This window comes from Gymnogyps californianus, chromosome 22 (genome assembly GCF_018139145.2).
Source record: "Gymnogyps californianus isolate 813 chromosome 22, ASM1813914v2, whole genome shotgun sequence".
Lineage (NCBI taxonomy): Eukaryota > Metazoa > Chordata > Aves > Accipitriformes > Cathartidae > Gymnogyps > Gymnogyps californianus.
The window spans coordinates 348,222-632,453 of record NC_059492.1 but is presented as its reverse complement, the minus strand read 5'-3'; the positions used below and the strand labels follow the sequence as shown (position 1 = coordinate 632,453).

Here is a 284,232-nt window from a genome sequence, read left to right as displayed (position 1 = left end):
GCTTGCAAATGAACTCAGCCAGCAGGGACTCCTGAAACAGCCACTGTGCAGTCAAAGGACCATCCCCTGCTCCACTCCCACCACTTGCAGTCTCTGAAGGGGGCTGTCACAGTCAGGAAGATCCCACCCTGGCCTCTGCTCCCCCAGCCACAACCCCTGTGAAAGGTCTCACAGGTACAGCTCTCCTTCCTTACCAAAGAGGTTTGCTCTTTGCCTCATGCCAGATGCTCACGCAGCTCTTTTCAAGGGCAATCATCTCGATCTTTCTTTTTTCTTTTTTTTTTTAAAAGATTTTCCGTTTCCACTTAGAAGTTCTCCTGCTCCCACAGAGCTCAGAGAAACGGGTCTCGTTCTTATCTGCAGGCATGAGCTGATAGCAGATGAACTCTGGCAGCTCTTCCAGGAGGGTGTGTGCAAGGTGATTTCAGCCATAAAGCCATCGTGGGTGGGGTGTGATTTTTTTTTTACCCTACTCATTCTCCACTTAGATAGTTGCACTGATTTACAGGTTCCCTGTGCCCCTATGGGTTTACATCTCCTGAGGGAGGTACAGCTATAAATGTGACTTCCCAGCTGCGTGTGCAGGAGAGGTGTTCTCTGCAGGGTGGAACCAGTGACTTGCTCTACCCCAGACAGGCAGCCCAGGATGATACTGCATTTTTTCTCACAGTCCCCAGGCTTTGTGCCTGATCCTGTGGCGTGATGGGGGGACAAGGGCTGGGAACCCACCGTCTCAGTGATGTGGGAGATCCCTGCTGGAGGTGCGGGGCAAGCTGTGCATTTCACGGTGCTGTCAGCAAGCAGAGCAGGACAATGCAAGGGGAGGGAAAGAAGGCGCTGAACAGCCCTTTTGGGGAGAGAGGGGTTAAAGGACGGGCTGTGCTGAGCTGCAGGAGGGAGCCGGGGCTGTTTTCAGCAGAGCTGAAGTTAGAGCAGGGCCGTGGCCGCCCGGACACCCCCTCTCCTCTGGCAGGAGGATGCCTTTGTGCGCAGTTTATGCATAATAGATCCTCCGAGGAAAGAGATACTGTCTCTTTGCTCCAAATACAATTTCAATTAGATGAATAGCAGCATAATCCCATAGAGGCGCTCAGCTGGGAACGGACCATGTGAGAGGCAAGCGAGCCCTCCCCCAGCCGAGCGGTGAAAGGGGATCCCCCCCCCAACCTGCCGGCGAGGAGGCCCCCAAACCCTCCAACAGGGACCATCTGCTCTGCAGCAGCCCCTCCTCCCGCAGCCCCCAGCGAAGAAAGAGCAAGGGCTGCCAGGGCCTTCTGCAAACAAAGGCAGCGCTTCAAGGCTGGTGCTTTGAGCCCCCCGGGACAGAGGAAGAGGAGGGAGCGAGAGCCCCAGAGGGTCCGAGGGAGTCCCCCATGCTCTGATCCTTTGGGCGGGTGGCGTTGGCAGGAATGCTTCAGGAGAAGATCGGGCAGCGAAATGGGGAGAGCACATTGTCCCCCTGCACCAGGTGATGCCACCACAGGGTAAGAGGAGAAAGGAAGGAGGAGAGATCACAGGGGACTCGCTCCAAACTCTACTGCCATCTCCTCCTGCTCTGCCCCTGGTACATCCCAGGGCAGGGACTTGCTTCTCCTGCCATCCTGTCCACAGGGCAGAGCCGCTCCACCGTCTGCCAGTGATATACACAGCAGCAGGGCAACTGGCAGAGCTCAGCACTCTCTTCCCTCTGAACATCTATGGGCTCTCAGAGGGAATTTCCTCTCGTGCTGAAATTCTCAGACTTGTCCCTAGTGCTTGAGAGGCAATTTGGGGAAAGACTTGAGAAATCTAGGTTGTGCAACCGGGAGTTTAAAGTGATTTTCAACCCACAAGGCAACTGACAACACTTTTGTCAGCAACTATTACCAAAACGCTCTGGTTCCACTGTTACACCAACCCCTTCCCAAGCAGGAGTTCACCACATTTGTAGGACATCACTCACTGCTCCACAACATATGTGCTCAGCTCACAGGTATCAAACCACCAGATCCTCGGCTTTGCGATGCCCTCCTCCATCCCTCCAAGCATCCCAACATCCTTCAGAACAAATCCTCCTGCCAGGGGCACCCTCTGTCTCCCTGCCTTAGGACAGATGGGAGAGCAGTTATGGTGTTGCAGCAGATGAAGGAACATCATCCAGTCCAAGGGGCAGCTTGGCAAGCTCTGCAGGGCAACAGCAAGTCATTTTCTTGCTAAAGTCAACAGCTCTGAGCCTGAATACACACAGCTGGGCACAAAGTGGCTAGAGATCACATCTGCTGAATAAGAAGGGGTCATTGTTATGCTTTGTCACCCGTTTCAGAGCAGATAGCACTTTAAAGCCATTTGGTTTTGCACTCTGAATAGTTAAAAAGGTCAGGCACTGAGCATGGGCAGTGGGGTGTTTTCCCAGTGCTGGAGCGTGATGTGAATATTCCCAGGTGCGAATATTTGTCTGAACATCCGCTGCCTTCCCAGTCCCACAGCACAGGAGGGGAGAGCTTTGATCTCTTCCACAGCTGAGACCTGGTGCACGCTGTGCTTTCCCTGTCCCCGCTAACCCTCGGACTCTGCAACTTCTTGCTGTGCAGCAGGGCTAAAGTCAGCGACACCGCGAAGCCAAATAGCAGAGCTGCCGATAGATGAGCTCTGGGGGGACCCGAGGGCTCAGAAGCAGGGCTCAGCCACAGCCTGACCCTGCAACCAATGCCCTTAATTTACGGTTAATCTGAAATACAGCCAGAACATGCTAATGAAACTCCGGTTATTGGTTGCCAGTGAAAGGGGCACTGCTTTCTCCTGCTTTTTGTGTCCTGGGATGCGTGCTGGAAGCACTGTGCACAACAGGCACCCACAGCCAGCCAGGCATGCTCCCCACGATGCTGCTCCCACAGTGCAATTACAAACCCAGACATAAATCATGGTTAACCTTTGCTCTCTCTCATATGTTTGTCCAGAGGCTACAGAAATATTGCACAGGACATGTGATAGCCAGAGAAACAAAAATAACTTTTATTAAACTGTCCCAGAGTGGGAGGGGAGGTGGAATTTTTGGAAAGTCAGTACTTTTCACAGTAAGGGAATGCATTTGGGAAAACAATGCAGACCAGGTATTCTTTTATCAGCAGTTAAAGGTATGTGTTAGGATCTCAAAAGGGACAGATACACACCCTCATGACTCACATACAGTAGGGCTTTGCGCTCTGACTCTTTGACGTCTTGTTTGCTCTTTTCAAAACCAAAACAACTTGCTTTCCCATCAGCTCAGCTCTTTCCAACTACCCTGACTTTAAAACTCCTGCTAATTCCCTTTCTCTCCTCTCCCTCTATCACTGCTGCAAAACAAAGATGAACATGTCCTAATGCCTTGTTATTTCTGAATGACACAGGATTAACTAGGAGAGAAACCTGATTTTGCAAAACCCATTGAGGTTTGAATTGCAAGAAAAATAAACACCTTGCTTTGCCCAATGCAGAACTGATTACGAGATGTTTGCATCTACCTGCAGATAGAGATATCATCCAGCTGTATGTGTATTTGTGATGCTAAAACTGGAGTCACAAAGGTTGATAATAATTGGGAAAGAAAATTCCTGTAGGTTGAAACCCATGAAAGCAGGCACCAGAAAAGGTGGCAGAAAAGCCCAGTGAATATCCAGGCTGAGTTTTTGAAGAGGAATCATCTGTACGAGAGCATGCAAATATAGCCGCATGCATCTTTTGTATTCACTTTCCACAAACCTGAGACTGAATGAGTTTTACTAGCACAAATGTTGGAGGAAAGTGAAGTTCAAAGCTGCATGCATGAGTAACCATGGAAACTGAATTTTAAATTTGCACATGCGAGTATTTGTATCCAAAGTACTTTGTACGCTCGGCCAATGCAGGAAGAGGGACACCATCATGTCACAACTGGCCAATCGCAACTTAGAAACACAGCTTGAATTTCAAATATCACCTACTTACAGCAAACCTCCATCCCGGAGCGGAGAAAAAAGAAATGTGAAAAAACCTGCCTCAAATTGCCATCTGCTCGTGAATATTCCACAATTAGCAGAGACGGATTCATTGGATACATTATTCATTGTGGATTATTCGCCCAGATCTAACAGCGATAGTGCAACGGGTATTTAAATATTGTGACGAGGCACCATTTCAGACATAGAAGGTGTATGTGACTGTCCCCATGTATGAATATGGATGTGCTCCTATCCTGCAGGAATCTCTGAGAACAATAGCTGTGTGGTAAATACCTTGTTCTCTGCACCAACAGAAAACATAGAACTCCGTGATAAACTGCATTTTTTTTTAATCCCTTTTCCTGTTCATTTGTCCTCTGCCCCAACCCCTCCTCCCTCAGCTGGGCTACTAATGCACCAAAATCAGCTGCTGTTTTAGCAATAAAGGCACTTGCTGTTTCCCTTGCTGTGGCTTAGGTTATGGAAGAGGTTTGGTGAGACATCGTTTTTCCCACTTCCACTCCAGCCTTCCAGTATGACCCACGTTAGGCGGTGAAAATAATAAAAACAAAACAAAACAAAAACCTCCAAGTGCAATGCTGTGTTTGCAATCATGGCTTTCCCAGGAAATCTTCATAAGTTGCCTTGCAGTTTGCAGCAATCACAGCACAGATGGTTTTTAGGCCCCTTTGCAGGTTCAGCTTTCGTGGCATGGAGCCAACTGCTCCACGGCCATCAGTGGCAGTTTGACCTCTGCAGACCTGTGTGCCAAAGTCATGGCAAAACAGAGACACCCCAAAAAACTCCTCAACTGAAAGCGATGACCAACAGGCACAGAAAGAAACAGCCTTGGGAGGGGGGCAGGTTTGGAGGGGTGCGCACTCGGGTGTGAGGCTGGGGTATGATGGAGCCAATGCAACCAGGCTGTGCCAGGATTGCTTAAGTAGAAACAACACAGAGAAAAGGAAAGGGGAAAACCGGTAAGACAAAGGAAAAAAAAATATACAAATCTAATGAAAGAGTCCAAAGTAGCACAGGATGGGGTTATGCAACTTCAATTTGTCCAGCACTGTTCACAGACAAACACTCCCCCGAAGCAGCATGGACTTGTGCAAGTGAAGATTGTGAAATCCCCACGCTGCTGCTGCCAGCTGTTGCCCAACTCTGCTGCGCAGCAACGCTGTACTGCAGAGGACAAGCCAGGATCCTACAAACACCGCAGCGAGGCTCTGGCGTGATGTGCACACAGACCTTCACCGTGGAGTCTGGGCTGAAGTCCCTTCTCAGTGCTGTGCTGGGCCGTGGTGGCCTGCAGCATGGCAGCCCTCTGCCAGGCAAGTTCTCCTTTAGCTGGGGTCTCATCAAAATGGTGCAACCATCATGCAGTAAGACGTGGTCGAGGATAGACAGGACAGCCTTTCTGCAGTTATTAGTAGCAGCTCCCAGGCTACTACTGATGCGGAAGATAGGTGGTCTGGTCTCTGATGGACCAGGGTGCCCCATGCAGGAGGTCTACAGGTATCATACACAGGCACAGAGGTGACTCCCCGGGTGCTTATTTCCTTCCCCATTAGCAAAAAATTAGCTCCTGCTGAAATGGAAGAATGTGAGAAACTCCCATCCAAAAATGTTTGTAATGTCCAGGACCGTGTGTGCTCAAAGCTCACAAGGAAACTGATCTTCCTTGGGGTGCATAGGCATACTGAGCCTAATTTCATGGTCCCAAAGGTTTTAGGCAGGGGGCAAACCTTGGCTCAATGCACAGACACCCAGCTTTAGGACCTTGGGCAGCCTTGGGCAGGATCTGCTGAACCCACACAGGCCAGACAAGGATCTTGAGATGCTCTCCTGAAGGCAAAGCTCGTAAAACCAATCGATGTGGGGCTCCAGGAGCCAACATGCTATCTGGGAGCTCCCATGAGAGGACTGTTGGGACTGGGGTTTATTTAGACTTTCCTACATGGATTCTCATGATTGTTGACTGGAAGGGTAATTCCCAGCTGGAAGAGCAGCTTTGGTAGTGGGATGATTGTCCTGTGTTTGGAGTCCGTAAACCCACGGGGGTGTCTTCCCTCAGCTCTGCTCTGCAGGGTTCGGCTCAGTGCAAGCTGCACAGATGCGCTCCCTCGCCACGCTCTGCAGGGATGGGATTGGGCAATTAAACGGTGATTTGGCAAATAGTTTATTTGCTAAAAAATGTGATTTTCACCCCCTGAAAGTTCAATATCGAGGTTTAACTTGCAGCATAAAGTTGGTTGAAAAAGATTTTATCTGGACTTGCACTGCCAGAAGGCAAGGGACAGTCCTCTTTCACCCACACATCTGGTAAGCCAGAGAGCCAAGCTCAGGGGATTTTAGCCCCATTTCACTGGCACTTTCCTTCATTCTTCAACTACAAAACCCACACAGCAGGGCTTATTCATTCCACACTAGCAAAGACAATAGTTACTGCACTACTGAGCTTCAATCACAGACCAGGACCTACCCCACCTCTTACCCTAGGAGGTATTTCTGCTCTTGCTCAGAGCTGGATAAAGGGCAGCAGTTCTATCTCATACACTTCCAGATGTTGCTTCAGTTGTCCCAGGCCTGCAATGCTCCAGAGACCCTTTGGAAGGAGCCAGGACCAGAGAAAGATGTGATTTCAGTGCCAGTGCAGCATCAGACCCACCCCAATGAGCCCTGGAGCATCTCCAAGCCATGTCTCATACCACACAAGCTGGTGCTCCTCATTTCCTACTGCACTGTCACTCAGTCCCTCAGCAGCCTGGAAGAAGCAGCAGCCAAAGACAACTTGCCTCTGGGGCCAGATGAGGGGCACAGGCTGAGTCTGGAACCAAGACAAAGAGCCCTGGAGAGGGGAGATGAACATGCAACGCATGGAGAGAAGCATCAAGTCCCCAAAGGGAACAAAGCAGCAGCTCCACATCTTGCCTGGTTCTGTGTCCCTTTCCCCTTCAATGTTCAGTCTTTTTCCCAGGTACAGGTGGGACCATGCACTCTTTTGCCTCTCTTTACTGGCCAGCCAGACAAAACACTGGGGGATCTAAAAACTGCTGTAACATGACCGTAGTCTAGGAGAACATCCCCTCCAACCAGCAAGGGCAAAACTGGCTAATGAGACCCATCATCCTTCACCATCATCCTGCTCTGGATAAGGGGCCAGGGCTACGGCTACAGTTGCAGCTCAATACATTTGAAGCTGGAAGGGGAACCACTCCATCTTTTTGTCCACCTCTTAGACAAAATCTTCAAGCACACCCACGAAGGGAAAGCATTTGGGGAAAACCAGAAAGAATGAGGAGGAAAAAAAAACAAATTCCAGAGGACTTAAAGGAAAACGAGGAAAGGGTGTGAGGGTGGCAGTGATGGGTTTCACTAAGTGCCACCTGAACTGAAGCCACTTTCAAAGCAAGTTTAGGCCATGCCGGAAGGTGGTCAGCAGTGAGTTCCTGTCTGCAGATCAAGACCTGTTCATCTCAATAAGTTTCCACTGGAAATACAGTTGGGCCAAAATAGAAATTCATTGTTGGAATGTGTCGATTTAGATCATATTTTCTGTGGAAAAAAGTCAAAATGAATCATTTCATTTTTCCCTTCTCATTTCAGTGAGGTAGAAAGTTTCATTTGACCATGTTTCATTTCATTTAAACCTTCATAGCTAAATAACTTTTTGCACCAGAATAATATATGTGCATCCACATTAGATATTTACCATGTAAATCTTGCTGAAATGAGCTACCATTACCAAATTACTGCATTCTGCATTCTGCTCCATTTTACAACTACATTTTTCCTAGGTGACACCTTCCAATTTGTGCACTGATGTGAACTTGCATGCATTTTCTTCTGGTTGAAGCAGCCTTGTCTGATAGGATCTATCCTAAAACCCCACCAAAGTGTACTTGGGGTTGGATTACTCGATGAGCATTCAGGATGAGCAGCATTTGCAAGATTTACCTGGAATTCAGTCCTTCCCCAGGGGTAACAAGGCAAAGACCCAGCACATAAAAAGACTTACCCTGATGAAGCCATCCCATTCCAGCCCAGACTGAACCAGACAGGTACACAAATCATGGTTAATATCCTCTGAACTTTTGCGGTATGCAAAAAGAGTCTATTTAAATCTGGAACTGAGATTTGACTTCTTTAATTGACCTGGGAAAAAAGCCTTTTCAAGCCCTGGGAAGAAAAGGGTTATTGCTGTCTTGTAGGAGGGTTCCCTGGATGCTGTTCCAGATCTTTTACAGGTGACCTGGAGTGAATTATGTGTTCTGCGCCTTCGTTTCCCCATTTGTGAAGACTTCATTTTCCCCAGAGGATGTCTGCAAACTCACCGGTGCTCGTACAGCCCAGCAAACACTTGTGGGGGGACATGCAAGGGAGTTCACGGGAGCTCAGCACCACCGTGGGCTGTCACAGTACAGGCTGCGAGCTCTGGGTACCAACCAACTTTGTGCTTTGATCCTGGTTCCTCACCCATCCACACTGCACAGAGCATTTCTGTGCCAGGTCCTCTCAGGGCTGTTCCCTACAGGTAGTACGGATGAGATCGACCCAGGTTTGGGTCCTGTTGCCATGTCCAGACCTCCACTATCTCAGACACAACCCTACTTGTCCCCCCCAGCCCACACATGCAGGGATTGAGATGTGCAGATTCCTGCTGCAGGAATTGCTGTGACTGTCCTGTCCCGAGCACATGCCCTTTGGGACTAATGCTGTCTTTTCACATGTGTCTGTACAGCACCTAGCACAATGACCTAGTAATTATAACAGAAGCTAAATTACTGCTAAAATTAGGTGCTTATTAACATCATAGCCTCTGGGCACCACCACAACACTTAATAATGCTGCAGTCTAAGAGTAACTCAGGACCCATCATACTCTTCATGAAAAACTGTCCTTAGGGAGAGAGTTTCTGTACAAGGTCTCAGTTTTCCATTAGGTCATATTTTACATGTGGAAAAAAAAAATCTGTTCAAATGCCTAAGGATTTCAATTCAGTTCAATGATTTCAACTGCAAAATGAAGGTGTGCATATGTTGTCACCCCCGAACTTTACTTCTGATTGTAAGCTTTGAGTCGTAAGCTTTGAGGACAGTTTTTGGGTGTTAAGGCGCTTGGACTCAGAAGACCTCATGACCATGTAAAGGCCAGGGCAGGTCCCACACTGCCACCCCACACACGCACCAGTGCAATAAAATCAGCAGCACAGAGCCAAAGCCAAGCTGTGTTTTCTCCTGTCTAGTTCCTATAGTGTCCCTCCCGCGACCAGGATTCCAACCTTGGTCAGCTCCAACCCCAGGGTGAATTTAGGACCATGACTGGAATGGAGCATGGCCAAAATTCAATTTGCTGCTTAAATCCAACCCAGCTGACTGAGGTATTGGAGATGAAATATGGTCCATGGCAGGTCCCTCAGGAAAGGCTGAGAAGCAAGAGGGCAAAGCCAGCTGGTTCAGATGCCACATGGTCAGGCAAGGGACAGGGTGAGCTCAGCATGCCATGGGGTGGTGGGACATGGAGGAAGGGCTGTGGGGCACTTCCCAGGTCCCAGAGCTGTCCTCTGCCAGACACAGCACCCTGGAGAAGACACAGACATCCTACCGGGGGCCATCTCCCAATCCAGCAGCCGCTTGGAGATGCAGAGACAGGATCAGAGCAGACCTTGAGGGCTCAGGGCTGGACCCAAGCATCTTCTCTGAAGACAACCCCCCACCACCCAGATAAGGTCACTCTTTGTCCCAGGTGAAGGAATGACTTGTATGGCTCCAGATGAACAGCCACGAGGCTGTAGGCAAGCACCAGCCGAGCTGGGAAGTCAGACGCCGCTATTGCACCACACACCTTCTCTTCTGTTGCTGATTAATGAGGCTGACAAGGAAGGACTCGGAGGCTCCTCCCAGCCCTGCCCCTCATGCACACTCCCCACAAGCACTCATATTATCTGTATCAAGCACATTTTTATGTAAATGCTCTAACCATCCCTTTCAGAGGTACAATGCCTCCCAGACTAAGCCCCTGAATGGCATCGGCACATTTCTCGTGCCTCAGCTGCTCGCCCAGACAAACAGAAGTGTGGCTTTCCACAAAGGGCTATGGTAATGCCGAGCTGGAGGAGAGCTGAGGGGAGGGGGCAAGCAGGGGCCAAAGCTATTTCAATGACAGAAGAAAAGCCGGGCTCCCAGTATCTCGATGAGTCAAGGAAGGGACAGGCCCCACAGATGGATAAATGGAGTTGCACGAGGCAGACGGCTCAGCCTCACAATAATGCATCATCTCTGGTTGGCGCGGTGGGCTCTGAGGTCCGCTGCAGGGCCCCAGAGCGTTGCTGCAAAGGCAGGGGCCGGGCTTGCAACCTGGGATCTTTCCATGGAGAATAACACAGGAAAGCTGAAACAGCCTACGGAGCGGGGAAGGAGCGTGCGGAAAACCAGGAAACATTGAAGACTCTCATGCGACGTCCCCAGCCTCCGCACGTGCCGCAGGGAGCAGTCCAAGGGACAAGAGGAGAGGCAATATCCCACACTCCACCCTCACCCACCACAACTGGGACCTTCTTCCTTCATCTCTCCTATGGTGGGACTCCATGAGGCTTCCCCTCGTGGGCTGGTCCTTGGTGCCTGGTGGCACACCCAGAACAATGTCTTCTGCCAGGAACAGGTCAACAAGTAACATGTTCGTTGACAAGGGTTTCAAAGCATCCAGAGACACCTCTTACCCAGTGTTCAAGGCTGGTGTACGAAAGTGGTGACTCCCTAACACCACCCACCCAGCCAGAGGGACTTTCTAGCTTTTCTCTGCAGCAGCTTTGCATGACAAACCAAGTGTTATAACTTGGTGCATCCCTCATAGGTTGAATCTTCACAGCCATAGATTAGGAACAACCTCATAAGAGCCCTGATGGGTTTACCAGAGATGTGGCTTGCCTTGGCCTTCCCTTGTGCTCTATCCTGTGCTCAGTAAAGCCTCTACAGGGACAAGCCAGGATCAGGAGGGGTTCCTGATGTGCATGGGACCCTGCCTCTCTTGGAGGGGCCCAGAGGAAAGGAAGGTGAAGCTCAGTTTATGTTCTGTCTGTGAGTGAAGTCTACATGGGGAGGGTGTGCAAGGAACTGAAGACAGAGCAATGAAATGACGTATGGATTTGCCACTCGCCACCTAACCCTAACCCTAAGCCTAAGCCTAACACACTGGCTGGGGCAGAGCCCTGAAGATGGGAACATGAGACAAATGTCTATGCACAAACGAGCCGATTTGGGGCTGCCCAGGTGTCCCACACCAATGTCATCTGACTTTCACAGGGTCGACTCTACACCACCAGCTGTGCTCTGCTGATGGAGAGCAGCAACACCAGACCCCACCTGGCAAAATCTTCTCCCTCTCCTGTCTGCTGTCACACGTCCTGGTCGCTCACACCAACTGTCCCATGAGGCTGCTGTGAAAAACTGGGCAGGCAGGGATGGGGGGGCCAGCACAGCATGGCTTTCCCAGCATCACTACGAGCCAGAGCACCGAGCAAGCTTGACAAGAAGGTCAGGATCCATGTGTAAAGCCCAGGGCAGTGTTTCCAGCTGCTTCTCACGTACAGAAATCCAGGCAGCACATGGCCTTACTCTTGCTGCCAGCCAAGCCGTGCACTCAGCGTATTAGTCTCCCTCTGCAAAATCAGGCCAAGGGCACACAGGCATCCTTTCCATTGATTCTTTCACTCTGTTTTGATAATTCACCATTAAACTGTAAGTAAGTTTGCGGTGAGAGGCAATAACTACAGGGACAGTCATGGGACCAGCACTGGATTTGGCCCCCATGTTAGGGGAAGGGCTGGTGCCTGCCCTCCCCCTTGCCCTGAGCACAGAGACATGGCCAAGGGGAGGGCAGTCAGTGTCCGAGCCCGCCGGGTTGCAGTGCCCACAGGGACCACTCGCACCACTCTCCCATCCCACTTCCTCCAGCACTACCAGCTGGGTGAGCTGGACCAGCCTCCTCCCCTCTCCAGGTCCTCCAGCACTATTTATTCCAGCAGACTTTGCACCATCCACCTGCCCTACCAGCGGGACAGAGCAGGAGGGACAGGACAGCCCTGGGTGTGGGAAGGAGACCCCGGGGATGACTCTGGAGTGGGGCTGATGGAGAGGATCATGCACATGGCATGAAGCTGTGGCAGCCTGGGTCTCTGGGTCCTACTGGTGCCAGGCCAGCTCAAGGGCTAAAACAACCTTTCTGACTGCAAATTAACTTCTCCCTCACTCCCTCCAAACATGCAGCTTTCTGACATTCCTCAAGCCCAGGGCCTCATCCCACCCACCAGGCTGGGGACTGCAAACCCAAGCAAAGTGCAGCTGAGGTTTGGGTCAGCTCGGCAGCTCTGCCCTGGAATGTGGGCTTTGCAAGAAACAATTACGATAATTGCCAGTGACAATAACAGGCAGAAAATGTTTGTGTCATGGCAACACAGGAAACAAACTCCAAGCAGAGCCTGTGTCCGTCAGCCATCCCTGCCAGCGCAGCTCATGCTCATGCTGGTTGATGCCCCCGACTTTTCTACCAGCTGGGCCAAACTCCGTACTCTGCTACACACCCACCAGCTCAGAAGCCAAACCAGCTTCTGGGTTACGTGATCCCAGAGCTGTCCTGACCTGGAGACAGCAGTTACAGTTACACGTGGGGCGGTTTTTGCTCAGACAGGGATCCTTGCAGTGCTCAGCCCCACAAAAGTACCCCAATCAGACCTAATCCTCTCTGTCTCTCCAAAACAGGGATGCACTAGGCGACTTCACAGGGAAGTGCTACTTTGCAAAGTCTGCTGGGGGGTTATTCACCCCCCCAGGCACACAGGCATCCCTCCAGCTCTTGGCACATCTCCCAGCCTGAGCGCTGGAGGTGGCTTGTGTCCCATCCAGCTCAGGCCTTGCAAAGGTCATGATGTCCACAAGCAAAGTCCATTCCCTGTTATTTTGCAGCCAGGTCTCTTACAACGGGAGGGTGGAAGACACAGCACTGCTGGACACCAGCAGTGCAGGCATGTCACTCCCTGTGCGCCTGCCGTTTCCAACCCACTCTGCTCCCCTTTCTCCTCACTCATACCCATCCTTTTGCATAGCTCAGTCATGGCTGATGAGATTTCCCATCAATTTCCCATTAAAAAAAAAAAAAAAGATCATATCTGGACTGAGGCCAGGGAAATAAAACTTCAGCTCCACAGGACAGTGATTCAGCAGTGTATAACCAAGGTTATAATTGAAGCTGCACTTACTCATACAGTTTGGGTGCTGGCATCTGCTCGTGAACACCAAACCACACAGTGTCAAATTGCAAGCCAGGGAGAGGGCAAACCTGGCCGTTCCTGCCCCAAAGACCTGCACCCCTCCTGCCTGCTGTGCTCCGTGACACAGCTCGGCAGGACTTACACATCCCGGGGGGAATGGGCTGTCTTCCTCCTCCTTGTCCATCAGCAGCATCTTTGCCACGCTCCAGGTACAATTAGATCTGTGCGGGCAGCTAAAGACGAGCAAGCTGGATTCTTGTCACCAAGGGCATGCTCTGAAGACAAGGACATTTTGTAAGAGCAAAGGGATGGCGTGATGTGACCTGCAGCATCTTTACTGCCACAACGATGCAAGAGAAGCAGACAGCACAGGTTGGCTCTAAGATCCCAGCCTGACAGGTAGAAAAGATGGTGTCCCCTATATTGTTTGAGCTCCCGAGTCACAGACACCAAATATTTTCATTTTACTCCATTTTCTGTTTAATTTGTAAAAAGTTGGACAAGTAGCTCTGCAGCCTGCTGCTGTTAACTGACACTAACTCCTGCAGCCCTGGGGAGTTTCCAAGGAGCAGGTGAAGTTAACGCTGGGCCAAATGTTTAGAAAGGGGAGGAATAATGACTCAGATGCACTTGCAGGCTCATTGCTCTGTCTTTGATGCCAGGTGAAGGAACAATTGATACACCACTCTGTTAGCGAGGAATTAAAATAGAACAATATAATTAAGACCAATTACATGGTTTTATGGAAACGGATTTTGTTAGACTAGCATGGTGCTTCTTGAGGAGATTAAAAGATTGTGTGATAATGGAAAAGTGCTTCTATGTGAATTTCTGACAGAGGTGTCTGAGTTGGTGCCACAGAGTGGCTCTCAGGGATCAAGTGCACAAGCCACTTTGCACACAGCGAATGGGTGATCTCAAAACCGGGAGCAATCACTTTGCTGTTTTCCTGGCCAGGCCTCAGCTTTTCACATTTTTTCCTGTTTCCTGGAAAAAAATCAAATCTGGAGCACTTTCCAGGAGAAGCGTAGAACTCTGCGTACAGTGTTGATGTCCACTCTCCCCAGAGGCCAAGACAAAAAGCCGTGCACTGGGTTCCTCAGTAGCACTCACGTCTGCAGGGATGCAGGGAGAAAAACCACTCTCTGGGCTAGCAGGAGGTACAGAGCAGCGAATCTTTTATCAGGACACAAGACAGATTCTTGTTGTGGCAACTGAGAGAAGATAGCTGAGCCATGAATGGGGAGCATGGCTCGATGTCTGGGAGAAAAACCCTAAATTCTCGATCAGGATGAAATATTGCTTGGTCCCTGGCCTGTGTTAGTCTGGGCTGCGGCCACAGTACTGTCACCTTTTTGGGTGACAGCGGGACCAACCCCACTGAGTGATTTGGGGCCATACATGAAGTGTTCAGAGGCAGCCCAGCGATGCTGGGATGGTCCCTGGGTGCTTCAGGTAGATCTCGACAAGGCTCAGATGCTGCCAGAGGGGATGGAGTGGGAGGCTATAGTATTTCTGTTTTTTCAGATGTTAGATCCTGCATATAATGCTTTTTCTCATTGTCCTTGGGTCTGTCCAATAACGAAGACACTGTGTAATATTTGCAGATAGGGCAATGAGCAACTGACAGACATGAGTCAGGCAGCAGCACATACTGGTTGAATACTTTCAGCAGAAACCAACAGTAAGAGGAACGTGGAGCAGCAGACACGTGGCACACAGCCTGGTGTCCTTCTGCATGCACTCAGTGCATCCAGCAGCCACCATCAGTCCAGATGCAGCAAGGTCCAGTTTTGGTCCATGCAGGGGCTGATGGCAGGGAACCCTGCATGGGTGCTGAGAAGACAGGCTCAGCCCGGGAGGTTGTTTATCCTCCAGGCACAGCCTTCCGTTGCACAGGTCTCCACTTACCTCCCTTGGCCTGTCTGCTCCACAGACAGCAGTAGGGTTAGCTCCGCAGTCCCTGCAGTGTGGCTGACCCCAAAGCTCTATCACTGCCTGGCCCAGTGTCCTCACCACAGCTCTGCCTGAAACCTCCTGGATGAAAGGCCTCTGAGGCTACATGGAAGAGATGGGCTGTGTGGCATGGTGAAGGTACATGGCACAGCGAGCAGGTCACCAAGGCACAGAAATGTAGCTGGGAGGAAGCTCTGGAGGTCCCTAGCCCAGCCCCCCATTTGAACGGAGGCATTGCCAATGACAGAGGATGTCACTCATGGCTTTGTCTTGCAAAATATTTGGAAGCCTTTGAAAATCTGCCGTAGCAAGAGTCCAGAGATAAAGCCGTAAATGGCAACAGAGGAAGCATCGGCCAACTCTCCTGCAGAGATGATGGTTAAGGGAACAGTTTCTGGAGCAGCTCCCCTTTACTCCTGGACTGTAGCACCCTGTCACAGACTGCACTGGAGATAGGCACGGTGCCTCATGATGCTGGAGATGTCTCTGGGCAGTAAGGCAGAGCTTTGCTGTGTTAGGAGCTGTGCAGTCACTGTGGACACTCTGGAGAGCCCATGGTCTGGCTCCTTGATGAAGTACACGTATCTGGACAGATGAGGAGACCACAGAAACCACAGGACAGTGCTGATGTACTGATAGGTGGTGAGCTCAGCCTTAGGCATCCTCAAGGTTTTCACTGGCAGCAAGACAAAGCAGAGCATGAAAGGAAGGTTTGGCAGAGGTAACAGGATTGCTGTTCTGGTGTTTACCTCCCAGCATGGAGAACAGCACAGTAGAAAGCCCAAAGCATGAGAGGCAACTGAAGGAAACCAGTGCATGAATGACTAGCGGTGGGAGTGGACTGTCTGGTAGGCAGGTGCAAGGGACACAGTCTACGGAAGTACTTGAAGGTGAAGGCAAGTATCTTGTACCTGGCAGAGCAGGGATGGAGGTGTGGGGAGGTATGCAAAAGAGGGATTACGCAGGAAAGCAGCAAGACAGCACGGTCCTTCAAGCAGTGATCTGCGCAGGTGGTAGCGTGATGCTGGTCAGATGAAGAGATACGGCAGCTATAGTAACCCGGACACACGACAGGGAGGACACAGGCAAGTGTGCTGTCAGTATGTGGACAGGAGCAGAAAGGCTGCACCACTGAGATATTAGACACAAAGAACCTACAAATAAGGTACTGTCTGGACACAGGGCCTCAGGAGGAGAGCTGGGACAATCCTGGCTTCCAGGGTAAACCCGGCAGGACAGAGCTGGCCCCGGTGACTGAGGGTACCCAAGATGGTGGAGATTAAGAGCTCTGAGCAAGTGATGTTTGACTTGACCTGGCAGCTGATCACCCTAAGTCCCTGGTTGGGGCCATTGGGACAGATCCAGTTCCCTCCCAGTGAGAGAAGGAAAACAGCATATTGCATCCCCATTAATTGCTCACAGCTAATGAGCCTTATGGGGTGAAAGCACAAGGTCCAGCTACTCAGAGGTTCCTCTCCCATCCAGATCTGGAGCATCAAGGGAGCAGGAGGGAAGAGAAGAGGAGCAAGAGGAGGCTGAGGCCAGTTGGTGTCCATTAGCCCCTTGCCCAGCCAGCAGGAACTGGTGCAAGAAAAGCACTGTTCCAGGGGGTGCATCCTGAGTCCACCCAAACCACCTTAGGGCAGTCCCCTGCCACCCATCACTGCAGTGTGCACGTGCCCGCCACACCAAGGCAGCGAGGGCTGTATCCTCCTGCATCCCCGCCACCTTACCCCCTTCCTGGTCCAGACTCTGCTCAGGTGCAGCCACCTGCACAAGCCACTCGTGAAGCAGGCTGCAGGACCGTGCTCCCGTGCTGAGGGAGGTGCCTGCTCCCACTGGTCTGTGCCACCCAGCAGCTCTCAGACACAGCCTGTGGGGCCAGGCTGTGGTAGCAGAGGTGCTGCTGAAGTCTGGGCTGTGCAGGGAGAGGGGCTCTGTGCACAGACACCTGTAGAGCCAGAGAGTGATGCTCCCTTTCTGACAGCAGCAGAAGGGATGTTGTGAGATACAGGCTAATTTCACAGCAGGACCCAGCATGTCCCTGTCCCAAAAAAGAGAGGAGACAACACCAGGAGAGAAGGCAGCTGGGAGGGGCTGAAGAAACCCTTGCTTCACCCCAACATTTTTTCCCCACAACATCAACTGAACTGGAAACATTGCTAAAACTCCAGAGAATCCCGATCACCTTTGGGGTTTTCCCTTGCCAGGAGTTAGAAGCGATTCCCAGGGCAGAAACAGTGTCGCAAAGGCTGGCAGCCCAGATGCTGAACAGTGCTTTCACTTCCAGATCTCGCTATGTGCCACATCCTTTAGTAATCTAGACCCCGCGCAGCAGACACTTCTTCCTGGGATTTCCAGCCAGCAAAGGTAGGAGGGGACAGACCAGGCAAGTAGAATTTCTCCTATTACACCCTGTGCCATGTGGATGGTAATCGGAGTTTCTTCTTGCACTGACAAAGGGAAAGAGATGTTACTCTCAATGGGATTTTCAGCATGGCTCAGCAACCATGTGTTGCTCACAGCATGTGATTTTGCCCCTTGGAGTTATGGCCGTAGCCCTGACTCTGCACTGATGCATGTCCCTGCATTCACCTTATCTTGCTGGGGGAAGGGGCTACTCCACAACCTCACCTCCCACAGCATCCCTTAGAGGCAGCACCCAGCTTTCTGTCTCTGTAGCACCTGGAGTGGCTTTCACCCACTCCCCAGCTCCCAGAGGAAGGAGGACAGGAGGTTTGTTTACTGGAAGGTGTTACACAGGACTCTCTTTTTATAGTCCATTTAAGTCACTTCTCATTACAGTATATGTTTATATATACTTACATGCTCAGCACATAGATGTGTATAGATCTCTGCACTCCAAAGGCACTGCAGAAATGGCACACGGCTAATCCACTAGCCAAGGCAATGTCTGACCCCAAGCCATCCTTGCTATAGTACCTGAGCAAGCATGCTCCAGTGAGGACCTTCATTAGTTCACAGGGGAGCAGGGAGATGCATGGCAGCACCCTCACCTGTGACACCTCCTGGGATTGCATGTGACCGTGCTGTACCCAAAAGTGCTGGGGAGATGCAAACAACACAGCCACAAGGATCCAGGTTTGGTTCTTCTGCTCATTCTGCCTTGAGCGTGAGCCAGCAGTACCATGAGCACCTGACATCAGCAGCACAACTGGAGGCTGCAAGGCACAATCCTTGCTGCGAGCAGCTGTAGGAACTGAGTTGTCAGCCTTTCACTTTGCCCTAAACATGACGGATGAACATGCACCACCTCACAGATCACCTCCATCCTCCACCGAACTCCAGCAACAGAACACTGCTCAAGCCCCATCCACAGCAGCCCAGCAGTGCACACAAATTGGGGTCACCATGAGCAGACTCTTTCCCACCTCGATGTCTCCAGCACCTTCTGGAAATGCCTTTTTTTTTTCTGGGCCTTCCCTGAGAGCTTTGCTCTTGGGGCACAGCTCTAGAGTCAGCTCCAATTTCATGGTCTTTCTTAGCAATCAGCTGATTGTTTGCTCCTGTGAGCAGGTCCCTAACCCAGGGTGTCTGTGCAGACAGTATTACACACACACACACACACGTATGTGCATGTATACACACGTGGCCACACACAGCTGTTTGTACCAAGCCAGCAAAATCTCATGCCATGAATCTGCCAGAAACACCAGAAAAGCAGAGCTGTGAATCACTTCTCAGCTGCAGGGCTGTATTGACTCTCAGAGAGTAACTTTTAGTATCTACAACCACAGAATGAGTAAAAGCCTTGAACTGGAAATGCAAATAGACATATAATTTATATTTAATAAGGCAGTTAACGTACTGTGTGTCCAGTAAAGTACCATCCAGCTCCTATCACCCATTTGTTGAGGTTACTCCACATAATAAATTCCAAATGAGTGATAATGGCTGTATTTGGAATTATATTAATAACTGTGCATGCATATCTGAAGCCAGAGAGATGAGGGTATAGCAAATGTTGCACTTGCTGTGCAGGCATGGCAGCAGGCGGGCCCATGAGTATTTTGGAAATTTTATGTAATTGCCATCAGCTCTAAATGAATGAATTAATCGACTCCCTTTGCACCCTGGCAGAGGGGACCTGCTCTCAGGCACTGAGGCAACCAACATCATGTACAAGTGACTGATGTAAAGGAAAGATTTAAAGGGAAACATTTGCTGCAGTATTTCAAAGTCTCCTACCCAGGTTTGGGTGGGAGACTTGCATCTGAATACATCTGTGCAGGTATCTGACTTCTTAGGTTGTTTGCAGTTTGGAGGAGAAAACCTGTAATTTCAGATACCCTGGAAGCAAAAATGTTTAAAGAAACCTCAGTTAAATTAAGGCCTAAGGGGAACCAGGAAATATCAAATTCAAACTCAAAAGAAAGGTTTATTTTGAGCACTACCAAAAAGCTTAGAAATAAAATGGATATTCATTTCAAAAGAAAGCACAATACAGTAGATGTCATTTATTGAACTATTTGTTTCAATAATACATTTAATTTTCAGTACTTAAGTAAATACATTTTGGGGAGAAGTGCCAGATGAAAAGTCTCGATTCCTTTTAAGATGTTTATGTTTCTCTAGCTCAGTGATTTGCTGTCATAGACACAGACTGAGCCTATATCACTTCTTTTTATAATGAAATAGGATTTCATCCCAACTATTTTTGTTTTTGCTCCTACGCCTTTGTCCACAGCTGGCAGCTCCTGCAGACACTCACCCACTGTGCAATTCACACATGCATGGGAAGGCACTTGCACCACTATGCACACTCGCATGCACTCATGCATCTTCATGGCAAGCCAAAGGGTAGGGGAGATCCTCGGCCTGAGCAGACATGAGGTCAGGAACATTTTAGGAAGGCTGATAGTCATCTTCTAGCTTTACTGATGGCTACTTGGGGTCTGAAAAGCCCAAGAGTCACCCAGTTGATCAGCTTGGGGCTTTTAACCCAGGGCACATAAAGGACTTCAGAGAATCCCAGAGTTGGTAGAAAGGGTGTCTGGAGGTCTTTAGTCCAACCTGCTATCACCAACACCGTGGCTTAGTCTGGTCAAGTCTTTAAAAGTCCAGGAACCCAGCCTGAAGATGTCCTCACCCTGCAGCCCAGCTCACATCTGTTCCCACACAGGACAGACTGCACAGCCGCGACCTGACGTTCACCAGCTGCAGTTGGGCGGTGGGGAAAGGACAGGACAGGGTTCAACTCTGCAGTTTCTAAAGGGTTAATAAAGCAGGGCCAGCCCTGCCTGCAGGAAGCACTGCTGGAGTTTTGCTATCTGCCCCTGCCAGCTCTGCTGGCCACAGGGCGATGGATTTCCCCAAGTCCCTCGCATACCTCTGGCGCTTTGCAGTGAATCCTCACCCCATCCCTCAGAGCTGGCTCCCCCGGAGAATCGGGAGCCAACAGGGCTACAGCCATCAAGTGTGTGTTTGCTTGGGCAAGCCGGAGACCCCCTCCTACCCAGAGCAACCCCCCTGCATCCCCCTTGCATCCCCCTTCCTCAGCCCCTGCTCAAGCCCTGGCTGCCAGCCCGGCGGCATCCAGCACGCAGCCCCACTTGTAGCTGAGCCCTGCGAGGGCTGCTGGGCTGGCGAGGCACACAGATAGAAATGCAAAAGCCCAAGCCACATGGAGATCATCTCTGCTAGCATCAGATTAACAGTTCAAAAGGCAAGCATCCTTTCTCCTTGCTCTCAGTGTCCCTTGCAGTTTCTTTTAAGCACAAAAAAGGCACAACAAAAAAAAAAAAAAAGAGAAGAAGAAGAAAGGGAGGGGGGAGGAAAGAAAAGAAAAGGGCGACTTCCAGCCAGGCAGTAAAATGCCATCTGTCTCCTGACAGCTCATGTGACACTGACAGACGTCCACTGTGAGCCGGAGCCAAAGGCACGGCAGCCCGTGATCCCCATCACAGCAGGCAAGGGAGCACCCCTTCCCCAGCCTCTGCTCTCTCCCGAACCCATCAAAAGTTTTTGAGCCAGGAGAAGAAAATAAATCAGGCTGATCCTTGCTGCCCTTCCCGCAGGGAAACATGCCCAGGGCGGTGGTGGAGGTGGCAGTGTCGGACTTTGGAGCGGAGCTGTCTGTGCTGCGTGACTTTTCACCAGGCTGGGATCCCCTCAGATCCACCTGTTTCCCTCTCAAAAGCAGCTCGCGGAAAACAAAGGAGATGAACAGCAGGCAGCCCGCCACCCCCAGGCAACCCAACTGCTTAATTGCCTCTAGGGAAAGAGCCTCGCTGACCCCGGGACCCTCCTAGGCTGGAAGAGCAGAGACGAAAAGGAAGTTATACAAGACAGACGTGCTGCTGTGGCTGCCAGTGACCGGCCGCGGGCTGGCCCTGCAGACGCTGCCACAAAGAGGGAAGCTGCAACTCACGTTTCCTGGGAGCGCAGATGTCTCTAGATGACATAGCCACTTCCCAGAAAGAGATATGCCCCGATTCGGTCCCAGAGGAGACAGCGGGGAAGTCCCTGTGCAGTGGGTGGAAGAGGAAAAGCCCCAAATGTTCCTGATTTCCCTGGATTCCTAGCAGTGATGGTTTCAGGAGAGCAGGACTTAGCTGGGTGTTGGAAGGTGCAACCTTCCTGCCCTACATCCTGGGCGTCTGCGGCTTAGCAGAGCAGCGCAGACCCTGGGAAGCTCAGCACCCCGTGGCAAGGCTGCCCTGCAAGGGCGAAGGAGCTCTGCTCATGGCACCCACTGAGCAGTCCTGGGCAGGCTGGGCATGAGGCCACGCACCTGCATGGAGGCATGACCACCCTCGTGCCAGCTGGGACTGCGGGGCCGGCACAGCAGTGAGGTGTCCACACAGCCCTTCTCTGGAGCACCAAGCCCACCACTGGGAGCCAGCAGTGCAGGCCAGCACACGCTTCCTTCCCCATGAACCTCTTCTCGTTCCCAGCCTCACCATCCAGGCCACTGCTCACCACCCAATATGTGGCAGGACCTCACCGGCTTAGCCAGCTATCTCCTAAACCTGTCTCCTGGGAACAGAGTTGCAGAAGGAGTCACCAGCCGTACACAGAGCTGGGGGGATGACGTGAGGGGGTGCAGGAGACTGGCTTCCCCTGCCTGCCAAGGGACCGGCAGGATGATGCTATAAGGTTCCACAACACCCTTGGACCCTTCCCCACAACCGTACCACCCGTCAGTACTCAGGCATGGTTGGGCACCCTGTCAGGTCCTTGGCACCTTCCCTGAGGGCAGCTGGAAGTCCAGGGCAGCAGGAGGTGGGCAGCTCTCACCAGCCCAGCTGCAAAGTGTCAAGTCCCTTTTGGTGCTGGCACCTTCTGGAACCACCTGAGAGTCACTCATGGCTCAGCACGGTCCAGGGGGGAGATGCTGCTGCCAACACTGAGCACCACCTAACCCCTGCTCCATCTTTGAGTCTGACAACATACGGTCTCTTTCTAAGCCTCTGAGCCCAAAGGCAGGTGCAGGCCTTGACCTGCAAGTATTCATTTTACATTTTTTATCAGGAGACATGGAGTTACAATGTTTGCAGATGCAATTTCCCAAGGGCACCCCCAGACGAAGGAAGGCAGAGAAAAAGCCCAGCATTCAGCAGGGTTGCTGAGCCAGTGCTGGTCACTGGATAACCAGCATGGCTTGGGATCCTGCCTCACTACAAGTGCAGCACAAAGCCAGCCTGGGCCCCGTCCCACCTCCACCAGCAAGACTGAACAGCCTGTCAGTGGCCACCAACACCCTGGTCCTGCCAGATGAAGCCACCAGAGAAACAACACCACATTGCACACTATGTCCTCCCTGCTGCCTTCAGGGACAGCCCTGGTCCTTGGCATTCCCAGAGGGATGAGAGAAGGGCTGGACATGTGGCTGTCTCTTAAGGGTGGGCAAAGAAACAGCAAGATTGGCCCATGGCAACCCAGGACAACACCAGGCCATGGGGCATAATGCCAGGCCATGGAGCACAGCGCCAGGGCAGCACCTCTCTCCCTCGCCAGCTGCAGCAGGTTGGTGCCGCCATCGGGAGAAGCTGCCATGCAGAGCTGCTGCAATGAAACTCCCCAGAGCACACCATGAACTTAGGCTGTGAAGCCTGGAGGACCGTCACGTATCGCACATGATTTACCAAGCAGACCCCCAGCGTCACCTGCCCCAGCTCCTGGTCACAGGTTTGCTGCCCGCCAGCATCTTTCCTGTTGTTCCTACACCGTTTGACCCCAGAGGTGGTCCGTCTGACCTCTGCAGCTATCCCTGACCCCGCAGTTATCTCAGGTGACACCTTTAGTGACTCCTAGCCATGTCCTGCTCCCCTCAGTGCCTGCCCTGGCTGTGCCTCCAGGGCTTTTTCAGGAGGATGGTGCATGTGTCACGCAGTGGGGACCAGGGCTCAGGGCTGTCTGGGGGACAGGGAGAGCATCAGTACATGAAGGGCTTTGAGCCAAGACAAAAATGGTCACAGGGTGCAAAAGGCACTAGAGAGACCCCAAAGAGTTTATTATCATAGCAGAGGAAAAAGCTCCGATTATGTTTTGAAATGATGGTGTGGGATTGCTTGGCCTCAGCCGATGGGCCACGGGAGGGATGGAGACAGGCGTTACTGCAGGTGGGGCTGGGAGGTGTGGGGCTGCCTCCACCCCAGCCCCACAGGAGCCACTGTCCAGTCCTGGGTACAGAGAAACACTCTGAAATAGCCTGGCCCTGCTGTGTTTAACCTGGCTAATGATTAGCTAGATAGGATGTGGCCATTCAAGGGCACAGGGTGAAAACAGCCCTTCTGCCTTTGCTTAAACAGCACACACAGCTGGGCCATTCCCACAGCCAGCACCCAGAGAGAGCGACAGCAACGGGGGAAATGCCAGCTCAGGAGCAGCTTTCAAGGGCTTGGGCTGGGAGAGCAGCCCAGAGGATGCTGCCCAACCCAGCTCTGCTTGAAACTTCCCCCAAGCAAGAGCTGACCCCAATGCACACAGTTGCGTCTCTCTCATCCAAAGGCAAGTGCAGGGAGCTGGGATCTCGTTCTTTGTCCTTGTGGCATCCATCAGAAGTTGAGTCAGGGGTTCATGTGAAGCTCTGGGGTCATGAAAAAGGCCTCCTTGTGTGTCTCATACTTGGAGACCCCACAAGGTTTGCTACAACACCCTCTTACCTGCCCAGAGAGCAGGTGCTTTCTCCTCCAGGGCCAGCTGCAGCAGTTTTACAGCAAACTCCTTCCTTTCACTACCCAGTTCAGCCTCCCACGTCCCCAGGATGCTGCCTGAAGTCTGCACATGGCTGCCGTGATGAAGAACAACAGGTCTTTGACCAGGGTATGATCCCATCTCTGCAATGAGAGTGTTAAAACTGAGAAAACAGAAAGCACCACGCTCTCTGGCCACCACAGCTGAAGTGATCCCTGCCTACCTGAGAAACACCCCTCCTAAAATCTCATCCAAACCCACCCTCTGACCAAAAGCTGAGGGCGTCAGGTTCTGTGCTTCCCCCAAACCTGACAGCAAAATGTCAGGACCAAGAGGCTGAAGGAATGGAGAGACTGCTTTGCCTGAATGCACACGTGCTGCACATTGTGGGATCAAAGGGCCAGACAAGAGACCACCAGCCCTGAGACCCTGCCTGCCCCACCTGCTCGCTCCCACTGCTCCCTGGGCCCTGGCACCAGGCTCGGCTGCTCCTGAAGCCTGGCTCTTGGCGCAGCTCACCACGGGGTCCAGCACTGTGAACCTGCTGGGTTGGCACAGCGCCTGCCTGGAGCTCCGCTCCACACAGATGTGTCTGTGGGACCCATCGTAGGAGCCAGTTGGAAGGAGCAGTGCATGGCTTGTCTGTGGCGCTGGAGAAGGAGGGGATGTCTCCCGGTTTTGGAGACTAAACATAGGCATGTCTTCTGACAGGTATTCATCTCTCTTAAGGTGAATGTTTTAACGCTGGGACTGGCATCCAGGGATGGGTCTTTGGAGAATTTCAAAACTTGAATGGACTGGCCCTGAGAAACCCGTTGCAGATTTTAAGCCAGCTCTGCACAGAGCAGGAGGTTGGACCAGAGACCTCCAGACGTCCCTCCCAAACTAATTCTTTCAGTGATTCTTTCAGCCCCCTGAACGTTGGCTCTTTGCTGGCCAGTGAAAAGAAATGGGCCCATTGATAGGTTCCCATCTAAGGCAAGTTTGGGGGAACCCAAGGACTGGATTTGACTGGCTGTAAGTACAGTTGGGTGTATAGTGTGGGTTTTGCTTTGCATGGCTCTGGGAAAGCCAAGGCTTTACATGTCTCTTGTATATCCCTCCCACTCAAGTTAATATTATTCTTCTTGTGAAGAGGAAACCACTTAAAATGGCTCTCACAAGTGCTTCTCATCAGCTTGAGTGAACAGAAAAGTGATGAACTTATCTTAGTTAAATGAAGTCCACTTCAGTTGTCAATTGGGGGTTCAAAGCCACTTAATTAATACACTTCAGCTTCACCTCCCTGTTCACAGATCCAAAGAGACACCTTCCATCCACTTTCACTGCTCAGCAATTGAACAACCCTACTCAATCTACATGATGTTTGAAGACCTTGGTGAACCTCACCTAAGCCCAGATCCAAAATCCTCTTCTGATTCAGCAGACCCAGAACAATTTCCAGCATTTCATTAGCCCTTCACTCCACACCCAGCAGCCAGCATCTGCTGAAATGGCTTAGAAGCAGCAGCAAACCCCAGTTCTAGAGATCTCATAAATTTTCATGTTCTTGAGTTTCCAAAGCTCTCTGCTTTCTCTTCTCTCAGACCACAGAGAGCTGAACCTGCTGGAGACACATGCCCCAAATCTCTACACAACACTGACATTTGGGGCTTCTGATTAATTTTCTTGTGTTGTTTTGGCAATAAGTACTCATTCCACACCTGCCCCCTCAAAGGACGATGTTAGTCCCATTTCAAGCAAAAAATCAGACTCAAGACTTCCAAGGTCCCTTCCAGCCAACATTTGTAGGCCAATACTTCCCAGAGGTGGGAAGTGCTTCTCTACCCTCTTTCTCCTGCCAGTTCTTGGTAGTCTCTCCCAGAAATTATCCAGCACCATCTCCTTCCTTTGCAAGTAGCAACAGCAGAGCACTATCAAGATGTGCTTTCTTTGTGTGTGAATGTGCACAGGTCTGACGTGGATGTGCACAAGTCTGGCTGCAGCTCAGATCCATACAGGTTCCTGCTTCCCACTGTGCAATGCTCAGTCTGCGTGCAAACAAACAGCTTTCTGTGTCTGTCCCTCTGTCTCTTTTTCTCTTTCTTTCCTTCCTTCCTTCCTATAAATTCTTTCTTCCTTCTTCCTTCAAGTTCTTTCTGTCATTTATTCTTTCTTTCCTTTCTTTTCCTTCCTTCCTTCCTTTTATTCCTTTTTCTTTTTCTTTCTTTCTTTCTCTTTCCTTCTTCTTTCTTACTTTTTCTTTCTTTCTTCTTTCCTTCTTTCTTTCTTCCTTTTCCTCTGCATTCATTTGAATGACAAAGGTTTCTGATTACAGTCCTCCTGGGGAATCAAACAGCAAGGCTGCTGCTCACTTACTGACTGGCAGATTAAGACAGATAAAGGGAGAGATTTGTATATTGACTCTATGTTTATGTAACTCATGTGCAAGGCCTGGCCAGGAGCAAAGGGGGATCTGACCCACATAAATAATAACGAGCAGCATTTTTAAACTAAATCATCTGGAAAATTCACAGACGATTCCGTTGGTTCTTTCTATTGTGTCACCAGAGGGTCATAAATAATTCAGCCTTGCTCAAATATTTATGGAAATCAATTTAGCCCTCAGTCCAACGTCACCTCCCTGAGAAAACAGTTTCCTTTCGTATCTCAAGTGCAAACCGACTGCCCTCCGTCCCACCAGCCACCCCGGGGCCGAGGGCACCTGTAACCTCCCAGCAACATACCCAGGCACCACCCCAGCCGAGCAGTCCCCAGACAGCTCTGGGGCCATGAGGACCACCAGGAAGATGAAGCTGCACGTGCTCCTCCAGGAGAGGAGCAAGTCCAGCACCTGCCCCCCTTCTGCTGCGACCACCCTAAGCTTCACGATGGGGCATCTGCTCTGGTCCAGGGTGGTTGCTGGCTCAGAGCCGAGGAACAGCATTTGGCAAAGCTGTTGGCACATGGAGAGCCGCTCCTGTGCAGGTGACAACCAATGCTTGGGTCAACGAACCCTGCACAGGAGAGAGGCTCCCCGATGCAATCGAAGGTCACAAAACAAACTCCCACAGGAGCCAGCAGCCCCGGGGAGCTCCCCGCGCCCGCTCCCAGGGCAAGGTCCACGGCTCTGCCATACCCACTGAGGAGCAGCTGCTGTACGACCTGAGCCATGACCTGGCACTTGCAGCTCGCTTCCTTGCCTCCTCTCTGGCTGACACATGGCAAGCATTCCTGAGACCTCTCTTCCCAAAGCAGAGTGGCCACACAAGCTGCCCATCACAACCAGCACCCAGGAAGACTTCCACCCACATGGCGAATCCACCAGGCTCCTGGCCCTGAGCACCTCATTGATCCTTCTGGGAGCTCAGCATGTCTCTTGACATGCTGATCCCTCTATTCCTGTCTCTCGATGAACAAACCAGTTCATGGGAGCTGTGAATCTCTTCCAGCACCTTCATTGCACACAAAGAAAGAGGACAAATTCCCAGGGTAAAAAACTGTCCCCTTCTGCACATCATCCAGGGGTGCAATATGCTCAGAGAGTGACTAGACCACCACACGGATCAAGATCAAACCACCTACTAGCTGAGCCACCAGCACAGAAACTGGGGGGCAGCCATACACAGCCCATGCCTGTATGGAGAAGCCACATCTCCTCCAGCCTCTGTGTTCCCTGCAGCTCCTGTAAGCATTACCTCTTGGTAGGTCACTTACCTGGCCTCTCCCCAAGTTTCTGGGCCCATTTCTCTCCCCTGGTGCACTTTGCCTGGAACAACATGCAGAGCTGTGCCAAGCCACAACACACCTGGGTTCCCAAGGAACCATGGCAGACACCAGGACACCTCCTCATGTAGGGTCTCGTGTCTGTACCAGGCAGCAGTGCAATGAACCAGGCAGACACTGGGCTACGTGCCACTTGGGGACCTGAGGTGGCACAGCCATGCTGCAGTGAACAGGACCCCAAGGAGGGAATATTTGTGGTGGTTTGGGAGAGATTATCCTCCTGTGTTTCCACCACTGGGATATTTCTGCACCAAAAGCACCAGTCTGCAAGCTTTGGCTTGAGTGCCCTTTGGCTGTGAGCACCTGGGGCAGGAGCCAAGCCTGGTAGGGAGAGCTCAGGGCAGACTTTCCAGAGGATGGCCAGGGTCATTGACAGCCACAGAGGTGAAACACAGATGTTCCCTCCAGCCATTCAAAGTGTTTCAGATCCCGGAATTCTTCAGGGTAAGAAACTCACTGCGCTGCAGGATGAGGCAGAGAGAAGGTGTGACTGGCAGCCTGAGGGGCTGTAGGAGCTGGTATCGTTGATGGCCAAGCTCTGCTCTCTCTGGGCTGAAAGAACAGCAAAGGCACACAATCCAGTGTGTGAGGAGGGTTTGTGAGCTTCTCCAGCCCTAAAACTGGATAAGAAAGGTCACGGCCTTTCTCTTTCCCAGGCCTCCACCAAGCATGCTGCACCTTGAGTTTCCTCTGAGTTTCCAAATTAGACAAGGGCTGGTCTGTCCGATCCAGGGCATGCACCATCACATGGACCCACATTTCTGACCTCACCTGCGACTAGAGAAATGTTTTGCGCTGGCAGTTCTTTCTTGGGCCAAGGATGCTTCTCCAGGCAGCACTGAAGTGGAGACACACTGCTCAGAGCTGCCTTAGAAATCTTCCTCCAAAGCCCCTCTGCTTTTCCGTGCCCTCTCATTTATAGCAAGAGAAAAGGCACAGGTCCACAATGAGCAAAAGGCCTGGGATCCCATTGCTGCACACTCTGAACAAGGTGCTCTAGCTGGCTCTGGTAGGACACGTCCCTCCAGAAGCCCCATGGCTGTGGCAAAGGCAGAGGACCCAGCTGGGTGTAAGATCCAGTGATAGTCCAGGCACCAGAAACTCAAGCTCTCTTCTGTAATGAAGATGGATCATATGATCCATCCATCCTGGCTGGCAACCAACCAGCACAGAGGAAACAGGACAAGACATCAGGCCCAAGACTCATGTATCATGTGAAATGACCTGGCTATGTCAGATTCCAGCACCAGCTCTGCTCTGTACAAACTTTGGAGGTCTCTGCAATTATCCAGTTCACTAGCATTTGAACAGCCAAAACCAGCTGCTAGCACTGGCCCACAAACCTAAATCATAGATCAAGCAGCAGAAGCAGCAGTGGCTCTTGGCTTGTGCTGAGCAGAAAACTGCAAGAAAAGGAGACACTCCGGCTGAAGAGTCACAGGTCCTCCGAGCAGGTGTGAGCACTGTCACTGCTTGGCAGAGGACAGCAAAACTCAACTTGCAGTGACGGTCCACAATGGAGACCCCACAGAACTGGCAGCCGTTTGGCATGCTCCATGAAGCAAAATGGGAGCTCCATACAGCACCATCTTGAAGGACAGAGCCAGGTGGGGTGACTAGTCCATGGGAAGACTTGCACCTGCGTGGCCTTCACCCAAGTAAGCCTGGAGGAGACGGAAGCCCTTGCAAAGCTGGTGCCACTTCACTGCATTGTCAGGTATGATGGGGCCAAGATTCATAGCTCAAATTGCCACGCTTAAGAAAACAAAGGCTAGAGAAATGACCACCAGGCTGGGATAAAATGGTACTGGTCCTCTACCATGTCTTCTGTACATAAAAGTAAACCCCAGAACAGAAAAAAATCAAATAAAACAGTGCCACAGACTAGGTATGCAGAGCTTCACATCTGCTTTCCAAGGGCTTCTCCTAGGGTCATGTCTCTCAGCACAGGACTGCTAACTCCCTTCTGCTTTTCAGACTCTCTTTCACCCATACATGACAGCAATGCTGAGGCACCCTCAAGGCCCATGCACTACAGATGTCTGCACATCTGTAGATGCCACTAGATGAGAGCACCACTGTTGTTCCCACATATAAGAGGACCAGCGATCCACACAGGGGACACCTGCAAGTGTTTGCATATGCAAAACCTTTACTTCAGGTGACTCTCCCAAAATCATGACCCACCCTCTTGTCTCTGGGCTAGCTCAATTAAGCTGTGATCCCTGCTACGGTTTCCAAGACGCAGGCAGCTTGGGAAAAGGAGAAAGTGGCAGTGGAGCTAACCAGAGCTATTAGACCTGCTCCAGGAAAGCTGCAGCAATAGTCATGCTCTGCCTGCACACCGAAGAGCAGCGTGATGCAGTTTGCCTGCAGCTCCCACTGTAGGGGCACGTCTCGCCCAGCACGCCTGGGCACGGGAGACAAAGGGATCAGGGTGTGCACAGATGCTACTAACACGGAAGAGCTTCATTGGAAATAATTAGCCCTTGTTAGGAGAAAATCCTAGGGAAATTTTTGACAAAAAGGTGGGTAGAATCCTTTTTCTGTTTTTTGCTCTCCCTGCCTGGAAAAGTCCCTCTCCTGTCCAACATTTATGATTTGGGGCCTTGGAAAGTGTATTTTTCTTTGTCAGACTAGTGATTCATTACAGACTGGAAAGAAATAGATGTTCCTGGGCTGCAGGGTCCTGAACTGCCCAACATTTGGGATGCCACCTAACGATTATCCTTAATTCATAGCCCCACTGTAAAAGTGTCTGCCTCTGCACTCAGTGCACTCAGACATCACCTGGTCTCTCTGCAGAGCTGTTTCATGAAAGCATGTGCATTAGTTGTGTTTTATTCAAAAAGGGGTTAATTTGTGCCCTCTTCTCCCCCAAGCACAGTAACACAATCAATCTCAAAAGAGCTGCTTGGCTTTCTCCTCCCTTCTCCAGCCGTCACTTCTTGGCTCTTAATAAATTATTCAGCTTTCCTAAATATGCATAGGGGTCTCATTAACAACTAATTTTGCTTATTTAAAACAACTGCATAATCAAACCACTATAGTGTTTTGCCTTTCTTATAGACATGAATTATTCATGTGCTAGAAATCTGCATACAAATTTATTGATTCTTAAAAGGGCACATTTTTCACAGCCTGGAAAAAAGGAAACCCTGGTTATTCTGGTTCTGAACATTTTGGCGCAAACTTCCATTTAACAAATCATATGGTGTTTTCCTGGGAACAGACGGCAGGCAAACCCATAGCATCACCAAATGCACCTGGAATTCCTGAGTGCAACAAAAGGGAGTGTTTCCAACACTGCAATTAATCATTTGCACAATCTTGACTTGCAGCCCTTTCCCAGAGTGCTAATGGCTTATTGTTGCAGCATCCATTTCACATGGACTTCTTGGTGCCTTTAGGTGCTCCCATACGAGCCACAAAGAAGAGCCACCAGTATCACTGGATCCAATCTGGGCTTATCCCACAGACAAAGCACTGAAGATAAAAACATGTAAAGGTTCAAGAGGGAACATGCACCAATGCATGCTTTCAGCCTTCAGGCCTGCTTAGCCACCACCACCACCAACAGAAGGAGGGCATTAAGCACCCACACACATGCCCCTGCACATGCACACCCCTTGATTCCTATACCGGCTGTTGCATCTTGTCTCATTCTGAAGCTCTTCTGTAGAGTTGTGTTTAGAGATCCATCCCCAGACCCTACATCCTTCTTGCACAGATCCCTGAGGACCTGGTCCCATTCTGCTCTTAGGCTTACAGAATTACAGAGTAATTCAGGTCAGAAGGGACCTCTGGAGGTTTCTAGTCCAACCTGCTCAAAGCAGGGTCAGCTATGAGATCAGACCAGGTTGTTCACAGCTTTATCCAGTCTTGTCTTGAAAACTTCCAAGGGTGGAGACTGCAAAACCTCTGGGCAACCTATTCCATCACTTGACTGTCCTCATGGTGAAGAAGTTTTTCCTCATATCCATTCTGAAACTCTACTTTTTCAATTTATGTCCACTGTCTCTTGTCCTCCTGTCATGCACTACTGTGAAGATCTTGGGTCTCTCTTCCTGATAAACTCCTCCTTCCCCAAGCACTCCTGGTTATCATTACTCTCCAGCCTTCGAGGTCTGCCTAAATCTCAGGCTAAGATCTGGAAGAGCAGTGCCCTTAATGACAGCCACAGCATCACAAAAGCTACAAACATCTCCTCATTCTCAAAAAGGGTGTTTTTGGAGGAGGCTTTGACAACCCCATCCCATGAAAAGGGACTACAGTGAATGTTAGAAATGGAGCCATGGAGCAGTGACCTTCAACTCACTGTAAACAAAGAAGGATTTAGAAACACCTGTGCATCTTCTTGTAGGTACCTCCAGGTCCTCAGTCCCTGGCAAATCATACCTGCTGGTGGTTGGACGTCTGAAGGGGAGATGAAGAGTGTCTCCATGCTCCCGAGGTGGAGTCCTTGGTATGAACCCCAGCACAGACAGCTCCTTCCTGAGGTATGCTACGGGCCTCCAGCCCAGAGGCAGGTCCATAAATGCCAGGCAGAATCCCAGGGAACGCACATTGCTTGTGCTTGCAGGGTATTGGCAATGCTCCTTCAGTTGGCAAGAGCTGCAGATGTGTCAGTCTTTGCAGAGAAGCTTCAAGCTGCAAGTCCCTCAAGAGCTCTGATCTTCACCTGTCTGGGGACACTCCAAGCTCAGGACAGGGCTCACATCTGCAAAGCCAGTGTCCAGGAGCTCCCTGCTCAGCCCGTAATGGCTGTAGCAGTATTCATAGGCAGCCTGGGTTCACTGCCAGGATGGAGATTTCAGTTCATCTACTCCAACGCTGTGACCAAAGGCAGGGCAGCAGCACACCAAGCCCAAGGGCATTTGTAGTGCTGCCATTCAAGAAGAGCCATCCTGGCAGGGCCGGCTCCGGGCCATGTCCCTGACAGCCTTTGGGTTCAGCATGCGTGGCCTCAGTCAGAGATGTCCTGCACAGGGCACAACTGTGCCTCCGTAGCCATGTCTCTCTCTGAGTCTCTGCTGACAAAGCCATGGCTTATCTGCCCCACATGCCATGTGGGTTTCCTCACTGAACAAACATCAGATGCTTCATTCTATTTGTCCCTTGAGAACTGGTCAGGCTTTTTTTTCTGTTTGCTTAGTAAGGGACCAAGTTGATGTGTTTTAATTTGTCTTCTTACTCTTTCATGATAAAAAACCCCATTAGCCACAGGAGGAACATGAATCTGTAAAAGTTTTTTATAACACAGCAGAGTCCTGAGACAAGATCTCCCTTTGTTCCGTTCCCTGTCTGTCTGCATTGCTGGCTGGCTGGCTCTCTATCTATTCATCTGCTTGGCTGCAGCTTCCCGGGGTGTCACTCAGAAGCAACCACCATGTTGGTGGTGAGGACTTGATCCAAATCCTGTCCTGTGATGGTCTGGAGTTTTCAGCCAGGACTTGTTCAGGGAGGACCCAGTGGTGACAGCCACAGATAAGGCAGGAGGAGCTGGGATGGGACTTTGCACAAAGCGTACGGTGGGATGCGGGATGGCTGTTGACTACCCCCGTCCCACACGTTTAGCTCGAGGCAGTGGTGTGCTGACCCATCCTTGAATGAGGGGATGGATCTGCAGAGGTGCCAGCACATCATGTCACAGCAAGGTCACCTCGGCGCTGGCAGGACTACACTGGTTATAACAAACGCACTGCTGTGAGTCACTCGTGGCTCTGCCAGAGCTCCTCACATAGCACTTGGAGAAGGTAATCGCACTCAGGGTGACCTCCAGAGACCAAGGCACCGAGGAAACAGCAGGTACTTTCAGGCTGTTCTGGATGTTTTCTCAATGGCCCATGTCCCTGTGCACCCAAAAGCCATCGCTTCTCCTCCCAGCTTGTGACACCTCTGTGATCACAGCCGCCGCTGCTCCTCCCCGCATGGCTCAGCTCTGCAGTCCCTCCACCAGCTGGGCTTTGCTGAAGAACTGAATGCTTCTGCCCTGTCTGCAGACTGAACAGTGGGGCAGGGGGTCTGGATGAATGATGCAGGAAGGGTAGGAAAAATGGAAAGCAGAGACGGAAAGGCACTGGGAGGAAAGGGTAGGATAACACTGATAAGCTGCTCCTCATAACCAAGGAGTTGAAGCAGCTGAACTGGTTGTTCGTAAACCAGGGTCCTGTGAATCTTTGGAAAAGCATTCAGTTGCTTAAGTGAGAGAAAATCTTCTTAAGATAGAGTAGCTAACATCCCTGCTCTGATCAAACAGATGAATGATCCCAGGAGAAACTTCATTTAATCAGAACAGCAGGAACTTGACAAAAATCCCAGTTGTACACCAAGGGACATATTAACCAAAATCCTGCTGTAGCAGACTTGCACATAGGCACAACTTTGCAACCCAGGAGCAGCTGTACTGACACCAGCAGGTCTGCTTAAAGTGCATCGGAACACATGTTCTCAAGAGCTAATTTTGTACAGACAGCAGCCCTGAAACAGCAGCTTCTGGGAAACATAGCCAAGAAGACAGACAACAGGCAAGGAAAAGAGACCGTTTCAAGCCTGGATGCTGAAGAAGTTCTTGGCAGTGTGGCAAGGAGGTTTTGGTTACTGTTGAAGAAGCAAGTTTGTGTTCTTGTTTTGGAAATGGGTAGGAGGAGATCTATGAGTTCAAATGAAAACCATCTGAAAGGCGTCTGCATGACTTGAATTGGGAGAGTGCTCAGGTAGGGACCGCAGTCCAACAGGATGAGTCACTTAGCAGAGGGCAATCCATGTGTTGCTTGAGACAGATCCTGTCTTGCTCCAGGAGTCACAGTCTTGTGTGCAAAGAGCCTCTATGTCAAAAAAGTCCCATTCGCTACCTTGAGATTGAAATCTGCACTCCATGGCCCCTTTTCACTTTAACAGGAGAGGAAAAAGGTACAGGCATGCTGGGCTCACACAGAGCACACTGCTGGTGGGCACCAACAGTGAGGAGAAGGAACACGGAGTTTCATGCAGAGGTTAACATGCCTCCGAAAATCAACCTGCATAAATTGTACGAGGTACCTCTGTTGGACTCGGTGTAACTTCAGGTACCTCCTAGAAAAACTTAGAGCTTTTTTTCCTCTTTAAGGTCAGGCTTCTGTCTCAGATTCTGTGTCTTCAGTCTGTCTCTGTTCCTCTGTTACAGCCCCCTGCACTTTATGAGACCTAAGTGCATCCCATGACTGCAGTGCAGAACTGGTAACCAGGATGCCTGGGTCCTGCAGAGGGTGGAGGAGGTGCTGTCCTCGACTCATTGGGTGAGAATGAGTCAGTCACCTTCCTCTTGCAGACCTCGTTTTCCCAGATGGAGATGGTTCTATTTACCCACATTCGTAAATACAGTTTTACAGCCTGGGTCAATGTCGATTTCCAAGTGACTGTGCTAAAGTCTCATCCAGTCCTTAGCACCCGTTCAGAGCTGTCCTCCTTCCCTGCACTTCACAGGTCAACTACAAAGCAACACAGATGCATCAAGAAGCTGATATGGGTGGTATCAAAGCACGGCTCCTTCCTGCAGCGGCTCTTCAGAGTGTGTCCCCCTGGGACAGACCCCTCACACAGCACCCAAGAGGAGGAGGTCACTTGACTCCTCTAGATGCCTTTTACCCATCACAGCTGTACCTCCTGGCACATACTCCAGATCTGCTCTTCAGAGCTAGGTGGCTGACACCAGCTCTTGACACCTGCGTCCAGGCAGAGCCCAGCACACGCACACCTATTCCCCACCTACCCGTGGCTTAATAGGAGCAGATGAAATCCAGAAATGTCATGAGAACAAATATACAAACAGGTTGTTTATTGTTTACATCTTTGCCGCACGTGTCCAAGTAGCTGTCTGCTGGACCCCGGCGGGTGTGCGCACTGGCACTGTCCATTCACAGCCTGCCTGCCTGCCTGCCTGCCCGCAGCCGCCGCTGCCCTCTCTGCCCACCCCATGGAAACAGGGAGCGGCAGGGAATGTCTGGATTCCATAAGAAGCTGAGATACTCATATAGGCAGCATTAATTACAACTCTTAACATTTAATTATAGGTTCCCTTGGATTCCACCGTATATTTACAGCTGAAAAACTTTGCTAATTGCCTCTGTGTTTCCATAGTTCAGACGTGAACTCACACTCTGGCAATGGCAGAACCACTGTGCACGTTCCAGACCAGCTTGTGACCTTAACGATCTACCACCCATTTACGGGCACCTAGAGAGAGCCGAGAGGAGGAGCCGGGTGTTCCCCACCGACCTCACCCCCTGCTTACAACAGCACGTCCCAAAAATGGCCCCAAGCAGTTTAAGAGAACAAGCAGCTCCTTGAGATCAGCAGAGGAACAGAGTTGCAGAGTTGAGCCTTTGGGGCCAGTAATCCACAGGGAAGCTGGGACCTGCAGGGACACAAGGCAGCGGAGCTCCTTATAAATGGACTGCAAAAGAGATCTGATCTTATGCAAAAATATGCAGATGGGAGCTGATTGCTCTCAGAGTCACACCCTGTGTGCTTCACCGAATGCCCACAGTTTCACAGGGATGCGTACGGGCGCAGTGCAGCAGGGACAGCACGCGGACTTACGCTGTAAAACTGAGTCACATCATGAAATGTGCCAAGCACGTCCCTTCACTGCAGTTCCCTGCACCCTTCCCGTTCTCTGTGGTGTGATGCTGCCCATGCTTGGGCGGAGGGTATAAGTTGCCATGATGGGTTTGTGCTCCCCTTGGAGCAGCATGGCTGCAGGCCTGGAGGGGAGCAATGGCAGGGCACAGCGAGAAGGGAGCATCCTTGTTTCTGCACTAATCCCAGCTCTCTTCCAGGAAGTCAGACCTGCAGAGCTGGGCCTGAATTAGGACTTCAAACACGCTTCTGAGCACTGGATGTCTATTATCTCTGCTGTGCAGGAGGCAGCTGCTTCCTCCAGCTGAATTAGGGGTTATGTGACCCAGGAACAAGAGCCCACGGCACGTTTTGTAAGATCTCCCATTTTCCCCTGAAGATCCTCCCCCAGTGCTTGCCAAAGGGACAGGTCCAACTGGACAGGAGGCACCTGGTCGTTCCCAGAACCAGGCGTGATCTGTGCAAATGCGCCCTGTCCTGCCTCCCCTGCCTTGCACGGAGCCGCTCCCTGCCTTCCCTGGAAGCCAAGCTGCCATGGCAGGGACGTGCCCATGGGATGAGTGTGCAGGAGCTCCGCTCTACGATGGTGAGGAGCAATGAGCTGAACCCAACCTTGGAAGGCAGGGAGCAGCAGCTGCCTTACCCGGCTTCCCAGGACAGCCTTGCCAGGCTCTAGCCTCTGTATGCTCTCTCCATCCTGGCGCTGGGCATCACTAAAATCACCTGGAGATGCTTCCTGCAGTCCTTTCCCATGGATTATGCCAGCCCTGACTGTAGAGGGCTTGGAAATCTCCTTCTGTCTTATCACATCCAATGCACAAGCACTAACTGGCTCGAGGGGAACAGCAGTAGAATAACCCAACTTGCAAACACAAAACAACGTGCTTGGGACTGCCCGTGCTGCTTGGAGCATACGTGCTCCCAGCTTGGCAACATGCTCCCATCAGCAAGACCATGTCACAGCGGCCCCTCCACAGGCTGTCCCGCGAGGACCCTGCAGCAGCCCTGCAACTCCTCATTCTGCAGGCAGCACCAGAGCTGCCGCATCTCTTAAGACAGCATTGAAAGAGAGAAAGGACTAGTGGTATTCATCTTACAGAGCTTAGTCCTCTGTGGTTCTGGGCCCTGCAGCACCTCTGAAGCCCGCACATCACAGCACCAGGGCTGTAGTGACAAATATGTCTTCATTTCTGTAAGGGAAGAAGGAGAATACACCCAGCATGGTAGAAATGCGACCGCTCCCTACTGCACTCTGCCCTGCTTGGAGACAGACAAGATAAATCCTACTGACTCCCGGCTCGTTCTCCTCCTGCTCTGCTTTTGCTCAGGCTAGCACACCGATACCAACATGCAGAGGCATCTGCATCGCCTGCTCGGCATCAGCTGCAGCTGCACAGGGTCGGCCCCAGAAGAGCAAAGAGATCCCTCTGCAGCCAGAGGTCTTTTGTCTAAAACCACCTTCCAAACCACACAAGGGATTCAGCCCCTCTGAGATGGCAGGGGGATGAATCCCCACCACTGGGCTATGCAGTGTGTGTGGGTAGGTGGGAATGCAACAGCCTCCGTCCCATCACGCTGTGTGGCAAAGGTGGTGGATGTGGGCCCAGAAGCTCTGCAAAGCAGCATGGTCCAGGCTGGGCACTGGGCTCAGCAGCATTGAGATCATGTAACAGGACAAACCCCAGGCCCTCTGCATGCCTCAGTTTCTCTATCTCTAAAAAATGGGAACAATGATAATTTATTGGTTTGGGGAAGTGCTAACCTGGGTGTGAGGTTCTGTGCATGTCTTGTGGGTCTTCTTGAAAGATTTCCTGGGGACTGTCTCCTAAGACACTTGAAGGTGAGGGTGGCTGCCATCTGGAGCATGGCACACTGGCGTAGGAGAGCTTGCATGGAAACCCTGGCCTTTCCTGTCTGTGTTGGTCATCTGGTGGCACCAAGGAGGGGAGGTTGTCTGATGCCACCACTGGTTTTATGAGCTCTTCAAAAGAAGCATCCTCACTGTCTCACTGAAGAAACAAGCTGATGCACCACCACACCACTTGGGAATCCACCTCTCCTCTGACGCTTTCTTGCCCAAGCCAGTCCATGGCAGGCCCCAAGTCAGATGGTCACAGCAGGCCATTGCTTAACCCATCCGCTGTTCCCCAAGGACAGATCCTTTGCATTTTGGCTTAATGTCACAGCGGAGTCATCCAGGGAGTCATTCAGCCCTGGGCCACATCTGTCCAAGCACACAGGTGGTGTCCAGTCCTTAGGGCAATACACAGCCATGCACTGCAAGACAGAGAGTAGACGTGCCTGGAGCACAGCACATAGACCGTGCTTAAACATCAAACAACCAATCGGCCCGGGGACGGATGGATCTGCCCCTAGCAGGTGGTGTCCACGGGTTCCTCTGCAGCTTGGAGAGAAATGCCCCGTGTGACAACAACTGTAAAAAGGCATCTCAGCCCTGACAACTGGGTGGAGAAAAACTAAGGAAGAAAGTATCAGTTCCATCCTGCAAACCGGGGTCTTCTCTCCTGCTTGGCCTCCATGCATACCCCTTCTTATTGTTTGTTTGGGTTATATAGCTGCAGAGGCATCAGGGTCTGCTTCTCTGCTTTCGCTGCCTTGGGTAGACGGCCCTGCATGTGCAAGGGCAGGGGGAGGGGGCCCAGGATGTGCCCCCCACTGGAAACCCTCCCAGCCTCCTGTCTCTGGCTGTGCCCTGATAACAGCACAGGCTCCAAGTTCCCCAGTGCGGTTTTGCATCCCGTCTCCACTGACCCACCAGCCAAACGCCTCCCAGCTGGGATGCAGCCCACAGCCGCCTCGCAGAGCCGCATTCCCGGGGCAGGCTCCGCAGCTGCAAAGGGCCAGCGGCACGGATGGGAGCCCCACACCTTGTGGGACCTGAGCAGTGACTCTGCTGGGTACAGCAGGGCTCCCTGCCTCACTGGAGACCTGCACCTGGGATCAGACTGCAGGGGCATCACCGCAGAAAGGCCAGCCTGAAAATTTCTCACCAGAGCTGATAACAAGGTGCACTGGCACACATGCCTCCCTCCACGGAGAACCACCCTAGGGCAGCTCCACATGCTGCATGTTCCAGCAAAACACATCTCACAGGACAGCAACTGTGATGGGATTTGCACAGGGCTGGGGAGGAACCAGAGGAACCACACCAGCTGTGCCATGCCAGCTCCTACCTGACTGCCCCATCTTAGCCACTGATCCCAACTGCTGCTAGGACATCTTGGACCACTGCAGGGATGCCAGCCAGGGGCCACTTTGCAGTGTAACCATCCATGGGATGGAGGTTTCTGCCACACCTGCCCAGACTCCCATCCAGCTCCCAAGGGCTTCCTCTTTCTTCCGCCCTGCCGTGCCCCCAGTAACCCCGATGCTGTGCCCTGCAGCTTGTGGTCACCGGGACCAGCCAGGTCTCTCCCATCACAGCACCTCCTCCCAGCCGTGATCCCTCATGCACAAGCTTTAAACTACTTCATTGTGGCTCGGCCTATTCACATGCACCATGGCCACAGACTTCACGCAGCTCGTTAACTAGCACCACACAGGGTGTTGCTTTGTGTTCAAAATTGCAGGATGCTTGCTAAGCAAGGTGCTGTCCAGCTCTCATTAGAGCCTAGACAAGGACCCCTCCGGCCTTAGGAGGATCTGGATGAGTCCTCACCTGGCTTGCTGTCTATATACAAGCTCATTCTTTAGCTCAGCCAGTCCCAAGGGTTTTCATTCCCATTTAGGGGAATTACCACATTTGCCTGTGTTTGTTACAAGCATCAGAATGAAACTCTTCAAATTCCATCTTAATGGGATCCTGCCCCTAAGGGACTAAAACTTTTTCTTCACAGCAGTCTCTGTCTGAGCCATGCATGAGTACTTGGAGATCTTCCCAGTGTTTACCTGGAGCTGCGAATAGCTGCCATTCAGTTGAACTGCATGAAGTTAAAGCCCTTATTAGAGATTTCACCAGAGCGGATGGTGGAGGCTGATCCCCTCTGGGTGGGCTGTGCCCCCCACATGCCCTCACACCCACCCAACCTGCCCAGCCTGCAGCACAGGAAGGAGCTAGACCTTTGCTCTGTGTCCTGCTCCCCACCGAGCAAGCAAGGTACCAGGCAGTCTGCAGAGGAGAAAAGGGGTTGGACCTCTGGCCCTATAGATCTTAGACCACTGCATTGCTTTGGCTTGAACCAAACTCCGAACCATCGCATTACATGACTCAAACTACTGCAAGTGACTTTCCAGGGCAATAAAAGGGAAAACCATGGGCATTGGTATAATCCCAGTTGATCTGAATGTTGGGAAATGAAATAGCACATGAATTTCATCACTGACAGCCACAGGACAGCGTAATTGTTGACTGAATTTAGAGGATCACTGAGGCATGGGCCCAGAGCATCCTGTGTCTGGAATGGTGGAGACCTCTGATTCATGTGCAGCAATGGCCAAATATGCCATCCCACAGCTTTAGCAGAGAAGCCCTCACAGGGGTTCAGGGACTCCTGCCTGTTCAGGGTTTCCCCTGGAAACCAGGGTGCAATCATCTGCCAAAGAGCAGAAGCAGAGGGTTGGAGGGTGTCAGACACCTCCCATCCGGGACAGGTCAGACTGCTCATGAAAGAGGGATTCAGAATTATGGCTGGTCGAGGAGGGGCCTGTCCCTGCCCTGATCAGTGCTGTGCATTTTTGAAAATTCAAGGACTCACTGGCTGGTCTGAAAAAAAACCCTGTTTCCCTGCACCCCACCGGTGCCCGAGATGCTCCTGCCTTTTTTTGACTTAACCTGATGAACAGCTGCCCCTTTCTGGTCTGCTTCTCAGCACTGTTAAATGAAAGGACTTCAGATGATTTCCAATGAAGGAATTAAGGCCAGGATTTTTAAGTGAGCCAGAGGAATTAGGAGTCCACAATCCACTGAAGTTCAAACCTGTTGTTTTCTGGAAGAAAACTTTCAGCAGTACCAGCACAGCGTATGACTTCGCTCCCCAGAGATGTGAACAAGCCCTGTGCTTTCCAAACGGTGATCAGTCCTACTGCCAGCTACACCCTGGCTGTGCAAATGAGGTTCAACATGTGCCCGGATTTCTGTTAAGTGCATTAAAACCCCGCATGATAAAAAGTTTAGATGTCATGCTATGCTGCATTATGTCACATTAAGTCATGTGATGTCACCCTACATTATGTCAGATCACAAAGCAGCTGTGTCCTGGTGATTCAGTCATTGAGGCTGAAATATAGTCCCCCCCTCCCAAGGCATTCAAGTCTGGGTGACATATGAAGAACACAGAATATTCTGTCATTCTCTGAGTAACTGTTTTCTAGGTGCAAAAATGAAATTTCTGAGAATTTACAAGAAAATTGTTTATTAGTACATGAGTTAACATTAACACAGAGAAGACCCGTTATAAAAGTGGCCGCCCAGTATCAGGTAGCGTTTCCCACGTTGATCACATCAATGAAATAGCACATGCTCCCAGCCTCTGATACAGATTAAATTCTCTGAAATATCATGGAGACACTACATTTCAAGAATATTTTCTCAGGAGTAATGGACCTTGCTGCCTATTGCTCTCTCTGAGAAACTTCCTTCCGCAACAGCTATCACTCCTCCTGTCATTCAGAGCTGTGTCACCCCTTCTTATTCCCAATTAACACAAAGCCACAGCACTGTCATTAGGAAAGCTCATCTCTCGCAAAAGGCGACTGCAATTTAAACCTAACTTTAGCCCCGACTTTCCCATTTGCTACGGTTGTTTGTGCATAATTAGCCTCTGAAAATGTCTTATCATCAATTTTCTAATCTGGACACCCCATCTAAACAGACGTTTCTGGCTGCTCTCCAGCCAGAGGTCTTTACACGCTCCACATTTGCATTTGGTCTGCGCTGTGCTGCTCCTTGCAGGTGGGATCGATCTGCGAGCAGGTGAGATTTTCTGTCATTTTTCACCAGGCTGCACCAGAGCTGTGCTGAGCGCAGCCGAGGAGCTCTGGCATTGTTGATGAGCCGGAAAAAAGTCACGATGCTGATTATAGGCTGTCAGCTTCCCTAACCACTTCCAGCAATTAGATTTAAGGACTTTCTTACTAAATTTACAGAAATTGCTTCCTTCCCTCCTGTTCCTCAGAGCAGAATCAGCAGAGCCTGGTCCCAGATCTGCCCACTTGCATTGTTAGGACAAACAGTTCCTGATGCATCCCGGTCAAGCTGCGCCTCTGGACCTGGTGCAGCCTACCTGGGCAGACACTAGCACCGAGCTTTCCGGGGACCCTGACCTTTACCAATAACCCAAGCAGGAGATAGATAGCAAAGAGATTTACCTTCAAGCCAGGTACATGTCATTTGGCAGGTGAAGCAACGTCGGCTCATAGGCAGTGGAAGCTGGGCTCGGGTCAGGAACCAGGTGGATCGCTGCTAACAGATCCTGGGGGATTTGTGGACTAACTGCTTCCCCTTTCCCTCAACCCCATGCACTCAGTCCTCTGGCAATTTAAACTCCTCAAATTTCGACAAGGTAGGACCCACCCTCCCCCAGTCCCCGCGACACAGCCCCTTCCCTTGCACCGGGGCACTGACTCTGACCGTGCAAATAGCCATTGCATGGGACTGATTTGGCCGAACACAAAGCACTTTTTGCAAGGTTATTTTTCCCCAAATTAGCTCAGCCAGCACTGGCACAGAGGCAAGCAGGAACATGCCACCAAGGGCAGGAGCCCCGGCAGGGCCACAGAAGCCTCCACTTACATCAGCTCCTGCCACGTGAAATGGATACATGAAAGAGAAGATCTCTGTGAGGGACAGTTCACCCCCTCCCTGCCTGCACGCTGTGTTCCTTCTCTTCACTGTGTCCTTGGCATAACACAAGCTGTACCTTTCTGTGGCAGAACACATATTGTTTTCCTCTTGCAAAGTGCCAGGCAGCCCCGTGACACTAGGCAGGAGGCAGAATCTGTACCAGAATCTGTATCTCCCAGAGTGTCCACCCCCAGGAGACAGATCAGCAGACATCCCGCAGAGCAGTACGATCCACAGTGTGTCCTTTGCATATCAGACTCAGAGGGTGAAGAAACAGAGCTTCTGGAAACATTTCCAAATCCCAGGGATGGCATTAATCCACCCAGAGCCTGAGTGGATGAACACGGACCTGCCCAGGCAAGGGCTTCCTGGACCACTTGGGCTGGAGAGCATGGCAGGAGGAACCTCAAGGTCTGCCCTCCTGCTCAGGTGCTGGGTTGTTAAGGCAAGCCCTTCTCACTCACCCTGGTGCAAGCACCAAATAATGGAGGTTTCTGTGCTGTGCGGTGCTGAAGTTTGAAGCAAAGCCCGCAAGGTGAAAAGCTGAGGCTGGACATAGCAAAGTCTGGGTGTTGGGGTCCTGCAGGAGTAATCTGGGTGTCCATGCTGTTCCCACCCCAGGAGCAGTGTGATGGGAGGACAAGCAGTGAGCAAGAGGCAAGCAGTGAGTCCAGAAGGCTGGCAGGACTGAGGTGTAGGAACACCTTTCCTGGGCAAGTGCACATCTCAGCAGAGGGAGACCGTGAATTTTCAGGTATGGATACAAAAGGTAGACTACCCCAAATGCTGGTCAGAGCAGAGCTGGTACTGAGCCTGCTCTTTCCCCCCCACACCATTTGCAAGACAAAGAGGGGGCTGTGTGTCCAGCAAGAGGCTGGGATGTGTTTCTGCTCTCCATCACCTCCATCTCTGTGCTTTAAACACTCTCCAAGGTCCCCTTCCTCCACAGTCTCCCCTGACCCATCGGAAATGCAAGACCTGCGTTCCCAGATTCCACCAAAATCTTGAGCTCAGTTTTTCCTGGGCCTTCTTGCCACATTTCTGTGTTTATTTCCCCCTCTCTTGTAGCTCCCCTTTCTGGGGCAGGGTTCTAAAGACCCTTTATAGGTGTAGGAGGAGCAGCCAGCAAAGGCATGGGGAAGAGCCCTTAAACCACTGGTGCCAAGACAAGGGGCACCAGTCCCCTGCCCCTGGTGACCACAAAGCTGATTCAGTGGCTGTGGAAAGTGTTGCTCAGAGGTGGGCTACATTAAGATCTCATTAGGTTCAATGTGGGACCCATGCTCAGAGCAGACATTTTTGGGGGAGCAATAATGTGACATGAAACAGCAGCTGAACAAGAGCTTGCAGCTACAACTGGAGAGCTATGATACGCTGAGCAACCACAGCCAATGCTTTGAAACAGATCCGGGGACTATTGTGGATCCTAAGCTTGTGAGGACTGCCATCAGCTGAGCACCATCTGAGCTGTTACTTCTGGAAGTAGATGGTTTTTCATTTTTCTTTCCAACGATGTGAAAATACTTGCATTTGTCCATGGGACAGAATGAACTGTCTGTCTCCAGGGGGTTTCTCACCCCCAGGCGTATGAGCCAGTTACATGCCCTGGCTGATTCCCACTCAGTGAGCTCCATCAGGGTGAAGAACAGACCAGGCATAGGCACTGAGCTTTCCTGCAAGAGCCACTGCAGTTGGCTGGGTCTCTGAAAGCACACCCTTTGCCGGTTATGAGACACACCTTGTACAATGCAGTGGAGGCCCTCTGGGGCCTATGCTAAGCACCCATATGAGCAGGTCAGCCCTTGGGTCACACTGTGGCTCTTGTTCATGACATTTGTCTCGGTGACCATACAGGGAGACACTAACAGGGCTGGAACCACAAATGACATGGAGGAGGTGCATGAGGAACAATTAGTCTCCGTTTCCCAGTCCTTGTCCACAGCCCATCTTTCCTCCTTCCTCTCCATCATGCCCTGGTCTCCACCAGAGCATCAGCCAGACCTGTGCTCCCCACCGATGCCCACCCATCCAGCCCCTGCCACAGCCCTGCCTCCTTGCCCCCACACACAGGATGGTGTCTGCTCATCCAGGATTCACCCAGCCCTTTTGCTGTCCCCAGGCAGCTCACATGGGCTCTTGCCCAGGCAGCCCCAAACTGCTGGATTTTCCTGGGCTCATGAGCAGGACTCTCATGTGATTAATGTTTTTTTGTTATTTCTTGACTACTGGAAGAATCATGTTCTTCTTCCAAGCAGCACGAGCCAGAAACTGCAGCTTCTGCAAACACCTCGTCACTGTAGCATTCCCCACACGGCATGCATCCACATTCCTTCTTTGGATTTGTCTTGCACTGGGAAAGCCCCTCTCATCAGACCTGACCTGCAGCACACACCTTGTAACACAGTCCCAGGGCACCGCACTCCTGAGGTCTCTCTGAGCTCTCCTGCCCTTCCCTGACATGAAGCATCCTATAGCAGACACAGCTGGGGAGTCTTCCTATGCCTCAGCAAGAAAATAAGGCCATAAGAGGCTGAGCTCAGCCGGTCTGACCTTCTCCTGTAGGACATCATGAGCCCAGGGACGTAGGTCTGGCCAAAGCATTGGTCCTTGGAGGTATCAGTTAGCATAGATGTGGAAGAGCCACCTCTCTCTTGGCCGGCCCCAGCAGTGGCTCTCAGGGTTCGGTGACACACACTGCTTAAAATCAGAGCCTGCCTTCCCATGTGAAGGTTTCAGCTGCCAACTGTTGGACCGTGTCCTGCCTCTTCCTGCAAAACTGAGGAACCACTTAGTGCCGGGGACATTCTCCCCAAGAAAACTTCAAGGCTGAACAACAAACCTATCTCTCAGGTCATCCTGTTTCTTGCAAGGCAAGTGAGAATCCACGAGTGATCTCCCATGCACTATTTTTCCATTAGCTGCTCTGCAAAGAAGAGACTATGGTTGACTGAGAAACTTTGCTTCATTGTGATGTGCAGAGCAGAGCAAGCACCACTACCACATCCCAGGAGGGAAGTCTAGTTGCGGTAGTTCTCATTCTTTGCTTTTTACTTGTTTTACTTAGCACACGTGTTCAGCTGGCAGGAAAGCTCTTCATCACAAAGTGACTTCCCTCAATGATGGGCTCAGAAAACCTTCCATCTTCTAATCTTGACAAAAACAAGCAGAAACTCAGATTGCCCTCCTGTCTCATCAGCTTTCCCTGAAGGGGAACCTGGTCAGTGGAAGACTTCTGGAGGGTTTCCTTACACCTCCCCTGCTCCTGTCCCCATCCTACATGTTGGTCCCAGGTGGACACTTCATGGGGAAATGCGATCAGGTCGGGGCATAGCCATGCCTGAAGCCCCAGCACAGGGACCTTCTTCCCATGAGGACCACGCCGTGGAACAGCTTTTTCTCTGTCTGTGCTAGCTCCCCAAGTTCACTTGTCTTAGGAAATGCAGTATTTATAATTTAGAAACATTCTGTCAACACACATCAATTTTGGCAGATTTTCCATTTTAAAAACTTGTCAATTTCCTCCCCCCTGACCCTCCTGATCCCGAGTCCCACGTCAGTCTGTTTTTAAACTGTAAACACAGTGCCTGCCACTTCCAGGCAAACAAAATTCTGAAGTCCTCCATATCATCAAATTGGCTTCAAGATCATTTAAAGCATAATTATTAAAAATCATGGGAAAACTAGGTTGGTGTGCTTTGCCATCTATGCTTGAGTCTGAAAAGGTCACGCTTCTGTCCAAGAGTCTCCACTCAAGACCCTTTTTCCTAAGTGACAGCTGAGATTCAGCTTGGCATCTCCTGTGGATGGAGCCTCCTCAGGGACCAGAACTTGCATGAGTACTAATTTTGTTTTTAATTTGAGCTCTGGGGCTTCCCAAATGCAAAACCTCAGGCAAGTTCCTCACAAAATGGCATGCAGCATCAGCTTGGTGCTTCCTTCTGATTCAGGCTCTGCCTGATACAGCAGAAACCAGCAGCGTGCTCTTGCCAATATGGCAAACCATAAACTGGAGTGCAGTAGATGAACCATGCCTGGCAGGCTGAGGGAAGTTATTATCTGCCTTACTTGAGGCTACACCTGGAGTACAGGGACTAGTGTTGGACCCCAGTTCAGGAGGGAGGTGGGGAAACTGGAGAGGGCCACATCCAGGGAGCTGGAGCATAGGGCTAGAGGGAGAGGCTGAGCGAGCGAGACTGAGATAGCAGAGCGAAGAGGAGGCTAAGTGCAACCTAACAGCAGCCCACATGGAAATGGAGATCTTCATCTCATCTTGGAATTCTTCAACACTAAGCTAGACAAAGACACAGCCAGCTTGATCTAGTGCTGGGGATAGTCCTGCTCCAAGTGTGAGGCTGGACTGGAGACCTCCAGACATCTGTCCACCAGTACTTCAGTGATTCTGCAAGCCTCCTTGCCCTGCTATGAATCACCCATTACTCAGTGCCACTCAAAGCTTCCAGAGCTGCCAGGAATGCGAGAGAGGAACCCAAATAGCCATGTACCTCATAGGTGCTGTCAGGATTAGGTATTTTATCAGTCTCCCAAGCTGCAACACTGCCCAATAGGAGCAAAATATTGTGGAGAAGGATTGGAGAGGCATGAAGAGTGCAAAAATTTTTTCTTGTGGTGCCCACAAATGGACCAGGCAGGTCTTAACAGCCTGTGGGAGATGAAGGGGAGGGGAAGAGCAGGCAGAAAGGTGAGGGAAGGAGAAGGGGAACAGCCACAGAGGTGTGGGTGCAGCAGCAGCTGCTTTATAGGGCTGCTTGCAAAGTCTGAGGAGGCTTGAGGAATGGTTTCCACTCCTGCCAACAGCTGTGACTGACGGTTTGTCTCCATGGCAAGGGCAGCCAAATCCCTTAGCAAGGTGGACACAAAACAGAAGTGGAATCAAAGGTGCAAGTCCCTTGCCTCTCTGTGCCCCTGTCCTGTGTTTCTCCTAAGGACCACCACAGCATACACCCCCCACCCCTCTAGACACCTAGAGACAGCCGTTCCCTCTCTCCTCTATTGAATATTATGCATGTTACACAAAGTGAAATAGATAACCAGCAGGCCTTGAGAGAGCTCGGCCTTCCTGTGTGCTGCTTTCTGCTGCTCGAGCCATGGAGATGAGGACTCAGTCCCCAGAAAGGTCCTTGGCAAGGGAACCAGGGCAGAGCATGCCTCTCCTCACCGGCTCCCATGAACACTGTCCAGCTCCCCCATGCTTCATATTCAACTGAAACTCCTGGCAGTTGCAGCCTAACACTACAAATCCTTTTGATATGACCCAAGTGCATTTCCTAGTGAATAAACCATCCCCCTCCCCTCTCCCAGCTGGATCACCAGGAAGATCAGCTGGATGGGCACCAGTTCATCAGCTGGATGGGCATCGTCCAGTCCCCCCCTGGCTCCCCAAAGGACGTTATGTCCCTACATCTCTCACCAGAGAACTGAGGAGACTAAGTGCTGCCCACAATCCCAATGCATGCTCACCTGAGCAGTCCCTGTGTTGCCCTGGGAGAGCAGCCCGAACTGCCCACAGCAGCACCACCATGGGGATGGGGCTCTGGGCCAGTCCTTATACCGACCCCAGTCCCCAAGGGAGAGCTCCCATTTGGACATGTCCCCAAGCATGGGTTGCACAGTGGGGCCCAGTGCTCATGAACCAGCCCTGGAGCGTGCCCACCTTTCCCAGTCTGCCCAGCAGCAGCAGGGGTCCTCTACACAGCCTGATGGTAACAGCACCAGCTCCCCCAAAGGCCCCACCATCTGCTGCCCTGCCAGCCTGGACATCACTGCAGAAACAGCTGTGGAAAGCCAAAGAGATGGCAGCACTGGAAGCAGCCAAAGCAAACCTCAGGGTCCAGAGCTTGGCTGGAGCCTTCATACCATTAGTGTAGCCCCAGAGAACCTCCAGCATCCTTGGAGCCTGGTGAGGCGAGCACTGGGTGGCCTGCGGGTGTCTCACCAGGTACTTCCCATCACCTGCTGGTGCGTCGGGTACCATCACCCGTGACACATCTTCCCTTCCTCTCTGGGAGCTCTGCTGCCTCAAGGGCTGTCAGCAGGAGCTGGGCAGTGGAGCCAGGGGAGTGATGGTGGAGTGAGAGGTGGCCCTTTCTCCTCACCTCTGTAGAGATCTCAGCGGGTGCAAACCCATCAGAGCCACTCCAAACCCCCCGCTCCAGGAGTGCCACCTCCTGCATCATTCAAAGCAGCATCTTCTCACCTAACGGACCTCGGTCAGAAACGGGCTGGGACTGTCCCCAGCAGAACCTCGCTGTCGCTGGCTCCTAGCACAAGTCTCTGAATGCACCTCACCCTCCTCCTCCTGCCTTGGCCCCCAGAAAGCCCGCCATGGCTTCCCCACGTGCTGCTTTCTAGAAACACCCAAATATGGCCAGTCTGACATGGAGCAACAGGGCTTGGCTCTGCCGCCCGGGCTGGATGAAAGCAGCCAGCCCCTGCCTCGGGAAGAGGGGGGCTCTTGCACAACGCGGCCCCTGCTCTCCCTGCCCCCCAACACGCACAGCTGCCTGCACCCCCGAGGACGCTCGCTGCCTCTTCCCCTGCTGGGGAAGCAGCTTCCTCCTTGCAGAGCCGCACAGGAAGCACTGCGGTATTTATAGCTCTCTCTGAGAGCGTCTTGCACAAACTCGGGGGAAAACCTACACTCAGTCAAAAACAACCTCCATGCACCCCGGGCTGTACTGGGAGCTGGCACTGTGGGAGATGTTCTCAGCACACTCCTGGACCCACAGGTCCTGGGGAGGAGGCTGTAGGACCATCTCCACCATACAGACGGGATGAGGAGCATTTCCCAGGACTATTTCTGCTCTTACCTGCTGCTGCCTCCTCACTTGCCTCCTTCCACCTCCGTCTCCTACCATCTGACCCCTCTTCCTTCCTCCTCCATCTTCCTCCTCCCTTCTCCTCATGCTCTGTGTGATCAAAGCAAGCTGCTCCCCACCTAGCCAGAATCACTGAGCAAGGAAAGCAATCACCGAGATGCAGAGGACACTGCTGCACAGGAGGGAAGGACAAAACCTGCTGCCCTGCATAGTGTAAAGAAGAACAGAAGAGTCAGAGCAAGTCATTGACAAGTGGCGACGTGCATTCATCTCTCTGGGCCACAGGGAAGCTGCGCAGAGTGCAAAGATCCCTTCCACCAGGGATTTCAAGATGTCAGAATTTGACTTTGATCTCAACTGGGATAAAAGACATGGAAACAAAATTTTGCATTCATTAGTTTAGGTAATTCCAAGTTTCCATTTCTATTCTGAACTTTAAGTGACTTTCTGCTATCACATAAAGCAGGAAAATATTGGGATTTCAAAACATCCACTTCAAAAGGAAACATGGAAATGTTTCACTCCAAAAGAGCTCTGAAACAGGTTCAATTACAATTCTGAACCTTTCTTTCCTGAATGAATTCTGTTTCATTTGGCCCAGTTCCATGATTTCTTGGTAGATTTGTATAGGCTGAGCCAATACCAGTTCCAGGAAATTTTTCCCAGCCAGTTCTGGCCCTAACATGAGTGCACTTCCAAGCCCAGCAATGTTCATTTCCAGTTCCTTTCCATCTGACCTGGAGGTATCCTCACCCTTACCTGTGTCCTGCAATCAGCCCTCTGAGCAGCCTACAAGACACAACGGGTGATGATCTTCCTGGCACTCACCACAACTGACCCCACCAGTACTTTTTTCCCCGTTTCTCTCAGTCCTGCAGCTGGCCAAGCATGCCCAGCAAAGCTCTCCTGGGGATGGGAGAGGCACACAGCCAAGCTTTTCCACCTTTTATCCCAGAGGGATGCAGGGGCCACACGGAGCCCAGCCTGGACGTGCTCAGAGCAGCTAGACCCTTGGAGGAGCTAAACTGCTGCATCCTTCCCAAGGCTGCCCCTCATCAAGAAGGCTGAGGTGCGTGAGGGGAGCATCCAGGGTTACATGCATGCCTCTGAAACCACGACTGCAGGAAGCCCTGAGGGTTCAGCATCTTGTCCTGCTTCAAAGAAAGGAGGTAGCAGATGACTAAGTCCACCTGCACTCTCTCCACTCATCCCGTCCCATCCCATCCCATCCCATCCGATCCCATCCCATCCCATCCCATCTGTAGTGTCAGGGGCATCAACAAGATAACCAAGAAGGACTACACCACACAAGCCAGCCCTGAGGTGACCCAGTTGTGGCTTGCTGTGGTGAATCTGTGTCAAGAAGTGCTGCTGCTACCTAAAAAGCATGTCAGGTAGCCAGTGCTGCCTCAGGCACAGGAAAATAGTGCATTTGCTACGTCGCCCAGCAGAGGAGACAAACCACTTACTTCTTGTTCCTCCACCATGAACATGGAATTGGCTCTTCCAGCCAAGCTGGAAATGGCCAGCATGGGCTGAGTCCAGTGTAGCCATGGGCCTTCCTGTCTGACTGAGCGGTTCTGCCTAAATCAGACCCATTTCTGGGAGGCAGGTGGGCTCTCATATTTAGCAAACATGCCGTGTCTGAAAACTTAGTCCACCAGAAAAATGTTCTTTCCTCATTCCTCCTGTGTCCTGGCTCTGCAGCGGCACAGCTTAAGGAGAACATGCAGAGGGAGCTCCACCAGCATCGTCCTGAGGAGGAGAGACAGCAACAGCATCACTGTGCAGCTGTGCAGAGACCAAGGCTTGAGTTTACTTTCCAGAAATGATGTCTAAAGCCTGTGATGAAGGTGCAATGTGGGAAAATGTTTACTTTAAGGTCACTATCTGTTCTGTAGGGCTTTCAAACAGTGCTTGCTGTGGAGCAGAAGGGATAACGGAAGAAAACTCTATCTTCCTCTCCCAGGGCAGGAATAATTCCCAAGAAATCAGCAGGATTGACTGAGACTTGGCATTTAGTAATAGTCTCTGCATGCAGCTGTCATGATTGTGCTGTTTTAAGACCATTTGCTCACTTGTCCCAACTCTCATGGCTCCACTGACACCACTTGCTCCCTCCCTCCCAAATACCAAGGTGGCACATATGCACCCTGCAGAGGCCAACCAAGCTTTGCTTTGAGGGATTAACATTCATCCCATGTTTCTCCATCAGCATTTCCAGGCACTGGAAGTTGGGCAGTGCAGCTGGCTCCTGGCGCTGCGGGCAGACAGCAAGCACAGCCTGCCTGCATATGAGAGGCATGGCCACAGCAGGACTAGGTGCAGCATTCGCTACCGTCCCACAGACATTTTGGAGGGGCCACGGAGCTGATTTTGGGTGTCAGTTCATTACAGCACTGCTTCTGAGGGTGTCAGACCTATAGCGGTGCTACTGGTTCAGGAGTGAACCCCAACAGCCTCCCATGCTCATGTGAAATCAGACCACGCTCAAAGCCCATCAGGACAGGTCCAAGGAGTTTCATTTCTGGAGGGCTACAGTCTTCAACCTTGTTAACATGCAGTTTTTGATTGCATTGGAGCCCAGAGCTGGTTACAGGCCACGTGGCTGGAAAAGAAACGCATTCACAGGATCACCAGATATGAGAGAGAGGAAAAAAAAAAACCCTCAGTTGTTTTCTTAAGCAGGAAAGGAATCAGGAACAAAAAGCCAATGCAACCTGAGTGCCAGCCAAGTGAAGGCGACTATAACGGCTCGACCTTTCATAACACGCTTCCCGCGGAGGGCAGCGGGGAAGTGTGACACAATAACAGCGCTCAGCCCTGCACCGCAAGGGCAATGCAGGCAGCACCGTGCACGGAGACCTGCACCCTCCTCTGCGCCAGCAGCTGCTGGATCTTCACACAACCACCAATACTTCTATTGCTGCTGTATCCGTGCAAGGCAAGACAGGGTTTCTATTCCCATATTGCAAAATGCTGGGTCCTTCAGAGGATCTAGGTAAATGCTCAGCACTGGGGTATCTTGTCTTAAAATATGCAGCTGTGCAACTCCTGACATTGGTGCCTTGGTCCACAGGGCCACTTAACCGTGATAAGGAGTCGCATGCTCAATCATTACACACCTTCAGCAGCTGGAGATATGGAAGAACTGGACAACCTTCTGCAAGGACCAAGCACGCTTGAATCTGAGCCACCCTCAGTTATCTGCTCTGGCTAAGGACTTCCTCCTCACTCATCATGAATGGTCATTCACAAAGAGTGGCCACACATCTCCAGGGGAGCATCCAGGGTTGCACGCATGCCTCTGAAACCACGACTGCAGGAAGCCCTGAGGGTTCAGCATCTTGTCCTGCTTCAAAGAAAGGAGGTAGCAGATGACTAAGTCCACCTGCACTCTCTCCACTCATCCCGTCCCATCCCATCCCATCCCATCCGATCCCATCCCATCCCATCCCATCTGTAGTGTCAGGGGCATCAACAAGATAACCAAGAAGGACTACACCACACAAGCCAGCCCTGAGGTGACCCAGTTGTGGCTTGCTGTGGTGAATCTGTGTCAAGAAGTGCTGCTGCTACCTAAAAAGCATGTCAGGTAGCCAGTGCTGCCTCAGGCACAGGAAAATAGTGCATTTGCTATGTCGCCCAGCAGAGGAGACAAACCACTTACTTCTTGTTCCTCCACCATGAACATGGAATTGGCCCTTCCAGCCAAGCTGGAAATGGCCAGCATGGGCTGAGTCCAGTGTAGCCATGGGCCTTCCTGTCTGACTGAGCGGTTCTACCTAAATCAGACCCATTTCTGGGAGGCAGGTGGGCTCTCATATTTAGCAAACATGCCGTGTCTGAAAACTTAGTCCACCAGAAAAATGTTCTTTCCTCATTCCTCCTGTGTCCTGGCTCTGCAGCGGTAGCATTTTACTATATAGGCACAATATATGAAATATATATGAAATCTGTGCTACAGCTCCATATTTAGGACCTTGTTTGGATTAGCAGAACCCATCGTCTTAGTTGCAATGAGCTGATGGTTCCAATATCCCAGCAGGGAACACGGGAAAGGTTTTTGATGTGACAGAATTCAAAACTGGCGTGGATTTTGCCATTTTGCTAGTGTCATTCCTCAAAGCTGAGCCCACAGGGGCTGCCAACAAATACACCATACACCCTCCTTTAGCCTGCTGCCCCTCTCTCCATGCATATGTGCATATGTGCGTGCGTATGTGTTGTCTGAGAATTCCTGCTTGGGTTTGGGAGCTGCAGAAGATGAAGCCCTGGCGCCCAGGGAGCAGGTTTCCATGGGCTCAGCTTCTGCTGGCAGTGTGCTGAGATGATCCGCCTTTGCCTGTAAACCATTATCTCTCCATCCTCTCTGGGAAAGACCCCAGCTGAGGCTGCATCTTGAAGATAACTGCTAACATGGGAATATTTACGCAGGTCTCTCTCCTGGAGTCAGGCCAAGCTGCCTGTGGTTTGTGGCCTACAGTAACAAACGTTACAGCAGAAGATAGTATTTGTTTAACTGCTTGTTCTGTCAATACTGTAGCTTGCAAAAGCCCAAAGATTGCACAGCCAGAGCTGGCAACATTTCAGAAACGATCTATTCTTGCACCAGGAGTAGGGGCTGTTTTGCTGCGAGGTGGGACTCTGCCAGGCTTCACTCCTCTCTGGAGACTGGGGGGTAGGAGGGTGGGATGGGGGTGCACCTGCTTTCCAGAAGAGATGGCTCTGCTTCCCTGTTACACTCTGAGATTGGAAGTCTCCAGCATAAAACTGTGTCCTGGCCTGCGTGGGTCTGACCATGCTTTCAGCAAAAGCCTCTGCACCCGAGATCTTGCCCTGTGGAAACCCAAAGCTCTGGCTGTGGGAAGGTCCATAAGCCAGACAACTCCTATCAAGGTGCAGCAGTGTGAAGCCCTGACAGCAAGAACCACCAAGATATATGGCTTTCTCAAAATGAAAATAATGACAAGTCTCAGGCCACACAGCTATCTGCACAGTCATTTTTTCTGCCCTGGAGGAAGCTCCTCCAGATGCCTAGTGCTCCATATGGCAGCAGGCAGCTTGGTCTTTGGTCCTCTCTTGGCCTGAACTGTAAAACTTCCACACAACAAGTAGCAAAGGACAGATGCTCCACTCTGGAAACTCAGCAGACCCTCACCCAAGAGACCCTACAGTCTTCTTGGACCACAGAAGCTCATAGACTGGACTTGGCATCACCTTGGGACTAGAAGGGACCTTGGGTCAAGACAGGTCTGCCCTCCAACCCCAGGTAGCTCAGCTATCCTTGCGTTGTCCTATTTTAAAGTTCTTACAAGATGACGAGCTGTCTCCAAGCAGGATGATCTTCCTTGGGTCTCATGTGAATCCTCCTTCCCACAGCTGAAGCCCCTTGGTCAGCTGCTGGGCACCACGAACGTGGCAGAAAGATCTGTCCTTCACCTTCACAGCAGTCCTCTGTGTATTTCAAGACTGTTCTCCTGCCTGCCTCTGTTGTCCTTTCTCCAGGATAAACTGTCCAGCACCTCCAGCTACCAGGGTTCTGATGGCGATTGCTCATCTCAAAACACTCTCCAGTTGCTCCACATCTTTCCTGAAGTGCTGGGGCTTCAGGAAAACCCTCCCCTAGGGCTTCCCCATTCACAGCCAGCCTGTCAGATCTGCTCCACTGTGCCAGGACCACATTTAGCCAAACTTCACCATGCATGTTTGTGGGGTTTCAGCACTGCAGCGCTGGCTCAACTACCCCTGTTAGACACAGGTTCAAACCCCATCTCAGGGAAGGTGCAGCAGTACCCAGAAGTCCCAGTACAGGGTTGACCCTGTGGCTAGAGACATGGTGAACTCTAAGAAAGCATTTAGCAGACATCCCTGCATTCATTTCAGCTCCTGCAGTCTTGCTGATGGTTTCCCCAGCATCTGGCCACAACACGGTGCCAGGCGGAGTGTTACGCATTGATACTGGATATACCAGCCTAGAGCCCTGAAATGTCACAGGTTGCAAAAGCAGAGCAAATAAGCAGCAATGTGTTTTCTGGAGCAGCAGGTCTAGCAGGTAGCTGTGTCTGTGGGCTTCTGCCAGGACGCAGGTAGGTTCTCTGGTGAAGCTTGGGAGGAAGAGGTAAGCACAGCATGGAGCCAGCAGAAGCAGGGAAGGCAGGCAGCCCCTGGCACCCAGGACCCTGTCTCTCTGCAGAGCACTTCCACTGCCTCCTTTGCAGCCCAGTCCCACTTTCCTTTCCTCTTTGTGAAAGGTTTCAGGTTTCTTTCTGGGGTGGCTTGAGTGTGTTGTGAACCAGAATTGAAGTGTTGAGCTGGGAAAGCTGCCAGTTTCATTGCTTCTCAGAATAGCAGCTCTTTTTTCTGAGCCTTATTTATAAACTGCTGCTGTTTGGGTTTTTTATGACAAAGATAGTGAGTTCAGGAAATCAGCAGTGGTTTCTGTTATCTGGAGCACAACCATGTGAGAGAGGGAAGAGGGTGTCACACTCCAGGAGCCTGTTCATGGAAACCAGTATCTCATTGCTTTGCCCCTTGAGAGTCAGATATTTATAAGCCCTCACATCTCCTCTTCCTGCTCCTTGCTGTCATCATCTTCAAAACTTGCTCATACTTTTAACCCCACAAAAGTAGCCAGTGGGGGAGGGCCACCTCTCTTCCCTTCCCCCATTTCCATGTGTAATTCATTGCTCACACATTGCACAGACCAAACACCACGGTTGCAGCAGTTCAGGTCGTCTCCAGTGGACCTTCCCACCTACTGGCATGCTTTGTCCTGGCCTTGGGAGTACCCCATCGTCCCAGGCACACCTCACGTTCCCCTTCCCAGGCACAGCCCAGGTCCACACCAAACACTGATGTGCCCCACACCTCTTGGGCAGTGCAGACCCCCACCAGAGCAGATGGATGCAGCAAGGGGGGCGGGTGGATGGACAGCACATGGGGCACCTGTCTGCCCCGGTGCGGGCAGACCCTGGGTATGACGGTGGTCGGAGCATAAGGGCATGGGCACCCGTGGTGGGTCCAGCTGCGTAATGCAGCTTGCAAATATAACAGCGAGACATCAGCAGCAGGACACACCAAGGCATCCCCCTCAAGAAGAGAAAGCGCTCGGAAGCTCAAGGATATCTCAAGATCTCAGAGAAGCAGGGCCCAGAAACTGCTGCGCAAACTGCAATACAAGAGAGATATGGACTTACTGGAGTGAGTCCAGTGCAGGGCTACAAAAATGAAGGGACTGGCACATCCTGTATATGAGGAGAGGCTGAGAGAGCTGGGACCCTTCAGGTCCCAGTGATGTTCATGCCCTGCAGGCACAGAGCCGATGAGGACAGAAGACCTTGTGGCCCAGGGAGAGGAGCCCACAGAGGAGAGGGACAAGGCAGTGATGCCACAGCAAGGTTTGTCAAGCTGAGTAAGGGCTTGCAACAGGCTGCCACTGCAGGGGCCAGCCTGTGAGACCTATGCTTCCAGTCGTGCTGTGACAGCGAGCGTGGGCAGCCCCTGTGAGCAGTGTAGACCGTTGCAGTGGATCAGGCCTTGATCTGAAGGCTCTGGAGCAACTTTGTTCTAACACACTGCTCTGGCCAGAGCCCTCCAGGGTGCAGCCACAGACTTAACTACATCCCAGGTACAGTGTCTTGAGGTAAGTGCCCTGGGGAGAGCAGCTGAGTGGGTGCTTCTTGCCAGCCCAGCCCTGAGAGAGCAGCAAGTGCATTCAGCTACCAGAAGGCTGTCTGTACATGGACCCCCTCACCTGCATTGCCTTCCCCTTCCCCCAGCATCACTTGGCCCAGCTGTCCTGCCATGGCCCCCTACACACCCAAATCTCAGGGACCCAAATGCTGCACGGACCACTCCAAAACACAGGCAACACCTGCCACATTCCTGAGCAGTGACACTGGGTCACCCTGTCAAAAGCTTAAAAGCATTCCCCAGTGGCCATAAAATGGAGACTATGAAATGCACACCGAGATGAAACCATGAAACACGTGCATCTCTCATGCTGTCTACAGTGAATGGTGATCATTCCAGGAGTGCCTGCAAAGTTTGTGTGCTAAGAGTGTCACCTGCTCCCTACACCTTGAGAAGGAAACTGCATTGCTCATACAACTTTGGGAAAGGAGATCTTAAGTGGGAATGCTGGGGAAATCTGTGCAACTTGGATCAGGTCTTCATGTGGGGAGATCAACAGCAGCTGTCTGCCCCCATGGGCTACCATGGAGGCCCCACATCCACGCTGGACCTTGCCAGACCTCTCAAGTCCAAACCCAGCATCCTTTTACCTGACAACCTCCAGCTGAAAATGCCCAAAGGAGGTCCCAGAGACTGCCAGGGCTGCACTGCCCTGGATGCAATGTGCCTCCTGTTTGTTTCTTCTTGTCCTGGTCCCACCAGCCTGGTGCTCCTCTTTGCTCAGTGCTGGGGAGCTCAGCTCCTGAGGTCCCAGGGCAGGGCCCTTTGGACCTTTGCATTGGGACTTCTGTGGCCAAAGCACAGCTGGCAGTCGACTGCAGTGCAACCAGGGTGGGGGCTTGAGAGATGGTCCAAATTGCTCTCCAAGGTTGAGGGTGCATTTCATGAGATACAGCGGGCCAAATTAATGCCACATATCCATAGCAAGAAGGAGATCTTGCTTCCCATCCCAACGCCCTTCCTCCCTGCTTATCTAGTGCCAGCTCCAGCACTGGATGGACCCCTGTGTGTGCTGCTGGAAGTCCCTAAAGCAGCAGATAACTATCCCAGTGAGAAGGCAGTTCAGCTGCCTGCAAAAATGCAGTCATGGAGCACAACACCATGAGTTGTTTTCTCAGGACAACACTAACACAGCTACCACACCCCAAGCGATGGGAATGCCTTCACAGTGCTGCTGGAAAGCACAGCACAGTCAAGCCACGGTCACCTATACAGGGACACAGGTAGAGTTGTGGTGGCCAAAGTCTCACCCAAGACTTCCACCTCTGTCCAAGGTGAGAGGTCTGTAACTCCACACAGAGCTGTCACCCAGCCTTGCACTGGTGTCTCCCAGGGGCTGTTGTTTTCTAAGATGGATTTTCTCATTTCAGACCCTCAACTTTTCCCTAAACCCATTTCAGGCTCTCAACTGCAGAGCCTAACTCAGACCTTGCCAAGGCCAGAACTGGCAGCATTTGGGCGTTGGTGTCAGGAAATGAGATCTTTGAAGGGTGCCAGCATGTGACTGACGCCGTCTCATGTCTCCACCGGGTAGCATCAGAGAGATCCTGGTGACAGGAGAACCTCCGAGTCTGGCCTCAGCCACTTCTCCATTGAGATACACAGGAGCATCCCTTGAGACAACCCCGCACAGGCCATGCACAACCCTGTCCATAGATTCAGCAGCAGAGAGAGACGTGGTGGGGCAAGTGGAGAAGGGAGGGGAAGGAGGGATGCCTTCGGTCCACCAGGCCCACTGCAGGCTCACCCCCCACCAAACACCTCCTTGAGCATTGCTTCAGCTCCTGGGTGAAGAGGCACCCATGGCTCCCCAGCGGGATGCTGGCCTGTGGCCAAATTGGTCTCCCAGGCAGGAGATTTGCCACAAAGTCTGGCTCTCATTTTCCTCTTCTTAACTCCATCCCATGATTCCAAGTTCTGCATCCCACTTAAAGCCAGGGACCTCCTTGCCCGGCTTTGGGCTGACCATCAGCTGCTCCCACCTCGCCTGTACCCCACCTCGTACCCACTAGCACCGGCTCTCCCAACACCACCTTCCCTGGAGCCTGAACAGGAGGAACACAATGCAGAGCAAGGAACTAAAAACGCCTTTCAAAAGCACACAGCGTGGCCCATGGCAAACAGGAGGATGGTTTCTCTCCCCGCCTGGCACACCACTGCTTTCACCAGCTTGTCCTTTACACAACAGATGCCTTCAGCAATCAGTGTTCCCAAAAAGGGCAATTGCATTTTAATCCTGACAATGGCAGCAGCAACACGAGCTGTTTTCCTAACATCACATATGCCAATAGCTCCCATGGATTTCAGTGGATACTGACCAGAAACACGCATTTTCAGGTAGCACATGTTTTCAGGTTACTCCCAATAAATTGATAACTCACTTAAGCATCCAGACCATTTTCTTCATGTAAAAAGAAAACATGTCCACATGAGAACGGGGCTTCCTCTGGCCACAAGCCCCACTGCTTTGGCTGACCTCCAGGCATCTGGCACGTGTCCACCGCACCAGGCCAGCAGTGCTGCTTGAGTCTACTGACATTGCCACCCTGGTGACATGACAAGATGACTAAAATCCAGGCAGGTAGCAGCAGGACAGCTGCTCGGTGAGATATGCACAGCTATGTTTCTTTCACCACAAATACCGACAGATGTTTTCTTCTTTATTTCTGAGATTAGAAGGAGGTACTGCTCCCTGTAAGCTTTTACCATGATAAAAAGGAGAATGGATGATGCAAGAAATAATTGTTTCTTTATTTCCTCAAAATAAAACAAACATTTTCATTTAGAAGTTTTTCCATTAAGCAAAAAGTACATATCAGTGAAATCCCTGGTTTAGCTAGTGGGTTTTTCTGCTGAAGCTTGGCCTGAGTTGAAATGTCCTGTCCAGCTCCAGAAAGAAGTTGTTGCAGACCAAGGACACAGCAATGTCCACCCCAAGTGTCTTCTCCCCAGAAGTGTCTACAGCCTCCCGAGGTGGTTCAGGCAGTGTCAAGGGCCCTCGTAGCAGCCCGTTGTCACCTCTTTCCCTTCTGTATAGAACCAGCAGTTTCTCACCCCTCACACAGCACTGACTCACCCACACAGCTCTGTCCCATCCTACCCCAACCCAGTGAGGACTCAGAGACCGTCATCAGCCCACAGCCCGAGCCAGGGTCCAGAGACCTCACCCCTGATGCAGGAGGGGGCCAGCTGGAGGACGAAGCCCAGGGCCCTTTCTCCAAAGCCCAACGAAGCCCCGCGCCTGCTGCAAGCTCAGCCCGCAGGCGCCATGCACAACCTTCCGTGCACACAGCTGCAGCCACACGTTATGGAGCCTGAAAGTCTCCTCTGACAGCAAAGGCTGTGATGCTCTGCCCTGGCTTTGGAGGAGGCTGGTAGGAAGGCAGGTCCCCAGGCGGTACTGGGGGCTGTTCCCAGCGGCACGGCCTGAGAGGAGCAGTTCCTGCTGGAGGCAGCTGCGGGACTGGTGCAACTGCCCATGGTCACGGCAGAGCCAAAATCCGGTCACGGCAGAGCTGAAATCCAGCCACGCAAACAGGCATTCCACACAGGACACCTTCCACGCTCCGATGCCATGTGATGCCAATCAGGTGACAACAACGTGATTTGTTTTCAGGAATACTGAGCCGATGAATAACAAAAATAGGAACCTGACAAACAGGTCCTGGTGACCTGGATCCCAGGCAGCTCTCCCAGGACAAAACTTTCAGTTGCCCTGAGTCACCCGCCCCATTCCTCCCCTGGCCACGCGAACTGGAGCCGCTGGGCACCCAGCCCACACGCAAGCTCATATCTTCCCAGGGCTTCGCCGTATTCCCTGCTCAACACTCGGACTGGTTAGAAAGTGGAAAAGCACTTGGGCATCCTAACGCAGTCAGGGGAGTGAAAGGGGCAGGAGTGAGGCTGGAGAAGCACCGTCACCAGAAGCACCTGGAAATACCAGGAAGAGCATCATTGCTACATCAACCCAGGGAAAACAACCACTGCCATTTGAAAAGGAGGTTGCATAACATGAAGGAAAGAGAAGGCAGATAAACAGCAACAGCTATTTCTGATGATAATGCAAGGAACACCACACTACAGCCCCCCCAAAGACTCACCACCACGGCCCTGACTACCCCACACCTCCAAATGCAAGACAGTTGCATGAGGCAACTTCAGCAGACCAGAGAAACTGCCACCAGCTAATCTGCCTCAAGACAGCAGCAACGCAGGCGCCAAGAGATAAGAAGAAATAATCTAAAACCTCTCTGACTCCATGCCCCAGAGGACGCTGTGCCTTGTGGGAGCACTCATTCAAGTGGGAAAGCCCCACTGCTGTCCATCTCCACTGATCCCACCACCATGCACCAGATCCTGGGAGGAACTGGCAGAGGGACAGGGCATCTCAGGGACCCAAGAAGAGGTGGCCTTGACCCATGATGCCTGACTCAGATGCATGGCTCCTTGCCAGAGAAACCACAGCACTGCTCTGTCCATCTGTGCTTCAAATCCAGCCCGAGGGAAATCGCAGTGACCAAGACATCCAGAGAGGCCACATGGGGAGAAATATATGCCCAGGCAGCAATGCGACCCAGGCCTCGGGCAAAGCAGCTTCTTAACCTGAAGCAGACCTATGGGTTGCTCGCATGAGAGGGTATTACTCCTTGCCTTGTCTTTAGCAGGGAAAAGGACACACTGGGATACCTGGGCAGAACAGTCATGGGACTGAAGGGACCATGCAAGAACAGAGCCCCGTGATATTGCACATGGACTGTCCCTTTGACACTAGAGCCAGCTCGGTGTGCTGGTTCACAGTCCATGGACGACAGACACCATATGGAAACCTGGAAGAATCCAAGGTGGAAAGGAAGGATAGAAAAGGGAAACAGCAATGGAGCACTAGCGAGGCCTGTGCAGGCTGGTGGTCCAGCCTGTGGCCAGCAGAAGGACAGGGTCAGTGCCTCGGTTTCCTTGGCCGTGGCGAGCCACGGGGCTATGCTGGGGAGGGGTGGCAGCACAGGGGGGAGGTGAGCAGCGACACGTGCAGCTGAGGCAGGAGCTGGTGACGTGCGCGGCCCCGTACCACGTCAGAGCCTGTGCCGGCAAACTGGTCTGGCAGGCTGCCTGCTCCTGCCATGCTTGGGGCACTGGGTTGGCCAGGTTACGCACATCCATGACTGGTATTGCAGTGGGCTCTGCCTCAGGAGTAGAAGCTTTGTCGACCCACAAGGTCCTGAGGCTCAGGTAAAGCGCAGGCCAACAGCCTGCCATAGTACACAGCTGTATTGGTCTCTGCCTCAAGAATGGCTGCATTGGCACAAGTGCCAGGCAGTTAAGCAAAGGCTGCAACAAAGTTGCAGGGCAAAGAGCCAGGATGCTGAGCAGGACCTTGCCAAGTCCCACACTGGCTCTGCAGGCATCAGCAAGGAGAGGCCAGACCCCACTGCCCCCTCCTGCTCCCTGCCAGCAGCCTGGCCCCAACCCCACAAGGACATCCAGGGAGGCATGTGGCTGTGCCGGGCTCGTCTCCTGGCCACCTTCCCTGAGACCGAGAACAAGGCACTGGCACGGAGCAGGGAGCGGAGCAGGAAGCAGCCAGCACAAGGGGTGCACGGCAGGCCCAGAGGAAAGCAAACAAGAGAAAGCAATTGAAGAAGCTCATTCGTGTGTGTCTCAGCCAAAGTCCAAAGCAGGAGGCGCTTGCAAAGGACACTGGAAAAATTCCAGTGATGTTATCTGCCCCCACAGAGCAAGATTAGCCCAGAGGAAAAAAAATAAGTTGTTTACAAGCTGGGCAAGCCAGCTTAGTGGTTGGAGCACGCTGGTGCTGGGGTCAGCTGCTGGCCTGGCTACGTCTGCCACTTCGGAAGAAGCACCAAACCCCTCCATGCCCTGCTCTGGTCTCAATCACCTTTGCACTGTTTAGTGGCCCTGGCAGGCGAGACGCTGCCAAAGGGCACACAGTCCCACATCGCTATCAGTGCATGCAGGAAGCCGTGCATCCCAGAATATGTGTGCAAGGAGCTTGCACGCAAGCCACCTGCATGCTTGGCAGGTTCCCGCAGAGCTGAGCGGAGGCACAGCCTTCCCTTCCTTGGCATGTTTGCTCCCGAATCCCAGCAGGGTTAATGGGGAGCCCAGTTTCCCTGGAGCTGGCCACCAGCTGCAGACCAGTCATGCTTGCTCTCAGTATTAACAGTCCCTGCATCCAGCCAGGCTATCAGGGAGCAACCTGCTCTTCGCCCCCCTCCCCTGGGCCATTTGCCCTGCTAGTCTCTGCCTAACACCTCCTGCCTTTTATGAAGTGTTTCCATCTAAATGCAGATGAGGAATCACAGGATAATGTAGCACCTGGATTCAGCTCTCCTCAAGGACCCTTTTACCATGCAGAAATTGGGGCGAGGGAATTTTGAGTTGCTGTTCAGTGCATCCTTATGTTGCTGCTGCGTGGCTGCCCAGCCACCAGACAGGGAGGCACCGGCAGTGCCCCATGCCCTGGAGAGGAGCCGCACGGTGCCCCTCTTGAGCTCTTCGCTTTTCCTCCGTATTCTTTGTCTGTTTTTTTTTTCAACCTTAATGAAAAATCTTTTCTGCTGGACACCCGTGGCTGCTCTCGGTGAAACCCACACTCGCCTCATCTCTCTTCTGTGCATCTATCTAGGAGGCATTTGCTCAAGGGAGCTCTGCGCTCGCACAAGCCTGTTCCCATCCCACATGTACTAATGCGTCTACACTACAGAGGGAAGGCACAACGCCGTGACTGCACCAGGCAAAGTCCTCCCCTGTAGACCACGTGTGGGGTGACAACTCTACAGACCCATGACCAAGCAGGTAGTGCCTGGGGCACCTTCCCAGGAGCAGCTGATGTGTCCTGCTGCAAAGCCCCGTGGGAACTCAGATCCACCACTCCTCCTTGCTGGGCTATGCTGGGACCCATGGCCCTGGTGGCACCACAGATTCCCCATGTCCTGCCCAGGGAATGGTGCTTGTCCCCTCGCTTGTCCATATCAGACCCATCTGGAGACAAGAAATAGGTTTGGTAACAGGTGTCTGAAATAATTTGCTGTTGGCCGGTATCCCTCCCGTCTGTCAGACACTCCTGTAAGACACAGAGTTACAGTCTGTGTCAAGAAGCTTAATATTTAATTTAACTTCTAAATCTTGGGTTGCTGACGTACTTATTTAAAGGCAAACTGGAGAAACTCCATTGGAATTTGCTCCTGATTCAGCGTTTATAGCACCATGGCCTCTGCTGGACTTATCAGCTTCAAATTCGAGGTTCGCAAACCACTGTGATCGTCCTTAAACAAACAAAAAATGACAGTGCATTGCATGCCTTTCTCATCTGATTGCCAATAAACAAATCTGCTAGGAAAGCATTACAGGTGCAGCAGAGATTCACTAGGATCCTTTCAAGATATGGTATAGAGAACTCCAGCAGCTGATAGTGAATATTTTATTAAATTGGATGTCCCAACATAGTCAAACATTAGGTAGAAAAGCTTTCAACTCCTTGGCGGTGCAGGGAGAGGCAGTGGATGGACATGCAGCTCAGGCCTTGAAGGAGTCAGGCCGTGGTAACCCTTCCACCAGAAAGGGAAAAGCAGCTGGCAAAACGTGACGCTGTGGGGTGGGCAATGTGGGCTCTGGGCCACTTCGAGTCCAGCAGATTTGTTTAGCGATCCTGTGCCTGGTTCATGGCTGCTCTTTCTCTCCAGAAGCCTGTACCGCCAGTGAGGAGCTGGCTATGGGCTGGTGAGCTGATGTAGCAGCTGCAACCCGTCCCCACTGCCGTCTTCCTCAGGGACCCCTCCTGCCCTTCCTTTTTCAAGTACCCAAACTAGGTGCCATCTTTGCATGATGAGAGGCGGATTAAGTGAGGACAGAAGGTTTATGGAGAAAAAGGCAAGTTGGAGCTGGTTGCTGCCACATGTTACGACTGCCTTGATGTTTAATAGCTGATCATCCTGTACGCCGTGTGCCCTTGACATTTTCCACCCTTCATGGAATGAAATGCATGCTTTAGTGATTCAGATCTGGACTTGTCCAACCCAAGATCTTCCCAAATGCCACAGTCAACCAGCTGCTGTGCCCAAGGGAGCTACTGCAAGCCAACAGCATGCAAGAGGAGCAGCTCACCTGATGCTTGGCATCTTCTGGAAAAACAATACTTCAGGAATCCTTTGTGATACAGCCGAGAGCTCCAAGGAGTTTAAGCTGATGTGGAGGTGACTTATGCACACTGCTGCCCTGCATCTGCCCACAGCCAGACCCAGATACAGCAACGTCAGACAGTCGTACCTGATGGATCTCAGTTTAGGTCACACCTCTGCAGATTTCCAGCCTTCCACTGCACATTTGTACTCTCTGTCCTTCAGAGACAGTGGGGGGACTGCAAAGGGGCTTCTTCTGGACATTTGTCCCTCAAAGGCAAGCTTCTCCCTTAACAGGTGATATTTCAAATTGCTTTGGTTTCTATCTGCACACTTCAATTGCTTTGAAACTTGCAGGAGCTCTGTAGGACCAAGCATTCACTTAGCTGAGCATCCAGGAGACTTTGAATCATGGGGTTCCTCAGATCCTTCCATCTACACCCAAATACATAGCTCACATTGCTACTCAAATTGCTCTGCAATCTCCATGCAAAGATAAATCACACCCCACAGCAGTGGGTGGGTTGTAAACTGAAATGCATAGTGAGAATCGCTTGGTCAGAGGAAATTCCCCAAAAAATCCTCTACCTACTCTCCATTCATCAGTACATCTTACATCCTACAAAGCTCTCTATAAAAATATTATCTTTTTTTTTCCCTTCCCCCCTAAAACTGAGGCTCTCACACTCTTGCAAAAGAGATCTTGGACTGTAGATCAGCAATTGGAATTAGCAAGAACCAGTTCTGACACATGCAAAACATTGCAAGATAAAAGTGTTCACATCTCTGCTTACAAAAAGCGCTCGCCGTGCCGCCTCTCATCCCTGGGGGGCTTGGGGACATGATTTTACCACAGTAATACCACTGGAGCTGTGCAGTCAATGCATGATGATCAGGGATCAAATATGAGGAGGGAACATCTTACATCATAAACAAAATCATAGGTAACACAGACTAGCTGTACATCAGGCTGCAAGCACCCTCCTAAGAGGGAACAGAAAAGGTCTGCAATGTGCTGGTGATCAGATCCCTAAACTGATGCCCACCCACATGGATGCCTTGATCTGGGACGCAGACACAGAGGCAGTGCTTCCAGATGCCCCATCATGCAGAACCAAACTGGTGCCACTGGAGCAACAATCTGATTAATTCCCAGTCTGGATAATCCACCCTCGATAACACAGGGCTGATGACACCAGTACAGCCAGACTGGGGAAGTCCCATGTCCGGAAGCTGTGAATGACACACTCCTGGAGGTGGCTTATGTGGTGACTTAAGTCAGGGCTGACCAACTGACAGCCCCAGGGCTGGATCTGATACACAGGCAGTTTATCTGCTTTCCCAGAAAGGCCAGTCTGTCCACGGGCTGATGACAGATGGCAGTGCATGGGGAGATGGAGGAGAGACTGCAAACCTGGGGTTAGATTGAGTCATACACAGTGCCTTGTAAATACAGCTGCGGTGGTTTGGGTCCTTAATACTTGAGACCTCAGCACGACAAGGAACCACTGCTTGTGCTGGGCCAAAAAGACCAGTGAGAGAGATGCTACCAGGACTAGTCAGCCCTTTCCCAGCTCTGCTCCCCAGCCATTGGCTGGGCAGCGTGAAATGCAGCAGGCAAGTCTACGCTGGTCCCTGTCAAATAAAATATTACTCGTTCAAGAACAGGAAGTCCTCAAGACACAGAGCACAGGAAGATGGCACACAGCATGGCAAACATGGAGGCTGTGGATCTGTGGACACGTCTCGCCACCGCAATGCCTCCCATCCCCCACACCCTTCCTTTTCTGCAGGAACTGGTTCCTCTCAAAACACCCCAGGTTATGCTGGTGAAACATCTAGGGGACAATGTAACGAGCTAGATCAGAGAGCTGATCCCAGCCGACATAACTCCATTTCTGGTCAAATTATTTTCAAACTGGATGAGTTGCTGATTTGGCTTACCCTTCCCAAAGCAGAAGGGACAGAAGTCAGTGTAGAGATGGAGCGGACTTTGACACTTGTGTTCAGCAAGTGTGCTCTGTCATCTGCCAATTTGTTTCCAAAATGATGGGCCATTTACCACCCTTGGGGTCTTCTGTAATGCAAACGGCTGTGGAGAGCCCCTTCCCACCTGTTACTCCTGTCCAAGAATTCCTGCCGCTGACCAGGACTTGCGTTACACACCACACCTCTCCTCCAAGTGAGAGAGGTTTTTATGGCTGGATGCATCTGCAAAGACAGGGCAGACACTCCCCTTGTATTTGTTCCTCACCTGGGTGTGCATCTGCGTGTGAACTCTCAGGCAGGCAGGTATATGTATGTGAGCATGTGTTTATTAGCACTAAAAAATGCATTTGTCAAAATCTCTAGAGTTAAAAAACAATCATTACGTAATTACATTAAACAATTAACCAACTGATTCATCAGTTAGAGGCTCACCAACAACACCTGAAACCCATCCCAGCCACTTAACAAGGCAGAAGGTGGCACAAACAAAAGCGACTCCCAGAATGTCCTGGAGGTTAATGGCCCTGTGCTCTGTCCAGGTAAGAGAAGACACTTTCCTATTCCTGGCTGCTCGCATCTGGAAGCTGATGGCTTCTGGGCATTATCTGCTCTGAGCTGCTGGTTTAAGGTGTTTTGATATAGAGATATTCCATATAAGTAACCCTTCAGGTCAGTACTGTGTGATTAGGCACTCACCCAAGATGCCCATGCTGCATAACTTCAGTCCCTTCATGATAGTATATACTTAGACCTCATTTCTCAAGTAATACAGTTAGCAACAAACAACTTCTTCAGCAATATTTGAAACACTTTGTTGGCACTTCCTTCTGCTCAACAGGGTCCTTGAGCACAATGAATATGTAAAACACATAAAACAACCTTCTCCAAGTCTCCAGAAAAGATGTGTCTGTTATTACTGGAGCCGTGATCTGTAATGCTGTAGTTGAAGGCTGCACAGGAGAGCACACAAAGACAGAATAAAGTTGGGGAAGCGAGTTTAACTTTGCCATCACCTGCCTTCCAAGTATGTAACCATGCCACACTAATATCTTTAAAAAAGAAGTCTCTGGGTTCCTTCAAAACAAAAAATAAAGGGGAAAAATCACCACTGTGCTTTCCTACGCTACTGGAAAGCACCACATCCTATAGAGAGCACCAGTGCCGCTGTAGTCTAGGCCCGTGGTAAAATAATTTGGCTAGCACGGCTCAGTGGGTGAGCATGTGGGTTGCACTGGGACCCCGTGAGCCAAAACTCAACTCAGAGGTGAAAGACACTGCTGCAGATGGAGTTATACCAGCAAATCTCTGCTTGTAACATTCACCTTGCTACCAGCTGTGTTTAGAATGTCGACCCATCCTTGCTGGGAGGGCGCTGCTGGCAGAGTAACCAACCATCTAGTTGATGCCGCTAAGTAACTAACCTCAGTCACCTTGGCTTGTAAGGTCTCGCTAGGTGGTAGCATCCCATTGCTGACCCTGCAACCAGAACTGCCATCAAGCAAGGACCCTTCTCATGACGGCCAGCACCCTGCTGCACCAGGGCACATGCTGGCAAGGGCCAGTGTGCAGCAGCCCTGGAAGCACTTGACAAAGGTCTGTGTGCACGTCCTTCAGTATGGACAGGAAGTTCAGCATGACCTCCACAGTGGGTACCTGCACCCCAGCCAGCCGTGTGATCAGGTAGAAAGGCTAGGTCAGAGTGACACTGGGGCAGAGGAAGGCACTGGAGGGGTGACTCTCTCCAGAGAGCTGATCTTATGCTGTTTGAAGTATCAGAGGCAGACAGGGTCCCTGCTCAGGAAGCAGAGTGAACACAATGCAAGCAAATACAGTTCAAAATTAGTGCTTCACATGAACACACCACCATTCCCAGCATGCATGGGCTGGGAGCAGAAATGACCTGCCTGAGGCTCCCCAGTCGCCCCAGGCCCAATCCTTACCCCAAGGCACATAGGTGGGGTTTTGAACAGGGATGACCCAAGTTTTCTGCAGCCGAGTATCCCTGGAGGAATTGTGGTGCCCATACCACACTGAGGGATCCCCAGCCCAGCACGCTGGGGACACTATCCCTTGTTCCCAACCACCTCCATGCTTCTTGCCCTTGTTGATGCTGACATGGAAAAACGGGACAGCGCATGCACCATCTGTGTGGATGGTAACACCAGGCAGCATGGCTGGACCTTGGCATCCTGTTCAGGAACAGAGTGTGCACTGGGGGGCTCCTCGCCCCCAGCAGGGTATCGGTGGGAAACTGGGGGTGCTGGGCTGGGGACCCTGGATGCCATCCATTCCTTTCCTCCCCAGCCTGCCCAAGGTGTCTGCACCTCGGATCCAAGGGGAGAGCACCTGATCCCAAAGCCCGGACAGTGGGGATTTGCCAACATCAGTGCCCTACATGCTGCAGGCAGCCAGTCCCCCCTCAAGCTGGGCTGTGTCTTGACAACGAGGAGTGTCGCGACCAGAGGGCGTGTTGCGAGCACGGCTCGGAGAGCCCCACCAGCAGCCGTGCCGTGCAGTGTCGTGCCGTGCCGTGCCGGGAGCGAGCCGGCCAGCCCGGGAAGCGGCCGGGCCATTGTGCCGCCCGCCCGCCCCGTCGGGGGCCGGGCAGCACCGGGCCGCGCTCCAATGGGCGGCGGGGGGCCGGGCCGGGCGGCCCGCCCCTGCCCGCGTCCCTATAACAGCCGGGAGCGCGACGCCCCGCACACGGCGAGCTGAGCCGAGCCAGCGCGGCGCTGTTGGTGCGCGGACCTGCTGCCCGCCGGAGCCCCGGATCGGTGCGTACCCGCGCGGGCAGAGCCCGGCTCCCCGTGGCGGCCGCGGGGCGGTGCGCAGAGGCGCCGCGGTGCGCGCCGCGCTGAGCTTTGTCCGCCAGCGGTGGGCGGGCGGGCAGCAGCTCGACTCCCAGGGAGGGCGCAGCGCGGTGCCTTCCTGCCCGGGCGAAGGTGGGGGGTTCTTCGGGATCCTTGGTCGGAGCCGGCTCGGACGGGAGCGGGAAGCGGTGCTGTCCCCGGGAGCCTTGCCCTGAGCCGTGTGTCGCCTTGCAGGGGCCTGGAGCCATGGCTGAGCACATGATGATGTCCATGAGCCACGGTGGCACCGGGCTGCAGAGCTACCGCATGGGGGTGAGTGGGCTGCAGGGACCCCCGCAGCACGGGCAGCACGTGCTGAGGACGCTGCCTGCCACCAGTCAGATGATGCCCTACGGAGGGGCTGGCATGGATGGTGCGATGAGGCCGAGACCCAACCTCAGCGGACAGATGGGCCACCACCAGATGCAGAATGCGATGATGTTCAATGGCCCAAGTCAGCAGCAGCAGTACATGGGGCCGGTGGGCACCCAGCAGCTAATGGCTAGCATGCACCTACAAAAACTCAACACCCAGTACCAGGGTCACCCACTGGGTATGAGCAACGGGCCGATGGGAGCTGGTGCCCAGCAGTACAGAGTGGGGCCAAGCCAGCACCCAGGCATGCAGCACATGCCCTCACCAGCGCTGACCTTGAACGTTATGGACACTGATCTCATAGATGAGGAGGTCTTGACATCCCTTGTCCTGGAATTGGGGTTGGACCGGATTCAGGAGCTGCCAGAGCTATTCTTGGGACAGAACGAGTTTGACTTCATTTCAGACTTTGTTAGCAAACAGCAACCCAGTGCCATCAGCTGTTGAGGGGCTCCTTGTGTCTTGGTGGTTTTGAGTTTGTTTCTAACTTCCTTCTCCACCTGCCATCCTCCTCCCTTCCCCTGCCTTGCCCTGTCCTGGATTCCTGACCTCCCCAAAGAGACAATCATCGGACACTGGCTTGCAATGGATTGCTTTTCTCTTCTGTGTGTTTTTTCTGTGTGGGAGTTCCTGGGGAGGGGGTGTGTACCCCAAACAGAGAGCAGATCAAGAGCTCTTGCTGTAGAGCTGCCTCTAAATGGCATTAACAGGATTTCTGGCTTAAGTAGAAATAATGGACTTACGACTTTCCACAACTAGGCTTTGAGCGCAGGAAGCGATGGGCAGCTGGCAGCCCTGCCGGTAGCTGGATTTGCTCAAGGATTCTGTGGTGCCAGCGAAGTTAAAGGATCCCCTGAGAGAGGATTGTCTCCCTGGTGCATGGTTTGAACCAGTTTCCCCTTGCAAACATGGGTGGGGTTAGATATTTGTTGGGACTTTTTACTGTGACAGTAAGTAGGTCTTCAGTCGTGTCTGTTCAGCTTGGAAAGGGGGCACTTCCCCTCCAGCAGGCTTTTTTCTAACTGGCTGAGCAAAATAAAGTATGCCTTGGGGAAGGGTGTGCGTATGTGCCTAAATGTTCATCTCTGTGGAACTTCAGATCTCCGACCTGTACAGCTAATCAACTATAAAATTTACAAAGTGTTTGAGGTTGATTCAGGCATAAGGCTTAAAGCTGCAGTCTAGCTCCACTTTTTTCCACCTCTGAAACCAAATAAAGATCATGTAACTGTATATTCCAGATCTAATCTTATTTATTTTCCTATGATTATTTATTTGCAAGGGCTTCTTGTGTTATTTGGCTTTGGGACTGCTGGGAAGGATGCATGGAGAGTACTGCAGCTTTAAGATGCTGGCTTCAAAAAAAGAAAGCCTGGGATAGTTTTCAAGCTGCTCTGCAGATAGTCACCTCAATCCGAGAACTTTATGCTGAACGCATAGGCCTGTAAATCCAACACCTTTCTGAATGTGATAAAGATGGCTCGATTTCTAATTCCCTTACTCAGAAAAGGTTAAATGTAGAAGCCTGTGGGGTTTTGTTTCCTCTGCTGTCTCTTGTTTCCAGGCACTGTGGAAAGCTCCTGTTAACTCCTAGTTGCTGCTGCCCCCTGCTGCTGACAGCTCCTGGCAGCTGTCACTGGACAACCAAGTGAGAATGTACAGATGAATTTGCAAATAAAAGCTGAAATACTCCAGTGTGCATTTGTTTGGTGCTCGTCTCTGGCCCAGGTGCAGTGTGGTGTGGAGCACTGGGGAGAAGTGTTTTCTTCGCTCCCGTCGGTGGGCTGTGGATCCAGTCACCAGGGTCCCCCACCTGACACCTAAGTTGTAAGGATTGTGTTTCTAGTTTAATGCTTGGACTAAGTCAATCCTCAAAGTGTGGCTGGGAGGATGAGATGCTCCTTCTCTGTACTGAGGGCAAATTCCTAACGTGGATGGTGCTGCCGTGTTGCAGAGTGGCTGCTGTTGCTTGCAGCCCTGCTGCTGGCTGACCCAAGGCGCTCAGACAAGTGGGTGGTGACTCCTTACACTTCTTTCAGACCAAGTGCAGCTCTGACAGCTGGGTTGCAGCTCTGCTAGGAGCTCTCTGCTGCAGTTTTCTATACCACAAAGGCTCTAAAAAATCAAGACAGCCTTTGATCTCCTCTTCCAGAGCTTAGGTTTTTCTTTTTAAAGGGTTCCCAGCCAGTCCTTTTGCAGAGTTCAGGAATATCGCATGTGTCCCTTTCCTGCCCTGGAGCAATAGGGCTGTGGATGCTGGTATTGGAGTGGCTGGATCACTTTGACCACACTTTGGATCGCCTGTCAGTGTCCCCTGGCCTTGTTCCTTGCACAACGCAAGAGCAATTGTTAAAGTCCTGTCCTGTCCTTTCGGTGGTTATGCCTGTGCAATCTGGAGAGCTGGTCAAAAAGTAAATGGCAGGGCTTGTGTTGCAGGTGGGAGAGCCCTGCTTGGGCTGTCAGCTCTGTGATGATGGGCTGTTTCAGACCTGGAAGAGCTTTGCTTTCTCTGTGCATCTGCAGAATAGCAGATGGCTTGATCAGCAGGTTGTAGGTAAGCAGCGAGGAGCTGGCAACTGGATTTATTCCTCAGAGCAAAAGTAGCTGAACCTCAAAATAAACAGGCATGTTCTAGGCTGTCAGTGGTGGTTGTGGGGGGTGCAGGCTGTGTGACACACCATTGTGGCCTACAGTGTCCCAGCTACAAGTGGGGAGCTATGTCCAGCCCACAGATGCAGGATTGTCAACTTTAGCAATTTCTGCAGAGGTTTAACAGGAACATGTTTCTCTGTAAGAAGCACTTGGCATTTGATGCAAACTGGACAGAGGAACATGTCTGTACATCCTCTTGGAGGGCTGTGCAATGCACTGGGAAGGGGGCTGTTGATTTAAGAGCAGGGGAGCTGATATTACCAGAGGTGTGGAGTGACTGGGGGGTCCCAGTCAGGATTTTCTTGGGAGTCTGTCCTAGCAGGCTCAGTTGAGATTATTTCAATGTCAGCTTTCATACAAATGCAAACTTCAGAGCAGGAATGAACTCCTCAGGTGTGTTACCTCTTCATTTCCCCAAAAGATTCTGTTAATTGTGGTCAGCCTCTATGATTTCCTAGGTAACTCAGGCCAAAAACACTTATGATTTCTGCTACAGGCCTATTGCCTCTGGCTGGGTTAGACTGGATGAGTCCAGCGATCATCTCCTTTCTAATGCCTTCTTGGTTTAGATGCAGTTTGGACCACCCCTCTTCGTGCTGCCTGCTTTGTATGCCTTGCATTAGGCACACAGGACCTCCTACAGCAGTACGAGCTGCAGCTTGGACGGCTCTAGTTCTCCCTCTCCACTCGGCTTTACAGTGCAGCCTGCCTGCCCAGGTCCCCTGGCAGGGTGGCTGGAGCTGCGCAGTGAGCAGAGGTGCTGGGTGCCACAATGGGGCGACCCAGCTACCCGGGTCTGCAGACGAGTTTCTCAAAGTCATCCAAGATCACCAAAAATATAACAGGGTTGAGCTCTGCTTTTTCAATCTAGCTGACACTGACCTCTTCATCCAGCAACAGGCAGGAGGGCAGCAGGGTGATGCTCCAAAGCACTGGTATCTGTAGGGGCTGACAGGCACTGCAGAGCACTGCAAACGGTTGCCGAATGACAGTGCCCATCGGTTTGGGAGCTTTGAGGACATAAGTGAACTCCTCACGTGGAGAGTTTGTGTTTACAGATGACTGCTAGGAAGCACCTCTCCTCTGAGATACCAAGAGTCTGTTTTCTGTGTTGGGGAAGGAGGAAGGTTCTCCAACCCCACTGCCTAGTCCAGATGGGATGGCTGGGACGCAACCACCCTGTCCCTTCACCTAGGCTGGATCCTCTGTTATACTCCAAATAGATTTTGTAGCTATTCTTGTGAAGATCATGTCTTGAGGCAGCGTCTGGGAGCATGTGAGTGTGAAAGTACAGAAAGACAAGGCATTTCTCTACATCCCTGTCTTTGACCACATGTGCTCTCAAGGTGATGAAGTTTGCTATAGTGCTCGGTGATTCAGAGTAGCAAAGATGAAAGTCCAGTGCAGAGAGCTGGTGAAGGATCTGCTAATAGCGAGTGACTGGGCAATAAGATGAGCAATGACTTGTAAATATGAAATGGTATGTGTAGGGTTGATCTTTCTTGACTTCACACACAGTGCTGGGCTCTAAACTAGCTACAGCCATGCAGAAAAGATCTTAGCATTACCATGAATGTTCCTATGAAAAATCTCATCTTGCTGTTCAGGAGGAGCCAGACAAGCAAAGGGAAGGTTAGAAATCATTAGGAGAGGAATAGGAAGCAGAACCAGTGAATGCCCTACGGTATCAATACACAGTTCAGCTGCATCCTGTGCACTGCCCACGCTAGCGAATTGTCCAAAATTCTGGTCTGTTCATCAGAAAAATTATAACATAAAACTAGAGAAACTGTAGAGAAAGAGGAAACAACTGGGGCAGAGTAATGTTTCTCAAGAGAAGCCACAAAATAGACTGGGACTCCTCAGTCAGGAAGGAGGCTGAGTAACAGAGGTTTATAAAATAAGTGAAAGGGGAAGGTGACTAGGGAATTATTCTCCCCAGGTGTAATGGGAGATATCTGTTGATCTCTGCAAATTGAGGTGGCAGCGGACAGGTTCAATCCTAAGTGAACAGAGGCATCTCTGCATGCAACGTGTAGCTCAAACAGTGAAGCCCGTTCTGACAGCATGGGAGGTACATGAACACTTGTAGGGGTACATGAACTCTTCTGTATGACCAAAAAGCCAGTTGACTCTTACGAACTGCTAAGAGCAGACCGGAGAACACAGCAGAGGCTGTTGCTGTATGCCACTGTATGTCTGCATGGTTCACTTCCAACTTGCACACTGTGTGCTGTCCTTGTCCTACCATCTTCCTGGCTCAGAGAGGATGGGATGGAAATTGAAAAGGTTCAGAGAAGGGCAACCAGGATGATCAAAGTTGTGGGGCAGCCTCCGTCTGAGGCTCCACTAACCACAGTTCTTCAGAAAGTATCTCAGAAGGGATGCAGTTGTTCAGTCTTCTTCCCATGCAAGCAATAAAGCATCAAAGGAGACCAGCAAGTTGCAGGTTCAAAGCAAATTAAAGGAGGTGGGGTTTTCTACAATGAATGGTTGAGCTGTGGGACTCCCCTCCACAAGATGTTGTGGATACCTGAGGTAGCTGAGGGTTTGAGGGCTGGCCAGACAAGTTCCTGGAAGAGAAATCCATGAAGGGTCTGTAAGCACACAAAAATTACATCTGGCTTAGGAGGTTGCAAGAGCAACAGAGAGTTAAGGGCTGGAAAACTGGCCAAGCACGCAGTATCATGCGTGCTTGCCTTGCGCCTGTGTTCTGCTGAAGGCATCTACTGAGGACAATGTTGGAGGCAGGATATTGAACTATCTGCCAGGTCTTTTGGCCTGACCCAGGACACCTCTCATGCCACAGGATGTGATAGGTGCTGAGACACATGGCTTCGAAGAGCAGATAGACAAAAGACCTGGGGAAAAAAATCCACCTAATAAAAAGGTCCTGTTTCTGAGTCAGGAAGTCTTTGATTCAGGAATTCTTTGACCCACAGGTCAGTGCTGGAGAGTGAACCTGGGAAGGACCACGGCAAGTGTGCCAGCATCCCCTCTGCCCTAGGCACTGCTGTCAGCCACAGGTTGAGGCAGTGCTGTGCACCCCAGGAACCTGTGGTCTGACCAAGCCTGGGGGTTACCCATCTGCATGTGTACCCGCTCTCACTGGCCATAACTGGAAATTTGGGCATGAGCCAGAATAACACTGCCAAAAAGAGACAAAGTCCCATTTGCAGCCAAAGGGTTTGAGAACATCAAGTGAGAACTGCCAGGGTCACTCAAGCCGAAAGCCTATCTAGCCCTACCTGCTCTCTGGGATTGGGTAGTCAGGGAGGAAATTTGAGAAATCAAGTGATTGTACATGGCCCTTCTCATGATGCTCCTTCACAACTTTCAGAAAGTAGTGGTCCGAGGACTTCTGAGCCACAGGTTATGGTTTTACCATGTTAAATACCCTGCTATGGACCTACCCACCCTATACCTGCAATCACTTTTTAATTCGTAGGTACATTTTACTTCAGGAATATCTTGTGCCAGTGAAATCCACAAAGGAGTTATGAAGATGTAATCAAGCTCTTCGTAAGAAGCTTAAGCTCTGTAAGCTCCTCTTCATTTTAAACCTGCCACCCACTCACTTTATTGGGTGTCCCCTAATTCCCAATCATTTCTTGGTCACCTTCTCCACACCAGTAATGATTTTATAGCTCCTGTGATGTTCCCTCCTGAGTCTCTCCCCATTCAAGAATCACTTTGTGTTGTAGATTGTTGTGATCATCTTTTCCTGTCCTGTCTCTAGTTCTATGGGATGGGGGAGGGAACAGCACTGGTTTAAGCCGTAGATGTGTCATGGATTTCTCCAATGCTATAATTAGGTCTGGTTGTTCTATATTTCAAACATTCATCACAGAACCACAGAAAGATTCAGACTGGAAGGGACCTTTGGAGGTCACTCAGTCCATTCTGCTCCAAGCAGGACTGCATTCAAAGGTAGGGCAGGCTGCTCAGGGCCTTGTCCAGTCAAATTTTGAAAACTTCAGAGGATGGGATTTCTCCGGACCCTTGTTTCAGTGCTGCACTGCTCTCATTTCTTTCCTAATTTCTCCCTTTCCAGTTGGTTGCTGGCTGGCACAGGCACTGACCTAATATTTTCAGAGATCTGTATGCAGGGACTCCAGATATCTCTCCCAAGGGATAATACTGTACTTGTAGCCACCTTTGCATGTACTGGCAGGGTTCTTTCTCCTACGAGCACTCTTAGCCTAGGAGATGGTGGATGGCCACCTCCGCATGTAAAATACAAGTGCAATTGTTGCCCAAATACCCATGTTCCTAAAAACTGCACCCCAGCACCATCCCTTGGTTCTCCCACCAGCTAAGACACCTCCCAGGGGCATCCTTGATAGAATCATTCTACCATCCACACTACAGCTGCCAACTTGCACGGACTGATGCCATCCTGCTATGAGACATTCCTCCCTCTTCGCCGCTCATGAGGTGGTACAATACTGTTTCCTCCCTGAGCCTCCCATCAATGAACCTTCCTCCCTGTGCCCCTCCATCCTGGCCACATCCACTTCAGGAGACAGTGCTCTCCCTGTGAGATCCGGGATGGCTTCCATCATATACATGTATTCAAGGGACAAGCAATCATACCTGTGACAGTCAGGGTGACACTCTCCTGAGCTCAAGGCTGGATTTCATTTTAGTTTTAGGGCTCTGTTTCTTCATCATTCTTCTAAACCCTGTGTCACTGGGTTTGCATTTGACTCAGAAGTCTGAAGTGAGGAGTCCCATCTGCTCCTCTTCTCCGTGCTGCCAGGCTTCTTCATCTTGGGAGCTCACAGTTTCTGCACCCCTCTCCCCTCAAGCCTTTAGAAAAACCTGTTTGAGTTTTCTTGATCATAAAATAGCAGGAGTAAGCTTTTCTCTGCTTCTCTGCAGCACATTTCTGGGGGCAGTTCGTTCCTACTGAAGACAGCCAGGATGAGAATACAATTTGCTCTTGAGACATCTTGACTTTGCTTGTGAGTCCTCTGGACTACTGGAGGGGTGAGGAAGAAAGAGGATTTTACAATTTACCTCATCCTCAAACTCCAAAACACTGTTACTAAGAAATATTCAGTCAAATAGCTTTCATACTCTTGACTACAAGAGAACTGTCTCAGATGTGGTTTTCTCCTCTAGCCACACTGTAAATGCTCCCAGTCAAATACTGACATCTTGTAAAAATAAAACTATGGCTGTGCCTGATGTCATCCTGTGCAGTTCCCAAACCAAATCACAGCACTTGCCTCAAAAGACAAGCTGGCTGCTGAGGACACCCCTCACACAAACAGTGGCACCACACCTACAGCAGGGTTTAATGGAATGCTCTGCACATTAGCTCCAGTCCTGTCTTACAGGTAAGTGCCTCCTCATGTCCCAGCTCTCCTCCTAGGATATACGGCAACAGACAGAGGCAGAGGCAGTGTGCTGGTTTTGGCTGGGGTAGAGTTAATTTTCATCATAGTAGCTAGTATGAGGCTATGTTTTGGATTTGTGCTGAAAAGAGTGTTGATAACACAGGGATGTTTTTCGTTATTGCTGAGCAGTGCTTACACAGAGTCAAGGCCTTTTCTGCTGCTCACCCCACCCCACCCCACCCCACCAGCGAGGAGGCTGGGGGTGCATGAGAAGTTGGGAGGGGACACAGGCGGGACAGCTGACCCCAACTGACCAAAGGGATATTCCATACCATATGACATCATGCTCAGCACATAAAGCTGGGGGAAGAAGAAGGAAGGGAGGGACATTTGGAGTGATGGCGTTTGTCTTCCCAAGTCACCGTTACATGTGATGGAGCCCTGCTTTCCTGGAGATGGCTGAACACCTGCCTGCCAATGAGAAGTGGTGAATTAATTCCTTGTTTTGCTTTGCTTGTGTGTGCAGCTTTTGCTTTACCTATTAAGCTGTCTTTATCTCAACCCACGAGTTTCTCACTTTTACTTTTCCAATTCTCTCGCCCATCCCACTGGGTGGGGGGAGCGAGCGAGCGGCTGCGTGGGGCTTAGTTGCTGGCTGGGGTTAAACCACGACAGGCAGGCATCAGCTGTGGGGCTGGTGCCTCCCAAGGAAAGCATTACCCCACCACCTCCAACTCCATCACACACTGTGTTTGGACAGCACTGAGACCCTTGATTATTGCCTGTTAGCACAGGCTTTCTGACAATAGCATTGCCTCACTGCACTGTCAAGGAAAAAGACCAATTTGGATAAAAGAAGCCAAGGGCAAACAGATGACAAAGACCCTCACAGCTGCCACAATGGGGCAGAATCACTTTGGCCTGGTGGGGGATTGCAGCCTCTCCCTGAGGGGAGCAAGCAGGGCATCCCATGTACCAGGTGCTTTTATTGCTTACAGCAGAAAGTAGAGTTAAGCCTGTGTTGTGGTTGGGTATTGGGTTTGCGTGGCAAGGTTTTGGTAGCGGGGGGGTGTCGTGGTTTAACCCCAGCCGGCAGCTAAGCACCACGCAGCCGCTCGCCCACTGCCCCCCCACCCCTGGGATGGGGGAGAGAATCAGGAAAAAAACCTCGTGAGTTGAGATAAAGACAGTTTAATAGGACAGAAAGGAATGAAAAACAATGATAATGATAATAATAATAATATGACAATAGCAATACTAAAAGAATTAAACTATACAAAGCAAGTGGTGCACAATGCAATTGCTCACCACTCGTTGACCGATGCCCAGTTAGTTCCCGAGCCGCGATCCCCCCTCCCAGTTAACTCCCCCCAGTTTATATACTGGGCATGATGTCATATGGTATGGAATAGCTCTTTGGCCAATCTGGGTCAGCTGTCCTGATGGTGTCCCCTCCCAGCTTCTTGTGCCCCTCCAGCCTTCTTGCTGGCTGGGCACGAGAAGCTGAAAAATCCTTGACTTAGTATAAACACCACTTAGCAACAACTAAAAACATCAGTGTGTTATCAACATTCTTTTCCTACTAAATCCAAAACACAGCACTATACCAGCTACTAGGAAGAAAATTAACTCTGTCCTAGCCGAAACCAGGACAGGGGGCTACAGGGGTGGCTTCTGTGAGAAGCTGCCAGAAGCTTCCCCTATGTCAGATAGAGCCAGTGCCAGCCGGCTCCAAGTCGGACCCGCTGCTGGCCAAGGCCGAGCCCATCAGCAACGGTGGTAGCGCCTCTGGGATAACAGAATTAAGAAGGGAAAAAGTTACTGTACAGCAGCAATTGCAGCTGGAGAGCGGAGTGAGAATATGTGAGAGAAACAACTCTGCAGACACCAAGGTCAGTGAAGAAGGAGGGGGAGGAGGTGCTCCAGGCGCCGGAGCGGAGATTCCCCTGCAGCCCGTGGGGAAGACCATGGTGAGGCAGGCTGTGCCCCTGCAGCCCATGCAGGTCCACGGTGGAGCAGATACCCACCTGCAGCCTGTGGAGGACCCCACACCGGAGCAGGGGGATGTGTCCAAAGGAGGCTGTGACCCCGTGGGAAGCCCACGCTGGAGCAGGCTCCTGGCAGGACCTGTGGCCCCGTGGAGAGAGGAGCCCATGCTGGAGCAGGTTTGCTGGCAGGGCTTGTGACCCCGCGGGGGACCCACGCTGGAGCAGTCTGTTCCTGAAGGACTGCACCCCGTGGAAGGGACCGACGCTGGAGCAGTTTGTGAAGAACTGCAGCCCGTGGAAAGGACTCACATTCGAGAAGTTCGTGGAGGACTGTCTCCCGTGGGAGGGACCCCACGCTGGAGCAGGGGCAGAGTGTGAGGAGTCCTCCCCCTGAGGAGGAAGGAGCGGCAGAGACAATGTGTGATGAACTGACCGCAACCCCCATTCCCGTCCCCCTGTGCCACTGGGGGGAGGAGGTAGAGAAAATTGGGAGTAAAGTTAAGCCTGGAAAGAAGGGAGGGGTGGGGGGAAGGCATTTGTAAGATTTGGTTTTATTTCACATTATTCTACTCTGATTTGACTGGTAATAAATGAATCACACTGCTGAGTGATCTCCCTGTCCTTATCTCGACCCATGGGCCTGTCGTTATATTTTCTCTCCCCTGTCCAGCTGAGGAGAGGACTGATAGAGCAGCTTTGGTGGGCACCTGGCCTCCAGCCAGGGTCAACCCACCAGACTTGGCTTCCTCCATAAGAGCCAAATCTTTAGAAGGGAGGGCTTGGGGCTTTCCAGGAAATGGCGGAATCAGGCCAGGGTGTTTCTGGATCCCCTTCTTGCTTATTTAGAATAAAAAACCACATCTGCCTGGTGCACTGGACTGTGAGGGCTGGTATGACCTACACAGCACTGCCATGGCACTGGGTAGGGGTGAGAAAGCCAGAGGTGGACAAAGGTCTCAGATCTTAGATCAGGCATACCCAGGAGCATCCTCCTTCAGCCGCAGTTACACACACCCAGCGGCAGCCTGGGGCTGACAATGTCCTTTTCTCCTCCTTTTCCTGACCTCTGCCATCAATGGAGGTGCCATGTGTGAGGAATTCTCTGTACTCAGACACACCTCTGTTTAGATACACCGCATTGAAAAAGCAACCTGTTCCTTTCCTTTCCTCCTCTTGGCTGCCTCTGCAAGCCACCATGGCTGGGTTTAACCTGCAACACCAGCAGCAGGGCAAGAACCAGGCAACAGGTCTGTCCTGGGAAAACAGTGTGAGAAATAGGTAAAAATTCACCTCCTTGTTATTAATGACGCACCAAATGAAATCTGGAGTCACAAAAGGGCAAATTTGGCCCTTTGCAAAACATGGGCTCCCCAGGTAGGAACCAATACTCAGTAAACAGCAGTGTCCATGCGTGGCATGGGGAAGAGCGGACACACATCTCTGATGCATCACAGAAAGTACCCCCATGCCACTCAGCACTGGGGGCAAAGTGGGGTGCCCTCCTCCTGCACCATATCCACCAGTTTTTGCACAGAGAAGCAATGCTGTAGGGGCAGGGGGAAGCTCAGCTATAGCCTGCCACAGCTCATCTGCATGTCCCTGTGGATCCAGAGGAGCCAGCCCAGGGCTCAGCGTATGGATACACAGATGAGGCTCTGAAAGCACCGGCTGCTGGCTTGCTGACTCGATGTTTCATCTCTCTTTTGGGTCAGCAGCTCTGTGTATTCTCAGGTCTTTGGATCATGGGGAAGGACACCACAGCCAAGAAGAGCAATGCAGAGGGGCTGTGCCTCGCTCCTCAGAGCCACGCAGGCAGGCTGGGGTCTCTTGAGGATGCTACTGTGGAGTACTCACGGGGAGTAGTCCCACTTTGCTGAACCCGAGCCCCTAGTGCAGCAGGGATTCCCAGGAGCTTCTACGTGTGCCTGCATGAATGGGGATTAGGGAAAGCAGCTCTTTGCCAAATCTGAGTGATATTCCAGAAACAAAGGACTAAGCCCATAGTAAAAGCTTTGCAAGTGACTGCTTTTGCAAGCATCTGATCCCAGCCTGATTCCCAGTTCAGCCTTTGCCCTGAAGGAGGGGGGAAGAGCGGGGGATCTGCACCTCAAGTCTTTGATAAAACGCTGTTGATTAGAAAGGACAGTAGGTTACTCTATGGCCCATCTCTCAGCAGCATTTGAATGCTGAGGGTCTCTTCTGGGGCATGTCGTTGTTTATGGCGCATTACAACACTCATGATTTTCAGATGCTGGTTACAGTCTGCCGTTAGGTTGCTTCATAATTGCTACACCAAGGTATGGACCAAGTCCTGCTTTTCCTGTTTCAACTGTAAATACAAAAGACAGTTGATTGCAGGGCATTGTAGTGAGTTGAGAAAAGTTTTGACAAGCCAGCCAAGTCCTGTTGTCAGTTGTACATGCGCAGCTCAGAAGCACTGGGACCTTTCAGCGCGCAGGGGGCTGTGCTGCATCCTGCAGCCTCCGGATGGAAGATTATTTCCTTTCCAGATTTGCCAGAAATATCCCTGAGTTCACATTTCCAGGGAATTCTGCAAGTTCAGCCTGCTACAAAAGTCCATGACCTGCTCATGACCACTGAAATACCAAGGGGGTGAAGAGACATCAATTCAACAGTTTTCTGATCTTCTCCCACTCTGTTGGCTCTGAGCCACGCATCCATCCTCACTACTTCAGCTGTGTTTGGTGTGCAGAGCCACACTGAAATCTGGCTCTTCCTGCATGGCTGGGGAGCTGCCTAGTCTGCCCCATCCTCTCCCGATCCCTCTACACACCCCTTCCTTTCTCTGACAGCACCAAGACGAACATCAGAAGGGGACAGAGGGTTTTATTTCATTCTTTCATTCTCAGCCGAACCCCTGTGTATTGTTTTGCTAGGCATACTGGTCTTCTGTGCCAGGCTACTAAGAGCCACAACCAAAAGCCACCACATCACTACAGGTGGGAAAATCTGGGTAATACTGCAGTGCTGTACTGTGAGCAGTGCCAAGAGCAAACCTTGTTTGCAAAGGGCGCACAGCTAGGTCAGGGAAGGATCAGTAGTTTTAATAATTAAACCTAGTCCTGGCTTCCTTGGAGTTTCTGGTGGGGTTCAAAAGAGGATCCTAGTGTCCCTGGAGGAAAAGGAGCTCAGTGCTGCCCACAGAGCCGCTGGCCTGCTGGAGCAAGACAGGGGGAGGTAGGCAGAGTGTTGCCCAGCATCCCTACATGATTAAACTTGGTAAAATCCTAAGAAAGGCCTCTCATGGAGATGAGATTTGAAGGTGCCTATTTCTCTCCTTTGACAGGGAAGGAAAGCTAGCTAAGGCTTGGAGGCTATGTTTTAGACATCTCAGAGCAGACAAATCCGACCTCAAGTGTGTGCATACAGTGAACACTGCACTGTTCAGCAGCTTGGAAAGATACGGCTAAAACTGCTGCCGATTTCTGCCCGTACACCACAAGGATCATCCCCTTTGGATAAGCACAGCTGTTTCATGCATTAAAGGCATGACTGCCACAATGACTAATTTCTCCTGCAAAGCCTTCGCAAGAATCCAGGGCTGTGAACAGCACCGACTGCACAGCCAAAGTGTTTAGGGCTGAATTAGGCACTCACTGGAGTTTGGGAACTCCAAAGAGTTATTAAAAGCTGTCAGTGCTGTAGCATGCCCCCAGCAGATGGTCAGCAAGATCTGCTCTATTCACTCCTGTCTGAAGGATCTCTGGGTGAATTCAAGGCAGCAAAAGAAAAGCTGCAAGAGTCCCTGCCCCCTTGCAAGAGAAGGCTCGGCACAGCAGGCTGTTTATAAATAGCCAGTTTCAGGAAAAGGCACTTTCCGTTCTGGTGTCAGTACGCTGTAAAGAATAAACAGCTTTCAGAGCTGAAAAAAGCCCTCCTTATCTCCTCAGTATGCAAAACCCTGCATCTGCCTCCGTGTGCTCAGCAAGCTCAGGCATTCAGGGCACGGCAGCCGGCAGGAGTCCCCTCGGCCCGGCGGGGAGGCAGGAGGGGACCCTGATTCACATCCTGCACAGAAACGTTTGCTGCAGTTTTTACACGGCCACCAGGCAGAAGGCAGACTCGTTAACACAGGATGTTCAATCAGCTCCCTCATTTCTGCGCTGCTGACCTGGGTTACATGGGATCTCAGAATAACAACGAGGGGCTTGAGCATGCTGGAATAGTGCCCATGATGTGAGGGCATGGCCTCTCATTAAAGGACTTCACCGCACTTTCACAAATCACCCGAGCTGGACCACGGGCTAAAATACATAGCATATCAGGTGAAAAACAGATAGGTGAATTCTCTGTCAGTGTGAGACTGGCAACAACAGAGCTAGGAGCAAAGGGAGGGAGCCTGCAGCTTCTGCTCTGAGCACAGGGCAGCTCAGCCCAGCAGCACCGCATGGGAACTTCTTTAAGGACTCAGTTTAAGTCACAGTACCTCTCAGACCTCTCTAGTAAAGACACAGCTTCTGGAATCCCGGCACTTTCGGAAAAGCACACCCTGACTTTCCCTTTTGTCTTCATCCCTGGGAGCCCAGGGCTATTTTGATGCCCCATGGAAAGGGGTTGGAAGTGGGACAGGAGGGGTTTTCCATCTGTAGGGTGGAGGCGAGGCAAAGCCCTACAGATAGCTGGGTCCGCTTCCACGCCAGGACCTTGAACTCAGCTCTTTGTAGTAGGCAGTGTAAAGCAGAGCAGAGTAGGGACACGGTGCAAGAAGCCTTTCCTCCCCATCCCAGCATGGCTGTCCCCAAATGAGGAGGGACACTTGGGTTCTGGGGGCTGATTGCTCAGGGGCCATCAATGGTGACAGCATCGCCCTGGCACAGGCACCGCTAAGCAGCCGTGGTACTCTGACAGACCCAGAGAAGGCAGGAAGGGTCCCCAGCCCCCTGGCACCCAGGGCCACCCAGGAACTCCCACGGGGCGCTGCTGCCCCCCGGTGGCACTGGGCGAGAACCACAGCCCACTCCCGCCACAGCGCTGGGGAACTGGGTGCTGGGAAGGGGTCCTGGGTTTCACGCCACTAGGGTCATTTTTCAGAAGCTGGTGCTGGCCCCTTCCTTCCTGCAGCCATGCTGTTCGCTCCAAAGACGGAGGGATGCATGGGCTGTGTGTAACAGCGGTGACATCTTCATATTTTGCACCCTCAGAAATGGGAGCGAGGAGCCAGGGCCCTGGAAATCCTCCTCCTCGCTGAAGCAGAACATACTGTAAGCACACCAGCATTATTAGGAACTCCCCCAAAGCTATTTCTCCTTCTGCAAAACTCCTTTTCTGCCCCATGAGCTCCCTGTGTCCCATCTCCCCGCTTCCATCAGAGCAGAGCCAGTCCTGGTCCACCAGGCTCTGCTTCAGGCTCTGCTCCTCCACCAGCACTTCATGTGTTGGGGACCTCCCACCCCCCACCCCAAACTGCTCAACAGGCACTGCAAGTGCCTTCAGATGCTTTCTGTGTCCTGGATCTGGGGAAGCTGGACATGCCAGGGACTGGCAGCATGGTCCAGCCGCTACAGCGGCACAGTACCAAATTCGTGCACCTATTGTCAGAGAATGACTGTTATTTAGTCTAAATCAGAACTTAGGTGACACAGATCTCCTTTCTAGCTCTGCCACAGACTTCCTGTGCAATCTCGGACAAATCTTTTCATCTCCCCTCTGTTCCAGTTTCCTGTCTGCTCAACGATGCTGAGTCCATGTTTCATAAAAACCTTGCGATCATTGTCCCTGTGCTCGGTAACACAGGTATGAAGTGCACGATAACCCACGCTGCTGTACCCAGGAGCATCCTTCTCCAAAAATCTCTTCTGTGGCTACACACTAGAAGTGGGCTGTAGCACTGAGCTCTACAGACTCCCAAAATCCTGCATCACCTGGCAATACCGATACCTACTGACCACATCCTCAGGGCAGATACACAGAAACTGTCCGACTGCAGAAAGTCTGAGGTCTGCCAAATCCACCGTGCTGCCTGCACGAGCAGCCACAACCAGCTGCTCCAGCCAGAAGCAGAAGCAATTTGCCATGAGACACATCTTTAGAAAGCCTGCGCTTTGATGTGTGCAGCATAGTGGCCCTTTGAAAACTGCTGAAAGCCTCTCTGGATTTGCTCTCATTGTCATCCCATCCTTCTGCTAAGCATCCCCCAGTGACTTCCTACAGCAGTGAGTTCCATAGGCCAGTTACGTGAATTGTTTTGAATGTCCATCAAATATCACCTTGTTCTTGGTATGAAACAAAATATAGATGCTGTTGAAAAACTTGTGGTTAACCAAGTTTTTCCAGCCCACTGTCCCACCTGCTTCCCAGCCCCAGGACTGGTGGTACGCAGATACAGCTGTACTGCTCCAGGACCACACGTTCCCCTGGGCCTTCAAGCATCCCCCACCTCCCTGTCTGAAGTGAGTGCTGTTGTCCAGTTTGTGCAAGGTTTTCCAGTATGAGGAACTTCACTGACTTTAACAGTGAATTGTGATTTGTAAGAAAAGGTTTTGCCTTGTGCTGGCTCAGCTGTATCACATCATTGTCGTACAGATGCTCTTGGTTTGCTGGCTATGGATATTCAGGTCTTGTCCCTGGTTTACCATTGCCAGATACCATCTATAGCCTTATCTTAAAACCATTTAGGACATTTAGTACCCTCCAGCCCACCAGCACACAGGCTGTTTCTGATTATATTGCCTGGCCGCTGGAAAATAAAATAGCAAATGAATAACCAGCGAGCAAGGAGTTTCTCCTGAGGAGTGGGAGCACGCCGAAAGGTTCTCATCCTCTTGGATGCTCAGGTCCTCGGAGCCTTTGCCTTCCTGATCAACACTGCCGTAGCCTCTCCTGAAATAAATCAGAGCCAACAATCTTCATTTCTGCCTGGTGTGGAGACTGATTATTGCTATAAGCACAGCGGGAACACAGAGGTCTCACCAAGCCACACAATGTGTTTGGTGGAGGGGAAGTGAGGCCTGGCCGAGTGCACAGGATGCTGTCTGGTACACAGGCAGCAAGACAGCTCTGCTGACAACTCCAATTCCCTGTTTTGTCCGCACAGCCTACAGGTCCGTTCCTTCCCAGGCTCTTTTTCTAGAGACTTTCCAAGGATTTTGAGGCACTATAGAAAATGAAAGCAGTCTGTCAGGTCTCTGCCATGGCTTGACATAGACACTCCTCTATGCCAACATGCACCAGATGGCCAGACATGTTATCACCAGTGTCCTGTCCTCTGCATCCCATCAGTGACAGTCAGCATGGGAACCTGGAGAGGGACTCTCCTCTTTTACTCCAGCACAGTCAGGAGGATCCTCCAACTCAGAGCGGTACAGGTATCGCATGTCATTTGAAAACACAGCATAAACACAGGTCATGCTTAGGTAACATCCCCAAGCAGGAATGAGTGCATGATGCCTAAAGAGGTTTCCAGGGCTTCCCAACCCCACTTTTCCTTACTGCTCAGATTCCAGGCTCTCCAAACATCGGGCCTCCATGACCTGCTCATTGCCACCCAGAGAGCACTTCCACCTAGCAATGAGCTGCTTCCCACTGCTGACCGGGAGCAGTAAGTAGCAATTATGTGAAAAGTACCTCCAGAGCAGAACTGATCCTGACAGGCAACTCTGTCATCACCTCCTTGCCTGCCAAACATTGCTGTGTTCACTAGGAATGCCACTTTGTACCTAGGCACATCTGTGGTCTCAGAACCAAAAACAGCAGGCAGAACCGCAGCTTGCTGGACTTCCAGGCATCACCTCGATTGTGATGACCCATGGTGCTGCTCTCTTTGTAGTTTTCCTTCTCTGTATCCTCTCTGTGCTTCCAAATCTTCGTTTCAACCGACAGGTCTGTAGTGCATCCAACCAAGCAGACCATGTGTTTTCCACATCCTGTTTCCCTCTCCAGGGATCACTCCGAATTAGATTTATCTTTGTGAAGTTCTTTGCAAGATCTTTGAAGACCCTGTCATGAACAGGCATTACAGGCACTCTGGACGTGCTAGTTGTTTTCTTCCATGATTGGATTTAGCCTATGAAGAAGAAAGATCCTAAGTTCATGCTAGTCAGCACGCAAGCTGGTGACTTCTGTTACGGTAATGAAGTGTAGATAGCTGTGTGTGAATCCAGCCTATCCTTCCTTGCATATGTATGCTCTCTCTGCCACCCACTATTGCTCCCCACAGCAGTTTCTTGGCGGAGGTTTGTTCCTTCAGTCCCAGGACAAATGTACCACTGAGAAAGGACTAATCTTCCTTGGAGGGCTGGAGATTTTTTTAGATACATCTAGAAACTAGGATGAATTCACACTGCTGAGTCTGTAGGCAGAAATGCAGTGCAGGTGCAATCCCCGAAGGGCAACAGCGAGCACTGGTGGGAGGACACATGCATCGCCTTGCGTTGTGTATGCCACAAGCTTCCTTAGACCCGAGAGATTACCTCTGTGGTCTGTGAGTCATTCCTCTTCTTTCTACTGCTCATTTGGTCTGCAGGCTTCTTTTCTCTATAGATGGTCCTATTTCACTGAAGAAGTGTGCAAAAGAAGATATTGGCAATTCTTCTGCGTTTGAAGAATTGGTTCTTCAAACACTGAATAAATTCCCCAACTTAAAACCGCTGTAAACTTTTTTCTTATAACCAAGCTTTACTTTTTCCACAGGGATGGACAGAATTGGAGCTGGGATATCCAGGTACACAACACGGATTGATTTTGCAATCAAACAGTTATGCCTGATGATGATGAATGCATATAGAGTGGGAAATAGCTGGCATCATGAAGCTTGAGCTGCACTCCCTTCCTCCCCCATGGGTCAGTCAATGTGTGCAGTGAAACCTCATGACCCAGAGATTCCCTTCTTTTGGAATTAACGTTTTTATTGGTTTCCCCCCCACAAAAAAAAACAACTCCCAGGGCACAAAAGCACCTAGAAAAGACGCTGGTGCTTTTCAGCCACACAATATCGTGTGTAAATTATCAGGCCAGAAATTTACACAATAAAGCACGTCCATCTTCAAGAGACTGGCTGTTTGTCTGTCACCTCTTCAGAGCTGACACTGACAAAACAGAACAAAAGAGAAAGAAAAGATCTCTTATTCTCTCAGATGAGAGTGTCATTATTCTTCAAAGGAAGGGAGGGAGTGTGGGATTTTATCACAGCAAATGCACCACACTAAAATGGACACTCTTTCAGAAGAACAGCTCATCCAGGAGAACATACTGTACATCTCAGCTGCAGCCAAACAATTCCAGCGTCATTACAGATCTTCAGGAACCATGAACCCGATGCAGCCAAGACAGGGATCTGGATTTTCACAGTAACCTTCTGTCAAGAAACAAAGAAAACCCTTTTACAGTGCTGCTTCTTTTCTTTAAAGTGTATTTTCATCTCCTGACAACGGTTTGCTTATTTAGCATATGTAAAAGAGACCACTTGCAGTACAAATTACTTGCTACTGCAGTCCAACACCACCATATGTTTGCTTTACTTCCATTTATTTTACAAAGCTTTTCTTAGGAATATAATTTTGGAGGGATGAGGGTTATTTCTCCTAGAATACTTCTGAAGCTCAAAAGCAAGTTCCAGTTTGTTAATACTCTTAAACAGAGTAAAAAGCTGTGCTTCACTAAAATTTGTAGTACTGTTTATTGGAATTTACTACATTCTATTTCAAATTAGTTTCTGTCACAAATGGGTCAATCTGGGAATTGTCTGTGCTACCCTCGGTGCCCTCTCCAACACCTGCCTTTTGTCATAAGACCTATTTGTGCTCACCAAAGATTTGCTGAACGTGAACAAGTGTTTTAACAGTTCAGGACCTGCAAGTATTTGCCTACACGCTATCTCAAGCAAACCAGCAGTCAAACCGACTTCAACAAACTGCTCATGTGCTTAAAGTTGAATTATCTATTGCACATACAGGTTTCATCCATAGCCCTGCTCTATATTTACCATAATTTTGACCTGTTGTGGACACTTCTGTAATTAGAAATTTGTTACTGTATCAGGCATTTCTCAAAGAAATATTTACACTCTTACTTTTAATCAAACATACACTGACTTCTTTACTTCTTACAGGGCATGACCTCAGATTTTTTATGCAAAGATTGGATGTACATCCTTAGAATACTATAGCTTCTTCAGTAGGTAGCAGAAATGGATGTTAACTTAAATTTCTTTACTCATGATTTGAAAGCTAGCATTGCATTACTAGCTGAACAAAAAGAGGTAAGTTGAGAAACTGTGTAAAAATATTATGATTTTTTCATCATTTTAAAATGTAAATTGTTTTCAACATTTAAAAGGCTTATTTTTTATATTTCTAATTGTTTTCCTCCTAGTTTATGTTCTGATATTGCTAAGGTGATTATTTTGTAATCTCTGTGAATACACATTGAACTATTTGTGCGTTTTATATCAAATATCTGTGCTTATCGTACAGAAATGGACACGCCAACAGCTTCACTAACAAATAAACACTGAAATGCAAAATCAAATACTGAACTGGACCAAATCAAAACTTAATTGCTTCAGCGAGGTGACGCGTCCACCTCCCCCATCAGCACCTGCTACCTGAAACCAGTGAGAACACCTACTCTTCGGTCACTGATCGGCTTTTGCCTTTGACTGAAGCCTTAAATATGGACTTGCCTGTGTAATAAACGTTCATAGTAACTTTGTTAATTTATTGGAAGGTATTGTTAGCAGTGAAGCAATTTTCTTCTTTAGAGGCTGCATTTTCAGGTAACGGGGCTATTTATACCAGTGAGAGTGAATACCACTTCAGTATCTTCAGGCCTGGCGCAAATGTTTTTGTTTGTGGACTAAAGTCATTTTTTTAAGTTCAGATATGATTCCCTCCAGTGGTGGCATTAAAAAAGCACCTATAATTTAGCTCATTATTATTTTAAGCTGAAATTAGAACAGGAAAAAAGAAACTAATTTTACAGCCTTTGTTTGATTAAAATTAGTTATCTGACCAAAAAAATTATACAACCGATTATTCAAATTAAATTGCTCTGCTGTCTTGAAAAAGGCATTTCCCCAGGAGCCAGTGTGTCATGTTTTGAGATGCAATTTAAAGTTGTATTACGTGGAGAATCTCATATTGTCTTTGATAGCTCTATAGAAAGATAAGGGATAAAGTTTAATCACAAATTGTTACGTATGCTCTACTTCTAAACACTTATTCATTATTCTCCCACTGTTTTATTGACTAATTATAAATTCTAGGCCTTTTAGAAAGCCTAGAGCAGGCATTGCCTTTCAGAGGCGCTACAGCAGAATTCATCTAACGAGGCCTACAACGTCAGCTACCTTGTTTGGCATTGCACTCGCACAAGCACAGGTTACGACCCAAACAGCCTCGGCCTTCCCGGGGCCTGCAGTGACACGTTCCCCTGCTTCCCTCGGGTGGGTCCCGGCATTTGGCCACAGGCTGAGGCGGGTCAGGAAACGGCCCGTTCCAACAGAAACCATCAGCTCCTTGATTCAGCTCATCCGAAGCAGTAGCAGCGGTACGGGCCCTGGCAGGGACGCAGGCGAGGGCACACCTTTCCGTCACAACTGGCAGACGCCGGTACTGCCCGGTAGCGACACCACGCACTCGGCGCCAGGGCTGCCGCCCGGCGTCCCGCCAGGCCCGGCACCGGGCTCTCCCTCACGGCCGGGAGCGGGCGGGGCGGGGCGGGGCGGGCGCCCCGTTACCATGGCACCCCGCGGGCTCACCACCCCTCGAGCGCGCAGGCGCCGGCGGCCGCGCCTCGCGCATATGCGGGCGCTCCGTCAGCAGCGCCCGGCAGCAGGTGCGCATGCGCAGAGTGCGGCGGGGCTCTGTCAGCTGGGCCCGGCGGAGCCGCTGCTCCCTCCCGCCCCGGCCATGTCGTACGGCCCGCTGGACCCCTACCGCCCCGGGGCGCCGCCCCCGCCGCGGGACTTCGGCGGCATCATCCAGACATGCAGCGCCAACGTGCAGCGCATCGCGCAGTACAGTGAGTGCGCCCGGACCCGGGGTGAAGGGGCGGCCCGGCCCGGCTCGGCCCGGCCCGGCCCGGCAGCGCCCCGTGAGGAGCGCGGAGCGCGGCGGCCGCCTGGCCGGTGGTGCGGGGAGAGCTCTCCTCGGGGTCCCGCGGGAGCCGCCGCCGCCGCCACCCCCGCGGGGCTGGCAGAGCCTCCGCCGGGGCGGTGCCGGGCGGGAGTGCCCGGCGCGGGCGCACCGCGGGCTGGCCCGGCCGGGGGCCTCCCGGGGGTGGGGGCCTCACTTCCCCGTGGCCGGGGACACACGCCAGCCGGTAGCTGAGCCTCCTCCGTACATTGTAATTAACAGCTTGCGTGCTGCCGCTGGCCTGGGCGAAGTACGTGCTCCTGTCGCTTTTGGTGCGGTGTTTATGTCACTTTTACCAAGCTGCGCTCTTCCCCAGCAGAACTGAAACCCTCTGTCACCCCTGGCAAGAGCCCGGCTTCTCATTCGCCTTTAGGTGCCTTCAGTGAGGTGCTTAAGTGGAAGCAGGGAGCCAAAGGTTGTCACCCCGCCTTGCGCAGGGCATCTGGGAGAGCTGCTGTTGCAGAGATTTCTGAGGGCTGATGTTAACTTGCTCATTCCTCTTAACTTTGCTGGCAGAGTTCTGCAGGGAAGTGTTCTGCCGCTGAGCAGATTGCCATTAAGTAAATGGTGTTGCAGTTTCTTGGTCATATGGTTGTAGTTAGAGAAAGTTATCGGTATCGTAAGCTAATCATTGAAATCCTAGTATTGATCGCTGCAATACTGCTTACTGAGTCACTTCCAAAAGAGTCTTGATATAACCCCTTCCTAAGGATACTGCCTTTGCTAAAAAAAGGCATTAATTGTCCAAGTCCCCATTTTTTACAGGCAAGGTCAGTTGAAGGTGTTGGTTCCTCTGAAAGTTGGTGACTTTTCCAATTCAATTATACAAAAGCTATTAATATTGCTGAAACTGCTTTGCTTTTGCTCAGTCATGTTCATCTCCTCTTGGTATAGGCATGGCTGCTAGTTGAATTGCTTCTAAGGTCACCAAATAACAGGAGTTGTCTGGGGTTTTTTGTTTTGTTTTTTCCTTTACCCCCCCCCCCCCTTCCATGGGACTTCTGTGAGCCTCCCCTTCTAAGTAGTTCAGCTTCTCTTTCTCATAGGACAAGCTTCCACTGTCTCATGACCAGCAGCCATCCTATCTCAGTGCGCTGCATATCTCAAATGAAACAAATAGCCTTACAGTTTTTATCAAGGTGGGTGGGAACACACAGAACATCTGACTTAACGTTACGGTAATTAACTTTATTACACATTTTATAAAAGCTTTCCATTCAAGTCTGGGAGGAGAAGAGATATTGAAGCCTTAAGCCTGTCGTCATTTCTCCTTTCATTCCCTATAAGGAAAACAGCAAGCAAAGAATGGACACAGCTGACTTACTCACTCTTTTGGGAAACACTGTAGAGTTAGCATTTCGCACAAAATGTACAGAAAACTGGTGACCTGAGCTGGCAAAGCTGTTGCTTGCAAGACTGTTACATTACCTAAGCATCTAGAGCAGAGACTGAAATGTTTTAAGTAATCTTAAGTGTAAAACAATCAGTATGTGGAAGGCTTTACAGCCTAAAATTGAAAGGGTTTGGAGACTGAAAGCTGTTGACTGTGGGGGCTCTCTATGTTGATATGTATACCCGCTATCCAAAGAATAAAGATAAACAGCTCCAGCCCCTTCCTTTGGCCTCCCAGACACTTTGTTCTCATGTCGTGTAGACTGTGCATTGCTGTTGGCTGAGATAAACTAAGCATAGCGAACTGCTGAACCTGGCTCAGACCAGGACAAAAAGCACATTGCCTGGCGTGGAAATGGGACTCGCGCAAGAATCTCCCCAATGGAGAAAAAAAATACATCACAGAGTATCTAGATGTTATAGTGCAAATGCCGTTTGCAAAGTCCTTGATATCCACACAGAGGGTATAGTCCGTGTGCCATTTGTCAGTTTAACGTGACTATGAACTTTTCTGACCTTCCTGTGGCTGACAGAGCTGTGAAATACATGCAGTCTGGCTTGCTAGAAGCCATGTTCAGCTCAGTGTATAAGGAGTTGCTAAACAACTCCTCACTGTGTGAGCTAATAGAAGTCTAGAATTCTCAGCAAGAATACTCTCGCTGGATGCAAAAGCTAGAATAGTTGCCTAATTACTGATTAAATCATATTGCAGCCTTAGCTGAGCTGCCATTGTTATAAGCCGTTGGACATCACTTTTAAAAGAAGTGGCCGTTGTAGGAATCTGATGTTTCTTCAGCAACACATTTAATCAACTGAAGTGGCTTGCTCCAGGCTGAAAGCAGAAATTGCACCAGTAGGATGTCACTGAATTGGAAGTAGCTCTTGTTAAACTCGTGGGGTATTTCAGCTCGATTCAGCTGCCTATAGAACTATATTAAGTTGATCCTCCTTGGTCTTGCCTCTCTCGATGCTTGATGGGATAGCATACAATTTCATGATTGATTTGAGCCAATCAAACTTTTTACTGCTGTCATAAGTGGTGCACCCGGCATCTTTAGTAATGCTAAAAATTGTGCAGCTGCAGAATAAAGTGGATCAGCTTGTTGATCTGTCAAAATAATCTTCTAAGGTAGAGGGAGTGGGGAGAGAAGATGGTACTTGCTTTTCAGGTACGTTAATGGTTTGATGTGATTCATTGTGTGGTTGCATGATCACTAGTGCCTACACAAGGGAAATAGTGGAAGAACGTAGGAGATGGGGAGAAAGAGGGCTAGAATATCTGTTCTCGCTACAACATGATTTCAGACTGATTCAAGCTGACCATGAAGTGCGCCATTGCTATCTGCTGTTCTTGAAAGATTGTTTGTGCCAGTATTGCAAAAGATTTGGGCAATCATGAGTAGAAAAACTCAGATTTTTTTTTTTTTTTTTTTTAACTGATAGCAATGCTTGGCTTTTCTTGCTCTTTTTTTTTTTTTTTTTTTTAACAGAGCACTAATAATTTAAGTAACTTTAGAATATGTAAAGGTGGCAACCCAGCGTAGTAAAGTTGTTCTGCAGCAGTGATAGCCTAAAATACAGAAATAGCAAGGCTGGTAGAAACAAACAGCTATGTTAGTTGGTCTAAAGGTTGAGGAAGAGGAGTGCACAAGCTTTTAGCTCCACAGACTTGTCTTCAGGGTGTGTATGTCTCACTATCACTTTCTTATCTGAAAGTTAGTCTGTTAGGCTGGATCATGTCTAAATGGGGATGTTTAAAATACACTTCGCTTTTAAAGCAAAGAATGTAAGTGTTGTCTTACCAGCTTAAGTCAAATGTTGAGAGAAATCCTTTGGGGAAAGCTAGAAGAATACATTCAAGAAGGAATAAAATACACTAGAACTTGTCTTACTAACTCATCTTGTGATCTCTTTATCTTCAGCTGCTCAAATAAAGAATTTGATGAGCCAGCTGGGAACGAAGCAGGATTCCAGCAAGCTTCAGGAGAACTTGTAAGTATTAAATGAGCTAATATTTGTGTAGGTTCTCTTTCATTTCTGTCTGTATTCTTAGAGGAACTGGGTTACTTGCTTTGGGGAGATGCTTTATTAGATAAATTTAATACAGTCCTACAAACCAAAAATGACTGGGTGCATTAAGTAGTTTACTGGACAAATTGAGGTGTTTCAGCAGGACTCTGGAGAAGCCATTCAAAACTGCTGGATAGGAATGGTTAGAAACGGTATAGTTTATTTAAAAAGGGTAGTATTACATCAGCTATGTATTAGCTGTACTCTGAGGACTAGCCATAGTAGCTTCACTTGTGGTTTAGAAGAAGTGAATGCCATACTAGGTACTTGGTCCTCACATAAAAGCAATAAGGAAAAACAGCAAGGAAGACCCATAATTGATGAAAAAGTAGCTTGTAGTAGTACAGATGGATTTAGGCACTAGAAAGATTAGCAATCTTATGTGGCAGCCAAAATGCCACATGTAATTTCAGAAGAATAATATGCCAGTGGGGGACAATACAGAAGACTTGTAAGCAGGCATAGTCCAAACTGACTCCTAGAGAGACTGAACAGGGAGTCTGTATGTGTGTGCATCTTTTACAAACTTGTAAAGCATAAATAGCAAGTTATGAGAAGAATAATTTCTGGAGTCATAAAAGAAAACTTGAAAGTAAGTTCTTCCATTATCTCTTCATGTGACTGTACCTTGAATCTCTGAATACGCAACTTCCCCATTTTTTATAATAGCTGATTTTTTGATAAGCTCATAACTTGCGGTGATAGCTACATACACTACATTTGAAGGACGAGATCAGAGCCCAGTTGGGAGAGAAAGGAATTTGTTTGCCTGAGCTGCTCAGTTGACTTGATCTGTATTTAATTGGTAGATTAAAGAACTAATCACTGGTGACCAAACAAACGTCTTTCCGTTTAATTTCATTGTAGAAATGGCCCTCCTCTTTAAGGTGAGAGTGGTTGCACTCCACAATTTGTCAGCTGCCATACAAATTTAATACAAAAATGCATGGGTGGTTTATTCAGCTCATATATTGCAGGTCAACTTATACAATAATGCAGCCTGAATACTTTGATTTGTGTATCTATTGGGCTGAATAGGTGACTTTCACTTAAGCATCTTGTATGCATTGAATGCCAAAAAAATTGGTTCTTGTTTTAGTATTTTGTGTCTTCCTGGCTTACGGTATTAGTTTTTGTGCATATGGCTGCAAAATAAAACTTGCGGTTCTGTTCTCTGTGAAGCACTAGCATTCTTTCTGATAAACTGCATGTACAAGATGATGTCTTTACGTTGAGTTCAATGTAACTAATGTCTTTCTATATTGTGGTACTAATGAAGGTGCTGCTGCACTAGATCCTTTGCAACAATAGCTTTAAATTGCAACGTTGTTGGAAAACATAAAGGCTCAAGGGAAAGCCTTACATTTCCCAAAGTAGAAGCTGGATCGTTCCTCTGTAGTGTCTGTACTTTTATCAAATGCACATTTAACCAATGGAGTTGGCGGTTGTCAAGTGAACAGTTAGTTACCAATTGGTACCAGAAGGAATTCACCTTAAAAGAGTGATTATGTTCACTGAATAAAGTTTTCTCTCCCTTGAATTTCTCTCTCTTATGCCATTGGAGAAAAATATCTTTTTAAAACTACTGAATTATACTAGTTAGCAGGGAGCACAGAACTTCTTTGAATCTTTTTTAAAACATAGTCCAGAGTCAAGTTGATGGTAAAAGCTAAAAATACATCTCTGTTCCATTAGGGTGGGAAAAAAAACCACCATAAAGATGTGTGATCTCAGAACCCCTGCTTGGTCATTATTTTGGAAGCTGAAATGCTTGGAGACTGCTTTTTAGGTAGAAACTTGTGTAACTGCTTTTGAACTTCTATTTCAGACAACAGCTACAGCATTCTGCAAACCGCCTTGCCAAAGAGACCAATGAATATCTAAAGGAGCTGGGGTCTCTACCACTTCCTCTGTCTGCTTCCGAACAGGTAGGCACACAGAATTTGTCTGGATGTATTTTTAAATCACTCATTTCATGAAACTAGCTTAGACCACAACCTCACAAAGCTTGAATTGGCACAGCAGAAGAGACAGCAGCCTTTTGCAATGAAGAATGTTGTTGAAGTAGGGAAACTCATTAAACTGGCTACATCCTGGCAGCTTGTATGACACTGGGAAAACAATGTTTCCCAGTGGCAAATAGGTATAAAACTTACTCGCATGAGAATAAGAAGCCCTAAATGTATGGGGAGAGCTGCATATGCAATTCTGTTTTTCTGAGTAAATTTCTGAAAAATAATCTTGTTTACAAAGTGCCTGGTGATGCAAGGCAGTGTTTTAGGATAAGAACTCATAGCAAACTGCATGTCAGTATGAAATGGGATCACGCCAAAAAGCTTTCCCTTGCATGTGATTTATTAGCGGGGGAGGGGAAAGCTGACTCACCTTGCTCATATTTGAATAAAGCAAAATATAGTGAGGCAATGATTATGACTTTATCTCTTGCCGAATAGTCCTTCGAGTTCCCCCTCCCTACGGGAAAGGGAAGGGACAGTCCTCTGCTGTTGGCATTTTCTTGCTCTACTTTAAACCACTACCACAATGTTGATATATCTGCTTCTGTGATACTGTTGTGGGATGATCTGTGGATACGGGTCAGCAGATGTTGTCTTAGTCTAATTCTGTATTTAAAGGTTTATATGCCAGTTGTAAGCATGGCCACGTTTTGCCTGTTTGTTCAGCAAATATTCTTCAGTTAATCTCCCTCTGGTGAACAAAATCCTGTCATGCAGCATCCTGAATGCAGCAGTGACTTTTGAAGCCTAGTGAAGCCTCTTGGAGCAGTCCAGTTAAAATCTGCAGGAGGTGGCATCAATATGCTGAGGATCTCCTCTGGCAGAAGGGTTGTTGCTTCCAGACGGCTCAGATGGAAGCTGCAGTGTATTATGAGGCTGCTGTAGTGGCTTATTATAGAAAAAATTAATTGAAAACACTTATTTCCTTGAAACGGCTGTTGAATTGATACAAATTCGTTGAAGGATTACAATACTGGAAAGCCTGCAATTTGAGACAGCTGTTGGGAATCTCTCTAACGGAAAACATACGAACTGATCACAGTATTGAGTGTCCTTGGGACAAGCTTTTTCTGAACTTATTGTTTCCCATGACTGGGATGTCACAACACTTGAAGGAGACATTCTGTGGAGGCTAAATAAGTTGATACTGTAAAATGAGGATGAAAAGGTATATTACAACTAATGTCTTTGGAGAAAAGATGATAAACTGTAAATGGTTATCAGGACTAAGGATATTCTGTGATCAAATAACAGCAGGCTTGTAGTGTGGCATGGCTGGGAGAGACAGCTTATGAAACTGGGGTAACGGGTGTTGTCATTAGTTCTGGAAGCGTGGGGCTTCCTATATTTGTAAGAAAGTTAAGGGGGTTGTCTTATCAGGACAAGAGAAAGTTAAGTACTACCAGGGTGGCTAAGTAGAGGAATGGAGGATAAAGGCATTGTAGGTATCCAAAAGGTACGTAATTAAATGTGGTAGATTACTGGAATGTGATTTGAATAAAAGTAATGCTGTGGAAGACTTCTCTACTTCAGACTTAAAGCTAGATTGAAATTAGAGAACCTTATTGCACAAAACTGTTCTGCAGTAGGCAAGGCGTAGAGCATTTGGTATAACGAATTAAAATATGATGGGCTCTTTGTTCTCTCCAGTGCCCCAGAATGCTGGAACCAAAAGATCACTTGAATGCCGGCATTCATTGTTGTGATGATGATGATGATAGTTTTTTTGAGAGTCTGACAGTTACATTATTGTGAATGGGAATATCTGAACACTTGTTTTTGTTTCAATTCTTTAGCGCCAACAGAGGCTTCAGAAAGAACGTTTAATGAATGACTTCTCCACGGCCTTAAATAACTTCCAGGCAATACAGAGGCGAGTGTCAGAGAAGGAAAAAGAGACTGTAGCAAGGGCGAGAGCTGGCTCCCGTATCTCTGTAAGTATTTATAGGAATTTTGTATTTATATAGTGAACTACAAGTCTTTTGAGAGATCTTGTACTTGCCTACCAACTTCATAGCTGTCTACTGACACATTACTGAGTGCAGATGAGGCCTCGGTGCATTAGTTTTGTCATTCCAGATGTTGTAAGGCACTCATTTTGGTGTGCTCCTTGTCAGTGTTAGCAGAGGAGGGAAGGAATCCTGGTAGTTGCAAATGTTGTGAAGAATGAGATGGGGAGTCAAAGTATAGTTAATAGCAAAGTATTGCAGGCTGCTCTTTGCTTGACGTCAGCCCTAGACTATAAAATTTAAAAGGTCAGTTGGAAGCTTACCACACCTTAAATTACATCTTAAATCTCACACTATGTTTCTTTATTTTCTTATAGCTTCTGTCCTGCTAATATCTCCAATGTACATTCAAACCTTCTCCCTATTATGTTTTGACAAGCCCCTGTGGCTACTAAGAATTCATAATAAAAAGGCCAGTGAAAGCATTTTTCTCCCCTTGCGTTGGGGCTTTGTGTCAAGTGTGCATTCTTAATTTCTACAAGGGAACACATTTATCTGTTGGATTATCCTCCAAATTTTTTGCTGCATGTTGAGAAAGGAAGTGACAAACAATGACAGCTGATCTGAGTAAACGGACTAGCTGCTTTTGATCGCTCAGTTGCCTCTGATTTGCAGAGACAATCTGAATCTAAAAATTAAATCTAAAGATTAATCTAAATCTAATCTTAATTAACCTAAGTTAAATCTGAAAGTTGAAGTGACAGTGGCATTCTCAAAGAACTCTCTGGACAGTATATGCCTTTGTCTTCAAGATACTCCTGTTGATTTTGCAAGTGGTCCTGGTAGTCTGCCAGATTAGTAACTCATTTCTCTCTTCCAGGCTGATGAGCGGTTCAGAGAAGAACAGCTTGTTTCATTTGATAGGTAACAGCTTCTTGTATTCTTGATGTTATACTTCTAACTACGTATAGCTAAAGTTTTTGTGGTAAGATATGTTATTGTAACTTGGGCCAGGCTCTGCTAGCTGAATGCAAAGCAAAAAGATTTGAAATGCAATTATTACAGTACTTGTAATATACAATGTAAAAAACTAACTATATATGACAGTATTTTATCCTCCTTAAATGTAGATTGTGTGATTATTGCTCTGAGGGGAATAGTAGAGTCCTAGTATGTGGCAGTTGGAGCTCCTGGTTTTCGGGACTGTGAGCACAAGATTACCAGACAGGATTTCCCTCACTGACTCTTTCCACAAAGAGCTGTATATTTATTTCATGGGTCTGGATGTTCTCTAGCAGCCCAGCTGGAGCTATTAGAGTAGTGGATGAGGCTGCCTTAAATTCAGAAGTCCTGGACATTATACACTGGCAAACTAATCCTAGAACGTGCACAACAAGACAGCATTACTGTTACCTGTCAGATAGTTGTATTGGTTCTGCAGTAACAGTGTGCCTGCATAGTAGATATGTTTGTAAAATGTTATATCAACTCTACAGTGTGGTAAAGAGAACTCAAGACACTCCAGAAGTGTCTGTGATTACTGTGCCAGTTTCTACTGTATGTATGTTTGATAAAACTGGGATGAAATCTGTTGGCCCTATCTGTATAAATCCTTCAACTTTCTAAATCAAGAGATCTAGCTTACATGTCTCATCTATACACCCTCCCTCTGCAAACTGCACTTCATCTGATCAGCTGCTTGGTGTGCATCCCCTTCATTAGCCCTGCGCTTTCACGTACTGAGTGAAAACCCCAGGTTGCTCACTTATACAGATGCTGTGATGAGTTTGAAGGCCTTGCACACTAAAGCAAGGGGAACCAGACAGGTACCTGTTCATGCAGAGACTCTTAACTCGGTGAGAGATAGTGGCACACAGCAAGCTACTCCACATTCAAAGTTGTTGTTGTCTGCTGCATGTCAGAAACTTCTGCCTTAAATATCTGAAAACCCTACTGTCATCTCAGAGCTGAATTGCTGGAATGGTCAAGCTGTCTCTTACCTAGTCATGTAGTTCATCTTCATTTCTTTTGGCACTTTAACACTTTAAAACTTACTATTTAGTGTTGTATACCTAACACTGGAATGTTACAGTGCTTTCCAGCACACTTCTCTTTGTTGAGAAGAGGGAGAGGTTGCCCTTGAAGAACTTTCGATGCTGAACATGCAGATGGCCTGGTATTATAGGTACTGCCTTCACTCTAATTGGTGTAACTTGTGCAGCAGTTATGAAGTACCAGCTGATCAGGAGAGAGGTAGACTGGGATGCAGAGTTATTTGGTTTTTAACATCTCTGTTGGTGTGTGATTTAATTTGAAGTTTCTACTAGACGAATTAAAATACTAAACCACTTTATTCTTATCTCCAATTGCCAGATAGCAAGTGAGAATCTTTGAATCCAGATGCTTGTCAGGTGTTCTTTTGTTCTGATAATGTTGTGCTTGCAGGCTACTCTATCAAAACGAAAGTTGATTCTCCTTTTTGGGGGAATAGTGAGAGGTAAGGAAGGTATAGGTATTTAAAAAAAAAAAAAAGCAGAACTGAAATAAGGAGGTTTCTTCTATAATGCTATAGATAACTGTCACATCCTAGAAGAGAGTATTCTGTGCATGTAACTGCTTCCCAGTTTCTTCACTTTTCCTGATCTGTCCCTTTTTTCAGTTGTTCCAGATTGTAACTGTTGTCACAAATCAGTCCTGTCTCTGTATACAGTTGCAGGGTCACGAGCCTGGGGGTTGTTCTGTGGGAAACTTTTCAACTTTAACTCACTGGCGCTTTGCTATAAATGGAGTGTGGAAGTACCTATACTCAGAGAGAGAGTTGTACTTTCTTTCCATCTCTTTCCAGTGGTGAAGATTGGAATCAAATGCAGTCTCACGAAGAAGATGTGGCAATAACTGAACAGGACCTTGAACTCATTAAAGAAAGAGAAACAGCAATCAGGCAATTAGAGGTGACCAGTAGATCCTGCACAGTTAACAGTATTGGGAGATAAACCAAAGAAGTCGTGCAGTGCTAACTAATGGGATGGGCTGAGGAGATCTGAAGGTGGAGGAACAGAGTTCCTTGTAGAGAGGATTGATGCCAAGATCAATCTCCCTGCTCCTGTTGAAGGAGACTAGGTATATTTTCCTTTGGTGTTGACTGGTGGTCCTTCAGAGATGGTAGGAGCAACTCATGTTACAATGTTCATCTCAGTTCCATACTGTGCTAATTGCTAGTGTGATGAAACAGATATTCAGTGGCAGGAATATTGTAGGCTCCTGTGTTAATCCCAAGTTCCATAGATAGTAGTGTCAAGTCACCTCAGTCAGTGAATGATGGTATCTATTCTGACACTTTGAGCAATGGTCAGAAGAGGTACTAAGAATGAGGATTAGAAAAACTAACCAATGTTTGTTGTAACTTGTTAAACTGTTGTCTTCAGGCAGACATTTTGGATGTCAATCAGATATTTAAGGATTTAGCCATGATGATTCATGACCAAGGAGATATGATTGGTAAGTGTGTTTGGATAATAGGAAGTTTCTTCTTAGTTCAATTACATGTTTTACCTACATAGATTAAATTTTCTGGTATTTTGTATAAAAAGTATTGTATTTCTGATTTTTTTTTTAAACACTGAAGCTCTGAAATATTTTACGATGAGTTCTCTTATTTTTCCATAGATAGCATAGAAGCAAATGTGGAAAGTGCAGAAGTCCATGTGGAAAGAGCCAGTGAGCAGTTACAGAGAGCTGCCTATTATCAGGTAAATTCTGTATGCTTGCATTATTGTCAATGTACAGTTGAGCAATAATGGAACAGGCATAACAAGACACATATTGAGGACTGCAGCACACCAAACAAGTTATTAAAAACAGCTTGTGCAAGTTGGCACTCAAAATTGTGCTGCAAGGAATAGATAAAGCACTTGAGTTAAAACACAGTATTGAAATTAGCCTTCTACTTCAGAGGATATATAGTCAGTCTGTTCCTTCATGTAGGCGTGCTCAGCAAGTTTAAGTGTTTAGCTGTCTTTGCTGTTTTCAGGAGTTAGCGCAACACTTAAACAAGAACAAATTCTCATGTTGTATCTATCTTGTAAACATATCAGCCAAGACACTGATGTGCAAAAATCCTTGCCCAGACTTGGAAGCTTCTGGTGACCAGGATTTGCAGCACCCTTCTTTCTAACTGCTGAGTTTCTATCCCATAGTCTGTCCTCCCTGTCCCATCAAATCTGTTGCAGTGGTTCTCACTGCTGCTGAAATCTCCTTTGTGTATCATACTCAATGTTTTTTGTAGGTTCCTTTCATCATTATTGTCCCTGTAGGTCTAGGTTCTGTGAAGGAATAAGGGTTCTGCTTCAGTCAGTCCCATACAGAGTTTCACTGCTGGGACTTCAGGCTTCCACACAAGATAAAAAAATTGGACTCTTTCAAGCTGTTAAGTGGGGAGGTACTAGAAGGCAATAAAACTCCAGTGCTGTTTAGCGCAAGGGAGGGAAAGTAGCTTTCACCATCTGGCAGCATTTAGTAGGAGTCTCTCTCTCCATGGCTTCCATTACAAAGTTTGGAGGTATGTTATAAATCTAAGTTTGGTAACTATTGGACATGTGTTTTTCTGGATGGAGAAGGAAGTGGTTATATATAAACTATCCTCAAATCCTTAGATACCAAGTTAAAAATATTTGGTGTATATGGACAGACTGTAGTTTCCTATGATGAATAAAGTGATCAAAGCTGTAAAATCCAAGTACAGTAACTGTATATTAAATCATTTAAACTGTAGAAATGCAATACTATTTCCATGCCAACCCCAGGCAGCGAATGGGAGATTGTATCAGAGAACTGCTTAGCAGTTTTATTAGTCTTACCTGGAAAATCTAAATAGCTAGAGATGTTTGGCTTTCCTTTGAAGCCATGATGTTGTCCGTTAGGATGAAAAGCATGTGGTAGGTGTTGTCAAGTTTTCTTTTTGTAGCCAACTTGAAGTAAAGCTTGCATTTTCCTTAAGCAAAACTTGTCACATTTTGACTTAACTGCATCTCTTAGACCACTGTGTTCCTACAACTAAAAACATTTATCTGTAGGATCATGCAGTTTAAGGAACATGTAAAAGTGTTCAGACTGCACTGGTTACTTCTCTTGAATAAGTATGGGTATCAAGTGCTCTAGTTCGCCAAAGTTAGTAACATTAACTGGTAGACTTGCTTTTTCCTCTTGTCATCTGTTCCTGGTGTCAGTGGCTTTTTTTTTTTCTTTTATTAGAAGAAATCCCGTAAGAAGATCTGTATCCTGATTCTTGGTCTTGCTGTGGCTTCTATAATCATAGGATTCATTATCTGGCAGACAAAAAAATGAAATCTTCACATGGAACCTAGTCTCATTGCTGAGATTTTTTTCCCTCAGAGCAAACAGGCTGACTAGTCTCGGAAATGAATTGACCACCCTGAGAGAGCACAAGCTGGAACTACTTCTAGTAATAGATATTAGCAACTAATGTGCAGATAACTAGTATTTGGAATTAGTGAACCATGGAGACAGTATTTATCAGTTTATATACAAATTATATTGTTTTATGTAACTAAAATCTTGTGGTTTTGCTTTCTGTAATGTATTATTCCCTGTCCCAACTGTATGCTGAAGTGTGATCAATAATTGGAGATGTCTTGTTTTTGACAAGTGGCACAACTTTAACATTTTATATGTATAGGTAACTTTGTTGGACTGGAATAAGAATGACATTCAAAGAGGGCACAACACCAATTCACATTACCTTAATCCAGCAGTTTCTAAAGTCTCCGGTATCTGCCCCATGGTTTTATTAGTCTCCAAGTGGCTGTGGTTCTAGATTCTTTTGAAGAGAAAGAAGTTGTTACAGATTTGAAAGGCAAGGAGAAGTATGCATGGATGATAGTTGGAACCACTGCGTGCTGGTCAGTGTAGCCTTGAGACTCGTAACTGTGTTGTTTAATTTTTTGAGCGTGGTTGGGGTTGTTTTTTTCCAAAATGCATCGTTTGTGGACAGGATGTTCTTTGACTTATAATCTAACAATGCAACTTCCTTAGAGAAACTAGCTGGTGGTTTATTATTGGACAAATCTCTTCCAATGCTGACTCTCAAGCACTAGAAATACAAAGTTTAGCTGCTTGCTCCTAACTGTTTTTAGAAGCTTCCAGGGAGAAAATCACGCAAAGATGAGGAAGTGGGCACCTAAGTTTACCAGCTAGCAAGATAGATGAGTATTAGCTGAAATCTTGCTTCTGAAGAAGTACTCTTGAAGCTCACTTGTAGCGTACTAGTAAATATGTGTGGCTTGTGAACATCTGGTATTTTCCATTCTTTATGAAACAAAGTGCAGAAACTGGCTGAGTGAAGTGCTAGGTTTTTCAGACTGAGGATGTGCGTGCAAATGAAAAAGATCGCTGGTTCCAACTGTCTTGCTAGTAGAGCTGGACAGAACGTAGCAGCCGCTCCCTGCTTCGATGTAGCTCTGAACTGACATGGACTGAGGGAACAGTAACCTGTCCAAAGCCCAACGGAGTGTGGTAAATGCAGCATACTGACCCATTTTGTATTTAATCCTTATTCCATGTCTCCTGTATAATAAAGTAAATGTGAAAGCTGGGAAGGGAGTGTGTTCTCCCAATTGCACAGTGGTTTGCACTATTGCGCCATCATTCCATCTAATAACCATCAATAAACACTTTTAAAAGCCTATGTCGGAGCTTCTTTCTCTTGCAGTTTAGACATTGGCACGGGTATGTTTGCAGTTCCCTCTGTAAGCGGGGTAGATGACTTTCTATCAGCAACAGCAGTGTTTCCTCCAGCTTTAGTTCTGTGGTCCCTGATTCTTAAGAATGAAAGTAGCTGGAAACACTGAATTACTTTCACATGGACATACACAAAACTCCTGTGCAGAGCCCTGTACAATAGCTGATCACAGAAAAATGGACAGTGTTGGGTCAGCTTTGACTATCTGCCTGTTGCTAGAACTTGAAGTGTTGGCTGAGCCTGTGTGGTAAATTCTGACTTGAAAGCAAGGGAACTGTGTGTTGTTCTGCTCCTTTTTTTAAAATATTCCTCCTAAATGGTAGAGCCTGCTGCTTTGTCTACTGCCTGCTGCAGGGGGAGAGTCCTTTGGCTGTCACACCTCCGTAGGAAAATGAAAGCCCTTACTTCCTCACCATGCTTAAGAGGGAGCCTGGGTGTATTGTTTGTAGGATCCTTCCTTACTCTAGCCTGTTTTAGTCATGGAAACTGGAATTGAGAACACCAGTCCAGCTTGCTGGACTCAGGATTGCTGTAAGTGCTTGTCTCCATTCTCCGTTTTCTTTACATCATTGAACTTTGCAGTGGAACTGCTGCAGAAACTCTTTTTAACAGCAGTCTTGACTGATGTTCCTCAGCATGAAAAATCACCATCAGAAACTGTCATCGCTGGTGCTGCAGCATTCTGGCACTAAGCGTTCCTGGCTCTCAGATGTGTTTTCTACCACTCTGAGAGTTGCTGGAAACTCATTCTGGGAAGCCTGGTGCTTGCCGTGAGAGCCAGCGAAGGGATAAGCTTGCTCGTGCCGCTTGTCGTGGTAGCTATCCCTGCACCGCTCAGGGGTGCGAGGTCCTCTGCACGGACAGCTCTCAGGGGTGCTGTGGCTCACTGGGATGATACTGGAGAAATGCGATTTTTCCCTCATACAAGCTCAGTGATCTGTACTTGTAACAAAGCACACGACCCGTGTTACCTGCCATCTAACTGCCGTTCTGCCTGCTGTTCAGTAAAAAGTTGAGAGCCTAAAACGGGGTTTTGAAAACCTGTTACAGAAGGGTTTGATCCGGGTTACTCCCCTGCTGTTACAGTTAAACTTTTCACCGACCCTCCCGGTCAGCACCGGCCTCCTCCCGCAGCAGCCGTGGGGGCGGCCGCCAGCGGGGGCCGAGAAGGCGCGTCGGGGGGCGGGGCCGGCGGGCACACGGAGGCAGCGAAAGGAGCCGGCGCTGCTCCCCGAGGGCCGGGCCCTGTGTCCCGGCCGGCGCCGGGCCGCCTCGGAGCGGTCACCGGGCCGCCGGGCGCCGCTGGGCCTGGCCCGGGCGACGGAGCCCCGGCGGCGGCCCCGCCCCGCCCCGCCGGCGCCGCGCGGGGCACGCTGGGATCGCCTCCCGCGCCGGTCCTCCAGCTTCCCATCCTGCCCTCGGCCCGCCTGAATGGGGCAGATGCAAGATGGCGGCGAACGCGAACTCCGCCGGCGGCGGCGGCGGCCTCTCGCTCTTCGAGTGCCCCAGCTGGTGAGCGGGCGGGCGGGCCGGGGCCGCGGCCGCGGCCGCCTCGCCGGGCTGCTCGCCTGTGGGTGTGACGCCGGCCTCCTGCGGGCTGCGGCGGAGCGCGAGTGCCCGCCGGGCCGGGGGAGTGGCGCCGGGCCGCGGGGCCGGGCCGGGCCGGGCGGCGGGGCCGGGCCTGGCGGGGGCCGGGGCTGGCCGGGCGTGCGTGGGGAGCATGGGGCGGGAAGGGCCGTGGCGCTGAGGCCGCCTGCCCGGGCCTGCGCTCCCTGATCCCGCAGAGGTGGTGGCTGCCTGCTGCAGCGCCGCTGGGCCTGTCAGGGGGTCCAGGCTCGGGGTCGTGCAACCCTGCGGGTGCATCCATCGGCAGCGACTGCCTGCGGGCTGCCTCGGCTTAACGCCGAAGTGCAGCGCTGGCTGAAGCTTAGAATGCTTCCCGGAGATGCTGTGTCTCTTCCCAAGACCTTAAACAGAATATGTGATGTAGTACAACTTAAATTTTCTGCTCAAGTTATGTATTCAGTACGAGAAATCTATCAGCTTGAAGCTAGCCTGGATTTTTTTATTCGATTGAGTTAAGAAGTCGGGACAAAGTGATGTGTTGGAGAAGCAGTATCAGGACCGTGAATTTGGCTGATTTTAGAATCGTAGAAAAGTCTGCATTGGAAGAGATCTCTAGAAATCATCTGGTCCAACCTTCTTTTGAAAGCAAGGCCTTAGATTAGGTTACCTGGGGCCCTGTTTCATTTGCTTTGAAATTTTTGATACATTACTACATAGATCTTTGCTGTACCCTCTTCTTTGGGTGCCAGAGCATCGATTATTGAGGAGATGTGTGCAGTTATATTTTAAATCGCATAGAAAATGACACAACGTTACAGCTGAAGAGGCAAGCACTTGTATATTTGTATGAGCTAGCTATGTATGTGCATGCATGATTGCAGTCTTTAATTGCATAGTCATCTGGTTTTTACTACAGGTCCCCTACCTTTCAGTGCTTTGATTATAGTGCTTAGTGAATGGATGCTTAGTGAATATGCTTTTTAATTTTGACCTGTTTTATAAGTGCCTGCTTTAGTTAGTAAAAACATTTAACCCTCTAATGGAAAAGAACTGCGCATGTATTTTAGTGTTTTATTTGTGCTGATGTTCAGCAACAATACAAATACATATACAAGTACAATAACAAACATCTATATGAGACAAGATGGTGCTTCATAAAATCATGACACAATAGAGCAGATAAAGCCAAAAATTATTCAGTGTTAATACTTTCTGGATGTTCAACTTGAAATTTGAAATATCATACCTTTAATTTTTTTTCTTAGTGTTTTTATACAACAGTGTTCACAACTAGCATTGTATTCAGTGTTGAATTTGAATGACTTCTGCATTTGAAAGCTACAGATTGAACAGCTGGAGAAGTATAACTTGTGAAATGCCTTGTTTCAGTAACTTGCATGCTATTGCAGAAGAATTCCTAAATAAATACCATCTGGAGGGGAGGACTGCAACAACTATAACTGTGAGGGCCTCTTTAGCTACATACTTTCTGGCTTCCGCTACAAACAGGGCAGGGTCTTACAGACAGACAGCTTTCTTCACTGTGCTGGTGCTGACCTAATTTGGTTTTGAAGCACGATCCATTGCACTGAATGATCGAGAAATGAGGTGGAAAGCGCATCAGGGAGATGATCGAAGCCAGGGTTTCACACCTAGGAGTAAGGGGGTCATGTTCGGGTGCCAGGGCCTGTTTCATTCTGACATTTCTAAGATTATTGATAATTTGCTTTTTGCAAATTATCCTTTTACTATAATGTTCTAAAATCCTTCTCAGGTAAAACAAGGCTCGTATACAGACACTCTAAGGAAGCTTGTTATTTTCCCTTGGACCTGTATTGTACATATGCATATTGTAATATTTTAGAGATCGAGTTTGGGCAAGCTGTATGTTTATACCGGTGTAGTGAAAGGCATACCTGGTACAGTTTGATCATAGTCAACTTGTCATGTGTAGATGTGGCAATTAATATCAGCGAAAGATTCGTTTATGTGTGGAAAAACTTAACATTTTTCCTTAACGCTTCTTTTGAAACAGGTAAGCTGTTGTTTCATAAGTGTAAAAAAACAAAACAAAACAAAAAAAAAAATGACACACAAAAAACCCTGTAGCAGGAAGCCAATATGGATAGCTTCCAGTTACAGTGTTTATATTCTGCTGAATAGGCAACCGAAAATGAGAGGTATTAAGTAGTTATGGCTGGTGGTATTCCACTGCCTCACCCAGTAGGAGGGAGAAGCTCTTCTACCAGGTGGATTTATTTCTGCTTTATTTTGCTTGTCTGCAAAAAAAGTAGAATATATTTCATGTTAAAGCTTTACATGATTTCCTCTGGCATCTACTGAATTACAGATTCTAGCTCACAGTTTTAAAGTATTTCTTTCTTTCAGAGCAAACCAAAGAGCACACGGTTATGATATTCAATAAGTGATGGGTCTTTCACAGGAGGATTCTCCAGAGTGAAAATGGTTTGCAGTAGCAGGCTTGGACCAATAGTGTTGTTGTTTGAAGCCCTGACTACCAGAAGGTCTCGGTGTAAACGTATCCTGCAGGATCCTTGATGTCTTACACCAGCACTGAAAAGTCTTCTGTATAGGTAGCAATGTAGACCTTCATAGGGAGGGCTTTGGGTGACCAAAACACATGGAGTTGCAGAGAGTCTTCATGGTCAGTAGCAGCTTCTTCTGTAGTGAATTATCTTCAATCTCATCAACCTATATTAAAATCAAAATCACAGTCTTTACCTATCTATTTATTTTTCTGCCTGTAAGTATAGCTGCCTTGAGGACTGCAAACACAGATCACATGAGAAATATATCTTAAATATAATCAACAGAAATAGGGGTTTTTTTCTTGTCTTTAAATGGTTGCCCATGCTTTTGAGGTTTGCCTCCATCGTTGTATGTGTTCTTTCCTAACATGGATAGTGTTTCAGTATTCAGTTTCCAGAAGAGACCTCTCTACTGAAATTCAAGGTTTTCATTGGGTTTAAGTTCTGGCTTTGATTTAGTTTTTATGCTGTTATAGGTTACTTCTTCATAGTCCATAACATATTCTTTCTTTTCTTGTGTTTCCAACAGTTAAACTAGCTCAAGACAGATGAAAAATAATGAATGCTGTCTTAGTAGTACTTGCTTATGCCAGTGCTTGTTTATGCACGTACTGTAATTCCTCCATACATGTTAGCAAAGACATGGGCTATACATTTAAAATTGAACTAAGGTTGGAATAAAGATGTTGCCAATACTTTCTACGGATTAAAATTTAGCCATACCATGAGATTAGAAAATGTCTTTAGATAACAATTACATATCCTAGTTTTATTAAGACTTTTGCATACCTTCTGAGGTGGTTTTAGTGAGTAAAAGTAATTTCTGTGAGGTACAAATGATCTGGGATGAAGTTTTGAGGTGACCATCAGATGTTTAATGGATACTGCCTGTCTTTCCTTTTTGTCTTGGTTTAACCTGCATTTTGGATCGTGAATCTTTCTTTACTCTCTGTCTTGACACACCATTAGTTGGGATGTCAAGCTTGTTCTGGACCATACATAAATTTGAAATAGTATGTTTTAAAGGCAACAATTGTTCCTCTTCAATTTCTCTGAGCCAAGAACAAGCTATTCCTGGCAATGATTGTACACAAATTTCTGGAGAAGATGAGCTCTTGAGTTCTGGAAATTCCACCTTGTCCTTGAAGTTGGGCATGAAGGTGCGTACAGTAGTCACGTAGGCCAAGATTTTTAGGAAGTGGCTAAATCTAGGCTTCTGAGTCCACATTTAGAAACCTAAATAATTGACCTAATTTTAAACTAACACAATAAAATTGAAGTTGTCCTGTCTATGTCCTTAATAGCTACAACTCAAAATTTCTGACTGAGTAGGATGTACTTCAGTGAGGCTGCCGAGTTTCAACTGGATATAGCTGTTGTAACCCAGTTGGCATGTCAACATTGAATCTTAGCCTTGTCGAAGAGATACTGTCAGCTAATTTGTAAAACTTCAGTTCTGTTATTCGGTACTTCTAGCTAGCATCACATCCCAAAGCATTAATGGCTTTGTCCTCTTTTTCTGCCTTCCAGGAGCTTGGGCTTTTCTTCCTTTTCTTGGCTGTCTGTCCGTCCCTGATTTTTCCCATTACTCTATAGTTCTGCAGTAGAGGGTTTGCCATCAATGGCAGAAATAATTTATACAGATTCCTCACAGAATCATCCTGATGTAATGCACAGAGCCGTGGACTGGCCTGTAGAGCACAAGGTGAAGAAACTGAAGAAACACATTTTTCTAATACAGAAGAAAGAATTTTTGCTTGTAGGCGTTGTAATATTATAAAAACCTATGCTGGAACTTGTTTTTGTTCAGTGATGTCCCTCTTAAATATTTCATTGTTAATCATTTTAAGCAGTTGGTGTCTTCTATAAGGCCAACAAATCCATAAATGTAGCTACTATGGGAAAACCTGAACTTTACGGTGTCCAGCTGCTAGACTATATTTTGAAGGAGCTAATTATTCAAGACAGAGAAGTAGATGTACTATGTCTGCCAAAGGCTGACTTTGTCGCATGAACCAGCTTTCTTCAAGACTGTTTCTTTCAGAACACACAGGAAATGATCATTTTAGGAAGCAACAGAGGGGTTCATACAAGAACTGTGGGTGTATAAGGAATTGACTTTGAGGAGGCAATAGCAGTTGAATAGAGTCTGTGGACTGACCCTTTTAGTGTTGGGGGGTTTTGTTTATTAATTACCTTGACAAAAGTGACCACAATACTTGTTCGTGACACAAGGCACGGTCAACATAGAGGCCAGAGTATTATCCAGTCCTTTTGGTATAATTTGGAGACCAGAACAGTAAAAACAAGACAAAATGCAGAAGTGTAAGATGGAAAATAGGGACTAAGAATGAGAACTACTTCTTAAAGCCAGAAACTCACTGTTCAGCAGTAAAAAGACACAAGTTCATAATCAGAAATAAAAGGACATATACACAAGTACATAGGCTAACCACAGAATGACCATCAATCACTAGTAACATATAACTGTTCAAAAATAAATAAAAAGACTAATACTCTACCTGATGTGTAATAATATATATCTATTTGTAAGGTAGGGAAGTGTCAGTGCTGTTGCAGAAGGCACTGATGCAAATGCGTAGTCTGTTACCTGTACTTAATAAAGCTCAAATCAAACTGAAACAGATGCAGTGGGAAAATTCATTGATGGGGAAACAGCAGTCTTACTATGAGACAGAACAGAGCTTTAGTTGTCTATTAAAATAAAAACAACGCTGGTTTTCACTGGCTAAAGTAGTGATAGTACTGGGGATTTTTTTTTTTTATAGCTGAAGGGAAAGAACAAAAAAATTTAGGATGGAAATGAAAGGATTTGATCAAAAATTTAGGATGGAAATCAAACTGTCAGAATAACAAGGCTTTGGAACAGCTTCCTGGTAGGCATAAAGGTTACAGTCCGTCTTTTCTGCCTCTGATTTCTACAGGTAAATTATGCTTCCAACATAGCTGTTCTCACTCTGAAAATGTAGGAATAATCTTATCAAATAATCATTGCATTGTTGCTCACTACTTAATATTCATTTTCCTATTTAATTCAGTGCCATTTGAATTCATTTTTTGATGTCATAAAACCTGTAGTTCTCTCTAATAGAATATTTATGGCCCTGCTCTCAGGAATTAAATTTTGTATACAATTTCCGAATTTCACTGTATTCCATGGAGACTTTGTTCCTGAGTAAGTAACCAAGGGAACCAGAGTGAACCAGTAAAATCTAGTTCTGTATGGAACTGCATTGTAACAAGAAAACATACATAGTGCCAAGGTGAAGTTGGACAAATGCTTTAATACAAATGGAATGCTTTGTTCAGTTGAAGCAGCCACATTTCTCATCAGAAATCTTCCATAAAATACTGCGAAAATACAGTGCGATTTTTTGTGTTCAGGAAGATCTGTAATCACCAAGTTTGAACCACAAGCTTTTTTAACTGTATTTCTTACAACTGGAAGTTTGGCGAGAATTATTTAATGCTTCTAAGAGTAGAGGAAGTCATAAATACCTCCCATCAATCTGCATTTTTTTTTAAAGTTCAAATGCCTTAACCATCATATTTTCTCCAGACATAACAAGGTTGGATCAGAATTATTGTTCAGCTCTTTATCCAGCCCTCCTCTTCCACATGGGAAGAAACGATTCTGTGTGAGCTAAAATAATTACCCAAAAGATTTTAGCCTTAACTTTGTCATAATACCTCCTTGGATTGTCGAAATTAAGTCAACTGAACAAATTCCAGTGCTAGCTTGGTCTCAGTTTCTGTGGTGTGTATCCTGTGCTTTGAGAAAGGCATATGACTCATTTCCATCACTGATGCACAAGATCAGCAACAACGTTGTGTTCAACCAATGTCTTGGTAAGAGGAGGATAGAAAAGAGCAAAAAAACCAGCTGTACTAATTGAAAACAACAGCCCAGATGGTTTCCTATCATACTGTGGTAGTGACCAATAACTTAGGCATAAGCCTTAAGTATTTCGTCATCTTGTACATACTCTAGGCTTTTGGTCATCAGAAGCAAAGGGATTTTGTGAGCTGAAGACTCTGTCTGGGTGGTCATATTTAACAACTAACACCAGACCTGATCTCCACAAATTTTCTAATTTTTCTTTGTTAACTTACAGTTTAAGTCCACAACACTGAGTGACAGTTCTTTCCACAAATTATGCAAATGTTGGAAAAGGCACTCTCCTTGTTTTCAGATCCAGGGCTCCTTGCTTCTTGTGTTTCAAGAAATAATGAATATACTGGTTTTGTAGCATTCATTAAGAGGACAAAGGGAATGGATACTTGCCTGGTTTTTTCCAAGCTTCTGAAGACATGTACTCCTTTTTTTTTGAGTCTGATTTGAGTTTCCTGCATAACTGTTGCCATAAGTGATTTTTGTCATTTGTTCATTGGCTCCTTTTTTCCAGACTGCATATAAACATCACAGAGCCCTTGCAGAACCCTGCTCTTCCCTGACTCTTAATCATTTACATTCCCTCATGGATTAGTGGTTCTTTTCCCCGTCACACCTTAATTTCTGTAAGACCATTTGATAATTTTGTCAAAAGCTTTTTTAAAAATGCCAGTCTCCTGTAGTGATAGCCTTGTTTACATCTTCTTGGTTGTCTCCAGTAATTCTGGTGCATTGTGTGATGCTGCTTGCCTCCTCAAAAACCATGTGAATTCTTTCTCTCAAGTATTATTTTTAAGTATTATCTCAATCAAAGATATAGGAAGCTGTACTGCAGATGGTTAGCCTAGGCTCCTGTTCAGTCTGGAAAAGGAACAACTGAGAGATATGTTGAGTGTCTTGAATAGTGAACAGGAAGTCTGTAGGAGACAAGTGTTCACTGTCCTTTTGAGGAGAAGACCTAGAGTTTGCAAAATGAAATTAATAGCAAGCAGGTTTGTGGCCAAATAGTGGAGAGGGTGCTTCAGCTATATGTAGGTGATCTATGAAATTGTTTGTGTAAGATTCTGTGAATGCATTAAGTTTACATGGGGTTTTAGAGCAATTTTTGTAGAGAGCTGTTTAAACAGCAACTATGGCTCAGGAAGTCCTTGAGTTGGTAACTGTTGGAAACTGGGAGAGTATTCCTGTGTGAGGCACCCGATACTGGTTACTGGAGGTAGTTTTTATTTTGAAAAAGGTTCCTTACTCTGGGGTTGTCAGTTTGATCTGCCTGATACAATTCCACAGGAATGTGAAAGATAAGTAGAGTTCTTGAAGTCATGCAGAAGCCGCACTACTCTCTTGATTAAGTAGTGCTCTCATTTTACAAGTGAAATGGTCTAAAGGACCATGGATACAGTATTTTGGACCACTGTGTAAATAGTACACATCTTGTATGCAAGTTTTGAAGAGTATCGTTTTAAGGAAAGTTCACCTTGCAATAAAAAAAAAAACCAAAACACATTAAAAAACCCTCAGAACCCGAAAACCCAACATCCCATTAGGAATATTTTGAGTATGAAAACAGTCCAGTTTGTAACTCCCCACCCATTGTACAGGTAGTGAAAACAGTTCTGGGGTAGAGTGCCAGTCTCAATTCCCTACCCATTTCTCGTCATCCGTGAATATGCCCACTTTCTCTTGCAAGAAGTCAATTGATTTGGCTAATAAACGTCAGTTTTATCCAGATACCATGTTAACTCCTTTCCCAGGACATTCAGCTCATCTTAAGTAGAATAGAAACTATTTCAGTGCTTGATTGTATTCTGTCAAACAAGATGTTCTTTCAGCATGGTCATTGTCATCTTGGGATTCTTACAGAGGCCGAAAGGAGCAGATTATGTGTAATTCAAAGCAAGGTTTATCCTTGTTTAATCCAAGAAAAATGTTTCCCTGGCATTGGAAGAACTGTCATCCCCCCATATCGTCACGTTTCCAAAGGACGAATACTGTTGAGTATTGAAGTGCAGATTAGATGACTCTATTCTGGTCTGGCTGTTATTCAATTCCTGTCTGTCTGCTAGTTCTGCTCAGTAATACAGTTTCTACAGCTCTGCTCTCTACAGCTTCCTGAGGAGGGGAGGTGCTGATCTCTTCTCCCTGGTGACAGGACGCATGAGAATGGTTCAGAGCTGCACCAGGGGAGGTCCAGACTGCACATTAGGAAGCATTTCTTTACCGAGAGGGTGTTCAAACACTGGAACAGGCTTCCTAGAGAGGTGGTCGATGCCCCAAGCCTGTCAGTGTTTAAGAGGAATGTGGACAATGCCCTTAATAACATGCCTTAGCTTTTGGTCAGCCCTGAAATGGTTAGGCAGTTGGACTAGGTGATCATTGTAGGTCCCTTTCAACTGAACTATTCTATTCTACCAGTTTCCCAGTCAGAACTTGCCTTTATGTAGTTTCCACATCACTCCTGAAATATGCTTTAAAATTAGCATCATCAGTTGATAACTTCATTTCTCTGACAGTGAGGGTAGTTTAAGCAATAGATTGATAAACTGTTAAGTGTAAAAAAACTAGTATTTTATATCTCTTAGAATGCCTTGCTAAATACCATCTGGGTTTTGCAGTTTGTTACTTCTTTTTATCAATTCTCATGAACTTTCTGACACTTCTTTGAGTTCCTTGGACTCATTCTTAATGAAGAAAAGCTCTTGTGTGGGATGTCCTCTCACCTCTTCTCTGATCCGGAGAATTCATTTAATGATACTGTTATGGTCATGTTCTCCTTGCCCATCAGCCTCGTTAATTCTCTGGAAGGCTTCTTTTCTCCCAAGTAAGCCTTTGGTGATTCAGTAGGCAGACTGAAAATAGCATACTTTGTCTCAGTTAAACTTACTGAACTACTGATCATTAACAACTAGTCCACTTGCAGGCCTTATTTTAAGGTCGCTTGCAGAATGCTGACCTGTAGAGAGCAGAAGACATTCAGGCAGTGGGGACTGTGATACACAATCTGGAAGGTACAGAAGGGCTTCTTGTTTCTCTTTTTCAAACGCAAGCACTTGTGCTGGAGCCAAGTTCTGATGTGAGATCATTTGTCTTGGAGCAGTGCTAAGCCTGGCTGTCCGTATGTGTTCTACGGAGAGGAGAGTCTGTTGACCTCAAGTGATTCTCCATCCTTCAGAACAGTGTAGGAAAACTAGTTTAGTGGATATTTTAGCACATTAGTTAGTGGGAGAGGACTTTTTTTTTAATATTGGAAAGAAGAGGGAAAAAACTGCTCTCCTCTAACAGCACAGTACCAAATTTCTAACAAACTTTCTTCTAGTAGATTTTTGCAAGAGATTTTCTTTCAATGTTTCACTTCCTTGATGCATGAGGTGAGGGGTCTGATAGGGCAAAGCATGTGAAGGGTTGTTGATACTTCCAGATACAGCCATTACTTCTGATCTTTGGTGGCTCTGGAACTAATAAGTTTTGAATATAAAACTGGAAAATCTTTCTACTTTTTTCATTAAAAGGCTTTTCAAGAATCTAACTTCAGCAGCCTAAGCTGTGACATTGATTTAATCTGTTCCAAAGGGTTTTTCTACCAGAAATTATTTCTATGAGTTTGTTTTGATGGTATCATAATCAGTATTTACAGCCTTATTGTGTTCAGTGTTTTGCAGGCATAGGTAGACAGGGGAAATACTGTCTACAAAGGATTCTCAGTCCAAAAGAAGCCAGAGAATAGATAAATTTTTCAAGCACCTTAATTCATAGCTGAAGGCACTATCTTGTGCTGCTGCTGGGCTTTTTTTCTGTGTTCAAAATAAAGTTGAAGGTAAAAGCAGAGTAAAAATAACAGCAAGGGTGAAACTAAAAGTAGAGAGGGTGATGAAAAATCAGAGATTGTATATGTCAAAAGATGACCATCAGACAGGATTCAGTTTACAGAAGAGGAAAGTGGTTGTGCTAGAGCACTTGGGAGCTTTTCCGTGACCTAACAGGTATGTTGAGGATGTTGCTAAAATGCTTTTAGGACAGGCTGACCGTTGAGTATCCAGGAAGAGATCACTGAAAAGAAAAGCAGAGGCCAGACTGAGTAAGTAGACTTGCTTGTAGAGTTAATGTGTTGAAAGGTTTACCTATTTGGAAGGAAAAAAAAAAAAGGTGGGGGAAGCAGCTTTTGTTTGATCAAAGTAAGGCAGGCTGTGTGAAAGTTATCAAAAGTTGTGTCACAGAGTAACTAGAACTTGGCAATTTCAGTGCAGTGGAGAAAAACAAGTTTGCCAGTGCTCAGGGGCAGAAAGAGGAAACACTGAGAAGTGGACATGAATCTGTGAATGAAACCTGTCTTGCAATGAAAAATGAGCACTGAGATCTGAGGGGAGCTGAGGAAGAAACAGCACTTAGGTGTAACCTGGGTGTATGATCCTAGAGCAGTACTTAAGAGGAGGCGGTCCCCTAGCTGTGCTGGAGTGACTGGAAGAGTCAATCCTTGTAGAACTCATCAAACGGACTGTGTATCTTCATTGGGAGCATTTTAGTTACTGGTCTTTCCCTCACACCACTGTAATCCCATTTCTAGGAAGCAGTCACTATTTTAGCAGATTGCCCTGGAGCTTTGCATCCTCTGCTTTTGCTGCTGCTGTTTGTTCATCCAAAAGAATAAGAATCAATATCAGCCATATTCATCTTATCCGCAATCTTAGAGAAGGGCTTGGTAAGAAAACGTGTGAAAGTCCAAACTGGCATATTCAAGAAGGGCCAGAGAGAGATCTGAGCAGGCTAGTATAATGGATTTGGAGCAAGAATACAAAATGCTTGTGCAATACTTGAGAAAGAAATGAAGTAGAAATAAGAGGACTGTGTTCTTGTATGAAGTTATCTAGGAGAGCATATGTGTAGTAACCGCTGACCTGGGGACACAGAAGAAACCTTCAAATTGTAAGGCACGTCCCAGAAACGTGAACATCTATATTTGACCCCCTCAAACAACTTCAATTACAAGTGACCTTTCTTTCTCCAGCCATGCTGAGAATGTCACTACCTGTTGTCACTGTTCTCTTGGCTTGCTCTGTGCAGTGAGCAAAGCAGTAAACAGGAATGTGATCTCCTCTGCGGTTGTTCTTCAGAAGGGCAGCAGTGTAGCTGAGAACTGGGTCACTGCTATTGCCTAGAAAGTTGGTCCAGCCACAGAGACAAGCAGCAGTGCTATTATCAGTGAAGAAGTACTAGAGATGCAGATGTTTAGAGATCTGAGCAGAAAAAGATCGTTTGCTGTCTACAGCCAAAGATCGTATGTAGTGAAGGGCAGCGTGTTGATACCACAGTGGTGTACTGGTTTTGAGCATTGTAAATACCAAATATGTTTTTGATGCTGCTAATCCTCATGGGTGCTCCCGCATCCTAGCACCGTTTTGCTGTGCATTGCCGAGTCCCATGTGCCTCTGCTCCCTTTGTGGGAATAATGCTGTCTGACTGGTGAATCTGCTTCACAGGAGGTGAGCAGGGATGGAGCTATAGGGCTGGGGGAGCTGAGCTCCTGTTTGTTTGAGAATTTGGTGGAGGAGGATTGTACTGTTGTAGGGTAGGGGTCCCTCTGCCACCTAATACTGTAGTCTCTTCCATGTTACTGTGTTGGTAGAAAGTTTGATTATAGGGTAAGTGTGGAGGAACACGGGCTATTGGCCAACATTTTTATAATATTACAGGTGTGTGTGGAGCCCCTTTCAGGTTTTTTGCCATTCCACTCCTAGAGGGGAAAGATGGTAGAAGTTTCCATTCCTCTCAGCAGCTAAGGGTAGAGAACTACTGTTTTGAAGGTAAGATGAGAAAACAGAGCCCTTGAGCAGGCTCTTAAGCAAACAGCCCCAGCCTATCCCCTTCTCTAGTTGTTGGCCTCTTCCTGGCCTCATATCACATTCCCTTAGGAGCTGCTCTGTTCATTTTGTAAATTAGCTATTTTTCACCTGGAGAAGTAAAGCTTGTAATGCGTCGTGTCCTGTTAGCTTAACTCTTATTGTAAAAAATCATGTTTATGTGTTGTCAGAAGGAATCTGCAGGGAGGAAGAGAAAATGACTGTGTGTTCGTATTTTCCCCAAAATAATTCTGCTTACATTTGTGTAGGTTTGGTCTGTAGCTCTAATAGAGTATTAACTTTAATAAACTTTTTATTAAATGTTTTGATACTATATTTTTCTTTCTTTATTTTCCAGGGCAGGGAAACCACCACCTGGCTTACATCTGGATGTGGTCAAAGGAGACAAACTCATTGAGGTATGAAAATAGGTTTTGTATGTATTTGGTGTATCGTATACCTAGGCACCAGCAGTAGAACATTTCCCAGCATTTTCCACACTTACTCATAAGTATTTCCTTTCTCTCTCATATTGTTATTTTCAAATCAGTTTGTTTTACTCTGAAACTTCAGAATGAAGTGAATTTGCCCTTGCCTGTACTCTAAGGCTGTCTCATACTATGCAGTGCTTCCATCAGTTATCTTCTGATTAGGTGCACTGTTTGAAGGGATGCAAAACTGCAGTGCTCAGCTAGCAAACAATGACACTTTGATTCCTGAACATTAAAACTGTCCTAGTAAGACAGAGAAAAAAAAAGTGTTTGTAAGGGAAACTCAGTACTTTGCAGAGCCTTATTTCTTCCAAACTTAATTTTGGACCAAAGTTGACGTTTTGTTTCCTACAAGATACTTATGTAGGAGGTATCAGAGTGCAGCCAGAAGGCACCTTGTCTTAGGAACTTCAGGAGCAGAAACTCTAATAACATGGGGAAAGAAATCTCAAATACAAAAGAGTAAGAGTAAAAACTCTTCACTTTGTACTGCTTGTTTGAGATACTTGTCTGGTCAGTTTATTTTTTATTTTGTGTTACAGTAAGGTTAACTAGGCATCCTGTATTTTATAGGATTGTTGCCCTGTCCTACAGTATGAAATACAGTATGATTTTTCATCCCATGTTCTGGATCTGCGAAGTGTTGTGATTAGCACAGATACAGTGAGTTATTTTTATTACAGCAAAGGAATTTGTCTGATATATGCCACCTCATTCTCTATTTCATATTTTGTCTTATATCACGCTAAAAGTAGTAAATAAAAAAAAAAGGCTCTTTAACATGGTTGGTATAGAGGACCCAAGCCAGTGAATGTATTTTAGATGTGGAGAAACTCCTAACTTGCAATTGACTGAAACAGAGAAATGTTTCTGGGCAGCCAAAGTTTGCAAAGTTGAGCCAACTTTTCTGAACAGAAACTTGGAAAATTAAGAACTCAGTGTTAGATCAAGAAAGATTTAGGTAGCTTAAATTCTTGGCTGGTTTTTAACGTATGCTACCACAGGAGCATCAGACAGTATTAAGTGTTCCTTCTGGTGTCTAGCAGGAGAGATTTACTGTTTAGAATTTGGTTAGTTACCAGAGGATGCTTTGCATAGGAAAGCAGATAGAGATGTCACAAATAGGTATCTCACAAATAAACTTCTGTTTTCCCAGGCCAGAAACCAGTAAAATGAGGCTTTTCTTTATAGTCCATTACTGTCAGTTTTACAGACTGTTTTGAGAGAGTGCTCTTACTCTGGATTTAAAGGCACAGAAAATTGGCAAAGCCAGTCTTGACCTAAGAGATCTTTGTTCAGCCTTAATTTGAAAGGAATTAGGCACTAACATTTACTGCATCTTCACAGTAGCTCATTAGTTCATACAAGACATGGCTGAGTTGGTTCATACCTGCTACTCGAACTACGTTGGAGCTATCCTTCACTGGCTCTTTCTAGGCACTATAGCTTTCATACCCTTTGCATTGTGTTTGTCTTCAAACCATGGACCTTGTATTCTGCTTCTCATGGTACTGTTACATGTTCAGAATAATTTTCAGAGGTTAGAGAGCTGTAGTAGGACTGCTTCTCAGCTCAGCCTTCTCACTGTGATCCTAGCAGTAGCATCTGGGGTAAGGATTGTACTTGGCACTGGGTTTTCCAGTATTTCTTTCAGGCTGTGTAAATAAGATTCAGCGAGCAAAGCCAAATGGCAGTGACTTTGGGTTTTTTGGTATGTGGCAGGTGGTGAAACATAATGCAGCCTTCCCACCTGGGAGACTTATTCTATGAGATGAGGGGGGGTTTGTCATGTTTCTTTTGAATTTTTGAGTGTGGAGAGAGAGCTTTAGGATGAAAGAGTTTATATGGAGCTCTCTGCTGAATTAATCCTCAGGTGCTAGGCAAACGTCTATCATGGGAGTCCTGGTCAGGACTGAAAAAAAAGCAGCAAAATGCCATATGGAAGCTGAGGATGCACCGTTGATTTTGGCAATGGATGAGCAAATTTGGTGTTGATAAATTGACAGTCAGGAATACCATCCTGTGGTGTCAGACTCTGAGGCTGTGCTGCCCAAAGCTTTTGGACCTACAGGAGGCCCAAGTTGGCTTTGTAAGCCTGGGGTCTCTGACCGCATTGGGAAAGTGTGTGGTACAAACATCCTGATTCCCTCTTCCTACCATCGACTCTCTTGATAACCTGAAAGAGGTTCTTTCTGCTGCCGTGCAGAGCACTGTTAACAGCCATTGGTAGTCTGCTATCCCAGTACTCCAAGGTTCAGTAGGGGATGTGATCACACAGAGGTTACAGAATGACTGTAGAGTTTGTGTTTTACCTCCTGAATATCTGATGTTGGCTGTCAGTGTTACTGAGATCGGTGAGGTACAGCTTGCCTGCCATTCACTGGGTAAGAGGTGTGCTGAATGCTGTGGCAGGCGGTGACCAGGCGCAGGCACCGACGTGTGCAGCACAGAGGTCTGGCTTGCTATCGTACTTCGGTCTGCTGAAGTAAGAATCAGAAGAGCTGGCTTGGTGGGCAGGTTCTAGCAGGCTGTTCTAGGTAGCATGTATGCCTGCTTGTAGGGTTGCTTTGTGGCCTTGCACACTGTGTATAGGTGATGACTTAAGTCCTCCAGACTGTGGTGGTTACGTGAAACAATGTACTGTATGTATGGGAACTGTGCAACAAATTAACAGCACTTGAATGTGATCCATCTGTTTCCCTGTTTGGTACATGTGGCAAATAGTTTTTCAGTTTTGTCTTTTATGGTAGACAGCAGTAACCAAGAACAAACTTTCTTAAATCTTGTGTATTACTGAGCACTTGATACTAACCGAGCCATCCGTATCGCAGGTCTTGTGCAGAGGTCTGAGGTACATCTTGTGATTGCTGGGTCTGAAAAGTGCAACACTAAAACAAGCCATGAAGTGTTTAAGCTCAGTGTATGAAGGATGACACTGGGTTATAACTCAGAGGCACAGAAAATTTTGGAAACATTATCTTGAAGTAAAGGCAGTAAAATTATTTTCTCTGTTGATGATTTGTTGCAGTATTTCCAATTTATGAATTTGTTTGTGTCTTTGCAAAATCTCTTGAAATGCTCTCAAGTGAGAATGGTATTGTTTTGTGCATAACGGGTGCAGATGAAAATTTACGGGACACTTTTGGTTTCAGTTGTGGACAAGAATGAGAAGTTGGTTGACCAATTTTTATGGTACTTGAAATTGTGAGGTAACAGATAACTGCTTGCGGAGCTGAGCACTGAAATGTGGAGTAATGAATCAGCTTCTGAAGATCCACTTGTTTGTGTCAGAGTTGTGTTTACACAGGATATTTTTTTCAAATTCAGAAGAATAAAAGGAAAAGTTAGTGCTCGTCCTTCTTACAAAGTGGCATCATAGAATTCATTAGTACAAAGGTATTGAATTTGGGAAGACTCAGAGTGCTGAACTGAATGAGTAAGGTACTGCATAATATTGGACATAAATCCATTGCTGTGAAGTTGAATCCCCAGAAAACCTAACCAGCATTTCTCAAAAGATGTATTGTAACAAACACTATGGTATTCACAGATCAATAGCTGGATGAAACAACTGTAATCTTAAGGGAAGATATCAGTGAGACTAATGGAATGATAGCTGTTGATTAAGGCTTGCAGGGAAAAGCGTAACAAAAGTACACTAGCATGAAGAATGTACAGGGAGGAGATTGACTGATCTATTTACAGGTGGAATAAAAAAAAAAAGTGAAATAATATTCAACCACAAAGGACTGAGGAAACCATGTACTAGTTTATGCTCTTTATTAGTGGTTTATACGTTCTGGTTAATTCTGAGGGGAGGATCTTGTGAAAACCTGCATTTGTAAAGAGACAGAAAGTGATAATAAAGTAGCCAGGTGAGAGCAGAATCCAGTAGACTGTTTCAGTATATTGATTTCTCAGGTTTTTTATCTGAATTATACTGAGGCTTTGAGGTATGCTATTCCCCACCAGACACAAATAGGTTCAGAGGAGACACCCGCATGTTTTAAATGTCCCAGTTGGAGGAAAATCACTTGCATTTTGCATTTGCACCTCATTTGTTACCAGATAATGTACTTGAAGGTGAATTGCTAATTAAGTGTGATTCCTGTCTTATCAAATGAGATGTGGACTCACAAAGAAGATTTTTTTTTTTTGTAGTTAAAATCTAAGTATTGGCGCACTTGTGGATTTTCTGCCAGCCTATGTATCACTGAGGGTACTGATGAAGTTGTCATTCTATCTAGCTGTTTGTTTTCACAGAACTTCTTGAAATTTAGTATCTTGTAGTGCTGGTTGAAATTGGCCAGTTGGTTAAGTTATTTGGTTTAGTAGTAGGTGTTGGGCGCTGATAGGTACACACAGCTTGATCACCTAAATCTTGTTATTTTAAGAAAGCAGGCCAAAATATGTAAGTCAGTAGATTTCAGAAAGCATTTACTCTCATGAAATCGTGCTTAAAATGTGTACCTGGAGTTAGTTGGGAATAAGACATTAGCAGATTATTACCTAAGGGACCAATTAATTGTAAAGTCGTCATGATGTGTACTAGTATGGAGTTGAGTTGTTCAATTAATTCTTCTAGTGACCTAAAAGAGAGAATAAACATACAGAAATAAATTAAATACTTATTACAGAATACCAGATTATGAGAACTTGCAGCATGGGGGCTGACAAATGTTCAGCAGAACAATGAGAAATTGAACCTAGAAAATGTAGAACACATTTGGGGGGAAAAATCTGAAAAAAGTCAGTGGGGAAGTGACATCTGAATGCAGCAGTGCTAAAAGCCTTGAAGTTCATAATTGGTGGGCAGGTAAATAGATGTAACTTTGCAAGGTGATCTGTAGTAGAAAATGAGGTCCGTGTGATTTTTATGCTTGCAGATATGGCAGAGGAATATAAATACTATGTCTTATTCCAAGCTGTCTCCTTATTTTCTGTATGATTTGGTAGTGCCACAGAATAAGTGACTGTCTAGGTGCTCATTGTGTCAGTCTTTCTGATAGCTCAAAAAAAACCCCAAACCAACTACCTGTAACTAGTCTGATACATTGGCTCTTTCTAGCTGAGCATGTAGTTTATACAGCTGTCAAAACTGAGGAGCAAACAACTGATTGACATGAATGCTGCTGCCAGAAAGGGAGGTCCTTCCTCATCACACAGTCCTAGCGCATATAATCCATTGCTTCACTGGAGCCAGCTGGGATACTCATCTGACTGAAGGCAAACTGATTCAGTCCACTAAAACAGTAGAAGACTAACGCAGCCAAAAAGTGCTTTGCAAGCTGAAAACTTTACTCAGATTTGTGTCAGTGTGATTGAGGAGAGGATTGTATAGCTGGGAATGGAAGGAGGGAGAGGGGAGAAATGCTCATGCTCTAGCAGGCAAAATGTTAATTCAGCTCAGACCATCTCATGAAAGCAATGCTTTCCTGAACTAAGATCTGGTTTTTTTCTGATGGAAAATGTATCATCAGCATTCCCTTGATGGTGCTACTGAAATGTTGTGTGGGCTTTGGTAAATGTTTCAAAAAGCAGGAGAAGCCATCTGTTAACAAATCCGTAATGCATTGCCAGCCTTTGACTTGTGCAGCTGGAAGCAAGAAAACACAGGTTAGATTAAGATCTTGGAGTACAGTGAGAAAGAAGGCTTGCACTGCTTAGGTACTTCAGCATTTAGGCGCAAGGAGTTCCTTTCAACAACATTGTCTGATAGAAATATGCTGTGTACACTGTAGGACTGTGTCAACATGTTCCGTTGCTTTTCAGAGATGGTTTATGTAACTGATATTACAGTATGTAAGATCTTGTTTGAAGAAGAGATTAGAACTAGGATGAATTAAGAAGAAATGCTTAAAATTAATGATTTACTTGAATAGACTAATATGGATTCGTATCACAGTACATACTCAGTATAGTTTTACATCTTTATTATAAAGGTCTGAAATCTTCTGTATGTCTATTTCTATACAGAAATATAATTTTTATGTTCTGTATCAGACTGGAGATCATTTAGCATAGATTCCTGGCTTAGGCAGGGCCCAAGGTCATCTGCATCAAGGAATGCATAAAAATCATTGGGAGCAGATGAGAGAGAGATGTCTCTTGTATGAGACAGTCTCATGCTTTGAAGAGTTATTGTCCGTCCCAGGCTGTCTTCTATTGGCTGTTAAAGAAGGGAATAGCTGGGACTCTTCCATATTCAGCTGGTCTGATTTTACAAAGAGAAGATTTGAGTTTCTGTATTTAAGTGTCAGACAAAACTGAAATTTTGATTAGTTGTTGATGCTTTGTTTTGAATTTGCTCTGTTTATTCATGTTCTTGAATTTTTTCAGGAAGATCCAAAAGATTATAGGAGTCTAATATGCTTCTCTGTTTGATATTCTACCTCAGAAACTCATCATTGATGAGAAGAAATACTATCTCTTTGGGAGAAATCCTGATCTGTGCGATTTTACCATTGACCACCAGTCTTGCTCTCGGGTCCATGCTGCCTTGGTCTATCACAAACATCTCAAGAGGGTTTTCCTCATAGATCTAAACAGCAGTAAGTAGTGTGACGTTTAACCAGATAGAAGTACGATATTTCAGTGCTTAAACATTTCTGAATCTGAGACACTTTTTCCCTTTGTTGTTGTTGTTGTTGTTGTTGTTGTTTGCACTGTATGGATAGATGACTATAATCTGAATTAGCATCCTAGTGAAAGATTGGCAAGGGTTAGGGGCAAAGGAATGTTTGCTCCAGTCAGCTTACATCTGCTTCACTTGGTGTTTAAAACAACATTTCTAGACTCTCTTAAGAGGCTAGGGGAGAGGAGGAAAGTGACTTGGCCTTCCCTTCACAATTTTAATGAAGCTTTCTCTTCTGAGGGTGGTTTCCCAGGATCTAAAACCTGACATACTGTTTTTTCCACTGAAGGGATGATTCCAGGCATGGTACCTTGGGACCTACAAGAATCCAGAAAGTAAATGGTGTTTGTCGTTTATTTCCGTGACTTTTTGAGGACTTCTGATGTGTGTTATCTTAGTTTGTGAGATGGTAGGTAAAATGTACATAGCTAATGTTTTCAGCAGTACCTCAGTGCCTTGTATCTCGGAGCAACCATGTACAGTTTCTGAACTTCTCAAGACTTGAACTCGAATACTGTGAGCCCAAGCTGATGACTAACAGACTATTTTGCATTTTGATGTTCTCAGCACATGGCACGTTCTTGGGTCATATCCGTTTGGAACCTCACAAACCCCAACAGATACCCATTGACTCCACGGTTTCATTTGGCGCTTCTACACGGGCATATACTCTGCGAGAGAAGCCTCAGACACTGCCATCAGCAGTTAAAGGAGATGAGAAAATGGGCGGTGAAGATGAAGAGCTCAAGGGCTTGCTGGGCCTGCCAGAGGAGGAGACAGAACTTGACGTGAGTACGATGGCACATTGTGCCTAGATGGCATTTCCAGCTAAACGGATTCCCCACTTGTTTGCTTAGGTTCAGGTTCTTAATTTCTTGGCCTTGAAGATAGTCTGAGGTGTCTTCTGCTGGCACATATGCACAAACCATCTCGTTCTGCCGTGATAAGCCTGTGATCATGCTGCTTGCCAGAATCAGTGACCTAATAATCCTACTATTCCAATGGTCTTCTCACAAAGACTTGCCAGGGAGTACGCGTTCTCCAACTAACATTACCTCAGATCATGGGTGATTTCCCACACTGTTCCCCATTGCCAGATAACAGTGAATGCTGCCCTGTTTCTACAGTTAGCTAGTGAAGAGGAGAAAGCAGTGTATGTGGCATTCACAGGATTGTTGAGGTTGGAAGGGACCTCTTGGGATCATCTAGTCCAGCCCCCTTGCTCAAGCAGGGTCAGCTAGAGCAGGTTGCCCAGGATCATGCTCAGTCAAGTTCTGAATATCTCTGCGGACAGAGACTCCCCAACCTCTCTGGGCAACCTGTTGCAGCACTGGAGCACTTTTTCTTCCTAGGTGTCTAAACGTTGAAGCTAAACAGTGTGCTGTGGTCTTTTGCTATGCACAATCATGTGATTAAATCAGACTTCATACACTAGTTGCTTAAACTGTTTCATCTCCAAATTTGTCATTAGAACCTGACAGAGTTTAATACAGCCCACAACAAAAGAATTTCCACGCTAACCATTGAGGAAGGGAATTTGGATATTCAGAGACCAAAGAGAAAACGGAAGAACTCCAGAGTGACATTCAGTGATGATGATGAAATCATCAATCCAGGTAAGTAGTTTGCTTTAATCTTTAGTTGATGCCCTTAAGGCCCTCTGTCCAGTATTCTCGTAGGGATTCCTCATGGCTGCATATGGATAAGGAGAACAGAAATTTTGCAGTCAATATTTGGGATCTGCTATTTCAGAGCAGCTGCCACGTGTCTCACTTAAGTCTTTGATCTCTCTCTCTTTCTGCTCTTCTACCTGTAAAATAACTGCATGATTTGTGCAGGACAGGGATATCACACTCAGCTTCATATTCAAAATTCTATCAGATGTTGGAAAAATCTCATGGGTCCAAAAGGAGGGAAGTGTTTTAAATTTTTTGCCTTCTTTAGAATCTAAATGGGAACTGAACTTGATTGTTTTTCATCTGTCCCTTAATGCTTTCCTTACCTGTTGCTAATGGATATCTGTCTCAAGCTCAGAGGTTTTTTGCTACTTGTCTGCGTATCTGAAACAAGTCATCCTCATTCAAAATGATGTTTCTGAAGATGTATCCAATTCCTAATTAGTCATTTTTCTCCCTTAGCTGTTTTATATTAATGGCATTCCTATTAATGAAATTTTATATGGATAATATTCCTATTAATAAGAGTAGCTTATTAATGAGCATGCATTTTAAAACGTAGTCTGGAGCTAGTTTCATTTGGCAGTGTATACCACCCAGAATAACCATTTTGATTTCCGATGTTATGCAATTTAGTGCTCAGAACATCCTAATGTAAACAGCAGTCATTCGCATTACAAAAAAGATAACTTTTTCAGACTTTCAGAGACTCTACATTGAATTGTTCTGACTCCTCCTTCAAAGTCCCCCAAGGACTTCAGGGAGCTGTTGTGCCTTTGAGCACGTGCAGTGCCTTGTCAGCAGCACCTCTCAGCCCAGAACTCCAGTCTGTCTCATCAGTGCAAACTGCCCATCCATCTGTTCCCCTTCCCCATTCTCCATTTGAGTGGAAGCCTTTCTTACCAGAATATCTGATGAGCCCACTTGAGACAGAGCCACCAGGTGTCCCCTTAGCTCCTCTCTTTATTTGGGCATGCTCGTGCTTACTGAGAGCTACTGGAGTGTTGGCTTTGAGAAGAGAAGGTCCATGTGCCAATTCTTCATATAGGTTCCTTTACCTGACAGATGTTCTATCTTTTCCTGTATTCTTACTGAAGGCTTCACTGTTCTTGCCTTTACAGAGGATGTGGACCCTTCTGTTGGGCGTTTCAGGAACATGGTACAGACAGCAGTAGTCCCTGTTAAGGTACAGAGTAACTCCCAACTTTCTAATTAATACATTACATTGATGAACTCACTTTATGAATTACACCTTAGAAACGTAATGTTCTATGGTAGGAAGTGTTCTATTGTTAAGCAAAAGTCGTGTTCATGTTTCACAGTTGTCTTTTTTTAGCAGATTTGACCATTTGCCTTCAAATCCAGCTTTAGCTCTTTTCTTTGATAACACATGAGATCAGTGGCAATTTTTTTTCCTCCCAAAAAGAAACTCTTTCCAGAAATTCAGTATGGTAGTCCTAGGCATCAGTTAAAATTGTGGGAAGTGTGGAAAATAGAAAGTAAAAATGAGAGGTTGTTTGTTTAAATACTGTAAGTGCTAAAGATTTCATAAGGTTGTCTACTAGAACTAGCAGGGTTTAGACTTTGCTCCAAGATGAGTGTGTTGCCAGTGCTATATTTAATTTGAATATGCTGGGAGTAGGGAAGATTTGCAAAACTTCAGGGTAGCTAAGCAACAGTGTAATGGCAATTTCACTTGTTGCTGGTATACACTAAGTAATGTATGTGGAAAACGATAATTCTACATAAAACCCAGACTGCAGGAGAAGATTCAAATGATCAGGAGCTAGACAAAATCACCCAAGTGATCTAGAAGTTGCAGTTTCTTACTGTGGGGGGAAGGAGGGTCAGTGTTACTGACTAAAGACCTACTCGGTCTTGCGTGCAGGACAAGATCAAGACTGGCAAGCATGTACAGGAGGTAAAGAGGTGCTCAGACCTGATCTAAGTTAAACCTGAGCTTCAACTTCTGTCATCTCTTCCTGCATTGTCCACCTTTAAGAGTTTATTATTAAGTGGTTTTCAAGGAAACCCAGAAGAAATCTTCTGGGACAAAGAGTGGGACATGGTCTGTAAGCACTTCATATGTGGCTGGTCTAGGTGCCTTTTTGGAAAAATGGCATTGGCATCCAGTTTAAATAGATTGCTTGTTTCACGTATTTTGAATAATTCTTTAAATACTTCTGTCTACAGAAAAAACGGTTGGAGAATCCAGGCTCATTGACCACAGATGATTCTGCATCACGACGTATGCAAAACTTTCCCTACAGTGGAGGATTATATGGTGGTTTACCTCCAACTCACAATGAGGCAGGTTCCCAATCGCATGGCGTCCATGGGACAGCACTCATTGGTGGTCTGCCAATGCCCTACCCCAATCTTGCCCCAGATGTGGACTTGACTCCTGTTGTGCCCTCAACAGTTAACATGAACCCAGCTCCAAACCCTGCTGTCTTTAATCCTGAAGCTGTGAATGAACCCAAGAAGAAGAAATATGCAAAGGAGGCATGGCCGGGCAAGAAGCCAACCCCTTCCCTACTGATCTGAGCTGGGTTTTGTTGAGGGAGGGTGGGAGTACGAACTCCAGAAACTGTTCATGTGCAGTATCGTCTTTTTAAAATTTCAATGTCCTAACCAGATGTAATACCAAGATTGGAGAAGTGAAATATCCTTTAAAGATCTGTCTTCAAACATTTTTATATGTCTGTTTAAAAAAAAAAAAAAAAAAAAAATACAGCTCCCATCTCCTTTTGAACCAAAATATCTGGCAGCCTTTTCTTAGCCATTACTGTCCCCAGAGGTCTTTACTCTGAATTTTGATCCAGAAGTTGAAGGGGCAGAGTCACATAGTTTAATTATCATTTATGGCATGACCCTGCAAATTCGTGTATTTAGGTGTCGTGCTTACTATGAGTAATGTTGTTCCTGCTGGACTTGCTCATAGCAGGTCAGCTGTATCAGAAGTAAATGTTTGTGGGGCCAAGCCTTTCAGAAATCCCATTGGTATGAATTCTAAAACTTGCAAAATATAGGTCAGCTTTTATTTTTTACATTTTCAAAACCCCACCAATGTGGGGCATTATCTTTTTTCTTTTTTTTTTTTAGTTTGGCTACAGCTTGTTTTAGTTTCCACCTGAAACACTACAGCATCCCATTAGTTCATGAGAACGTGGAGTTGAGATGGACAAGAAATAGGTGCACTTACTTAGCTGTGGTCCAGTATTGTACGATGGAGTGCTGTGTGGATGGCTAAAGGGGTGCACACGTGGATGGATCTGAGCTTGTGTTGGTGCTAATGGCAGCGTACAAGCATGGCAAGCCCAGGAGCGTTTGACTGGTGGATAGGCACTATCTACCCTGTACAAACAATAAACAACAAGGTAGTGTTGACTCTCTCTCCTGTGATAACTTAGGGTGGAGTTAACGCAGAGGAGAACAGTTTCTTTTAAATTTGGTGGCCCTTTTAACTTAGTTTCATTTTTATTTGCAAATGGAACTTGTGAGCTTGGAGTGTATGTGAGATGCATCAAGACACATAAAACTGAGCAGCCATCAGCAGTTTCAGAGGACTTGCATGTTTAATAACTAAAACCACAATCTGCACGCTATTTTGGCTGCTAGTAACAGTGGGTGAGAATTGAGTACTACTTAAAGCTAGAATATGAATTCTCAGTAGAGAATCTGCCTCGCCTTCAATAAAGCAGTGCACAAGTTGGTTTCATAATACTACATTTTTTGACTTCTTCACCACTTTTTCCCATTGAATAAAATGAGAAGCTTGATTTGGATTGTTGCTCTAGCCCTTCAAATCCTCGGTTTTAGATTTCAAAATCTGGTTCACATGTATTCAGACACTATGTCTTTACTTTAGACAAGGTAAGGCCAGAGCTCTGTTTTTCTTAGGTTTACTCTTGATTTTTTTACATTCTATAATGCAGTTCAGCCACGTAGTCACATTCCTTTGTTGTTTGGGGGATTTCTTCAAGAAATGTGCACTAAAATGACAGTAGTATACCCAGCTGTTCATTGTGTACAGTACTGTAGCTACCTGGCTAAGTAGTCTTGTGAAAATCTGATGGTTGCTGGAGCAGTGCTGTGTTACAGTGCATCTGGTGTGCTGTATGCACTAGACCTGTTTTGGACAGATGCTCCAAAATCAGTGTGACTTCTGCATCTGCAGAGTGATTGCTTCTATCATGTTATTGAGGTAAAAATGAGCTCGTAGCTACCCCATTCACAAGAGCGACGGCTTTAGAGACTGGTTTGTTCCCCTCCCTGCACCATCATATCTAGCTCAAACTATTATATGGATGAATACAGTACCTTCTCCATGATATAGTTGTGCCGCTCTGTGTTTAGTTGCTATTGAATATGATTCAGTCCTCAGACGTTCTGCTTCCAGACACTCCATGCTGACTCTTAAAATCTTTCTCTCTGTTTTTAGTTTTGCTTCTTTCTGGTATGTAGAATTTTCTTTTTCCAGCCAGTCTGCTTTATGAAGGCAACTCTTTAGGGTAAGACTAGTTAGGGCAAGTAAAAGTTGAACAGCTTTTCTTCTTCCTTTTTTTCCGTTTTGGGAGTTTTTTTGGGTGGGTGAGTGGGGGTTGTTTTGTTTTTTTGCAAGTGGCTCTTTGCAAGATTTTTCTTGAAAAGGGAAGCTTTACTGCTCATTGTTTTTTAAAGCTCTTCTCCTCCCTGGGTTTGAACAAGCTCTCATTATTTTAGAGCTTAGGGGCCATAGCTGGCCAGTACAGGAGGGGACAGTATAACATCTAGGGGCTTTGTACAGAAGTTTGTACACTTGTGTAATATGTAATAGGCCTTTTCACACTTTCTGTTGAGCTTTTTACCTGTAACCTTTACTATGTTGTAAATTAAATGCAGATTTTGCCAGTTTGGAGAGTGTAGTGTGTTCGTTCCCAGTCTGCGCTTCTGCAGTTGAGACTGTATATTGTTTTGTGGCTTATTGAAGGATTTCTGCCATGGCAAAGTGCAGCTATCACTGCAGGTCTTGTTCTTAGTGGCTGGCTCAGGCTGCAGCTCTTAAAGCTGCTCCAGCCTCTTTGCTCGTGACCTGCTTTAATGCCTTGTGCTGCAGTGTGTTGCACTTTTGCACACAAGAGTGACACTTAACAGTGGATTTTAAACAGCAGTTGCCTTTGGTTTCTGAGTGAAGTTTTATCTGGTTCTGGCATAATCCTCTCTCTGCAAAAGTTACCCTTTAGAGCCCAACTTTGCTCTTCTCATTGCCCAGCTTGCTGCCTCTGACATATAGAGTGGCCTTGGGCAGTCTGAATGCACCATTCTTTGTCACACTGTGTCTCTGCAGCTTGTCCTAGGCTCACTGGGGAGAGCTGTAGTGAAAAACAGTAAACTGGGACCTGGTTAAAGATAACCATGGTGCCTGCAGTGTAGGTTTGAGAGGGATTCCCAAGCTTTGCTGAATTTAGTAATATTTAGGCTATAGATTAGTATTTCTTCTCAATCCAGCAATAGCCTTTAAGCAGCTGGGGCAGTTACATTTTCATTACTGTGTGTCAGCAGAAGGCTGAATCTTCACAATTCATGTGCAAGCTGCTGATCTGCCATAGGTAGAAATAGTTGGTACAGGTTAAGTAGTTAAGCATTCTCTGCAATGTGGAATGCAGAGATGGGAACGAAGAAGTGGAGAAGAGTTTGCAGCTGAATAAATGAGCTAAAGAATAATGGCAGCGTTTTCCAGGAACATCTGTCCTTGCAGCATTCACTGGATTGTCATTGTAACCCCTCTTCTCTCTTTTGGTTTTGAAATACAAGAGTGCAGCACCCCGCAGGCATCCCAGGAGCTAGTAATGAGCTGACAGAAGTTGTTCTAGTCCCAGTGTGATGTGCAATAAGATCCCAATGCGTTAAACCCTGTGACGACATGCCTGAAAGAATGACGCCTTGGAGAGGAGGTGACTTCTCCCTGGGGCCTTTTAGGGGAGCAGGAATAGCTTCCAGCACAGAACAGGTGAGTGTGCCTGCTGAAGTGTGCGCTCGTGCAATTATACCAAATGCTTCGAAACACTCAATGGCATGGGGGAAGACCGCAGTAGAGGGTTGGACTGGAAGACGTGGCTTAGGACAAGCCGAAGAACTGGGGCTGTGTAATGGCTATTACTGGGCTCAGAGGTCAGATGCTGTTTAAGAGGTTTTTTCCACAAGCAGTCAGCTAATTTGTAGGTTCTTTGATCTCAAAACTCTGTCTTAATCTAGCAGTGGTAGGTAAAGGGGCGGGGGAAGTTTCTGTTTTCACTTCTGCTCAACACCAGGAACAGCTCCTCATTCACACAAACTATGTGGTGTCACTGGGACTTACCTGCTTGGTGTAGGGGACAGGAATGCTAGTGCAAGATGGAGAGCATGAAGCAAGATCGCGGCGAGTTCAGGATAGACAACCGTGTGTTTTGGGTCACAGTCTTCTAAATTAGCCTTCCCTGAAGGTCCCATAACGAGTAAAGCAGTAAGAGGTACCTCACATGCTGGCATCACATTAGTGCCTGAGACTAACCATGATGCTTCCCCTGCCTCCCTCAGGGGTCCTGCCTGCTCCACAAAAGCAGTAGCTTTCTAGCAGCATTGATGGTTGCTTTGGTGTTGTCTTTTGCTTCTTATGAATTTCCCAGAACTGATGTCATCTTCAGAGAAGCTTTAAGGAAGAAGCAGCTAAAGAGCCTGAATCATTGCTGTCCACCCTCTTGTACGTAGCTGTCTTAGCATACATCTGTGAAAGGTTTCGGTCACATTTGCAGAATGGTAGAGGAGGAGGAACTCTTAAATACTAGAGCTTAAATACTGCTCTGGTCGTTCTGACACGTCTTGCCGTGGCCCAGGTTGTTTACTGTCATCTTGCAAAGACACCCAGATGGGCAGCTGCCTGCATGTGTGCTGGCCTTTGAAGAACTGGCCAGTAATACTGGACTAACCGAGCAGCTCTGGTCATGGCGGGCCACAGAGGCTTTTCTGACGCATATCTTGGCTGTGATGGGTCACTTCCTGCCTGAGGTTCCCCACCTACTTCTAGATATGTCAGAGGCCTTCCCTTGCTTGCGCCTGGAGGAAATGGAAGCAACATTTCTCCTGGTGGGTGAGCAATGGTGTGTTTATGCCCATATCACCTCAGGGCAAGTCCTTTGAAAGGAGGCGCAACCAATTTTCTCCAGTGTCGTTGTAAAAGTACTGTTTTTATAACTTGCAGAGCTACCAGGAGCTCGTTCTCTATTAACCTCTCCCATATAGGCTTACCAGAGTGCTCAGTTACTTTGATAACAATTTCAGGGTTCAGTGAAGATGAGGAAGAGCCTGGAAATGGGCTGTTTAAGTAGTGGTTCCACTGCCTGCTTCAACTCGGATACCTCAAGTAGCTCTCATAATTCTTGCTTGTTGACAGGTCAGAGAAGGTTTATGCTCCACTGCAGGGAATGTTACAAACCTTCAAGGTGAGGATGCTTCAGGCTGAGAGACCAGTTTTCCCTGGATCCTAGCAGCTGATGTGATCCCCTGACTTCACGTGTCTTCTGTGCTCATCTGTCTGGGGCCCTGCTTGCGGGATCACAGTTCCTGCTTCTGTTTGAGGAGCTGTGACCTCCTGCATGTTGTAACTTCAGGCCCCCAGCTGCAGCCAAACAGCAGCAAAGTTTAGGACTTTGACAAGCAGTGCAGGATGACTTGGGGGCTGCCTAAAATCTGTGGCAACTCCAGTTGTCTGTTTGATGCCCTGCAAGGCAATTTCTTGAGGCAATTTTTATGTTTCCCCAGTTGAGTTTGGACACCAGAAGAGCAGGTAGACAACTTGCTCCCTGTAGCTGCTCATGATTGGTGTGATTTTCATCCCTGTGACCTGAAGTTGGCCTGTTCAAGGCTTTTTCCTGACTTCTCCATGGGAGCTTTTCTCTGTCGTACAGCAAAGAGATCATCTGCCTGTCCCTGAGTGCCTCTGCTTCTGTGTCTCTGCTTCACTCACCTTTTCTTCCAGCCACGCCATGTGAAGGAAATGGAGATTAAACCCTATGGGTAGGCAGACTGGTACATTGAAAGGTGCTGAAGGCTAAACATCTTGCCTCTCTGAGCCTGGGAATGCTGTCCAGAGGCCAAGGTAGTGGCTAAAATGGGTGGAGTAAGAAAATTAGTGTCACAAGCCCAGGTGAGAAGTTTGAAGACCAGAAATAAATGGCAATAAAATCTCTGATATTGTGTGGGATGGAATGGTACCCTGTGGGTAAGAATAGGAAACCAGTGGTGTGTTTTTCCAGTAGCTTTATCCAGCAGCTGTCACCTGAGCAGTAGGGACATGACAGAACATCGTTGTGTCTCCCTGAGCATTTGCGGCGGGGACTCGGGGAGCAGCAGGGCAGCTAACGCCCTCCACTGCGCAGGGGTGGAGGGTGTCCCGTGCTCACAGGGACTGTCCATGAAGGCAGAGAGCCTGGCCGTTGGCTGTTTCAGCGCAGATCCTGAAGTGTTGTTTAAGGCACAGCACAGCAGAGAGATTTGCCCAGGGCTCGGTCAGGGTTTCAGTAGCACCAAGAACTGTCATCGCCATCTGATACTGAGTACAACCCATGGCGAGCAGCAGGGAGGTAGCTTATAGCGTGCTTTGAATCTTTTCAAGAGAAATGCAGAACTCTGGATACAATCAACCAGTACTAACTGGAGAAGATGGAACCACTGGTTTGGTGACCATTATTGTGCTGTAAAGCTTATCTGTCTCCTGCCAGCACCAGCTGCTGAAAAGCTCTTTGCGCTGCACTGACACACTATAAATGCTCCTGTGAGATGCTGCACGCAAGATCTGCCAGCGAGCTCAGTGAAAGCTGAAACGATGCACGGTAACACCTCTTCAGTGGCCTCCTCTCTGCCAGGAGACAGCCCTGCATGAATGTTTCAGACGAGCTGTTACACTATAGAAAGAGCTCTGCTTTACATGCAGTGCTTGTTTGCTTTTCCCTTGCTATGCTTTAGTTACCAGCCCAGGAGCACAGAAACTTCATGTGACTTATGTGAATTGTTTGCTGTATGCTCATTGCTTCCTCTTGGGTTATGTGGGGGTTTTTTTGGGGGGGGAGTGGGAATAACCAATTCTATGAATAACCAGTCTCTAGGAAAAGGGATATTTCTGCCCAGCCTGTCTTTTGCAAAAGGCAACTGCGTGGACCTGATAACAGCCCTCTGACTAGTGGCAGTTGCTAGCCAGCAGTTTTTCCTCGTTTGGTATCACTGGGCCCATCTGTTAGAGAGATTTTATGTTTTTCTTGTTATCTCAACAACTTTATCTCAGTTACTCAGTATGCAGAACACAACTAGTTGTACTAAGATGTAGGCTTTACAGTTGCTTGCTGCTGAACAGAATTCTGGTCAAGACCATCACTCATACCTAGTTCAGCATTTGAATTTCTATAAACCATTTCCAGCAGATTTTTCACCTGTATTTGTCCATGATGTCAGCAATTGGTGTGTTCTGCTCTGCTCAGACAAATGCACAACTGGAGGGCGAAAAAAGCAATTGCATTGTTTCCTGGCTCACTGCATGAGGAAGAAAGTGGCAACTTCCTCTGATGCAAGTCCCCTGCTCCTACTACTGTCCCTCCTCACCCTTGTTAGAGCCTCAGCAGCGTGAGAAACAAAACCGCTCGTGGGTTCTGGCTCGCCTGCCACCCTGTGCTGTGCTTCATGGTGGTACATGATTGCTTGAAGTAGGAGAGAATCCCTTTGCAGGGAGATATTGTCTCAGTTGGGTCCTGGGTCAGTCACTGACCTTGGAGAACATAAGGACATGTCTTGTGTAGTGAGAGGTGATGCTGGGTCAGCCTTAGCACAGGGCTGGGTAGTGAATGGCAGGGAAGCACCTGTGAGCTTCGACAGCCGAGCATGGACAGTATTATCAAGGCACTGTACATGACCCTGCAGTGCCGTCAGGGCCCTCTGCTATTGACGTTCCTTCTTTCTTGGCCTCTCTGCTGCACAGCTCCTCTGGCCTTAGCAGTGAGCTGGGTCCTGCTTCCTGGGGTGAGCAGTTTTATCACTTGGTGCTCTGATTTCTTTTGCTGCACGGGCTGCTGAGTTGGAGCATCTCTGTATACTGCCCTGCTGTCACAGGGCACCTGCTGGGCAGGATCACCTCTGAAATTGAACTGGGAGAGGTGGAGACGGTGCTCACAGAGGACCCTCAGTTTAGGGACTGCGTGTCTAGCCTGAGCCAAAGCCATCCTGACGTCAGGCCCTGGGTGGCTGATGTGGAAGTGTCCGCTATGGGGAAAGAATGGTCTTTCCTCAGCCCCTGCAGAGTGCTTGCTTGCTGTGGGGAAGTGAGGGCTGTTTGTGGAAGGGGATGGGCTGGTTTCGATTAGTGTGTAAAATAAAGCAGCAGTTCTCAGGGCCCCGCTGTGGCTGGCCTGTCCCTCTGCTCATAGGCAGGGCAGGCAGGTGTACACCAGTGCGGTGGCAAGCAGGAGGAAGCAAAAACGTTCCACCCATTTATTCAGCTCAGTGCTTTGGCTGTGTTTGGGGTGATGGAGCCCTGACAGGTTTGCTGCCTTTTCCTCCTACAACTGCTCTGTTGTTCCCAGGGACATCCCAAACCTCACGGGTCTGCTACACATGCTTCTGGGTATCTGCAAAGCAACAACCTCCTTCACCCATCCCCTGATGAAATCAGGCTCAAGGCTGAGCTACCAGGAGAAGATAGCAGGTATCGTTGGCCCCACAGCAGCCCCTTGGCCCGCAGTGAGCAGTCTTGAACATGTCTCTGCCTCTCCTCACTCCCCTTTCCTTGCAGCTCTTCCCCATCCCTGAAGAGATGCTGCTTCCTCTTTGGCTCTGACTCACTGTGGCCAAGTCCTGGCTCTTTGCTGCTGGAGCTCAGCAGCCTGGAGACCCACTCCTAGAAGCCTCTTTCAGGCAAGAGCCACTGGGCTTTTGAGCTGACCACGATTGCTCTCCGTGGCCGTGCTCATCGTATCTGTGTCCAGGGCTTGGACATCTCCGTGACCCCTTTTATTTTTCCAGATTTCCCATGGAGATTTTCACACTGGGTCCTCAGCTGCCCTTTCACAGCCATGCGCTGCAGCTGGGCTATCAGCATCCCCTTGAGCATGTTTCCCTATATCGCTCGCCTGCCCTGGGAATCGGGGGCTGCTGGACCAGCAGCATCCCAGAAACATGTCAATGAGCAGAGCTCCGGGGAGCTGCGCTAGTGCCGAGTCTTCCCTCTGTGCCAGCTCTGCTCGGTGTTAGGTTATCACATGTCCCTGGGAGGAAACCTCAGCAAAGAGTAGGCAGTCTTTGGTGTCTTCTCCAACCACAACCAGCCTGTTACGTGCTGAACCATGGGCTGCTGAGCTGTCCAGTTTAGGCCACTGTATGTTTCTGGTTCCTGAAATGACCTTTTATTTTTAGACATATTTTTCTATGACTGATTTGCAAACTAATTCCTTCTGTTCCCTGTCCCCCTCCCATTTTCCCCAGACCGGTAGCAGAGCACAGGTATGCAGGGGTGGCTGTGGCCAGGCTCTTCTGTGTGGAAGTAGACCAGCACATCAGCAGGGGAAACCCTCATTCTCTTCCTGCAGCTGCAAACATAGGTCTCAGTTGTACCAAAATCCACACTCTGGTTTGCCAGGGATGCCCACCACAACCACAGTCACTTGTTCCTTGTAGAGAGGCCCTGGAGTCAGCCTTGCCACTGGGGTTTCAGACTGTCGAGGCACGTGGCTGGTTCTTTAGGGCCTGTTTGTGAATGGAGGAATAGATACTGGGTGTGCAGAGACCTTTGCTGTTGGCTCCTCCACTTACCCTGTGATTTCCAGAGCAATACATCTGTTCAGCTCCTCCCTGGACCCTGCCATAGAGCAGCAAAACAGCCCCAGAGGGACAAGCTCTGCAGATTTGGGGGCTTCTCTACACTTTATTGAGTTTCCTGACCTCTCATGGTTAGTCTGGTCCTGCCCTTCAGGGATTCTTGACATTGTTTGATACAATAAAATACACTTTCTTCCCAGCTATTGGTACAAAGGCTATTTCTCCCAGGTGCTGTGTCCCATTCCCATTTCATGATGATAAAGCTGATGGCATCTAAACAACTGCTGCTTGGGCTCTTCCACCTACTTCAGCTTCATTCCTCTAGTTCCACATAGGCTTGTGCGCCGCTGCCCAGCTGTAAATCTTGCAGTGTCCCATCAGCACGGGCTCAGCATCTGTATACCTTCTGCAGTGATGCTGAGCCTGCCTGCCTGGGACAGCCTGTCCTGCTGGGGAACAGAGCCAGCATCTTGCTGGCTCTCCAAAGGAGGCTGATACGTGGCAGTTCCCGTATCTTTTCCCCTATATCCTCAGTCTTAAATGTGCAACACCACACCTGTGCTCTTCCTGTGAACAGGGCAAACCATGTGCTGGACTAAGACTAGATCGTGGCTCACAGATCAAGGGAAGCTATCGCTGCTGCCTGCCTGCACTGGGAATAGCAGACCCAGTGTTGAAGCCTGAGTTCAAGAAGAGAGATGTGGGAAAGGGAGCACCAAAGGGTGACCAAGATGGTCATGGGGCTGGGCACACAACCTACGAAGAGTGTTTATGGGAGCTGGGCTGGTTTTGTCTGGTGAAGAGGAGGAGAAAGGTGATCTAATAGCAGCCCACCACTACTTGAAGGACAGTTTTGCTGACATTGGAGCCAAATTCTTCCCAGCAATGGCAGACAAGATAGTGAGGGCCAATGGCCACATATACAGCTTCAGAGATGCAGGCTGGGCATTAGGAAACCGTCTTCTCTGGGAGCGTGGTGCAGCCCTTCGACAGATCACCAGAGGGGTAGAAGATCTCCATCCTTGTAGGTTGTCAAGACCTTGACACATCTGACTTGCTCTGGTGCCAAGGATAGTCCAGCTCCAAGTGTCAGTTTGGCCTGAAGTCCTCTAGACATCCCTGCTGCTATGACACCCTGCATGGCATGCTGAAATTGCCTTGTGCAGGGGGATTTTCGATGCGCCGGCACTCTGTCCCTCAGATTGCTTCGTCCTGTACTGAATTACAGGAAACACAAATTCCTGTTAATTGCGGCTGACTTCTGCAGCTGGATTCAAAACAGAAAGACCTCTTTTTCTGCATCATCTACTTAAAAATACCTTTCTCCAAGTTTCCTTTCTACATCCTCCTCGTGCTCCTAGCCTGCAACTTCGGTTTGATTCATAGGGCAAGTTAAAGGGAAGTCCTTACAAAGATGAAGCTCATTGGGAGCAGCAGCTCTCAGAACCGCCATTTCCACCTTGGCAGCCTGTGGGGCTGGCAGCTGTGGGGACCATGCTCGGCTGCTTTGGTGAAGGACGGGGCCCGTCTCTGCGGGAGAGTGAGACGGGTGCGGCTGCCTGTCCTGGAGGCGTGGGAATTTGGCTTTGCCTTTCCCACAGCTGATGCTGCCGCAGTGACACGCAGTCCAGACCCCCTGACGCCCCTCTCCTCCGCACAGCCAGGGCGTGATGCATGGGATGTTTTTGCCGGGGGCAAGTGGGGTCTGAAAGCCCAGAGGTGAGCAGGATGGAGGTGCCTGTGTGTTTGTAAGGGGTGAGGGCTGTCTGGACACAGGCTTTCTTTCTCTGGCATGGTCCACCCAGACCTGCTCTCTGCTCCATGGCACCATCGCTCTGTCTGGCCCCAGCCGCAGAGGGGCAGGGCAGGCTGGTACACGGGAGATGTGCAATGGGGACAGCCTGGGTAGGACAGGCTGGAGCATTGGTCCAGCCAGGATAGCACCAAGGCAGAGCTGCGGGATCCATGCCTTCACCCACCCTCAGCACCGGCAGCACCACCAGGGCCAGGACTGAGGGACGCCAAGCCGTGACGGGTGATGGAGGCCAGGAAGAGGGTTGTCCCAGCAGCACGCCAGTCAGTCTGTGCAGGCTAGTGAGCTGCCAGCAGCGTGGGTCTATGGCCAGAGAGGGAACTTGCCACTGCTAGAAGCAGAAGTGAAAGGCAGGCAGAAGTGAAAGCATAGCCCCATGCGGTTCCCCTCTCTGCAGAGTGCCCTGGAGCACCCAGCAGCATGGCCATGGAGCCCCTCTCCTTCCAGGAATACATCTGCTCCCTGGACCCCGCCACCCTGCCCCGCATCCTCAGGATTTGCTCCGGTGTCTACTTCCAAGGTGAGTGCTGGGTGCCCGCTGCCTCCAAAGGGTGCCCCAAGGCTGTGCCACCCCCCCCCGCCATGCCACTGCAGCTCGGGCTCCCCCCTCCCGTCCTGAAGATGGCTGGTCCCCTGCCACCGGGGTGCCCCTGCCCAGGGAGAGGCACAGGTCCTCGTGCCACCACCAGACACTGGTGCCTAAGGCACAGCTTCCTGCAAAAAACCTTCTCTTCTACACCCAGTGCCCACCCAGCTGAGTGCCCCAGTGCATTCAGTCATGCTGCTAGGAAAGCGGTGAGGCACCAAAAACCATCCAAGCTGGTCCTCCACTTCATGCACAGCTCTTGTCCTAGGCAGTGAATTACCTGCTGGCGGTGGATCTGGCAGGGATGGAGCCACATGCTCAGTAGCTGGAGGAAGGTGGGATGGCATTGCCCCCGGCCCCGGTGTGAGGAGTCCAGCAAGGGCACAGAGAGCAGCCTGGTCTGAGCTCTCTAATTCCTGCCGGGCCATGTTCCTGGAGACATCTTAGGTCAAGGAGAAGCCTTGACCAACATGGCTTCCTCAGCTGGTAGCAATGTTGGTGGTAAAATGGAACCAGAAATGAGCAAATGCTTTTGCTGGATTTCTGGGGCTCCCAAAAATGCTGGGAATGCACAGCGGGATCCTGGCAACACCAGTGTGGCATTTACCATCAAGACTTGTAGGATTTGTTCCATTTGTTTAGGTTACACTGACCTTTAAAGAGCAGGAGAAGTGGTTGGGGTGGTCTCACTCTGTTTCCCTGTAGCTCAGTTGGGGTGGATGTTTCGCTTTCACAAAGACTTCTGGTGGCCTTGATAACGTCTTAACGTTGCTAAATGTGTGAAAATGCTGCTGTTCCAACAGCAGCAGTCAATTTGTTTAGCAGTTGCTGGTAGTCATGGTGAGGTAGCTGGTGCTTTCTGCTTCGCATAGCAGGGGGTTTGTCATGAGTTCATCCCAGGGAGGGGAGAAGTTTGGGGCTGCACAGAAGATTTGGTAGCAGCTCAATGAATGCAGACATTTAAGGGCAGAAGGGGGCATTGCTTGTGTTGGAGGGTATTGTGATGTGGTAGCATAGCCTGAGGAGCTCCTGCTCCAGGAAAGGCTCCAGCTGCAGAAAGGGCACATCTACCCCCGTCCCTGTGCAGCGTGATCAAGCACTGAATCTTTCCTGCTGCATTTCTCATCTGAGTTACATCAGTTCAGCCTCCAGCCGTTCCCACTGTGCTCTTCAGCCCTGCTTTTCGCCCCTGTTATGACCCCTGCACAGTTAACAGCACTAGAAGCTTTCCAGGACATGGGCTGTACAAGCTTCCAGGTATTCCTGATTCCTTAGCAATAAGCATGAGCTCAACAAAGACCCTGCAGCCAGCCTCCTGGTCGCGTGTTCCCTTGGCTGCTGGTGAACAGTGCTGGACCTTGCAGACAGATCAGAGTGCACTGGGGATCAATCAGTGTTGCACCCTGCAGATGTGCCGTCCTGCACTGCTGATATTTCTTGAACACTTCTGGATTTCCTGCCGTTACTGAAGATCTTACTACTTCTGGCTGTTTGTTAGCAAAAATTTGGGTGGGTCCCCAAGATGTTAAACAAAACTGCTGCTGGTCTTGGCCCTTTCTCGGGCTCCTCTCCCAGCCATGCACTCCTCGCCTCCTCTGCGTTCTTGATCCTGCTTTATGTTGCAAACCTGCTCTGGCTTGGTGCTGCGGTGGAGCTGAAGAGCGCTTCGGGGTCCTGCGAAGGCATCCACAGCCACGTGTGTCTGTGTGTCTTGCTGCCAGCCAAGGGGGCCAGCCATGCCACGTGTGCATGGAGTTAACCAGGTCTCTGCACCCAGGGTGTGAGGCACCCCTGTGCTCTGGGCAGTGCAGCCTGGCTGTGTGTTTCCTCCCTTTTCAAACCATGGCCTCGATGCTGTCACAGCATGACAGGCATGGGAGGCTGGAGGAGGGGACTGGGCTTACACAACATGCAATACTTTATGAAACTTCCTAGCTTTCATGCACCTCTTCCTGTAGTTTATTTTTTCACATTTATTTCCACTCTGAGGTTCCCCCCACTCCCAGGGGACAGGCACTCTCCCGGCCAGTCCCACCCTGCTGCTCCCAGCCACGCTCTGCAGCTGAGCGGTGGTCAGTGGTGCGGCAGTGCCTGCGGCAGTGTCCGTCCCTCTGCGGCTCGCGTGGCAATATCTAGCCCATCTCCGATGGCATGTCCAGCCTTAGCTCCATCTGTCCTGCCCAGACCCGCCGGGGCGGCTGTGTGTGCCAGGGCCCTAAACCAACATGTTCCCACCGTGGCCAAAGGCACCAGCTTGCCCCGCTCACCGGGTGAATCTGTGCCAGCCCCACCTCTGCCCACCGCTGAGCCCACAGACCAGCTCTACCCTTCCCTGAATAGCTGCCCTCCTTCCCCCGCACCCTCCACCCCCATCCCGTGGCCCTCTTCTGCAGTCCCAGGGGTCGGGGGTCCCCTTGGCCCCACCACAACCACAGGGACTGGGGCTCCCTCAGGGACGCCCATGCGCCCGTGAGCGCCAGGACGCCCGGGCTTGGCTTTCGTCCCAGAAAGGACAAAGCCTGTGGCCAGGGCCAGGCCATGGCTCAGCCCCCTCTCCGCTGCCCCGAGGACCTCATCACAGCTGGCCAACCAGAGGGGCCCCCACTATGTAACTGGTATTTTTTTAATGGCACATACCATGACTACCTGTGGTGGGAATCACTAAATCACCGAGGTTGGCCGGGACCTCGAGAGATCATCCAGGCCAACCCCCAGCTCAAGCAGGGTCAGCAGGAGCTGGTTGCTCAGGACTTTGTCCAGCTGGTTTTGAATATCTCCAATGATGGAGACTCCACAACCTCTCTGGGCAACCTGTCCCAGTGCTTGACCACCATCACAGTAGAAAAATATTTTCTTACGTTCAGAGGAAGTTTCAAGTGTTTCAGTCTGTGCCCATGGCCTCTTGTCTTGTCACTGGGCACCACTGAGAAGAGCCTGGCTCTGTCCTCTTTGTACCCTCAGATATTTAGAGACATTAATAAGGTCCCCTCTTCTCCAGCCTGAACAGTCCCGGCTCTCTCAGCCTTTTCTTGTATGAGAGATGCTCCCGTCCCTTAATCATCCTTGTGGCCCTTTGCTGGACTCTCTCCAGTATGTCCATGTCTCTCTTGTACTGGGGAGCCCAGCACTGGACACAGCACTCCAGCTGTGGAGTGCTCACCAGTGCTGAGCAGAGGGGAAGGATCACCTCCCTCGACCTGCTGGCCATACTTTGCCTGATGCAGCCCGAGACACCATTCGCCTTCTTTGCAGCAAGGGCACATCGTTGGCTCACCTTCAACCTGGTGTCCACCAGGACCCCCAGGTCCTTTTCTACCAAGCTGCTTTCCAGCCGGGCGGCCCCCAGCACGTGCTGGTGCCGAGGGCTGTTCCTTCCCAGGGGCAGGACTTCACACGTCTCCTTGTTAGCTCATTTCTCCAGCCTGTCGAGGTCGCTCTGGATGGCAGCACGACCCTCTGGCCTGTCAGCCTCTCCTCCCAGTTTTGTGTCATCTGCAAACTTGCTGAGGGTGCACTCTGCCCCATTGTCCAGATCATTAACGAAGAAGTTAAATGGGATTGGACCCAGTATTGATCCCTGGGGCATACCGCTAGTGACTGGCCTCCAACTAGACTTTGTGCCATTGATCACCACCCTCTGGGCCCAGCTGTTCAGCCAGGTTTCAGTCCCTCTCCATGTCTGCTCATCCCACCCATTCTTCATTAGCTTCTCTGTGAGAATGTGATGGGAGATAGTGCCAAAAACCTTACTGAAGTCAAGGTAAACGATACCCACTGCTCTCCCCTCGTCCACCAAGCCAGTCACCTCATTGTAGGTGGTGATTAGGTTGGATAGGCATGATTTCCCCCTTGTAAATCCATGCTGAATGGATTTACAAAGGGGAAACCATGATTTGTCCTTCATGTGTCTGGTAATGGTTTCCAGAATTAGGTGCTCCATTACCTTCCCAGGTTTGAGGGGAGCATGACTGGCCTGTACGTCCCTCTCTTGCCTGTCTTGAAGATAGAAGTGACATTTGCTTTTTTCCCCAGTCTTCAGGAACGTCTCCCAATTGCCCATGACCTCTCAAAGATAATAGAGAGTGGCCTCACAAAGTCAGCACTCATGGGTGCATCCCAACAGGCCCCATGGGTTTAAGTATGTCCACTCTGTTTAGTGCTCCCTTACCCGGTCCTCCTCCACCAAGGGTAGGTCTTCCTTACTCCAGACTTTTCCCCTGGTCTCAGAGGGAGTCCTGAAGGCTGGACATACCTGTAAAGACTGAGGCCAAGAAGGCATTGAGCACATCGGCCTTCATCGCATCCTTTGTCACCAGGTCCCCTGCCCCATTCAGCAGCAGATCCACATTTTCCCCAGTCCTTTTGCTGTTGATGTAGAAGCCTTTCTTGTTGCCCTTCGCATCCCTCAACAGATTCAGCTCCGGGCAGGCTTTCGCTTTCCTAACTCCATCCCTGCATGCTAGACCATGTCTCTGTGCTCCTTCTGGGCCACCTGCCCCTGCTGCCACCGTTCGTGCACCTCCCTCATATGTCTGAGTTCATCCAGGAGTGTTGGACAGAAGCACCAACCACCTGCAGGTATTGTGAGGAAGCAGTAAAGGACAGCTTACAGAGGGTGGTGAGGCACTGGAACAGGTTGCCCAGAGAAGTTGTGGGTGCCCCATCACTGGAAGTGTTCAAGGTCAGGTTGGACAGGACTTGGAGCAACCTGATCTAGTGAAAGATGTCCCAGCCCATGGAGGATGGCTTGGACTAGATGATCTTTAAAGGTCCTTTCCAACCCAAAGCATTCTGTGATTCTGTGAAATGCTGGTAGAGGCATTTTCTTTGAGGAAATTCCCTCCTCACCCTGCAGGGTCTGTGTATGAGATCTCAGGCAACGAATGCTGCTTGTCGACGGGTGACCTGCTGAAAGTCATGGCCGTGGCACTGCAGAAGGTCATTTGTGAGGACACGGAGACAGGGCAGACAACGGAGCTGCCATCAACATTTAAGGGTGAGCAGGGCTGCCCTGCCCCAGCCCGCACCCCATGGGTGCCCTCCTCCCCAGGAATATGTTTGCAGCCCCCGTGGGCTCAGCCTCCTTGTCCCACAGGTCTTTTCCAGCCTGCCCCAGCCCCGGGGCCATACCCGACACTGCGGGGACCCTTCCTGGAGCGCGGCAGACAGCAGGGTCTGACGCTGCACCAGGTGCTGGGGCGGTGGGATGGGCGGCCACAGCCTCTGCTCTGCCCCACCATCGGCCCCCACGCCCTGCTCCTGCACCCTGTCTATGAGGTGCACGCCGCGATGCACTGTGAGTCTGGACGGGGCAGGCGGGGTGCTGCAGGCTCAAGATGGGGTGCTGCGGGGTCGGGGCAAGGATGCTGCGGGGTCAGGGTGGGGTGCTGCGGGGTCAGGGTTGGGGTGCTGTGAGGTTGGGGTTGGGGCACTGAGGGGTCGGGGCTGTGGAGTCAGGGCAGGAATGCTGTGCAGTTGGGATGGGGGTGCTGCAGGGTCGGGAGCCTACACCAGTTTGGTGCTGGGACCCCAATGCACACAGTGTGGGTGGCTGCAGGTGGGGGGGGGGGGGGCGTGAGGTGGGGGTCCTCTCCCACGTGGGGCTGGCAAGAGGCCGAGCGTGGGGTCAGGGCTGCTCTGCCCCCGCAGTGCGTCGGGATGTGGTGAAGATCCCTTCCACGCTGGAGGTGGACGTGGAAGATGTCACAGAGGAGGCGCAGCACGTCCACTTCGCCCGGCCGCTGCTGCTGAGCGAGGTGCTGGGGATGGAGGAGGTGCTGCCGGCCGAGGCCGAGATCCTGGAGGGTCCAGCTGGCCCCGCCGTCTTCGTGAGCGCCTGGGTGCCGCGGCTGCAACGGGGGCAGCGGCTGCAGCTCCACGGCCGCTCTCGTGCCTGGCGGGTCCTGGCGTCGGCCCCCAGCAGCAGCCGCCATTTTCTCCTGTCCAGCGCCTACCAGGGCCGGTTCCGCCGGCGGCCCCGGCAGTTCACGGGTGTGCAGGAGCTGGCGGCCGGCCTGCAGCCCGGCCGGCGGCTGTGTGTGGTGGTGACACAGGACTGCGAGGGCCGGGGGGACGGCGTGCCCCCGCTCGGTGTGGGCGACCGGCTGGAGGCCCAGGGGCTGCAGGGGGAAGGCCCCAGCACCCGGCTGCTCTGCCACCGCCACAGTGGGGAGGAGGAGGAGGAGGAAGGCGAGGAGCTGCTGCTGCCGCTGGACCTGGGGGGCGGCTTCGTGGAGGAGATGCGTGACAGCAAGAAGTACGGGCTGGCAGAGCTGCTGGAGGGGCAGGCGCTGCCCTGCGAGGTCCGGGTGGTGGCCCCCGACCCGGGGCTGGAGCGGGACGTGCTGGGCGCCCTGCCCGCCCTGCGGCTGGAGGCCCGCCTGGACCAGCCCTTCCTAGTGGGCAGCTTCTGCGAGAGGCCGGAGGAGGGCTTCGAGATCCCGCCGCGGTGGCTGGACCTCTCCCTCCTGCTGAGCGAGGAGCCCGTCCACCCCCAGGCCCCCTGCACCCGCTGCTCCCGGGTGGAGGAGCTGACCGAGGCCTTCTACTACCGGCTCCTGGCCCAGCTGCCCGGCAGCCGAGCCCCGCCGCCCCCGCGGCCCCCCAAGCCGGCACAGGCAGGGACGGGCCCTGGGGGAAGGCACCCCTCGGCCTCCGGACCCCCAGTCCCCAGCGCCCCGCCAGTGAGCACCCGCCCAGCTCCTCCACCGCTGCCGCTCCCAGCCCGGCCCCGACTGAGCACCCCCAACCAGTATGGCCGGCGGGGACCCCGCAGCAATGCAGGTGAGACCCTGGCGCCTCCCGGGCCCCGACCCCTCCACGGGGCTCAGCCCAGAGACATGCTGCCCTGGTGGGAGGATGGGGCCCCCCAGCAGCGTCAGCGGGTTGTGCTTAACTGAGGGGTGCTGCTGGCCACCACCTCCCTGGGGCTGTCCTCATGGGGACCTGGGGCAGGGACGCTCAGCTGGGGACGTCTGCGCCCAAGCCACCTGGGCCGCCATGGGGGCTGTGCCTCCCCATCCCCTCATGCCAGATGCAGGGGGGACCCATGGGTGATTTCCCCAGCCCTGTGTCCCACAGGTTCTGGGTACCCACAGGGTCTGCCCCATCTCCTTGTCCCACAAACAGGGGGACCCATGGGGAGGCCGCCCCGACCACTTGTCCCACACGGGGACCATGGCACAAGGGGAAGCAAGGCTTGACCTCAAGGGTGATGGCGCAGTGAACACCACCGACAAGCCCTTGGCCTCCATCTGCCATCGAATGCCTTCCCACCCCCCCAGATTGCAGGGACCTGTGGCCCCAGAGGCTGGTGTCTGCAGTGGCTGAGCAGCTGCCACCACACCGCAGGAGTCCCTTCTGCCCCCCACCCTCGGTCCCCGCCATGTCCGGGCGCAGCTCAGAGCAGGGAGGTGGGGATGGCAGGTTGGGGCATCCTCCGTGGGGTTTCTGCTGCAGGCGGTGGCGGTGCGTGTTCACAGGCTGTGCTCTCTCTTCCCTTCCAGGCACAGAGAGCAACAGCGCTGAACATGATTACGAAACTGTTGATGACAACATTCAAAAGACAATTCACAAAATGCAGGCAATTTTTCCATTCTAGTCCTCTGGTTTCTGGAAGCCACCCGGCCTCCAAACACTCTGAGACCTTACATGACATCATTGGTTACTTGCAGAGGCTAAATATAGCCCTAGGGGTCCGCAGCACAACCTCCAACGGCCTCAATCCTGCAGAAAGGTGCCCACATTCCTTGAAGGCAAGCAGGTCATACACCATCAGGACAGCCCTGGGCACAGAATAAATCCCCATGTTGTGCTGTGGGTTGTGTCCTCAGCGGTCACCCGTAGGACTCTCCGACAGCACCAGACCAGCACACAGCTGGGAGGGCACCAAGACGCCACTGAGATGCCAGCCCAGGCCCTGGGACACGGATCTCTGCTCCGCTGCATTACCACGGCGTCTGGACTGGGATTATGGATGCTTCCAGACGGAGATGCTTTGGGGCCAGCATGTCCAGACACTGTTTGGCACGTGGGGTGGGATAGAGTTAGGAGAAGACATGACAAGGTACTTCACACAGCGCAAGCTATGCCCCAGCTGGGGCTCAAACCACTGAGTGACACATTTTTACAATTGCATGTCAGAAACCCACTTTCATAAGGCAGAACAAGTACAGCCTAACTCGCTTCTCACTCTGGCCTAATTTCTCACCAAGGTTGTAGAAACTTTGTAAAAACATTGTGGCTTTAGGTTTTGCTGGTTTTCTCATCCGTTTTTAACTGCACTTGCAACTGGAAGCAATGTCTGTCCCAGACCTCCACGGTCCCCTCCTGCTTGCAAGCGTGCTTGTCGTGCTCCTGCAGATTCTTGGCACCTACAAAGGCCCGTGCTGCTGCGCTCATGGCATTGCATGCAAAAAATGAGCTGAAAACCAAATAAGGACCAAAGTTCAACTCTTCTTTTCCTGGAGGTTTGGCAAAGCCCCAGGAAAGTGGCAGAGACAAAGACCTCATAGTCCTGATGTGCATTAAGGGAAAAGAGCTGACGAGGGGAGAGCTTTACACCAAAAGCAAGCAGGCGTTTCACTCCTGCATCACGCACTGCACTCCTCTTCTTTCAAATCAGAGCTGGAAAATAAATTTTAAATTTCATTTAAGATCAAACTGGTTTTTTTTTTTCCCCTCTCCCAGTGAACGGTAGCTTTGGGTTCAGTTTTTCAGTTCATGTCATTCCTCACTCAGTGCCTAGGGCAGAGTCCCAAAGCTGCAGAGAGGATCTCATGCATTTGAACTTGGCTCGAGTCCTAGCCTGGGTTTGGGCTGGTTTCCTTCTCTGGCTTTGGTTCTGCCCTGGGATCTACACTCGGTATCGGCACTCTCTCCTCAAATCAACGTTGTGGGAGAGACACCGACTCTTGCTGTTGAGGTTGCTTCACTGAATACTCGCCCAAGGAGGGAGAACCCAGCTCTCATCTGCAAACAGGCGCTAGCCATTCATTAACAGCACCTAAATCATAGGATCAGAGAATCACAGGATGGTTTGGGTTGGAAGGGACCTTTAAAAGATCATCTGGTCCAACTTCTTCCACTAGACCAGGTTGCTCAAAGCCCCGTCCAACCTGACCTTGAACACTTCCAATGATGGGGCACCCACAACTTCTCTGGGCAACCTGTTCCAGTGCCTCACCACCCTCATCGTAAAAAATTTCTTCTTTATGTCCAGTCTAAACCTACCCTCTTTCGGTTTGAAACTTGCCCCTTGTCCTGTCACTACAGGCCGTGGCAAACAGTCTCTCTCCATCTTTTTTATAAGCCTCCTTTAAGTATTGAAAAGCCACAAGAAGGTCTCCCCAGAGCCTTTTCTTCTCCAGGCTGAACAACCCCAACTCTCTCAGCCTTTCTTCATGGCTTCATACGATGTACAAAGCTTCAACCAAGAGGCCCACTGCAGTGGCAGGGACCAACAGGTGTTTAAGTCACCCCAGAATGAGTTTTTCCTTCTCCCGGGGGAAAAACTAATTGCTGGACTATGGCTGGGGAGAAGATGGGCCCCAGGGAGGAGGAGGGGAGCAGAGCATAGAGGAACAACTGAAAATGCCTAAGTGTCTCCTTGATTTGAGCCAAAAGCATTCCGAGTTTGGATTTCACCGTTAGTTCACAGAGAGTTTTAAACGCAAACTTTCTGTGAAGCAGCCAACACTTCTGTCCCCTAAGACCTATTCCAAATCGTCCCTCTAGCCGGGCAAGAGCAGATGCTCCTGGATGCTTTGAAGATCAAACAGCAAATGGAGACTAGGCAAAGACTTAAACTCCCTCCCCAGCCAATGAGTTTTTCCTCTCCAGTCACATTGTTGTCCCAAAATTGGGGTTCTTTTACCCAGTGTGCAATAATCCAGTCTCACACACAGAGCCGAGATATTTATCTCATGTTTGCGCAAAGATGGGTGCTAGGTGGTAATTCCACAAAGCTAGCACACCCGGTTAACACACAGTGGACATTTTATACTGTTTCACCTTTCGTTATCAGGACAATACTGTTTACATGTAATCTTTCAAGATTCTTATTGGTGCCTGTAGTCCTCGGTTTTATTTAAAGGTACAGAGTTTCCTTTTTCTACCACGCATGCTCAGAAAGGAAGGGGCTTCTGTGAGTAAGGGGCTTCTAGCTTTGTGGGTGTGATTCTAAGTATTCTAATGAGACAGTTTGTTAGAGGGTAACTTAACTCCACAATACTGCTGAGTCTGTTTCAAAGTTATCTAAGTAATGTCGATTAACTATTGTCTGTTTGCATCTTCCTCCAAGATGCACCGGATATACCAGCCTTCAGAACATCCTGAAGTGATCAGCCGTCCTTTTGTAATCCTCTCTATATATACAAGGTAAGATTACTTTACGTGTGACAGCTTACGCATTACAACATCACAAGTGTTTTGTCCAGTCACACTACTCCTCTCTTTACTGCAAGCAATTCCATTCATCTTCACTTCCAAAAAACATCAGGGATTTTCTTCCTAACCTGCACACCTCCTGCAAAAGGGAAACGACAGTACTTCTGGCTTCTACCTCCACTGGACTCCGCAGCCTGGAAGTTCACCTGTTACACACCCCTAGCACAATTTAGCACCATGGGCTACGGCCGTGCCACCCTCCGAACCTGTGCAGGACAGTGGGTTTTGCCCCAGCATTAACGCCAGAAGCAGATGCCCCGGGTCCGGCAGCCAGCCCCACAGATGGGCACACGGGGAAGAACGGCTTTTCCAAAGCCAGGCCGCTTCACCAGTCCCAGGTAACAAAAACCCGACTGGCAGCTCCTGCGGCACCCGGAGTCGACCAGCCCGTGAGCCCACCGGCGTCAGCCCTGGCTGCACGTGCTGTTTTTCCAGCAGGCCCCGTGTCCCTGGGAACTCAGCAGGCAGCAATCAGAGGACAGGTCAGCACAGCGCAGCAAACCAGGCTCCCATCTGGCAGGCAGCAAGCGCATTTCAGTGTCTCAGCGTTCAGCCTGAAAAACCCCTCACACACAAGCCTCACCGCAAAAGCCGTGGTTCCTCCTGTGAGAACAGCTACACACCTTACAGGGTCATGGTGAAAAACGCTCCTGAATATTTATGAACTCCTGAAGTGCTCCCATTAACAAATGCAAAACAATCCCCAGAAGGTAGTTTTTGGTTTTGTACTTTACATAACAGGAAGCTTATCATGACTAAGAGGACAGAAATACGCTGAAGCAGCTGCCCTCAGCACGCTGCCTCCCTGAACAAGGCAGGATTGTGCAGAGAAACAGGAAATGCCAATGTGTTATCTCCACCCCGATACATCATCAATATCAACCCTGCTGTTTCCTAACTTGGTGTTTTTCTCCGTTATGCTTTAAAAATAGTTTAAAGAAAAAAAACTTGTTCCACATGATGTAATTCATTTGAGCTTCAGCTAAAGTACTTTTGGTGGCAGAAATGATCCTGGCTATATTTGGAACACTGATACAACGTGTAGCTTTCTTCAGTAGTACAATTATTTAATTTCTTAGTGTCCAGACATTCACTTCACTTTGACCTTTTAAAGCAATTAACTTCAAAAGCTAAGGGAAAAATAAGTATAGTTAGAGAAACTCTGAAAGCATGAGCTGTGTTTTTACCCACATGGTTAGGTTTTGTCAACGCAGATGGTTTTCTTCTTTAGGGAAGAAGAAAAGCCTCTAGAGCCATACACGCATGCAAGACTACCCAAGTTAAAATTTTATTGGAAACATTCAAAAGCTCTAGTAACAAGATCACCTCATAGTACAAATATAGATTTAAATGCATAAACTAAAGCAATTAAAAATCTATTCATGATTACTGTACATTAGTGGAATATTACTCTTGGCTACCCACTTTGTGAATGAAATGGAATGAAAGCTCAGTAAGGAGAAACAGCTCTAGAAATAAAAGACAATCTGCCCAGGACAAGATTAGAAAGAGCTTCTTTCTAACGCAGGCATCCTCTAAGGAGACAAAACCAAACCGAAGGCTCTGAAGCTTTGAGGAGTTCAGTCTTCCCATGTCTGTTTATCCTTTCAGTCACATGGCCACAGCATGTAATCCAGTCCAGTTAACAGAATCCTACACGTTCTGCTTGTCCTTGAATTCCAAGGAGGCACTCACAGAGTAACTGGGACTTTCAGAGGCTAGAAAGAGCAAAGATCACCTTCCAGGTTGCAAAGCTCAGCAGGATAACTTGGTACATGGACAAGCATTTGCTTAGAACTAAATCCAGCTGGAAGTAACTTCACTCAGCATCTGTTGACTTATAGTGATCATCATCCACAGTGGAGTAGATGTGTCCCTCGCTGCTAAGGAATTCAACTGCTTGCCTTTGGAGACAGAAAAAAAAGCAATTGCTAACTAGTTCATATCAACACCCTTCTCTCAGGGATTTCCCACTTACAGACCCCATCCCTACTGTTCCCTTCTGGCATCTGCCAAGGGAAGCTCTCGGCGGCTCTATCCTGTGAGCAGTGCAAGTGCTGCTCCACCAGGCAGCAGGTACAGAGTTTCTCCAAAGCTATGGCAATACACTCCCCCAGCAGCTCTTAGACGCCGCCTGCCACAGAGGGGAAGGCCACCACTCTCAGTACTTCCCAGGTGAAAGCAGTGCCTACGACTCTGCTTCAAAGGGGACAGAACACAGAAAGATAACGGACATTAATTGCTGTCTTTCGGCTTCACTGTTTTTCTAAGTCTCAGGGAGGAGAAGTTATAAGAGACAGCAAAGGAGAAGAGAACAGAAACAGTCTATTCCCAAGTTTCGATCGGTGTGCAGACAGCAAGGTAGTCCATGAACAGGAGAAAACACTGCTGAGGCACTGCTGTACTCCCAGGTACCTATTACTTTGCTACTGAACTGATAAACAGCTTGTTTTGAAAATAGGGAGCGAAGCTTTTTATCACCCCTTCAACTGACAATGGCTCATTCTAAGCTGTTGAAGACTTCAAAAGCTCTGGCTCACCACTGCATCCTACTGGGAACATTTGAAATTACTAGTGTTGTTTCACAAGTAAGGATCTGGGCTTGCCCACTATTTTCCTCTCTGCCTCCTTTTATCAGACCCCAGGAAGTCTGATTTCCAGAACACCCTTTGTTTCTACACACTTACTTGATTGTTGACATGCTCATATTGTGGAGCTGAAGTTTCAGCTCTTGAAGACTCATACCTTCTGGGACAGGGCAGTTTTTAATCAAGTTCAGCACCTGGAAAAGCAAGAACAACCATTAGCACACAGCTAAGCTTCTCTATCAGCAACAGACAGCAAGGTTGAGGAAGAACTATCCGTCTTCAGAGAGTAACTGAGCTTGCATTTCTTTGTCCTACATCACACCGCAGCAGCCTCTGCTGCGACTGCTGTGTTCCTGGAGAAGCTGCTTGCACCTACCTGACTCTGATGCGCTGTGAGTCCGTTCACTGGCAGGCTGCCACCTCCTCCATAGCCCCCCACGTCACCTATCCCAGCGGAGGAAAACGACTGAGGTACTCTTGATGCTGACTGAAATTACGAGAGTAAAACTGCTGTGGTTACACAGGCTGCCACAAGCCCACGACATTAAAGACTCGGTGTTACTTCAGAGAGACAGTAATTAAAAATAGATTCCCAAAAAACCCGCACAATCTCTCTTCCAAGGAAGCCAGGACTCCTGTTACACCTTCACTGTAGCCCTCCAACAGCTTCAAGCTTTCCAGCCCCACAACGGGTATACAATTTCCCCAACGAACCAAGAGGTCCCTCTCTTTGGGAGACAACCAGTAACCCAGTAAGGGCCAAGATGGAATCAGGATCTTCAAGTACGTACCATAAGATTTTTTCTGAGGATCATATGCGCGTTGACAATCTCTAGTATGTGTGTGGTGAACTCATTCATGTTTTCCAGAGGCATGATCTTAAATGCCACCAAGCTTTTCTTATTCTTTCAGAGAAAAAAAAAAAAAAAAGGCAAAAAAAAATTAACATCACAGCAAGAGGAACATGCTTAACAGCCAGCGCAACCATTCTCTCCAGGAACAGGGTTAGTGGCGGGTAGGGAGCTTGTCTGCATGTAACTAGTCCAAAACTTTCTGACATTTTCATATGTGATTTTGGAAGACAATGCAGACAGGGTAACTTCTCTTTCTAACCAGCTGGTAATTAATTGCACTTTGCCTTAATGCATGTGCCATTATTTGAATATTCATTCATATATTTAGTTACAATAATTTAGTTATGAGGCAACCACATCACATAATAAGCCACAAGAAGCGTCCCCATTAACCAGAACCTGGTCTAAGCTCTACAGTACAAACACCCAAGAACCTGGTGGCCAGTACTCTGTTCCACTGAAAATAACATACTGATGAAGAGCGGCATTTTAAATGGGTCCTCTGTCCCTTGCATCTAGGAACAATTAAAGTGTTATTAAATACAGCCCTGGTATCCTGGTTTCAGCTGGGATAGAGTTAATTTTCTTCCTGGTAGCTGGTGTAGTGTTATGTTTTGGATTTAGTATGAGAATAATGTTGATAACACACTGATGTTTTAGTTGTTGCTAAGCAGCGTTTATACTAAGTCAAGGATTTTTCAGCTTCTCATGCCCAGCCAGCAAGAAGGCTGGAGGGGCACAAGAAGCTGGGAGGGGACACAGCCAGGACAGCTGACCCAAACTGGCCAAAGGGATATTCCATACCAGATGACATCATGCCCAGTATATAAACTGGGGGGAGTTGGCTGGGAGGGGCGGATCGCTGCTCGGGAATTAACTGGGCATCAGTCAGCGAGTGGTGAGCAATTGCATTGTGCATCACTTATTTTGTATATTCTAATTCTTTTATTATTGTCATTTTATTATTATTATAATTATTTTCCTTCCTTTCTGTCCTATTAAACTGTCTTCATTTCAACCCACGAGGTCTGGTTTTTTTTCCAATTCTCTCCCTCATCCCACTGGGTGGGGGGAGTGGGCGAGCGGCTGCGTGGTGCTTAGTTGCCGGCTGGGGTTAAACCCTGACACCTGGCAAAACCATTCAAGGATTTTTCCATAGGAAAGGATGAGCAAAGACCACGATTAAGCGGATATTCTAAAGCGAGCCCACTAACACTGTGCCAGATCACCAATCCTTCACGCCACTGCTCCAGCCTCGTGGCTTGGAGTCAGACATGGGTAACATGATCTTACCTGGAAAGACCGAAGATGACCAGCTACTTTTACGTAAGTTCCTGGAGGTACCACAACATTCTCGCCACCTGCCTCCTAACAGAGACGAAAAAGGAGAAAGGAAGGTTTTGCTGATTCACGTTTCCACGTCTCAATTATCACAATAAATGACTTAGGAGAGGAGGCTCATCTCAAGCAAACACAAACAGCATGCATTCCTACATCCAGTAAGAGCAGTTAGGTAAACACAACCGTAAATGAAAAATAGAGAAAAAAATATTTGCTTGTTTGAACGCACTGCACACTTGACAGCAGTCAAAGCCTGCTGTCTGCTCTGCTGTCTCTGTCCACTTCTGAGATATTTTCACAGAGCAACAAGAGGAAAGAACCCTCAAATAGTAAAAAAGCAGGTGTTCAACTACGTAACTTGGCCAGGGCAACAGAAGCAGGCCAGAACCTTTTTTGAAGTTACGATAAACTTACAGTTAAGCCAACTGAATGTCTGCCTAATTACTCTCCCAAAGTTGTTCAACTGGAGTCAGCTGTTTGCCTTCAAATACATGTTACGATACCGTGGGCTAGCTTCAAAGGCCTGCTATACCAGCATGAGAGTCCAGTGAAAGTTATCAGCACTTCAGAAGTCATGCATCAGAAAACCAGGCAACATCCATTGGTACGTGTCTTCACCTCAATCACTGAGCCACATACAAAATCTCTGTTCACTCTCTCTTCTTGTATTTCTACACAGAAGTACTGTGTATGCATCTCTCAGTTCAGCTATGAAGTAATGGTTGAGCTTCAGCAGCTAAGCTCTAAAAAATTATACAAAGTGATTCAACGTAGAATCACGTATGAATTACAAAACAGGAGAAGAGTCATGTACAGCACCAGTGATCTCTGCTACAGCAGCATCCCCCTTGGATTTCACAGACATGTTATCCCTAAAACGCTTTTCAGAAAGCTCCTGCCCTAAAACTTTTTTTTCAGAAAAGCCACATCTTTTTGATAAAAAAGTCCTGCGAGGAGCAGGGAGGTGGACTTGATGATCCTTATGGGTCCCTTCCAACTTGAGATATTCTATGATTCTACGATTCTGCAACTTTTCTCTATTCACCGCTCCCAAAAGCTTTCAAAGCAGCGCGTTCTTAACGAATCTGATGCTTACATCAGTATCAACCCACTGCCTGACATCCATCGGGGCTGCCGTCATGTCGTCCACTTTGTAGAGAATGTTTGTCGGTGCTTTCTCAGCGTGCCGAATTATCCCCATAATGGTGACCTGCGTCGGAAGGAGGAAGAGTTTATCCGGGAAGGCCCCGGGAAACGAGCCTCTTCTACCCGCAGCCTGCCCGCTCACCGCTCTCCCCCGGCGCCCACCTGGGAGATCTCCACGTCGCGGATCCGGAAGGTCTCGTCGACCTGCTCGGCTGCCAGCAGCTGCGACACGGTGCAGGGCACGATGTTCTGGGAGCGGATTCTCTGCAAGGGACGGCGGGGCCGTCAGCGCCGCCGGGGAGCGGCCGCCCCTCTCCCCGCTCCTCCAGCCGCCGCGGCCCAGCGCCCCGGGGCCGGCCGAGGCCCCGCTCCCGGCCTACCTGCTTCTTCTCCCCCGGTCCGCCGGCGGGGGAGCCGAAGCCGCCCGGGGACTGCGTGTAGCCGCCCGCGGACCCCGAGGTGCTCACGGTGCTGTACCGCCGTCGAAGGTACCTGAGGGGGAAGAGGGAGAGCCCGTGAGGCGGTAGCGGTTACGCGCCCCCCGTCCCCGCCGCCGCCATCACGGGGCGCGGCGGCGGCCGCGAGCCCCCCCGTCTCCGGCGGCCCCGGGCGCCCCACGCCGACCCCAGGCGCCGACCCCGGCCCAGCCGACCCCGGCCCGGCCCGGCCGCCGCCCCCGGCCCGCACCGTGCCCGCTCCACATGGCGACGGCCGAACGTCGGGCGCCAGCCGGCCCGCGCGCACCGCCCCTCCTCGCGTCGCCGGCTCCTTCCCAATCCGTGGGCGCCGCTCCGCCGGCCGACAGCCAATCGCGACCCTCCGTCTTCCGGCTCCTTCCAATAGGGGGAGGCCGCGGGGAAGCGGCCGGCGCCATCTTGACTGCGGGCGCTGCCCGGTCCCGCTCAGGTGCGGGAGGCGGCGCGGCAGGACAGGGCAGGGCAGGCAGAATGCGGCACGGCACGGCACGGCAGCCAGCCCAGCCGAGCCGAGCCGAGCCGAGCCGCTGGCCGACATGCAGCCCGCCGCGCTCCTCCTGCTCTGCCCGCTGGCCGCGGCCCTGTCAGGTAAGGGCAGGCAGCGCGCCCCGCTCCCCGGCCGGGCGGGGGGCCCCGAGCGGTGCCCGGCGGCAGCTCCGCGCCCCCCGCCCCGCTGAGCCCCGGCGTCTCCCGGCGGCGGCAGGGCGCTTCTGGCACGTCACCGACCTCCACTGGGACCCCGACTACGACGCGGCGGCGGGTGCCGGGCAGGTGTGCCCTCGGGCGGCTCCCGCGCCGTGCCCGCCGCCGGGCCCTGGGGCAGCTACCTCTGCGACGCGCCCTGGCGCCTGCTCGCCTCCGCAGTCCGCGCCATGAGGAGCCGCCTGCCGCGGCCGGACTTCGTCCTCTGGACCGGGTGAGGATGGGCCGGGGGCCGCGCCGGGCCGGGGTCCCGCCGGGAGGGGATCCGCCGCCCGGCCGCCCCCCAGCAGCGGCGGTCGGCCGGGCTCTGAACGCGCTCGCTGACGGGGCTCTCCTCAGCTCACCTTCTCCGTCCTCCCGCGGCAGTCCTGGGGGCTGAGGGACGGTGTCTGCCTCCTTAGAGAGCTGCTTCTCCGAGAGGAGAAACACCAGATACTCCAGGAATTGGCAGTGGGGGCTCTGGGGTCACGCGTTGCCCTCGGGCTGTGGCGCGATCCTGCCTGCTCTGAGGGTTGCCAGGGTTTGGATGGGAGAAGGGGCAGCCGGAGGGCCGGGGCGTAAGGGGCTTTTGGGGGTCCAGGGCTCTTTACGTGGTAACCGTTTTGGAGAAGCGGGGTGAGGATGTGCCTTATAATGCAAAATGGAGGCTTGGGGGAGAGCATAACCGCAACGAGGCCTCCTGACACCAGCAAGAGGCTCCCACCAAGCCCCAGCAGTGAGAAACAGTAAGGTAAGGAAAGGCTCACAATTCACCGTCCTTCCTTTTCTTTTTAATTGTTGCCAGCCCTGTCTGACTTCACACAAACTCTGAGCACCCGAAACGCTCGGGGAATGGGACTGGCTCTTTCTGTTGGTGCACCGAGTCCTGCCTGTTAGAGGCAATGGGAGGAGAGCATTGCAAAACAAACCTGCAGCATTTCTTCAAACTGTAAAGAGGCACCTGGGAGACTTGTCTCAAAAAGGGGCTGTTTTGCTTTAGAAGTATGAAAAGCCTCCGCAAATGGAGCATGTGTTCTGCTAGTATGGTCTCCAGAAGTGGGTACCCTATTCCACAGGAGGCCTCAATAGCACTTACAGACAGTAAAAGCTTTATTTTGCGTGATTATTGTAAGTCTGTATGTCCTCTTGTAACGTTTGCTTTTCTTCTAACAGTGTAACATCAACCTGTAATCTGCTGTAACCTCCTGTCCTAATTTGCAGTGCTGTTGCCTGACCCCACGTTTTCATTTTCTCTCTCTGCGGATGATTGTTCCTACTTAGAAGTAGTTATTGGTCCTTATGACTTTATGTTGATTTTTCTTTTTCCTTCAAACTCTTTCCCCCAGTTCTTTGACATCATTTTGCATTTTGATCTTCCTCTTCGATGGGCTTGTTGACAGCCCAGCATCGTCAACAAATGCCATAAGCATATTAGTGAAAACATAGAAGTGCGTGTCTGCCGCACTTTTGGAGGCAGACCTCAATGATCACTGCCTTACTGGAGGCATTCCTTTGTTTCATTTTAATGAGAGCTGTTATCCTGCTGTTCAAACAGCTGCGCAAGCAGCTTTGCTTCACTATTGCCGATCAGATGTTGACCTGAGATTGCAAAAATGCTCTTCCTTGCAATATTTCCAGTCAGCTTTAGTGTCTATTAAATGCACTGAGGCAGAGTGAGCCTCCACTTCATATGCTTGTGTACAGGTTTTTCAAGGTAGAATAAAGCGGAGCCCTTTTTCACTTTGAGCAATTTCTTGAAACTCCTTCAGTGCCTTGGCCAGTCAACATAGCGCTGGTTCCTGCCCCCAAAAGCTTCAGCTTTGTTTTCTAGGAGGCACAAAGAGAAGTAAGCAAGTTTCTCTGCCTTGCTTACCACTTGAAGCATATGCCCTGTTAGTCACAGACAGTGACTCTGCTGCTTTTATTTTTCTAGAGATGATACTCCTCACGTCCCCAATGAGAAGCTTGGAGAAGAAAAGGTTCTGCACATAATAGAAAATCTGACTTCTCTGATAAAAGAGACATTTCCAGGTAGGATTTGAGGGTGTCGTGGTTTAACCCCAGTCAGCAACTAAGCACCACGCAGCCATTTCCCCCTCCCCCCTCCCAGTGGGGTGAGGAGGAGGAAAGGAAAAAAGAAAAAAAGTAAAACTCGTGGGTTGAGGTAAGAACAGTTTAATAACTAAAGTAAAATATAATACTAACAATAGTAATAATGAAATATAATAATAATAATAGTAATGAAAAGGAATATAACAAAAAAAGGAAGCGGGGGGGGAGAAAAAAAAAGTGATGCACAATGCAATTGCTCACCACCCGCTGACCGATGCCCAGTTAGTTCCTGAGCTGCAATCCGCCCCTCCCGGCCAACTCCCTCCTCTTTCTATACTGGCCATGACGTTCCATGGTATGGAATAGCCCTTTGGCTAGTTGGGGTCAGCTGCCCCGGCCATGCTCCCTCCCAGCTTCTTGCACACCTGCTTGCTGGCAGAGCATGCGAAACTGAAAACTCCTTGGCTTAAGATAAGCGCTCCTTGGCAACAACTAAAACCTCAGAGTGTTATCAACATTATTCTCACACTAAATCCAAAACACAGCACTGTACCAGCTACTAAAGAGAAAGTTCACTCTGTCCCAGCCGAAACCAGGACAAGGGGATGAGAAGGGGAGAGGGGCACAGAGTCTCATGGGAAGAGCTTACCAGGGTGGAGAAATGACAGAATTGGGAAGGGGAAAGGCACGGAAGGGCTGTGATCATTGGGACTTGTTTGTCCTCTTCCTAGTTGCTCTATGGCATGAGGCGTGTCTGAATTGAGGCGTCTGATGCGCACTCATTGTTTCAGGCCAACTCACTCACAAGAGAGGAAAATAAACATTTCTGTAATTAGTCATTAAGACAGAAAAGGCTGCAAGATTTCCTCACACTTCATCCATGTCAACTGTGGGGGAAGGAGCGTTATTGATGGTGAAAGCTCACTGATTCATCTGTAAAGCCGCGGCTCTGGGGTGGCTTGTCCCAAGGAGGGCTGGTCTTTGCAGTGTTGTACCCCCAGTCGATGCAACCACATGGCCGTGGTGTGGATGATTTGCTTTTGCAAAGCTCTCAAGCCACGCTGTTCTTTCCAAGTCTGTCAGTGCCTCAGGAGCTTTGGTGCTGAGGAACTCTGAAGCAAGCATGGATTCCTCTGTGCCTCCTTTTCTCTGTCCCTAGATACTAAAGTCTACGCAGCGATGGGCAATCATGACTTCCACCCCAAGAATCAGTTTCCAGGGAAGGAGCACAGGATCTACAACCGAACAGCTGAACTGTGGCGTCCCTGGCTGAATGATGCTTCCACTTCTCTTTTCAGAGCAGGTATGGCACCACTGGCTCATGTTGGCAGCATTCTGGGGAGATGGGGGTGGTTAGGAGAATACCACAAATGGTTTTCCCTGCTTCTATGCTCAGAACAACAGTATTTATAGAGTATTTGCAGAGGAAGAGTCCAATTTAATGCTGATTTCTGGCACTGAGTTCTCCTGCTTGCAAGAAAAGTAATTTCTTTATGCTTTAGTCTCTCCTGCTTTCCTCGAGTTACTGGAAAGTGTCCCTACAGAGAATGCAGAGTGGTGAGCTTCAGCGGAAGAAAAAAGATCTTTTAAGAAAGCTGCTGGCACAGGCAGCACTGTGGCTCTCTAGAGCTGCCCAGCTCCTGGTGCTGCGCACTGTCCCCGTGCAGGGCCTCCCTTCACCTCGAGAGGCACAAGCACGGCAAGAGGCACGCAGGGGGGAGAGTCGCTCCAAATCCCCATCCTGAGTGGTCAGAGCGCTGCTGGCGCCTTGTCCAGACGGTGACTCTGCTGTGGCTATTGCCAAGGAGAGCTGAGAGGGGTGGAAACAAAGCGATCTGGGGTCACAGCAACCAGCGCGACCAGACCTCCAGCTCTTTCCCTGTTGGTTGTGTTTTTCAGGAGCTTTCTACAGTGAGAAGCTTCCCAGCCAGAGGACAAGGGGGCGAATGGTTGTCCTCAATACCAATCTGTACTATGACCAGAATAACGAGACAGCTGGTGAGGAAGATCCTGGAGGGCAGTTCCAGTGGCTGGAAGAAACACTGACCAATGCCTCTAAAGCAGATGAAATGGTATTAAAAGAAATGAATAAACGAACTTTGTAGAGGGCTTCTCCCAGCCTGGAAGCTCTTCGCGCTCCTGCTCTCCCCTCTGTGCAGTCACAGCAAGCCAGTGCTCTGTGGGAAGCGTGGGCTTTGCATTCAGCGCAACTCTTGCTTTTGTAGGTCTACATCGTGGGGCACGTCCCTCCTGGCTTCTTCGAGAAGAAACGAGGCAAGCCCTGGTTCCGGAGTGGCTTTAATGAACGATACTTGAAAATCGTGCAGAAGCACCACAGAGTGATTGCTGCCCAGTTTTTTGGGCACCATCACACAGACAGCTTTCGGATGTTTTACAGTGATACAGGTACTGGTTCTGGCCACCCAAGCATTTGCGTGATGGCTCTGCTAACTCCCAGAAAATCACTGTCAATGAGAGTTTTCAGTGGCTGCTGAATGCAGCTGAGAAGCTAGAAAAGGCTTGTGAAATGCTTTGGTCAACAAGAGACAACAGTGGTTCTGATCTCCACCCCCAGCCTGTAGCTCCAGCCCTCCTTCCTGTTTACCCTCAAATTTTGTTGTTTCCCCTCAATGCCTTGCAACTTCTTGCCAGCTCCCTGTTGATGGGCTTTGGACATTGACTGAGACGTAAGGGAGCAGTTACGAATCTTTGCACTGGGGTTATGGGTAGTGCTCCTTTGCCGAGTGTGGTTCTCTTGTGCACCCTCACTGCAGGAGTCTTCGACAGCAGTGGAAAGCCTGTTCTCAGCTGCAGCGGTCCCATGTTCAATCCCTGATGCCGTTCAATGTGCTGATCTTTATGCGTGCGCTGTTGTAACTAGGGCTGGTGACAAAGCTGCTGTTTGCAGTGTGATCGGTTCCCGGGGTGCTCACTGCAGCGTGGACAGGGTGTGATACAAGCCAAAGTCTCCCATTCATGGGTTGTTTTGCCTTTCTGTTAAGGTTCTCCAATCAATGTCATGTTCCTGGCCCCTGGAGTGACTCCCTGGAAAACAACATTACCTGGAGTGAACAATGGAGCCAACAACCCTGGGATTCGGGTGATCGACTATGACCCAGACACCCTTCAAGTGTTGGTAGGGATCCCCATGTGCTGCACACCGCAGTTCTAGAAGAGTACTTTAATTCCTCCATGCAGTTTTAACAGGCAGGACTACAGGAGCCAGGCGGCTCTGTAGGAGAGGACCTCAACCAAGATATTTCAGCCTCATGTCTAGCACAAAGATTTAGTAAGAGCATCAGTGAGTAAAGGCAAGGCAACCGCAGTCAGCTGGCCCAGGCCTTCTGCTGGGATGAGTTCTCCAGGGCAGCGCAGGACAGGTTTTGTTGCGTTCTTCATGTCTTTAGCTAGTTGCCTTTGACACTTGCTTTACTACCCAGGTAACGTGGATTGCAGAACTTCTCTTTGAGGACTAACAGACTTGTCAAACCCCCTCCAAAAACTTTTAACCATCTAGAAAATTATTTGGGTCCCCCTGCTTGCTAAATTGATTCATTTGTAATGGATCTGAATTTAGGTGAATTGTAGGGGCAGACGGATCTGTTTCCTCTGTCTCTTATTTGCAAAGAGATAGAGGATGGGGTGTTTGTGCCTTTCTTTGCAATGGATAAAGCAGCTCTGTAGATGCTCTGTTTACATGTTTATAGCATGAGAAATTAATGCTAAAATACGCTGTGGAAGGCTAGGGAGCTAGTGAAGCAGAGAAAAAAAGGGCAAGAGACTGAGAACAAGTTGTGAAAAACTTTATTCTTTAGTTTGTTCACAGTTAAGAAAATAACTTCACTCAGTAAGTAACACTACTTGAACCCTTGCTTCTGCCAGTGGACAGTGTTGATAGTAAATAACAGAGTGATTTTGAAGCAGGCCAGGCTCAAATTTCCTGATGTTTGGAGATAAAAGTCAAGCAGAGAAAAGCCATCTCTTCATCCCTTATGAAACAGGATGCTTTTGTGGTGAGTTCTGGAGGCTCTCACCTGAGGCGTCTGTCCCCAGGTTCACGTCTCAGTAGAAAGTGCCTGCTGGGAGGCCGCTGACCCCCGGGCAGGGAGATGTGCTGCCTGCGGTGAATACACGTGGCTGTGGAGCAGCACACCAGCAGCCGGGAGAAGGGGCTGATCGCATCCTAGCCAGACTTTTCACTCGAGGGCCGATCCTTTCCTGATTTGTCCTCGTTCTGGTTTTCTCTCCCTGCAGGATATGGTGACTTACTACTTGAACCTAACTCATGCCAACATGATGGCCTCAACATGGGAGGAAGAGTTCCCAACATGGGAGGAAGAGTATAGGCTGACAGAAGCCTTCCAAGTCCCTGATGGCTCTGCGCGCTCCATGCAAACGGTGCTGGAGAGGATATCAAAGGATCCGCGCTATCTGCAGCAGTACTACGAGTTTAACTCTGTCAGATACGACCTCACCCCGTGCGAGGAGGCCTGCCGCGTTGATCATGTTTGTGCCATCAGGGAAGTTGATTTTACAAAATACAATGAGTGTGTTAAAACCAGCAGCTCTGCCTCTGCTGTCATCAGTGTTTGGCTTTTATTTTTCTGCTTGCTCTTAGGACTTCTCAGTCCCCGGCAAGCGCTGTAATGACTGAGAGCAAGAGAAAATGAAGAGAGCCCAAGTTCACGACGCACATGAATCAGCAATTGTGAATGCTTTTGGAATTGAGAACTTAGTCGGAAATCAAGACAAAATCAGCGGCTTTTACTAAAAGCTCTATGATGTTGATTTGAAATCTTCTAGAAAAGCTTGATGTAGCAATCACTGCCCTTTCCCAATACAAAGTCTCTTTGTGCCAGACTGACTTGCATCAGGGGGTCTGTCTCCCTTCTGCTGTGACTTCTGAGGTAGTCTCACAAATCAGGTAAAGACCAGGCCTCCCTGTGGACTTTAAGTTCCCATGGATGAGAGCTGTGAGCTGCCACGTGTTCCCGAGGAGTCTGCTGCCAGGTGGGTTCCTCATGCTGGCGCATGCTTCTCTTCTGGAAAGACCACACATCTGGCGACCCAGCAGGTCTTGTTTTGGTGGCCTTGTACAGCAGCCGCCTTGCCTTTGGCTTACGAGCAAAGCCAGGTGGGATTAGTTCTTCCTTTGACAGTGTATGAATTTCAGCAAGTTTGGGCCATGATTTTCACGTGTCTGTGCCCAAGATTAGGCTCCAGGGTAAGAAGCTTGATTATTATGACTCTTTAAAAAAAAAATCCCTCCCCCCCCCACCCCCCAGTTGCTGAGCATAGGCAGCTCTTCCCTTCTGTGCTCTCTTAACTCGCATCCATTTAGTTTCTTCCTTCAGTTGGGCATCGCAAGCTGACCTTGACCGCTCCACCATTAAGAAACACGGAACGATTTGGTGATTTACCAGCCTTGGGCTTTGCTAGCTTCTCCGAGAACCTCAAGGGAACCCACACGAAGTGATGCTGTTGGACCCTTTAGGTCTGGGTGAACGAGACACGGAGGGAATACTTGCGTTGTCTGTAAAAGGCAGCTCTGGGCTCTCCCAGGGGTCTGACGTGGCAGAGCGGGAGCTCGCAAGGCAGTGGGGTGTCGTGCTCAGGACACGCAGCCTAGCACGCCCTGGATGGGTGCCGGCCCCGGTGGCTTCTGCAGCTCCTGCAGCTCGTCCACGCGCTGCCCACAGACCGTTCCGCCAGAAAGTGCAGGCAGGGTCCAAGAGCAGAAAGGGCTGTGGGGGCGAGGACGAAGCCTGCGAGCGCAGCAGCATGGGCTGGGCGTGCGAACGTGGTGGCGTGCCCCTCAGGGCAGCCGCGGCGGAATGGATGCGTCCTGTCGGAAGAGGAGTGAGGGCGCAGGAGGAATAGCTGCCTGCGGCGTGGGGGCCTCGCAGCCGTGGTTGGTATTTGCCCCCTGTACCACTTCGGAGCGTGTGCCGGAGCGATGCTGCGGGTGCCCGACGGCTGCTGTCGCGGGCTGTGCCGGGGCGCAGCCGGTTCGGTGCGAGAGTCTGGTAATGGCGGGGGCCCCCTCTGGGAAGGCCTCCCCTCCGGCTCCTGGGCCTGCAGGGCTGCCCGCCCGCGGCTGGGCCCTCCGCCTTCCCCCACCGCTGTCCCCTCTGGCTCCGTGGCACCAGAGCTCCCTGGAGCAGACACGGCTCTGAAAGGGAACGGCGGGAGCCAGTCGGTGGTTCTGGGTTGTGCTGTGTCCCGAAATCTGCCTGTTTGCAGCAGGGTCACAAAGCTGACAGTTCCCAAACCGCCTCCGTTGGTTCCTGCCGATCCCCTGGTTTGTTTTGAAGCAGGCTCCTGAGGTGGGCGTGCGGGGGGGGCGACGGGGGGGACACTCGAGTCGAGCGGCGCCGGTCTTGGTGCGGCGGGGACGGCTGTGCCAGCGGCTGCACGCGCGGGCGGTGCCCGCGACAGCACCCCGTCAGGCAGCCGCGGTGTGGCGCGAACGATTGAAACGGTTATGGAAAAAATAGTGCCGGCGAGCGCTGATACGGCTCTCGAGGCTGTGATTTGTCTCACGAGGGGGAGCAAAACGGCTGCGTGAGCCGTGCTGGGAGCCCCCGTGGGGCGGCAGCCGGGGGCGGGGGGGGGGGCTGCTTCCCGGGAAGGGGCTACAGCAGCGTGCGGCTGCGACAGCGGCGGGTGGCGGAGCTGGGGCGACCCGGGGGGGGGGTGACGGGTGTGACCCCGGGGGTGCAGGGGAGAGGGGCGGCCGGCGGGGCGTGCTGCACCGCCCGGCAGGGGCGGGGCCTGCTGCGGGGCGGGGCCGGGAAGCGGGCGGGGCCTGCTGCGGGGGCGGGGCCTGCCGCGGGGCGGGGCCGGGAAGCGGGCGCCTGGGTGCGGGCGCGGCCGATGGCGCGGCGGGCCGCCCCGCCGCGGTTCGGGCCGCTGCAGCTGGCGCTGGCGGCGGCGGGGGCGGCGGCGGCGGCGCTGGACGTGTGCGCCGACGGGTGGGTGGCGGCGGGGTACGCGCGGGACGGGCAGCCCGGCTGGGCCGCGCTGGCGCTGGCGCTGCTGGCCGCCGCCTCGGTCGCCACCCAGGCCTGCAGCTGGCTCTGGCTCCGCTCCGACCCGCCCGCCCTGCGCCCCGGCGTGCCCCCGTGGCTGCTCGCCGCTCTCCACCTTCTCCAGCTCGGCTTCCTCTTCAGGTACGGTACCCCCCCACCAAGGCATCCCACCCGGCATCCCTTCCCTCCCTTCCCCCGGGCATCCCTCTGGTGCCTCTCCCCCCGCCCCCCAGGCATCCTCCGGGCATCCCCCCCCGGCATCAGGCCCCCCCCCCATCCGCCCCTCCAGTCCGCCCCAGCGTCTCCCCCTGCCCTCCCAGGCTCCCCCTCACCCTGCTCCTGTGGGGGGACAGGGGCCCGATGCCCTGCATCTACCGCTCTGCCCGGGGAGCCCCTCGGACATCCCCGGGTGCCGGGATGTCCGAGGGGCTCTCCAGGTTGGAGCCACCCGCATCCCTCCAGCTGAAGTTTCCCACCCACATCCCAAAGCACTGGCTTTCCTCCGTCACCTGGTGCTGTCGCCACTGCCGGAGGCCTCCTGCCAAACCGAGCAGGGCTGGGTGTCGGAGCCTGCGGACGCGGTGAACGCCCCAAAACCTTGTCTCAGCCTTGGTTCTCCTGGCTGTTCGGGGAAGCGGCATGGCTGTGCCGTGCCTCCTCTCCTGGGGGAAGGAGAAAATCTGGCTGCTTCCGCCGAGGGCGATGCTCGGCTTCGTGCTTGAACTTCACACGGCGGCTGGGCCTCGTGTGGACGCTGCAATGCTTGGCTTGGGAAGGGGCAGGCAGTGGTTTGAGCACAAATCAGAGTGTTTTAAGTCGTCCTGCCAGGGCAGCGTGAGGACCAAGGGACGTGCTGCTTTGCCACCCAGCAGCCCCTCACCACTGGCCGGGTCTCCACACAGGTGCCTCCATGCTCTGAAGGTGGGCTGGAAGGTGTGCTGGGCGAAGGCAGAGGAGGAGGAGGAGCAGAGCCGCATGGCCTTCCTCTCCCATGACATCAGCATGCTGCGCCTCTTTGAGACCTTCCTGGAGAACACCCCGCAGCTCACCCTGCTCCTCTACATTATCCTGCGGACAAACAAGGCAGAGCCCTCCCAGGGTGAGGGGTCTGGGGCTGCGGGGGTGCAGGCCTGAGGTCAGAGCAGGCTTGGGTGGGACAGATCAGATGGGCTGTGCGGGGCTGCGGGACCCAGCAGGACACTGCCCTTGCTTGAGGTGTCATTCTTCTCCCACATCGCTCCTTCCCTTGGCGTGACACACAGGAGGGTGGACCCCTGTCCTGCGCTCGCGTGCCCCCATGAACTGTGCTGGGCTTGGGGTGGGAGGGTTGAAGCTGGGGGACCTCTGTCGTCATTCCCCTACATGCCTCAGGAGAGGCTGAGGGTCAGGAGAGAAATCAGGAGCCCGCTGGGGAGCGGGGAGATGCCGTTGTGGATGTGGGCGGAGGGTGGAGCGCAGGCTGCTGAGGAGGTGCTTCGGTGCCCGTCCTGGGGTGGGGAGCAAGTGTCACTGCAGTGAAACGGGGAGCCCAACCATGTGTTGGTTGGGTGGAGCCAGCACTCATCTCCTGCCCGTGTGGGCTGGGGGCTTCCCTGTCTGGGAGACGGGCTCTGGAGAGCCGCTCGGTCCCGTTGCTTCTTCCCCATCTCCTGGGCAAGGCCGAGCACCAGCCTCCTCCTCAGGGAGGGTGGAAGGCCGGGGAAGAGATGCAGGTGCTGAGGTTCTGACCCTCTGCAGCAGCTGCTTTGCAAGCTGGTGGGAAGCTCCTTTTAGCAATGCCGGGCAGGGGGAGGTTTGAGCCAGGCTGGGCCCCCCTCAGTCTGCCCTCAGCATCTCCACCACTGTGTTTGCAGGACTGGGGATCTGCACTGCGTTCCTGTGTGTGACCTGGTCTCTACTGGACTACCACCAGTCCCTGCGCTCCTTCTTGCAGGACAAGTACGAGCTGAGCCTGGGCTCCTCCATCGTCTACTTCCTGTGGAACCTATTCCTCATCTGCCCCCGCATCCTCGCGGTCGCCCTCTTTGCCCTGCTCTGGCCCTACGGCGTGGCTGTCCACTTCCCGCTCGTGTGGCTGGCGATGTTCCTCTGGGTCAGCCTGCAGGGCACGGACTTCATGGAGTCACCCGGCCCCGAGCAGCTGTACCGGGCCATGGTGGCAGTGATCCTCTACTTCAGCTGGTTCAACGTGGCGCAGGGGAGGACGCTGTACCGCAGCATCATCTATCACGGCTTCATCCTGGTGGACAGCACGCTGCTGGTCCTGTCCTGGCTCTGGTGCCGGTCCCCCTCTGACGAGCACTCGTACCTTGTCCCGGTGGTTTCCACTGCTCTGCCCTGCTACCTGCTGGGGCTGGTGCTGAGAGTCACCTACTACAAGTGCCTGCACCCCAACGTGCGGGCACAGCAAGAGGGTGGCAACGACGAGGTGGATGCCAACGGAGGACCGACGGGCTGGAGTTCCGCTCGCTCTCGGTGCCAGACCTCGTGAACAGGCGGATGCGATGGCTGGCCGAGGCCCAGTTCCCCGTCTCCCGGCCGGTGGGGCAGCACTTCCTGAATGGGGCTGCTGCTGCCGAGTCTGCTGTCTGAGGCTGGCTCCTCCAAAGTGACTTGCCGGGGAGATAGATTTGTTAGTCCTCCTCTGGGTTCTGCCCCCCCCCAGGCTGTTGTTTTGGGCAGCTGGAGGGGCCTGCCAGAAACCAGGGGTGATGTACAAGTACCCGGTGAGTTCCACAGCACACAGCACAGCTCCCATGGCTTCGGCCTCAGGGAGAGCCACGGTGTTCGTGGGGGGTCCAGCACGTTGTGGCTGCACTGCTGTGTCAGCTTCTCTTGTTATTTATTATTAGCTTTTTACAAAAAAAAAAAGAGCAAGGGTTTGTTCTCTCTGTCTGTGCCTCTCCTGTGCCTGCTGCTGCCGTTGCTGCTCAGGGAGGTGGGTGCTGGTGGGGGGGAGAGCTCATTCCCTCCTTGGCAGCGGCTGTCTGATTTTTCTGTTTCTAGCCAGGATTTTCCTCCTCCTCCTGCTTTGCTGTTAAGGTCAAAGATCGCCCATTATCGCCACGTTCAGAGAGGGACGGGGAAGGAGGCAGGGACTCCCCTGCGCTGCGAGAGCAGTTGCCCCAGGTGGGCAGAGGTGGTGGGGTGCCCGCACCCTAGGGAGGGTGTTGTGGGATGGTGCAGGGTCAGGGCATGTGGGGGCTGTCCCCCTGCCTTATGGCAGTGCTTTGCCCCTTCAGAAACAGGGAAGCACATTCCAAGGTGGATTCTCCGTGGACAGAAATGTTGGTTCTGCCCTTTGCCACCTTTGCCAGGTCCCCTCCTGTCTTTCCCTTCCTGCTGTGGGCTGAGAGAGCGGCAGAGCTGAAGCTTCGTGCTTGAAGCTGGGCTCTGGGGCCTGGGCTGGGCAGGTCACCCCTCTGCTGCTGCCCCAGACCGGCGCTTTTCTCCTTCGAGCAGCAAGTGCTGTTTGTGGGGTGGGGGCTGGCAGGGTGCCGTAGCACTATGGGACCCCGTCCTCCTGGGGGGGCAGTGGCTGTGTCCTGGTGTACGGCCGCAGCGTGGCTCAGCGCTTCCAGCTTATTACGGGCACCTCCTGGTCCCTTTGCTGGCATTCCCGCCACCACACCCAGGCAGTGCTCCCCACACCCTGGGTGGTGCTCCCGATGCTGTGACCAGGCTGGAGCTGGCCGTGACTGGTTTCTCAGCCATAGGTGGCTGTTGATGTGGTCAGCGTGGGGCTGTGCCGCCTCCTGCCGCTTGCTTCCCAGGCCCAGCTCAGTGCCAAAACCCGAGCAGGCCCCAAAACGGCCCCTGGCTCTTTTTGCTGTTGCCCAGCCAGCAGCCGTGGCACATCCTGGCTGCCCACAGCATCAGCCCTTGGTCCCTTCCCCTCGCCTCCGTCACCCACCCTCCTGGCAAGACCCTGTCCCAGGAGGGGACCCTCCCGTACCAGGGCAGGGGGAGGCAGCAGGATGCAGCTGGAGGAGTAGCCAAAATGCTCATTTCATGGCTGTTCCTGAAACAAGTTAAACCCAAGGCCAAGGACAGTGGCACCACAGCAGAGGTTGGGAGGAGGGCTGTTTGTTGGCCTTGTGCAAAAGAAAAAGGGAAGGGAAGGTTTGTGCGGGACTCTCCAAGCACGGTGTGCCTCCCTTGGGCACCACAGCGGAGCCAAGGAGCCGGTACCTCCACCGCTGGCTCCCACAGGACACCCCAGGGCAGCAGGGCCTCTGGCGGCAGCTGGTGCCAGCAGCTGCGCTGTGACCTGCGGCACCATTGCCCTGAACGCCGTCCGTGCCACTGAGCCCAGCCCAGGCCATCACAGGGGACAGGGACTGACTGCAGGGGTGTCAGAGAATAGGCTGAAGCAGTGACTATAGAAAATAAAGACTTTATTTTTTTTTTTTCCAGTTCATAGGACAGTTCCCATTACACAGACCATGAACGGGCAAAGGCTCCGCAGCCAGCAGGGCCCGGGGCTCACCCCTCTCCTCCTGCCGAGGGGTCGGTAGCGCAGCAAGGGCTGCTGTGGGCTCCGGGGGTCCTGCTGCTTTCCGTGAGTGCCAGCACGGACATCTCCCCCAGGGCTCTTGGAGGCAGCAAGTATTAGTGGATCAGGTCGTTTTTTAAAGCCTCCGCGGCTGCGGTGAAGCTGGAGGGGAGGGTGGCAGCACCCAGGTGGGCTTGGCGGCAGCACCCCGGGCCAGCAGGCTGGCTGGCATTCAGGCATTCGGGTTTGTCACCAGTTCAGCTACAGCCAGGTCAGGGGTAACGGGAGAGCACAGAGACAGAATGCTTGGATAAATCAATGCTTGGATAGAGATGCTGTTCCTGCCACACGAAAGACAGGAAAAGTCTTAAATTCAGCCAGCAGAGGAAAAAATAAAATAGCCAGGTCAACCTTTATTAAACATAAACACAGAAATGTACCATCAACCTCCTATTATAAAAGTACTTTACATACATTCAAGGAAACATTGTATAAATATCAGTATGAAATGTCACTGGCTGCAAGAGTTCCACACAGCTAAAATTTTGCCAACATCTTAAAATTTCCTTAAAACATTTTAAAGTAAACAAACACAAAGCAAAGCCAGCCAGCTGCCAGGCTGCTTGGTACCTTGGGTCCAGCACTCGCTGCGAGTGCCTGGGCAAAACACATCCCACCTCCCAGCGCAGGCCAGCACGGCTCTCCTGCAAGCTGCTTTGGACGTTAGTGAAGCAAAGGGGCCGCTCAGCCACGCTGGATGGTGGGAGGTTAAGGCACAGGTTTTAATCCCAAAGTTCAGCCAGCCAGAGTACGAGACGTGCTCCGAACAGGCTGTTTCACAGGCTGGGACATCTCCCAGTCCCGCTTACAGGAGACCTTTGGATGGGCTGGGGACCCGCAGAGAGGTGTTTAGGATCCAGCACAGACTCTTCAGTGACTGCAAATAAGTCCTGATCTTCTGGTAACATTTCAGACCCTGGGAGCAATGGGGCTGCTTCTTGTCATGGCTCACTTCCCACCAGATCCGTTCTGGCTGACACAGTCATGACACTTCACAGGGACCCCAGATGAACCGGACTCTTTATGGACCCAGCAGTAATGGAGCTGTAGCCCTGTAGCATCTCTCCCTGCTCTGCACGGGGCCTACGCTGCTGTGAAACACCAGCACACACCTACACGGGCTGCCCCAGCTGCGTGGGAACACCCGGTAACACATCTGAGCTCTCCATCTTGTGCACGCGGCGGATGGGAGAACATCCCCCGTGGGCTCCTGCTCCTGCTTCTCTTCAAACCCTGCTGCTGAGCACTACACAGCACGTCCCCAGCTTGCTCCGGGGGCTCTGCTGGGCCAGCAGCTGCGAGCAGAGCGGCAGCTCTCAGTGCAGCCAAAGGACATCCCCTCCGCAGAGCTGTTCAGTAACACCCACAGCAGAAATTAACTCCTCAGATTTTTCTAATGGGACGAGAGGCCACGGTGCTCGCAGGCAGCAGCTTGTACACGGATGGCATGCTCCTGAAGCAGAGAGTTCCTGGGGAAATATGCAGACCCAGAGCATCCACCTGAGATCTGAGCACAAGGCCAACACCTAGCAAGGAGCTGGACGGAAAGCAGACCACTCCTGACTCCTGTGACCACCTTGGAGAATCTCCTCTGATTTTAATTTAAAAAAAAAAAAAAAAAAAAGGCAAAACTGGAGCTAGGAACATGTGAAACAGAGACCTCTGTGTCCAGTCCCTTAGCTCTGGGGAGCCAAACCCCTTGCTCTAGACACCTTCTCCACAGCGGTGACCAGAGCTGGTCCAGGAACAGACGCTCCCAGGGCGCAGCAGAGAGTGTGCTGAGCTGGCCCAGCAACTCCCCCAGCACTGATGGAAATTATTCCTCAGTGATTAATGCCATGAAAAGAATGCAGCAAACACATCACCTGCTTCTGTGGGCACAGCCCAAGTGGGTCAGCGTCCTCCCTGAAGTGACATGCTTTCAGACCAGTCCCCCATGGGTCCCAGACGGATGATGCTGGGCTGGAGACCAGAGATCTGGAGGGGTTTGGGTGCAGCCACGGTGTTTGGCTCAGCAGGAGCAGCAGAGGTGTGCGGTGGGGTGCAGCAGACATCTGTCCTCTGTCCAGAAACTCCAGGCACCTGCTGATTTGGTGCCTTCGGGGTACAGGGAGGAGGCAGATACCACTGAACACAGCCTGACCTGGCACAAAACCAGCGCCCTGTGCCAGCCCTCAGTCTCCAGCTGGCTATTTCTGGCCAGTGCTACTGCAGGTCACTGACTCCAGCCTTTTTTTCTGAGATGGTAGCAGAAAAATCAGCATAACCATCGTTCCCAAGGCCAGTGTGCTCCAGGCTGCCACGTCACAGTGTCTTAGAAAATTAAGTCCCTCTTAACAAGGGTTTTGTTTCTAACTATGTAGTTAGGCTAATGCAAAGAAGAATACAAGAAAATTGAATCTGATTCTACTAAAAGGAACTTACTCTCACAAATGGAGTCAGGAAAGCAGAGGTGAAGTTAATAACCATATCCTTCTTTGTAACATTCACGAGGATTTAGTTCTCTCAAATTATTCCTAGTCCAGATGAGGACTCTGTTCACATCTGAGCAGTCTGCAATAGTGTTGTGCTGTATCTCATGTTCATAGGCAGTTTTGTTTTCCTTTACAGGGAAAATCTGTGGGATCTGCGGTCTGGGTCATGGATAGCTGGAATCCAATGATCTCCTGCTTGTTAACAGGGCTTGTGCACACATTGACTAGAAGCCACCGGGATCAACTCAGAACACCAACACCTTCCTCTACAAGGAGCCACATATCCCAGAAACATTCCCTTATCTTTCTATTTTCCAGTAATCCCACGTTGAGGAAATAACATAAGGACATTGTAATAAATTAACTGCTTTGAACACCCAGGGAAGGAGAGAGGACACATTTCACAGCAATAGAGGTATTTTTGACATTTTCATTAATATTTCCTATGAAAAAAAACATAGCTCTCTTCAGCTTTGCGAAACAAGGGAGGTTCAGCTCTGCCATCAATATTTTTCTATAAAAATAAGGTTTTGTGTTTACTTGGGTTCTACAACTAAGCTGAATAGAAAGGAAAAGGCTCTTACAAATACTTCTGTTGTTGTATCACCCGCTCCCTCTGGAGACTACCTGCTAGAGGAATTCAGCTGGCTTCTGTAAGTCTCTTCTTCAGACAAGCTCTAGCTCTGCTGAGTCTAGTGCTTCTTTATAGGACACCTTTGTACTTGGCAGGGCCTGCACTCCTGAGGAAATGACCTGGTGTCATGTTCTACTGTACAGTTTGCATTAGGTGTGTTTTCTTCATCAAGCTGAAAAGTGAGTCCCCAAATGTAGGAGATTTCTGCCTCCCCACTGATGGAGAGGGCTTGCGGGAGCTGCAGTCATGCCTCTGCTCCAACTTCTTACAGGAAGTCTAACTCGAGGGCTTGGTGAAGGGACACGAGGTCTGCGTGATTTGTGATCCTCCAGAAAGGCATGTTGTGCTGTAACAGAGAGATGACCAAGTCAGGTTTATCGGAGTGATTTTACAGCTAGGTGGGAGCTGTCAAGGTACACCTGCAGGGTTGTGCAATACGGCGTTTGTGACAGCACTGTCTGAGCATACCATATTCAGGAAGGACCTCAGCCACATACACATCGGTATCTGAAGCCTATCTTATCTGCACATCTGTTTATGATGGGCACCGGCACCGACTATCAGCTGCTTTGCCTGCTCATGACGGAAACCTCAGCGCTCAGCTGTGAGCTGCTGCTTCACCCAGGAAAGCCCTGCCAGGGCTCCCAGGGAACCTGCGTAGGTGACAACTCTGCCACCTGGCAGACAGCGTGAAGCCTGCAGAGACGATGTCCTGACAGTAGTCTGTGCACTTCGCTGCCTTTAATTAGCATGACTGAACAACCTATTCAGGCCTGTCCAAATCAATCAAACTGTTTGCTCCTTGTTTGCAATTCAGACTAACGGTAGATGCTGCGTATTGATCTGGCTGCTGGCAACTGAGTCCAGACTCCCTCTGTGCTTCTGAGAAACTGCATCATCCTAACTGATAGCTGCATGCTATGATCAAGACATGCAACATCAAGATACTGTTTTACAGGGACAATGTTATACGCAATCCTAAACAACAGCAGAACAGAAACTTTAAACCCCCAAGAGCCAGAAAACTCCCCATCTTAACGTAGTGAAAGATCTCTTGCTTCAAAGGTAAAGTTTCCCCCTGGCTGCCTGGGCCTGAAGAGTTCAGCCCTGGAAAAATAGTCCCTGCAGAAAAGACTGCTGCAGTAACTTCCCTTTGCATCGACCCGCATCCCACCTCTGCAGAGTCAGAAACCCACCTGCTTAGCTGCAACCTCTTCATCACGCCCATCTCCAATTACCACATAGGTGACTTTCTTTCCAAATCGTGACACGATCCTCTCAAAACAGCTCTCTTTACCTGCCAAAAGACAATCCCACTATAATGAGCGTAGGCAGAGAGTAACAGAAGCCTGAACGGGTCCCTTCTTCCCAGTACAGAAACATGTTCTTGTCTTACTGGGAAGGGGATAACACCCAGTTCAGCTCGTGAGGCCAGAAGCCACCACTACTACATGGCCAGCTGGACCACAGCAGCCACGGGGGCTGCTCAGCTGCAGAAATTGTATTTTCTGTGTAAAAATCTCAGCTAGTCCACAGCAGACGCCTCAGTGCCAGGTACTCAGCACAACTCCTTACCTATTTTTGTAGCACTGTAAATATTTTCGATGGGAAACACCTCGCCCAATCCATAGAGGAGAACTTTGGCAAGAGCTGGCACCAGTTGGGTGGTTGTGATCAGGATGTTCACACAGTTTTTTCTAAAAGAAGAAAAACACTTGTAAAAGCCCATCTATGGCCAGTGGTGCCGAGGGCTACTCTGGGCAGCTTGCTCAGCTTTCCAAAGTGCCATGTGCTTTGTTGTCCTGCTTTCAAGAGGCTTTTTAGGCCAAGATTTTGATTTGTGGTTTTTGTTTGTTTGCTTTTTGTTTTAAACAGAAATTCTCTGGCAGAAAAGCAACTTTGTAAGCACAGTCCTATTATGGGGACCTTCCTAACAACAGATGTTGCAGCAGAAAAATCCCAAAGGGTGCTCATGAGTGGAGTTCCTGCACTCATTCACTTTGCTTCCCAGTACCTGTGACAAACAGCAGTAGTATTACATATGGACACTGCTGCAACACAGCACTGCATGCAAATCTAAGTGAGCGAAAGGGCTGAGAAAGCAATATACACATTTCCAGTTTCCATACCGGGACTGTATGAGTAGCAGGGACTTTAATGCAGTTTCCAGCCAGGAATCTGTTAGCACTTCTATATCAGTCCTTAGTCGCTGCAGAGCTTCCCTCTTCTGCGGGCTAAGAAGGCCTGGAAGGCAAGCAACACAAGTTTTCCCAGCTGAGTTGGCAAGTCTCACGCAGAGCGCACCATCACTCAATTTAACAGCTGTCTGTTCTGCAATAAATAACATGGTACTGAAGGCATCTGAAAGCTGAGCCTGTCTCGAGGCAACAGGAGAAATCAGCTTCCAGTGACACGGATGAGCCCAGACCCCCATCTGTGACTCTGACTGTGGGGAATTGGGTAGATCCTTTTCTCCGATTATTTCAAACCATTTCTCAGGATACATGCAACAAAATGCATTTGTCTTGTACAAAGCACTCACAGCAGTAGGTGTTGTCCGAGGCCACAGACAGCAGGGGAAGGAACTCCTGCAGTCACCCCCTCTGACTTCCTACTTCCCAAGGACCCTTTCCACTTTAATCTCTTTTAGATGTCTTTTTTAATCCCCTGTTTTTTTATCCCCATGTTTTTTATCCCTTTTAGATATCATTTTCTCAAAGCATCCAGTTTTGAATTAAAAGCAGCCAGAAATGGAGCCCGTACACTCAAACCTGCTCCCGTCAGTAAACATAACAAGAAAGGAGCACCTCCAGTCTGAACCTCTCTCCACCCAATTTCCAGCCATAACGTACAAATCCCCCACGTCACTCCAGCCCTGAAGCACACCAGTCCTCTGACAATGAGGCCACGGAGGGACCCATTGTGGGCTGCACCAACAACTGCTTTACCATGTGGCTTTAGACAGGTCCTGAAAAACTTTGCATCCAGGTTTCCCACGTGCAAAATATGGAATAATGGTCTGATCCCTACCAGAAATAAGGTAATCGCAGCATACTGAAATGCAGACTTACACTGATAGATTTTTAAGGCTGCAAGTTACAGTTTTGAACACCTGGTTTTCAGGAAATATGTCCAAGAAAACGTTCTATCAAGTTTTTTTTGCATAGGCAAAGGGTACCCAAACCCACAACCCACCAGGCCAAGTCACCCTGCCAGGTGAGCTGCTCCAGCAGCACCCATTCCCCAGGGACATCAATGCCAGGATTCAGACTAAACAGAAAGTTTATCTACATTTGGTATCTGTGGTCTGCGTCATTATTACTACTTTGGCATTGGAAGGGAAGCAAAACTAGAAGATTTTAAGTGACTTTGTGAACAGATGGTAGAGATGTCATGTCAGACTACGAGCACAACAGCCAAAAGGGTTAACGCTGTATTTCTTGACAATGGCATGATGAAAGACAGATTTTGTGAAGACACGAGTGAAAAGACCTCCTAAGCAGCATGATATGCAAGTCATTTAGGCCCGTTCTAAGCAGAGTGACAGGCAGCCTTTCATACAAAATTGCAAAGGGACACTGCACCAAAATTTTCTCTTAGATTCAGGATTGACTGACCATCCCTATCTACATGATAATTCACAGACTGCACTGGCATGCTGTTCAGTTTTGGAAGATGTACCCTCTTAGATTCCATGGAGATTTGACCCCATTTAGCACTAGGAGAATGGTTACTTTCCATGTCCAAACGTTCAGGAAAGCACAAGCTCTGAGGAAGGATGGAGTCTGGCACCACAAACTCTGTTTAGTGCTCAGATACTGGTGCAGGTGAACACTCACCTCCAACGTTAGTTTTGTACTTGTCGTAGATCTCTCGTACCCTGCGGTAGCGGAAGGCCAGTTTTCTCATCCAGTCCACTCCACCCTGGACACCAACTGATGAGCTGTGATTTGCGTTACTTCCTGAGCCACTGAAGCCATCCGTGGAGAAATTGTAGTTGCTATTTCAGAAAAGCAGATCTGTTACGTGTGCCACAGCAGCAGAATCACTAGAGCTTTTCTGGCGGGGCTGCAGACTTCAGCTCTGACAGCAGCCAGAAAAGCACCTCGGAGAGGAACTCTGCACAACCACCACTGCACCCCGACAGCGGAGACTGACTTCCACGGGCAACGTACTCTGGTATCCAACTACATTTGCTGCCGGTTCTGAACTGCTGTACTGAAATTCAACTCTTCTTTCACACCCTCTACTACAAAACCTTCTTTTGCTCTCTGACTGCTCACTCTTCTGCGATCCAGAGCATCCTTCCCACTAACCCCTTTCTAATCCTGCAGCGATAAACCCCAGCATAGTACCTTCCAAACATAACATCTGTCTCTTTACATCACAGCTGCAGCTCCACGAGCAGATGAGCTGCTTTACCAGCTCATGACTGCGGGAAGCAGGTCCTGCTTCACCACTTTCCCCATATTTCTTTCTCCCTGACAGACAGGCACTTCTCAGACCTTTCCATGAGCCAGTTCAGCTCATTAACGCAGCAGAAAACTTACCCTCACCCCACCTGATAGTGTGCACAACCAGCTCACAGAGGGATGCAAACCACAGGGAGACTTTCAAAGGTCAAGATCATCAAGTTTGGAGTGTTGGTTCTCCATTCATCACATGTCATTGAGCACACAGGCAACATTCAACAGTGGACAATATAATTCACATTATAGTTCTGAAAGTCTTAATGTTTTGTAGGTCTTCAAAGAAATACCACCCAGCAAACAAACACCGTTTGCCAAGTTTCATCTCCTGTGCAATGCTGACCTCCATCCCTTAACCCCATTTGGGTTTGAAGTCCCCACAAAAAACAGATTACATCAGCTATACTTTTCATGCATTCATCAGTACACCACCTTAAATCCTGGCCATTGTCATCAGATGCCACATCTTCTATGTGTACCTGGTCACACTCCTGTTTAAGAAAAAAATAAAAATAAAGTCACACTGTTGTAATCCAGAAACATACTGAAATTTGCAGATTAAAGAAAGTGTGATATAAAACAATCCCCTCACATTTCCCAACAGCAACAAGCCCTGCCATACTGCCTCCACAAACCTATACACAGCTTCCATTAGCTTTGTCTTCCAGGACTAGGTTTTACTTCTCAGCACCTGCAGGTCCTTGCCAAGACTGGGATTTGAAGTACCACAAAAGTCTGAAAAAAGCATGTTTCTATGACATTTTGAGTTGTCTGCAAAAAAGGAGCTTCGACACTCACTAAAGAGGTTGGACTCACAGCTCACTTGTCATATGAAACCCTTTTGCCATTTCACAAAAACAAACCAAACAAAACCAAAAATACCCCCAAACCACGTTGTCTGGTCAAGTGCCGATATTCCATTTCATCAACACAATGGTCAATTCCGTTACCAGAGAACCACAGCATGAACCCTGGAGTGAAACACCAGCGTGGCGGCACTGCCAAGACTCTGGTGCTTAGCACAGCTGATTTAACCCAGAGATAAACTGCAAATACCCTAGGACAAGAAGTGAATTTTCCCCATTTCATGAACTTCCCACTGCTGCTACTAAGCAACACCTACAGCAGTAAGTGTTGTTGTTGATCTCATAGTTAACATATCAATGACTACCTTTCCAGCACAAGAGACTGCATTTGGTGTTTGGGGTTTTTTTCTGGGGCAGGGAGGTAACTGTCATTACCACCTTTGCAAAGTTCACAGCTGCAAGTAGTCACAGCCACAAACGGAAACTTCATTTAAGTTTCTATTTGGATCAACAAAAACATCTTGTTTTCCCCCAATGTGCATCAGTGATGCACCTACAATTAATTGTTCACTGTTCGTATTCAGCCTTCCTAAGCTTTAAACTAGTCCTGTAAATTAGGTTCATGAGTCCATATTTGTGGACTCATATTAAAGAAGACATGAGTCAGGAAATTTGCTATTTCCAACCATTTAATTCCAGATTCTGGCATAACTTGATACCTTCCTGTATAGGTCGCATTACTGTGTCCATTACTATCTGATAATATATCATAGCACAGCATAGGGCATTGACATGATTAAAGTAAAGATTTATATTCAGCTTCTGTGAAGTGGTGCAGAACAGTGAGATGTATTTAATTTGGCAAAGAATACTGCACATGAAAGAGGATGGGAGCTGATCAGAAGTCCTTGAGGCAGGATGGGAACGGGAGAGCAGCAGAGATAGCTTGCAGGAAAGAAAAATGGAGGGTGCTGTGGGACCTCCATGTGTGCAGCACGCTTGTCTATGGAAGCGTGTCCTTCATAGTTGTTACACAGCCAATGTAACCTACTGAGACACTGGCTGAGATGCACAAGTTGTATTCTGTCTTTGGCTTAGTCAAAGGCCCTGAGAACTGACATTCTCAAGGTCACCTTTTTCCCCACATCTCTGGTCTCCATTTCAAAACAGGATCAGTGAAAGCGAAGTGCTTACCAGTCCAGAATGCAAATATCAGACAAAGCAGACATCACTCTTTTTATTTATACAGGTTCAAGTAGAAACCCATCAGAGAGCAAAGAAAGCTCATGACACGAGAAGTCTGCAGAATGCCTGTCTCAGATAAAAGAGTACCCCTCTTTGATTTGGTTGTGCTTAGAACCACTTCAGTTTTGGCAGACTGTTATGTTTCAGCATTAAGTGGCTCTAAAGCACAATGGCCCTCACAAACGGTGCAGTGTAATTCTAACTAGGTAACGTGGAGTTTTGCCTTTCGAAAACATTTGCCATGTACCTCCAAGTCATTGAAAAACAAGTGAGTATCAGCTACTTCAAAAATCATCTCCTCCATTGACAGACCTGAGCCAATCACTAGAGTTGGATCCTGGCAAAACAAAAAGAGAAAATGTAAATTCACTGTGGTTACAGGCAGAAGTTGTCATAAATCTTTCATCAGTTACATTGCGCAGAGTTTCTGCTGCATATCATGCCTGATGTAATTCCATCTGCATTCAGTGGCGTGAACTACAATTTCCCTAATATTTTAAACAACTCGATTAAAAAAAAAAAAAAAATCCACATTCTGGTAACACATTGACCCAAAATGTAACAGAACACTTCAGTACGGCATAGCAGGGACTGCTGCATTTTCAGAGGCAACACAAACAAAACATTCAAAAATCTTCAATATATTTTGAAGGAGAAAAAATACTTCCTTTCACTATGTGCTATGACCTCAGTAATTCCCAATGATGATAAAAAAAGTTTGACGTTTTAAGACTTGTATTGTTAGAAGGGCAGTGTTTGTGATGTCCATATCCTAGCCCTGTATAAAGCCAAATTTAGTGTTCTTTCCCCGCCCCAAACTGCCAACAAGTTAAAAGTATCACCTTATACATTTAAAACAAAATGTCATTTTTTATTCCTTTTCCAAAGATTAACATTTAATTCTGCATGACAGATACGGTTTTTCTTCCACAGAAAAGACAATATTACCTTGCCATATTTTTGAGCGTAAGACCCTGTGAGAAGTGAATGGAAGATTATGATGGTCTCGTCCAGGTCCCAGAGAAACACTCGCTGCGTAGAGAATAAAAGCAGGTTAGAGTTGAGATATTCCAAGCACTGAGCTACAATAAAGGAGCAAGTTTTAGGGTTAATTTTGTGGTTAGTTGCAGTATGCTTTTAACAGATATGAACAACAGTATTCATCTTACAGGCTGAACACATTATTAAACTCTTTCACTTTATTGCAGCGGAGTTTATATATTGCTACAGTGCAACTACATACTCAGAGTAAGGCTCTCTTGGTCAAACTATTTCAAAAGCTTCTCTTGCTTTTATAGTTATAAAAGCAAAAACTTGGAGTGCTAACGAACTTTGGAGCCCTGCTAGGGTAGAAGTTTACTGTCTGTGATCTGGAGAGCTCCAGGTAAATGACCTCGGTGTTTATCAGAGATATCTTTGTTATGATAAATACGTGGGATTGGCTGGCATGATGAATAGCAGAGTTTCAGTATAGCAGACTTTCTGAATAGCAGACTTTCATAAAGTTGAGAACTGGGCCAACAGGAACTAGAAGTTGTTCAATAACTGCAGATTCTGCATGTGGGGTAGAATAACCCCTTGTATTGGTCCAGGCTGGAAGGAGCTGGAGTGTACAGTGGACACCAGGCGCAGTATGAGTCAGCAGCACTCTCTCCCTGTGGATAAGATGAGCTGCATGCTGGAGAATACTAAGTGTACCTAGCTGACAGAAGGAAGCTGCTGTCTCACCCTACGTGGCACTGGGAAGGTCACTCCAGATTGCATCCCCAGTTCCAGAGGTATGTGAGGAAACGAGGGAGTGGCCAGCAAAAGGCTGTTGAGATGGTCAGCAGCCTAGAGGAGAGGCTGAGGGAGCTGTGATGGTTTATCTCAGCAAAGAGGAGACTAAGAGTCATCTAATAGCAGACCAGAATTAATTGAAAGGGAACTGCAAAGATGATGGAGACAAATTCTTCTCAGTAGTGGCAGACGGAAAATTGCCATGGAAAAAGAAGGGGAAATTTGCAGCTTGGGAGATTCCGGTTGGAGACAGAAAACCTCCTTCCCCAGGTGGATGTCGTAGTCCTGGGACAGATCACCAGACAAGTAGAAGATCTTCAACCTTGGAGGTTCTCAAGACTCAGATAGACAAAGCCATGGTTCTAGTGCTGGGGACAGCCCTGCTCTGAGCAGCAGGCTGTACTGGAGACATCCAGATGTCTCCTCCATTGACGCCACTATGATTCCAAGACACATTTAAGTGATGCTTGTCAAGGATCACTGAAGAACCCATTTGGGCCAGTTCTCAGGTAACATGGGTCATGGGAATTTCTCAAATTATCTCTCAGTACAGGAAAGACATGGACCTGCTGGAGTGGGTCCAGAGGAGGGCCACAAAAATGATCAGAGGGATGGAACACCTCTCCTGTGAAGAAAGGCTGAGTTGGGGTTGTTCAGCACGGAGAAGGAATGCTCTGGGGAGACCTTCTTGTGGCCTTCCAATACTTAAAGGGGGCTTGGAGAAACACGGAGACAGCGTGGCCTGTTGTGCTAGGACAAGGGGTAATGGTTAAACTAAAAGAGGGTAGATTCAGACTAGATGTAAGGAAGACATTTTTTACGATGAGGGTGGTGAGACACTGGCACAGGTTGCCCAGAGGTGGTAGATGCCCCGTCCCTGGAAACACTCAAGGTCAGGCTGGATGGGGCTGTGAGCAACCTGATCGAGTTGAAGATGTCCCTGCTCTTTGCAGGGGTGTGGGACTAGATGACCTTTAAAGGTCCCTTCCAACCCAAACTATTCTATGATGCTATGATCCCCTTCCATTTCCATGGGGATAGGATGAAAGAAAGAGAGGCAGACTTTTACCACCACACTATTCTGCAATGCTATCTGTAGAAAACAGGATTACTACTTACCTCTAGTTCACTGTCCTGTGAGGAGGAGGTATCTGCTTTCCTCTTCCCCCTGTTCTTCCCAGGGATGTTTTTTCTTGCCTGCTCATCTAACTCTTTACTTGCTGTTGCTCTTGATAATGAAGGACTTGTGGATGCATCTCCTAGAAGAAAGAAATCACACAGCTCTCACCCCCTCATGTCTCAAAACAAACACCAACATAAAGCTTATACCATTTGGCCACAAACCTCCTTTGCAAAAGGTAAGATGTTATCTTACTTTATTGATGCAGTAGTAGTTGAACCCTTATTAGAACATAAAACATGATTTCTTTGTCGCATCATTTCAAAACAGCTCTGTCTCCTCAATTCAGTCCACCAGGACTGAGCTACTTACTGCATCCTGCCTGCAGTACAAAGCCAAAGACGGAGCACCCTCCATCCTACGGCCTGTAACCCCTCAGATGTCTCACTACCCTGGAACTGCTTTATTACTCAATTGTTTAATACTTCTTGAGAGAGCACCAGAAACCCTCGGTCTGGAATGAGTGTACAAAGGAAAGTATTTAACGATGCTTCTCCCTCCCAGATTTCCTGGACTAGTCAAATGCCTTTTGTGTCAAGCAACACTATACAATGCATGCTGTTGCCACCTCCACATACACTACTCAATCCTGTGCCACTGTAAGCCTTTGACTAACAGTTAAACAATAGCCAGTGCACAGAGTTATCTGCAGTGTGTTAATCACACACAAATCCACAGTGTGCTAACTGTGAAACAGACATACTTAGACTACAGCTCCATTGGCCTATCCAAGGATTAGTAAAGAATAACAGGGACGATCTCGGCCCTGGAGACACAGACTTGGACAAGCACTATGGCCACGACTGATGGGGATACATTATGGTAAGAACACGCTTCTCAGGGAAAGAGTAAAGCACTGCCATAAAAAAAAAAAAATTAAAAAAAAAATCAATGCTTTGATGTGCAGAATATTACGACCATGATGGAAGATACTCTCTGAATCCTTTACTAACAGTTCAGGCAGAAGAGTTAACATCCCAGACATCTGACTAACTACTTCAGAAATAGGACCAGAACTGTAGTGGGAAGGCAGAGGGCACAGGGGACTTGAAAGAGCCTGAATTCAGTCTAGGTCTTGAAGACGAGACTTTGCAATTCCTACGAAAATTCATGCAAAATGGTGAACTTGGAGAATTCCTGAGCTAAGAAAATGGCACCGAAAACATTAACAACTGGGCCATTCCCTGGCCAGTGCCTGGAAATAACAGGTCAATTCCTTAGGTTTTCAACATCAAATAAGAACAAATTCTCACGGGTAAATCTGCCGTTGCTCACCCCAACTAGAACAACTGCTTCCTGAAAGAGGGAAAGTGCTTGAAGCACCACGCTTATTGATTTACAACATCACAGCGTGGTGTTTGTCATCCCCTGTCAGTAGCATCCCATAAGGTAAAGGTGAGAGAGGTCTGGAACTTCACCGAGTTCAAGACTATCGATTTGTATGCTTTGCTCACTGGCAGCCACCCATCCCTGCTTTCAGGTTGCTTGAATGAGTTTGAGGACTTGCCAGAGCTCAGGTATGACTGATGGACTTGGGGAGGATGGAGAAGGCAGTGCTGCAAAGGCAATCACTCACCACCTCCCACAAGCAGGCTGACGCCCAGCCTATCTCCAAGCAAGAGCCACCTTGGAAGCCAAACCCCACGCCCCCGCTTCTTCCTCTACTTCAGTTTTCATTGCTGAACATGACATTATATAGTATGGAAAATCCCTTCAGTCACCTCAGGTCAGCTGTCCCAGCTCCATCACCTTCCAGGTTCTTGTCCACCCCAAGCTTGCTTGCGGGGAGGGTGTGGAGGGGAGAAAGCCTTGACACTGTACAAGCATTGTTCAGCAGTAGCCAAAACACAGCACCAGCAGAGCTGCTAGGAAGAAAGTTAACTCCATCCTGGCCAGACCCAGGGCACCAACAAAAATGAATGGAATCTCTATTTTTTTTCCCAGCCTACCAATCTGCAAAAGCAGCAGATTTCAATTTAAAACTGTTTGACAACACAGGAAGAATCTCATAACTCCTTGCATAAGACACCAGAAGAAGCACTAAGTCTTTGCTCTTGTCCTTGTTAAGTTTAGAAAACTGTATTTTTGGTGAGGAAATTTTAGTCGACACCACTGCGGTTGGTACATGACACGGCATTAGTGGAAAAGGCCAGCCAAAGATGTGACTTCTCTACAATATTCAATCAAACCTGTTCAATCCACTTTCTCCATCTCTTCTCTTACCAGCTAAAATATTCTCCCCCTGACAAATGCCAGGTAACTTGATGCTATGCAGATCTGCTCACATGCGAAGCATGTCACTTAAAAAACAGTTTACATGATGAAGCAGAAGAAAGGAAAGGATGTACTCCTGGGCACATCAGAGACCAACTCATCGAGAGGTGATTGCCGAACTACAGCTCTTGAAAATGCATGAGCAGTCCCGGAGGACTCCCATAACTGGGATTGGCAGCTGTGTCACGGCTGTCAGGTCATCTGAATACCTGGCTGCAGGAGGGAAAGAGCTAGCAGGAGCTATTGAGACTGGGTATCATCAACTGCCCTGCAGCCCAAGTGAACACCCAGCCCCCACACGTGACAGAATCAACGGTCCCCAGGGAGCTGCTGTTGGAAACTCTTCAAGTCACCCCTGGAATTCCCTCTCCCTAGGGCATTCAGAGCATGTGGTAGGTGTCTCCTGAACTGCAGCAGTATAAGACTTCCAATACCAAAGTTTGGCTGGCCCACCATAATACTCCGCACACCAGTGAGATCAGTCTGGCAATGGAAGGCAAATGTCCTGTCCAGGCCAGCACGCAAAGGTGCTGCAATTACCTTTTGGAAAAAAGTTTTCCCCATGTCTGCATACTGTACTGTTTATCACAGTTATTTTGCAGCCACCCTGTTAAAGATCCAACCATTACCGGAGGAATGTCTCTGCGCCGTTCGCGTAGGCACCATGGCGTTTGGTTTTTCGGTTGGATACGTAGTTGTTGCTAATGCAGTACTCTCCGTGTTGCTGTCTGCTGGTGTTACGACTCCAAAGCCAGAACTCGGGTAACAGGTCTGGTACTGACTTTGGCCAAGGATTGTGTACGTAGGATATTCCTGTTAGAGGAAAGGATTAGTTACGATAGGATACTTCCTTCAGAAAACACTCTCTGTTAACATGACTTTTATGCTAGAATATGCCTGTCAAAGAGAAAACCCAGCAAGAGCACAGTCTGACTTTATGCTATTTCTTTCTGCATATGTAAGATATCCCCAAAAAGGGTTGAGAGATCTGACTTCCCAAAAGCCCCCTCCACAGGCAGGTTCTGCAGACAGGAGGCCAGCAATCACAGGACCACTCCTCTGCCTCCAGTTTCTTCAAAAATGAATTCATTATGAATGATGTGACAGTAACAGGGGAGTATCGAGTGGATGCGAAGGCATCAGTCCACTCTGTCTGTGCTCTGGAATCTGTGCTTTTGTCTTGCGTTTTACTTTCTGATACCAGATGTACTGACAGCAGCAGAGAGTGGTCTTGGCACTGGCTGAGGGCGCAATCCCAGCCACAAGAGCTACAGGATAAACTGCAGCAAGCAATTATTTTGCATGCTGTGATGAAATGTATCCATTTATGAAGACTATTTACTCATTTAGGAGGAGATCACTGAGCACCTGAAGCTGTGCTTGAAGATTTTAATTTCTGCTACTGATAGTAAAGAAAGCAGCCACCCCAAATGTCACATCACACTCTTCTAGCACACTGTGCACTCCTGATTCCCTCAAAGAGGAACCTGGATTTGTGAACCAGGTACCTTGGTCTGCACTACTGAAAGAAAATCTTTTTTCCCCCTTACAGCTTCAAGCAAGTTTATGTTAATGAAAGAAGCTTAAAAAGCAACAGCATAAGCATACAAGGATTTTTGTGCATCCATTGCATTTTCCACACTTCCTATATTCTCCTTCTGCAAAGTTGTGACACTGAAGGGTTCCTTTGTATATCTAAATATTCAGAATGGCAGTTAACCGCTGACAGTGCTATGTATTACACACAGCAGGTCACAGTCAGGGGGAAGGGCTCTGTGGTAGCTGCAGGGCTTTTTGACTTTGTTCTATTCTAGCACCATCAGAATGCATCTCTTACTTTACTGGGGGTTTTTTTGCTTGTTTTGTTTGTGTACAACCTATTTTCCTTTTCTTGCTGAGGGAGAACAAAGGCATTCAAAAACCATCCACCTATAATCCTCCCTGTAGATTTGGTTCTCAAAATAGTTCTATTGTTTCTTCTCCACTGTCTCTCTTCAGAGATCTCAGTATCTTGTTTAAGATTCGCCACACAATCTGCACACAAGGAAACGGCTTTGAACAGATGAAGTGAGTTTGTTGCGAAGGCCAAAGTGAAAAACGTCATGGTCAAAGAGACAGCAAGAGTAATTTTGCTGACTTTGAGTTACATACTGAGCCCCATAACTCTAGTACCCATTGTGCTCCGTTTGAAGTGATGCAAATATTTGGCCTTCCTTTGTTAGTTTTGAGTAACGTGTTAAAAAAAGGTGAAGGAGATGCTGCACATAAATATAACAAGGAAGAAGTTTTACCTGTGAGATGCTGGCTACTGCTGATGTGGAAATATTGACAACAGTTGAGGATGTAGAGACTGGACTGGCATTGGTAGTTGATGCTGTAAAATTAAGAATTACTGCATTAAATGCTTCTAGAAAAGCACAAGAGACGAGACCAATCCAAGTTGTGAAATAAGCACTTACTGGGCTTATATGCAAGCATTTGTGCTTCCAGCAGCACTCTGCCTTTAACAGCCAAAAAAAGAGTTGTGTATTTCGAAACCAGTTACATTTCAACTGGGCTTACAGGGAAGGAGAGCTAGCATATCTTTAAAAACAGTACTTTTCAGAAACCTTTTCCCTCCATGCCTGCTAAGCAACTGGAGTATAAAATGGTTTCACATCTTTACTAAAAGTTTTGAGAAGACAACAATCACATTCTGATGTTCAATTAGTAGCAGCTGAAAAATAATCAGAATAAATCAGTAAAATGGATATGAATGTGTTTAAATCAGCTCTGATAAAAAAAAATTCTCTCTGCATTGAACTTAGCATATTTAGTCTAATTAGATCAAAAAATTTAAGGAAACAGAAAAAATATTTCAAATAGTATAAAAAGGGTGCTTCCTACTGGAGAAAGCAAACATATCTCCCCATATCTCTGTGAGACTACAACTGTTTTTTGGATGAGACCTTCTGAAATAATTTGTCAACAGCTTGTAGGACTAATTATTAGAGACATGTAGCTGTTAGTATGAATTTTAAGATGTTTAATAGCCTTCATGTCACTGCATTTGGTTCTTCCAAAACACAGAAGAGGCTGCTAGAGCACCATCTGGGAACACCAGTCATTTAGCAGATCTTGTGGTTTTACAGCCACAGGGCCACTCCATTGAACATCACTCCACATGGGGTTTTGGGACCCTCAAGGATTAGTGAAAACAAATAATGAAATCAGCATGAACAAAACAGGATGTACTCAACCAGGTGCCACCAAGAAATATTTTCTTTTGCTAAACCTTCTTTCTCTGCACACAAATAAAACCAAAAATCACTTTTAGATGCTTATGAAAAGACTTGCAGAAATCCACAGTATCGCCTACTCTACCATCACTCTGAGAAAAGCCCTTACTTTCTGCAAATAACACCCATGCAGAATTCACCCCAAGACTGAAGAACTCAAGCTTCTGAAGGCTTCAGTCTTTCTACCCCAGGGAAACAGACCCCACCACGAACTCTTAATCAATGTATGTTGTGTTATGGCAAGCACATATACTACCTGGTGAACAGCTCCTGGAAAGAGGAATGGATCCAAAATATGCCTCAAAAAAGATGAAAAACAAAAGAAATATATCTTAAAAGAGGTGCAGAAATACGCAATATTTACAAGAGGTGAGAAATGTGAAGGGTGGCATCTCTGCGGAAGCAGAAACAAAGGTAAGTAATTAGCCCCTGGGAATCCCCTCATAGATAGGAGCAGCAGAGTTCAAAAACAGATGGGAGAGAATTTTGGGGGAGAACATTTAGGAAAAGGGAAAAAGGCTGCACTGAACAGCAATAATGGCAATGAAGATACTCAAGTACCTACAGTAGCTATGCAGCTACTAGAAGCACAACTGTGAGAGTAAGGTACCCGTCACAGATACTCCTCATAAGCAACTGCTAGGGAACAGGGGTTAGTTTCCAAATAAAACTCCTTCCAACTATACATGTTACGGAAATGATCAATGCTGTTATTACCTTAAGAAAATGTCACTTCCTAGGGCACTGTGAAGAGCAGCTCTCCAGAAAAGATCCTCGCTAACGCAGAACAAACCTGCCACGAAGCTGGAGGAGATGAACTATCGAGAAGACAGATTATTCTACCACCTCTCTCAAGATTATCACGGAGAGCAAACAGAAAGCGATTCTCATCTGTAGTGCTCTGAAGAGGCTGCTTCTCCACTGAGATAACGGAAGTTAAGAAATCATAGAGAAAAGATTCCAAGTGCTGGGATTCTGCTAAAAACACAGATTCCCTCATATGAACTTCACTGTTTATCTTAACTCTGGTCTCCTTCCAACATTTCCTTTTTAATTATCCTTTATCTATACAGCGTTACACATGAGATCTTTACAAACAGCTCCCACTACACAGATTAACCTAATTCTTTCTGCACTGTGGGTCAGTTCCTTTTACCTGTGAATGAGCCAAAAACATGCAAAAATGTTTGGCATGGATGTGCCAAAAGGGACCACTTCATGGTCTCAGGTTTCAAAGATCAGCAAACACAAGTACTGCCTTGAAGCTGCCGTGACTCTTCTTCTCTTCTCCTCTCTTTCTCCCTCACTTCCAGACCTTATCCTCAGACCTTATATCCCTACCTCCCCTGCCTTATTCATCCCATTTGGTTTTGCTTCAGTCATTTTCAAAGATGTTTCAACCTGCTTCATGTGCTGGGAAGGGAAATTGCAATTAATGCATTTTATGTTTCACTTGGTTGCTTTGCTCTCACAGGGAAGGAAGAGGCGAGGCAAGAAGCAGCCATTCCTCCCACATCGGTCCAAGTGCTTCCAAGTGCCTCTGCGACATACCACCATGGCCATAGCTCGGGTGAGTACAAAAAGCAAAATTCTCAGTCACCTGACCATTTACCAGGGTTCAAATATCGCATTACTTCAGTCCAGCATCTGCAGACTAAACCATATCCATGCACTGAAATACACCTCCGGTGGGACAGCAGCGTCATACAACGGTGTATCACCCTACTGTTTTGATTGAAAAGACAGATTTTCAAGAGATTACTAATAAAGCAACTTTGTCCATCCTTCCAGCTCCTGCTCTCCACCACCTCCCTTGCACCAGCCCAAGTACTGACCTGACCCCTCAGCAGGCTGCTTGCTAAATTGACAAAAAGGAAACGTAGCAAATCCGAAAAAGGAAGTTTCCTGCCAGTTTGCAAAAAGTTTTTCAAAAAAACGATAGCACTTACACAATTCAGGTGACTTTTTGACACTTTCAAAGAGCAGCCTGCAGGGAAACTCTCCTCAAACCACACATTCTCACAGCAGTGTGGATCAAATGGTTTAAAATCCTTCTGCAGAGCGAGGCCTGACGGTGGCTCTGTCACCTCACCGATCCCCAGGGATTCACATGCTCGCCATGGTACATCACTGGCAAACCTGCCAGAGGTCACGTTATGCAGAACCATTTCTGACCCTTGGAAATTAAAGCTAGTGCTAAAAACACTGTAATTCATTCTGCCGGTGAGAGTACCTGGAGGAGAGTTATGTTTGAAGGAAGGTAGTATTTCCAGTGTTGTATTGCTCATGTTATGAATGTGAAAAGTAAATTAAGGATAAACATTATGCTGGGCCATTTACTGTCACAATGACGCAAGCTGAGCAAGTACCATGACATACCACATGGCCTTCCTATCAGTGAAAGATCTGCTAAAACCCGCTTATTGCTAATTTTAAGAGTTATTCCCCTTTACTTGGCACTCAGTAGACCACATCTAGATACGGCATTCAGTTTGGGGCCTCAAGCACAAGAAACATGTTGATAAAATTCAGTGGGTCTGGCAAAGAGCCACCAAAACAGTCAGGGAGCTGGAGCATGCGCCCTGCGAGGGGCAGCTGGGGGGAGCGGGACTGTCCAGCCTGGAGAAGAGATGGCTTTGGGGGACCTGACAGCAGCCTGCTGGTACCTGCAAGAAGGTAATCAAGAAGACAGAGCCAGGCTCTTTTTGCAGGTGCACAGCAGGAGAAGGAGAGAAACGGTCACAACGTGAAAGAGGGGATGCTCCGAGTTGACAAAAGAATAAAAGTTTCACCATGATGACAGTCAGGCACTGGAACTGGCGAAATCTCCATCCTCGGAGGCTTTTGAGACCCAACTGGATAAAAGCCCTGAGCTACCTGGTTCTGAATTCAGTGTCAACTCTTCTTTGAGCAGGAGGCTGAACTAAAGATCTCCTGAAGTCCCTGAATTATTCTATGAAAATATCACACAAGAAATAGATTAAGAATTCCTGAAATGCTTTTTAAAAAACTACAGAGAACGAGACGAATTTTCGCAATTTATCACCCAAACATAAATGGCAAAAATCCTGCCTAAAAAAAAGAAGTATCAATTTGCACATATTTGCCATAAGCAACAATATTCCATTATTCAGCTAACTGGCACATTTACTCCTAAAAATTGCTTTGGAAGCTGGTGAAATTCAGCACCTGGCTTCTTAGATGTGGCACTTCCAGCAGTTGGAATATTTGTAGGCTAGTTCTATACTGAGAAATTCACTTTCTAGCAGATCCACCAGCCTGGTGGGGGCGGGGGGGTCGTGTGTGTAATATATAAGAGCCATCTACCTCCAGAAGGAATTAAAAAAAAAAAATTAAAAAAAATCCCCAATGTCAGTCAGCATATTTCCTGACATCAAGCTAAAGACCACCAACAAAGAGCTTGAGCTGCAAGAGCATTCCCAGTAAAGGCATGCAAGAATACAACATTTAGTCTCCTCTCCCCTGCCCATTTGCTCTTCACCCTGTTAAGTCCATCAGCATGGCACCAACAAGCCAGCCTGGTGCATACAGAGGTATGTAGCAAATACAAAACCAAACACATACACACGCACAAAGAGAAAAGAGGCAAAGCATAAAGAAGCATGCACAAACCAAGAACAAACGTGCAAGCCTCTCTATTTGTGGTATCTGGACTCAATTAGGTGGAGAGAGATGCAGATAAAAACCATGCCAAGTTACCTTCAATGGAATAAGAATAATGTGCTGGGCTGGGCTGGCTTGTGGTTAACCCTGTAGTGCAGGTAAGAACACTGTGCTGACTTGTAGATGGAGTCTGAATTAAACCACTTTCAGGTTTCATACCTGGCCACAGTGCACCTGAATCAGATAAATTGGACCAGTTACAAACAAATATGCTGGGACCAAACAGCATGCTGCTACCTCAGATTAAGATTTTTGCTCATCACAAAAGCAAGTAACAAATCACACATGGAAAATGTTTAATTTCTGCAATAGTAAGTGCTGACTGTCAGGCTGTGCATGGATTACAGCTGCTGACAAAACTGGCTGAAAAAGAGAAAATTAAAAGCACCAACAAGACCAATTTCCAAAGCTTTCAACTAAAAATCTGATAGTGTCACAGTAAGACTCACTGCCATGTCAGTATAAAGGAACTGCTAATCCCTCTGATGTTTGGGCTGAGCTGCACAGCATTGCAAATGACCTCAGCTATTACACAGCAAGGCTGAAGTTGGTATCTGTTAAGGTCAAGGTCAACGCTTCCACCACTTCACTGGGCTTTGGGTTAAATATGTTAAAACAAGCCCCAAGTCAGTAACTTTCATAGACTGACAACAGCAAATACAGACCTTAAAAAAAAAGGGGGGAAAAAAAATCTAAACGTTTCTTCTAGATTTCCTGTCATTCTGGAAAGCATTTGTAACAACACTGGGCAAAGCACAGAGACAGCAAAGTGATTGTAATTCATCTGTACAAGGCACACATAAGCAGTGTGGTTTCAGCTCAGGTGCTGTGTTAAGGTCTAGTCTACTGCACTGATGGGGTGAAAACAGCATCCAACTGCAGTAGCTCAGCTCAGGCCTGGTTCTTCAGGGCTCTTCAGGCTTTTGTTTAAGTGTTTCCAGACCTACAGCCAAAGTCAAAGGCATTTCTCCCTGGCCCTGGTTAGAAAGCAGGAATCGGTTGAGAGGATCTACTTAAAAACAAGCAGGAATGTGCAAAGCAGAGGGACAAAGGTCGTTTGGAGCTAGGCACAAAGTTCAGGGCCAGCAGAAAGACCACCCTCCTTCTTAAACCCCCCAAAAAACAGTACCAAGGCTGCGAAAGCCACCTGCAGCCTTTCACCCGCTCTAGCAGGACGAGCCACGGGCTACAAGCTCTAAGTCTCTTACCCAAAAGACACGGGAGACTCTATAGAGCTGGACAAGAGCAGCAACTCCAAGAACTTGCTCCATGCTGCAGCTTTGTCAGAATTAAATTCTGCAACAGCTCTTTGATTTATTTCCGTACCTGATCTCAAACTGTCACCTAAGAGTCAAATTAAGTCATTCACCTATCTGTACAGCCACACTAGGGTTTTGATTCTTCGACTCTGAAGCTGCATCTTCGTTACCGTTTCAAACCTCTAGAACTGTGATAATTAGCAAACAAAAGGGAAAGACTGATTTAAGAAAGATTGTAGATATATTGCAGAAAATCCAGAATAAAACGTATGGGAAACAGATCCTCTAAGGAGAGTGGGAGTAGCTGTATTTGTTTAGTCTGGAAAGGGAGTGCCACAATCTTCAAATAGGGGAGTAATTTTTAGAGGGGACAGTAACCAACAGTTCCTTACAGTGCAAGACAGATGGACAAGGAGCAGACAGCAACATAATGAGACAGTCACAGGACACACAGAAGTGCCTAATAACTGTGACAATGAAACACAAACGAACTCTGAATGCTATAGGATAATTATGGTTACATATGAGGAGTGTAACACCAGGTCAGACACACACGTCAGAGGTGTTCGCAGGGTTGGCTGGATGTGAGTGCAGGAGCTGACTCAGGTCGTGTGTTAAGGCATCTTTCAGCCGCTGCTTTCCATGACTGTCTCTTTGTCATCTCTCAGTATAGACGTGTTCTACTTTCCATACAGCAAGGCACACTCTTGGCCTGGTGGCACATGTCCTTCCCTCTTGTTCTGCAAGACGGCATTTATAAGCTAGCACAGCCTCAAGGATGACAGAGAGGAAGCCAGGCGAGGGGGAATGAGACCCCTCCAAGTCCAACGGCAGCACCGCAGCTGGGGCAGAAGAATGTCACGGGACACGTGTACGTACGTGGAAAGGCCCCACACAGGATAGCCCATCACTTGTAGGTTTTTCTTGAGTTAATGTAAACCATCACATCCACAGTGTTTCTAACACCAACTTACAGCCACACATATGCAGCTTGTATGTCACTACTCTTATTTTAATACTTCTTTAATAAAATCTCTCCAGACCACAAGTATGTCCCATGCAGAACAATGCACTAAACACCATCAAAAAAGTATTACAGCACAAGGAGAGGTGACAAGTTGGCAAGAGCATAGGTCATCTCTTCTCTGAAAGCAGCATCCTGACCCGAGTGATCTCAAGACTATGCTTGCATTTGTCAGCTTGCTTGAATTTCATGCTTAAAATACATCTGCTTTGTTCCAGTTAGATAATCACTGATGCCTTCTTTTTGGCATAGAAACAAATATACAGTAGAAAGTCATGCAAACCTCTGGAACAGGCCCTTTGATGCTGGTAAAACATCTGACCAAGCTGGCCAAGTCCTCACCTGCTCAATGGAGATTTTGTGAGCAGAAACAATTTGTAGAATTTCCTCTGCACTGTGCATGTTCAGTCCTCTACCCTCCACCTGTCCATCACACCATGCAAGGTCCATCTTCTCAGTATGAGTGAGCAGGTACCACTCCAGTACGATTTCCATTACTGGAAATACGACTTGTAACATCTTCCTAACACTTAAATTCAGACTAAAAATTCAGGTATTTAATAACAGACTACAAAATCCATACCAAGACATTTCAGTAACTGATCACATTTCAGAAGATGTTTAACAGACAAAAGGTCCTATGAAGTCAACAGAAAATGCTGATCTCTTGCCGAAGTCTTCAGAAGAACTTCTGTTGTTACATTCAGAGTATAACACTGAAGCAGCTAACTACCCCTGAATTCCAGAACCTTTGGATTAAAAAAAACCAAACACCCTCCCTGCAAATACAGCCACCACCACTATCACCAACAAAACATCACACACACACACAAAACACTAACAAGACCCCCTACATCCTCCCTCCCCCAAAAAACTTTAGAAGTAAGTCTAAAACACCTTTTTAAACATCTTGGCCTAACACTTCAAGGGAGGATTCCACATATTTACACATATTTGCCTTTAAAAAAAAAAAAGCGACACAGTAAAATACCTAAGAACATACATAGCAGCCTCAGTGCACCGTCCACAACAAACTACCAATAAACACCAAATAAATGAAGTAAAGGAAACCACCAGTCACTGTTCAGATATAGCAAAAACCAGTGCAGCAAGGCACTGAAACCAAAGTGCAGGCACCCAGGGAAGAGAAGTATGTTCCAGTAACCATAACGTGGGGTTGGGCATGGTTTGCAGGTAACAGACTGTCATGACAACACCCAACACTACAACTGGACAAAAAGAAAAGGAACAGAGTGTTTAGAAAGATAGCAGACAAACTGCACCGGCAACTGAAGACTCGGGTACGGACACAGCATCAGACTTCTCCGCACTGGTTCAGCTTTCCAGGCAAAAGCTCACCTGGAGGAATGAAGGGAGCTCAGAAAACACAACAGGTAGAGACCTTCGGCTCCCCCGGACACGTAACACAGAGTCAACTAGGTCCTCGCCCACTGGAAATCCTGAGACCACCATCATGACAGGTGGTGGGGAGGGTTGGTTGCTTTTAAAAACCTCTGAAACGGCAGTCCTACCTGAACCTTACTGGCAGGGGCTGGGCTAGAAATGCAGAAGCAGCAAATACAAACAGCCACCCAAATGACCCTATTCTCCTGAAGAGCCTTGAGTGGCTAATAAACCAGCCCAACACTTACACCCTGCAACGCTCCCACTTCATGGTATTCAAGTGATCAGTCAGAACTATGTATCTCAGCATTAATACTGGGCAAATGAGATTTGGGAGATACCATTTGATCAAACCCTTGCATCCCAGTTACTACAAAACCATCATTTTCTTCCTAAGGATCCCTCAACCACAATGAAACTCCTTTTCATGAATCCCAGGTGTATATATATGAAAAAAAGAAAGGTATGTAGATTCGTTTTACATATTGACCTTTCTCATAAAGATAGCAATTTGTGCCATCTTACTTTAAACAGAATTAGTAACTTACGTCTAATAAAACTGAGCCTAGCTGTATGATCTTTTCTACGCTATCTTTCAAAAATACCACAACAAATCAGTTGTTTTGTAATTTATATAAAAGTTCTTGCTCTGTCAGCAGCTAACAAAAGGCATAAATGTTGCCGGTTTTATTCAAAGACATCTAGTTCTTCAGTTAAGGAAAAATTCATCCTTTTACACTTGAAGATACTAAGATTTTAGCACTACAGGTAAATCTGCAAGAGGGTCTGTTCATTTAGCTACGCAGCACGACCACAAGCCCCGAGACAGCCACTTCATGGCTATCTCACAGCTGCGCAGCTCACTGACAGCACACGTGGTGCTCCCCCAGGTTACCTGCACGGAAGGGTGATGCTCTCCCCTCTCATTACAGCTAGGTGCTAAGGGGCAAAACAGCCTCCGCCACCATACACTTTTGAGAGCTGGCAACAATATACAATATTTACATATGAAACCAAGCAGGGCAACATCAAAAATGAAAAGAGAAATTAAAATGTTAATTTTTAATAATCAGTCATAAAATTTCATACATGTGGGGGATAGTCAATCGTGTGGTTTTTTCCCCAATGCCTGACACTTTACTATACAGAGTACAAGGAAAGACCAGGCAGCTCCTTTCACTAGCTAACCCACTCAGAAGTTAGATGTTTCTGTCTGCACTGCTAATCCTCAACTCCCTTTATACATCATGGAGAAAGATGGCCATTATCTTCTAAAACAGACCAACACCCCAGAGGTGTGGCTCTCCCTCCGTGCACTATAAAGGAAGCAGAGGGCAAATAGCTCAAACCCTGTCATCACGCTTTAGCTGCTCAGTTATGACAGGACTCTTATCCTTCAATCATTTGCAAAAACAAAAATGGCTAATAGAGGGCTCAAGTATTAGAGCAACTTAAGCAAACTTATTTGCCTAGTAAACTTGGTGACATTTCAGCATGAAATTACATTTGGTGAAAGATAAAATAACAAAAAAGTCTTTATCCTGGCCAGCAAAAAGGAAAGGAAAAATACCTTCAGCAGAGATGCTGTAGTATGGGGTCTTGTGTGATTCCACTGACAAGGAAACTGCACAAACACAGCTACACCACAATTGGAGAAAATTATGATCCCAAACTAAGAACCATCTGGCAAGCTTCATGGGGAGACATCCAAATTAACGGCCAGGAGAACAGCTTTGTAAGAAATAATATTTTATAATATGAAGTCCCATCAGTACTGTAGACACCGATCTACAATTTAAGTTAGGCATGTGCTCTCCTACAAACTCTTCTCTCCAACACACCTGGTTAAGCTTAACATTGGCTTTTCAATGAGACATAAGACAATTGCAGGCACTGAGAAGTCTTTGAAAAGTTACTTCTTACCGAAAGGAGGTAGTCCGTAGGTTTGGGTGGTCTGGGGGTAGATGGTGTAGGGTTGAGACTGCTGTAGTGCTTGGTACTGAGTCTGACCAGGATAAGGGCTCATTGTTTCCGATACAGGTACAGAAAGGATATGTGCATATGGCCTTATTAAAAAGAAAGAACAAAAGTAAAAAAGAACTATTTACATTATGCATCTTTCAGCCTCCAAACCAGAAGACACAAAAAAAATCGCTTTAGGAAGAAGAAACAATACACACTGACACGTGCTCTTAGTGTAATACCCGCTTGTGTTTCCCAATACGACAGGCTCTTGGGTTTATATATGCTGCCTGTTTCTTGCAGTGACACCAGGGGAAACTCTCTCCTTCATGATGACAGAGCACCAGTGCATATACCAGGACTGGGATGGCAGGGTGAGAGGGGAAGAACAAACTCCCCCTTCCAACAGGCACAAGCGATTAGTTTCACTTATCATGCCTCACAACACCAAATCCTAAAGCTAATACAATATAGTAGTACGTGTCAAAACTACTGGAACACACAAAGAGACTACACAAAAGCAAGCATGGAGGATTAAGGCCTGCTACGCTGCAATGAGAAGAACTATTAAGATCCCCAAACGTGGTAAATGACCAGAAAATCCTATATTCCCCTTATATTCATTTATGTCCAGTTTGTTTATTCCTCAAATATTATGGGCATTATTCAACAAGACTATTGTGTTGTTAATTATTTGAAGTGACTCATTTATCCTTGTGATCATAAGACAACAGCCACTGAAGCCAAAGGGTGACTTCCATCAGCTTCAGTGTCTGCAGCAGTGAGTATCTGTTGCCATAAGGTATGAAAGTGTGATTTACAGCATTACAGAAATGCATAAAGATGCAAAAAGATAACTTCAGAAAGAAGTAAGAGTTACAGCATTTAGTAACAATTGTTCGACTTACTTTGCAGAATACATTTGTGAGGTATAATCATTTGATGACCTTGGGATATAATCAGTGCATGTCATAACTGGAAAAAAAATAGTTTGTATAATTACACAGGCGATTTCAAAACCCAACAAATAATGACAATTAAATATCAGCATGCACAGTACATTTTAACCAAGACAGAGGATTTACAAAGGTTTTTTAGTGCCTTGAATATCTGTTTCAAAGCAAATTCTCAAAACATGCACCATTAAAACAGCACAAAAATGTTTTCCTTGCCAGTTCACAGCAGGTAGATGATTCAGTCAATACTATTTCTCCCTTTATAACAGTGCTCTTTCTCTTTGCCAGCTTGTACCGTCATCTTTTGCAATTCTCATGACAAAACTTTGATTGCAGCCCTGCCCAAAACCTTGCATATGCCAAAGGGTCCTCATCTGCGCCAAGCTTAACATTTCTTTTCTGTGTCCCAGAGCAGAGACGAAAGCAGACGCTTGTTTTGCCAAGCTTTCCTCTTCCCCCTCCCTTTTCTACATACTTGTCCCAAAGCATGGCTCCAGCAATCTGCCTTTCCTTTAAAAAGGAGCGGCTCCCAGCTCAACAAACTTAATCCCACACGTCAAGTGACAACAGGCGGAGCTGCAATGCACAAGGCTCAGAGTCCAAATTCAGATGATCTCTAAAGAAATTTGGCAGTTACATTTAATGAGATGATTCCAGTTTTCTGCTTGAATAAATCCGCAGCAATTGCACTCTAAAACTGGTAAGAAAGAGTCACTCAGGCTGTAAATCCAAGGAGGAGATGTTCAAAATCTTCTCACTTAGCACTGCCTATGGCTCTAGTATATCCCATACATGATCGTTCTTAATTACAGCATTCTGGGTTGGGGTGAAGAAGGGGGCTTGAGTTGGTGTGTCTTAACCCAAGAGCCATTAAAAAAAACCCCTGGATTCAGATGAGCTGACTTGATAAATACTCAGCTGTCCATCAAACTAGGAAAGCAAGGACGTGTAGGACCCCTGGCACAGAATTTGGCACTGCACGGCCCCTCTGGCAGATGCCACCCCTGGGGTGCAGTATGCTGCAGTGACCTCCAAGCTCGATGACTTTTGTGACTGTAAATCTGCACAGTACATGGGTTTACCAGTTCGGATCTACAAGCACCATACCCAAATTATTAGCACACACAGCTGTGCTGCTGTGGATCCAGCTTATTCATCTGAAGCCAGTTTGGAAGCAGGCAAAAGACCCAGGTTCCAGCCCTGCCTAGGAAGGGATCCAGGATAACAGTATATCTCTTATATGGGTCCAGGGGCCTGGATTCTCCATCACTAACATGACAAAAGACTGCTCCTTCCCTCTCCCTGCTGGAGTGAGGCTCAACTAACAGCCTTCAAAAAGAAATATGGTCACAGATGGCAGCATACTTTGCCTTGGGATTTGCTCCAGATGCCAGTGATGTGCTCCAACAAGTCAGGCTTTCCCTATCTGGAACAGTCCTACAACGTTATTGCTCTTGTATCATCATGTAGTTAACTCTCTTATCAGTTACATCCACTAAGGGGAGCAAGTTAGTTTGCACAGGCAATCCTAACTGTAACATTTGGATTCTGCTACCTAAATAACCTTCGCTTAATGTAATCTGAGCATAAGCGGCTGAGAAATACAAACCATCAGCCACACGCTCTGAACCTTCTGAATGCTCCATGAATCACCTCCCTCTGGTCCTCAGTGTTTGCCGTTACTCATGGTGTGAAGCCCATGTAGCACAAGGATACAACAGGAAACACGAACTGGGAACTTTTGGACCTGAAGGCTTTCATTCAACACTTAGATATTCTCACATCCCTCATGCAAAAATGTCTTTTTTTTTTTTTAAAGAATGTCAATATTCAACTGAATAGTAATGTAGTAACGGTATTTCTAGAATTCTTATTTTTAAAATAGCATATAAAGAATTAGGTAATGGTGTAAAAAAGAAAAAAAAAACCACAATATTACTGCATGCAACTTCTGGAATTTGTAAATGACTTATGTAATTAGGCAGCAGATTTTGCAGGCTAAAACTTCTGGTAACTCCTGCAACTGCAACATCACAGCACATTGATTAAAATAGTAAAGATGCAATCAGTTAGCAATGGAAAGTTACACGTTACATATTGTCTTAGTTTCAGCTGGGAGAGAGTTAATTGTCTTCCTAGTAGCTGGTACAGTGCTGTCTTTGGGATTTAGTGTGAGAATAATGTTGATAACACGCTGATGTTTTAGTTGTTGCTAAGTAGCGCTTCTCTGAAGTCAAGGAGTTTTCACTTTCCCATGCTCTGCCAGCAAGCAGGTGTACAAGAAGCTGGGAGGGAGCATGGCCAGGGCAGCTGACCCCAACTAGCCAAAGGGCTATTCCATACCATGGAACGTCATGGTTCTGGGGGGAGTTGGCCAGGAGGGGCAGATGGCTGCTCGGGCATCGGTCAGCAGGTGGTGAGCAACTGCATTGTGCATCACTTGTCTTTTCTTGGGTTTTATTTCTCTTTTTTTTGTTATATACCTCTTTATTATTATTATTATTATTATTTAGTATTATATTTTATTTTACTTTAGTTATTAAACTGTTCTTATCTCACCCCACGAGTTTTACCTTCTTTTTCTGATCCTCCTCCCCATCCCACTGGGCTGCGTGGTGCTTAGTTGCTGGCTGGGGTTAAACCGTGACACATATTTTCAGTCAAGTTGAGCTGATTTACACTTATAAATAAGTATGGGCAGACAAAGGTATTCTACATAGGAATCCTACTTTCGTAATAACCTCCAGCCCTCTTTTTCCAGAAGAAAGGACACATTCCACCTCTCACGTACTGTGCAATCTTTTTACTTTCTGCCTCAGTTTCCCCTCCATTTATTTCATAAGGAATTTCTGCAGACATTCAATACAGTTCAGAGTCTAAGATTAAGTGTATGGCATATTATTACAAAAGACCCAACCAGCTGTGCAGAGATAATGATTTATAAAAATAACATCTTTTAGAATAGGCATTATTATTGATCAACTGAACCCCTTCCCTCAAGAAAAATCATGTATAAGGCGGACAAGACATAGCAGTACCCAGCAGCAAGTTGGGGGGCAGTGACACAAGAATATTCGTTAGAAAGAGATATTTGCTTATCGTCAGGCATTAACGCTTTGTAAGCACCACAGCAAACTTTCACTTTACAACTGATAGTGAGGACAGGCTAAGGACTACAAGGAGGAGACAAAGCTTGTGCTTGATGAAGCAAAGTAATGAGACCAGTGGAAGAAAAGAGGAAAGATAGTGGGAGCAGAACTGCCGAAGATACTTACTCTCACTGGACATGGGAAGGTTTGAACCAAGGCTTGAAGATTCAGGTTTCTGATCGCTGACTTCTGCGTTGCTCACATGACTGCCAGGACAAACAAAGGCTAATCATTAGCATTACGAACTCTTAAATTAACATCCTTGGGCATCGTAACCCCTGGGTTCAACCTTCCTAACCGAGGCAAACTGACTCTTAACAGGAACTAGCTCTGCACTCTTTGATATTTCACACAGAGATCCCAAGAGAGAGATCTGCAGCTCTAATTAGACATTAAACTGTCATCACCTCCAGCATATTTACTCACCAACTGGTCTCTCAAGATAAGGCTGTAGCTTCACTGACCGCTCAGCAGACCTAGCAGCTTGGGGCTGCTGCCTGCAGCGGAAAGTATGAAGTTCTTTCCTGCCGCCTGGGCACAGCCTCCTGCTCCCCTGCGTCAGCTCAGGCACCCTTCAGGCTCTCCGTGAGAGTTTAATTTGCTCATCCAGCACAAAAAACGTGCAGTTATTTTTGTTGGGATACTGAATAGACTCAGCTTATGGAGGGATCCAGCAAGCACCGTGCTTGGGGCACACTTGAGCTACAAGCAGAACTCCCCCTCTCAGCAGCAATAAGCAGTTACATTGGCTCCTTCACCTTGTAAAACTGCAGCCTGAGAATATCAGAATAACACACAGACGCCTCAAAACTTCATGAAAAGCTGTGTTGCAGAACTAGCAATAATAAAACTAAAGCCAACAAGGCAATTATAAAAGGAAAAAGCAGTTTCATTACGAAATTATCTGTACTTCCTACTCTACATATGAACAAAGCAAATATTGACAAGTAACTGAAACGGTGCGTGACAAATGCAAAATAATCTAGTAACCTGCGAACATTTCTTAAGTACAGAAGTGACACCCAGTTCAAGGATGCTTCAACACTGGTCTTCAGGGACAAACCCCGCAGCGAGGCAACCTCCCGTGGACACGGGAGGCTGTGACAGCAGGGCCACAACATACCACTCATGGTAGCATTTACTTGGCTCCTGCAGGCTGGGAGAAGGAGGAGCCGAGGAGTGCGGGCTATCAACCAGCAGTGCCCTGGTAGCTCCATCCTCCCCTGGCCTGCTCCTTCGGGCGGTGACAGGCCCCTTTTGTCCAGCTCCTTGCTCCAGGATGGGTTGGAGATAATCCCCTGGGGCAAGAGGTACAGCTTTCCTGGGACAGGGTAAGGGTGGAGTTGGCTAGTGAGTGCCATGGGTTAGGTTATAAGGCAAGTGAGTTTCCTTCCTTTGGCTGGTGAGAGGTAGTGAAGCTTAAGCAAAACGCATAATCTGGCTTTTTCCCCCTGAAAACCTTTATAACCAAAATCCTTGGAAATCTTTCTCAATACTAGTAGATGAGCAGACTTCCATAATAAAGCATGAGTTTTGCAGGAAAATAACATATTTCTACGCAGACTTGGGGTATTTGTGTACTATTATTCTTAGTCGAATAAAATGCTCTGATTCTGTGGCACAGATAGTCAATCTGCAGCTGTTAAATGGCATGCAGTTTGCAAGCAGGTTGAGAGCTGCTCATTGTAATCACTTCCTGCGGAAAATGTAATAGATAAAATAATGTTTCTGACCATACTATACCAGCCCATGTTTCCGCTCTCTTTCTCACTGCTGCCCCTCAACATATGCACCTGTGGCTCTTGGGACACATCCATCCCAAGTGCTCTTATTCTCCATCATTTACAACTTTTCAATTCTCACGGACTCAGAGAAAAATTCTCCCTTGCACCGTGGCTGCCTTGCACCACCGAGAGCGTCCTGCAGACCAGCCTGACCTGCAGAGCACGCTGTGTTCACAAAAGTGCTAAGACTCTTACGGATGCTTAACGGTCCCAAGAGAGGACCCTCACTGGGTACAGCTCTTCCCTTCCCCACTTCCACAATTCAGCTAAAACAAATACAGCCAGAGTATTGACATCGGCTGAAAATCATGTTGCTGAGGAGAAACAGGTCTAATAAATTATTTTAAACTATTCCATAGGTCAAACTTAAAATCATATATAGTTTTATCAAAATAGAGCCAGAATATTTACACAGAGTATTTAAGCAGGTTAGAAATGCAATTTTATCCCTCTCCTCCATTCTATTTTTAAATACTATACAAGGATGTTTACCCTCAAATCTTGAGGCTACTGGCACCTATAGGAAAGCTGTGATTACACCGAAGCAGGGTAACGTGCTGAAGGAGAATTGACACCATTCACTCCGGCATGTTCAGACCTGCCTGTGCTGCCCTCAGCTCCTTTGCAGCTAACAGAGAGAAAAAAAATCCTCCTAGGACATGGTTCATCTCACCTCATACCGGCTAGAAAGGGAGCCTGCAGTGATTAGCTCAAATTTCTAACTTTTAGACATATAATGAATTTCACACACAGTTTGCTCACTGTTTCCTGTTAAAGTATTCCCTTTGATTTTTAAAAAAAGTATGTACCAATGTCCCCATTCAGGGCTTCAATATACAACGTCCCCTCCTGCATGAATGGCGCACACAGTGTTTCCTCCTCACACTGGGATGTCAGAGGCTCCAAAAAGAAATCTTTCTTCACAGTATTCGCTACTACTCACAGAAACAGAATAAACCCTAATATAGCTATTCTCACTATATGTAATAATAGTGATTAATTCCTAAATACGATATACATCAGAAAGCATCTACTGAGGCTAAAAATAGTACAATACCACAGCTTTAAACAGAAGAGGCTATCAATTTGAGAGGGTTTAATTTCTCAAAACAGTTATCCACATAGTTTTGCTGAGAATCATAGCACAGATGTTATTAAAATATTCTGAGTCTCACCAGAATAAATGCATGTTATGTGCAATACATGACAGTCTCATCAGATCAGATTCTGTGAAAAACAGGATGCTTGATGATGCAGTTAAGACTCTTTGTAGCCACTTTTATAAAAGCTTAATACCAAAGGGCCAATTAATTTTTTTTTATTGGGAACTTAATCTCAAAATTATATCAAATATCAAAGTGACTTATATTTGCCGTATCTCTGTGAAAAATAAAACAATATGCAAGCTTCTAAAATGGAAGCTTATAATGATAAAAGAACGTTAATAACTGTTCCACACTAAAATCAAATTCAAAATTACATACCTCAAGCTTTGTTCTCTGGATTCCTGCATCTTGGCTTTTTTCACCTGCAAAGACAAAAACGTTCAGAGACAGAACTAACAAGAGCTGTCCTTGACAGAATCTATGCACACAGACCTCCATTAGCAGATCACCACTGGTTACTATAGAGTTCGCATTAGTGTTTAAATACAGAAAGCCTTGCATGGAACTCCAGAGCTAACCAGTGTAACCATGGGTTCTTCATCTCAAAACAAGCTTTTTCCTAATTAGAAAACAACTGCTAAAGCTGAACGTGTTAGCAGAATTGCCATGTTATTTAAGTACGTAACAGATGATGGGATATACAGCTACAAACATCTGATAAGGACAATTTTATGGAAATTGAATAAAACAGCCAAAAATTTTACGAAAATCTTATAGTGCATAAATTCAGCACAACTGCCATAAACTTGGGTCCTTCGCTTCCCCCCCCATATTTAAATATTATATAAAGATCAGAACTTGAATATTTTTTCTGTAATAAATTAGGAGTTCTGATTTTCATTGCTGAGTAAAAACAATACAGCATTTATTCTGTTTTTGTAGGTGGCCAGCTGGATCCAGTTCCTGTATAGGGTACTGCACAACAGAAAGTACTGGCTTGAACACAAATTCGGTTTTCTGCATGCAGGCTACAAATACTACTTTGAAATCCTCGGCAGGATGACAGGGTTAGTTTCTGCAGCCTGTAGTCTTTCGAGTGAGATGTTCCTGTGATACACTGGCTTTTCTTTCCCCCACCTTCTCCCTCTAGCAGAAAGTTTTGCAGCCTTCCATGTTTCTGGAGCATGTTTAGATGCCAGCCTCGCTGCTTCGGTACCCAGCTGCACTCACCGTTCATCCCGGTCCCCGCAGGGCACTTAGCAGACAGCACTGTTTAACACATGTGTTCTGTGAACGGGGTCTGGGAAGGTACGTGCTGGGTATCAGGCTGCAGGGATTACAGTCCCCCGACTCAGGTACGGTAGTCAAAGAAAGGCTGCTGCCACATGTGAAAGCCGCTAGCATAAGCACTTCACTATGTTATTCAAGTTTGTCTCTCTCAGGTGAGTATAAATAAAAAGCCATGAAAATGCAATTTGAGCACGAGAGGTCAAAATGTGCTCAAAACCTTTTTTAAAAAATAAATTAATAAAACACAGGTGAATTCCTGTTGGATAGGGGGAGATGGGAGGCAGAGGTACAAAAAAGGCTAAAGGCTCAAGGCAGCAGCAAGGGGAAAGGAGTAAGCAAACAGTAAGGATGGAAAGGAGAAAGCTGAAAGTACAATCTTCTCTCCCTGATGAAGTTACCAGTATTTTAGAGCTTAGTCTGCCTTCATCTCTGTACCAGTCTTGCCAGCAGCTATTCCCTCCAGTGTTTCACAGCAGAACACTACAAACTTCATTAGCACTCATCACACACACAAAAAAGGCAAAGACAATGACAAAAGACTATGGCAGTACAATGGCTTAGATATCTCACAGCCTCAAATCTTCTGGCATTCATCACTTCAATCTGAGCAAAGAGCTGGTAACACTGGCATTGACGTTAACTCCTGTTGTGGTTCTTCAGCCCCACAGCTTCACAGACTTCTCCAGAGCCCCTCTCCTGCCTGGCTGGGAATACATGCTGCTTCTGGTCCCCATTGCCACGAGGTCCAGGGCCTAAAGGAGCTGTATCACTCTTCCCCACCTAAAGACGATGTTAACTACAGCACTAAGGGAAAGCACACTAGTGTTCCCCCAGCTCCCTCGGGCACCAAGTTAACAGAGCACGGCTGCTGCCCATCCATGGTGCCCCTCAACTCCTTTCAGCGTCCTCTGTCCTGCAGCAGGTGCTCCAGCTTTTCCCTGGGACCCTGCCACTCGCTCCTCAGCACGGACCTCAGCCACCAACACTGCACCGGATAACTCAGGGTGCCAAACTGCCCACAGAGTTCTTAAGGAAAGGAGATAGAAAAAAATGAATCACACCAGAAAAAGAAGTATCAAACTGCTTCAGACCAAAATTACATGAGGATAAAAATAAAAATTAACTTGGAGTTGGCAGCTTGAATTTTAGATTTCACAGGAGGAATGCTGCTGTTTCCAGTCAGGTACTCGATAACATCTGGCTTCTTCAATTCAGTAGGTTTTTTTAATATGGGAGGTAGAGAAATCAGCTCACTTACCAAAAAAAACCAAACCAAAACACCAAAACAAAACCAACCAACCAAACAAAAACAAACAAACAAACAAAAAAAAGAAGCAAGGTTTTGCAAGAACACATCAGTTTTATTGACATTTTCATCACAACCAGAATGGAACAGCTGTTCTTAAAACACCTCCCGATAGTCAGGACTTGAGCTCAAACCACTGCTCTGCTGCTCTGCTGACTTCGGTCCCTGGACTGGAACTTCTATCTTGATGAGTATCTACACTGCAAGGCCATCGTGCCTTGTCCTCCTCTGATGGGAGATCTTCCCCCTCTGCCAGAAACGTGCCCTTAGTGTTGTACAGAGAACAATATTTTAAATGAGTTTTCCTTTAAGTCAACAGTTAATGTAATTTAAAAAATCAATAAAATCTGGAGAGGGTTTCATACTGTCTTTAAATGGCTCTGGAACATGGGATAGCCAGTGTGAGTATGCAGCGTAAGTAAAGTAAAACAGCAATTTTGAATGTCAATCTATCATGTCCCTGCCTCAACCAGCTAGCCTTGGCTAGTCCCCATCTCTGCAGGCTTTTAAAAGAAATTCTCCCTAACATCTTAATGCTAAGCAATGACATTTACAAAATCTTGAACTTCAGTGGGATGCAAACCCCATTTTCTACTTATCACTAATCACTGCAATTTACACTACATCTTTAAGTGGGAGGGAACAGTTTTAAACATAGTCCTTCATGGGCTTGGAAAGCATTTTCTCTCTCTCCTGCCACATGTCATAAAACATATTTAATGCAGGAAGAGCACCTAGTAACAATATCTTAACAATGCTGTTTGGGGCACAACGAGAGACCGCGCTGCCATGATGCGCTACACTCCCAGCTGAGCCCTGCACGATCACACTCCAACCCCAAACCCCATATGGGGCACCTATTCGTCCTCTCCTGCATGAGCCTTAGAAAAGGCTGCTGAAACCTCTTCGAATGCCTCTTTAACACACACTCCCCTCTGAAAACCTTTGGAGAGATGCTGAGGGTTTCTCTGTATCCTCTCAAGTGACAGGATCACAGTTTGAAGACTTTTCATGCAAGAGAAGTGAATTCACTCTTTTTAAAAATAAAAAAAAAGAAAAAAGAAAAAGAAAGAAAAGAAATGAAAACAAGGAAAAAGATGTGGTCTACCTCAGTGATTCAAGTTTCAGCTTTAGCAACTTCAGACATTATCTCACTAAGCTGTTCTGCTGCAGTGCAATGAACATGTCTCATAAGGTACATCTTTGCTCCTATCTCCATCTTTTTATTTCATTATCAGTTTTGGGCTTATGCTGAGTTAAAGAAAAAAAAAAGTAAAACAAAAATTAAAAAAAAAAGTCAAGTGACACATTCTAGCCGATCCCTGCTCCCAAATCACAAATTTCTACAACTGAAAATCCAAATTATTCTTTGTGCTGGAAAACTCTGTTTCTGCCCCAGATCTACCAGTGTTGGAGTTCAGTTGTATGTACAGAGTCAGAATCAAAGCAGAAACAAAGTTTTCCTCCTGACGTCAAGATAACAGTTGCTCTATAACTGAATCCAACTCTCAGACTGATATTCATAGACTAATTGCCAAGCCCAAGCAGAACCAGGGAAAGCCCCACACTCACAGCTAGCCAACAAGCAAGGCGATGACTTGTTGGAGCAAATGCTGCCAAAGCCATTTCAGACCGCGGCAATGTCGTTGTGAACGGAGGACTGCACACCAGTCAGGAACACAGAACTCTATTGCAAACCCTTTGCCAATTTCAATTAACAAAAATCTTCAGCCCAAACACATGACCATCGTTCTTTCTCTACACTTTTGGCAGCGTTGGGTCTTTCTGGAGCCCTTTCCAATACCATGCTCTCCCTACTGCTGACTCCGGCTTGCTGTTGCTGTCCAATACAAGAAGTCGTTCCAAACCGAGAGCAACCCAGTAGATGTCTGCAATGAGTGTAACACAAGTTCACCATCCCTTAGAAAAAGATTTTTGTCATTTTCTAGCATTAAGGATTAAATAAAGTATTATAAAAATCAACTACATGCATCCACAATGCATTCAACAAGTGAGAGATTACTATACAGGATTACTTCTAAAAACTAATCCAGATTAATAACTTACTATAAATTAATAATTTCTTTGTCATGAGAAGGTCAGGAGGTCATTTTTGACCATTTTCCCCAAAACTTCCCTTTGCTCTCTTACTTCCCATGTCTATTTCTGTTTTCTAGCACTGCAGTGTGCACAGAAACTTTTCCATTCTAATTCAGGCCTGAAAAGGGAAGAAACATTCAAAAAACAGGGACAAAAGACATGCCTGTTTAACATGCCAGGCGGCAGTATGTGGCGTAAGTGAGATGTCTTACATTCATTTAGAAAAGACACACTGTATACATTTGGACCAATTATTACCATCAGTCCACACCAACACAAGAAAATGACCCGATTTCTTTTTTTTATCTTTTTTTTTAAAGTAAAATACATTGAACTCAAAGCCTGATGACTTCTCTACAGGCTCCTTTCTGGATTCAGTTATCAACAGTTTGCCATAAATATTATTTTTTGAAATAACATACTAATCTTGTTCCCATGATTAAGAAAAGCAAAATCATTTGGGAAAGAAAACAAGCTTGTACAATATCAATGTTGGGCTACTAGGCAGACAGGATTTTGCAGAGCTGACTTCAGTTTGCTTTTTTTTTTATTAGGAAAATTCACTTGTTTCAGGAATGGTCTCACTACAAAAAACCAAAAAGATTGTTCTTTTCATTTCCTCCTGCAAGAATGTGCCACTATACTCAAAATACCACCTCACTTACTCGTTGTGATCAATATAGTCTCATACTCTGTCTCAGAATGGCTGACCGGCATAAGATACTTGAAACAAATTACCAAGAAAATCTTCAGCTGAAAATTACAGCACAATCTGCTTACAGAGGATGCTTTCATGTACCGAAAATTAGCTGTACCCTGTCTCTCATGCCCTGAAGAATAAAATTTTATAAAGGCAGTTTTCATTATATAAGGATGTAATTACAGATATTTTCTTTTTTAATACAGACATTTAATTCATTTTTAAATCCTACAAATATCTGGAGTTCAAATTATATGTTTTTGCTGATTAGTTTCACTTTTTGTGCCTATTCTGTACACATGATTTGCATGTTGTGTCAAGCAATATTTTGAACAATTGTAAATTTACATTTCCATTTCATTCAACTTTGTTCCTAAGTCATAAAATTGCATAAATGTCATTACAATGTATTTTCTAACTAGTTAACTGAAGAACATAAAATCCTCACATTAAAAAAGCAGCAAAATCTTTTCAACGGGAACATTACCAAATTGCCCTCAGCATATTACTGTTTTTGTGTGCACTTGAAAAGGTCTCAAAAATTAAAATTAAAATAAGCTTCACTCTCAAGGTAACTTGGCAATTTCTGGTTGAGTTTGCATCAGGTTTAATTTGGGAATATAACATTAATACAAACTTTTTTGCTTAATTCCTACACTATTATGTTTTAGACATACAGATTTAACTTCATATCATACTGTATTAATAATTGCTCTACCCAAAATTTCTGTGATGTGATATTATCAGTTACTGATAATACAGACAGTATTGCAAATATCTAAGATGTCTGGACAGCAATTTTTAACCTTCCCTACCCGAACACGTTTCCCTACTCGAACACAGCGTTAAATTCAGAATTTAAAAAAAATGCTTTCCACCTGCGGAGATGATGGATCATGGGACCTTTTCAAGATCTTAAGCACAAGAAGAACTAAAGACTATAGACACTGTAATAACCAGCATGCTGATTCTGTCATTAAAATAGTGAATTTTCATTTCTCCAGAACAGGTTTGAAATGGTCTGGTTTTCTGACCATAACAAGTAATTATTAGGCACAATAACTATTCCTTTTATTACTGTTGCATGTACGATTATAGTAAATCAAAGGTACAACACATTTTACTAACAGCAAAATGATTTTGCACCTCTAGATAAATATACTAAGTACAAGCCTTATTTTCCATTATTAATTAAAATAACTTTATACTGAATTTGTGAGATCACCAATTTGTTTTATATGTTCATTTTTAGCCTTTTTAAATGTACTTACTGGTTGTTCGGGTAAGTCTTGTGGCTCTTCCATGGGTATTACTATTCTAACGCTTAAATGATTCAAATCGTGTGTTCCTCAGCAGTCTTCAAAGCCTGTCAAAAAAAGGTGTTCATAGCTTTATGTACTTTTTGGGGGGCTTATCATTTAGGCTATCAGAGAACATTAATTGTTATATATTCCACCCACAAGCTTTCTAAACTCATGTTGCCATCTCCCAAGTAAAAGACGAAATTCATATATGGGAAGATTTCATAAACAAGGGATTTAGCTTTAAGCTTCAAGATACAAACAGATTTTTTTACGCACGTGGCACATTTCTACATCATTTACTTGTACCATACTGACTACAGAAGCTAATGTATCAATCAGACATGTGCATCATGATTTTAAAGACACTTTAAATGATCAAGTCTGGTCTACTAGGTCAGTAAACAGCATGATTCAATCTAACCTGTTTTAATTTAGAACATTTATATAACAAACAAAAAAAAATCAGGACAAGACTGTACACCTAAATGTATTTACACGCAGTACTGTTTATTGCCAAATTCACAAAGCAAGTTTATTATTTCAATTGCACCTTTCAAAAAGAGAAGTTTGATGAAAATTTATAAAATAATTTTTATTTTGGAAGCTAAGTAACCCAGTAGCATTTAGCATAGAGATCTTATATACTATACCAAAGAGCTGCTATCCCTTAGGGTTTTAAAACCATGAGAAGGAAATTTTCCACGTTACTTTCACAATCTGATTAATTTTTGCAATTTGCTGGGCAAAACATAAGGCACATGTCCTCCACGGCTTCCCCCTCTGTCCGACCGATGCTCACAAACAGTCTGACCTATGAGTTCAATTGCTCCTCTTTCACCTTCTCATCTTAGAGCCAGTTTATTAAAAACAAGCCCTAACCTCTTCAGACAAGCTCCATCTCAACTGCACCAAAATCAAGTAGGCGCCTCCTCTCCCATCCCAGCAGAGCTGTCTCTTACATACACACGTGTGCATTATTGCACACAGAGCAGAACCTAAGTGGATTACAGAAAATAGAAGAAATGCTGAAAAACACATAGTGGTTTGGAAGAAATTAAATACAGTGACTTTCTGTGCTGAGGTACAACCTATTCCTGCCTCCGCAGCCATGAAAGTTTTGCTGTAAATCTCTGTGGAAATGCAAAAGGCCATTCACCCTGCTCTCCTTTCTCTATGCCTTTCTCTTTTCCCATCCTGACTGGAGCATTCAGGCACCTTCACAACATGAAATAGTCCTCATGCAAAGTGACTAAACAAGTTAACAGAAACAACTTTCCGGCATCCTGAAAACAATTGCTATTTCCCCCTCCTGGCCCCTGCCAGACCTACTTAAACTCCTAGCACGTGCAGCCAGCCTGCGGTGGAGCACCACGTGCCGAGCACGGAGATGCTATGCAGCCTGGAATAATTTCATATTAACCATGAAAATACAAAGGATTTCTTCTCCCTTATTTGAGGACAGGTAAAGGTCTTACATACCGGGGTGTATTGTATATGCCAGGGTAAAATTTCACTGAAGGTTTGAGTACTTTCCAAGGCTGCCTCCCCTAATCAAAGCTACTTACCTTTATTGCCTTAACTGTAAATCAACTGAATTTACAATAAGTCTCTTCAATAACTCAGGTTCTTTTGAAATGACCCTATTCACACCACACACAAGAAAGCATATAATACAAAGTACTACTGTAACCATTCCAGTTTTTCCTCCATCAGTTTTAATCGGTTTTATTTTAAATATAAAAGCTTATTTCCTTTTTACTTTTTGTAGGAATAATGGAGAAAAAGCAAGACTTAAGAGAAACTGTGGCATTCAAAGATTATGAATAGGAGCGTAGAATACAATGGCCAACACCAAGAATATTTGAAATTGATACCAACGGGTCCTGTCCTGTCCCTTGTCCTTCAGTTTTATTATTTGACACTGTTTCATTGTGTAATTTCTTAGAAAAATCCCAAACTAAACTCTTCAGTATGGAAAAAGATTTCACATCACACTTTGATCCATAGAGCAGCAACTTCCCACTCCATGATCTGTTTAAAAGCTGTGAGCAGTTCTTTAATTCTGTTTTTGAGAAGGATCTAAATAATTAGAAAGACAACAAGATTCCCAGAATTATGTCAGAATATGTTAGTTACACTTGTGAACAAAACTCTCTTCCCAAATGAGTAGGGCATCTTGTAGCACCTGGAAGCAAATGAATGAACCAAAGCAGATGAGCAGTAACTGCCTGCCTAGATGGCAAGTGAAAACTTGACCTCTGGTGGCTTCACGCTCTCTTCTAGAGAATACTCCATACCTCTAGAAATAGCAGCTTGGGCAGAAAACATCTCGCAAAGACCTGGTGCTCATAGCTGTTGTTACACAGAAGCGGGCAGAACAAGAAGCAGCATGCATTTCTGGGTGAAAGGGATGTACTTAACCCGTACACCTGACTAGCTAGGAGTGACGGGGTCTTTCTCCAGCAAAGGTGTCCTGCACCACAGTTTAAGCTGCTGCTGAAGGAAGAGCTCCTGCCCCTCCTTACCTGCAGCAACCCACTCCTGCTCGCCTGACACCCCTTCCTTTGTGGCCACCAAAGCGCTTGTGTGGCTGAACAGCAGTCTGGATCTGGGATCTGACCTTCTAAGGAAAAAGAAAGGAAAAAAAAAAAAAAAAGGCACCCAAGCACAACCTTTCTGCTAAGCTGCTTTAAGTGGGATCAGCCCTGGTCTCACACAGCCCCGTGCTGAGGGGAGCCAGCAGGATGGGGAACAGGCAGAGCACGCAAGCGGGGCAGCAGGATGCCCCTTTTCAGCGACAGCCACAGTAAATGAAACCATAATTTTACCATCTTATTCATGTTTTACTTTGGCAAAACAGAGGACATCAGTCACAGTGATATACATACGGCTCCGCAGTCTTTCAACCTGTATCACCCACCCAATCACCAAGTTCTCCTGTAGAGCCGCCATATGACTTCTTGTGGCCAGGCACGGAAAGCACTTGGACCACGAGGAAGGTCAGAGCCTCGCCCTGCCATAACCTCTGCGAGCGTGGAGCCGGGGAGGGGAGCTGTCTGCCTCTCTCCTCCTGCAGGGAGAGGCTGAGCGAAGCTGCTGACAGCTTCAGCGCCTCAGCTCCGGGGAGGAGAATCTGGGGAGCAGCTGCTCTGGCCGTGCTTGTTTCCCTAACAGGGCCCTCCAACATGGCTAACCCCCCATCTGCCCATCAGCCCTCGGGCAGGCATACGCCCCAGGGCAGCACATCCTGCCCTCCGGCCAGCCCCGAGCACCTCCGGAGTGCCTCCTCGCCCAGGAGGAGAGGTACGCACCGATGCACCACCCAGGGCTTGGGTTTCCAAAAAACAAACCCAGAGCCTTGCACCTGCTCAGCTTGAGCCACCTCAGTGTATTATCTTACTTAGCAAGCAGCTCGCCATGAACAAAGTTGATTTTTAAAAACTGAAGATAAACGCTGATTTTTTTTTTTGTGGCATCTCAAATCTCAAAATTAGATTTTTAACTTGTATAAAACTCAAGGCGACTGTGCTTCAGATAAGCTTATCACACAGTTTCTATTATGGAACATTTTAAAACCGGAAGTGACCGCAATAGAAGAGATATCAAAGCAGATCTTTGATATCTTCAGTTCCATAGAGAATCCAGATTGCTGCAGTTGCACCCATGACGGGGTGCCAACGCAACTGCCGGGCAGGAGAACAGCGACCACCGTCAGTCCTGCTCCCCCCCCCCATGCAAAGCCACAGCTTCCCAAAGGGGACTGACGCTTGCTAACCTCAGAAGAGATGAAATTGGTGATTAACAGCTTTGGGGGCAGCTGGGGTTTGATCATTTTTTCCATCTAGATATCTATTTATATTTTTGTGTGTGTGTGAGGGAGATCTGAAAAGTAGATTCTGGTGGTGAGAATACTTCTGTGGGCCACTGGGCTTGTGAATGAGAAAACCAGTACAAAATGTAACTGAGAGTGCAACAAGCCATCAAATGAGTTGCAGCAATGAAAGAAACATTCAGAAAAATGAGTCAAGTGTTATGCTTCCGAAAACCAGCAAAATACCATCCTTTTTTCCCTTTATGGGGTGGTTTTCATTATTTACCTGATGAAAATTATTTTGCAATATGTGACTTAAACAACATTTTTTATTTAATCTAGACTTGGTTTCAATAGCCATCCTGGTTTAATTCCAACTTGCACAGAACACCAACAATGTAAAATATCAAGGACAGGTGTTTTGCATGTCATTTCATTTTGCTTGCTCAATTTATGGAGACACATTATCTAAACTTCAAAACAGAAGGCATCAAAGCAGAGGAATGGACTGCAGAATCACACCGATCAGTTGTCTGCCTTCTGTTCTGTACAAGATTGCTATGCCAATAACATTAAAAGCCCTGGCAAGCTATGTACAGTTTCTTGCACTAATTCCTGTTTCAAAAATCCTAAAACATAAAGTCCAGCTTGGTTAGACTCTCTCGAACTAGATACTATGGATATAATTTCTGAAAGCTACTCGCTATTAGCATCAGGCTAAACTGCTATTTACTTTCATTCTGTTCTTTTCAAGCCCATCTGCCTTGGCTTTGAATATAAAATTTCGGCTGAGGAACAGTTCTCCTCTCAAGTTGCAAATAATTAAAATCAAGGATACTGTGATAAAACCAACAAGCAGTAATTATACTGATTAGAAAAAAAGCTGTTTGAATATGGTTTCATATTACTTTAAAATAGCCACTATTTCCCTAAGAACAAAGCTTTAGTTAGGGTAACGAAATTATATCTATTAAACAGAAAGTTAAAATAAAATCATAGAATAGTTTAGGTTGGAAAAGACCCTTAAGATCATCGAGTCCAACCGTTAACCTAACACTGCCAAGTCCACCACTAAACCATGTCCCTAAGCACCACATCTACACATCTTCTCAATACCTCCAGGGACGGTGACTCAACCACTTCCCTGGGCAGCCTCTTCCAATGCTTGACAACCCTTTCGGTGAAGAAATTCTTCCCTATATCCAATCTAAACCTCCCCTGGTGCAACTTGAGGCCATTTCCTCTTGTCCTATCACTTGTTACCTGGGAAAAGAGACCAACCCCCACCTCGCTACAGCCTCCCTTCAGGTAGCTGTAGAGAGCGATGAGGTCTCCCCTCAGCCTCCTTTTCTCCAGACTAAACAATCCCAGTTCCCTCAGCTGCTCCTCATAAGACTTGTTCTCCAGACCCTTCACCAGCTTTGTTGCCCTTCTTTGGACACGCTCCAGCACCTCAATGTGTTTCTTGTAGTGAGGGCCCCAAAACTGAACACAGTATTCGAGGTGCGGCCTCACCAGGGCTGAGTACAGGGGGACGATCACTGCCCGAGTCCTGCTGGCCACACTATCTCTGATACAAGCCAGGATGCTATTGGCCTTCTTGGCCACCTGGGCACACTGCCGGCTCATATTCCGCCAGCTGTCGACCAACACCCCCAGGTCCTTTTCCGCCGGGCAGCTTTCCAGCCACTCTTCCCCAAGCCTGTAGCGTTGCATGGGGTTGTTGTGACCCAAGTGCAGGACCCAACACTGAGCCTTGCTGAACCTCATACAATTGGCCTGGGCCCATGGATCCAGCCTGTCCAGATCCCTCTGCAGAGCCTTCCTACCCTCAAGCAGATCAACACTCCCGCCCAACTTGGTGGTGTCTGCAAACTTACTGAGGGTGTACTCGATCCCCTCGTCCAGATCATTGATAAAGATATTAAACAGAACTGGCCCCAATACTGAGCCCTGGGGAACACCACTTGTGACCAGCCGCCAACTGGATTGAACTCCATTCACCACAACTCTCTGGGCCTGGCCATCCAGCCAGTCTTTTACCCAGCGAAGAGTACGCCCGTCCAAGCCATGGGCAGCCAGTTTCTCCAGGAGAATGCTGTGGGAAATGGTGTCAAAGGCTTTACTAAAGTCCAGGTAAACAACATCCACAGCCTTTCCCTCATCCACTGACCGGGTCACCTTGTCATAGAAGGAGATCAGGTTACTCAAGCAGGACCTGCCTTTCAGAAACCCATGCTGACTGGGCCTGATCACCTGGTTGTCCTGTACGTGCCGTGTGATGGCACTCAAGATGATCTGCTCCATAACCTTCCCCAGCACCGAGGTCAGGCTGACAGGCCTGTAGTTCCCTGGATCCTCCTTCCGGCCCTTCTTGTAGATGGGTATCACGTTTGCTAACCTCCAGTCAACTGGGACCTCCCCAGTTAGCCAGGACTGCTGGTAAATGATGGAAAGTGGCTTGGTGAGCACTTCCACCATCTCCCTTAGTACCCTTGGGTGGATCCCATCCAGCCCCATAGACTTGTGTGTGTCTAAGTGGTGTAGCAGTTCGCTAACCATTTCCCCTTGGATTATGGGGGCTTCATTCTGCTCCCCATCCCTGTTTTCCAGCTCAGGGGGCTGGGTACCCCGAGAACAACTGGTCTTACTTTTAAAGACTGAGGCAAAGAAGGCATTAAGTACCTCAGCCTTTTCCTCATCCTTTGTCACTATGTTTCCCCGCCGCATCCAATAAAGTATGGAGATTCTCCTTAGCCCTCCTTTTGTTGCTAATGTATTTATAGAAACATTTTTTATTGTCTTCTACGGCAGTAGCCATAATGTTTTGTACACATAATAATGTAATCTATGCAGTTATTTCCACTCCTTATTTACTCAAGGGCCAGCACCTTACCATGAATAGCAATGAATACATGAATTAAGCAGCAGCGTAAGAATCTAAGCTTCCCATATTTTCCAGTGGAGTATTTCATGGTAATCTCTCCCATGCTGCTACACTAAGCGCACATGGGATCAGAGAGTACAGCCAAAGCGATCTAAGCCATCACCCGATTGCAGCAGGGTTTTTCCTTGCAATATGCTTTTACTCTGTGCCACTCACGTGACAAACCGCTTCTTTTGGAGAAGAGCAGAACTTGGCACAGTGGGATGTGGTAGATCCCCCCCTCCCCTTTTTTTTAAATTTAATTAAAAACACCCAAAGAAATAAATACAAAAAGTGAAGAGAGAAGAGACACATACTGACATTACTATGCACTGCACAGCTACCAATTGCTTTTTATTCTGAAGGTTTATGACTTAGTTTTTAATCTTCAGACAAAATACGCTATCAGCCATCTCTCACGCTGGCAGCGACCTGTGCCCCTCCACATCAGGGTGTGAGCGGGTGTATGGATATAACCTCCTTGTTCCACAGGAAAGTTTCTTTACAATTTTATCCTTCCCCACATCTCAGCATTCCTATATCCAACTATGATAATATTTCATCAGCCAAGCTGCTGAAATATTTCCAACGTGGTATTCAACATAGCCAAACTAGTGTTCTGACTACACCAAGCAAGCAAACCCAGCCCACTGCCCGCTCCTACAGGATCTCTCATGAGGATTTGGCAAAAACAGGCATTCTCTAAAGTTTTGAAGAACCTCCCATTCTGTTTTTAAACAGCTTGATTAAAGATCACAGGAAATGACAGCATCAGCCTGGTTCCTAGTTTGGTCTGTGTAATAAAACAGCCCCTTAAGGAGCTGTCAGGAATTGAACAATTTTGTGTACTAAGCTTCATTTTTCCTTCCTTCAGGCAGAAACAAGATAATGGAAATTCTTCATGAAGTTGTACCATCACAATGATGCAAACAAAGTGAGTGAGCAAACAGATGCCTGGGTGTGTAAAATGTTCTATCTGGTGAGTCTGACTATGAACTCAAAAAACTTTAACGATACTTCAACGAAAAGGGAATCACAGTATTTAATATGCTAATGCAAATCCAGTGACATGCAAAGAAAGGCAGGGGCGAGGAGGAGGGGCCCATCTAGCTTTCCTCTTCCATTAAGGAATGAAATGCTTAATACGAATCATTTGCTTTCACAAGTAGACCTGCAAGTAACATAATGCATTATCTCCTTCCCATGGTGTTCACAAGTTAATTTATAAATATCATATTAAGGCTGCACACATTCAGTATCTGACAGTCATCCCATGACTGCCAAGCAGATGAGAATAGGTGCATTACTCCGGTGTTTGAAAATGCAAATGAGGTAAGAGGGAAACTCAGGTTTCTAACTTCAAATTGTGGTACCCCCAAATCCTACTTTCTAACACTATCAACAATCAACTTCTCAGACAACAGTCTTGCTCTCCCAAACAATTCTTAAAAATTCTCTCTAAAATCCATCTTCAAGGCACCATATCTCAAGCTTTGTTTTGTTAAATCCACCCCCTTTGTAAGTACAGTTCGCTACTAGTTTCCTTTTTCAGCAGCAGAGAGCAGCTGTTTAAAAAAAAGAAAACAGAATAGAGTTAATGAATGAAAGCTGTGCTACACACCAGCCTGCTGATTTCGAATCTTTAACAAATCCAGCGGATCTCACGGCAAAGATTTATAATCTGCTATTCTTCGCTTTTTCTCAGTCTCCACACACCCACATACACACACACCACACACATGGATATTTACAAAATACTGTGAAGAATAGCAAAGTATAAACCTTTGCTGTGAGATCTGCTGGATTGCTTACTGCTCGCTCTCCGTGCTCTCTCTTCCCTTCTTTATTAACCAGGGAAGACTCAGAATAAAACCCTGTAAAAGTTACGGGGGAAGGCAGATTGTATGCCCTATTTTTGAAGGTACGAGTGGCCACAAGAAGCCCGTAAACACAGTCCTGTAGGATTAAAAAATCATGGTTTGATTAAAATTTCATAATCTTAAAATGGGAAAAAAATCATGCAGTATTTATAAAGTGAGAAAATTACTGAAATTAAGTGTAGTAATACAAATATAGTTTTACCCTAAGCAATGCCTATTTCATTAATAGGAATTTTCACGTTATTTTTAAACCCTTGAAGGGCTATCAACGTTAAGGCTGTCTGCAGTTCACTTCGCTTGAACAATGACACACACGCAGCTTAGTTTCCCAGATCTTATGCAATTTCGTTAAATTTGATTTTGAAACACAGCAGGGAAATTTTTAATGGGGAAAAGAACTGTTTTCACAAAAGGAAAATTTGGAAAAAACAACTTCATCCTCGAGAAAAACAACTCCCACTGAGCCCAGAAACAAGTCAGCAATTTCTTCTAGATAAATCTAACATGCATAGCTCACATGGCACAAGAATACGAAACGGCTATTAACTTTCTAGTTACAAAACAAAGCACAGTAATTTATGTAAATGTAAGAAAAGTAGAGAAGTTGATTACCTCCTCTGTTCATGAAGACTCAACTTGCATTGAGACTTAACGGATTTTTTCCGAAGACCACAAATGATAAGATACCCGGTATCTTGCGGCTCGCATACATTTTTGTGTTTTAGATAACTGATAAATGGGTGGCAAATCTCTAGAGCTGCAGCTCTGGAGGAAAAAAAACCACCATTTGTCTTAAAAGCTTTTTAAAACAAACTTTCAAACAGCAGAGCACACTGCCTTTAATTTATAGAAGCCACTTCAGACACATTCAAATAGATTAGGAAATTTCCTGAACAAAAGATTAAAATTTTTAATCCTCTATCAGTCAGACAGCAAATCTGCATCACATTAATGACAAAACCAGAATTATTTACACTATGCAGCTCTAAACTTTACTTTCAATAAAAGACTTCACTAATACACATCAAAAAGTCATACAGCTACCACCAGAGGCTACCAGGAAATTAATCTATAGTTCTATTAGAGAAACTGTTTCAGTACTCAACTTTCACCACAATTTTATTAAAAAGGTTGTGACTACAGTAAATTTCCTGATTTCTTTTGTTATTTTGCATTAGAGGCAGCCATGGTATTTATCATGCTGCAATCAGTTCCGAGAACATCTGTAGCTATTTGTGTCTTAGCAACAACAGTTGCTAGAGTAACCTGTTCAAAAAAATTAAAGAAAGAATAAAGTACTGGATATTTGAGATTTTTTACCGGGGAAAAAAACAGTTTAAATGATGGTGTTCAATGCTCAGCTGCTCAGTAAGAGTCACTGCTTTTAATTAAGCAGGTTTATTACACCAGTTGCTTCACACAGCATCAGTCCTGCTGGCAGAGGCAGATGGGACCACAGAAACACCCTACTGGGTCAGACAAATGGTCCATCCAGCCCAGCCCAGCCCAGCGTGCCATCTCCAACAGCAGCAACAGCAGACACCACCGGCAGGGAGTGCGTGAGCCTGGCCACTCTCCACCACCCCCTGCACCCGCCTCCAGCAGCCACAAGCGTGGGACCACAGAGGGGACATCCCTGCCTCATCCTCCAGCATCCACTCACGGACCTGTTTCCTATGAATTTGTCCGGTCCCTCTCTGAACCAGCTGCTGTCGGCAGCTCCCACAGCTGCCCGGGGCAGCTCATGACCTGCCACATAAAGAATTTCTCGGCTGTTTCACAGCAACTAGCTTCCGAGTGCCTTCAGTCCTACTATGCCAGGATTAGGCGAGCAGCTCCGCTTTCAGCACGTCCCCTGCCTTCAGGATTTTGTACACCTTGATTACATTCTCTCTCCAAATCAGAGTCCCAGCCTTCAGCTTGTCTTCGTAAGGCATCTGCTCCATCCCCTATGATCACTGTTCTGCCCCTCTCCGCTCCCTCTTGAGACGCAGCGACCAGAGCTGCACGTAGTATACGAGATGTGGCTGCAACCACAGCTTTACTACAGAGCGGCAAAATGATGTCTCTGTCTGTTGTTTTCAATGCCCTTCCTAATGACAGCCAACATCGAGTAATCATTTCAATGAACCATCACTGTCCTCAGGTTCTCCTCCTGGAGTCATAACTGCCTGTTCTGAGTTCAGCCTTATGTAGATATGGTTTAGATTGCTTTTCCCTAGATGAATTACCCTTGATTTCGGGAAAGCAATCTAAACTATATTTATGTTAATTACTTTAAGTTCTCGTAAATTCATCTACACTGAAGCTCTTCTGCCACCTTTTTGATCACTCAGTTTGGCAATATCCTTCTGCCTTTGGTGTGGCTTTTTATGACTCAACAGTTCAGTAACATCAGTAAACTTGGAGATTTCACTGGTCATTCATTTCTCCGGATCACTGGTGAAAATGCTGGACAAAACCAATCTAAGCACCAACATTAAGGGTACTACAGTGCTGTCTCTTCTCCAGCCTTTGAAGTGACCTCTAAGTCCTGTCCTCTGCTCCCTGGGCTTGCTAATCGAGTTAGAGGGCTTTTAACCAGGTTTGTCAGAGAAGACCCACCAAGTAGGGGACAGCACACGTAATACAGGGTGACAAAAATGCTCAGACAAACCAGCTCTGCTACAGGATGATGGACAGACCTCTTGCACAGTCAGAATAAGACGGGTAACCAAAAAAGTGGAATATTGTGGGGGATGTCCACTACAGATCCTCTGTTGAGAAGCGAATGAAGCCATCTTTAAACAGCTGAAGAAACCTAGTGATCGCAGACCACAGTTTGCAAGAGGGACTTTAACCACCCCAATATCTGCTGTGAGAGCAACATGGTGGGGCAAACAAAAGTCAGGTTTCTCAATGCATCCAAGATAATTTTTTAACGCGGTGATGTGACATGGTAAGAGTTCAAGATCCCAGGAGAAGTGAAGATGACAAGTAACAAAATAAATAGCTAGATTACAGTTTGTTCAGGAGACTGATCTGATAGGTACGGTACTACAGGAGGGCCTGAAGGAGCAAGGGAGCCCAGGAGAGATGGCTGATCCTCAAGGACAGTTTCCCCCAAGCACAAGAGAATAGTCCATCCCAACACGCAGGAAAATGAGCAGATGCAGAAGGAGGACAGTTTGGCTGGATAGTGAACTTCTGACTAAGCTCAAAAAAGAAACATATGGGAGGTCAAGCAAAGACATGTGAGGACTTCACCAGAACTGATGAGGCTTGCAAAGATCAGAAGCTTGGCTGGCTCAAATCTGGCAGGCAATGCAAAGGGCAACAAGAAGAGCTTATAGAGCTCCTGTGAGCACACTAGCAGCAAAAGACCAAGAAAACCGTTGGTCAGATGCTGAGCAGGGCAGGCAATCAACTGACCAAGGACACAGGAAAGGCTGAGGTATTCAATGTTTTCCTTGCTTCAGGCTTTACCGTCAAGGTCTGTTCTCAGGCCTCCCAAGTCCTTGTGCCTTGTGGCAGAGCTTGGAGGAAGAAAATGCCACCTCTCAGGGCCCCCAGCACATATCCCCCCTCCTGGGGGTTTGGTTACCTGGGCTCAGGGCCAAGATAGTACAGCTGGTGACCTTGGGGTCACCTTTTCCAGAAAGCTCTACTGGAGGCTTCAGCCTCCCTTCAGCAGGGAGGTCTCCACTCCCTGCCCTGGGAGCTGCTTTTAAGCTGTGGCTCTCACCTTTGGCACCCGCCTGAGCTACAGACTTGACTTCCCAGCTTGGCCGCTGCCTCACCGTGGATCCGTCTGCCAACCTGGGCTCTTGCCTTAACCCAGCTACCTGCGATCGCCCGGCTTACCCTGCTCACCTCGTGGGTCCTGAGGGACTGTACCCTTACTGGTGAGGCCACTGCTGCTGCGTGTCTTGCTACCACACTTAGTGTCCCTTCCCTTACGGACTAACGTGTCCCTGCTGCTCCCAGACACTAACAATGGTACAGAAAGATGAAGTTAGAGACCGCCTTAAGAAAACTGGACATACACAACTCCGTAAGACCAAATAGGATGGAGGAGGAGCTGCTTTTTATCATTTTTGAAAGGTCATATCAATCCAGGAGGTGACTGATGACTGCAAAAGGGCAAATGTCACCTTCAAGACAGGCAGTAAGGGAGATACAGGCCAGTCAGAATTGCCTGTCTGCCCCCAGTGTGTCAGGGGACTATGGAGCAAATCCACACGGAGACCATTTGCACGCACATGAAGGACAAGAAAGCGACTGGGAACAAGACACACGGATCCACCAAAGGTAAATGGTGCCTGGCCAACCTGACTGCCCTTTCTGATGAAATGATTTGCTCTGTGCAATGAGAGCGCTATAAATATTCCGTATCTCGTCTTAGTAATGCAGAGTCCTTCAGCATCCTCACGGCCACACTGGGCAGGTATAAACTACGGACAGACTACATGGTGGATGAAAAACTGTCTGGACTGCCAGGCTCAAAGGAGAGTGATTACAGGTCTACAATCTAACTAGTGGCTGGTAACAAAAAGCTACGTACAAGAGTTGATAGTGGACACAATATTAACATCTGACCAGTGCAACAGTAGAGAACACCGCTTCAAAAAAATCTGTGGATAGGACCAAACTGGGGGGGTGCAGTCCAAAAGCCTGAAAAGCAGAACTGCAATTCAGATGGACTGTGACATGCTAGAAGAATGGACTGGCAGGAACCTCGTGAAGTTCAACAAGGGCAAGTGCTACGTGCTGCCCTAGGGATGGAGCAACTCCACGCAACAGGACAGGCTGGGGACAAACCGAGACGTCACAGTTCTGCAGGAAAGAAACTGGAGATTGTGGTGGACAAGAAGTTCAACATGAGTCAGCTGTGAGTCCTGGCAGCAATGAAGGCTTGTCTCAAGCTAGGCCAAAGATATCATCGAAAAGACACAGCCAGACTCATCTCAAGTGCCTAGAGAAAGCGGTAATGGCCATAAATTGCAACAAGGAAAATTCCAGTTCGATGTGAGGAAAAATTTATTCACTGTGTGAGTGGTCTGCACTGGAAGAGTGACCCACAGGGGTGGAGAAATGTCCACCCTTGCACATTTTCCAAATCCCAGTGGACAAGACCCTGAACAACCTACCTTCTGTGAGGAGACTGAAGGAGGCCACCTCATGAGGTTCCCTAAGTCCAAATCTATGCTTTCACCAGCTTCCCACTGATAGAGAACCTCTCCTCCAAGCCTAGGGAAACTTAGCTTCTTTAATACAACTTTGTCAAACGTTTTCTGAAAATTTGATTATACCTGTGTCCTGGTTTCAGTTGGGATAGAGTTAATTTTCTTCCTGGTAGCTGGTGTAGTGTTATGTTTTGGATTTAGTATGAGAATAATGTTGATAACACACTGATGTTTTTAGTTGTTGCTAAGTAGTGTTTACACTAAGTCAAGGATTTTTCAGCTTCTCACGCCCAGCCAGCAAGAAGGCTGGAGGGGCACAAGAAGCTGGGAGGGGACACAGCCAGGACAGCTGACCCAAACTGGCCAAAGGAATATTCCACACCAAATGACATCATGCCCAGTATATAAACTGGGGGGAGTTGGCTGGGAGGGGTGGATCACTGCTCGGGAACTGACTGGGCATCAGTCAACGAGTGGTGAGCAATTGCATTGTGCATCACTTGTTTTGTATATTCTAATTCTTTCAGTATTATTATTGTCATTTTATTATCACCACTATTATTATTTTCTTCCACATGGTGCTTAGTTGCCAGCTGGGGTTAAACCACGACAACCTGTTGCTTCCCTCTACCCGTGCACTTGCAGAACTCCATTAACAAGGTGCAATTTCCCTTTACAGAAGCCATGGTGACTCTTTTCCAGTGGACTGTATTTTCCAGTAAGCAGTGATTTTGTTCTTTACAAGTTTATCATCTTATTGCTGCTGGAAGTCAGTCACCTGTATGGTATTCCCAGGATGTCCCCTAGAGCCCATCTTTAGCACCAACAGTGACAACAAGGAATTCACTGAGCTTCTCTGTTATGCCTTACCATCCCCAGGTGCCTGTTCCATCACCCTTGGTCACCGAGCAGTCCCACACAATCACTACCTGGATTCCTGCTCTTGATGGATTTAGAGAATGTATTACTACTGGTTTGAGCCTCCTGTGCAAGGTGCTCTTCAACTTTCTTTTCACCCTTTTTAATTCTCCTTTTACATTTCACCTGCTATGCTACAGATTTCCCTGTTCTCACCTGCCATGCTTTCCATTTTTTAAATGCTCATCTTTTCCCCATCATGGCTTTTCAGCTTTCCCATTGAGCCACGCAGGGATTTGGGGGGGGGGGGGGGGGGGGGACGACAGACCAATTTGTTCACTTTCAAACTGTGTATCTTGGCTTCTGACACCGTATTTTTTAAACAGACTCCAAGCTCCCTGTAGGCTGCTCACTTTTTGGGCAGATCCTTTTATGGTCTGGGGGATTTTTAAACTACTTGATTCATTTTTAGGTATTTTAATGTCTTGAAATTGAATATCCATGTGCTGGATTTATTTTGTCTGCTGTCCCTTTCTACTCAGTTATATCTAATTGTACTGTGGTTGCTACAAGGCATTCCACTACTAGCTTAAAGTAGGTCCTATGCACCACAACACTCCGAAAAGCAGCTTCTCGTCAGTTTAAATTTGGTTGCTGTAGGAAGCAGTTACTTATTGAGTTAGAAGAATGTTCTCTCTACCTCGCCTTCTCGTGCGGCACAGAATCGGTCTCTGTCCAGGTAGCCGAAGTCTCCCACTGTAACTCTCCCAAATTTGCAGCTTCTCTGATCTCACGTAATGGCTCCCGATCACTATCACTGCCCTGATCCAGGGGTTGCCAGTATAATCCTAGTAGTACATTTAAGGTCTGGGATTTCCACCCATACAGACCCAGTAGTGCTTCTCTTTTCCTGTATTTGTAATGCTGTTACCCCTTATAAAAATCCTTCATGCACAGTGCCCATCTCCCACTACATACCCTACCCCACCATTTCTGTACAGCTGGTACCCTGGCATTACCACATCCCAGTGAAAGCCTCCTTCCACCGTATCTCAGAGACGCTTGTTACAGCACAGATAGCATAACGTGGGGTTAGCTCCCCATAATCACCATCAAAAGAACATCCCTAATCACACTTAAAATAATTGATATGATTACAATATCTACAACTAGTTAATACTATCGTGTCACAAATTTTTCCTCATATCCAGAAAGGTCAATGTAGCAGCAGGCTTGGCATGAGAGCGAATTACTGGATAGAAAAAAAAAAAAAATTATACAGTGGAAAAAGAAGAATTAAGCCTCGTGTGTCTTTATAGTTCTCCAGAATACCAGCCAAGCTAATGAAGAAAAAAAAGTAGTCCCTGTTATCTTTGAGTCCCTTTATCTTCTAGAAAGGCCAGCTCCCCTCCCTACACCCCAAAAGTTCTGGATGGACAAGGCATGGGGATTTAAAGTACACAGAATAATCAAGGCAATGGCTTCTGAAATTTCAAGAGCTATTATAAAGGTATTGAACAAAACATCAGACATATTGCAAATGGGACCACACTTCTATGGTAAACTTCAAAGCCTTGAACCAACAGGGTTGTTTTCTGTGACAGTATTTTTCCTAATAAGTATGCGAGAACAACTATGCCTTTACCAAAAAAGCAGCGTGGGGCAATTTTGATAGGGAACCAGTGATCGAGCCTACTTCAGAATACTTCCACGTGGTTTTGAAAACAGCTGCCACTTTCTTTTCTGCTCTGAAGAACAATTAATCACCTACTTTTTCAAATGATCCTGGTCCTGAATATGCATTTTTCTACCCTGATCATCTTAAATCAATCATATTTAAGGAAGAATTTCTTAAGCTCTCTCAAATAGAATAGGGCAAAAAAATTGCCACAGAAAAGACATTAGTATGAGACTGATTTGTAAAATCTTCAAAATGGAATTACATATATTTATAGAAATATGAACCATCACCCAAGGTGCCATACGCTTTATGTTATGTTCCAGTTGGTGACTCCCAGAGAAACAGCACTGTCAGTATTCAAACACAAACAATGCAAATTCCAAGACTCAGTAGGAAGCTCTTGGGATGTGAGAATAGCTCTGCAGACGGGTCCCAACTCAGGAGAGACCCGTCTTTGCAGAACTGAAGAACTGTTCAATCACCTCTGAAATTAGACTAGCCATACCTTGAACCCCAAAAGTTTATTTAAGAAATGGAAAAAGTTCCCAATCAGTTTCATCACAATACTAAATTATTTTTCTAAATACAAAGCTTGTTTTCTAGTTATATTGCCCAGTTATGGGACTGACTGGTGACAACTTGGAAAAGACGAGAGAGCAGTGACTGGTGTGGTGTTGACCAAAATGACACCATACACTGAAGAGCCTGCTATGACATGCAGTGTCTTCTCCCCACAGCACTCTCCTAAACATCAGGTTTGGGTAACCCATTAGGAGCAGATCTGAACCCTTGCAGCACCACCTTCACTGAAGCTCTGGAGGCGACTGCAAGAAGGAAGAAAGGATTTGAAGTTACTCCCTCAGGTACTGGAGTGCCTCCAGTCATAGCATCCACATGAACTATCCTTGATCACTGCTAGAGAGGGGCCACCAGAGAGAACACTGCTGAAGAGATGCTTGTTTTGCTGCCCTTTAACCAATTAAAGGAAAAACTTCCAGACAAATTAGGATGTAAGAAAGAGAATAAATTAATGATAAGACAAAGCAAGGAAGAGCTGAAAAAGACCTTCCTCAACTTAACGACTAACCAGTGTGTGCCACTGGTCATGGTTTAGGTGACAAAAACACTCAGGAGCCGCTGCAAGAGACGATGCTGTCTAGAGGTGGGTTGTCTGTAGACACTGCTTGGTGCGACTTCATACATAAAATACCAGTTGTTAAATCTTGACATGATTCCATTTAAGGCCTCAAAGGTTTCCTGTACATCTTCATACTGACAGCTCCTTTTTTAATCACAGGGTTTTGCAGACCCAGCACAAGTTTTAACAAACATCCATTTTCTAGGAGCACCTTTCAGGAAAAAAAAGAGCACAGACTTGTAGGGAGGGGGGAAAAAAAAAATTAATCCTACTTCTGATAACTAAGAATACAGGCACTGAGTTACTCATGTCCACAGTGATGTATTATCTGCTTTAAGCCTTGAATCTGCATAACACGACTTGCACACGGGAACACACTACTTGCTAGGCTTTTCATTTAATTAAAATATTTCAGTATATTTTATCCAGTTTTATGTTTAGTCATATATAACTACCCTTTGGTACACAAAAGTTAGGAAATCGTACTGTAAATCGTTAGGAAATCTGCTGTAGAGGTACTCCAGCCCATTACCACAAAACATGGAAACCTGTTTAATAAAGTGTACTCTGACATATTCAATTCAAAACTCATTCAACGTCTGGATATTTACAGGGCAAAGTTTTGAGAAGCTATAAATCCTTCCGAAGTCACCAATTACTCAGGAATTATTACAGCTATTGCATACATCTGTGATGGGCAAGTGACAGTTTTTCAATCAAATCTGTCACACAACCCAACCATACACAGTTACCAAGGTGCCATAACTGCTGCTGAGGTTGCGTGGAAGAGCTGAGAGGGAGGCCAAAGCTGCAGGAAGACGCTGTGCAGGAATTCTAATGGCTTGTAAACTGCGAGACCTTAACCTCAGCTACCTTTTAGACATACAGCAGTCTATTTCCCTGCTCATCATTTGTGTGGCAAAAATTGGATCACAGAACTGCACAAGTAAGAAGTATCACACCATGAGGTGATAAGAAAAAACCCAAAACATGATAGGTCCAGTCTGATAGGTCAGTAGTTTTGCAGGTTGAGGAAGCCACTATCTTCATGCATTTTTAAAAGTAGCTTATTATGAAAACAGTGACTCGAGGCATGTGAATTGCCATGATTCTCAACAAAACCTATCTTACTCCATATCATGAATTTAAGATAATCTGCCACAGACAAAACTGAAGGAAACCAAACAATAGAGGCAGATAATGATAATCATAAAAATCTTATCTTAATCAGTATGGTTGACTTTTAATTACCAGTTGGAAGTTACTGCACTACAGATTAAGTGCATCACAGAAGCAGAGCTAGCTCCATACCGAAAACGAAGTCCACCAAGACTTTTTTGTACGATGCTCCATCTGAATTACTACAGCTAGGGCTAGCTCTAGTCTGGAAACAATTTAGCCACACCATGCAGTGCAGAAACCAAACTCATAAGGCATGCTGTGCTTGAGCTGGCTCCACATAAAGCTTCAGCAACTCTGCGCAGCATTCCCAGAACCAGGAACGTCCAGCAGAGCTGATCTGGATCCAACACAGCTTGTGTAGCCTAACTGATGATGGCCCTGCCAAGCCCAAACACATCCTCTTGGACTTGTCTGCACAAGCTCGTGTGAGCAACTAAACCCATACAACGACTAAGTGCAGATACGTTTAACTGTCTCCTTGCAAAGCCAACACAGTTTTGAGCAGGGCTGCCCTGAGCTGAGGCTACCTACTGCTGCTGCCCCTGCGAACAACCCACCAAGCGCCGGGCACGTCCCAGGGTGAGTTCTTCTTCCCGGTTACCTCGCACAAGCCACTCCTCGTTACCTGAGCTAAGCTAAGGGAGTCAGTCAGTGTCTTTCTGCACCTTCTGGCTGTTTCCCAGCTCTTCCAAGCACCACCAGCAGCGGCTGAGGCACCAGGACTGCTGGGCACGCCCCGCCGGGCCGGGACGCCGCCGTGCTCCGGGGGCAGCGAGCCCCGGGCTCTGACCCAGCCCCACCGCTCCGGCCCTGACCGCGGCGCCCCTCGACGCCTCCTCGGGCCGACGCTCAGGGAGGGGGCGGGAGCACGCACTTCACACACGCGTCGTCCCCGCCGCCTGCGCCTGCGCCCCCGCGGCCGACGAGCTGGGGCCCGCCGGGCCCCGGCCCGGCCCGAGGCGGGGGAGCGGCGCCGGGGGGGGGAACGACGCGCGCTCAGGGCGGGGGAGGCCACGCGCCGCCCCCCCCCGTCCCCCGCAGCGACGCCGGGCGCGCAGCGCTGGCCGGGCGTCCCTCAGCGGGCTCTTACCGAGAGGCGGCTCCGGAGCCGGGCCCGGGAGCGCGTCCCGCAGCGGACATGGCAGCGGCGGCCCCGCGCCTCCTCGCCCCCGCCCGCCGCAGCGCCGCCCGGAAGCAGAGCGCTCGGCGACGGAAGTGACGCCGCCGACCCGAAGGCGGCCGCGGCGGCGCCTCAGGCCGGGGCGGGATGGCGGCGGCGGGACCGAGCGTGCGGCCGCCCCGGGGCCCGCAGCCCGCCGCCCGCCGCGGCAGTGCCGAGCGCGACCGCATCGAGACGGGTAACCGGTGCCGCCAGTGGCGGGCGCCGTGTGAGAGCGGGTGAAGGGGGCTTCAGCGGCGCCGGCTCGGCCGGGAGTCACCGCAGCTGCCTTGCTTTGGGGTTTGTTTTTTGTTACGCTTATAGGGTCGTCTCTCTGGTTTGCTAAGTTATTGCTGTAGGTGTTGCAATGCAAGTTATTTAAAATAGCGCGTCACTTCTCAGCCGGAGTGTCAGAGCCGTGCGGTGGGGCGCCTGTGGAGAATTTCCCATGTGTGCAGGTCACAGAGCTCGGGGGTTTTTGCCTGGTTGGGTTTTGGAGAACCATAGCAGATTTTTCAGAAGTTGTTTCCTCTCTGAAATTATTTCTTTCCCCTTCCCTTTTAGCAGGTCAAAACTTGCTGAGCCTTTAATTTCACCTCTCCCAGGAGTTCACATGGTGATTCTTAAAAAAAATAACACCAAATTCAAGCTGTGTCAGCGTGCTACCAAGGTGTTGTGGTTTAACCCGGCAGGCAGCTAAACACCACGCAGCCGTTCACTCACCCCACCCCACCCCTGCAATGGGATGGGGGAGAGAATTGAAAAAAAAAAAGTAAAATTTCGTGAGTTGAGATAAAGACAGTTTAATAGGACAGAAGAGGAAGGGAAAATAATAATGATAAAGGAATTAGAATATACAAAACAAGTGATGCACAATGCAATTGCTCACCACCAACTTACCGATGCCCAGCCAGTCCCAGAGCAGTGGCCCCCTTGCCAAACTCCGCCCTAGTTTTATTGCTGAGCATGACATCATATGGTATGGAATAACCTCTTTGGCCAGTTTGGGTCAGCTGTCCTGGCTGTATCCTCTCCCAGCTTCTTGTGTCCCCCCAGCCTTCTCGCTGGCAGGGCAGTAAGCGAAGCTGAAAAGTCCTTGACTTAGTGTAAACACACTGCTTAGCAACAACTGAAACATCAGTGTGTTATCAACCAACATTATTCCCATCCTAAATCCAAAACACAGCACTGTACCAGCTACTAGCAAGAAAATTAACCCTATCCCAGCCAAAACCAGGACACGAGGCTTTTCCCTTGAGTATAAATACAGAAAGATGAGAAGGTGGGAGAAGTTAAAGGGCAAAACACTTGGGGAACATGCTTTATTTAAAAGAACTTTTGAGGATCCATTTTATTGCAAAGTAAAGTGGAGTAATGCAACATTGCGGTAAAACTGAGAAAGTAATTCCAGGAACAGAAGTAGAAGCTCAGACTGGTTTTTAGAAATGCATTGTTACTGACTTAGTTACTGCAACATATCCTCCTGAAGTGTCCTCAGGGCTTTTTCCTCCACTTGCCCTTTTCCTTAGATGCAAGTTTACATTTGTTCTCTGAGCCCACACTGGCCTTACAGCTGTTGTCTGTGGAGTAAAGCATGTTATTTACCCACAGTAAGTAGCCTAAACTGTAAACTCTGTTGCAAGCTTTCCAGGAATCAATAGAAGAAGACCACGCATTTACCAGATCTCCACATAAAATCCCTTTCCATTTCCTCTAAGAGTTGCCAAACTCCATCTGTTCAGTGCTTTAGGGGCTGTGAAGCAAGAGAGCTCTGCTATCACATCGGGTGGCAAGGGGAAAAGAGGAAAGCCCCACCCTGTCTGCCAGCTGCAAGAGCTCCTCAGCCAGCATGTGCCATCTGAGGAGGGCAGAAATACAGAGGCAGGTTCCTCCAGCAAGTGGGATTTAGGCTTTTGAATTACAGAAATCGCCCCCCTTGCTGTGTGCTGTGGCTCGGATGACTGCAGATTTAGGGCAAAGCTTTGAACATGGCTGAGGGACATAGTCAGGGAATTACCTCTCTGCTGAGAGGTGCCAGCAGGTGTGGCCTTTGTGGGTGGCCATCACTGGAGCAAAGTCCAGGACCAAGAGGGAAACGCGTTTATGTTGTGATCAGATTCTTTCCTCTGCCTGGCACTGGGCCTGGAGCGCATGGCTGGCCCTGGCAGATGGCATTAGAAAAAGAAATTTCTTAGTTCTTCTGCTCATTTGCACAAGTAAGCATAAAAGCTGCCTTAGGATCTTCAGGAGATACATCTGAAGGACCTGTATCTCCACTGAATATAGGCAAAGTCTGATACAAATGTTGGTCCTATCTTTGGAAAGACTTGAGCTCATCTTTCACATTCTCTGGTGGGTGTAGGAAGGCTGCTGTCCTTGCATATGAATAATCAGTGTCACAGGTCAGATAGATACACTTTTCCTGTCATCAGCCAGACTCTCCTATGTAGTTTAGGGAACCAAAAACTGTTGTGAAAACAAGTAAGTTCCCTTCCCTGCCCAGTTTCCTGTGCTGGATTGAGCAATTTGCATCAGAAAAGGAACCTCAAGTGTCTCATAATTGGTAACAGAAATAAGCACCCCTGGAAAACCACTTTGCCCTGGGCCCCAACTGACTGCAGCCAGCCCTGAGTGAGGAGTCTCCAGGCTTGTTCGGAATGCATGAATTACATGTCTGTCAAGTGTCCTGTATCACTGTGCAGCACTGATTTACTCAGAAAATGGCCATGACCTGACCTAATACTTCACTTGTGGTAGGGTATCAAGAACTAGTCAGCTTCATTTCTTCGTAGCAGAAATAGAAAGGCTGGGGGAAGGAATAATGTACAGTTGCTTGCTACAACCCTAACTTAAATAAATAAGAACAAAGATACTGAAGCGTTTTAAGCTTTTTTTTCTACTTATCGTAATGCCCATGCCGACAATGATCTTCTGTTATCTGGAGCCTCCAAAGTGAGATTGGATTTCCACAGACATATGTAGTCAGCCAAAAATTACTAAACTGAGTGCAAAAGGCCACTGGTTTGCCAGTTCTGCTATCATACAAGAAGCCAGGGCAGACAATAGTCCCCTTTGGACATAATGCTGATCTGGGGATGGCGACTGAGGCACTGCCAATTTATCTTCCTTTTCTTGCCTACTAGTCCAGTTACTTGACTGATTCAGGAGCTAGGAGCAAAGGCAAAAGTTCATAATAGCTACACCCAGACATCTGTCAAGTATGGACCCCAGCAGACCATGCGAGTAGATAAGAACGGATCAGAGGTGCAGATCTCTTCTTTGATGGTATTTGAGGAACTCCTCGGATTACGTCCCTTCTAGCCACTCAAGAGCTTCTTCAGCTCACTCTCTTCACAGAACCATGCAAGCTGCTTAGAAAAGTCACTTGATGATACTAGCAGCACAGTCTGTTCTTCTGGGTCTTTTAGGAGTCTCTTACAACTCTGATACTGGATTCTTTGTGGGAGCTGGGCAGGCAAAGGACCAGGGACAGTGCTATCTGGGCTGACACAATGGATAATTTCAGTGCACTTAGCTTCTAGCTGCTCACTGCAGAGGCTCAGTGACACATTTCTTTCACCTAATAGCAGATCGTCTGAGTTGTTCTCAGTGCTGATGAGAACATCAGCCCAGACAGAAGGTGCTTGTCTGCCAGACTGCTACCGGTTCCAGTTCTGCCAGTTGCATGTGATAGAAGAAATGAGCGTCCATTCTTCTGTCTAATGGGAAAAAGGAAATGTAATACCCTGGTCCTCTGTTGTGTCCCTCAGTGTCTCTTCCTGAGAAAAGATGAGTGACTAGTTCACGCATCTCAATCTGCAATCAGAACAGGGCTGAACTAGATTCTAATGGCGTCCTCTTGGTGAATGGTGCCCTCAATCACTGTGTCCGTGGTTTGCCTGGAGCACTTGCGACTCCCTTTCATGGTTTTCAGGTTTTCTGAAAGATGCTTCTGGAACTTCTTGGTGAGGAAGCAGTAGATGATAGGGTCCAACACACAGTTTGTACTCAAGAGGCACAAAGTCACCTGGTGAGCATCATTGAGTTGTTGGCGCAACTGACAGTTTTCCTTCTTCCACTGCTCCAGAACAGTCAGGGTCCAGGGCAGGTGCACTATGTGATGAGGTACAAAGCTTATGATGAACACAGCCAGCACTGTGCAAACCATCCAGAGCGCCCTTTGCTTGACATGAGCACTCTTCCGCGGATGCGCTGATTTGGAGAACAGTGTCCTGATAATGATGATGTTCCAGCTTAGTATAAGAAGGAAAATGATATAGAAGAGGATGCAGATGATGACATGAATGGCGAGAACAGCTGAAACACTGCTAGAAGAGTCATAGTGCTCAAAGCACCGCGTGAAATTCTTCGAATCAGTCTCCTCCTGATTAGTATTATTGTCAAAAAGGTAATACAAAGAGCTGCCCACTATTACGATCCAGATAGCTGCTGATAAGTAGATACCCCTTCTCTGGGTGGTAAACTGAGCAGCTTTAATGGGATTAGTCACAGCTTGGTAACGGTTGTATGTAATGACCGTCAGAAAGGCAACAGAAGAGTAGGTGTTAACAAAAAATAAACAGCCAGCCACATTACAGAGGAACTCAGGCATGATCCAGTCTCCATGGTGGTGATAGTAAACAATCCACATTGGCATCGTAACCAAGAAGAGCAGGTCAGCTACTGTCAGGTTCACCATGAATATCTTGATTTCACTGAGTTTCTTGGTGGGGTAAATACGGCTGAAAATCCAGAGCACGTAGCAGTTGGCAACAAAGCCCAGAATGAAAATGATGCTGTAGAAAACAGTGAAGAGGTTGTAGCGAAACTCAGAGTCTATGTGGCATGAAATGTAGGAATCAGCACTACCTTCAGCAGCACCTTTACCCTTTCCAGACATCGTGGTGCTGAGTGGGCACATCTGAAGCAGAATTTCCTGCTGTAGCTTTTCTTCTTACCTAATAATATAAAGCATAAAATGAGCTGATTGGTATGGTGCCATTGCTGAGACAAAACCTGCCTTTCATTTTCAGCTGTCTCTGACCACAGGAGTTCTGCTCTATGCCTTGGCTCCAGCCACAGGCACCTGCCCTGTCCCCTTGGTCCTCTCTTTGATCCCATTTCCACACCATACTAGCCTTTGTGTCTTCATCCAGCATTTGCTGCAGTGCAGATCTCAGATCACTAATCTGTAATCTCAAAAGACTTTTCTACATGAGGGTTCGTAGATAAAATCATCTGTTACTCTTCTCCGTCTCAAGCTTCTTAATCTTTTACTATAAGCAAACAGGTTTTCTGGGTCACTTTTTTTCCCCTGTGGTTCCTAGTGCCTTCTAACTTGCCTATGTTTGTTTTAACCTAGAAATTCCAGAAGTGAAACAATTATAAATTGTTGGTAAAAATGGTTGGTATAAATGGTTGGTAAAAATGTTTCACTAGTGCCATTTCCAGAGTTGCCCTCTACTTGTTTTCTGACATTTTCCTGCTTACACTTGTAAAGATTGTATTTGTTTCCTTAGTTGCAGGCACCATAGGATCTCACATTCACTTCATAGGCTACCAGACCTCTCAATTTTTTTACTCAGTGAATGATGTAAAAGATGAGTCACTAGTCCTAAAGGGTGATGTTTTGTGGTGCATTGTTGATTTTAACTACAGTTTATCTCTCTTAAAATCCTGGCTGTTGTCTATCGTGCCATCTTTTTGAATTCAGGTTGACATCAAACCAGCCTGGCTCCCTTTCCCCCCTCCCCCAATTCTGCAGCAAATGCAAGTGTCAGCAGCAGCAATTCTGTACTTTCCTGTGTCACTGGTGAGGCTGCTGACAAACACTGTCCCTAAAGAGACGCCTTCAGGTTTTTAATATTACCAGTCCCTACCTCAGTTAGTATTTCTTCAAATCTTGCCTACAGTTTGGACGTATCAAATTCCTGCATCATCAATACTATACGTGTTCTTGTCTCAGATTTACATGGATTTGGTCTAATCCCTTGTATACTTTAACCTGCTGCTTTTACCATCCAGAGGACGTACATGCTTGTTCTTGGCTCTAGCGCCAACTCCCTGTCTGATGCTGGGCAGGTACTCACCTCTCCGTGACACAATCCTGCAGATCTGCTTGTTTTTCTCTCCTTCTTCCTTCATAGGAAGATAACTGACTAATGAAGGTAAAGCAGTTTGAGAGACACCAGCAAGGGCACTAGGTTGCTCGCTGATGGGAACCTTGTTGGGTTTTTAACCTAATTTGCAGAACATGGTGGTTTTCCTTGAGTGAGTAAACTGTACCACCAGTCATGAAGCCTAAACTTCTTGTGCGAGTTACGATGGGAATGCCGGGTGCTGCACGTTGTACTGTGCTTGCCTCAGCTCTGCCAGCCCCATGGACAACAAGCATTTTCCCCCAAAGACTGCTGCCTCTTGAGAAGGCACCCTCCTGCCTCGAAACTTTCTGGATCTTCCCCAGCAGCACATAGTGCCATGAACCCCCATCTCACCCTCTCTGGGTTGAGTCTCTCTTTGTGCCCATGTGCTGTTGGTTCCTCATTTGCACATTTGCAATTTTCCTCTGCAAATGGGGAAGTCAGCTCTAGCTCAAGAGAGCTCTCCCTTTCTTCAGAAAACTCTGCAAACCCCTCAGTACTTCTTTCCAGTTATTAAGAGAGGAGCACAATAGTCATCTTCCCGAGCCTGTCCCTCCTCACCCCTCACAATTCCCCTAAGGACATGACAACTACAGATATCCACAACTTGTCCTTGGACCTTCACAGGCTGCTGCATGCTGGGCAGCACTGGGGTCTGAGTGTCTTTAAACTCAATCTTACAGCCATGTTCCATGTGAATTAACAAGTAGCTGTGGCAGTACTAGTAGTTGGCCAGGTGACAACATGTATCTGTCCTCTTTAACCTTGATCTCTGCCACCCTGCTGAGAACCCACTGATCTCTAAAGGGTAGTAGCTGATTCAGGTGGTGGTAGCCAGGAGGTAAGGATGGTCTGGGCCATCCTCATCGGGGTCTGGCCACAGAGGTCTGGCACATCCCTGAGGAGTAACGTGTCAGTTCCTGCTGCCATGCAGAGAGGTCCCAGAGCAGGCAGGGGCCCACACTCTGGTCCCTGTTCTACCTTTGATCTATGCAGGACCCAAGGCAAGTCCTACTGGTCATCTCACGGATCTGTTTCCATACCCTTATCCATGTATGAAAAGTCATAATTGTCACAACATGGCCTTAAATAAATGTCCATGTTTAAGCCCAGCTCTCCCACCCACTGAGGGAGCATCTCTGGTAAGGACATATGCCAGTTAGAAGGGTTTGCATCTCTCAGCTCGGGAGGGCACCTAGCAGATGCAGACATTCAGAGAAGGGGTGAGGCTGTGCAGGGGCAAGAGAAACTAGTGGGGAGCTTTGTGTTTGATACACTATTCTGACGTTAGAATAAGAAAAAAAAAAGTCCTGATTACCTAAGATCATTAGAGAACTTAATTTTTTTTCAAATCTGCATCGTAAACCCACTGTTCTGACTATCTGCCAACTTCAGCAAATAGTTTTGGTGCTTGGGGCTGGAATCTTTGCAATGAAAGGTGCTCTATCACTGTAGCACCTGACCTGAATATACCAAGAGTGCGGGAAAAAAAAAAGGTGATGCATCCCACTAGCAGAATTCATGAGGAGGAGAGAAGTGGCCACATCCAATAGGTAGGCACAACTGTTATGCACAAAGTCCCTTTAGACTGTGCTCCGGGGCACTGTCCGTCTACCCCTCCATTTCTGCTGCTGTACATGGCCATGGCAGCCTCCAGACTTTGGCTGGGAGCTCTGGTGAACTTTACTGGTGGGGTCTCCAGACCTGCCCATCAGCTGCCAGATTTAGTAGATGGGGTGGAAGGGAGAGCGAACCTGCACATCCCCCTCCACTGCAAAGCCCTGCACAGAAGATGGCTTTGAGCTAAGGGGCTGCGCTCTGACCTGGAGAGATGAATGCAAAGATGTGCTCTACGTTGTCAAGTCTGCTAGAAATCTCTGGCAAAGGTGGTCTGTAGGAGATGGCAGTGCTGTCTCCTGGCCCCAACAGCACTTGGTAGAGCTCATCTGTCTTTGCATCAGTAGGCTGTGCAGTGTCAATGCCAAGGTCCTTCAGGGAATCACAAGAGAGTTGTTTTTCCCTTCTCACTTGTCAAGCCAGATATTCTACAAAATACAGCTAGAAGAGAGCATGGCACCATTCCCCACTAAATTTATTCGATACCCACTTCCCTCTTCAGCCTGAGGAACTTGAGCTCACGTCTCCCATATACTTGTGAGGTGTCCTAAGCCCTAGACTCTGGAGTACTATATGGGGCATCTCACTTAGCCTCTCCTGTTGAAGCAGTTCCCCTTTGTATAAAACACCTAAGTATTCTCCATGCCAGCAGAAGGGAGAACAGGCACAGTGATCAGGGTGCGGGCTGGCGGGTGTGGGTCCTGTTCTCTGCTGCAGCAGGCTGCGCTGCATTACCAAAATCCCTGGCAATTCTAGCCCAAGCCACTACCTTGTACAGTAGTACACCAGCCGATAATCCCAAGTGGTTTATATCATCAGCTCCATTGTATGCAGAATTAGAGGTGGAAGTAACCCGCTGCGCAGCAGAGTGTGGCCGGGGCAACTGTGGACTCTGCTCCCAGCCTACGCTCTCTCCCATGGGCCATGCTCTCCCAATAAGGATTTACTGGCTCATGGCTGCAAGGTGCAAAGACCACGCTAACACAAGCTATGCCATCAGCAAAAGTATATTCCAAGAGAAATAGTACTAAAGTATATTTTCTGCTTACCACAGTTGAAAGGATTCAGCACAATATGTCCATCTTCAGCTTTAGTAGAGCAGTAATGGGTGTTTTACTGAGGATGCTCGGTCTTCTTCCAAGCGTTATTTTCTCTGACCTGGGGCTGGGAGGTCTCTACGCAGGCAGCTCTCAAGAACAGGACACCAGAATGGGAGCAACTGCAGCATGACTGCAGAGTCACTAGAGAAGAGGAAATGTGTGACATCAGCTCAAAGGAAATGAGAAATAAAATAAGCTGTAGAGGAAAGGCAGTTCACCACAGCAAAGATCTGGAAAGCCCTTAAAGCTGTTTCCTCAAAGTATCTCTGCTTATGATGATCCTGAAAGAGGGCAAAGTTGGGATTTTCCTCTAAAGGCAGAATAGGAATCCATTCTGTGTCCCTGGTTAGATCTGGGATTAGGCAGCATTTGAGCATCCTTCTTCCAAAGAGACGAGTGGCAGAGGCCAGAAGAGCTTTCACTTAATAACTTCAAGGAAAGGAAGTGCCAGGAAACTCATATATCCCATGGACGGACTCATTCCCTAGCAGAGTCTCCTTCACACTTGTGTTGGGGCTAAACAGACCCAGGAATCCAGCCATCCCAAGTCTCCTTTTATCTCAGGGACCTTCAGCAGGCACTGAGACACCACAGCATGGCAGGCCTTCACCTGGCCCATCCACGTTCACATCGTGACCACCATTATTTGTGGCAGCCTGAAGACCATTCATCACAGTAATGCAAATTGGTGGGGTGCTCAGGGAGACACCAGTGATAAGCAAAGCTGCACACATGGTCCCAGCTAAGCCATAAATCCTGAGTTGTAGCTCTCATGCTGATGGTTAACCTGCCCTCCATGCAGACACTGCTCTTACACCTGCACACAGTGCAGATGTGAGCTTGGAGCACCTGCACACAGTGCAGATGTGAGCTTGGAGTATCTGCACCATGTCCTGCACAAACCTCACACCTGCAGACACCTACAGGAACTGAAACACCGAGTCTGGTGCCTGGGTTCAGTGTGAAACATAGGAATGGAGCCACAAAGTCCATCACCAGCACAAAGAGGTGCCTGAGCCTGCAGCTAGGGTGCTGAGGAACAACATGGGCCCAAGCAGAAGCAGAAGAGGTCAGTCCACATTGGTGCTCCCCGGGAAGGCTGGCTCTCCTGGCTCTTCTCATGAAATGCCATCTACAGCAAACAGCCCATGGTAGGCCCTGGCCATGTCCATGCTGTGAGGAGCACCAGGGTCCCCCATGGTGTGGTGTCATGTCTTGGGAGAGCCACCAGGGACAGGCTGAGGGTTGTGTCCCCTGGGCCACGCCAGTTGAGGGCACCAGCCAAACTTCTCCGAGAGCCAGGAGCTGGCACGGACCCTGGTGCACCTTCAGGTCATGCTTTTGCTGTTGGGCTGGTGAGCCCTGGCTCCGAGCCACGACACAGCAACCTCCTCATCAGCCGGGGAGATGGGGCACTGACAGAGGGGGCAAGGGGGACAGCAGCAACACTGCCCTGCCAAGACACTGACTTTTGGCTTGCCTGGGTTCAGGCATCTCGAGGCGATGGGCTGCCCAGCATCAGGGCAGCCAGCACAGTGCCAGAACCCACCCTCTGTCCATGCCAGTGCCTGGATGTCCCCAGCCCGGGGCAGGCAAAGCCCCAGCACTGATCTGGGCTTCTTTGCCTGGATCAGCTCTTCCCTGGCTCTTCTCCAGAGGGTGCAGACAGCCTTTCCCAGGGCCATTATAGAGGGAAGCACCTGGCGTGCCCTTCAGCATGGTGCCCCAGGGTGAGCAGAGGCAGGCTGTGTACCCGGGTGCCTGGCAGCCACCAGGAGCCCCAGCCGAGCTCCCAGCCTGGCCGGGCGTTGTGCAAGTGCTCAGCAAACTGCTGCGCAAACCAGGATGTCCTGCTGCTCCGGGTCCTGCTCAGGGGAAGCTCCAAATCACCCAGAGGTGCATGAACGCCACAACTGGCACCACAGCTGGACATGCCCTGAGCTGCCGCGGGATCACCCTTGTCCCCCACAGCAACAGCATGGGGTGTCCAAGGGGCTCGGAAGCCACCTGAGCTGAGCGGGACCCGAACTCCCCCAGCATGAGGGAGCTCCGCAGCAACAGCGCTGCACAGGGTGGGAGGCCCTGCTCTACCCTGCCCTGCCTCAGCAGGGTGGGCTGCACCAGGGGGGCTGGCTTTGTGGAGCACGGGACCAGGAAACAGCCGGGCTCTGTCTCTGTCAGGCCATGTCAGGGTGACCTGAAGGGTGAAATGACGCTCCTGTAGTGATGCTACAGATCTGTGCTGGGATGGAGGCTGCAGCAGTCTCCTTCCCTCCGTCGCCTGCCATCCTCCCTCCTTCCCCCTTCCCCATCAGCTGCTGTCAAGATGGACCGAAGAACCTGACCCTTCATGGACTGGACAGAGCCCCAGTTATGCCCGTAAGACTGCTTCTGGGAGCTTAAATTAAAAACAAAATAAAAGCATGCTAATGAGGTTGGCTGGCAGCCAGTCCATGCCTTTGGGAAGAGCAGCCAGTGAGGATGTCTGGTCACGGAGGGAAGGGGAGCGCTTGCAAAGGCAGTAGCAACGGCCAAGTAAAGCTTGCTGTCCTGCCGCAGCCAAGTTCTTAGAGGAAATGAAAGCCCAGGAGGTTTTGGGCTGGGGAGGAGCTCTCATCAGAAATCTTCATCCTTCCTCTGCTCAGCCCTGCGTCAGCTCTGCCACTGATGGGGAACACGCACGTCACCGAAGTTCAGCGAAAAAGATCTTTTGTAAAAGCCAGAGAACCAAACAACAAAAACATACGAACTTCAGTTGTGAAAGACATAAAGAGAAGCTCTAGCTTGGGTGGAAGTTCTAGCAGTGACACAAGCTTTGCTTTCTGATTTAAGCACTCCCACTGGAGCCAGGACACCTCTAACTGCCCCGAGCTGGGACCTGACCATGTCTGTGCTGGCCAGTGCCCCCTCTCTGCTCCCCAGATTTACTTATTTTTCAGCTTTGCCTCAAATGCTCAGGTTAGGTCTCAAGCTATTGAGATTCACAGAAATGCCCAGAACGACTGCTTGGTCATGTAGACTGGCCTCTTGCCGGGCTTGCGCTTGTGCACCTCTTAGTGACTTGGGGAGTTCCCTTCCTCATCATCTCCATTTTCAGCTGTTGCATTTAAAGCATGAAAAGTAGAAGGAGACCGGGATTCAGCACTCCCAGTACCAAGGCAATAGAGAAAGGGTGAGAATAGTCCCCCTCCTTCCTCCTGAACTGCCTCATGTCTGTTTTGCATTGACAGGTCCCGTTACCGCCCCGTACAGCGCCTGCAGCCAGCACTCCTCCCTCTTGCATCCCTTCCAGCCTGGGGACTCTGTTCCCCTGCTCTCCTGGGACTGCTGCCTGTTTCCGAGTGCTTAACTTTGAATCCAGTATTAAGATGCATTCTGTTTGCGGTGGCCTGGCTTATTAAGTGGTCCTGGCAGTTTTTGACTGCCCTGTTCTCAGTGTTATTTAACACTCTTCCAGTCCGGGGGATGCACACAAAGTCTGACAACACTGAATGCCATGCAAGGCCAAGTTAAAAACAAAAACCTTGAATACGCCCTTACTTTCATCAAGCAAACTTACAATCTAATAAAAAACCAAGTAAGCTTCTTTTACTATAACTGATTCCCATACGATGCTGTTAAGTAGTACTAATGGTACATTAGGTTGTTACATCAGGACACCGGATCCTGGAGCAGCTCTTCCAAATGACATTTTCTGGGGGTAACTCCATGCAAGCTGGTTGGTAGGCAGCAGGCTGTTCCCCTTGGTTCTGGCACCATATCAGCACTCTGATGGCAAGCGCACGCTGCCATGAAAGATGCACACTGCCTCCTTGTATGCACTGTCTGCCTCTGGCATGTTTCCTTGGGGTCATTTACTTCTGAGCTGGAGCCCGTTAGCAACATACCCACTTTTGATGACCACATACAAATTTTGCAGGTATCAGAAACTCTTGGTTTTGAAAATACAGTATTATAAGCAAATACCCAGAGATCTCTTTCCAAGAGCAAAACCACACTGTATTAGTGGAGCAGAGCTCTCCATGGAGTGCAAACAGAGAACCAGCATTTTAGCCGACAGGCTCTGCGTGCACTGTCGACTGCCCTGTTCAGTGACAAGAGCAGTGAACAAGGACAAGATGAAACACCAACATGGAGCTTGTGAAAGCACCAGCCGCTGCCACCAGGCTTAGAGTTGTGCAGTGCATGCAGCGTGCAGGACGAGCACGCAGATGAGCGTGATCCCTGCCGGTCCTGGTCACCAGGATGTGTTCTCAAGTGCCAGGACAGGTCTCTGAAAGGACACGAAGTTCCTTTCGAGCCAGAGCGGCTGATGATCTGATGCTAAGCATTACTGTCTGTGAGTTTCCACTACTCATCTCACACCCTCTGCACAATTTCCTTTTGCTTGTTGCAGGAAAGAAATACTAAACTCTGTAGCTTTCCCCTGCGAGCATTTCAGAGCCCAGTACAACATGTCCCCACCTTATTACTGACTCTGCAGGAATGTGCCCCGGAGCTTGGGTTGCTCAGCAGGGAAATACATCCACCCCAGCAGCCGAGAGCCCCTCCTGGGGCAGCGAGCAGCGACGCTTCCTGGTAGCCATTTGACAGCTGCAAAGGCAGGGCATAGCTTCTGCCGCTTGCTGTGGTGCCGCTGGGACAACGCAGCCTGGCAGGAAATGTCACTGTTGGGAGCTGGGGCTGCCTCGCCGGCAGCGGGTGAAGCAGGGAGCAGGGCAGACTCTGGCTGGTTTTGGCAAGTAGAGCCCAAGTCCAGCCCTGCCACACTGGGCAGAGGGGTGAGCTCCATGGGCCACCTCGTCAGGATTTGTATGCTGCAGCCCCAGGCTGTCGTAGCTCTGCCGGAGGGGAAAACCGTGCCTTCGCTGAGCTGCCCACAGCCGGGTCACTCTGCTCCTGCTCCAGGCTGCAGCAAGTTACCTCCCGACAGCGGCTGCCTGCCCTCTGCCCTGGGCAGGCTCTGCCCTGTCCCCCTGCCCCAGCCTGGCAGGGGCAAGGGCAGGGGCCATGCACCAGTGGGATGAGGGACCTGGGCTCTTTGAGAGGCTCCTAGCATTGCCTCCTCTTCCTCGCAGGAGGAAGGTCCATGGCAGGGCTCCTCACCTCGCTTTGCAGTGTCCAAGCAAAGCTGGGGTCGTTCTTGCCACCCAGGGGTGGGACAGGACCCAGATGAGGGCAGTCCCCATCCCCACAGCCCCAAAGGCGACAGCAGCACTAGCCTGACTCATGCCGTCACGATGCACCTCATCCCTGCTTGCTGGGCACGGGAAGCGAGCATGTGTCTTCCCAGCACACCCAGATGGGGAGGACAAGGATGGCTCTGAAGACCCCGGAGCTGTCTGAGATGCCACAGCTCAGAGATCCAGGGGGGATGCACAGCCAGGCCATATCCTGAGACACCCAGACACAGAAGGAGCCTGTGGAGCCCAGGGAGGGAGGCCAGCACCCTGGGAGAAGCAGAAGGGAAAGGAGCCTCTTACCTTGGGGCCACAGAGCACCTGGCTCAGCACACCCCAGCCCGCCAGGTCCCTGCTGCAAGCGGAGCCACCGGCAGGGCTGAGCCATCGGTGTTCTCCTGCCTGGGAAGAGGCTCGGACGGGAAGGAGGGTGCCGTGCTCGCTCGCAGGTGAGTGACTCACTTCCCTCTTGGCACTTGTGACACAGCTCAGACGTGCCCCGGCTGCGCCCTGGACCTCAACACTGACTCCCATGGCCCTTCCTTGAGCAGGCGGCGGTAAGGAAACGGTGGCGGAGGCTCTGTGCTGGCCAGGGGCTTGTTGTGCTCCCCTGTCACCCGGTGCCTTGCAGGCCTGAGATGGGTAGCCCTGCTCTGCAGCAACTCCAGAGCAGGGGTGCTCCCCGGCCGGGCCAGGGTGGCCGAGGTGGTCTGGGCTTGGCAAGGGGGCCAGTGCCCTCGGCAGATCCGTCCTCTGGGCTTCTCATTTCTTTCCAGATACTGGGACCGGGAGCCAGCACAGCGGCGAGTGCTTGTTTAAATGCTTCCATTGGAGGTGGAGACTTGCTGCAGCGGGGCAAAGCATCAGGATGAGACGGCTTTGCTGTGTGAGTCCCCGTATGGGGAAACATTAGCCAGAAAAATATTCCAGGCTATGGCAGCTGGTTTCCTTGCCCTCTCTGCAGCATTATAACCCCCCGTCAGTTCTTGTGCTCCTTCAGCCTGGGAAGAAAGGGTGGATGGACACATGGGGGACCCACTCCCTCTTGCTGCCGCAGTCCCAGGGCAGCAGCTCTGGCATTGCTCTGCTCAGGTTTCACATGGGATTTCCCCAGATGTGTACTGTGGCACTGGCATCGCTTAGGTCATGGGCATAACATCCGCCTGAGTCACTCGTGTTATAACAAGAAACCACATGTGTTTCTGTCTGCTCCCTTTATTCACTGTGGGTTGTTTGATTTTCTTTGCTGTTAAGAATTGGCACTGGTTTCTGCAAGGAAGGAGGCGTGAGGTTTCTGAGACAGCCCTGAAGGGCCAGACAATCACAACTGGTCGGTGCACAAAAGCACGTTGAGAGCACATCAGAGCAGGCACACAACCTGCACCACTGTCAGAAGGAACTGGCTGTTTGCACATCCTGTTGTCCCCCCATCTAAACCTGCCAGACACCCAGCTGCTGTATGCAGACCTGCAGCAAATACCCCAATTTCCCAACCAAACAGCAAAGCTGCACCAGTTTAACTATGGCCTTTCTCAACAGAGAAGGTGCCAGCGTACTCTTGTGAATAAGGAAAGCTAGGCTATGCTAGGAGGAGTGTGGCCAGCAGAATGAGGACAGTTAATATTTCCTCTGCTTGGTACTGGTGATGCTGCACCTGGAACGGCATGTGCAACTCAAAAGGGATGTGGAGAACTGGAGAGGCGCTGGCAGAGAACTGCCACCACGGTCTGAGCCCTGGGGCACGTCCTCCGAAGGGAGCCAGGCTGGGATAGGCCAGAGGCTGAGGGACGATCTGATCACCACCTGCAGTTGTGGGAAGGGAAGTTGCAAAGAGGACAGAAGCAAACTCTTCTCGGTAGTGGCAAATGGTGTGACAAGGGGCAAGAGCCACAAACTGGGGTGCAGGACAATCAGGATGGACATTGGTGAAATATTTTTGCTCGAAGGGCTGTGCATCCCTGGGACAGGAACCCAGAGAGGCCAGAGGTCTCATCCTTACCACTTGGCTAGATAAAGCCACAGTTGACCTCACCTAGCATTAGTGACAGCTCCACTTCAAACACAAGGTTGACTTAAAGACCTACGGAGGTCCTTCCCCAAAACATTTCAGTTCTGTGATCTGAACTGCAACAATTGCACTAGCACGTGTGCCAGTGTTGTTTTCCTTTACAGGTGCTCTCCCTGTCATCAAAATGCACTCCTGCAAACCCCGTTCCTCCCAGAAAAACTGTTACAAAAAGCACCCAGACAGGCCCTGCTGGCATTTGAAAAGGAAGCAATTTGACCAGACCCGAGAAGGTGGGTGACACATAAATCCCATCGATTATTTTCAGGTTACCTCCTTGTTTGCTTCAATGAGAACCCAGCAGTGGCTGTGAAGCAAGGCACTTTGTACCTTAATGTTAATATTAATGCTACGTCTGGACTTCCCTGCTGCTGCAGGACAACTGAATATCCCAGAACGGGAATATGAATGAAGCAGGCGGCCAGGGAGGCCCGTAATGCAGGAGAGTCCATTTTAATGGCACTGAATAGGCTGAGGCAGAGATCTCCTGCTACAAAGGAAAGACCTAATTGCCCCCAAGTACATGTCCATTCCTGCCCTGGGAGTCCGAAGCCCTCCAGCTGGTGTGACAGGGAGACTTCCTAGTAGGAAGGCTGCCGAGCCTCAATAGTGAGCTCAGCTACATCCTAGATCTACCTAAAGTGTGCATGGTGCTCACTGCGGCGCTGAGATCGGTGCGGGAAAGACGGGACCCCAGCCTATAGGAGCGCTCCCAAACATCTGCCCATTTTGTGCACAACATGAAGCCAGGGCTGAGAGAGCTTCACCTTTCAAGGAGCAAAAGGAGCCACCCCCGGAGCTGAAGGCAGGAGAGGCCCCAGCAGCAGGAGGTGCGCTGCCAGCAGGAGTTCTGGAAAACAAAAACGAGGCGGTTTTGAACCCAGCCGGCGCAGCCCTGCACACTGTCAGGCCTGGGCACGCTGTGCTGGTGCACAAGACAAGGGATGATGCCCCTTTTCTGCTTGTGAATTGTAGGGCTCAGCTGCCCGAGCAGGGGAGGTCTTGCTCACGCTGCAACTTGCAAGAGGAAAAGGAAGTCAAGACAGCCCATTTGCTCTAGATAAGACACTGCAATCGCCTAACTCTTTCTGAGGGAAACTTCCTACATTAAGGCCAACCTCTCACAGTTTCTCTCCAGTTTCAGTTGTTGTAAGAGGGCAGAGAAAGACTGGCAACAGAAACTCATCTGGAAGAAGAGGAGAGCACAAGCCCTTGATCTCTCCCACCTGGGTCCCTCTATCCAACACTACGCTGGCTGTAGTTAATCCCCCAGAACTAGTTACGCTCCTAAATACAAATCGCATACAGCGAGAGTTGTTACTGCCCAGTGAGAAGGGGTGGACAGCTAATTTAGACCACGTCACTGTGTTTGCCAAACTAAGATAAACGTTAAGTAACACACTGGTTTATGTCTTATCAAGAATAGATTTCATCTCTGGCTGATCACCCAGGCTTTCTATAGCTGCCATAACTTGGTCTAGCCTTTACTGAATAGTTTTTCTACCTGGTGAAATCTAGCTAATCTGGTGAACATCTGCGGAAATCTAGACGCAGGCCTGTCGACGTGCTCAGGGGATCCTCCGTTCTCATCCCTACACTACACAGTAGCACCAGACAGGAAGGTCCTGCACCCTGTCCCCTTTAATCCACAAGTGAGTCAGTTTCTGTTGCAGTTTCCCTTTTTTATCTTCAGACCCAAGAAACCAAGTAACTTGCAAAGGTCCTTTCCCATCCCACTATTGCTGAACAGGCCATAACACCCTTGCAAATTGCATATGAAGGGGAAGGCAACCTCCCTGCCTCAGAAGGGAACCAAGAGCTTCAGGAGCGATCGCTGGACTCCCAGAAAGCAGCAAGGAGCTGAGCTGGACTCTGGTAGGCCCTTGTGTACATTCTGTGAGAACTGGACACAGAAGACAAGTTATTTCCACAGAAAACCAAAGCCAAGACCCTACTGAAAGGTGCTTCTGTAGCTATCCGGTACCTTTTCTCCTTCCGGAAGAAAAAAAATTACTCCTTATTCCCACTGATGTATCTTCTTGTCCTGCATATTGAGGACAAATATTTTAGTCTATGAGGACCACTGACCCAAAAAGAGCTCCAAGGAGGAAGAAGGCCTAGAGATCTCTACCTCTTGAAATTAAATGATGTTTCATTCAATCCATCCCACTGCCTTGGCATGCGTTGCAGAGGCCAGGCAACAGCCCAGCCTGCATCTGTGGGGGTCCACGTTGTGCATTCACTTATTTCCAGCCAGGCAATTCAAAACATTACAAAGCCTGAATACAAGGATCAAAATTAACCTCCCAGGTTCCCTCCAGTGGAGCAGAGAAATACCTAGCAAAGGGCCAGGTATTTCGCTGCTGCTAAAGCCCGCCTGGCAGATGGGAAGCTTCACAGGACTTGGCTGAGTAGATAAGACAGGAGAAATACTGCATATTCGGACAGAGAAGCATATCATAGGCAGGACAGGAAGAAAAGGAAACAGGAACAGCTAAATTGAGAAACAGCATTGTTAGAAGCTACATGTTTTGCTGCCCCAACCAAGTCATACCCAGTGGAAAAAATGACTCTAACTGCAGAAGCCCGCAGGACTAGTACTTGGGTGACTTAGGCCACAGGCTGCACTCCTCGAGATCCAGAGGTCAGTCACTCCACTGGTCAAATTCTCATAAATATACACATTTCTGAGAAACAGAATCAGAAGCATAACATGAGTCTTATAAACCTTTCAAGTTCTCACAGGACTTATCCTAAGCTACCTGAAAAAAAATGTAAAGAAAAGATCTGAAAAGTCAGTACCATCGGTCAGCAAAGACATTACACCATCTGAAAGGAAACGCTGCCAGAAAGACCAGTATTTCAATATCAAAAGGAAGGACTCTGGGACAAGAGTGACTGGGACAGATCCCTAAGCTGGAAATACTTTGACAGGGGAACAAGAGGCAGACAAGTTAGAGGGACAGCATGTCCTCTGGGCAAGAGACTGCACTTAGAAATACTCTAATCATCTGAGCTACTGCCCAGCACTGCGCGTTTCTTACACCCAGGAAGCAGAAGAGATTGCATCTGAGAGACAGCACCGGAAAAGTTAACTGACATTTTCCCCAGAACAAATGTGGCTAATCGTTGCCTTGACAAGGAAGTTGCGTCCTACCAACGCGTTCCCAGTTACTGGAGGATCAGGCTCTGCAAACAAAAAGGAATTTCAGTGCCTGAACAGAGCAATGCTGCACAGCTCAGTGTCTCCCAGACCTGTCAGCCCACCTTAGTCTGCTGCTAGTTATTGTTTGGCTCTTGTGTGCCACCCAGACATCACCGACGTGTTATTTTTTAAGCTATGTTTTGCCCATTGAGGGTCAGCTCAAGCTATCTATCTAGCAGGTTATACCTAGCAGGACAAATAAGGTAAAGAAACTGTATTCCTGTGTTTACACAGAAAATAGGAACTGTATTCTACTGTTCCAAGAGCTAGTTAATGTATAAAACACCAAAATGCCTTAGTTTTATTAGGGAAGGATGTTTCACTTTACATCTGCTCACACAGACCAGTGCATGAGAACCAAAGAAGAAACAAAGGCGAGTGGAGAGCACCAGCCACCTTTCAGCAGATTCTTCTAAGTCCCAGGCCCTGTCAGAAAGCACTACCTTCCTTGGGAGCTGCTTTTCCTGCAGAAATCTGTTTGGTAACGCAACAACTTGATCATGTCGCTCCTCCCTAGCAGGCAGAAATAGAAGGCAATTAATTAAAACTGAAAGAGTTGAGACACCAGAAAATGGAGGCATCTCTTCAGGGGCAGCAGAACCAATCCTTCTGAAGAGAGACCTCGCCAATGCCTGAGACACAAAGAGCAGCACAAAGGATTGCGCTCGTTTGAAGATGAGGGCACATAAGACAGCAAGTCCAAGCGAAAGGAGCTGGCTAACAGCAGTGAGGAGGAAGAAAAGCAGTATCTTCATGGAGGCAGCTACCCACAGGACCCAAGTACGGGGATGGCCATCAGGACAGATGGGAAGAGTTTGCAGAAAGGTCTCCAGAGGAGTCTGCCAGGCACATGCAAATCTGTAGTATACTCCATTTGAACGCATTTAAACAGTTGAGAATCTCTTAAAAACTTACAATACACACACAAAGTAGGATTTAAAAATCAAAACTCATGAGTCTGAGCTCATCTCACAGCTCTGAGCAGTTACACTCCTAACAGTGCCCAAGTCCTCCCAACCCACCCACGCTCCCCAAAGGCACAGCAACAAGCTCGGTTTCCAGCACGGACTCTGGCACACCTGCATCCACCCAAGCAGCATCCAGGGAAGAGATACGCTCTCCTCGTCCTCCTGGGTGCCATGCTGCAGGACCGCCACTTCAAAATTCAAGTCAGAACAGACTTTGGGATGACAGCAGACCCTTACCAGGGAAAGTGTTCATGCTGAAGAGCAGCAGCTTTTCAGTGGCCAGCACTCAGCTCACACCCCTGCAATTGTATCTTTGAATAATTCCAAGAAAAAAACCCGGCAACTTGGGTAAAAATTTATTTTACATACAGACCATTGCAACTTAACTATTAATCAAGAGAAGTTATTTTTCCTTTACAGGAAGTGACCAGCTGGTCTGAGATTAACAGAAGTCTAAGCCTGAGAGCTGGGATTTTAGTTTGGAAATCAGATCTTGGGGGAAGGGTCCTTCCAAGCACCACTCAGTTCAGTGAGGAGCTGCAGGACTTTAACTGCAGGTCAGCTGCACTGCGCAGTGCTGGAAGCAGATTCCCAGAGGCCGTTCAGACCTTTCTGAAGCTGAACTTTCTGAGAAAGATGATGTCTGGAAAGGTACGATGCATTTCCACTGTTTTGTTCAGCTCTCAAACTAGAAATGGAAGTGGTGAAACAGCACAATCTCTGAAGTACAAAACATCGAGTTACAGGGCAGCAGACAAACAGGACAGCAATAATGGCGGGGACCCTCCTAAGCCAAGTGTTCTACATGTAGCGGGTTCCTGGCCGAGTTCATACTATGGCCCTAGTTCAAATGGACAGAGTACAAAAAATACTTTGACCAATAATTAATTGTACTGGAAACAAACAGTCTACTAAAAAGCAATTCTTACTCTAGGTGCCAATGAGTCCTTAAAAGCAGGGAGGGGACTGAGGAGCCGCACTTGGGCAGTGCTGCCAGGATCATTCACGCTGCTCCATTTTTACTTTGGGAGGTCTCAGGAAGGTCCTGTTTTTCTTTTCTTTCTTCCCCTTTGTATTTGCCTGGAAATTTCTCCAGCTGTCCACACGACCATCCCGACTTTCCTGGGAACAACAGAGAGGAAATGGAGAGTTAAGAAGTGCAAGAGCCAGAGGACAGGCAGTACATACCATTTTCAAGAGATCAATAGCAATTTCCCCCTTATCCAGCATGTAGCACCCTGGCAGCCAGGACATACAGACACTGTGAAGAGCCAGAGCAACAGACACAGCACAGTGGAACTACAAGTGAGCTTACAAACACCAGTATAAGCACTATGCTGGTTTCTTGTTTCAGAAGCAACCAGCTTGGGATGTGCAGTCCTGACTAGAGTCTACTGAATCCTCTGATGTGCAAAGCAAACAAGAAACCTCATCTCCAATGGATGTTCCTAATCTGTCAGCCCAAAACATGCGATTTCCTTACTCTGTCTCTCATCCTTGAGACGGCTCTCCTTGTGCTGCAGCTTGGAGGCACAGAGAAGGGAAACGTACTGCTGTCTTTTCTCACGCTTCTTGCCCCAAGCTTCATCACAAAGACACAATGAGAAAAGATCTCTGGTGCACTCTTTTCTCCTCTCCCTGGCCTACCTGCAGAGCAGCAGAAACCCCTCCTGGGGGGCGGGGGGTGGGAAAGAGTCCCCACAAAGCCAACCCATGATCCCTACAGGCTGAAGGTTTCACACTGTATGACAGAACAAGTCCAGGGATGATCCACTTCACAGTGTGGGATCCATACACTCGAGGCCCATCTGACCGTAGCTGTGCCTGCAGTATCGGTGCAGCACACAGGCTCTGCCCACAATAGCTGTCTGCTTCACTCCCCTCCCTCCCCATGGCACGATGGGGCAAGGCCAAGCACTAGCAGTGATCTGGACAATGGGGCAGAGTGCACCCTCAGCAAGTTTGCAGATGACACAAAACTGGGAGGAGAGGCTGACAGGCCAGAGGGTCGTGCTGCCATCCAGAGCGGCCTCGACAGGCGGAGAAATGAGCTAACAAGGAGACGTGTAAAGTCCTGCCCCTGGGAAGGAACAGCCCCGGCACCAGCACATGCTGGGGGCCGCCCGGCTGGAAAGCAGCTTGGTAGAAAAGGACCTGGGGGTCCTGGTGGACACCAGGTTGAAGGTGAGCCAACGATGTGCCCTTGCTGCAAAGAAGGCGAATGGTGTCTCGGGCTGCATCAGGCAAAGTATGGCCAGCAGGTCGAGGGAGGTGATCCTTCCCCTCTGCTCAGCACTGGTGAGCACTCCACAGCTGGAGTGCTGTGTCCAGTGCTGGGCTCCCCAGTACAAGAGAGACATGGACATACTGGAGAGAGTCCAGCAAAGGGCCACAAGGATGATTAAGGGACGGGAGCATCTCTCATACGAGAAAAGGCTGAGAGAGCTGGGACTGTTCAGGCTGGAGAAGACAAGGCTCAGGGGGGATCTCATCAATGTGTACAAGTATCTGAAGGATGGTGGAAGGAAGACTGAGCCAGGCTCTTCTTGGTGATGTCCAGTGCCAGGACCAGAGGCCATGGGCACAAACCAAAACACAGGAGGCTCCATCTGAACATCTGGAAACATGTTTTTATTGAGGGTGACCAAGCACTGGGACAGGTTGCCCAGAGAGGTTGTGGAGTCTCCATCATTGAGGATATTCAAAAGCCATCTGGACATGGTCCTGGGCAACTGGCTCTAGGTGGCCCTGCTTGAGCAGGGGGGTTGCACCAGATGGACCCCAGAGGTCCCTTCCAACCTCAACCATTCTGTGATCACACTTTTGCTAGGGAGAAGGCTGTATGGCAACTTCTGTTCTAACCTTCTTGTTTCTTACAGTTTGTTGGTGGAAGCTATTCTTGAAATTACTAAGAAAGTGAATTTTGAGGGTGGGGTGGGAGAAAGTAGATGTTCCAACCTGCTCCTTCTAAAATACATCAAGATATAATGCAGCTCTGAAAGCAGCCTATGAATAGCTTCTAGAAACAGCAGGCAACCACTTGCATGACACAGATACTCCTATGAGGATTCAGAAATACTGCAGAACATACATGAGGGACAAAACCTACAGGTCTTTAGGGTAAAGAGACAGGATCAGAACTAGGGTGCAGTATGCAGACAAGGATGGGAGTCACCAGGAGCGGGAAAGCCCAGAAGAGCAATGCAGAGGTACAACGCGAGCACCTTTAAAGGTTTGGATTTTTGTGTTGGGTTTGTTGGGGGTTTTTTTGAAACTGAGACAGAACCACAATTGCAGAATATCAACTTAAGTTTTTTTTCCTTACACTTTAAATATCATTCAAAGCAGCAACACACATACTCCTTTTGGATATATTTTAAAGGCAGCCACTGAATTAGTACACATACAGGAGCAGCCAAGAATTCATGTGTTATTTTGTCTCCAATCACCCTCTCTCAACGATGCTCACTAGCAGAAATAAGCTTCTTATTCTTGTGTATTCCAGTGATCCATTTTGGACATTAACACCCAGCTTTGACACTGTCTTTTCACACAGATTAAATGGTCACCAGCAAGGCTGGAGAAGACACCTGCAAGTGCAGAGGTTCAGCTGTCCAGGAGTGCTTGAGGACATGCAGGTACTCAGAGCTGCAATATCAATAGTTCTGCAGCTCCCCTGTTTGGTCCATCATTATTTGCTTGTAATACTTGCTCACATTTCCTCAGCTGCTATGCTTTACTACATCCCTACAGCAATGACATCCAACTTCTGTGGCCATTCTGGCAGGAGAACATAGAACTTCTGCCAGCAGCAAGGCCAGTGACATACTCATTTATCTCTGGCATTACATGACGAAACCCACAGTGCACTCAACACAGCAGCATTACACAAGTTTTCCAGAATATCCAGCCTCCTAGATCCATGTTATATAGCACACGAACACAAACTCTTCCCAGCTGAGTCTCCAGAAACATCCTAGTTGTCCACTTTCCACAGGATGCCAGTCCAGCTCATACACTTCTCTCCCAGACACCCTCTTTTTTAAAGTCCTCTTGCACATAGACTGGGATCCAGCTTTGGATTAAATGAACAATCTAGCTCATCTTTTCATGAGGTCCTGCACACCGTTACTGACTTCCTTCCTGCCCACCACCCCCTGCATGTCACAAGACTTCACCTCTGGTGTGTAATGAGGAAAGAGTTACAGGCTCGATCAAATATTTTGGCAGGCTGTAGGTTTGACACCTAGAGTAGCAGCACAACAACCACAAAGCTACTTCTGATACGCCTAAACCCTGAATATAGGGTGGAAGGGTCAAAGGGAAGTGACTGTCATTCAGGTCTCTGATATTCACGGGAGATACAGATTCCTACGTGTTAGCAACCAGACTGAAAAGTACCACCAACAGTCCACACTAGTGGCTGAACAGCTGCCAGATTAAGTTTTACTGGTCACCAGTGACCTGGGCTAAGCAGCAATTCAAACTTCTGACTAGGGACAAGAATGAACTGCTGACAGAGCTGAAAAATACTACACCTTAATTTACCAGACCTGTTTCTGGAAAGTGATACCAAAGCCCCATCCGTGGGCTCTTCTCCCCACACAAGGACAAACCCCAGGCTTGTGCAGCACCTTTTACTAAGTGTCTACTTAAATTATCTTATAGCACCTGCAGACAAAAAGTCTCTCTTCTGTCCAGGGGCATTCCCTGCAGCATGGCCAAGAATTGCTGAGGCCCATCCTGTAAGTTAAGCTGCTGATTACCTCAAAGTTCTTCTGCCATTCTCGCTCTCGTTTAGCTTTCTCTTGTGCCTCAATTTCCTCTTCCCTCTGCCGCTTCCTGGAAGGGAAGCCAGGAAGAAGTTATGAACCCACAAGCATCTACTTTAAAAGAAACACAGTAATACTTTCAAAACATCTCGGAAAGCTCTTCTGATTTCTTGGAAGATTAAAGCACTTATCAGAAGAGATAAATACACACACCCAAGATAGCACAGCAAATAGAATTTTATGTCAAATCTGGAAGAGCAGTGAGCAGAGAAGATGGTTTGGCACCACTGACAGCATGCATGTACTTAATTAGTGAGTCAGCTTCTCTTGCTCGGCAAAACAAGTTGGACTCCTTCATAACTCATCTGATAAGTCTCTAAAACATTTGAGAGTACACATTTTGAGAAGTTAATAAACACCTGAGCATGCAAGGTAAGAATGAAATTTTTTTTCCCCCTAATTTTCATCTGTAATCAAACGTAGTGCCCTGCAACCATCTCCCAGACTGCCTTCACTGACCAGTACAGAAATCCCGCTCCATGAAGTGCATCCACAGTGAGGACTCAGGCAATATGTGATCAAAACACCTAAAATAGTTCAGGATCACACACGCCACAGGGTATTTCTGGCAATTAACTAAAATTAAAAATCAATTCTTTGCATGCTAACAACATGCAGAAATGTGTCACCATTTCACTGTTTTGGCTGTGTATAAAAATAAGAGTATATAAGCATACCAAATATATCAATGCCTTAAATACAGGAAGGCAAGTTTCCCGTTTGCATTTCTCAAGCACAGAGCTCTGCAACCCACAGGTTGCCCCGAGAAGTGGTGGAATCTACATCACTGGAAGTCAGCTTGACAGGACCCTTACTGATCTAATCCAAGGCCCTGCTTTCAGCAGGAGGTTGGACCAGATGGCCTCCAGATGTCCATTCCAACTTAGACTTTTCTAAGACTATGACTCCTTATCTTCTCTGAGGAAGCATGAGGGGGGAAGAGCCTGAATTGCACAAGCAGAATGCCGCTCATACCTTTCATGCATTTCTTTCGCTTCTCTTTCTTTCCTCTTGATTTCCAGTTCAGCAAAGAGCTTCATCGTCTGTTTGTATACAGCTTGTTTGAACTGTAAAACACAAATCCAGTCTTAAAATAATGCCCATTAACACAGTTAGAGAAGTCTGTTTTACATAGGAATGTAAGAAACATAAAAAGAATGCGAAGCATACGGATGCCTGTGTAACTCCGTATCCTGCCTTGACAGCAGTCAGTGGCAGCAACACATGAAAAGGTATAAAACACCACTGATTAAATTCTGGCCCTCACACCAGGAAACTACTACTTATTAGCCTCATATTAGTCTCATTTTCATTTCTATTCATGAAGCTGTGCCTAAACAGAACTGTTCATTTCAAGCTCTCTTATTCTTCTGTTAAGTCTTGCAATGTTACACGTGACAAAAAAAGGCAAAATGGTCACTGTTCAGATAGTAATTTCCCAGCAGATCTTCTTGATGTGTTGTAAAAGTCTAGCATTGGCTTTCCAGTAGGAAATATCAGTATACTTAAAACAAACTTCGTTATTAAAGAACAGCAAGAGACTTCTGAAAATCAATGGAAAATAAGATGGTTATGGGGTTACTGTGGTGATATCAAGAGGAAAAAATCACTTTGTAGGAAAAAAAAAGGTGACGACAGTAAGACTAATGATGTCAGTGTTTGATAATCATCTATCATTCTGTTAAAGCCTCTAATATCACTTGACTTTTTCAGACTAGAAATCAGGTAAGAAGAACTAAGTTATGTCATGCCTTTTTTAATAAAAGTGATTTGTTGCAGAACAGCACATCTATCCTCAAGTGCTATATGGAAGAAACAGCTGAAAACAGCTCTTACTACAAAATGTCACTAAGAGCACATTTTAGACATGCTGCAGTGGGTTCTATACATGCCTCTGCTGGCAGCGAGAATGCCACAGTTCCAGCATTCAGAATACAACAAGAAATTAAATTCAAAAAAGACTGCATGATGTGCAAGCAATGAAGACTTGCTCCAAGAAAAGAATGGGGTAGTTTGATCTACATAATCTCATGATATATTTACTCTTTACACTACAGTTAAACTATTTTCTAAAATGTACAGGTATTACCCAACACATGGTACTCTACAGTGGCTTATCAGAATTTGTTCTTCTGTAAGTGCAAGGATTTACAACACTCTAACAAGTCTAATAAATACTTCCATACTGGTTTTGACTCTTAATTCCTCAAAACACATTTTGTACTCCCCAGTTTCTCTGAACAGTATATGACTTACAACTTCAGGATCATCCTCTTCTACAGTGGGAGGTTTTCCATCCTTCTTCAACTGCTTCTTTTTTTCTTTCACCTAAAGATTAAGAACAAAAATAAGAGCCTAAAAAGTTTCATAGGGCTTACATAATCGTATCCAAGTAGTTCTGCATTCCTGCTCCACTGTGTGGGAAGAACTCTGGATGACAGTAAGTTCTTGATTTGGATTGATGTTTTATTTTAGACCAAAACCTCCTGGTCCTAGGTCCAGATAAACACATACAAGATCACTATCACATGAACTGTAGTAATTAAAAATACTATGTTAGATACTATTCATTCAACACAATCCCTTTGGGGTTTGTTTGTTTGTTTTTAAGATATATTCATATCCAATATACACCATCCAAACCACAGGAAGTATATTTTGCTTTGTAATATTCAAAAGACTAACAGCAACAAGCAGAACAAAGTGTTCCTTGGTTTAGAGTACCTGAGTTCTCCCATATCATCTACTTTCTCAAGCTTGTTGTGTTTTAGTCCACCCACATCACTCAACTAACTTCTTGGCCAATGCAATCCAAGCTCCTTTTCTTATAGGTCATTTTCGCCCAAACCTCCCAGTCTCCTGCTGTCACCACCTATTTTCTTCCACCTACATACATTTCAACTGCATCATTCATTCACAGACTTGAAAAAAAATATTTAGGTCAGATCACATGGTCTGACCTAATTATTTCAAGTACTGAATTTCACTGAGTTATCTTGCACTGAGCTCAGCAGCAGTCTTGGACAAAGCACATTTGTTCATGCCGTGAAGAGCTCAGAGTCCACCTGCACAGCTTCATTACCAGGTTTGCTCAGCTCACCTTTTGATGACCTAAACATGCAGCGGGTGTACCAAAAAGCAAATTATGAACAACTGATTACCACTCACCTCCACCCCGGACGTTCCTATGGAATACTTACAGTGTGTTCCACATATTCTTTTCCTGCCTGTATCACATCCAAGGCCCTCTTCTTTTGTTCCTGATCTAGCAGCAACTTGTACGCTTTATCTACAGCTAACAAAAAGCATCAATATTAATAGCAACAGTAGTCACATTCACAAGGCATCACAAGATTGCTACTTGTTGACCATACAGATTTTGCTTCCTTGAATTTGGGGGGTTTTGTTTGGTTGGTTTTTTTAAATACATCTAGGTAAGTGATAGCACGATTAGTCAAATGAGATTTGGGGTACAGGAATGGTAGAAACTGTCAGATACCTTTTGGAGTTAGCAGGGTTAAAGTATCACTCCTACCAAGTGATTTAGTTATAGGGCATGAGGTAAGTTTAAGGTGCATAACACCTCACCCTAACGCAAAGCATACACCTAAAACCATCACATTACTTCTGTCGTACGGTCTTTGAATAAAATCTAATGCACAGATTACACAGTTTTTCTTGAACAATCTCAAAACCCCCTCAAAACGCCACGGACGTGTTTGTCCCCGTTGCGAACTGACAATGCAACTACCGCCACCTGGTGAAATGTTCTGCTGAAATGCCACCCCACACATCTGCTTCTCCCTCATCTGAAGCGCCTCTACAGCAATTCTTCTGTCTGTCAGTGGGGCCTCCCCCCCTAATAAACATTTAAACCAGCTACAGAAAAATAGCAGTCCAACTACTGTCATACACCAGCCCAGAAAAAGGATGAGAGCATTACCTTCAAACGCCTTCTGGGCTCTATCTGCATCATCTTGATTTTTGTCTGGATGCACCAATATTGACAACTGCAAGAGAAAGGATCTTGTTATCAAGATCATTGTAAAAGATGAAGAATATTTCAGAGATTTTTGTGAGAGGCGGGAAATAGTCTCAGCTAGAAGGAATCACAGGGGATCACATTCCTTTGTATACGGACAAATCAGCTGACAACATGTAGAAGTATGCATCAGTAAAAGCTTATAAATCAAATACAATCTCTGTAATAAACAGGCTGTCTGAGAAAAGCTGCAGCTTGGAATGTGCCGAACAATATAAACACCCTTCAGCTGCAGTGCCTGGGGCTGATACGAAAAACTTGGTCACCCAAGTTTTGTATCCTTGCTCTTAAGAAGAAACAAACCTACAAAGATTATCCTGAACCAAAGTTTACCTTTTACTCAACAACATCTCCCAAGAAGTTCTCCAGTATCCCTAAGGCTGTTCATATCAAACTATTCTAAACTATATAAACAATCAAATATCAAACTATTTAAAAGAGTGGGTAAGTTTTTCCTCAGGCTCATTTACTGAGAGTTAGAAAATCCCTTCCTGTACTCTATCCAGCAGAGACAGGACATTCATCACTACCATCTTTAGAGCAACTTTAAATGGGCTGGAAAGCACATGTCCTCCACCTTCCTCTTCCAGAGAAAGAGAAAGTTCTTTCAAACTTTCCCCATATGGCATTTTTTTTTTTTTCAGACCTCTTATTTTTGCTGTTGCTGTATGGACTCTCTAGTTTATCTGCATCTTTCTCAGTATAACATTCAAAACCAGTCACAGCGCGGCAACTGAAATTGCATCAGTGCCAAAGAATGCAAAATAATTACTTCCTGAACTCTACAGATGGCACTTTCTGGTTCACAGGAAAAGGTTTGCCTCTGGTCCTCAACAGCAGCATGCTGCTGATTTACTCTGTGATTTGCTACAGCCAATGTCTTTTTCCTTCCGTTGGCTGTTCCACATTCTGTATTTAGGTGTTTGATTTCTTCAATACACAATTCCACGCACTTTTTTCATTTCATCACATTGACTTCAAAACATTTCCCTGGAGTATTCTACCAGCCTAAAGCTAAGACAGCCCCAGTTTATCGATTCACAGAACTGAGAAGTCAGCAACAGACTAAAAGGTTATCCTCCCGCTTCCCACATACAGAAGTAGCCCATATCCATCACCAACTTGGCAGGCATGTTCCTCTGTCAGCCAGCACAGCTTCCTGTCTAAAGACAGTTCTTGACGTTTACACCACTAATTCAGGTGGGAGACTACAGCCCTCCAAAGATTGTGTTTCTTTGCTGCATGCACTGATTAAACTCAAATTTCTCCTGCAGCTCCGTCAGCAGAGTAATTCTGGGGTAATGTTTCCTGCGTTGCATGGGGCAATGCAGGTGGGTCAGTGAGCAGGGCTGCTGCTGTTCCAGGTAACACAGCCACCAAAAATGACCACTGAAATTCTTGAAGAAACCTCACAGAAAAAACACTTCTGGATCCAAGTCCATATATTTGAGAAAAATACCTTTTCTCAGTTCTTAATTTCTGACAGATTTTGACCTTTTCTTTGAACAAAAGTTCAATAAGCTGATTATACATGGGCATATCAGTTTGCAACAGCCCCATCACACACCTTACAGGCAAAGAGGCACACCATGCATGGAGCAGGGACACTTCTGCAGCTCTCCTCTTGTTGACACAAAGATTGTTCTATGCAATTCTTCCCAAAATGGCTACTCCTCTACCCAGATACAGCTTTACCGTAATTTTTCCTGTTCCCAAGCACAGCTGCACAATCTCTACAGAGCTTCTAGTTTCCTTCCAGAGGCTTCAAGTGCAAAAGCCAAATACCTGCCGGAATCTTTTCTTTATCTCTTCATCTGTGGCTTCAGGATCCATCTGCAGTACCTAAAAGAGACCACGAGAGCAGAGCAAGTTCGATGATACTCCCCATGTTTCAGGTTCCTGGCAGCAAGCTCTAAACACTTGGTTCACTGGCATACAGACACAACGCCAGAAAGCTCCCCCCATCAGGGAGCTGCTTCAGGACATGAATTTTCACCTAGTAAAACAGAAACATTTTAAGAGACACCATGTTTGGGACATTCTACTTTTAGCAATGCTAGATTCCTCTGACTATGCCAGTATCCTTTCCACACTCAAGTCTCATGTAGACAGCTGCCACCTCTAAATAGCCACAATTGGTTTAAACCTTCAACCAGTCCTGTAGCAATGCTTAGTTCGGCAGAAACAGTAGCATATGGTGGCTTTGGGACACTGGCGGATCATTCATAACGGAGAACTCTGGGCAGGAAACATACTAATTTGTAAGAATTTATTCATTTTATCATTTTGAAAAAAGACAGGAGAGTTTTACTGTTTGGTTTCCATGAATGAGCCCACTTGCCTACTGATCTTTAGGGATGTGGCAGAGTTTAGGAGCTCTTTTGTGAATTAATTTACTGAACGGAAGTCCTAAGCGACAAGTGAGCCTACTCAATGCAGACGCACGCTGGTCTGACACTAAGAATCTGTAAATAAAAAACACTCTCTCTCATAGGAAAGCTACAGTCTACTTCTAAATGGCTTTCTTAATTTACTCTCCAAGTCAAGTACTAAGATCTACACAGAACTGAACATCGTCAAGGTGAATCTGCCAACTGATCTTGCTGACCAGCCCTAAACTGGGACTACAAAAAGCACCTGAGGCTTTAAAAAGGCAGATGAAGGAATACACACAGGGAAAGCCAGCTCCAGATGAACACCAGATCGTTTTTTTACTGTCTTCCTCAGGCTTTCGTACTCGTTAAGACTTTATAACTGACTGCAACTGGAATCAAACTATGTAATGTGCAAGGGAATTACCCGTTTTCCAGTGACTCCTCAAAAGATTGCTCACTAGTGTGAGCAGTGAGAGTCCTTCTCTCATTCTATGCACTACGCAAGTTCAGTGGGATAAACATCCAAAATAAAAGATGCAACTAGAAATGCCGAGTCAGGAGTCCTCAGGACAGAACCTGACAAACATGCCACCTGTAGCTGTTAAATTCCCGTTAATCTGTCAAATTTTCCAGTGCTGTTGCATGAGGGAAATGTGTCAAAAGAATATACTTTGCACCTGCCATAAAACAGTGAAAAAGAGAATGAGCACATATACACCATCCTTCTGTCTTCTGTAAACCTTCTGCACAGTAATCTACGTCTAGAGAATTTTTTTCTTTCTTGAGGTTTGGTCTTTTTACTGAAATAAATACCCAGTAAATCTGGAAGTTGGTATACCAAGTCAGACGGGAGGATAAAACGTTCAAACTAACCTCAAAAGGGTTCAAGTTGAAATAGGAAGATCCAGGTCGGGTCAGCCTGTCAATTTGGTTTTTTGATGTTAAAACAGAGTCTCGTTTTTCAATTTGCTTTACCTGAAGAACAAGGGAGACCTATATTAACTGACCATCACAATGTGCTTACCTGTTTTCCTGTGTGATTACTACACCAGTCATCATCGTCATGTACTACAATTCACAATACCTCTTGCTCATCCCAAGCCTGTAGTTACTTTACTCAAGCACTAGCAGAGCACTTTTTTTAGCCTTTCCTTCAGCATGACAGTATTTTTAACATTACACTTTAACTATAAAAAACCCTAGAAATCACTTCTGCCTGTCTCTCCTATGGCTTGCTCAACAGCTGTGGCTTTTCCCCTACCTTTGCTCCTACACCAGCACTGTCATCGTGATTCCTTGGAAACCTACTGCACTATTGCTGTTAACCCACTGTTGGTGGGAGAGCCCATTAAACACATTAACTGATACCAGTGCAAGTATACAAGTCCACTTCGTTCTGACCACAGGTTATTTAGTTCAGTTCAGTTTACTTTTTGTTCTTTACAGTATTAAGCCAAACCAAACCATGCGTTTACATTTAACGTTCCTCTTTATTTAAAGAAATAAGCATCCACCAAACTGGCCCTACCTTTCTGCGCACAGGCTCAGCTAAACATATCCAAGCTGTGCACAAAGTAACGGAGACTAGCACAGGCTGAGGGAAAGGGGCCCCGCGCACCTTCCCAAGTGACAGTTTGTCCACAAAAAGGCAAGCAGCGGAGCACAGCGGAAGGTTACGTTCAGAGACCGCGGAGCGCACAACTCCCACCGGGTTTATCCGAGGGAGCGAGATGGGGGCTGAGCGCTTGGCTCCTTCCCACAGCCACAACAGGAGCTTTTCGGAGGGCGGGATGCGCCGCGGGGCCGGCGGCAGCGAGCCGGGGGAACGCCCGCTCCCCCCGGGCCGAGCACGAACCCGCCGGCACCTGGCGCTCGCCCGCCGCGGCCACTCGCTCGCCCCCTGCCCAGCACCCGCCAGCGGCTTCGCCCGCCCCGCCCCGCCCGCCCTCCCGCCAGCGGCCCGGGGCAGCCCCAGGGCCCGCCACGGCCAGGCTCGGGGCCCGGCGGGTTCCCCTCAGGGCGGCCGGGCCGGGCCAGGCGCCGCGCGGCCCGCCAGGCCCCGGCGCTGGGAGGGCAGGCCGCCGGCCGCCGGCCGCGGGCGGGCAGGGCGCGGGGTGCGGGGCGGGGCGGCCCGCCGCCTCGGCGGCGCGGAGGCGCCGGTACCTCGTTGTAGAAGGTGAGGAACGCCTCCTCGGCGGCGCCCCCCGCCCCGGGCTCCCCCGCCGCCGCCATCGCCAGCACCACGTGACGCCGCGCGCGCGCACGTGACCACGGCGCTGAGGCCGGCGAGGCGGGCGGCACCCCCGGCACGTGACCGCCGCGCGCGCCATAGCAACAGGCACCGCCCCCGTCGCGCCTCCCCCCTTCCCCCGCTGCCCGGCGCCCCGCGGCCGGACCCGGGGGGGCGCGCCCTGACGGGACGGGACGGGATGGGCCGGGCCGGCCCCCCGCCCCGCCCGGAGCAGCTGCCGCTGAGGCCGCGGGGCAGGGAAGCGCAGCACGGGCGCGGGGGGGGCGGGCGGAGGGGTAGGGGCGGGCGGCCGCGGGCCCGGAGCCGTACGGGCCCGTCGCCGCCGGCCGCTAGTGCCGGGGGGGCCGAGGGGAGGTGAAGGCCGCGCATGCGCGGGCCGTGACGCGGCGGGCTGGGCGCCGCCCCGCCCGGGGGTGGGTCTCGTCCGCGCGGCGCTCCAAGGGCAGGCGGGCGATGGCGGCCGTGGCGGCGGCGGCGCGGGGCGGCCTGCGCGGGGCACTGCTGGCGCAGCAGCAGCGCTGGAGCTCGGGCTCGGGCGCCGACCAGGTGGGCGCGGCGGGACGGGGCGCTCCCCCCCCCCTTCCCTCCCTCCCTTCTTTCCCCGCTCACCGCCGTCTCTCCCCGCAGCTGGGCGAGCTGGGTAAAGGCGCCGGGAAGGGCGGCGGCGGTGGCGGCGCCATCCGCGAGGCCGGGGGCGCCTTCGGGAAGAAGCAGGCGGCCGAGGAGGAGCGGTACTTCAGGTGAGCGGGGTGCGGCGCGGCCTGCGGCCTCCGCCGCGGGGGCCTGCACAAGCAGCTTTCCCCCCCGCCCGCCGGGTAACGGCCACAGGGCCCGGCAAGGCGGCCTGGCGCTGGGCCTCTGCCAGCAGCCAAACCCTCGCCTCTGCGCCGGCTCCCGAGCCCCGCGCTGAAGGGTTGTGGCGGCGCCCGGGCGTGCGGGTGCTGCAGCTTGTGCCGTGCTTTCTTGCAGGGAGAAGGAGAGGGAGCAGCTCGCTGCCTTACGGAAACACCATGAGGAAGAGATTGATCACCACAAGAAAGAGATAGAGCGTCTGCAGAAAGAAATTGAGCGCCATAAGTATAAGATCAAGAAGCTTAAAGACGATGACTAAGCTGATGCTGTTGTTGAATGTGCATGGCCAATACTGATTGCGGTGTAAAACAGCATTGAAGACTGTATGCTTTGGCCAACATAATCCAAAGTCGTCCAATTATACTGTGGTCTGCAACAATGTCAAATAAACTACTCAGTCTCTCTTTTCTGTTCAGTAACTGTTTAATGAAAAAAAAAATCCACTGTCTGGTTTTAAACTTCATTGTTATTCCAGAATAAGGATATACTCTTGAGTAGGCAGTCCTTTACAGAATGCCACTATTTTCTTTAGATTTATTTGAAATAAATGACCATTTGTACTTAGTGTGGTAACTTTATAGTTAAAGCTGCAAGAAAAGTTGGGAAAAAATGGTACCTGGGTAGAGACCTGCTCACACAGAAATTACTTTGTCTCAAGAAAACCGTCACTGTGGTGTGGGGGGAGATGGCTGTCCACTGAACTAGCAGAGTATGAAGAATAAGGTTCTTTTGTTGTGCTTAGTGATTACTGGCATAAACAGAGAGAGAAAAACACTTCTAAGTTACAGCGACTTCACTTGTGGTGGTGTGAGTTCCTGGAGCAAGACAGCTGAGATCCTGACTTCTATATGAATGTTCTTTTCCGCAAAGACTTTAATTGCCCAATGGTGTTTTTTTCTGTCTCTAGTTTTCCATGTTCCTTATCCAAGTCCCTTTCCAAAGAAGGATGCATTAAGATTAATTTTATGCAGGTTCAGTCACTTTTGCAGTTTTAATATAAGAAAACCATCGTAAAACATACGGCAAGCGACCTACTGAAATAGTTGTGGCCTTACTGCACTAAGCCCTGACAAGAAGGGGATTTTATGTAATAAGAATGGGCAGGTAAGAAAACAGCCTTTCCTTCCACGCCTGCGCTGCCGTGTCCGTAAATCGGCTTCACCAGGCTTAGTTTCTACCACTGGTAAAAGCCACCGTACGTTAGCGTATGGTATGTTGCACTGTGAAGTGTTGTGGTGAAGCTGGACTGGGGGGTAAGTGGCTGGACCTGCCCTGTATGAAACAGCGGGGGGCAAATCGGAGCCTTTGATGTAGAAAGTGCTTTGACAAGGGTGCGACTGCCTGGCTGAAGGTGTCCCGCTTTCTCCTGCGTTAACTGGCGCATCCCCAATCGGCTGGTCCCCTTGGGCCGCTCTCTCACCTGAGGAACATTGCAGCCAGAGGTACATCTTGTCTGCAGAATAAATGACAGCACTATCGCTCTAATGGAGAGTCCATGCCCTTAAAAACTCTTGTTTAATGAAAATGTCATCCGTGTGATCGGCCATGGAAAAGAGAGGCTGCGCTGGGAAGTATGTCGTTGCCTGGCTTTGCTCAGTCTGTGGGAGGTGGTGTTGCAGTGAGTTGTGCGGAGGTTGTGTGTAGAGCTGTCCCTGTGGGGTTCGTTCTTTTTAGTTGGGGCTGATTAACACCAGACAAAAATATTACTATTTCCCCCTCCTCACCTCCCTGGCAATATGAAACCTGGTGGAAAGAACTGCATCATGAAAAGCAATATACTATTGACCTGTTTAGTTTATACCCATTTAAAAATCCAAATCTTTACCCATTTCAAAATCTTTTTCCTATTGTATTTGTCAGCTGGTTGGCTTCCCCCAAAAGCTGTGGAGTCACTAGTGAGACGTCCCCATTGAAGACCAATTTCCTGGCATCGCAGCTACAGTGAACTATGGAACAGCTGAAATAATACATATTAGGACAACTTTATATTCTGAAGGGAACAGATGAGTGCTTAAATTCATGGCTTTGTGATTTACTCTGCATTTTTGTGCACCACTGAAATCTTAACTATGCCATGTAAGCTCAGCCGCAGAGCCTCTGCCCAAGAGCCTGGAAGGGAGAGGGGATGTCGTGGTTTAACCCCAGCCAGCAACTCGGCACCACGCAGCCGCTCGCTCACTCTCCTCACCCAGTGGGATGAGGGAGAGAACTGGAAAAAATAAAACCTCGTGGGCTGAGATGAAGACAGTTTAATAGGACAGAAAGGAAGGAAAATAATGATAATAATAATAAAATGACAATAGTAGTACTAAAAGAATTAGAACATACAAAACAAGTGACGCACAATGCAATTGCTCACTACTCACCAACCCATGCCCAGTCAGTTCCTGAGCAGCGATCCGCCCCTCCCAGCCAACTCCCCCCAGTTTATATACTGGGCATGACGTCATTTGGTATGGAATATTCCTTTGGCCAGTTTGGGTCAGCTGTCCTGGCTGTGTCCCCTCCCAGCTTCACAGATTTGCTGTGAGACTCTGTGAGAGTGTTGTGATTTGGACCACTATCATCTACCGTGCCGCAGGGAGAGGTGTTACAAACTCTCTGAAGTCCCCCAGAGTTCAGGTGTGCGGTACAGGATCTCGCTACGCAGCAGAGAGCTTGCTTGCCCACCAGCACTCTCTGAAACACGTCTCTCTTTCCCCATGTTTCAAGTTTCAGGGGGGCTCCCACGCTGGCAGATGTGCTGGGTCCCTTACCACGTGTTCATAAACCCGTCCCATTTTCTAGAGAGGAACGCCTAGTTAATTCACTACTTTGCAGTCATCCTGAACTTCTATCAGGTTATGGCAATGGAAGTACACACGATGAGGACAGGCAGCTGTAGATCTTGACTGAGCAAGTGGGCTGGGGAGAGAAGTCCCTTTCAGCAGCGGTTTGACTGGCAGGCGATGATTATAAAGCCGTGCCCACAGACTACGGCTGCTGGACAAGCTGAACGGATTAATGATGCTGCTGTGTAAAGTGGACAGTCTCCCTCCTGCTTCCATCTCTTCTCCTCTCTTTCACTGTCTTGGGTGTGTTGGACTCCTGGGAGAGTCATTCAGCCTGTTATCTTACCAGCCTGTATTTTTGTTCTGAGCCCAATGAATCTTTTGCTAGGTTAGCAAGTTGAATGGCTTGTGGAGTCCAAAAGTGCCAAAATCACCACCAAGCAAATTCAAGAGGTACTGAGGAGGGAGGGGGGGTGTGGTGGGAGCAGTCTTCTCCCATCTCTTGAAATTACCTTTGCTAAATTAGAAAGGTCTCTATTTTTATCCAGGTGGCATGATAATTGATTTTGCAGCCATCCGCCCACCAGGGATTCCACTTGGCTGTGAACCTTGATGCCTTGGGTAGTGTCTGTTCTATTTGTCCTCATGATGAGGTTTCTCTACTATATTCTACCCACTGACCTCCTCTTCCAGGGAGTCCCAATAACCTGAATCTCCCTGAAATCAGTTTGCTTCAGTTTAATGCCGGTGACACTCTGGCCATTCCTTGTTAACAGGCACTGTTTCATTTCCTTGAAATGCAAATATCTCTGCCTAGCAGAAGAGCCCTCTCCTGGACTTGCCTCTAGAAATCACAAGCACCTCACCCACCCCACCTCTTGTACCAACTCTTTACCAGGGGCAATTCTGTGAGCAACTGAGCTCCTACCGTGCTCCCAGCACCCCCCTCCTGGCCACAGCACCCCGTTCCTTTTCTTGCGCTGTTTCTGGTGCTCATTAAAACCTTTTATACGCAGATTCGGTTGCAGAAATGTCTTTCCCTCTTCCTCGGGGTTAGTAAGAAGAATGAGTTTGTGTAGTGTCTGATCACTAGCAAAGGTGGCTCGAGGTAAATGTTCGAGAGGGACCTCTGCCTTTTGGCAAGGGCGATGTTAAATCATCTTGGTTTGTGTAGTTTCATCATCAGTGCATCTCTTCAGATGTGTTTTTTTGTTCTATTGAATTTTGAACTGTCAGCCTCTGCAATAAGTTACCAAATGACATAGATGTATGTCACTTGTTACCGATTCTTATGATACAGCAGTAACCCATCACAGGTGAGTACACTGGATCTGGGGTGCTTTACGAAGGTTTTTCTTCCAAGTGGAGTGCAATAAGGCAATAGCACCAGCTTGGAGGGTTGTAATGTGTTTTTTCTGCAGCTCCTTTGACAGTGCTTGTGATGAAAAACATAAGAGGCAGGTAAATGTGAAAGATGTCTGAGTTTCAGTTACAGACAGACCTCTTACCAGAAGCATTTCAACTACAAGAAGGCGGAGATGATTTAAGATGATTGCATTTGATCTGATGGACGTTTCACCAACAGGGTTTGGTATCCTGGAGTGCACTGCAATACCGTAGGGCTTCTGACAGATTATGTGAGCAGTTGTGTGACTAGGAACAAGCAGTTTATCTGGGGTTCAGTCATCCACTTCCAGGGCCAGCAGATGGAGAGACGCCAGCTACGGACTGTGGCCACTTCAGCGCCTGCGGTTTGCTGTAGAACTCCAGAGTTCAGAGCAGGAGTGCTGAGAAGTAAAACAGGATTACACCTCAGACGTGACGTGATCGCTGGGGGGTTAAGAAGGTATGAGCTGTCTGGAGACCTTCCCAGAACTCCCCCTCAGTCCAGTGCGACCTGGAGGGCAGGGCTCAGTTGTCTTTTGGAAATCAGTAGCTACAAACTGCCAGCTGTTTTCAGGCAATTCTGGTGCAGAGCAACCAAAACCTGAAGCTGATGTTTGAGGCTGGTGAGGCTGCAAGGATGGCGCTTAACTCGGATAACAGGCCATAGAGGGGCTTATTGTTCTGGGTTTCCTCAATCGCTCTGGAATGGCTGATGGCATGAATAGCCCCCCCTCTGTCCCGCAGGCACAGGGGTACACAAAGGAAAGGATTCTTCTCTCTTCCCTGCCAGCACTGGTGCACCCTGGTCATCCGATTGTTCCTCAGGGTTGGACTGACCCTATTCACAACACCCTAACTCTCGACAGCCACCTACACCGCAGATCCATGAAGAAAAAGCTTCATTTCTTGGAGTGGCCTTTACGTTTCAATGAGATGCATATCCTTCCTTACCCCCAGATCCTCTGTCCGTATCTTGCTCCTATAGATCATGGCCCAACACTGCTTGGTCACTGCAGAAGCAGGGAAAGGGCACTTTTTTCAGCTAAAAGCAAGCCGGTGATTATTGCTGCAGCAAACAGAAGCTTCTTCCCAAGGTGCTTAGTTTGTGCTGCATCCTACACAAATGTGATGGAAATTGCCAGGAATCCTTGGCTGAGGGGCAGAGACAGAAGTGACAAGAGAGGAAAGCGATACATCCAAGATCTTCAGCAAGCCGGTTCTAGTGCAAATACCCAGGTTGCCCAGTCTGGTCTCTTTGGGCCTTTTTGTCACCCTAGTCCTCCTCGCTCCGAGCAGATAAGGGGAATGAGGTAGGACAAAGACAAAGCATATACTTACGTTTTCCCAAAATCAAATACACTGGCTCTGTGCAAGGCAAAATAAACATATGCGCAAAAAATAACATGGTAATAACAGCAGCATGGCCTCTGTAGGCAGAAATTTTCCTGAGCATTTCCTTGCTTTAGAGGGGGTGGAACACACTGGGGGCTTTCAGAAAGTTCCTCACTGATAAATAAAGCCTGTAGATTTTTTTTAAGACAAACCTCCTCTCACTGGAAGTCTGGGCTTCAGCAAACACATGAGAAGAGCTGCATGAAGAGCACCAGAGAACGAGATGTTTGCTGGAGGCAGGCACATCCACGACACATTATCCATAATAGCTGCACTGATAATTGGTCAGAATAAAAAGTCTAAAGCACTGGAAAATGTCATATTCCATATACATGTGAACAGCTCACACGCAAGCTACAGCAGAATCAACTCTGTCATCTTGCCACTGATGTGGAAACAAAGGAATTTCAGTGCAAGCTTGGAAGAGGAGTGGCAGACTGACGGGAAGACAACAGGAAAATGTCAACAGGTCGCAGAGTAAATACATACAGCTGCTGAAAAGCCTGATCCCTTCATCTCCTTTGCTCTATCCGCTAATGGACATGCTCACCTTTCTCCCCTGCAGCATCCAGGGACTCCTGGGTGCTGAAGGAATCAGACAAGCAAAGGCAGCCTCACTGCCAGGAGCCGTGGTCTCACCTCTCCACTTTGTTATCAGCTGATGACTGCAGGGACACCGTAACCTTCCGCATGTTCTTGAGGCAGGGACACTTGTTGCCTGCCCTCCCAGACTGATGCAAGCCAGATCTCTGCAGCAGAGATTAACTTTGTCCTTGGTTCCAAGACGGTTTTTGTTCTGCCTTGCCTTGACCCAGGACTAAATCAGGTCTTGTGTGCATCTGTTTAGTTTCAACCAGAGAGCGCTGTAACTAGTATCGTTCCAGGAATTTCTAGCAAAAATTAAAATTGAAAAATCTAGCAAAAATTTAAAATTACTCTTTGTCCCAGAGCATCTAGGACCTCCTTTCAGGCTCAGCTTGCTGTCTGGCACTGGACTAACCCTCCTACCTGCAGGCCATAGCTTGTTCCTGGCTAGAGGTGTTCAATGTTCAGATCATTTTGGGCTAAGGCTATTGTATGGAGCATGAGACCAAAGAGCAAAGCGGCTGCGAAAGCACACACAGAAGCTAGCATGGTAGTAGCTGCAGATGTTCTGGAGTGATATAACGGAACCTGGCCTGCAAGCCGAAGGGCTGACGTCTGCAGCCAGCCTGGAGCTCTAGCACCTTTATACTAAATGGCAGTACAATAGAAGATACCATCTTCTGACGTTCTGCTGCCTTTAACAGTCAAGCACCCAGAGAACAACAGCAGGGCAGAGCTTGCTTATAGAAAGAAAGGATGGTAAATCCCTGAAACATGGAGGGCAAGGACATCCAAAAGTAAAAATGGAAGGACAGGGCCACCTTCAGCTGGGGACAAAGAGCAACATGATTCACCCAGAACTAACCACCTCTTCCCAGGTGGCATAGGCAGACAACTGCAAATGTACCGAAGGATGCAGATGTGCCTTCACGTCAGATTTCGGTCGGGCCCGTTACAGGCAACGTACGTGCTGTCTGCAGCGCCCAGCAGACGATTTTCAAACTGTTTTTCTCAGTGTAAGAAGGGTTCTATTGTCACGTGAATCAAAGCTTATAGACCTCACCACAGCAAAAAATATCAACTCGACTGCTTGATGGAACCAGTATTATAAGGGAAATAACTTCAATGTAAGTATACTATTCCACTGAAAAAGTAATAGCGCTAGATCCTCTTAAAGAACGCGGGCAGCTTAAAGAGTGGCAGCTTAGAGTTAATCCATGTTTAATTACAAATTCTATCTTATGAACACCAATTTATGAATTGCTTAAATTATTAATCTCTTAGCAGAAAAATATCATGCTGAAGTCCTGTACTGGCAAAAACGTGCCAGGTTTAACACAAAATCAGTATTAATTTTGGGTAGGAAATGAGAACTACCAAAAAAAGCCCTACCCCCAAACCCCACAGCCTGCTAATGCTCACAACGATCTGCATATAATTAATTACCCACAAGGGGCTTGGGAAATACCGGTGCAGAACAGGTAAGAAAGTGTCAGCAATGCCATCAAGGCTTTTATTTTGGCAATTAGTACATTAGGAATCTTCCTGCTGTAAGATCTGGTAGTGCTCAACAACTGAAATTACTACACTGCTAGAAGCGTACATACCTCAATATACATTTTGCTATAGTCTGATCACGTTCACTTGCCAGCTGACAGGAGATATATCAGTATGCTCCATATTTCACTCCTGGATACTGTATTATAAAATATTTAAGAGCTTTGCAGGACCTTTATTAAGCACCACTAAAGTGACAGATGCTCAGGTCCCTCAATTCTTCTCAATTTTTGTGCTGCGAGAACTCCTGAAACCTATCGTTCTTAACTCCTAGTAAAATAAACTGCTGCAGTGAACTCGAACGGATAAGGCAATGAACAATTGTATCTCCTTCCATCTTTATGCCACAGTAGACCCAACGTTCAGCAAAGAGCTGTCACTACTGCCAAATCTGGAGAGGGAAGTCACAGAGGCAGGGCAAATTTCACAGGAGAAGCAGCGTGTCTGCCACCAGACAGGTTCAGCAAGATAGACTGAACACCTCCACTACCTGCACGAGTTTGCCTCCGACTTCTGGATCAGAAAGCTTCTTTTATTTACATCAGGCAACACATACAAATTTTACGCATGCTCCACATTAACAGTGATGGAAATACACGTATTTAATACACCGCACAGATGCATGCAGTCTTCAGGAGAGTCATTTTGTGCTTAAACTCCCGGAAGGACCTTCTCTGAGAGTATGAGAGCTACTGCTTTTGTTTCTTTACCAGACTCAAGAGGGACAGTCCACATGACCATATATATACACATACATACAGATACATACACACACATACAGATTCTCTGGATTCACTTTGGCACGGTACGCTGGGACTCAGCTTGACCCAATCAAGCACACATTTACTTTCATTTTATGCAACGGCAGGATAAGGAGATGAAGACAGTGCAACGCCACCGGTGCCAACAAGCTGATTTCCTCCAGACTTCTGTATTTATTGCATCAAGTCTGCACTCACCAAGAGCCTGATCGAGCAAATCAGGTAAGCAGGCAAGTTATGTTTAATCAAGATTAATTACAAAACAGCAGGCCGAGACATCAGAGTCCCTCACGCCGATGCCCTGAGAAGGGCCTGAGCCGCAGCTCTTGCTGCTGCTGCTGCTGCACCCCTTTCCCTCCTCACGCCGGGCCCGGAGGCCAGCCGTGACCAGCCCCGGCACCGGCGGGCTCACAGCAGGACACGGCTCCCACAGAGCCCGCCGGGCCCCTGACGGCCTCGCCCGGCAGCACGAGGCACCACGGGCGGAGAGTGCTGCGCCAACGCCCGTGCCCACCGCTGCCCCGGCCGGTCCCACGGCCAGCCCGGCGCCGCCACCCGCGGGACGGGGGCGTCAGCGCAGGAGGCAGCGCCCGGGAGAGGCTGGGCCGGGCCCGGCCCGCAGAGCGGCTGCTCCACCCGCCGCCCGCCCCCCCGGGCCGGGGTTAACCCCGCCGGGCGGCGCCCCCGCACCGGCGGCCCCGGGCCCGGCTCGGAGCGGCCCCGGGCAGCGGCCGGGCCCGCCGGGAGCCGGCGCCGGGCCCGCTCCCCTCAGGCGGAGGCTCCGCCGCCGGCTCCGCCCGGCCGCAGGGGCGGCGCCCGCCCTCGCGCCGCACGGGAGAGGAGGGGCGGGGGCGGGGGCGGCCCCGCGCGCTCCCCGCGCTCCCCGCGCTCCCTTTGTTCGGAGGCCACGGGCGGCGCTGCCCCTTTAAATCGCCCCAGCTCCGGCCCTACCGGCGCGGCGGGTTGAAGGTGCTGCGCGATTGGTTACGGCGCCTCCCTCTCATTGGCCTTCGGGAGGAACGGCGCGTCCCGCCTCCCAGGTCTCATAGGCGCCGCCGGCTGCTCGTCCAGAGCGTGAGTTCCTGAGTGGGTGAAGCAGTGGTCCCTGGAAACAGTTCCGGGAAACCCCGCGTGTTGCCGGGGTCGCGCCGCCGTCCATGAGGAGAAGGAGGAGCGCGCGCCATTTGCCGTCGCTGCTTGGGCCCGAGCTGCGCCGCGCAGGCCCCGCTCCGGTGAGTCCCCGGGAGGCGCCGGGGGCGCCGGGGGGCCGCCTCGCGTGGAGGGGGGGCGCTCCGCGGCCGGGGGCGAGGGCCCCCGCGTAGGCCCCGCGGCGGGGCCGGCAGCCGCGGGACTCTGGGTAGGCCCGGCGCTGGCGGAGGCGGGCCCGGGGCGCTCGCGCCGCGTAGGAGAGCGGGGCGGGGGCGTCGCGGGGCGCCGGCCGCGGCGTGTCCGCTCCGCAGGCCGCGGCGGGGCGGGCGGGCCGGCCGCGCGCGGGAGCTGGCGCCGGGGAGCGGCCCGGGGGCGGGCCCTGCGGCCTGGCGGGGGAGGGCGGCTCGGCGCCGCGGGGCGGCCCGGCCCGGCCCGGCGCGGGCCCTGCATGGGGAGGGCGGCGCGGCCGCGGGCAGGGGCTGCCCCCGCTCCGCCCGGCCGTGCGGAGGACGTTTGCATGTGGCGGGGAGCCGGGACGCGCTCTTCTCGCGGCGCTGCTGCGAGGGGCAGCGGCGGTGCGTCCGCTGCGCGGGGAGTCGGGTCCCTTCTCGATCCCCTCCCGGCGCTGCGGAGCTGCGATACCGGAACAGGTCAGGCGCCCTGGCGGGCAGCGTCCGCGGCTGCGGTCCGACCTGCGCTGCGGTATGCCTGCGGGGACCGAAGAAAGCTTTCAGCAGAAAACGCATAGCTGTTGCAGCGCGCTCTAAAATCTTGCGTAGCGTATGTGGTGATAGAGGCGGCTGTAGGGAGGGAAAACCGCACTGCACCTACTCACAGCACTCAGGTTCGCGCTTAATACTTTGGTTGAGAGAGTAACACCTGTCAAATGCTCCGAAGAAGAAATTCTCCAGAATTTTGTTGCTAAGACGTTGTTTTTCTTAAATGATCTTCTACCAAAGGCCTTTACCGAATCTTCAAACGTTTTAGTTAAATACATCATTATTAGTATTATTTTTAAAATAAGGCTCTAGTTACTGGGTCTTAGTGGCCTTGTTACCTGTCAGTTTTTGAAAGTGGCTAATTATGTACTTGAGCTATGCTGGACTACTCTTTTTGAAAAAGTTGCTTGGATTCCCTTTCTGCCGTATACTACACTAAAGGATCCCGCCAGCAGTTTGTGCTGCGAAGGATGTTAATGCTCATGAAACTGTTTTTTTCTTTTTTTTTTCCTTTGAGATTACACTTAGTTTAACGCTGATTTTTTTTACATGTCTTCTAAAAGTAAAGGTAATCTAACCAGAATTCTGCATCTTGCAGTGCAATATTTTTTTTTTTATCTATGCAAACTGCGGTGTTTGCAAACTAGCAGAGTCTGCTTGATAATTTTGTATCCTAGAAACTGTATTTCCCATGAGTACTTAGTATCCTTACCTGTCAGTTTTTCTGTTTAGATGTGAACACTGTTGGAACAATATTTGAGCCTCCTGCTAATACTCACTAGTTTTGTCAAAAAAAGCAGTACTCCCTGCTTTCTTAGGCAAAGATCAGAAAAATTCTTTGAGGTTAAATTCATCAGAACAAAGCTCATTTTTGTTGAAGTGTTGCTTTGGAGTGCCGCAAATGTTCTTCTGTACAACCCAAACAACCTATGAATGGCCAACTCCAGTTAGAAATGAGCATGTACAGACTTTGTGGTTCAGGTTAGCAAAATGTAGTAGCTGCTGATGCAGTCAGTGTTGTATTTTAATGGCACTGATGTGCACTTTGCTAACCTGTTGTGGTAAAGTCATCTCCCGATGATACTTGTGTAGATACTGAAGCATAGTTTCTGTACAGGCTGTGCTAGTCTCTTGCTTAGCATCGTGATGGAGGTTCTCAGATTTTTTCATTCCATGGGGTTATGGAGTGGGAAAGGCTCAGAACTCTGTGCTGGAGGGGTGAGGGTGCTAACTACACTTCGTCGTAAAGATAGTCTGCCACTGAAATGCTGGAATGGAAACCTGGCTAATGTGTAAAGGTCTTCAGGGTGTGATAACTTCAAAACAAGTCATCTTGTATTCATGCTAATAAACACTTAGTATATCATAATTAAGCTATTAAAATGTACTTTCTGTGATTGAATAAGCTATGGTACAAAAGAAGTGGCTATAATGCCTTCATGTAAAAAATAAAGGGATGTGCCAGTAATGTTTGTGAACAAGTGAGGCTTTAATAAATCCCCGGTTCAGTCGTTTAATGTGAGTTCTTATCTTCCCCTCTCATGTGTTTCTTATGTTCCTGTTTTGACAAGACCGTTCTTGAAGTGTAAGGCATAACTATAGGGACTTCACTTGTTTTCTTGTGGTTTGTTAAACAAAACAAAAACAAACAACCCCTCCCAAAAAAGACTTCCCCCTCAATGCTATTTTTAATGTGGTACCACTTAAATGCTTGACAGAGATAATATATTGGACAGAAGGAATAGTAACATAAGCAAGTTGAATGACTTTGGTGCGGAGTTCCTATGTATGAATTGGTTACGCTTCCTGTGCACCTGAGCTAAGCAAGTTTAGTTCCTCCGTGAAATGAAAAGTTACATAGCAGAAGGCTGAAAACAGTATTGATGTATAATCACTATGAAGTTCGTTATGGTAGTTCGAGATATTGTCCCTTTGCCAGAAATTGCCAATCCTTTCATTTAAGCTGTTACTAAGCATGTTTTGAGTTAACTTGACTGTGAATTTATAATTAATTGGATAGAGTTATACTTAGATAGTCTGTGGGTGGCAACCTCTGTTAGAGGCATGGTGTAAAATACAGGGAATAGTAACATCATGGCTGTTTAACCAGTGGTTGTCGAATTGAGGCTGAGATCAAGTTTCTGTTTTCAAGATGCCATATGCTGTCAGGCTCAGGTGCGTGTTAATTTTTTTTTTTCCCTAGGAAAAATACTATTTGAGCCATTTGAGTTATTAAATATGAAAAAGAAGGTTGTTTCTGGGTAATTTAGAAGCACCTGTACTTTTAACCTCCTACTTGTCGTATGATTAGAGCTTAAAAAAGGGACTAGTCACTTTGCAGATTACTCTTTTGAGATGCAGGTTTTCTAGCTGAAAGATAGTGGATGGCTAAAAACGTGTTTTATATCGTGAAGTAGTCATGGTCTTCAGAAAAACATTGTTGGCAACAACAGTGTGAAGTTTGAAACAAGACAATCCTCCCCTTCCCTGTACACACAGTTCTGAGGTGGTAAAGTTAGGTAACCTCTCAGGCACCAGTGGAAATTCTCCTTGCCTATGTAAAGTTGCCCCCAATGTGTGTTTATTACTGCTGCTCATTTGGTAAGCAAGTTTTCTGTACACTGTT

At 48.2% G+C, this 284,232-nt stretch overlaps 12 protein-coding genes, 1 non-coding gene and 1 pseudogene across 16 annotated transcripts in view; 10 read left to right on the top strand and 4 right to left on the bottom strand.

Annotated features, from left to right (window-relative positions):
- Positions 1-28,126: 28,126 nt before the first annotated feature.
- On the top strand, positions 28,127-29,886 carry LOC127024946 (60S ribosomal protein L7a-like; annotated as a pseudogene).
- Positions 29,887-70,899: 41,013 nt separating this feature from the next.
- On the top strand, positions 70,900-73,083 carry LOC127025076 (cbp/p300-interacting transactivator 3). The gene is made up of 2 exons (XM_050909882.1): positions 70,900-70,936; positions 71,207-73,083. The coding sequence occupies exon 2, from the start codon at positions 71,219-71,221 to the stop codon at positions 71,831-71,833; it is 615 nt and encodes a 204-aa protein (XP_050765839.1). The 5' UTR covers positions 70,900-70,936; positions 71,207-71,218; the 3' UTR covers positions 71,834-73,083.
- A 20,145-nt stretch (positions 73,084-93,228) lies between these two features.
- Positions 93,229-107,590, top strand: STX12 (syntaxin 12). The gene is made up of 9 exons (XM_050909762.1): positions 93,229-93,350; positions 96,778-96,847; positions 98,754-98,853; positions 100,737-100,874; positions 101,770-101,813; positions 103,735-103,840; positions 104,315-104,387; positions 104,556-104,638; positions 106,140-107,590. The coding sequence occupies exons 1-9, from the start codon at positions 93,239-93,241 to the stop codon at positions 106,230-106,232; spliced, it is 819 nt and encodes a 272-aa protein (XP_050765719.1). The 5' UTR covers positions 93,229-93,238; the 3' UTR covers positions 106,233-107,590.
- Positions 107,591-109,021: 1,431 nt separating this feature from the next.
- PPP1R8 (protein phosphatase 1 regulatory subunit 8) lies at positions 109,022-132,928 on the top strand. Its single transcript, XM_050909761.1, has 7 exons — positions 109,022-109,158; positions 121,864-121,924; positions 128,394-128,547; positions 129,198-129,418; positions 130,102-130,246; positions 131,428-131,492; positions 132,500-132,928. Exons 1-7 carry the CDS (start codon positions 109,094-109,096, stop codon positions 132,851-132,853), a joined length of 1,065 nt encoding a protein of 354 aa, XP_050765718.1. The 5' UTR covers positions 109,022-109,093; the 3' UTR covers positions 132,854-132,928.
- LOC127025210 (small Cajal body-specific RNA 1) lies at positions 124,792-124,957 on the top strand. The gene has a single exon (XR_007767639.1). It is a non-coding gene; the product is annotated as a small Cajal body-specific RNA 1 (non-coding RNA).
- An 11,434-nt stretch (positions 132,929-144,362) lies between the features above and the next one.
- Positions 144,363-152,143, top strand: THEMIS2 (thymocyte selection associated family member 2). Its single transcript, XM_050909694.1, has 5 exons — positions 144,363-144,456; positions 149,378-149,518; positions 149,618-149,818; positions 150,172-151,305; positions 152,028-152,143. The coding sequence occupies exons 1-5, from the start codon at positions 144,363-144,365 to the stop codon at positions 152,120-152,122; spliced, it is 1,665 nt and encodes a 554-aa protein (XP_050765651.1). The 3' UTR covers positions 152,123-152,143.
- A 4,095-nt stretch (positions 152,144-156,238) lies between these two features.
- Positions 156,239-161,600, bottom strand: RPA2 (replication protein A2). The gene is given in 10 exon segments (XM_050910020.1): positions 156,239-156,872; positions 157,656-157,750; positions 157,933-158,043; positions 158,348-158,461; positions 159,704-159,778; positions 160,848-160,961; positions 161,060-161,161; positions 161,278-161,375; positions 161,378-161,389; positions 161,585-161,600. Coding segments are annotated over 10 exon segments (822 nt in total). The 3' UTR covers positions 156,239-156,787.
- Positions 161,601-161,903: 303 nt separating this feature from the next.
- Positions 161,904-168,966, top strand: SMPDL3B (sphingomyelin phosphodiesterase acid like 3B). The gene is given in 9 exon segments (XM_050909870.1): positions 161,904-161,961; positions 162,077-162,151; positions 162,154-162,289; positions 163,988-164,085; positions 165,266-165,409; positions 166,006-166,178; positions 166,332-166,512; positions 167,109-167,242; positions 168,361-168,966. Coding segments are annotated over 9 exon segments (1,386 nt in total). The 5' UTR covers positions 161,904-161,909; the 3' UTR covers positions 168,754-168,966.
- Positions 168,967-170,982: 2,016 nt separating this feature from the next.
- On the top strand, positions 170,983-174,054 carry XKR8 (XK related 8). The gene is given in 4 exon segments (XM_050909960.1): positions 170,983-171,278; positions 172,040-172,236; positions 172,991-173,581; positions 173,584-174,054. Coding segments are annotated over 4 exon segments (1,230 nt in total). The 3' UTR covers positions 173,730-174,054.
- Positions 174,055-175,554: 1,500 nt separating this feature from the next.
- Positions 175,555-236,655, bottom strand: EYA3 (EYA transcriptional coactivator and phosphatase 3). 3 transcript variants are annotated; one of them, XM_050909738.1, is made up of 19 exons: positions 236,591-236,655; positions 216,827-216,921; positions 210,538-210,581; positions 207,512-207,514; positions 207,396-207,475; positions 204,073-204,139; positions 203,126-203,268; positions 197,552-197,689; positions 192,845-192,927; positions 191,183-191,366; positions 188,219-188,358; positions 186,269-186,352; positions 185,568-185,657; positions 183,702-183,760; positions 182,640-182,800; positions 180,930-181,044; positions 180,376-180,497; positions 179,997-180,097; positions 175,555-179,146 (listed from the first exon to the last, which is right to left on the bottom strand). In XM_050909738.1, the coding sequence occupies exons 2-19, from the start codon at positions 216,857-216,859 to the stop codon at positions 179,066-179,068; spliced, it is 1,728 nt and encodes a 575-aa protein (XP_050765695.1). In that variant the 5' UTR covers positions 216,860-216,921; positions 236,591-236,655; the 3' UTR covers positions 175,555-179,065. The 3 variants fall into 3 exon arrangements, with proteins under 3 accessions (XP_050765695.1, XP_050765694.1, XP_050765696.1); XM_050909737.1 differs by lacking the exon at positions 207,512-207,514; XM_050909739.1 differs by lacking the exons at positions 197,552-197,689; positions 207,512-207,514.
- A 3,649-nt stretch (positions 236,656-240,304) lies between these two features.
- On the bottom strand, positions 240,305-241,580 carry PTAFR (platelet activating factor receptor). The gene has a single exon (XM_050909826.1). It carries the CDS (start codon positions 241,578-241,580, stop codon positions 240,498-240,500), a length of 1,083 nt encoding a protein of 360 aa, XP_050765783.1. The 3' UTR covers positions 240,305-240,497.
- A 15,694-nt stretch (positions 241,581-257,274) lies between these two features.
- Positions 257,275-270,421, bottom strand: DNAJC8 (DnaJ heat shock protein family (Hsp40) member C8). Its single transcript, XM_050909814.1, has 9 exons — positions 270,347-270,421; positions 269,057-269,158; positions 267,594-267,650; positions 265,710-265,776; positions 264,967-265,061; positions 264,023-264,094; positions 262,742-262,833; positions 261,701-261,776; positions 257,275-258,056 (listed from the first exon to the last, which is right to left on the bottom strand). The coding sequence occupies exons 1-9, from the start codon at positions 270,413-270,415 to the stop codon at positions 257,934-257,936; spliced, it is 753 nt and encodes a 250-aa protein (XP_050765771.1). The 5' UTR covers positions 270,416-270,421; the 3' UTR covers positions 257,275-257,933.
- A 459-nt stretch (positions 270,422-270,880) lies between these two features.
- On the top strand, positions 270,881-271,690 carry ATP5IF1 (ATP synthase inhibitory factor subunit 1). The gene is made up of 3 exons (XM_050909944.1): positions 270,881-270,980; positions 271,062-271,174; positions 271,404-271,690. Exons 1-3 carry the CDS (start codon positions 270,888-270,890, stop codon positions 271,543-271,545), a joined length of 348 nt encoding a protein of 115 aa, XP_050765901.1. The 5' UTR covers positions 270,881-270,887; the 3' UTR covers positions 271,546-271,690.
- A 9,215-nt stretch (positions 271,691-280,905) lies between these two features.
- HNRNPR (heterogeneous nuclear ribonucleoprotein R) overlaps positions 280,906-284,232 on the top strand; it is a 26,216-nt gene continuing 22,889 nt past the window's right edge. The window contains exon 1 of one of the 2 annotated variants that reach the window (XM_050909821.1): positions 280,906-280,970. The gene's annotated coding sequence lies outside the window, so the exon portion shown is untranslated. The remainder of the gene's footprint in view (positions 280,971-284,232) is intronic. The other variant, XM_050909822.1, reaches the window with a different exon arrangement.

Excerpts from the sequence above, each read along its gene's own strand:
- LOC127025076 (XM_050909882.1), top strand. The coding sequence starts at position 71,219 with ATGGCTGAGCACATGATGATGTCCATGAGCCACGGTGGCACCGGGCTG.
- STX12 (XM_050909762.1), top strand. The coding sequence starts at position 93,239 with ATGTCGTACGGCCCGCTGGACCCCTACCGCCCCGGGGCGCCGCCCCCG. Across the intron at positions 104,388-104,555 it reads TGACCAAGGAGATATGATTG|ATAGCATAGAAGCAAATGTG; the intron begins GTAAGTGTGTTT and ends ATTTTTCCATAG. Across the intron at positions 104,639-106,139 it reads AGAGAGCTGCCTATTATCAG|AAGAAATCCCGTAAGAAGAT; the intron begins GTAAATTCTGTA and ends TTCTTTTATTAG.
- PPP1R8 (XM_050909761.1), top strand. The coding sequence starts at position 109,094 with ATGGCGGCGAACGCGAACTCCGCCGGCGGCGGCGGCGGCCTCTCGCTC. Across the intron at positions 121,925-128,393 it reads AAGGAGACAAACTCATTGAG|AAACTCATCATTGATGAGAA; the intron begins GTATGAAAATAG and ends ATTCTACCTCAG. Across the intron at positions 128,548-129,197 it reads CCTCATAGATCTAAACAGCA|CACATGGCACGTTCTTGGGT; the intron begins GTAAGTAGTGTG and ends TGATGTTCTCAG.
- THEMIS2 (XM_050909694.1), top strand. The coding sequence starts at position 144,363 with ATGGAGCCCCTCTCCTTCCAGGAATACATCTGCTCCCTGGACCCCGCC. Across the intron at positions 144,457-149,377 it reads CTCCGGTGTCTACTTCCAAG|GGTCTGTGTATGAGATCTCA; the intron begins GTGAGTGCTGGG and ends CTCACCCTGCAG. Across the intron at positions 149,519-149,617 it reads GCTGCCATCAACATTTAAGG|GTCTTTTCCAGCCTGCCCCA; the intron begins GTGAGCAGGGCT and ends CTTGTCCCACAG.
- EYA3 (XM_050909738.1), bottom strand. The coding sequence starts at position 216,859 with ATGGAAGAGCCACAAGACTTACCCGAACAACCA. Across the intron at positions 203,269-204,072 it reads TCACAAATGTATTCTGCAAA|GCCATATGCACATATCCTTT; the intron begins GTAAGTCGAACA and ends CTTTTTAATAAG. Across the intron at positions 180,098-180,375 it reads TTACAGTGCTACAAAAATAG|GTAAAGAGAGCTGTTTTGAG; the intron begins GTAAGGAGTTGT and ends GTCTTTTGGCAG.
- PTAFR (XM_050909826.1), bottom strand. The coding sequence starts at position 241,580 with ATGTGCCCACTCAGCACCACGATGTCTGGAAAGGGTAAAGGTGCTGCT.
- DNAJC8 (XM_050909814.1), bottom strand. The coding sequence starts at position 270,415 with ATGGCGGCGGCGGGGGAGCCCGGGGCGGGGGGCGCCGCCGAGGAGGCG. Across the intron at positions 265,062-265,709 it reads AGCCCAGAAGGCGTTTGAAG|CTGTAGATAAAGCGTACAAG; the intron begins GTAATGCTCTCA and ends GCTTTTTGTTAG. Across the intron at positions 258,057-261,700 it reads AATGGCAGAAGAACTTTGAG|GAAAGTCGGGATGGTCGTGT; the intron begins GTAATCAGCAGC and ends TGTTGTTCCCAG.
- ATP5IF1 (XM_050909944.1), top strand. The coding sequence starts at position 270,888 with ATGGCGGCCGTGGCGGCGGCGGCGCGGGGCGGCCTGCGCGGGGCACTG. Across the intron at positions 270,981-271,061 it reads CGGGCTCGGGCGCCGACCAG|CTGGGCGAGCTGGGTAAAGG; the intron begins GTGGGCGCGGCG and ends CTCTCCCCGCAG. Across the intron at positions 271,175-271,403 it reads GAGGAGGAGCGGTACTTCAG|GGAGAAGGAGAGGGAGCAGC; the intron begins GTGAGCGGGGTG and ends GCTTTCTTGCAG.